We start from the raw sequence: 288,358 nt of genomic DNA, 5'->3' as shown, positions 1-288,358 counted from the left end.
TATTAGATCTTCATCAAGAGCCTTTAGTGAGGCATTAAAATCTAAGCAAAATGCGAAGGGATTGAAAAGGATGCGTGCGTGTCATTCACTCATCAGTCTCCACTCAGGCGGGAAGCGAAAGACATCAACAAGGACTTTGAGGAATAAAACAAGGCAGACCGATGAGCAGAAGAAAAAGAAAAAGATTGTTAGATCAAAGAAGGATTTCTTCTCTTAAGATGACTTACTTCCCCCACAACGAATCATATCCATCGATCAGCTGCTCATTGAATCTATTCAATGCTGAAAATGTTGATGTCACCGTCAAGTATGGCTACTATGAACAATTTCATCCCCAACAACCCCTCTCGGAAAATATACACTTTCAAATATTTTCCAATGAAGACTATTTCATTGATTTGTCATCAACATTTATTGATTTAAATGTTGCGGTGAAGAAAAAGTCAGATAATAAAACTCCAACTGTTGCCAACAGTCTCTCCTACTACAACTGTGTGTTACACTACCTATTGAACAAATAAATGTATTTATTAATTGAATATTGGTCAGCACTAGCAATAATTTATCAAACTATGCAAGCTACATACAATTTATGATGATGACACCAAAGGCGTACAAGGAGTTGAGAGGACAATCATTGGGCTATGAATATCGATCAGGTGTTGATACTGATGGTGAGTTGACTACTGCAGTGAGCCAAGAGTATCATCTGGTTGGAAAATTAAATCATGAGATACTCAATATATCTCAATGGCTACCCCCCAGTGTCAAGATTGATCTAAAATTGCAGCTGGCCCCTTCAAATTTGATTTAGAGAAAAACACTTGCTGCAGCACCCGATGCACATGTTATTATCACATCTGCAATCCCCCATCTTCGAAAACCACAGGTTATGAGTTCTGTTGCATTTGCAGTGGAAAAGCTAAGAGCCAATGGTAACTACATTAAACATCTTGTCCCCCATACAATCACCCATCAACGTCACATTGCCACCGGCTCTCGTAGCTATACTGATTCATCATTTATCAACGGAGAAATCCCATCAAAATTGGCTTTGGCCTTTGTGAAGAGTGGCAGTGCTGTTCGATCCTGGACTGAATCCCCCCACGATTTTAATTTTTTTGGTCTATCTAGTCCTTTTTGCAAAGTAAATGGGATTCCACTGTACACTCTATCATTTGACAAAAAAAAATCTTAAAGAAATCTATACGAGTTGACTTTGCAATCTCTAGATCAAGATTTTCATGTATTTGAAAATTGAATAACCGATTCAATGTTTTCAAAAAATCATGGGGTAATTGTTTTGGACTTGTCGGGGACTCAGGATATGAGCATAGTACGAACAGGGAATGTACGTTTAGAATGTACATTTGCCGATGCTTTGACTGAGAGTATCACGCTAATATCATTGAGTAAATTTGAAACCTATTGGCAAATCACTCCTGAGAGAAGTGTTTTACTAGACCTAGAACCATGAACGCAAACAAAATAATCGAGGTATATATTTTGGATCCAGACATGTCCCAATACAAGTCCTATTGCATACCATCAGACTTTGTTGAAATAATTCCAAGTGTTAACGATACCCTAATCATTGTTAATAGCTGTCTATCGACTTTGAAGACCGGTTATTGGCTATGCATCTTTCAAACATCGAAGAATATTGAATTTTTTGATCCTCTTGGCTTATCGTATAGATTCTATACTCCATGCATCAACAACTTTATTTAAAGCAGTGGGAAAAGTATTATTCAAAAACAACGAAGAATAGAGGATTTAACGACTATGACATGCGGCTTTCATGCTCTACTCTTTTTCATGTTCAGATGTTGGGGCTATACTTACAATCAGTTTCTCGACATCTACGTTGACTTACCTCGATTGAACGACTTTCTAGTGTAAAATATACTTACAAGCGTGTTTAATATTTATTTTAGTGCCATACGAATAAAATGTTCTAAAAATGTATGTGAGATTGTTTATTAATAAATGAAAAATGTATGTACATGATAAAAACGACTTTTCTACCATTTAGATTTCATCTTCTACTAGGTATTTGTTGACAACAACTAATGCAGGTAGATTATCCGAATTCACAGTATACTGATCCTGATGTAGTGCAATGTCAGGGTCACATTTTCTACAATAGAGTTTAACTTCACTCTTGTCATATCTCTTTGTATAGTCAATGATACTATTCTCATTCATTCTATAGAATTCACAAGTTTCAATTTGCTTATTTGAAGTAACGTCACAAATAGTATCCTCAAGTGGCGAATAACATTCCGTCACAACCAAATAAAAATCAGTGGGCTTATAATCGTAGTAGTCATTGTCTTCACGACGATGACGTAGAAACCAAGTTTTTTTGTTGTTCCAACAGTTGAATTGCTGACCCGGTTCCTCCTCCCAGAACAATCTAAAACCACGACGATACTAATCCCGTAGCAATAAACTAAAATCATGCTTAGGATTCTTTCCAATCATACCGGAATGTGTATTCTCCCACTGATTACACTTCTCATAGTGGTAATCGGAGCATGAGTGACCCCTAGGATGAGTCACACACCTCTTCATGACAGGAATTACAATCATTAATTTGTATAGCACATCGTTTATGCAATTTACACGGGTTGCATAATCTAAACTTTTCATCATACTCATCAATCATTGTGCAATTCTCACATGATGACCAGCTGCCCAGTGTGTACATACATAGTGGACATGCATGGAACATTTTCTTATGTGTTGACACTCTGACTGCCACAATGAAACTGAGCTACCAACAATAAGAAATTGAGTGAGATAGAGAGAGGAGTAAATACCTCCGTTGTCTCTGATTTGCCCCCTAAAAAACAGATGTTGACTCAAAAACCAGTCTGGTTGTAAAACACGGAGTTGAAACAAACTTCTGTTGGGAATCCCCGCTCATACTGCTCGCTTTTTTTGCAATGTGTAGGAACCGGAGGGGAATCCCCGCTCGTTTGGAAAGGTACCAAGGAAAGGCAAGCAAAACGTGTTTAATCACGTGTAGAGGTCCCATAGAATAACATAGGAAGGAACATAAGCCCTTATAATAGCATAGGAAGGAACATAAGCCCTTATAATAGCATGGGAGGGAACAGAAACTCCTAGAATAGCATAGGAAGGAACATAAACTCCTAGAATAGCATAGGAAGGAACATAAGCTCCTAGAATAGCATAGGAAGGAACATAAGCTCCTAGAATAGCATTGGAGGGAACATAAACTCCTAGAATAGCATAGGAAGGAACAGAAGGCCATAGAATCCATAAGACCATGCTCTGGAAAGGTACCAAGGAACATAATGCCATAGAATAGCATAGGAAGGAATATAATGCCATAGAATTCATAAGGCCATGCTCCGGAAAGGTACCAAGGAACATAATGCCATAGAATAGCATAGGAAGGAACGTAATGCCATAGAAGTATAACTTAGCACTCTACTTACATTGAACAAAATGGCTATCTCACAATTTTTATTGGATGTGTTTGGGGGAAAGATGAGTGTGGGGGGGGGGGTAGGGGGAGGCTAGCTGCCCTTCAATACTTTTAGACTATAAAAAGGGCACTAGTCCTTTGAATTTCCAATCGAATGAGCCTTTTTTGAAGTTTCTACGACAACGCCTTCTATAAGAACCTTATTTGCCCCCTGGCATAACTTAAAACCCTTGTCCTGTGGGTTTTGGGGGAGTCACCTCCTCAAAAACACATTTTCTATTTTGAAATCAACTACGCTGAACAACCTGGATATCACAAATTTTGGATTGGTTGGTTTTGGGGGAATGAGGGGGGGGGGGGGGGGGCTATTTGTCATTCAACCACTTTTAACTATTCGAACAGGTACTAGCCCTTAGAATTTCCAATCGAATGAGCCTTTTTTGAAGTTTCTACGACAACGCCTTCAATAAAAGCCTTATATGCCCCCAGGGCATAATTTAAAACGCTTGCCCTGAGGGTTTTGGGGGAGTGTCCTCCTCAAAAACATATTTTCTATCTGGAAATCAACTACGCTGAACAAAATGGCCATTTCAAAATTTTGATTGAATGTGTTTGGGGGAATGATGGGCGTGGGGGGGGGCTAGTTGCCCTCCAATCACTTTCGACTATTAAAAAGGACACTAGCCCTTGAATTTCCAATCGAATGAACCTGTTTTGAAGTTTCTATGACAGCGCCTTCTATAAAAACTTTACATGCCCCCAGGGCATAACTTAAAACCCTTTCCCTGAGAGTTGTGGGGGAGTGGTCTCCTCAAAAAAACATTTTCTATCTTGAAATCAACTACGCTGAACCACATGGGTATCTCAAAGTTTCGATCGGATGTGTTTGGGGGAGTGATTGGCGTGAGGGGGGGCTAGTTGCCCTCCAATCACTTTTGACTATTAAAAAGGGCACTAGAACTCTCGATTTCCAATCAAATGAACCCCTTTTGATGTCTCTACGACGACCTCTTCTATATAAAATGCCCTGCTTTAAAGAAAAAAAAATAATAAACTGTACATTGTGTCAACATTGATCTTATATTCCCTCAGGGCATAACTTAGAACCCTTGCCCTGAGGGTTGTGGGGCAGTGTCCTCCTCAAAAAGATATTTTCTATCTGAAAATCAACAACGCTGAACAAAATACCTCTCTCAAAATTTCGATTGGATGTGTTTGGGGGGATGATGGGCGTGGGGGGGGGGGCTAGTTGCCCTCAAATCACTTTTGACAATTAAAAAGGGCAATAGCCACGCCAATTTCCAATCGAATGAGCCCTTTTCGAAGTTTCTACGGCTCTTTTTGTCACCATTATGTTTTTTCCCCCGATAAGCTTAGCAGCTATGCTCATAAAATACTCTGCAAGGTTGCTAGTACTGTTTCCGATGAGAAATCGAGCTCTTATAGTTGAAGTGTCAAAGACTGAATACACATGAATAAGGAAAATATTGCTTGGGGCACCTTCTTCGCTGAATTCAACAATTTTTCCTGCCATTTTGCAGCATTCTGGGCACTGTCTATGATGACCGCGAAAGAAATGTAATGGTATCGCTTTCAGCTCATTTACAAGGTCTTTGACCCCTTTCCTTTCTTTGGTTGTGCGTGCAATTGTGTTTCTTGCAAAGTCGCACATTTTCTTTATTTTTAAACCACTAAGAAGCTTCCTGCATTCGGGGTTTTCTTTTTGCTTAATGTAAAGCCTCTTTTTTAGGCACTTACATGCATGGTTGGCGCACTCAATTTTCCGATATATCTACCGTACGGTACTTTGGCTGTAAGCTCTGCATGGGTGCTAGAGTCACCATCAGCGATAAATCTAACATATTTTAAAGAGTGCATAGTTGGAACGATTGAAACTGCCTTGACTAAAATATCAGATCCATACCTGTGCTTGGTCTCTGCCAGTTCATAAAACACGTATGGTCAGGAAGCAAAGTGTTTTCATTCCTTCGATGCTTCATACAAATGCAACAGTATTTATTTCTAATCCCAACATATCGAAGCTTTTTTGAATAAAAACCAATGACGACTCCACAACCAGACTACACAGAAAACATATTGCCATAGTTTCTAGTGCACCAGCCACTATTAACTATAATACAAGTCTCCACTGAACCATGTATGTCGGTTTTTTTACCTGCTTTAATAGCCATTTTGTGCTCAATCTTGCCATTGTTCAGTAAATATTGACGAAGTGTTTTTTCAAAGTTCTCACCAATGTCTATTACAAATTTTTTAAAAAGGTTTTGTGACATACAGTTTGAATAAAGTGCAAAAAAAAGCTCCTGAATTTGGGCATGACTCATACCAGTGTTTATTGCACCAACTACTGCTTCTTTGTTAACGTTTATTGTCCTTGAGCTGACCTTTCGTCTTTTGGCTACTCTTTCTGTAGTAAAATTGGTCCTTTTTTGCTTTTTTTCAGTCTGTTTTTCTTCTGGCTGTAAATCTGATTCCAAACTGTGTGATTGGCGAGATGGTTTCGATGTCTTTTTCGGTGCTGGTGGCATTTCAGCTTGTAAAGTAACCTTTTCACTGCACGATTCACATTTGAAAATGAAACGCGAACTTAATCCAGCCCTGAACTCTCTGTCGAACATCATATTTGCGATAAGTTGTATGTCTTGGCACCTGAAAGAAGGCACTGGCTAAGAATTTGACATTGGGGGGGGGATTCATGGGATGAGATTAAATTTGTCACAGCAGTAAAAACGGAAATTAGTATAGGCACCTTCCCCCCGAAAAATACCCCTTCCCCCGTAAAACACCCCCCGAAAATTAATACCCCCATCCCTTGTTGGTTGGTTTGCAATACATTTTAACTTATTAGAAATGACTAGAAATGTACTTTAAACTCTAAAAGGGGGTTTTCTTTATATTTTGTAGTTAGAGAGGGAAGGATATTTTCAATGCCAAAACATCCCAAGTCTTAATAAACCTTAGCGTAAAGAGCGGTACTTTAAAAAGTAGGTATTTCCCCACATATTCAGGATAAGTTTGTTCCATCTGCGATTAGAAAAGGTTCAGACTTGAATTAAAGGGAGCAGGGACTGGTAAAAAAATGAGCTTCAAGGTATTAGGCAAGTCAAAGGAACAATGGATAAGATTATGGGTAACGACCACATCAAGAGCCGCTTGGGCAGCAAAAATTCTTGCTCCTAAATTTTAAGGTCGACAGCTTCAGTTTTTGGTTTCAAAATTGGCACTGCAATTTTTCATGTGATTTTTGGGTCCTTGCAATCACCCCTGGCTTCAAATGGTAGGAAGTGTGGTACATAGTCGATATTGTATTTTATTTACTGGAACCAAGTAGTATTACATGGATTCCTTGGTTTCGTACGGATAACTATCCCTTTATCAAGCTGCATCTTGGTCACCCTTAGTTGAAACAGGCGAATCTCTCAAATGGTAGCCTCTAAAGCATGTCACATACTGGGATTCCACCTAAAAATCAAGCAAATTTATTGCAGCAAATCAAGGCATCCGTGAGTCCAAGTCTTTATTTATGCATTTTACTCTGACACACATCAAACTTAAATCCAACAATGAATAAATAAATAAAAGTAAATTGCACACAAGTGCAGGGGCACCAATTTTCGAAAACATCGGAAAGGGTGAGAACTTCTTGTTTAATAAGAAAATAAGATACCCGCATACATTTTTTTCAAGATTTAAGAGAATTTTAGGTAGGCTACTTGTATGGTATAGCCGTGACCACTCAAGTGGTTCATCCATTGACACATTGTAGAATCGGTTTTTTTTTTCGCTCGTCTCTTTCAGCTTATCATGAGACAAGACAAAGAGAAGTGACAGAATAGATTGGAAATATATCATTTTGGCAATATATTTGCACCGAAGGGGGGAGGGATGTTGGTAAAGTATTTGGACAGTGTTAAGTTAGAAAAAAATTCTTTATTCATAATATGGAAAATAATTGTACCTAACAAATTATGCTTGCAGACCCGTTATGCTTTACCCCCCCCCCCCTAATAAGCAAATATATAGCCCAAATTCCTTTCTAAAGTATTATATTTTTATCATACTTAGGTATATTTCATTTGGATTGAGCGTCAGAGATACAGGTTCTACTTAGATGAGGAATATTAGGTCAGGGTTCAGGGGCGGATCCAGGATTTTGTTAGGGGGGCGCAAAATAGGTTGATCCGATAAAAATATTTTAGGGGGGGGGTGCAAAATAGGTTGATCCGATAAACTTGCGTTATGAGCAAGTTTAATTAACGCAAACTTGAGTTAATTAAGTAAATTACACTACTTTCGACTACGCTAGGGGGGCCACACACCCTCCCCCCTGGATCCGCCACTGTCAGGGTGATATCGTACAAGTGCCGAATTTTTTCTTTTTTTTTCTCAGTAAAAATACTAAAAATGAGTAGTTTCAAATCTAGTACGGAAAATACCCATAAAATGACACTCCAGCACAAGCGTTAAATTGGTACTTGTTAAGAAAGCGGTAAGTACAAGAGAAGTGAAGTTTCGTTACTGCTAATGAAACAAACAAAATAGGATGAAAATATAATAGTTCAGAAACAAATTTGAGCTATATATTTACACATTAAGGGTAGGGGGTGGTAAAGCATAGAATATACCAAATACTTAACCTATTTTTATGCAGCATCCCGGCATTACCCGATAAAATGCCTTTCTGTTCTCGCAATACACTTCTCTTTTACTTAACGCTTTCGTAACAAGTATTGTTAAATTATTCTGAACCTCTAGAGTTCTTTACTTTGATTTTTTGTTTTTTTTTGGTCATAAACCACCCAAAGGGTGTGCCATGTGGTTGTTGATAGATGTTATAAACGTTGTGCGTTGTAATGGTAGCCCAATAGTAACACATACATTACCATATGTTAAATCGATCATTTTGTTTCAATTTCAAGGACATCATACAAGAGTTACACTTGTGCCTTATCAGAAAAATTATAAAAAATGTATCAGTTGTGTTTATAAAAAAGACACATTTCTTCAAAATTAATAATTACATGCAAATCCAAAGTAATAAGACAAAAAACTTAGAAGCCCAAATAAGAATAACCCCGATCTGGCTTGAAAAACCCGTGATTAGCAATCCTAGCTGTGATTATTCAGCGTAATTTGGATTTACACATTACAGGAAAAACTAATTAATTGCAGGGCCAATACTAATGATTTCTCTGTCGATGTGAAAATAAATTATAATCTTTCTTTTAAAACTGAATTGTCTTTGTTTTCATTGTGTAGGCCACCCGCGGGATCCTTAACTGAGAAGAGAGGTCTAGCTGCAGAACGTCATATTCAAACAGAGATTATCTTTCTGTGCGAAACAATTTACCAGTACGGGGAAAAATATGCGGATGGGACAGCTGCAATTCCTTTTGGAGAGCTATTTTCGGTAAGAAATTCTGCTCTGACTATAATCCAAATAGAATGTGTAGGTATTTTTAAATCTTAAAGAATTGAAATGCAAGCCATTCCTATATGCCATCTAGCGAGTATCCTTTCGGCTGTAATGCTGTATGTTCTTTTTTAACTTAATCAGTCTTTTTTTTATCACACTTCGAGGTACTTATTATATTATACGTATGTATTATACCACCAACACTTAAAAAGGGAAGTCAGGTTAATCCTAATAGAAACTACCAAAACATGATGAAAATATAATACTTTAGAAACCAATATCGGCTATATATTTACACATTTGGGGGGGGGGGGTAACCTAACCTAACCCCCAACCTCCCCCTAATGTACAAATATATAGCCCAAATTATATAATTCCAATGTATTCTGTTACCCACCACTTGTTTTCCACTGAGCGTAAGCTAATTGTTTCTTAATACAGACTGATAAAACCGGTTTGTTCTCATGTTTTTCACAGCGTAAACTTGAGTGTTGGTGGTATAGTACATAAGCGCCACTTTGACTGTCCTCTGGCAAAACCTAGTAACTGGATTCTTAAAGTTTTCAAAAGAATTTCAAAATAGTACATTTTTTTCATCATGGAATAGGAGAAGTAGACGAAGATACAAAGATTGAAAAAATGGGAGGATAATCTAATCTGCAAGACAAGATTAGAATATTGGTAGTTGCAGTGATGACAATGGTCAATTACTTTTCTTTAAGTGTGGGCACTTTGGAACACGGAGGCGGATTTGTTAGATAAATTCCATAGGAATTGTCTATGGATTCTTTGGAGCACCCGTCTGACTAATTGTATTTGAAACAGTCGACTGCATGAAAAATGTGGTTCTATCTTGCTTTCTCGGGCTATAATGAGAGAAAGAGCGAGGTGGCTAGGACATGTTCTGTGCATTAAGGATGGTAGATTGCCAAAGATCACCTTTTTTGGCCAACAACCTGGACCAAACGAAAATCAGGTCGACCCTGAATGGGATGGGAAGAGGTTGTAAGAAAGGATTTAAAGAAAACGGGAATTAGGAGGCTGTAAGGAAGGAAGCTTTGAACAGATTGCGATTGAGGATGAGCGTGCGCAGTTTTAGCGGCTGGTGCTGTAGTGAGTTGTTAGTAGTAGTAGTATTAAAATGTGTACAATCAATAAAGAAAATTGCAAAACAAATACTTTGAGCAGCTTTAAAAGACATTAGTGAGTTTTGCAAGATTGCCACCAACCCATACCCGAAACAAATGATGTTCTTACCACATACTCAAATAAAGAAACAACTTTTAAAATACCTAAGAACAAATGATAATTTTTTCAGACTAAAAACATCTAACCTTAACTCTTGAAAAATTCTGTTGTCTCGCTCTCTACCCCTAGACATATTCTCTAGACATATCTACCCCTAGACATATAGGTTAAAAATACTTTTGGAGTTTTTCTTACAAAGATAGTCTGTCAACATCCAACTTCTTTCATGATCATCCTTTTTACTGCGTATATATATATATATATATATATATATATATATATATATATATATATATATATATATATATATATATATATATATATATATATATATATATATATATATATATATATATATATATATATATATATATATATATATATATATATATATATATATATATATATATTTCTTGTATTTTCACCTTACATGTAGGAGAATTTGGTCGTATATTATTTTTAACTGAAGTTCTAATTTCACACTTTTTAATGATATTTTTTGGTACCGTCCTATTATCTGTAAAACACGCGTCGAGACAAGCAAAGCTCAGATTGCCTATCTGACGCTGTATAATAAGGGGTTTTTCACTCCGGGAACTATATTTAAACTTTAGTTTTTTGGGGTTTAGGGGGAAGAGAAAGGTACCTAGGTTAGGTTAGTTTACGTATTTAGTGTGTGCTTTGCTTTACCCCCCTAATGTGCAAATACGAGTATATAGCCGAAATTTGTTTCTAAACTGTTATATTTTTATCCTATTTTGTTTTATTTCATTAGCATTAACCAAATTTCACCACTCGCATGTTTTACAGATAATAAAACAGAACCATTTTTTAAATCTGGACAAAACAAGAGAAAGTGGTCTAAGGAAAAAATTCTTGAGAGACATTCAGGAACTAGTTTTTATGGAAAGTAATTTACTGGTACAGATGAATTAGTAAAATGGTGATGGCTTTCCTTCCAGGCTATTCATTAAGTAGATTAAAATTCCTTGTTGAAACAGCCTGTTATTCTGGAAAGCTTTGATAAACAGAATCTGCTGAAATGTACATTTTTGAAAGCAATAATTTACGAAGAGAATTCGAGAAAATAGACTCCCCTTCCAAATTAACCTCTATCTTCGTAGTTCGCAAGTTTGGTCCCATGTCCATTGTTCGTTACATTCATGAGATTAGAAGTGTATCCTCCTGTCCCACTGGTCAGACCACCAAAAACTAAACCATAAATAAACAAAAGTCCAAGTCTAAAATCTTAAACTTCATAAATACCCTCTTCTCATGTCCCAGCTTGGTTTAAGATTCACAACCAATTCATCGTATTTCAGTACCGGACAATTGGAACGTGCTATATAACCATCAGAATCAGATTCGGGTTTTGAAGGTTTAAATGAGTGGATAATCGTCGGACTAATATAGTGTTAAGACCTCATCTGGGTAGACCTCTTTTTAGGAACAAATATTAACGTCAACTGAGGGTAAGAATTAGGTATGGGGCTATTGGGTAAAGGTTTGGTTGGAATAGGAAGTGATTGGTAATGGGAGAAAATATCCCCCAAGGACTATTATTTGGTCGAGGCTGAGCCTTGGTAAGGTAATAGTAAGGCCACAATCAGTTGTTGGCTGAGGGGACTGATTGTCATCTCTGACCTCCCAAGGTAGGTCGATTGCCTCAGAAATGAGATAGGGCAGACCTCCAACCGCTTTCTTTGATCATATATATTGTAACAATCAGGGCATATAGCCGGCATTCCCGTTGTCCATAACCGGTCTTATTTTTGTTTCGAAGTCACATTCCTGGAGGCAATAGGACTACCTTGCCAGACGTCAATTGTCTAGTTTTATTATATTCAACCATCGTAATTGGTTGTGCTCCGTATCAGTTTTAAGTCTTCGGCCATAAACATCATAATCGAAATTTTTCACTGCGTTCAGAATTGATCAGCATTCTTTTTCAATTGTACTGGATTTTAATTCAGCTTTCGAAAAATTTTTTTGGATATACACATAATAAAAGGCTCCATATCCTGAAAATATTGGGATAATACCGTCCCCAATCCATAGCCTGAACTATCTGTTTGAAGAGCAAATGGTAATAAGAAATCTGGGTTCCGAAGTATTCTATCAATATAAAGGGCGTTTTTTAGTGCATTAGCTGTATTCTTTTCATTCTTAACCTAGTTTACGGGGTCCTAGGCTCCCTTTTTTTTAAATCTTACACTTGTCTGATAACCCCAATCAAGACACAAACGAACTTCTTTTCTTGTAGTAGGGATCGCAACATTTCGATTTGTCTGGGTGTTTTTCTTTCAGCAGGTTGGTATATTTTGTTCCAGCTCGTTTGTTTGTTACACTCGCGAGTTGAGTATTCGATATCGGACTAGGAGACCTGGACTGTATAGGATCTGAGTTCACAGCAAGATTAATACTTTCTTAGGTTTTTTTTTAATTAAAATTTTGTATTTAAAAACTAAATTCATAAAGACAGCGTTAATAAGTGACTTCCATATTCATGCAAACTATAAAAAAGATTTGGAGGTTAGTGATGGTCCTCCAGACCAATCCAATTCTTATGGTAGCTCTGATGATAATACTTAAGGAGACGGAACCATTTGAAAAAAAATTTAAAAATTCTAGAAAACTACTTGGAATCAATCATGGATGTTTACTTATCTTATTCCTTAAGGCACTTTGCTTCCATTTTCCTCCTCCCCCTCTAACAGAGCAATATATAGCCCAGTTTATACATTGTCATTAAAAGTTACAATAGAGCTAGTCTTTTCTTCGTCATTATTTTATAGGTTATTCTAGGGCAAACACTAAATGTGGCTTCAAATAACATCATGGTTGAATATTCTGTTGTCATCAAATAACTCTGCTAATTTAAAGCTACAAACGTAAATTTTCACTGGAAATCCATGTTCAAGAATTAGTTGAATGAATGTAAACAATCCATTTCTAATTTCATGAAATTAGCTGTTAAAGATACTTCCCACTCCATCATTGAGGTTGAATTACTTATGGCCTCTTAGGTTTATTTGTATACTCAAAAATATTTCGCAAAGAGTAAAAAAAGAATCTAAATTTGACCTTCTTAGAAAAGTTTCATAGAAATCTAAAAGAGATACAGAATTCTTAATCACAGACTTTTCTAGCTTTCAAAGCTTTCTAGCTTTAAAAGCTAGAAAGCTACTTTCTAGTTAATTCTTTTCATAATTTCTTGGAAATAAGGCCGAAATATTCATTCAAATTTATATCCTCTGTCTTACAAAAAATATTTCCCTATTGTTCTTCGTGCTTTTGTTGTTTGTTATGGAAAGGCAGTGCGGTCTTCGTCACTATTTTAGACCAATACACTACTGATCAACATAAATAAGCTTTTATAAAAAATTAGTTAAAAAAAACTTTCTCCACAAAATAAGTTTTTAAAAAAAAAGTGAAGAACTCCATTAAACCAAAAATAAACAAAAATAGAATCAAATTATGTACCGAGCATACAACTACCACAAATCAGTATCAATAAATAAATATAACCCAAAACAAACAGAAATTAAAATAAGTCAAACTCAAAACAAGCAGATATTAATCTGGGTAGGGTTCTAAGCCCCATGCGTTCTAAAAAGCTAGAATATAATTTTTATTTTACTGAAAAAAATCCAAATGAATTTAGTGAAAAAAATGTGTATAGTCAGTTTAAAAGCAAAATAGAATCAAATAATATACCAAGCGTACAACTACCACAAATCAGTATCAATAAAAAAAATGAAACCCAAAACAAACAGAAATTAAAATATGTCAAACTCAAAACGAGAAGAAATTAATCTGAGTAGGGTTCTAAACCCTATGCTTTCTAAAAGCTAGAATATAATTTTATACTTTATTCAATTTTTTTTTTAATGTTTTCACTTTTATAACCTTAAGAAATCAAAAATTAATTAAGATTTTATGGAATAAATATCAGCATATGTACATTAAACTGACAATGCATATTTTTTTTTCAGTAAATTCATTTGATTTTTTTTCAGTTCTTTACTGAAAACGTTTGACACTAAGAGCTCAAAATCCTATTCTATGGCCAAAAAAATGTATTCGTTTTCTTTTTAATTCTTATATAGTAATTCTTTAAAAAAAAAATTTTTAATGTTGTAACTTTTATAACTTTAAGAAAACAAACATTAATTAAGATTTTAAGGAATAAATATCAGCATATGTATATTAAACTGACAAAGCAGATTTTTTTCAGTAAATTCAATTGAATTTTTTCAGTATAGTACAAATAATTTTTTGGATTTTATAAGGCCTAGTGTTTATAACCTTATTCACATTAAGTCTTGGTTGCATCATGTGTTGGTTAAGACTGTGACTGAATAAAAAAAATAAATAAATCAATCAAAATTAAATTAAAAAAAGTATTTTCAACTATGAGTAGGGGAGGGGGTAATTTTCCTCGGGGAGTATACTTAATGGGGTTTGAGAATTTTCCAAGAGAAAACACCTAAACCTATAGATAATAGCCTAAGCAATTAAAAGTACTTCTGAAGGATAGATTGTCATTGGACTCATCAAGTTATTAATTTCTAACCTGTTAAAGACGAAAAATGCGCCGAACCTAACGCACCGAAGCTTATATTTTGCACCGTAGTAATTTAGACGAAAATGTAGCATTTCCCGTGAAAAGTTTGAATGAAAATTCTGTGAATGTGGAATAAAAACACAATTGAAAAATTAAAATGAAAAAGAAAAAAAATAATTCCATTTTTGACACATTTTCTTCACTAATTATAAATACATACATCGGTGGGCGTGTAATAATAATTTAAGCTCGAAAGATAACTAACTTACAACAATAATTCTTCTCATGTTAAAAATTACCTTATTAGCAGTCTTGTTAAAATTACAGGGAATTACAAAGTTGAATCGGAGCTCTCAAGAAGGGATGTAGCTCCAAAATTTATTGGGGGGAGGGGGGCAAGAGGGATCTCAATCCGAAAAGTCAAGAGCATGGGCTATAGAATCTTTTTTTCTCCAAATAATGGCCCGCCTGAAACAACGCCACTGCTTTCAAGGGTATTTTTAGAAATGTAATTAATTATGAATACATTTTTCAGTAAATTCATTTGAATTTTTTTCAGCTCTTTACTGAAAACGTTTGACACTAAGAACTGAAAATCTTATTCTATGGCAAAAAAAAAGATTATTTGATTCTATTTTGTTCATTAAACTGACCATACACCTTTATTCACTAAATTCATTTGAATTTTTTTCAGTAAAATACAAACTATATTCTAGCTTTTAGAATGCATGGGGTTTAGAACCCTACCCAGATTAATTTCTGCTTGTTTTGAGTTTGACTTATTTTAATTTCTGTTTGTTTCGGGTTATATTTATTTATTGATACTGATTTGTGGTAGTTGTATACTTGGTACATAATTTGATTCTATTTTTGTTCATTTTTGGTTTAATGGAGTTCTTTACTTTTTTTTGAAAAACTTATTTTGTGGAAAAAGTTTTTTAAAAATTAACTTCTGTTCGTTTTATATTGACATAGTCTTTTTCAGGGAGAAAGACAAAGCCTCTTCTGAAATTAGACCGCCATCCCTTCCATAAAAACTTTAAATACCCCCTGAGCATAACTTACAATTCTTGCCCCTTATCTGTGGGGTTTGTTTCAACCCCAAAAGCCAGGTTATATGATATTTAGACTATTTTGAATAGAATGCCTGTCTCAAAATTTCTATTAGATGCATTTTCTATAGATATGACGATATTTATTCCTTAAAATCTTAACTAATTTTCGATTTGTTAAAGTTATAAAGGTGAAAACATTTAAAAGAATTTTTTATCAATAAAGTAATAGTTAGTTCCAGTTGCCCTCCAATCACTTTCGACTATTAAAAAGGGCACTAGCCCTTTGAATTTCCAATCGAATGAGTCCCTTTTGAAGTTTCTACGACAAAACCTTCTATAAACAACTTATATGCCCCAGGGCATAACTTGAAACCCTTGCCCCGAGGGTTGTGGGGAAGTGTCCTCCTCAAAAATATATTTTCTATCTGGAAATCAACTACGTTGAACAAAATCGCTATCTCAAAATTTTTATTGGATGTGTTTGGGGGAATGATGGGCGTGGGGGGGGGGTTAGTTGCCATCCAATCACTTTCGACTATTAAAAGGGCACTACCCCTTTGAATTTACAATCGAATGAGCCTGTTTTGAAGTTTCTACTACAACGCCTTCTATAAAAACCTTATATGCCCCCGGGGCATAACTTAAAACCCTTGCCATGAGAGCTCTGGGGGACTCTCCTCCTCAAAAACATATTTTCTATCTGAAATCAACTGCGCTCAACTGAATGGCTATCCAAAATTTTGATTGGACGTGTTTTGAGAAATGATGGGCGTGGGGGGGGGCTAGTTGCCCTCCAATCACTTTCGACTATTAAAAAGTGCACTAGCCTTTTGAAGTTCCAATCCAATGAGCCTTTTTTGAAGTTTACGACAACGCCTTCTGTAAAACCCTATATGCCCCCAGGGCATAAATTAAAACTCTTGCCCTGAGGGTTGTGGGGGAGTGTTCTCCTCAAAAACATATTTTCTATCTGGAAATCAGCTACACCGAACAAAATGGCTATCTCAAAATTTTGATTCGATGTGTTTAGCGAATTGATGGGCGAGAGAGGGGGGCTAGTTGCCCTAAAATTACTTTCGACTATTAAAAAGAGTACTATCCCTTCGAATTTCCAATCGAAGGAGCCCTTTTTCAAGTTTCTACGGCAAAAATTTCAATAAAAACTTATACGCCCCCAGGGCATAACTTATAACCTTGCTCTGATGACTGTGGGGGAGTGTTCTGCTCAAAGGTATAATTTCCCGAACTTTGACTGCGTGGAACAAAATGACTATCTCAAAATTTTTATTGGATGTGTTTTGGGAAATAGTGGGCGTGGAAGGGTTGTTAGTTGCCTTCCAATTACTTTCGACTATTAAAAAGAGCACAAGCCATTTCAATTTCTAATCAATTGAGTTCTTTTTGAAGTTTCTACGACAATGCGTTCTATAAGAACTTTATATGGCCCCAGGCCATAACTTACAACCCTTGTCCTGGGGGTTGAGGCGGGTTGTCATCCTCAAATACCTAATTTCTAGAAGTTATAACTACGTTGAACAAAATTGCTATCTCAAAATTTTGATTGGATGTGTTTGGGGAAAAGGTGAGTAGAAGGGGGGGTACCAGCCCCACGATAACACCACCCCTTCGAATCCCGATCCGGACACTTTTTTTTAAAAACTCCCACGCGAACCACGTGGTTTATGCTCCAAATAAGGGCATAGCCTCCCTAGGGAGAATGATTGCGTAATCGGTCAATGACCTCTTTTTCCAAGGTCGATTTATTTGATGTTTCTATGTGTAATAACTCCAGGACGAAGGTTGCACATGCGCATTGAATTCTAACTGTCAGTGAGAATGGAAAAACAGTATTTTTCTCACTTTGCTGTCAGTCATTAATCAAATTGTTTCCAGGCAAAGTTTAATAATGTCTGACAAGTACTGCTCCAGGAATAGATCCAAGTCATTAATGTCTTTGCCTCGGAAACAGCTCCTTTGGTCGAACTCCAAAGGATATTAATAGCCAAAGACTATGGAAACAATTCTCCAAGAAACATCTTAGCGATGAATTGTTTTAGCGCGGGAAAGAGTTTCTTATTAATTTGAAATGCATTAGCACAGAGATGCCAAAAACAAAAGGAACACGCTGAATTACGTTTAGGGATTAGTTGGGCGAAACTGTTTTAGACAGGTTATGGAACTATTTCGGCGAAAGAGTTAGAGACATTTTAAAAGAAGATTTTTGAAGAGATTTTAGAAGAGAATTTGAGGGTGAAACTCTATGGTCGTTATAATACACCAGTTTCATTTGAACAGTGTTGTGAGGTCCTCTAACCCAACCCCAAAGGGTTCCAATCCTCCTAACACAACCCCGAAGGAAGCCCCCGATCCTCAAAGGTCCCCCAAGCTCCCAAAGGGCCACCGGCGCCCCCAAAGGCCCACCCAGACCTCCAAAGGCCATCCCCGGGCCCTCCAAAGGCCCATCGAGCTCCCAAAGGACCAACGGGGTCCCAAAGACCCTCCACCGGTCCCCAAATGTCCCCCAGACCCCCAACTGCCCCCCCGGACCCCCAAAGGCCCTCCCTGTGCCCCAACGGCCCTCCCTGTGCCCCAAAGGCCCTCCCTGTGCCCCAAAGGCCCTCCCCCGGCCCCCAAAGGTCCCCCGGGCCAGAGAAGCGCCGCCGGGATGCGCCGTGGGCCAGGAAAGCGCCGCAGGATGTGCCGCAGGGATGCGCCGCGGGTCAGGAAAGCGCCGTAGGGGACGCGCCGCAGGGAGGCAGTTTGGGGGATAACATTTCGAAATTTTTACTTTCTAGTTTACTTTTTTTTGCGGCGCATCCTGCAGCGCTTTCCTGCGGTGCCTCCCTGCGGTGCATCCCCAGCGGCGCTTTCCTGACCCGCGGCGCATCCCGGAGGCACATCCTGCGGTACTTTCCTGGCCCACGGCGCATCCCGGCGGCGCTTCTCTGGCCCGGGGGACCCGTTGGTTGGGGGTCTGGGGGACATTTGGGGACCGGTGGAGGGTCTTTGGGACCCCGTTGGTCCTTTGGGAGCTCGATGGGCCTGTGGGAGGCCCGGGGATGGCCTTTGGAGGTCGGGGGCGGTCTTTGGGGGAGCCGGTGGCCCTTTGGGAGCGTGGGGGACCTTTGAGGATCGGGGGCTTCCTTCGGAGTTGTGTTAGGAGGATTGGAACCCTTTGGGGTTGGGTTAGAGGACCTCACAACACTGTTCAAATGAAACTTGTGTATTATAACGACCACAGAGTTTCACCCTCAAATTCTCTTCTAAAATCTCTTCAAAAATCTTCTTTTAAAATGTCTCTAATTCTTTCGCCGAAATAGTTCCATAACCTGTCTAAAACAGTTTCGCCCAAATAATCCCTAAACGTAATTCAGCGTGTTCCTTTTGTTTTTGGTATCTCTGTGCTAATGCATTTCAAATTAATAAGAAACTCTTTCCCGCGCTAAAACAATTCATCGCTAAGATGTTTCTTGGAGAACTGTTTCCATGGCCTTTGGTTATTAATATCCTTTGGAGTTCGACCAAAAGAGCTGTTTCCGAGGCAAAGACATTAATGACTTGGATCTATTCCTGGAGCAGTACCTGTCAGACATTATTAAACTTTGCCTGGAAACAATTTGATTAATGACTGACAGCAAAGTGAGAAAAATACTGTTTTTCCATTCTCACTGACCGTTAGAATTCAATGCGCATGTGCAACCTTCGCCCCAGAGTTATTACACATAGAAACATCAAATAAGTCGACCTTGGAAAAAGAGGTCATTGACCGTTTACGCAATCTTTCTCCCTAGGGAGGCTATGCCCTTATTTGGAGCATAAACCACGTGGTTCGCGTGGGAGTTTTTAAAAAAAAGTGTCCGGATCGGGATTCGAAGGGGTGGTGCTATCGTGGGGCTGGTACCCCCCTTCTACTAAGGTGGGCGTGAGAGGGGGGTTAGTTACCGTCCAATCACTTTCAACTATTAAAAAGGGCAGTAGCCCTTTGAATTTCCAATCGAATGAGCCTTTTTTGAAGTTTCTACGACAACGCCTTCTATAAAAACCTTAAATGCCCCCAGGGCATAACTTAAAACCCTTGCCCCGAGGGTTGAAGGGGAGTGTGCTCCTCAAAACATATTTTCCATCTGGAAATCAACTACGCTGAACAAAATGGATATCTCAAAATTTTGATTGGATTTGTTTGGGGAATGATGGGCGTGGGGGGGAGGTAGTTGCCCTCCAATCACTTTCGACTGTTAAAAAAGGCACTAGCCCCTTGAATTTCCAATCGCATGTGCCTTTTCTGAAGTTTCTACGACAACGCCTTCTATAAAAACCTTATATGCCCCCAGGACATAACTTAAAACCCTTGCCCTGAGGGTTGTGGGGGAGTGTCCTCCTCAAAAATATATTTTCTATCTGGAAATCAATTATGCTGAACAAAATGGCTATCTGAAAATTTTGATTTGATGTGTTTGGGGAGATAATGTTCGTTGGGGGAGGGCCTAGTTGCCCTCCAATCACTTTTGACTATTAAAAAGGGCACTAGCCACTCCAATTTCCAATCGAATGAGCTCTTTTCGAAGTTTCTACGACAACTCCTTCAATACGAAGTGACCGGGTATGGAGAAAAAAAACACATTGTGCCAATATCGTTCTTTACTTAGGCAGCGCTAGCGTGCTGCCTATGATTAAGGAGAAACTGTTTTAAATGTATTTTATTTTAGTAATTCACAAATGGCGCAGAAGCCCTACTTCGTTTGAAGAGGGCAGTAACTTGTATGTGTGGTAATATCTGTTCGTTTTAAGCTTAAGTCAAAGAAACTTATGGCTTTAAAACTTAGCGGGGGGAAATTATGATTGAATACCCTGTTCCAGGGTATGGTAACGTGATCGAACGGTAAAACGGTAGAATTCTAGGCCAAGGGTGCCACTACCTGGGTCACCCCTAATATCTCAAGCTATCTCTTTGGAGAATAAACGGACACCCAGTCTATATACTAATGACGGTATTTCTTGCGAACTCTTTTCCAACTCTGCCGGGATTCGAGGGAAACCTCATACAGTTCTAGAAAATAACTCACTTATATTTTCCAATGTCGAATCTGACAAAGCTCACAATTTACAATTTTAAAATAGCAACATAAAGTCTGAAGTCATTAAACGAGCTCAAAAATCACTATTTTCATAAAATAAAAACCTGTGTTGGGGTGGACCCCAGAATCGCACGAACCAATCCAATAGAGTTCAAATCCATTGGCTTTTTGCGCATAGCATTATCCATCAATGGGCCAGACCAGGAGAGATTTTTAACCCAAGCTTTTACTTATTGCAAACTACTAGCTTAGCAACGGGATCATTGAAAATTATGCTATAGATAAATATAAGAAAATTTATTTACGGAAAAGAAAACAGGTAATTTATTTGAAAAAAGAAAAGAACAATGGGTGGAACCCCAACAGGAACCATTGAAAAATTTATATTTGCCTAAATTTGTATAGTTTCTCCCAGTAAGAGGTTCATGCGGTTGGGAGTGCGCTAAATTATTTAGAAGGTTTGAGCACAATACCAATTGCTACGGCAGGTGTTACTTTCTTTATCATTCTATCATTCTATAATTCTTCATTCTATCATTCTATGTAATTCAATAATTCTTTATCATTATGTGATATTTTTACTTTTAGATTTACTCAAACATAAACAACAAGCTTGTTGGACTTCTACTTCGAGCGAGGAAACATCATCTGCTAATGTTTGAAGGGGAGACGCTTTTCCAGGTAACTCGTCATCCTTGTTGCATCAACAAAAAGTAAAAATTTTTGATCAATTTTTTTAGAACTTAGCATATACTGGGAAATAAAACATTTAAAAAATCAGAATATTAGCCTTACAACCAAATTACCAGTGGTTATAATTGTCACTTTTTTTATATATATTTTTTCTGTAATCAGGTAGTAATACTAGAAAGGTAGTATACTAAAATAATAAAGGTAGTAATAAAAGAAGGATTTGCATTAGCTGAAAGCTGGCTTTATTATACTGAGGAAAGGGAAATGTTTTTGAAAATTCTATTAGATACAGATATTAGAAGGATAGTGGTATTGCAAAGGCAGCGGCCAGAGAGACCTCTTACTGAAGGTAATCAAGAACCTTTGCAGCCTATAACCCAAGATTAAGTAGGAAAGCCATAGTGTCCCCTTTGAGGCGACGACAATCCCTAGTTTTTCCTGAAGTTTTATCAAAAACGACAGAATTCCTAGAAAAAGTGTATCACAAAGCAACCGAGGTGCTCATTGGATAGTAATCAGAAACAGAAAAAAACAAAAAACAACGAATAAGATCTATACCACTATCTATAAACAAAGGTTATAGATAGTGGTCTATACCACAACATCTATAAACAAAGGTGACATGGATCTATACCACTGCCAAAGTCAATTAAAGTGAGGTAACTAGAGACTTTTTTTTTCAATTTTATCTCGAGAACAAAAACAGGAACAGACATAAAAACAAAAAGAGATACGAATAAAGGATAAAAACATAAACCGAAAAAAAGCCGAAGCACAAGAACGCAGGACGGAAGGAGCAGAGAAACATGAACAGGAACGAAAATTGGATCAAACACACGAACAAAAACAAACGAAAAGTTACAGGATAGAAAGGAACACAGGCGTGAAGGAATAGAAGTACAAACAAAGCAACAAAGCACAGGAACAGAAGAACAAAGAAGCGATGAAACACTGGAACAAGCTCATGCACAGGTTCAGCAGGAAAAAAAGAATCAAACACTGTAACGAAAACAATAGGGAACACAAAACAGACTAACAGAGGAACTAACAGGAACTATAGGAACTAACAGAGGAATCAACATAGCAAAGGTTAATGAATAACCACTGTAGATTAGAAACTGAATGATCTTCTTCTCTTTTTAAATCAAAATTTCAAAAGTAATAACACTCAAGTGACATTCGATTCACGATCAAAACTACATTTTTCTACAGCAATGATGTTAGCATAGTAAAAAAAAGTATTTTGCTTAATACTTCTTCCTGTGTTATATATTAGTATGTAATGTAGCAGGTAAAGTAATTTGATAAAAATACCTTTCACAATTCAGTGCACTTTGGATGTAGCTGAGGGTTATATCCAGTCATTAGAGGGACTGGGATGCAGTTTAGGTGGAATCTAATATATTTAATGTACAAATAATTCCTGAATTTGCTGATCAGAGTGCCCCCTTTAAAAGGTACTTATTAAAGAGCTAAGTCACTCCCATGTAATATCTTTTCCGAACACGTCGTGTAGAAGACGTGGCCGTAGAAATTTAGTAGAGAACTCTTTCGATTGGAAATCAAAAGTTATAGCGGCCATTTTTAAAGGTGTAAATCGTTGGACAAAAACAGATGTAATTTTCACAAAAAAGCATTTTTTGACAGCACAGGAAAAAAAATGTTGGGAATTGGTCTGCTTGTGTGCGGTATGGCCTGTTGGAGGGTAAATACGACTAAATTCTAAAACAGAGTCAAAGGAAAACAAAAATTTCAAATTGGGTGAACAAAATGTTGGGGTAATGGTATGGTTAAGTGTGTTAAGGGCTTTTGGGGCTAGATATCATTGATTTTTAAAAAGTAAAAAAAAAAAAATTGATATTAGGGGAAAAAATACTGGGGAATGGCCTGCTTAGTTGTGCTAAGGCCTCTTGAGGATTAGGTATTATTAATTTTCAAAATAGTCAAGACGAATAAAAACTTCAAATTAGGCGAATAAAACGCTGTGAAATCGGTGTCTGTTAGGTGCTTTAACGTATCTCGAGGGCTAGACATCATTATTTTTTTTAAATAGGGTAAAAGACGATAAATAAAAGTTCAAATAGGGATAAAATCCTTTTAATAGACAGTGATAATGATAACAGTGATAGAAATTCACAAAAATACCAGATATTTCCGTCACATATACAGTGACCGTCATGACCGTCAGTTTTACTACTGATGACGTTCACTGTATATGTGACCGAAATATCAGGTATTTTTGTGAATTTCTATCACTGTTATCATCATCACTGTCTATTAAAAGGATTTTATCCCAATTTGAACTTTTATTTATCGTCATGGAAAGGCAGTGAGGTCTCCGAAATTATCTAGGGTAAAAGACAAATAAAAATTTCGAATTAGATGAATAAAATGTCAGGGGAATAGTCTGGTTAGGTGTGTTGAGAAATCATTGGGGCTAGATTTAAACAATCTTTGAATTCGAATCAAAGGAAAAAAAATCGATTCAGGATAAGAAAATATTAGGTGGAGGAGAGTACGCGTTGCTATGTTGGCCTCGACACATGGATGAGGTATAAATAACAATTAAAAAGCAAATCAGAGTCTAGATGATTTTAAAGTAAGTTATGAAAAGATAAGAGAATTTTATACTAGTTCAATTTTTTAGGGGGGGGGGGGGGGGTAGTGCATAGGAGAAAAATAAATATTTCTCGATTTTGACGAATTATAAGCTAATGCGAGTCGACGTGGAACATGGGTATCTGTGTGGGGGCTCTTGGGAAGAGGGAAGATGAGATTTCATTAATAATTGAAGAAGATAAAAAAAAATCATAGTGTAAGATTAAAGAGTGAACAAAGCGAATATAGTTGTCTTAGAGGTCTTGCGAGGACTAGATATCATTAGTTTAAAAAAATAAAACTAAAAAAGACTATCCTACTATGCGAATAAATTGATGGGGGGGGGGAAGAATCAACGTCCAAATACTTCAAGATTTTGAGAAAATAGTAGACTAGCTCATAGCGATTCTGGGACTCCTATGTACCAAACAGGTTCTTCTAGTAGTCCTATTCTACAGGAGCATTACACTCTTTGCCAGGGGAATGACGCAATTTCAAAGTTCAATGTCTTTTTGGTGATAAACCCAAACCAGCACGTCTTGTTTCGTTGTTATGCAATTATTTTTGTATATATTCAACTTTCATATTTGATTCTCAATCAGTTTTGAATAGTTTGTCTTCGAGATAGCATTACATTCATTTTTTTTAAAAATCATTTACATAGAAAAATGGACAATTCAATGAAATTTTTGGTGAGTAAAATTTATTCTCATTATCATATTAAATATACATTGTCATTAATTTAATTAAGAACTTCTTTCATTGAGATGTAAATAAGTACACTTATGCACTTAGAAGCCAGTTGTTTTTAGGAAATGAAAAAACTTCTAATTCTCTTATAGGTTGAAATTTACAGTGTGATTTTTTATCGGGATCAATGGGTCTTTTAGATGTTTTTTTTGAAAAAAGTGCCCAGCTTTCGATCAATAAATTGGGATTAGAATAAAATGTTGATTTTTTAATGTATTAATTGTTACAAAAGCTTCCTTTTTATCAAGATCAATGACCCTTTTTTTAGGGGTGTTTTTGAAAATACTTCCAGGCCAGTCTGCATTTACAGTGTGATTTTTATCAAGATCAGTGGCCTTTTTTAGGGATGTTTTTGAAAAAGTGCTTAGCTTTCGATCAGTAAATTGGGATTAGAATAAAATGTTGATTTTTTAATGTATTAATTGTTACAAAAGCTTCCTTTTTATCAAGATCAATGACCCTTTTTTTTAGATGTGTTTTTTAAAATACTTCCAGGCCAGTCTGCAAAAAAAAAAATGTCTTGTAATTAATTTAAGGAAGAAATTATTTCCTTACACTGTGTGATTACCTCATTTAAAAATGTATTAATTGTTAAAAAAGCTTCATTTTTATCAATATCAGTGGCTTTTTTTTATGAATGTTTTTTAAAATGCTTCTAGACCAGTCTGCATTTACGGTGTGATTTTTATATAGATCAGTGGCCTTTTAAGGATGTTTTTGAAAAAGTGCTTAGCTTTCGATCGGTAAATTGGGATTAGAATAAAATGTTGATCCTTTTAATGAATTAATTGTTACAAAAGCTTCCTTTTTATTAAAGTGTGATTTTTTTTTTTTATAACGTTCAGTGGTTTTTTTTAGGGATGTTTTTTTTGAAAAATTTTCCTGGCCATTATGAGTTTTATAATATATTCCTTAAATTTAATGCGTTCAAACCCCCCCCCCCCCATTTCCTAAAAAATAAAATTTGTTGCCTTATAACCCTATTTAATAAATAACATTGTTAGCTTAACTATACGGAAGTACTTGACTGTCACATGCAATTCTTCTCCATATTGTTTAATAAGTAACGCAAATACTGCTTTTTAAGTTTGAATTTACAAATACAGTCACGGAAGAATGGACGTAGGGGGGAGGGAGGAGCAGTTTATAAAAGACCCTCCTTCCCGCTATCAAAACCTCTGATTTTGATATCAAGATGTTTTTTACGCTACTTTAAATGTCTAACATAAACTGAATTATTTTCCAAAAACCCAAAATGCGTTTTTGCTACATGATAAATTTTTTGTATTTTTTTTAAAGGAAGAAGAGACGTGCAATAATCCCCCTTCTGAGAAGAAAACAAGATATGGCGAACCTTCATTAATACAGGCCACAAGGGCGTCTGTTATCCAATTCGCTGGAAAAGTTACACACGATCTAGACCATGCATCGAGCAACCAACTTGGAGTGACAGAGCCCTCTAACCCCCGTATTAGTTCCATGACAACTGGAAGGAAGTTGAAAAGGGAATGGACTACTTTATACAATGTCTCAACTCAGCCTACAGAAGATTGTGACCTCGACTCCATTCAAGTTTTGCAAAGGAGTTCAGATATAGAAGTCCAGTCAGAATTTGTAAGTATGTACATAATTTTTTTTTTCTATCCCTATTTTCAAAAATAAGACAAAATTTTCTCAGACGCATAGCTTTTGATGAGTAAAAACTTAAAATTTGTTTATATGCTATTTCATTTTCTTTCATTAACCAAATTAATTATATTTATGGAGTGCTTATCATGAATTTCTATAAAAAAAAAACAAACTTACCTTTTAACTTATACCCAAGAGACGTTCTTATTAGAAATTACAATTTAAAAAAAAAAAAAACGATTTTGTATTTCACGCTTGGCGAGTCACCCTTAAAATGATATGAGTACGACACAAGCTTTTGCATTCTATCAGATAGCCCCATCGCTTTGAATTGTAAATGAATTTAATGTGACAGGAAGAGGTTTTAGTAATCATCAATTATGGGTTTCACAACTCAGGCAATTATTCTCGTTTTTGAAAGGTTCAAGAAAAGAATTCGAGACTGTTCTTTTGGAACAGTGTTGTGGAATCCGATACTCCCCTCTAACTCGGAAAGGGTATCGATCCGCTTACCTCGAAGGAAGCTCCCGGTTCCCAAGGGTTCTCCCTGGGAGGGGTTTGGGGGGGGGCTCTAAAAAGGACCATCCAACATTTAAATTGTTGATATGGATGGAGAAAAAAGTTCTTCTCTCTTACAAGTATTTATTTAGCCCAGGGCGAAAAAATCCGTTGGCAACAGACAGAGGAAAATACGGATTATTGAGAAAGTAACAACACCACCAACCTCTGACATATGGAGTTTGTGTCCTTTAACTGAAATCGAGGAGGAAGTTTTCGTACAACATACTGCATCAGTCTAACACTGGTCAAATTTCATCGACAGTTATAATGAAGAGGCTCAAGGAATAGAATTGGACTCATATTTTGCGTTTTTATTTTTAAAAAAAAATTTGGAAAAAAACCATTAATTTTTTATATCATTCTCTTGTTATAACATACCCTTCTAAGAATAAGACTACAATTTCACGACAAAAAAAATTTTTTTTTTTAAAATGTTCAGTTGACATTATGAAAGAAATAAGGCAATGTAACTTTTTTTTTCTTCTTCTTTCAATTGTTCAGGTGGTGGGACAATGACTATGAGAAATTGACAAAAGTTTATTAACTATAAAAAATAATGATTATTTCACATAAAAAATAAAACTTTTTTTTCTACAGATTAAAAATATAGCACCCCCAGCGGCACCATTGAGTGATGATGCAAGTATATTTACAGAACCAATTCAGGGTTTCAGATTTGACACTGGACTTCAATGCTTTAAGTATGCATTTTTAACGGCTTCCCATAAGACATTAAAAGATGCGTCCACAATGAAAAATCTCGACAGACGTGGAAATAACGGGTGGAAAAATTTCACTAAATTAAATTTTTTCTTTTTTTTTTTAAAGGATCAGGGGACCTTGGAATAAATAGTCATAGTCGAAAACGCAACGGCAACTCTTGGGGTGGGAGTGGCGGTTCTCCTGTCAGACATTGTCTGGTGCTATGGGGGGAAAAACCAGTTTAGAAGGTGGTTTTGTATCCAGTGAGGACACCGATAGTGGAATATGTTAAAAATTTTGTATGGGTTATTTACGAGCCCCCCAAAGATGTAAATTCTTATGGTCATTTTTTCCCCATCACGGCAATAAGTCGACTCCTCTCTAAAGGCTAAAAATATGGGGAACGTTTCTATTGCCCCATTTGCCTTTCCTCATTTAAAATTGAAAGAACGTTTTCAGATCACATGGGACATTGCAAACTTCACTGAAATCAAAGAATTGAAATTCCGGTAGAAGGCAAAGACACTTTACAATTTAAAATTTTCAAAATTCTCTTCTGCAATCTGATAAAGTGTCTTTAGACTGTTAAACAAGACTGGTTGATGTATCGGACTCATCCAGTTAAACGATCGACAAGGAACACAAATTTTGGGAATTTGCATACTCACATGGCCGTCGCTCTATTACACCTCCCAGGATCTTTTAAGAGTTTTTTTTTACGATCACAGTTGTTGGTTTGCTGGACCTGTGATATGTTTACTTAGCCAAAACAGAACCAATGGCAATATCAATATTAATTCAAAACCCTTATAAACTTAAATTGTTTTATCATTATAACTTAGCGTTGGAAAAGGGAACAGAGTGCTGGGGGCGTATGAATATCCGTGCCTAAAAAGACATGTTGAAGGACCACGATCCCCGGAGTGAACCCTCGGCAACGGGAAAAAGTTACGGTCGTGGGTGGGAACATTAGCCGTGTTCATTAAAATTGCTACTTAAACATTTTCTAACAGTTTTTATGACTCAATAAATCTGATATGACTTAAGTTAAGAATGCATTGGCACATATAAAAAGACCTGTACCCTTGGCCGATGCATGAAGGGGTGACATACAGCTTTACGTACAAAATCATACATAGCTCCATTGAAAAGTTGCTTGTTTTGGTATTTATGTGGAAATATGTTGCAGTCAGCGTTGGGTACACGAATAAAATTCGTTTTTTAGATTCCTACAGTTTTTCCCACAATTCAGTGAGAGAATTAATTCAAGTGCAGAAAAACGATGACGGCTGCAATGCTTTCCCCCTTGTACAGTAGCGGGTTCCAACTGAAGTATGGGTTATATATAGCCAGGAACTCTTATTCGGATAATCATCATTGTAACAATTCGAGAGTTACCATGGAAGCTAGACAACAGATTGTAACGTTTTAAGAAATACTAAATGATCGTAGTTTCATAATTAATTACAACAGATATACTAAAAAAGTGTGTACAGAAGGAGGATGTAAAAATGGATTTGACTACTGCAAGCTGTATTTGTCGAGTGACGTGTTAACTTTTTTAGATATTATGTTTAAAAATACGGATAAAATCTACGAGGAGTTTAATCTTGAGGTGGGGTATTATTTTTCTTCGCTTCATCTAGTGATGGACCTCATCCTGAAAATTAGTGGGGAAAAATCGGGTTGATCACTGACCTTGAACAGCACCTGGTCATCGAGCGATCTATGAGGGGGGGTTTTGAAGTGCAAGGAGACCGTATCGGGGACACGTAGCCGCCGGAGGAGAAGATGGGGACAGAATCAAATGCAGTTGTAATCGATATGAATTCTCTCTATACTTCGGCCATGTCCCATTATTCACTACCTTGCGGCGACTATACATGGCTCAATGCCCCTCCAGCTCCCAATGTCCCCAAACCCATCAGTGGTGTTTATTAGTATGAACAGGTGGTATGGTTTTTTGATTGCGACTTGGATATAACAGACGAACTAAACGATTAAGTTAAGTAGTATGTTTCACCGTGTCTCAATATTAATGAGAAAGGTGACTCTAATATTAACCGAGATAGGCGATAATTCTAGGTGGATAGATTGCATTGGACACCTTCAAAACAAAAACTTATTGCTGACCTTCTGCCGAAAAAAAAAATAGTTGTACATCATGTAGCGTTAAAATGTATTTTCAACAATGGTTTCAACGTCACAAAGGGTCAACGTGCACTCCAGTTTAGTAAAAAAAACTATTTGAAAACATTTATTGACACTTTGGTCTGCAAACCTTCTGCATCAAAGACGAAAGCTGAAACAGAACTTTATAAACTTAGTTTGAATTCAGCTTTCGTCAAAATGTGTGGGAGTGTTCGTAATAGTAAGCGTTGCGATGTTTTGACCAATTCCGAACTCTGTGCTCGAATTAGTGCCAATCCAAATTACACTTCCTTTACAATCATTGGCCCGGACATGGTACTTTTGAATAGGAAAAAAAGACGCATTGTCCTGAATAAAAATATTGCTGCAGGCAATGCTATCTTGGAGATCTCAAAAAAGCTCATGTTGGAATTCTACTACACGGTGTCTAGTGTAGAGGGACCGGACCAGGGGAAAGTAGAGGTCTGCTACAGTGACACGGATTCTCTACTGCTCAAAATAAAAATATCAAATCTATTCGATGATTTGTCGCACGGTGAAAGTATCAGCTCATGGATGGACTACACCAATTGGAGTGGTGGTCTTTACCCTGAGCTTGTAAAACGTCGGGTTCCAAATCAACTTTTATTTTTAAAATATGAACGGTGTAGCGACTGGATTTCTCGTGGTATGTTTTTATGTCCGAAGGTTTACTTTATACATACATACGACGAAGAAATCAAGAAACGTTGCAAATGAGGACCCACGCGATATGTGGACAATAATTTCAATATGGACATTTATAGGAATTGTATTGTTGAAAATACATTTCCACGAGCAAAATTGTGGGCAATTCGTTGATTGAACTACAATAACTATAATTTAAATGTAGAAAAAATAGACATGAGTTCCATTTCTGACAAGGTCTATGTCTGTCAAGGTGATCTGTCCCTTTGTCACTATTTAACTTCAGACCGGATCGAATGCATTCCCCAGCGGGAAAGTCTCGGTTTAAATAAAGTCCTGTAAATAATTTCCTAAAAACCTTTGGGGGGGGGCCTCGCGGCCCGGGGGGGCCTCGCGGCCCGGGGGGGGGCGGCCACCGCCAGCGCGGGGGGCGCTCCGTCACCAAAGTTATCTTTTTTTGGACTTAGAGCAGATTTTTTTTTCAAGTGCCATCTCTAATTTAATATTTTTTTCTCTGTAAAAAAAAAAAATGTTTTTTTCTCTATGTATCCCATGTAAATGCTGTTGTATTTTTTTTATTATAAATAAATTTAAAAAAAAAATGTTTTTTTTTTTCATGCTCTAAATCTAATTTAACGTTTTTTTTTCTCTATAAACAAAGTGTTTTTTATCTGTGTGTGTGTGTACCTATTTAATGGTTGTTGTTGTATTTTTTACTTTGTGAAAATTTAAACTCGTGTATTTTTTTCAATGTATTTTTTCATTTTTATGTGCATATAATAAAAGAAAAAAATATGTTTCTTCGTCTTTTGTCTTTGTCTTCTTGAATTAACTATTAGTAGGGAAAAAAAAAATTGGAATTCCATTACTACATTGGGTTATAACTGGCGTTGTCCAGGTGTACATTTTAAAGGGCCATGTATCACTTTGAAACAACAATTATATTGAGTATTTCGGGACAATCAATGTTTGGAAATAAAACGCTCTTAATTAAAATAATTTAAATTTGTAATATAATGTATGAAGAATATTCGAAAAAAATCTACTATTGCTATAGTATTTGGCAGGAGTCGTACAATAAAATAAAAGCAATTGCTGGTGCCATGGGATCGATGCAGATACAGTTCATACAGGGACTTGATGTTTTTCAACATTATTGAACCAAACTCTTGGCTGATCATTAACGATCTGGCTGAATCTATTGAACAATGGTCTCAGCAATTGCTGCAATTATTCACTGTTCGCTCTCATCATGAATAGATATCCATTACTCTGGTTCTGAATAATCTTTTTCATCAGAGCAAATGTATGCGAACACTTGCTTTGAACTATACCTACTAAATCATCTACAGAGTTTTTCGTAATTCTCTCTAGCGAATAATCCTCAATAAACAAATCGATCCAGGTGCCCCAAAAATAATACTCTCGGCTTACAAATAGGTAACTAATAAACCCCACGGTTATATCCTACTGGATCTTAATCAAACTTCACCCGTGCATCTGAGTGTTGTCACAGATATTTTCGACAATGAAATGACGGTATATCTCCCGGTGAACACTAAAAAGACCTATTAGTAACTATCATGACACTGAAGAAACTACATGAAAATAGACACTTGTTTTCAGTTCTAAGCACTTCAAAACCTCAGCTTAGAAAAGCAATACTCAAACATGGTATTGACAATTATTTTATTAATATCATATCTGAAGTTTGTTTAAATTTAACCGCGGGTAATGTTCAACTAACAGAAATAGTTAAGCAAAAGGCAAAGAAACATTGTTCAATTTTGCTTAAAGGGGCCTCTAAAAATCAAGTACCGAATTTTAAAAGGATACGACTTCTTCAGGCGGGTAGTAGCTTTTTAACGCTTTTACTACCAATAATTGCTGGACTTGTAAACAGTTTTCTCTAGATGGCAAAACAATGAAGATTGACTCCGATAGAACTCTATCTCTCACCCGGGGAGCGCTTTGAGAACAATCTGAGTAAATTCCTCGACAATGAAACTATTGATGATGATAAAAACTGATTTTACTTCAAGATGCACTTCGCCGAGTGGACAAACACTATCGATCAAAGCCCACTGCTTCTGCTGCTGATCCCAAAAAAGCATTATATTCTCAAGAATCACCTGCTGTTGGAACACAATTAAAGAAGGAGTACTTGTATTAATTTTTATTTAAATTTGTAAATATAAGCCCCATCAAATTTCTTGAAAAATGAACACGACTCTTAACCTACCTCTTGGACAGTGGTCAAATTCAAGCTGAGAGCGATGGGGAATGGATTATAACTCAGGGCAAGAGATATAATCTAATTGATTTAATGTATGACATTGTTACAAATTTTAAAGGAATATTATCATTTGAAACTCGTATATACAAATTTATAAATACATTAATCTACCCAAAAAGTATTATTGTCATTATAAAAATTCTAAAAAAATTAAATGAAGTTGCGTCATCATCATTAAAAGATGAACTTGAAGAAGAAGAATATTTTAAATCAATTTTGGATAATAATATAACACCACTGATAGCTAGACAAAAGCGAAGACGTATCAAGTCAACGTCTCCGCCAGCAGCAGCAGCCAGTATACAAAAGGGTAGCGGACGTTACACAACGTGTTTACGTTCAAAATGGCTGAAGTTCTGAAAGGTGTTTATGAAAATATTGGCGAGGAGGGGAGTTTAGGTTCCCCCACCACTCTTTCCAAAGTCACGGGTGTTCTCACCAAAAGTGTACAAGACTATCTACAAAATGAACCAAGTTACACTCTGCATAGAAATCATAGACTTCGTGCCAATCAATATCGAAAAACTAAAGCCTTTTACCCACTGGATATAATGCAAGCAGATCTCCTGACTCTAGATGAGCTTCAAAGACGTCACAATACACCGTACAAGTACATTCTAGTTGCAATCAGTGTTTTTAGTCGCTATGCATATGCAATTCCATTGCGATCAAAGAGAGGTGTTGAAGTTGCTAAGGAAATTGAAAGTATTCTCGAAAAGAATTCATATAAAAAAATTCAAACGGATCGCGGTAGTTAATTCCTTAATCTTCATGTTGTAAAAGTACTAGAGAAATATAGTACACTGCTTCATCATCGTCACCGTACTATGAAGGATTCATTGGCAGATCGATTCATAAGAATTATTCAACTTTTACTTTCAAGACATTTTACATTAAAAAATACGCCGGCTTTTATTCATGATCTAGATAAAACAATGTTTATTTATAAACAACGACCTCATCGCTAGTTTTCCAAATAGTCGAAAATTTACGCAAATCTGACGTGAAAAGACAAAATTGAAACCTTTATACCGCAATAGTACACCTAGAACATATTCAAGAAGAAAAATGACCTCATTTTGTTCTACAATGTGCGTATATATTGGACAATACATGTGATTGAAAAGGAGCCGTACTAGGTGGACGATGGCAGTTACTTAGAGGAGCACATCAAAGAAATTACAACCATAAATAATCTCCTGTGTGATACCAAAGATGTGGAGAGTCTCGGCGGCTTTTATGAATATGAACTGCAAAAAGTTAAAAATGATAGTGTAATCTATAAACTTGAAAAGGTATTAAAGAGATTGAGTAGCAGGGGTAAGAAACAGGTACTTGGTCTCTGTATAGGATAAACCTATGAGTTTGATTCTTTAATTGTTAATGAAGATATTGACAAGTACCAGTGGTGTCTATGTAACATTCATGTCCAACGTTTCCGATCCTCTCTACAATGACTTGAATACGACAAGTGATTTTTGAACAAAACTCTCACCCGCCATCAAATTTGACTGCGCATATGAAGTGGTTCTGGTCGCTTGTATTTTCAAAATACATAGGACATCTTGAGAAATGATCTTAAATATGACATAAAAATTAAACCGTTTGAATTCGGTGATGAAGGTGCAATGGCAACTTTTCACTCTAATGAGTACCCTATTGCTAACATCCCCTACAAGGAATACAATAACATGCATGAACTGTGTCGAGTTATCAACAAAAAAATTGAAAGTCGAAAAAAAGGTGGTTTCACTTTCAATTACTCGACAGAACAAAGGAGAATTTATTTTACTAATCCATATTAGTATGAAAGAATGTTCATCAATGAGAATTGACTTAAGTATCTTTGTTTTAAAACACTTATTGTTCAGACTGATAATTTAAGGTGTGGCGAGCATCTTATCTATGCAGACTATGCACCCAGCTTCTCCACGGACACTTGTATATTTCTCTACGCTTCATTTGTGGAAACATCTCGGGTTGGTAATTCAAATGTTCCCCTCCTACGAGTTCTTGAACGAAAAACCAACCAAGAACATGTTCACCACTACAATATAAAGCATCTTCAGTATATTCCCGTAAACACTTCCTGTCTGGAACTCTGTCATTTAACATTAATAAGTTAAATGGGTGATCAAATTGAAATGACAAAAGGACTGCATGTGATTACTTTTCCTTTTTTTCACTGGGTAAACTACAAATACGGTAAAATAGCCTAAAAAAAAATGAAAAAAATACTAATTCCATTTGTCTGTCACGATATTGACTTTTATCTCAGTGATTTGAGTCCACTTCAAGTAGTACCTGGATTGGACTATTAAAAGGGGTGTACTACAATGTCTGGCTATGGTCTTGGTAGCTGGTTTGTTAAGCTATTTCGTTCTGCACTACCCCTTGCCAAAAAATATCTTGTACCTGCCGAATCAAATTTCGCTGCCTCGACACTACAGGTCTGGGGGTCGAGCAAGACTTTCAAGGAGAATGTTAAAAAACATATTAGATTTTCAGCAAGAGCCGTTGGCGACCAATTAAAATCTCGACAAAATGGGTATGGATGAAAAGGATCCGTTCGCATCAGTCACTCATCAGTCCCTACGAAGGCGGTAATAAAATGATATCAACAATGACTTTGAGTACTAAAACAACAAAGACTAATAATCAGCAGAAGAAGAAGAAACAGATTGTTCTTTTAAAGAAGGATGTCTTATCTTAAGATGACTTATCTCTCCCACAAGGAATCGTATCCTTCAATCACTTCCTCATTGAATGTCTTCTATGCTTAAAATGTTGATGTCAGTGTCAAGTATGGCTACTATGAAGAATTTCACCCTCAACACCCTCTCTATGAAAATAGACACTTTCAAATATTTTCCTATGAAGACTCTTTCATTGATTTGTTGTCAACATTTATTGATCTAAATGTTGTGGTGAAGAAAAGGTCAGATAATACAACTCCAAATGCTGGCAATGGTCTCTCCTGTGAAAACTATATTCTGCTTAACCTATTCAAACAAATTAATGCATTTATTAATGGGGCATTGGTGAGCACTACCAATAATTTATCCAACTCTGCAATCTAAATACAATTTATGATGATAACGCCAAAGGCGTACAACGAGTTGAGAGGACAATCAGCGGGTTATGAATATCGATAAGGTTTTAATAGTGATAATGAGTTGACTGCAGCAGTCACCCATGAGTATCGTCTAGTTGTAAAATTAAATCGTGAGAAAGTCAATATATCCCAATGGCTACCCCCCCCCACTATCTAGAGTGATATACAGCTAGAGATGGCCCCATCAACTTTTATTTTTAGAAAAAGACTTCCTGCAGCACCCGATGCAAATGTCATTATCACATCGGCAATTCTCCACGTCCGAAAAAAGCAGGTGATGAGCTCTGTTGCATTGGCATTGGACAAGCTAAGAGCCAATGGTAGCAATATTAAAATTCTTGTCCCCCATACAATCACCAATCAACGTCACATTGCAACCGGCTCTCGTAGCTATAGCGATTCATCATTTATCAATGGAGAAATCCCATCAAAATTGGCTTTGACCTTTGTTAAGAGCGGCAGTGCCGTTGGATCCTGGACTGAATCCCCCCGTGATTTTAATTTTTCGGTTTATCTAGCCTTGTGTGTAAAGTGAATGGTATTCCACTATACACTCTATCATTTGATAAAAAATCCTATAGAACTCTGGACGAGTTGAATGGTCCATTCCGAGATAACGATTCTCAAATAATTTTAAATGGAATCACTGATTATATTATTTCAAATCAACCTGGGGTTATTGTTGAGTTTCTTTAATTCACGCAGTAGATGGCCCGCGCGACTCCTGGTACTTTCCGGGTATAGTTTAACTTTGACGATGCTCTGACTGAGAGTATCACGCTAATATCACTGAGCCAATTTGAAACCTATTAGGAAATCACACCCGACGGCAGTGTTCTACTAGATTTAGCACAATGAACACAAAGCAAATAATCAATGTATTTAGTATGGACACTTACGTGTCCCAGTACATGTCCTATTGCATACCCTCGGACATCATTGAAAATTCAATATGTTAAAAATTTCCTGATCATTGTTAATAGCAGTCAGTCTACTTTGAAGACTTGCACGTGGCTAAACATCTTCCAAACGACGATTAAGATTGAATTTTTCTACCCTATATGCATATTGTATAAATTATACGTTCCAAAAATCAACAATTTTATTGAAAGCAGGGGGAAGACTATTATTCAAAATCAACGAAGAGTACTGTATTTAACAACTAAGACAGGTGGCTTTCATGCACTACTCTTTTTCATGTTCAGATGTCGTGGCTACACCTACAAACAATTTCTCAACATCTACGTTGACCTACCTCAATTGAACGACTTTCTAGTGGAGAATATAGTTACAACTGTATTTAATATTGATTTTAGTGCCCTAATAATAAAATTTTCTAAATATTTATTTTAAATTTTTTATTAATAAAAAAAAAATTATATACATGATAAAACGACTTTTCTACTCTTTAGATTTCATCCACTACTAGGTATTTGTCGACAACGACTAGTGCAGGTAGATTATTTGAATTTACAGTGTACCGATGCTGATTTACTTCTATGTCAGGGTCACATTTTCGATAGTAGTGTGTGATTTCACTCTTGTCATACCTCTTTCTATAGTCAATGATACTATTCACATTCATTCTATAGAATTCATATTTTTAAATTTTTGTATTTGAAGCAATTTCACAAACAGTGTCCTCAAGTGTTGAATCACAGTCCGTCACAGCCAAATACAAATCTGTGTGCTTATAGTCAAAACATCAATTTCCTTCACAACAATTCGTTAGAAAGCATATTCTCTCGTTGTTCAAACAGTTCCGTCGGTGACGTGGTTGCTCCTTTCAGAACAATCTAAGAAAGTGACGATACAAATCTCGTAACAATAAACAAAAATCATGGAGAGGATTCTTTCCAATCATACCGGGATATGTAATCTCCCACTGCTTACATTTATCATAATGACAATTGGAGCTTAGGTGACCTTTAGGATGAGAGTCAAACCCCTCTTCAAAACAGGAATTACAACCTTTAATTTTTACAGCATATCCTCTATGCAATTTACACGGGTTGCATAATCTACACTTTTCATCATACTCTTCAATCATTGTGCAATTTTCGCATGATGACCAACTGCCTAGTGAGTACATACATAGTGGACATGTATGAAACATTTTGTCTTGTGTTAACGCTCTCACTGCCACAATGAAACTGAGCTAGCAACATCAAAAAATTGCCTGAGATAGAGAGAGAGAGGAGTAAATCATCCTTGAGCACCATCTTTATTATTAAAAAAAAAGTACTAAATTTATAAAAAATAACTTTTCAAAGAAAATTTAAAAAATCGTTTTGGTGTGTCGTGATCATTATATCAATAAAATGTGTAAATGAATTTGGACCACGATGTAGAAGCTTCATACAATAGTCTAATGATGGAGAATCAGTTTTCATTATATCGACAAGCATCCCCCGAGAAAATATCTTCCTTTGAATAGACAACTCTAGAAAATCATCATCTAAAATCAAACGTTTTTCCATAAGAATTAGATTCCTCATCATTCGATCTTTCTCAAATCTATCCATTTTTTTTTTTAGAGTCCTATCTCTCTCACAACCTACTTCACACTAATCACAATTTCTTTTTCTACTCTAAAAAATATAAACAAGTGTACTATAGAAAAAGAAAAAATAACAATTGAGTTAAAAACAGTTTTATTGAGCATAATTACAATAGTAATAATAACTAATGCATTTTGTTCTCATCAATATATTTCGATAGGACATCTAATGCTGACCGAAGTTTATTTATATGGAGAATATTTACTTTTCCAGCAAAACACAGCTGGTCCTCCTGCTTAAATTTGCTTAATGATATCACATATCTAGCATACATAGTGTCCCATTCAAGACATAGTCTACAACCAGCAGTTATTTCCACAGCCACATTAGGTACTCGTATATCGTTGCTGCTGCTGCTGTCGGTTCCGTCATTAATCTCCAATAGTGTAAATGCACCACTCATTTTTTTCTCCACTAATATCCTCTCAAATAAAAAAAAAACTATTCTCTTTGAATCCAATTCTCTTACAAATATGAATTGTAGTGAAAACCATTCCTTTTATTCAAATCCTAATCACCAATCAAGTCATACTCGTTCCTCTTGGCAAAGAGTGTGATGACTGGTAGACTGAACTTTTGAAATTGCGTCATTCCCCTGGCAAAGAGTGTAATGCTCCTGTAGAATAGGACTACTAGAAGAACCTGTTTGGTACATAGGAGTCCCAGAATCGCTATGAGCTAGTCTACTGAAAATCAAAGCTAATTAGTGCGAAGATTGAGCATTTGCGTCTATGTTGGGGTTCTTAGAAAAATGACCTATCCTTAATAATTAAAAATAAGAAAATTGTTAGTTTTTGATTAAAGAGTGAAAGAACCCGTCTTAGGGGTCTTAGGAGTACTAGATATAAGTAGTTTTTACAAATAGTCATGAAAGAAAGTAAAAATCTTATAATATATGAGTGAAATCTAAATATTTAGAGGAGTTTTAGCAGGGGCGTCCGTGTTAGGGTTCTTGAAGAAAAAGGGTATCATTAACAATAAAAAAAAAACAAGAAAACGGGGAATAAGCATTCATGTATAAAATTTTGGGGATATCAGTCGTGTTGGTATGATTAGTTTTGAATATTAGACGCTTTATGAAGGGTCCAAATGTTTCTAGAATTTACTTATTATTCTATATTACAAAGACTTCTTAAAAGGAAATTCATTTCTTTATCTGGGAATATCTGAAAAATATCGAATCCCACGACTATTAAAAGCCATCTATTAAACTTTGGGGTAACTTTGGGAGGAGGGGGGGGGGGTTGAAGTATACAATCTATTAAAAATATCGAAATATGATACCTGTGAAAGCTATGTACGAAAATTATATGTTTAGACCTTTCTTTGTTCATTTTATAAATAATGGGAATAGCATAGCATGCATTCTCATTTGTCTAGAAATAAAAGGTATGGATTTATGCCTTACCATTTGGGCGAAGGATGAAGTAAATTCTCAAAAGATCCGTGTAAATTTTAGCAAGAAAATATTTTTTAAATAAAAAGGTCTTGAAAGATATAAAGGGTAGAAGAATATTTTTAGATCGAAAAAATTATTATTATCCTAAATTGGTTAATCACAGGAAATAAAAGAGAAATATCCAAATTCTGGCTAGAAACGGTCTTTTACATAAAGGATGAAATAAATTGTCAAAGAAAAGGTTGTGTAACAGAGAGAGAAAATCTACAATCTGAGGATTGTTTCAAGCCAAAAACAATCTATTACTTGACGGTGAAATAAAATGACATTAAACGGTGCAAATTTTTGCAGAAATAACCGTCATAGCAGTCCGTTGAAAATAGTAGATTTTTCAGACATTGGAATAGGGACGACAAAGAAAAAATAAACTCGTCTATAAGAAAATCAGGTTTGGAGTAGAGCCCATTTTGGCTATGCTCTAAATAGATATCTTGTATTAAAACATCCCACTGGTCTAGCATTGCATAATACTGGACTGGAACTTGCCAAGGGATCCTTCAAATAGCGGATTACGGGGCAAGCGCAAGCAAAGTGTGCTCCTTTTCAGACACATTCAATACAATGCTAAGACCCAACAGACACCCCTTAAAAATCAAGCAGTTCATGGCAACGAACTGTAAGTAAGGAGTGACCCGGTTCCATAGTAACCAAATCTCTAAAAAACGGAATTTTGATACCAATAGTTACATCGAAAGAATCAGATTTTTATGTTGATTTCAAATATATCATCACGTTTAGTCTTACCCACCAAAAGTTACGCGCCTGAGTAAATTTGCCTTATTTTCGAAAAAGGCCTTATTTTCTTTTCCCAGGGGTGATCGTATCAACCCAGTTGTCGTAAAATATCGCGGGAGGGCTCATTTGAACGGAAATTGAAAGTTTGAGTGCTCTTATTAAGTGACCAAAAATGGAGGGCAGCTAGGCCCCATCCCACGCTAATTTTTATCCCCAGATTCACCCGATCAAAATTTTTAGATAGCCATTTTGTTCAGCATGGTCAAAAAATACAATAAATATGTCTTTGAGAATGACTTAATCCCCCACAGTCCCCGGGGGAAGGTCTGCAAGTTATGAACTTTGCCCAATGTTTTCATATAGTATTGGTTATTGAGAAGTATACAAAAGTTTTCAGGGGGATATATCTGGTATTTGGGGGAGGGGAGAGGGCCGGATGTTACGTGGGAGGACCTTTACACGGAGGAAGTTTTCATGGGGGAAGGGAAATTGCTATGAAGGGTTCCTTACTTTCAGTTAAAAAAACTTGTTTTTTTAATTTAATTCTGGAAAACACAAAGAGATTAACCAGTTTGATGCAGGCATTTCAAGGCAGATTCTATCTCTCAACAAAGCAGGAATGATCTTTGTTGCTAGCAACAACCCTCTTTGTTGCTAGCCAGCGTTGGAACTCAACCCATTATAATGCAGAACTTTGAAATAACGAGAGATAACGCCTCCAATAAAAACGTTGAGCAGTCTTTGAATGGTCAAGAGGAACATCATCAAGCTCCTATCTGCAAAAATGTGGAATTTTGTATTTTTTGCCAGAAGGAAGATCACGGATGTTTTTTTTTCCAGGGGTGATCGTATCAACCCAGTGGTCCTAGAATATCGCGGGAGGGCTCATTTGAACGGAAATTGAAAGTTCTATTGCTCTTTTTAAGTGACCAAAAAAATGGAGGGCAGCTAGGCCCCATCCCTCGCTAATTTTTTTCCCAAAGTCATCGATCAAAATTTCCAGATAGCCATTTTGTTCAGCATGGTCAAAAAATACAATAACTATGTCTTTGAGGATGACTTAATCCCCACAGTCCCCAGGGGAAGGTATGCAAGTTATGAACTTTGCCCAGTGTTTACATATAGTATTGGTTATTGAGAAGTATACAGAAGTTTTCAGGGGGATTTTTCTGGTATTTGGGGGGGGGGTCGGGTGTTACGTGGGAGGATCTTTCCATGGAGGAAGTTTTCATGGGGGGAGGGAAATTGCTATGAAGGGGGGCCGGATTTCTCGGCATTATTTAAAAAGAACGATCAGAAATTAAATAAAAAAACAAAATTTTTTTCAACTGAAATTAAGGAGCAACATCAAAACTTAAAACGAACAAAAATTATTACGTATATGATCGGGTCCGCCTCCTAGTCATTAACTCAATCTTTACGCTAAAATTCTTTTTTTGTACTTTCATCAGAGCTATTTATTCTAATTAACGGCCTTTATGATTAAGGGGTCATTCTTAAAGAATCGGAACAAAATTTGAAAATGGTACTCCTTTAGTATACCTACTCTTTTATATATCTCAAACTGGAGACGCGTTGAAAAACCCGTTTTTACGGGATGATTCAACACACGGCTGTAGAGAAACACAATGTATAGCGTGGTTTTAATTGCGTATACGATATTTAAAGTGCTGCTTTTGGAGTTTGGGGGGGAGGTACCTAGGTTAGGTTATTTTACGTTTTTAACATATGTTATGCTTTGCCCCCACCCCCTAATGTGCAAATATATAGCCCAAATTTGTTTCTAAACTATTATATAGTAATACTATTTTATTTTATTTCCTTAGCATTAACCAAACTAGCAGTATATAAAAGAGTAGGTATACTAAAGGAGTACCATTTGAACCTTAGCGTAAAGAGCGAGGTATTGAATAGGGGGTTAACTCCCTAATATACTTAATGCAAATATACGAACATAGAAGTTCGTTACGTAAGTTAATTTGTAAGTTAAGTCAGAACAAAATTTCGAGAAAGCCATTTAAGCAAAAAAAATACTAAAATTCATATGCAATTTTCGTTTTAATTATTTATGTACGGTGAGCCAAAATCAAAGCTGCATTAATTAAAAAACGATCAGAAATTAATTAAAAAAACAAGTTTTTTTTAAACTGATAGTAAGGAGCGACATTAAAACTTAAAACAAACAGAAATTATTCTGTATATGAAAGGGGCTGTCCCCTTCTCAACGCCTCGCTCTTTACTCTAAAGTTTGAATCTGTCTCACAACGATAAAAAATGTTAACGTAAAGAGAGAGGCGTTGAGGAGGGGACAGCCCCTTTCATATACGGAATAATTTCTGTTCGTTTTACGTTTTAATTTCGCTCCTTACTTTCAGTTAAAAAAACTTATTTTTTTTTAATTTAATTCTGGAAAGCATAAAGAGATTAACCAGTTGGATGCAGGCATTTTAAGGCAGATGCTATCTCTCAACAAAGCAGGAATGGTTTTTGTTGCTAGCAGCAATGGCTAGCAACAACCTTCTTTGTTGCTAGCCAACGTTGGAACTCAACCCATTATAGTGCAGCTTTGAAATAACGAGAGATAACGTCTCCAATAAAAACGTTGACCAGTCTTTGATTGGCCAAGAGGAACATCATCAGCACACTTTTTTAATTCGAATTTGTATTATCAATTTAATAAACTGGGGGGGGGGGGGCAATGAATTTATTTTCTAGATAATACCAGATTCTCTAACACTTCCAAGATTTTCGTATTACTCAACATACGAAACACTCTTGTAACTTAAATGTTTCATGTTTAGAATATTGATAAGCTTACATTAGTTAAACACAATTTTTCACAACGTTGAGCAGTCTCTGAATGGTCAAGAGATCATAGTAAGTCCTGTATTTACTGTTACCTTTATATTTTACAACACAAGAAATAAAAAAAATGGAAGAATTCCAGAAACAAGTGCTTATTCCTTATAAGATAAGCGTAGGATGTTGCTCGACTTTCTAAAGTTAGGCCTATCCCCCCCCGTGGATCTGAATTTCCCCAGGATCTGAATCCACTTTTTTCATATTTCATTTCACTTTAACCTCCATTTTCATTTACTTTGTCTAGTCGGAGTTGACCAAAATTAAACTTTTCAATTTTTTTTTTAATAAAAAAAATAATAGTATTTTTTAATTTTCTAGAGGCGAGATGACGACGTACCAGTTGTTCTACAAATTTCTTTAGATGAAATAAAGCGAATATTTAAGCGAGACGACCAAGAAGACAAAAAGGAAGACTCGGACAGTTGCAACAACAATCTTGTAGAAAATTAGGCTGATGCCAACTTAGAAATAGGCCGCATCAAAGTTTAGAAAAATATTTAAATGCTAAGATAACGCTTAATATTGGACCATTACTTTTTTTAATTAATACGCACACGTTCACAATTGTGTATCGGTTGTGTTTAGAACAGGAAAAAATCGCAGTGATAAAATGTTACAAATCTGTATTTTAATTCTCGTTGAGATTAAATGCCCTAGGGCCTATGAAACAATATAAATCTATTCATAATATAAATATAAAACAATACAAAACATTATTATTCTAGTAGCAAAGTCTAAACTATGCAAGAAAACGGAGAAGAGAAATCCTTTTGTATAAAATTATAAATACGATTATTATTATAATTATGCAAAATATTTATAAAATATATAAACTAAAAATATTATAAATATTTATAAATATAAGTATTTATAAATATAAATACGTAATAATTTCTGTTAGTTTTGAGTTTTAATGTTGCTCCTTACTTTCAGTAGAAACTTTTTATTTAATATAAATATGAAACAATACAAAACATTATTACTCTGGTAGCAAAATCTAAACTATGCAAGAAAAAGGAGTAGAGAAACCCTTTTATTTACAAAATATATGCTAAAAATACTTTTTGGAAGATATCACTATGATTATTTGATAACAGAGCTAAAAAAGGAAAGAGAAGAAATGTCCAAATAGACAAGAAGGTGCATCGACTTTATTTAGAGACAATTGCGGAAGATGTACAAATGCCAAAAAACATATTATGGAACATACAATCACCGTATTTTGTGATGTTCTACCAACATGGGTCTAACTAGCATGTTCTAACTAAGTTATCCTCAGTGTGAACGAATGAAAACTATTATTGCCAAAAAAGATAAACTAATACTCAAGTCATTGTGTGGGGAAGTATATTAGACTAATCTAGTTTTTCAAAAATCTATCTTGGCAACTCTCAGCTAAGTCAGAGGTTCAAGTAGACCGTAAGTGGCGACCAGCTGCCTGTTTCTGGGCCATAAGGTGATTATAGTTCCGTTATTAACTTTACTGGCTTCCTCTGTAATGTCAAAAGATAGGGGGATATTGAAGGAACCAAGGACTATTCTTTGAGACCCCCTCCCAGAATGTATCATAAATTAAAATACTTTTCTGGAATCTTAATGGGCGTTCAGACGCTAGATTCTGTCTCCGACTCTGTCCAAGTTTCCCGCTCAGAATGGTTGAAAGCTGAAAATAGGAACTATCGAGCAATATTTTCAGAAGTGACAACACCTATTTAGGTGACAATTATGATTATGAATTTCCCATTTCTGAAATACTTTGGACTTTCAACCATTCTGAGCAGGAAACTTGGACAGAGTCTGAGACAGAATCCAGCATCTGAACACCCACTTACTCTATCGTAGGCGATATTATCTATGGCAGACAGCAAGTGGTGACCAGCTACCCGTTTCTGGACCAAGATAAATTTCTCATATCTAATAAACATTGACCGCATATTCTTTTTGACATTGCGCATAAAGATGCACCAAAAACGCAAATGATCTAGGACATGTGGTAGAGCGAATGAGTCATAAACTCTGGCTAGTATATTGCTCTTTGCAACAAAACATAAGTTCAAATGCTTTTCACTAAGATGCATTAGCAGGAGGGGCTGCTTTGACTCTGGTATCGACTGGAAGGCCAAGATACTTAATACTTGCAGATGAGGATACAGTTTGACTTGCTATTGCGTTCGTTCTGTCGTAGTCTTCTGTCGACTGCCGAAGAAGCGAATCGTATTCTTAGATGCGCTGAAAGCCTATTATCCCATACTCACGGCTAAGCACAAAACGTTTTCCTTAATTGATGCCAACGGTCGGCATCAGGTATCATGTATTATCGGCATAATTAACCAAAGAGAGGCTCAGGTCCGTAAGTATGTAACTCATCGTAACTCTTTCCTATGTTTTAAGGTAATGGTTTCCCCTTAGGGGAAACTTAGTAAGAACGAACTCTAGCCTACAGCAACCGAAAATTTAAAAACAATTAAAAAAAAAAATTGTCCAGAGAACAAGAATCGCCATCCGACGCTGACTCAGGAATGATACCTATTACTTCGATGAATCTTAATAATAAATTTCTTTGTGGAAACAATTTTGTGGGAATTACGAAAAAAAAAACCTGAAACCCTACAAAAGGGTTTTCGTATCGATATAAAACGCACAATGTTGGAATCCTCATAGTCGAAACCGTATTTCAGAGAATTACAGTCCCCAATCTTGAGCAACAAGGAAAATCACTCATTCACATGGGACGCTGTGCTACGCCTCTTTTTTTCCCCTTTTTTCTGTCGCCACAAGTGGGGCTCTGAAACATCATAGAGAAATGTTTAAGAACTCATTTGAAAAGAAACTACTACCCTACTGCCTTTGTAAGTAGTATTATGGTTGTAGTGGTATCTGCAGCCTAATAAAGAGCGCGCAAGACTTGAAATCCTGAGGGCAGGGGTTCCAGTCTTGGTGTCGCTGTTTATATGGTTCGGAAAAGGGGTCATTGGTGTGACCCTGTATTGCAACTTTTTAATAGGGCCATAAATAATGCGAATTGTCAATCGTTAACACAGAGATTTTTCAAGAAAAAATTGGGATGTTTGTTTTTGTGCGTGGGATGGGCTCAAAAACTTCTAAAATTAAAATTCATTTAGCCAGAAAGAACTCCGATTAGCCATGATTCTACTAACTTCGTATTCCTGCTTAAGCCTGCCCTCCCCCTGTTCATTTTACATTCTGTATAATTCTGCCTTACTCGGCTCAGTATCAAGGAGGCACACTTGTGCCTCTATAAAGAGGCGACCCACCACAATGTTAAGCGATTTCAGGTCCTAGAGGTCGCAGAGAGACGGCGGTAATCGCATTTTGTAGCCCAAGCTCAAACTAAGAAACTTGCAAAATTTCATCCTCCTCCGACTTTATCTTCATGGGGTAAACAGGGCCGGAAGTTTGGACCCTCCCACCACAGCCCCCCTTTAACGTTGTCCCATTGGGCTGAAATTTATAGGTTAAGCTCTCCTAGGGCCCGGGAGCTTATCCTCGAAATTTCAGCTCAATCCAATCACTCCTTCCCTGTTTTCAAAAAACCAAATATAGCCACTTAAAATTCATCATTTCTTTTTTTTTTTCTTAGCCACGCTTACAGGTCACAGTTGGCACCGGATCCGGTTGAATGAGGACTCATTCGAAGAAGAATTCGACCTGTTAGGGCCTTTTGATATTTTCAGACCGAAAAAATTATCCCCCGAATTTACATTTACAAAAAACCTTAGTTTTTTTCAAATAATACAGATAATCAGGTTAGACATGCTTTGTTATGAAAATATCTGCGCGTCAATTTTCATAACAAAGCATGTCTAACCGGTTGAGGTGTCTTATTTGAAAAAAACTACGTTTTCTAAAGAGTTAAAGAGGCGAACCTTAAAACGTACAGGGATTAGGAGGCACCCTGTACGACGTGATTTGAGCATTCAGGAATTAAATGCCTTAACACAAGAATGTTCAAGAGCGGGGGGTTTGGGGGGCGGCAGCCCCCCAACTTTAACTCCTGACACGATCAGCTAACAGTTAGTCAAGCAATAATAAGTAATAAACTGTACAAAAACGTGCAGAAATTATTTGAAAAAAACTACGTTTTCTAAAGAGTTAAAGAGGCTGAGTTACAAGGTCGAACCTTAAAACGTACAGGGATTAGGAGGCACAGTTGGGGGCTGCCGCCCCCAAACCCCCGCTTTCGCAGCCTTTAAATAAAAAAAAAAAAAAAAGAGGCTGTGCCCTCCTCAACGCCTCGCTCTTTACGCTAAAGTTTTTATTGTTTAAAAAAAGAGTTGTGAGAAAGTCAAACTTTAGCGTAAAGAGCGAGGCGTTGAGGAGGGCACAGCCTTTTTCATATACGGAATAATTTCTGTTCGTTTTAAGATTTAATGTCGCTCCTTACTTTCAGTTTAAATTTTTTTTTTTTTTTTTATTTAAAGGCTGCGAAAGCGGGGGTTTTGGGGGCGGCAGCCCCCCAACTGTGCCTCCTAATCCCATTACGTTTTAAGGTTCGACCTTGTAACTCAGCCTCTTTAACTCTTTAGAAAACGTAGTTTTTTTCAAATAATGTTACTAAGCGATCGTGAATACAGCTGTACTACTATTTTGTGTAGATTTTTGCCCTCGTTAAATAGTTAAGACATTTAACTAAAACCATGACATCTACCTGCAGTCCTAGATCTGTAAATATTAAAAATGTTTTTGTACTTCCTTCTTAGCTAGCACGCACTCAAGAATAGAAGTTAGATCAATCATAATGAAATATACCAAAATATGGTGAAAATATTATAGTTTAGCAACAAAATTATGGAAATTACAACAAAGAATTATGCAGGGGGGAGGGCGCCCAGACCGCTGTTCATTCATTACGTAACCTAAACTTACCTAACCAAAATACCAACTAAATCTTTAATTAAAATATAGCTACAATGTGGTTTCCACCGAGCCGAAGCTAATTGTCTGGTTTAAAGACCATGAAAACCGGTTATTGTCTCATGTTTGCGTCATTCACAATACAAGTTCTCGAGTGTGTGCTAACTAACAAGGAAGTACTTTTTTTTTTTTGTTTTTTTTTTTTTTTTTTTTTTTTTTTTTTTACGAATACACTTTAAAAGAAAGTAGGAACCTTTTCCTGAGTTTGAAAAATATGTATCTAGTACACTTTTGTGCTTATTCGGGAGACTAGGATGAATCTCGGACCATTCATTTTGTATGTATAACGTGTGTTGAGTATTTTTTACACTGGACCACGAAGAAGAACATTGTATGATTTGGCACGGTAGGATTTGGAGGGAAACACAAAACCATAAGAGTAATCAATTTCGAATTACTTCGTGTGCCGAATTACTTCGATATATCCAGAATAAAAAAAAAAGAACAATTGGTGTTCATTTGTTCAGACAGTACAAAATTTTCTCATAGAGGAGAACAGAAATTATACTTTCAAACTTAAATACTTTCAATTTTGACATGGGTGAATTTCAAAGTAAAGAACGAACAATTGGGCAGTAGTAACCAAAAAAAAAAAAAAATCAAAAAAAAAAAAAATAAAAATAAAAAAAATGGCCGGTGAGAAAAAAATCGTCATTTGTAGCTGATTCAGGAATCTCGTTAGTCTTAATACTAAATGTTATTTTGAAGACCAGTTTACGGAAATTTATAAGAATAGTCTGACCCCCCCCCCAAAAATGGCGTCGGGTCGAAACAAAAAGTACACCATAGGTTTTGTCATCGCTGAAAACCCTATACAGAAAACGTATATCCTGGTTTGGACAAAATGGAAAGGCACTTTTTGGCATGGCTAGCACTAATCTATCTCCTTTTTACTTATTATTTCTCACCTGCTAGCGGGGCCCTGGCATAACATCAAGAGCTGTTTAGGGGCTCATTTTAGAGGAAATTGTCATATCTACACGCTTTATATAAGCACCGAAACATAATTTAAAAATGAAATCCATTCTTTGACAAAAACTGCTTCTCCATAAACAAGATGATGAATGGCGTAACAATTATAAATTACAACAATAAATGACGCTATGATAAAACTGAATGATGTCAGACGAACTACTTGGCGAGCACCCTTCTACAGATACGAAGATACGAAGCCGATTTCTGTTCAGAATTGGATATCTACGGACATTGGTCACAGCCCATACGGACCATACACAACTATTATCTATCCCTTAACAGAGCCACCACTTCTCGAGATTTCCCCAAGGCACGGTAATTTAAGTCCTGAGCTTAAGCTCTTGTGAAAAATAGATGCATTAAAGTTTAATATATCTATTTTTCCATTAATTTTTAATAAAACAATACCCTCAAAAAGTAAATTCAGGAAATCTATTTTTATTATTTAATAACTTTGGAAATTTGAGATATTGTCATGCTTAAATTTCGAATTTAAAAAAAATGCAATGAGTTAGACAAAGAATAGGGTACAGGCAGATAGGACAAATAGGGTATAGTAGGACAAAGAATTTTTATTTGAGATGGCGAAAAAATAGTACAGAAATGAATAAAGTGAAAAAAATAGAACCAAAAGAAATTATATTTGGCATGGTGGTTTCAATTCTAGAATTAGCTAAGCACAAACGGCTAATGTCTCTTCCCGTCTCTATTAATATTCTGAAGGCTAATTTACTGAAGAATAAAATCTGATAAATATAAACTATTTATTAAAACAACAAACCAAACATATCACGGCACTAAAGATACAACATTGTTTAAGGGCCAGGGGGGAGGGTAATGCGGAATCTAATGCCATAGGAAGTTAGTAATTGTTCATATTGATCACGCGTTGTGCACTACTTCTAACTTGGAAATTGAAAGATTTCATGACATGAAGATTTGCATACAAAGCTATCCTTACATAAGATCTGAGAAAGAAACTTGCGAGCTTTATTACGACAACAAAGAGATAAAACAGGATTTAAAAAAAAAAAAAAATACTTCCTAGAGCGGGCGGAAGAAAATTTAAAAAAATATAAAGGGTGGTTTTGTTTATAGAATAAGCTGAGGAAACATATGCTTGTCTCTCCCCGTTCTTACCAATATTTTGAAGAACAACTTTGTTACGAGCTTTAATTACGAGCTGTAACATGACAACATATTAGACAGGATATAGGGGAAACAAGATACAAACGAGAGAAAGAAAACAGGATAAAAACGAAAAAACTTCCTAGAGCGGGCGGAAAAAAAATTAAAAAAAGAAATTTAAAGGGTGGTTTTGTTTATGGGATAAGCTGAGGTAACACATGCTTGTGTCTCTCTTCGTCCTTAGAAATGTTTTGAAGAACAATTTTGTTAAGATAAAAAAAATAAATAAACTGTTCATTTATATAACAAATCAAGCATATAATGGCACTAAAACTTAATATCATTTACAGTCTTTACCTATTATAGGTTTTTGTTAAGTTTCGCAGAATATACTAACATTTTTTTTTTCAGTTTTATATTAACGTTTATTATCTACCACGACAGAAATATGAGAGCATTACATGGACATGGACTGTAAAATTTTAAAACTTTTGGTTATAAATTTTTTCTATTAATATTCCTCTAAGATTCAGAAAGTCTTCATTTATAAGTTTTTTTTCTTATTCATAACTTTTCAAAATTAGTGTTTTACATACAGCAATGGCTAAAAGAAATGAGATGAAATGCTGAGCCTAACAAAACATCGAAAATATTTATATATATATATATAAATCTGGCATTATATTTTTATTTTATCTTAGAAATGTCCAGGAACGTTATTCCTGCGTAAGTAATTTCTCCAATCAGGTACTTTATTTATTTTGGAATAAATAAAGCGGAAATAAATATGCGGAAATTTATTTCAAAGAGGGCAAAAAATTAGGACGGGGGAGAAGAGGTGTCGATGCGAGAAATACTAGAAACTATATGGGGAAGCTTAGAAATATTTAGATTTTGAACCACTAACCCTGTGCACATCTCTATCTCAAATAAAAATGAATAAAAATTCAAGCAAAATATGATGCGTTGACGCTTCTTTAGTGGTTGTAACAAGTCACTTCATTCACATGATGCTTAACAAAAGCTAAAGACTCCTGAAATACGCTTTTTAAGCTTACGGGGGAAGCTCGAAGACGAATGGAGCTATTCTCTTAGAAAAACCATCTGTCACTTCGAAATTGTCTTGCCAAGAACGAAAGTGCCTATCCTTTGTTTTTTCTTTTAATGCCTCCTCTAGTGACCAGGTGGTTGCATTTTAATCGGCATATTCCTGAGAGGTACATTTGAGTCATAAGAGGTACATGAGTAGGCCTACCATTTATGATTCAAACACGTCATAAATACATGTCAAGGCACATGAACCCTTAGGCATAACAACGAGGACATATTTAGTAGCATAGACACACAATATCACTAATTGAAACGGGCTCCTACCTTCTTTGTGGGTAGAATACACCTTACATTTCATAATCCTAGAGAGGTTTTATAGTGACTCTTATAGAGGTTTTATAGAGAGGTTTATAGAGAGGGAGAGGTTTTATAGAGAGGTTTTATTTTATTTTATAGTGAGGAAAAAATCCAACAATTCTGTCCACTCGAAGGTTAAACCACCTCAGGTTTGTCAATGCAATGCAATACATTAGAAATATGAAGTCTTTGCATACGATCTTTATATCCTTTTTTTTACTAATATTTGATTTATTCTGTTTCTTATTCAGTAGGAAATTGTCCAAATTCTGTGTGCTGCTAATACACTTTTGTCCATGACAATTCCTCCCTCCCAAGTCTTCTAAGGTAATCTTGAGCGGGAAATAAAGCGCACAAAAATTTAAGCCTATAAATCCTCTTTTCAGGATTGAATCTACCTAAAAGTATCTACAAATTCATTTATGGGGGAGGGATGAGTTGGATGAATTCTCAAACTTAAAAACAAAATCGAACTGGATGAAATTTTTTTTGGGAGATATTACTCCAAGATAGGGGGAGGGACCAAAGTACATGTACACTGTAGGTGTAAGCATAAGTCCATCTTGGTGAAGATTTATACCAGAGGATTACCGGGGGGGGGGGGTGGGGTAAAGCTACAAAAATATCATAAATCAAGGAGAGAAGGAGGAGACAAGGATAACGGTCATAAACAATGGCGTCATAATGCTTCATAAATAATGGCAAACAATGGCTTCATAAAAGAAAATACTAGTACTTCAAACTTTTTTTTTCTAATTACGATATCTGACAACGCTCTGCAAAATCATTCTCAATGTCATCTTCTTGCACGCCCCCTTTCAAGAGGTTATTAACAACAGCACGGGCAAGTAAGCCATTTGTCAAACTAGGTGGAGCTGAACAAAAGAGAAGAATGTGCGTCTCCAACAGTTGAGACTCATCTGATGATTGTTTTTTAGTTACATCTAAACTATTTTTCCGACCAAATCCAGTGTCCTTGAGGAATATTTGTAGTGCATCAGAAATCAATTGATCTAGGTCAACTTGACAGCGAAACTGAAGCTCAGGGTTTCGCTCAAGAATAGTGGCCAAAATACACAATAGCTAAAAAAAGAAATCAGCCGAATTAAGAACTTTCTATAATAGTTTTAATTTTGTTAATCTTAAAACTTAGTTACCTAAGAAAAAAAATTTTAAATTAAAACCTCATTCATATAGAATTCCGGTAAAAATATATTTTTATTTTCACTGAACAGTTTTAAATAATTTCTGAGACCACATTGGCTCATGACAAAACGAAAAGAACAGTAAAGAAGAGAGAAACGAGAACTGAATTGCCATTCAGTATTGTATTTTTATCCAATTACCCTTTCACCGTTACATTAAGAGGGTCGTCATATTTTAGTTCTTGTGTTTGTTTTAAAGTTTGATTTTTTATATTATCTTTGGATTTTTATTAGTAATTTTTATTTTATTATCGTGCACTGAGGACGGTCAAGCGGAGGTCTTGACCGAAATATTTGCGTTGTAGTCAACGTTTTTCACTGGCTTGTATTATCCTCGTTTCTCTCTTCTTTACTGTTTTTTTTTCGTTCTGTCATTGAACAGTTTATTCAAGATACCTCCTGCTCACTGAATATTGTGTATCATCCAAGTATTCAAGGGGTAAGCTCCAGTCCTCCTCTCCACGAGAAAAAAACAACCCCTTTAATTAATTTGGATAATGCACAATTTACCTATTTCTTTTTAAAGACGTCTCTTCGCCATAATATTCCTGAACGGTAAAATTCCTCACGGTAAATATGATAGGAGCAGTCTAGATAAGTATTTTCTGGAAAGCATAGAAACTACTTAAGAGCTTTATGAAGAAAAATAATAAGCGAATTAGAATTATTGGATTCTTTTAAGTCCAGTATTAATTACTGCAATAGCTTGTCTTAATTGGCTAATAACAGTGGTAAGGATCTTTTGTCTTTGTGTAATCATAGGCAGCGCGCTAGCGCTGCCTAAGTAAAGAACGATGTGGCCACAATGTGTTTCTTTTCTTTTTTTTCTTTCTTCGACAGGCACTTCGTATCGAAGGAGTTGTCGTAGAAAGTTCGAAAAGGGGTCATTCGATTGTAAATTGGGGTGGCTAGTGCCCTTTTTAATAGGAAGACTAAATTTGAGGAAGACTAAAATCTATTCTATAAATCATATGCAACAACTTTCTATATAAACCTTATATGCTCCCAGGGCATAACTTACAATCCTTGCATTGAGGGCTCTAAGGGGGTTATCATCCTAAAAGACCTAATTTCCCGAACTTTCAAATACTTTGAACAAAGTGGAAATCTCAAAATTTTGATTGGATGTGTTTGGGAAAATTGGTGGGCGTGAGAGGGGCGTTAGTCGCTATCAAATAACTTTCAACTATTAAAAAAAGGCACTAGCCCTTTTTAATAGTGTTTTAAATATGTTTTTAAATATGGAAATCAACTATGCTGAACAAAATGGCTATCCCAAAATTTTGATTGGATGTGTTTGGGGGAAGGAAGGGCGTGGGGGGGCTAGTTTCCCTCCAATCACTCTACTATTAAAAAAGGCACTAGAACTCTCAATTTCCAATCGAATGAGCCCCTTTTGAAGTTTCTACGACGACCCCTTCCATATGAAAAGCCCTGCTCTAAAGAAAAAAAATAATACATAGTACATTGTGCCAACATTGTTCTTATATGCCCTCAGGGCATAACTTAAAACCCTTGCCCCAAGGGTTGTGGGGAAGTGTACTCCTCAAAAACATGTTTTCTATGTGGAAATCAACTACGCTGAACAAGAAGGCTATCTCAAAATTTTTATTGGATGTGTTTGGGGGAATGATGGGCGTGAAGCTAGTTGCCCTGAAATCACTTTCGACTATTAAAAAGGGCACTAGTCCTTTGAATTTCCACAACCCTTGCCCTGAGGGTTGTGGTGGAGTTGCCTCCTCAAAAACATTTTTTCTATCTGGAAATCAACTACTTTGAACAAAATAGCTATCTCAAAATTTTGATTGGATGTGTTTGGGGGAATGATGGGCATGGGGGGGGCTTGTTGCCCCCCCCCCCAATCACTTTCGACATTAAAAAGGGTACTAGCCCTTCGAATTTCCAATCGAATGAGCGCGTTTTGAAGTTTATAAGACAACGCCTTCTATAAAAACCTCATATGCCCCCAGGGTATAACTTAAAACCCTTGCCCTGAGGGTTGTGGTGGAGTTTCCCCCTCGAAAACATATTTTCTATCTGGAAATGAAGTACGCTGAACAAAATGGCTATCTCAAAATGTTGATTGGATGTATTTGGGGGAATAATGGGCGTGGGGGGGGGGGGGGGGGTGCTAGTTGCCCTCCAATCACTTTTGACTACGAAAAAGGGTACTATCCCTTTGAATTTCCAATCGAATTAGCCGTTTTTGATGTTTCTATGACAACGCTTTCTCTAAAAACCATACATGCCTAAAGGGCGTAACCTACAGCCCTTGCACCGAAGGCAGTAAGGATGTGTCTTCCTCAAAAGCATAAGTTATAACTGTAAATCAACTCTGCTGAATAAAATGACCATCTCAAAATTTTGATTGGATGTGTTTGGGGGAATGATGGGCGTGGGGGGGGGGGGCTAGTTGCCCTCCAATCACTTTCGACTATTAAAAAAGGCACTAGGCATTTGAGTTTCCTATCGAATGATCCTTTTCTGAAGTTTTTAAGACAATGTCTTATATAAGAACATTCTCTGCCCCCAATGCATAGCTTACAACACTTGCCATTTAGGTTGGGGGTGACGGTCCTCGTCAAAATTATATTTTCTATAATGAAATCAACTAAACTGAACAGAATGGGTCTCTCAATGTTTTGGTACAATGCGTTTTAGGGAATGATGGGCGTGGGGGGGGGGCTAGTTGCCCTCCAATCACTTTTGACTATTAGAAAGGGTTCTAGCCCTTTGAATTTCCAATCGAATGAGCCTGTTTTGAAGTTTCTACGACAACGCCTTCTATAGAAACCTTATATGCCCCCAGGGCATAACTTAAAACCCTTACCTTGACGGTTGTGAGGAGGTGTCCTCCTCAAAAACACATTTTCTATCAGGGAATCCACTACGCTGAACAAAATGGCTATCTCGAAATTTTGATTGGATGTATTTGGGGGAATGATGGGCGTGGGGGGGGGCTAGTTGCCCTTCAATCACTTTCGACTATTAAAAATGGCACTAGCCACCCCAATTTACAATCGAATGAGCCCTCTTCGAAGTTTCTACGACAACTCCTTCGATACGAAGTGCCTGTCGAAGAAAAAAAAAAAAAAAAAAAACACATTGTGGCCACGTCGTTCTTTATAACATGAATAAGGCGAATGCCGCTAAAGTAAAATGCAGTTCTACTTTTAGTCAATCATTAAGGCAACCCACCTATCTTCAGAATAATAACAACATTTATCAATTTGGGTATAATGCCATATATATCTTCTGATTTTTTTAGACGTCTCCACATTTAATTCTTACGAGCTTTCATGGTAAATATGACAGGATTATCAGCGTTTCCCAAAATATGGAAAACCCAAATTAAATTGGATACATCAAACTCACTGCGACTGAGAGTAACTAAAGTTGAAGTTGATGCTGAATCTGTAATGAAGAAAAATGGGAAACAAACATCTTTCCCATTGAAATAACTTGCAAAATAACTTTGCAAAAAAATATAATTAAAAATATAATTATATAAAATATAAAATATATAATAAAAAAATATAATAAAACAAAAAATATAATTTGCAAATAACTTTGCAAAAAAACTTGTAGGTGTAGTTATGTAAGCAATAAAAAAATTTAGTTAAGTCGGGTTTATTATTTTAACAGTCTTTCATATTGGTAATACTTGTAAGAAAAAAAAAGAAAAATTCAGCAAAAAATGGGTCCCAAGATTGAAAATTTTTATTAGATGGGTCGGAGTCCAGTCAAATTTGGAAACCCCCGACTGTAGACCAGTAATTTCTGGACAGCAATGATTCAAGTTTGAAGCTTTCTGATGAAAAATAAGAAACAAATTATAATTATTTGATTCCTTTCTTTGTGCAATAACGTCTTTCTTTGTGCAATTTGACCAGTCTTTGTGCAATAACGAAAATAATGCGAAGACCGCTAAAGTAAAACACAATTCTATTTTTATTAGTCACTCATTGAAGCAACACAGCTAGTTTCAGATTAATAACGACTCTTATCGATTTGGATAAACACGCTTTTTTTACAGCGTCTTTTTTTTACGCTTTTTTTTTGCTTTTTTTACAGCGTCTCCTCCACATAATATTCTTACATAATATTCTTTTTATTATTCTATTTTTTTTTTTTTTTTTTTTTTAATATTATTTTTATTACATAATATTCATAATATTCTTTTCATGGTAGATATGAGAAAATAAGTCTAGACAAATAATGTCTAAACACCATGAATTGAAGTTTGGAGCACTATGAAGAAAAATATGAACAAATAAAAATTATTTGATTCCTTTAAGTCCATTGTTTGTGTATCCTTGTGCAGTAATGGGAATAACGCAAATACCACTTAAATGTTCTATTTTTACTAGTTATCACTTATTGAAGCAGTGCAAACAGCTCCAGGATAACTAATTGTTCAGAACAATGAGATAAATGTGCTCTTAATAGGATATTTTCAGTGGACTTTAATTTTTTGCGACAAAATTATAGATAATACAAAAACAATATACTTTTATTATTCGAATGCATATCATTCAATCAGGGGAGCACGGTTGTGGTTCTCTCTATAGATTCTGTTAAATATTTATTTCTATTCGCTTCTAGTTTTAACATCCCTTCTCCACTTTTCTGTGAAGAAAATATGCTTTTTTAAATTTATAATTACCTAAAGAATTTATGCCATCATGAGAAAACTTATGACATGGAAACTCTAGGTGTGGGAAGACCTAAGTCTACATCAGTTATCGGTTATTCTATGTTTTAAAAAATGTGTTTTTTCGTTTTTTCATAATTTCGTTGCCTAATTAAGAGCTATTTTTGTGAACTTTTCGTGAAATTGAAGTAGACTGTGCCAAAAGTAGTATGTTGCTGTCCTATGCGACTCTAGGCGTCAAGAGGCTTAACTCTCAGTATATTGCCAGTTTTTTTTTCAAGCATGGCCATCTCGTATGAGATATTTACAGAGTTTAATACTAAGGTCCAATGAAAAACCTTTTCTTTGAAAGAAAATGGTTGTTGATGATAAAAACCAATTATAGCCGTTTGCAATAAGCTATATTCAACGGTCAATTGTTTCAAAGTTACGCTATGCTGCGGAGCGGGTAAAGAATAAAATGCCCGATTAACAGCGTTTCCTTCTTAAAAGTAGTCTTCAACAGTGTTGCCACCCTTAGTGGTTTATCACTATTTCTAGAAATTATTGAAGAAAATCCCTAATTAAACCCAAAAATCAATAAAATCTAGTGATTTTTTCTCACCGGCTAGCAGCCCTGGTCTTCATAGAGGATTTCTCTTCGTATATTTGCAGTGGTTGACCGCTTCTGAAGAAAAAAATGGCAACTAATCAAAAGTAGTACCATTAGATTCCTTATGTTCTTTCCAAATATCACGATCGATTTTCTGACGATAAAAGGTTAATACGGAGCTCTTCTAATCGTGTTATATCCACCAATAAGAATAAAACTAAAGGGCACCAAGGCGTGGCCTCTTCTATTTTGTATAAGCTTTCTAAGGTGTATTATCCTTCTGACCCCTACTGAACCAATTAGGATATGGCTTTAGGTGCATTGCTAAAAATAAGAGGCAGAACCCATGTTCTTCGTGATTATTCGTAATGATCATTAAGGTGCGGAGCGTTTCCCAATTAGTTATTTTTTCTTTAAAACGTTACTTACTTTTTTTTTTTTTTTTTTTTTTGTTTTTTTTTTATGTACCAAGATTTGTGGCACCGTCAGCTAGTTAAAGATATTTTGCTACTCCCAGCAACCAGACAATTGATAAAATCTTGGGTGGTTAGCTTGCACCAAAATAACGGGCTTAATAGGAATCAAAATTACTAAAGCCATTGACAGCGGAGTATTACCAACCAGATGAATAGACATTAAAAATAAGGCAAATTTGATTCTAGTGTAATTAAATTTAGACTTCCATAATAGTTGAAAAATAAATAAATTAAATATAAAAATTAAAAACAGTAGAAAAAAGAAAGTCTTTTGTACTCTTTCGGCAAGTTTGAGCCTTTTATCTTCGGCCCAATGTAAAGCCAAAAAAAGTATATTCATAAGATAAATGCAGCCAACATTTTTCATTTATGTTTTTATAATTAGGATTATGTTTTGATCAAGGTAACGCTTGATGGTTTAAAGTTTTTGCGTCATTGTTTCCAAAGAGGAATTTCCTTTTTTATTAATTTCCCACACTCTTTAGCCAGTAAAACAGACGAAATTCTCACAAAAAAGTAATACTTTCACAAAAAAGATACTTGCACAGCGCTTAATAATGCTAAAGATACTAACCTAAAGAATACTTAATAGGATGCTTAAGAGTATTTAAATGACAAGAAACAACCAATGACATGCTACTGATCCCCTGAAAATGGATGTACTCGGGTGCAGCCTCTGACAGGGTGCCAAACTTTTTTTCCTTAAATTGCGGTAGTAGTGACATTGCGGTAGTCAATGCGCAAAATATTTGGCATTTCGCGAGCGCCAAGAGGCGGAGTCATGAATAGAGGTCTAGACTGATATGTGTCAAAAATCTTTTATGGGGAGTATCGGACTTTTCGCTACTGTTCATATATACTTATACTGTGGAATAGATGTTTGATTATATTTACACATTAAGGTATGATTAATTTTTTTATATTAATTGATCATTTCGTATAATAAATTAAAGCGTTTAATTCTCATGTTGAGTTTATAATATAATGTATAGTTATTATCATAATTTATTTACCAAAATCGTCATACAGTTACTTACAAAATTTATTCTAACTATTCAAAGGCCAATCCTTAATTACAATGCCTCTTTAGATAGGCTAGCGGCTTCACTTTCCCAAATGTACTCACAAAAAGTATAAAACAAATGAGAAAACTCTCAATATATATTGTGAACTAAAGTGCCTTTCTAATTTTCGTTTTTTTGTTTGGTCTACATTTTTACGTTTTGATTTAAAATAAATGTTTTGGAACAAAACCATCGTGAACCTCCCAAAACCAACAGCGTCGATTTCTTTAGTGCTGTCTTTAGTGCGATTTCTTTAGTGCTTTTAGTGCTGTTTTTGCTGTTTCGCGTACTTGGTGTATTTTTGCGTAAGAAAATTAGTTATGAAATTAGTTGAAGTAATTTAAGCTAGGCTCAGCCTGCAAAAACACTAGAATTCCTGGTAAACTGAAGCACATCAGTAGGTGGTGATGACACCATGAAAGCTGACAAAAAAAATGAACACAAAATTTTGAAAGCGTACGAGATTTTTTGAAAAGAAAAAAAAGAAGAATAAGAATCAAACGTGTCTTTCCAGACTTCTTTAAGAACCTTCCTTTTTCCTCCATTTTGAAGATTTAAATTATTAAGAAAAAATCCTAGAATATAGGCATGTTTGCACATAAGGAGTGGAGTTCCCGTAAAATTAGTCTAGAGCCGTGATTCACAACGTGGGGCGCATGCCCCATTGTTGGGACATGGCAATATTTTGGTGTATCATGGGTAGTACGTGCGCCCTTCGGCTGACTGTTGTTTAGAGGCTCAATTTTTAAAAGAACATTTTTCATGTGAATGGTGCCACACACAAATGGAGCGAAAAAGATAAATGATAATATTGCAAAGACGTTATGCACTGTATAAAAGGTGTTGTATTCAGATTTTTTTTTTCACTAGTGTAATATAAGCCTAGAGGCCGACCTAAAAAAGACACCACGTTAATGGCCTTAAGCTTTCTTCAGGTGAAAGCGCATAAAATTTTGAGTAGCAAAATCTAAATATCACGCGGGGGGCATCAGGATTTTAGAAAGGCCTAGGTGGGACATGGCCCAACATCAGTTGGGAACCACTAGTCTAGCGGATCCCTTCCCTTTCTAAAAACGATTTTGGGCTTAAATTGCATCTTTTTGTGTTTCGGATAAAGAACGATAGTCACTTTTTATACGGAAAAAAAAGAAAAAAAATATACTTGTATATGACAAGGAGATATCTCATAAAATAAGCTAAAATAATTTGATATTAGTTAGAAGCCTTACTCTCAATCTGTCTCTTTCTATCCCTCTATCTTTCTCTGTCGCTTCTTTTCTTTATTTTATTTCGTTCCAAATCAAAAGAATGAATTACCTCAACAATTATTTGCCGATACTCCGAATTCACACACTTACTAAGCATATCTTCAACAGTAAGACGAAAATTCAGTTCAGACAAGGTCATATTTGTCGTTGTGGCTTTTTTGTCAATCTTGTGACCTTGCAGATTAATTCCTTCCAATGTCTTTGAAAGGACCAACCAAACTTTGGGGTAGAACCCATCTGGAACCCGGCCCAGAGCTCCTTCCAGCTGGCGACGGTGGAGTGGACTTAGCCTATAACAAAAAAGGGATGTGACGCTCGGTTTAGAACCCTGTATATACATTTATACAAGACAATCATTCCCTATCTCAACCATTATACAAAGCCGAACCAAGATTCAAGTGCTCCGGAGAACTTAGAAACATAAGCGACATTAGATTTTTTTTCACGGGTCGACAAGTCAGATTACTCTTGAACGTGAAACTTGGCTTCACCTTTATACCAATAAATTTGAAAGAAGCTAATTTTAGTTGAATTCATTCCAATACATGTATAAAAATCGATAATTAGTAGTGTTACGTTATTATTAGATGTTTTTAGAAATTATAGGCAGGTTTTAAAGTCTCGAGTTGGTTTCAAAGACATTTTGAGAAAACTTTTGCCAAAATTGTTGATGGACGAGGATATGAGCAGAGCTTTTATACGACCCAAGACTGTAGTAGCCAAATATTACTGAGTCGTGATTATACTGCATATAATTTATGTACAGTGGTTTAGAAGCACTGCATTATTGGCTGTTTTTTCACTAACGGTGAGTTAGAAACACTGAAAAAAGAGACTAATAGCTTGTAAAAACGATAGTTAATTTTTGGTCAACTGATCTGTAAACTGATTCATGGTCAATTCAGTTTTTAACTTTTTAGTAATCTTACTGTACTGTTAAACTAGAAAAACATTAATGGTGACCGGTATTTTTGCATGGAGAAGTAAAGTCTAACTGACCATTTTCTGTCCTATTTTTATATTAATATTAAAATTCATCTCAACGGTAGTTCAAATAGCACTATGTGATTTTTCTTGTAATAATTAGACTTAGACTAATTAGAAACACTGAAAAAAGAGACTACTAGCTTGTAAAACCGTTAAATTTAATTTTTGATCAATTGGTCTGTAAATTGATCTATGGCCAATTTTGACCTTTAGGTAATCTTACTGTACTGTTACATGGAAATTCATTAATATTGACCAGTGCTTTTGCACGCAGAAGGAAAGTTTAACTGACCATTTTCTGTCTTATTTTTATATTAATATTACAAATTCATCTCAACGGTAGTTCAAAAAGCACTTTGTGATTTTTTCTTGTAATAATTAGACCTGAAGAAATATCTTCTTATACTAAAAAAGTTCCATCAAAAGGTACCTTGTGATTTTATTTATTTTTTTTTTAAGAAGAAGAAGAAAAAAAAAATCAATCCACGACGAATTATTTACATAGCCCACAATCAGCTTGTAGCCCAGAGGCGTGCCCTGCAGCCCGCAAAAAAGAAGAAGAAAAGAACATAATCAATCCACCACGTTATGACAAAATGCACCTTTTTCAGAAATCGAAGTTTTAAAAGATACTGCAACGTTGTATAAATTAAAAAATAATGGCCATGCAAAACACTTTAAACATTTGTCGTACAATAGCTGTATTCCAGAATCCAACCATTCTGTAAAACAGAATATAGAATTTTTCTATTTTTTATGATCAGTTCTATGCTATTAATAGCCTTTTATGGTGAGTCAGAAAGTCTATAACCGTTTTTGCAGCATAAAACTATCAGGGACAATTTGAGAGAATTATTTACATAGCCCACAATCAGCTTGTAGCCCAGAGGCGTGCCCTGCAGCCCGCAAAAAAAAGAAGAAAAGAACATAATCAATCCACAACGTTATGATAAAACGCATTTTTTTCAGAAATCGAAGTTTTAAAAGATACTGCCACGTTGTATCAATTAAAAAATATTGGCCACGCAAAAACACTTTAAACATTTTTCGTACAATAGCTGTATTCCAGAATCAAACCATTCTGTAAAACAGAATATAGAATTTTTCTATCAGTTCTATGGTATTAATAGCCTTTTATGGTGAGTCAGAATGTCTATAGCCGTTTTTGCAGCTAAGGACTATCGGGAACAATTTGAGAGAATTATTTACACAGCCGACAATCAGCTTGCAGCCCACAGGCATGCAACCCGTCAAGCTTTCATACTTGGTGTAAAACATTAACACCCATTGTCTAATTCATTCTTCATTAAATATCTACTGATTGTAAAACAATTCGGTACAAATATTAGTGGTATATAATTCAATTATCGCAATTTCAATTATCGCAATTTAAACACCAAATTTCTGTTACTTGACTTAGTGTAAATTTTCTATTCACAAAAAAATTATAGAACAAGACTTTTCAAAACTAGCCATGCCCCTTCCCCCAGAGACGAACTAGTAAAAAACGATCCCTAGCCCATAGTAACCGACAATTTAAAAACATGTTTTGAAATCTCCTTCCATATCCAAACTTGACTGTTATTATAAAACAGAAGAAGTTTCTTTTCTACATGAAAGTCAAGGACGACGTTAAACTTATGACAAACAGAAATACGAGGGAGTCTAGTGTCCCACTCTCAAATTTACTTTAACCTACGCTTAAAAGCAAAACACATTTTCAAACATTTAATGCATAGAAACGGTAAATTTTCAGTGCAATTCTTTTTTGAAAAACCACGGAAAACAGAGCAGTAAGACTTACCGACATGCTAAATCTATCCATTCTAATAAGCTTTCAGTAAAACGTCATCACAGCTTTTGAGCAAAGAGCTGGGAATTGAGGAGGAAGCAAAATCCCTTACATACACGGTAATTTATGTTCCTTTGGTATTTTAACGTCACTCTTGAGTTACATAAAAACACTTGTTATTAAATTGTATTTCTATCCGATTTTTATGTAGGATAAATAATTTATACATTATACCATAATTGGCCCGAGCAGAGAACGAAAGACCACGTGCGAGTATGCCCTTAGCATCTAGCCCATTTTCTCAGGGCGCTTTGACATTTTAAATGGAATGAGAACCTCATCACTCTTATAAAATTTTGGTTCCATATTACGCTCTGCAGTGGAAGACACCAGTTAATCAAGGCAAGATCATTTTTTCACTTATAGAGGGAAATAAAATAAAAGACATTTCGCAGGAATAAGCCTTCTCCCATTTTCTTGAACCATTGCTTCGAAAGAGACAATCTTAAATAAAAGATACTTAAAAAATTAAGGTGGGGGGGGGGATTGAATTCCGAATATGAATTTTCAGGCCAAAACGAAAGTGAAAAGGGGAAGGATATCAGGGCTTGAGAGATTCTTTCCCTTCCAGAAAAATTTCACGATATTTATGATTCCCTAATTTTTCCTTATATTTTTCATCTAATAAGCATACACATTGCGTTTTTTCCAAGTTGTGCCCCTCCCTCGAAATATACACCACCACACCCTTGAAAATTAACCATGGTTACGTACTAAGGCAGTTTTTGGAGAAAATATTCCTCTTGTGAGTTCTCCTAGCCCGCTTCTCCTCCCTGCAGGTAAGCCTATCCATACGATCTCTAAAAAGATTCCACACAAAATATCTTGAATATAAGAGAAAAGCTGTCACTCCTTCGACACCCCTATTGCACGTTTAGTCCAAATATGTTCCTCGAAATTAAAAGAGGCAAGAGGCGCAAACTCTCTACTCTTCTCGACCTCTTATCCTTTAGGGAAAATCGAGAAACTTGGGCCAAAAATACACTTTTTGAAGCGTTAGCTCAGAAACATCCACTAGACCTCCAACGGTTAGAAAGCTTCAAATGAGGCAAGTAATTGCCCAAAAAATTTATAATTGCGGATAAATTTATATATATATATATATATATATATATATATATATATATATATATATATATATATATATATATATATATATATATATATATATATATATATATATATATATATATATATATATATATATATATATATATATATATATATATATATATATATATATATAAAATATATATATATATATAGGTTTATATAATACTGATATTTACTGATTTTCTATAATACTGATATTTCATACGTTGCCTATGTTGATGACATTCTTTTGATTAGTCGTACTAAATCTGCTCTTTCTGCGATGGTTTCTTTAGTTTCTCAGCCTTTCCTAAATATTGGTCTATCCCTGAATCTTGACAAGTATGAATTCTTATCTTATAATCTGTCTTCATCTACTCCACTGGTATGTAATGAATTTTCTGTATTTTCTGTCTCTTCCTTTTGTGGGCTTGGTATTACTGTTTCTAATTCTCTAGCTCTTTTCCGTAAACTATTGTTGCTGATGCAGTAAGAAATATTCAGTTTAGTTATTCAAAAATTGTAGCAAACCGTAGAAAATATAGCAGAAGAGCTCTTGGGCGCTTATCCTCGACTTTTTCTGATCATTCTGTACTTTATTTTTTGGGTGTTCATTCTGTTCTTAAGCTAAAGGATTTGAAAAAGATTTTTTTCCCAAATACATCCGATAAAATTTTGAGGTAGCCATTTTGTTAAAAATAGTTCAAAGATCATATAACAAACACTCCGGGGTCGACACAACCCCCTCGGGCCTGGGGGCTGGCGTTGTAAATTTTGCCCTGGGGGCAACTATGGTTCTTATACAAGGGATGCTCGTATAAACTTCATAGAGGGCTCATTTGATTGGGAATTGAAAGTTCTAGTTCAATTTTTAAGAGTCAAGAGTGATCGGAAAGCAAATACTCGACTGCCCCCGGGCCCCAGGGCCCGGTGGCAGTCGTTCTAATTTATGTCCTGGGGGCATATATGGTTCTTATGGAAGGGATGCTCCTATAAACTTCAAAGAAGGCTCATTTGATTGGAAATTAAAAGTTGTAGTTAACTTTTTAAGAGTAAAAAGTGATCGGAGGGCAGGTAGCCCCCCCCCACGCCCTTTTTTCCAAAAATGCATCCGATAAAAATTTCGAGGTAGCCATTATATTAAAACAGTTCAAAGATCATAAAACAAAAACTCCGGGTCGACAAAAACCCCCAGGGTCCGGGGGCAGGCGTTGTAAGTTATGCCCTGGGGGCAAATATGGTTCTTATAGAAGGGATACTCGTATAAACTTCAAACAGGGCTCATTTGACTGGAAATTGAAAGTTGTAGTTCACTTTTTAAGAGTCAAAAGTGATCGGAGGGCAGCTTCCCTCTCCCCCCCCCCCCAACGCACTACTCCCCTTAAATGCATCAGATAAAAAATTTGAGATAGCTGTTTTGTCAAAAATAGTTCAAGGGTCAGATAACAAAATTTTCTGTGTCGACACAGCCCCCAGGGCCCGGGGTCAGGCGTAGTCAGTTATGCCCTGGGGTCATATATGGATGTTATGGAAGGGATGCTCGTCCGGAAAGGAAACTTCAAAGAGGGCTCATTTGATTGGAAAATGACGTTTTTAGTAGGGTTTCTAAGAGCGAAAAGAGATCCAAGGGCAATTATCCTTCCCCCCATGACCTTTTTTCCCCAAACCCATCCGAATAAATTTTGAGATAGCCGTTTTTTTTAAATAGTTCAAAAATCGGATAACAAAAACTCCGGTGTCGACACAACCCCCAGGGTCCGGGGGCAGTTGTTGTAAGTTATGCCATGGGGGTATATATGGTGGAAGGGATGCTCGTATGAACTTCAGAGAGGGCTTAGTCGATTGGAAACTGAAAGTTCTAGTTCACTTTTTAAGAGTCTAAAGTGATCGCACAACAACCAGCACCTCCCCCTCCACGTCATTTTTCCCAAACCCATCCGATAGAATTTTTGAGATGACCATTTTTTTTAAAAATAGTTCAAAGGTCAGAAAACAAAAAATCCGGTGTAGACAAAACCCCAAGGGCCCGGGAGTAGGCGTTGTAAGTTATGCCCTGGGGGCAAATATGGTTATTATAGAAGGGATGTCGTGAATAAACTTCGGGCTCATTTGTTTGGAAATTGCAAGTAGGGCCTACTAGTTCACTTTTTCTGAGTCAAAAGAGATCGGAGGGCAATTAACCCCCCCCCCCCCGACTTTTTTCCCAAGGCCCATTTGATAAAAATTTGGAATGACCATTTTGTTAAAAATAGTTCAAACATTAGATATTAAAACTCCGGGGTCGACACAACCCCCTAGGGCCCAGGACAGGCGTTGTAAGTTATACCCTGGGGGCATTTATGGTTCTTATAGAAGGGATACTCGTATAGACTTCAGAGAGGGCTCATTTGATAGAAAATTGAACGTTCTAGCTCACTTTTACAGAGTCAAAAGAGATAGAAGGGCAATTAGCCCTCCCGCTCCCACGACTTTTTTTCCCAAACCCATCCGATAAAAATTTTGAGATAGCTATTTTTTTAAAAATAGTTCAAACATCAGATAATAAAAACTCCGCGGTTGACACGAACCCCCAGAACCCGGGAGCAAGAGTTTTAAGTTATGCCCCGGGGCAAAGGTTTTTATGTAAGGAGAGGTCGTATAAACTTCAGAAGTGGCTCATTAGATTTGAAATTGAAAGTTCTAGTTGCCTTTTTATGAGTCAAAAGAATCGGAGGGCATCTACTTCCTCCCCCCCCCCCCAAACACACGCTGTTTTTTCCCAAATGCATCCGATCAAAATTTTGAGACTTCTAGTTTGTTTGAAATAGTCTAACGATCAGATAACAAAAACTTGGGGGTCAACATAACCCCCCACTCCCAGAGCCCGGGGGAAGGACTGTAACTTATGCTGCGGGGGCATATAGGAATTTTATATAAGACGTGGTTGTATAAACTCTGGAGGGGACTCAAATGACACACCCCCTAGAATTAAATCCAACCCCCTAATATCCTCACATCTGCAGCGCAAATGGGAGGATAGCTCTATATAGCCTACTGCTTGTGAATGGTTATTTCTTACGTAAAGTTTTTTTTTGTTTTTTTTCAATTAATTTTTTTCCGTTACTAAGTTTTAGACAATAGAAAACTAAAGGTCATAGAGGCAATAAGGTTTTGATGTTTTATTCTTTTTTCAGTTGTGCATTAAGATTAGTGAAAACAGGGCCACCACGAGAAGATTCTGCACAGCCAGCCCCACCCACCCCTAAGCATTAAACCCGACCCTTTAATATCCTCCCATTTGCAGCGCAAATGAAAGGATAGCTCTATATACTGCTTGTGAATGGTTATCTCTTGTGAAAAGTTGTTTTAGCTTTTTATATTATTTTTTTTCTGTTGCTAAGTTTCACACAATAGAAAACTAAAGGTAATAAAGGCAAAAAGGTTTGGTGGTTTATTGTTTTTTTATTTTTGCACTAAGAATTGGGAAAGCAGAGCCACCACGGTAAGATTGTGCACAGCCAAACCCACTCACCCCTAAGCATTAAACCTGACCTCCTAATATCCTCCCATTTGCAGCGCAAACGAAAGGATAGCTCTATGTACTGCTTGTGAATGGTTATCTCTTGTGTAAAGTTATTTTACTTTTTTTAATTATTTTATTTTCTCTTACTAAGTTTTTGACAATAGAAAACTAAAGGTCATAAAGGCAATAATGTTTCGATGTTTTAATGTTTTTTTAGTTGTGCATTAAGATTAGTGAAAACAGGGCCACCACGGGAAGGTTGTGCACAGCCAAACCCACCCACCACTTAGCATTAGAGTGAGAGAAGGAGGCGATACCCAAACTCTTGTTTGCGGTGATTTTTGTTCGTTTCAAGCTTGATTTTGAGTTTGAATTTTAACATGTATTTGTATCTCTTGATCTAAACTTTAAAATGGCCTTTACTTTTCTTTGAAAAACTTCTTTTTCGGAAAGTCTGTTTTAATTAATTATTTAAAAAGCACTAGAGTTTTCAATTCGAATAAGCTTCCAACCGAAATTCTATCGCAACCTACTCTATATAAACATTTCCGTTCGAGCAAAAAAAAAAACGTTAAAAGAAAAAACACGCATTTGTAATCATTCTTTTCCATATAAAGACAAATTTTGTATTTTTATAGTCTGGGGCATCAAAACTCCACTGTAAGGTTCTAAGAAATATTGAATTCGATTGTATAGGTTTCATCCAGATCCCAGTGAGAGAGGGGGGGGACATGAAGGATTGGGGAGAGACAGAAGGAGGAGGGATGTGAAGAAAGAGGGAGGAGAGAGAAAAGGGAGAGAGATACGGAGAGGAGTGAGAGAGATAGAGGGCAGAAGAGAGAAACGAAAAGGATGGGAGACGGATGTAGGGAGCGAGAGGGGGAGCAAGAGAGGGAGAAAAATTCAAAATACCAAATGTCGCATTTTTTGGTGGATAGGGGCTTAAAACCTCCATTGCAAGGCTCTCAAAAAAGTTGAATTTGGTTGTATAGCTTTCATCTACATCACAGTGAAGGAGACAGAGAGAATATGAGTGACTGAGTGAGTGAGAGAGAGAGAGAGAGAGAGAGAGAGAGAGAGAGAGAGAAAAGAGAGAGAAGAGACTGTGCGTAATTGGGAAAGGCAAAAAGAAGCAAAGACAGTGATATGGAGAAATGGGGAAAAAGAGAAGTGAGAGAGATATGCAAGGAGAGAGTGAAAGGGGGCGATAAGAGAAAAGGAAGGGGAATAGTCAGTGATAGGAAGAAAGAGGGGACCAAGAAAGAGAGAGACCAAAACTTTTATGTTTAATTCTTCATTATCTGAAGTTCTTCCGCTTGACCATTCCAGGATTAACCCAAATATTAACATATAAAATTAATTTCTTCGACTAAACAGAAAATATCCAAAAGCCCTTCCAGGCCATATGACCGATTCAAATCCATGTCCAGATAAAAAGAAAACGCCTTACTTTTCATCAGTAGCCCACTCTTTCACTGTCAAGACTTTGTATATTAGTCTTCTTAATTCACTTGGTGATCGCTCATTCAACGACTCTTGAGAGGGACTGCCGTTCATATTTCCATTCACTTTTAGTTCTTCGTCGTTTGTCATTGTCAAGTATAATTCAACGGCTTTTAAAACCCATCTGAAAAAAGGATATTAGAAATCTAAAAGGAAAAGACAAAATCCATCATTTGCAAGTAGGAAATTAACTGGTAATTTTAGTCTAGTCTAACCTGGGGCATTCCTAGTCCCTAGTAAATTTAGTCCCTAGTAAATTTAGACTAGTCCCACGTTGGGGCTAGTCTAACCTAGCCCCCACGTGGGGCAGGCAATACTTGGCGGGTCATGGACAGGACGTACACCCTTCGGCTGACTACTTTAGAGCCTTAATTTTGAAAAAAAAAAAATTTCGTATGAATTGTACCAGCAGTAGAATACCATATATTTAAAATATAAGATTCTTTCCTTCTGAAGATGATTCGGACAGAAATTAAACGTCCCCTAATTGAGTTCAAATACCGCTTCCAAGAGTCTAAATTCTTAATCAGCAAAAAGAGAAATTGCATTTCTAGCTTCAGTCAGACAATGACGCTAGTCGTTCGAATTTCACTAACATAATTAGTAGCAAGAAAAATGCTACGTACGATATTTCTAAGGAAGTTTAAAGGGCAAAAAAACCGTGTGAACGCCTGAATCATCTGAAAAATCTAAAAGAGATTATTGGACGAAAGATTTACGTCCTTGGCCCTCTTTGGCCAATGGCGGGCAGTCCTTACAGTGCAGGATAAAGGAACCGCGTTTTGGAGTGGGGTAAATGTGTTTTTTAATTTTAATATGAAGTCAGATCTTAAACGATTAGTACGAAATTATTATATTTTGGTCACCGTTATTGTCATAGAAGTGACCGTTCCTGTGCGACTAAGCATGTAAGTTCAATAAATCTATTGTCTTTTTATCTGTGTTTATTTCATTTATATGTCTGCGTCTAGTCCGATAATAGGTAACTAGTTCGTAAGTCTCCAAGGTAAATGCTCCCAAAGGAATCTGATCTCCGGATAGCTCAAGAAAGAAGAGGCCACATTTATATGTCTACATATTCAATTTTCTCCCATTAATTGAGAGCGGCGCTAGCATAGTTGACACAATCTCCAGCGCTATAAGCGGCGCTATCGGAGAAATTTCTATCGCCACAAGTAGCAAATCTTCTATCGACACAAATAAAAAATCTTTTACTGCTACACATGGCCGGAGTCGGAAATTGGATGAAAACTGCAAACAAGTTGGGCTATTTAAACTTTGTAATTTGGATTTAATTGTCGGGAGGATACAGACATATAAAAGAAGTGCTTAGGCCTATAACCGATAGGCTACGACAGGAAACCCCTTATATCTCATAGGAGATAATAGCCTACCCCAAAATAGGTTAAGTAAAATTTTAATTTGATACAAACGCAAAAAAAAATATGGACGACCTAAACGATTTACTAATAGTGCAAAAGTTAGTCGCAAAAAACATAGAGAATGCAAAATCTATCCCGGAATACAATGGTCAGTCAGATATTGACGAATTTAATATCCAATTGACCCAGTTTGTACAATTAACAAAAACAGATGTTGGAGCGTTAAAAGACATGCTTCTACTACGATTAAGAGGCCAGGCCTTAACTTTTCTAAAACAGGTCGAACATACCATAGGCAATAACGCCAACTTGCCAATAAATACGGTTGATGACTTGTTAAAAGGATTCAAAGAGAGATTCATAGAAACCAGTTCAATAAATAAATTAAAACATGGAGTAGTGAACTTTGATTTTTCACAGAATTTACGAGAATACCTGGATAATAGACGCATTTCTGTAGAAGGAAAATAAAGAAGTGGTTCTGGGCAACTGTATGAAAAAGTCATACTAAATACCTTTTTGCAAGGGCTACCCCCAAAACTATACAGAGTAGTAATATCCAAAAATATTCAGACACTGGATCTCGCAGTTCAGGAGGTAGAACGATTAATCGAAGTTGATAAAATGGTTGCTAATCATAGTAATGCAAAAATAAATAGCCTAAGCGACTCAAACGTGAACCTAATCTTCAAGGGCGATCAGGCATCCCCCAATTTCTTTTCAAGGGAACAAAGAAATAAAACGCCAGAACCCGGTAGGCAGAAAACAGTACGTTTTCAGCCCACTAACCCAACAATAATAAGGTGGTATAACTACAAAAGTGTTGGCCACATAGCGAGACAGTGCTCCTACGTCCCCACTTCCATACCAAGAATTGCTGTCGGCAATACGCAAGATTACGGCAACCATTTGTTCGGAAGAACAAATTTTAGCACCGGTCGTGCAATAGGCTATAGCCAGGGGGGATTGCGCCAATCAGTACCTTATAATGTGTACCAACCAAATTTGTATAACCCTCTCCCCAACAGGCAAATTAATTACCGGTTTGAAAACCCAATTACTCGCCAAGGTCAATATAATGCGAGAATGCAATATAGAAATCACGAAAATTTGCCGAGGGTAAATGAAAATTTTGCAAGCCAATGGCACTGGCAGTCAGCGCCAGGAAACGGCACTTACACGAGACATCCACGTTACCATAATAATACATGGAAAAGACAGACAGAAGTAAATGATTTAAATATGCCTACGGAACCCAATACGTCTGAATATCTGTTACGGGCACCAACACATGAAATAAATTCTCAGGGAAACGCTTCAGGCCCCTCAAAAACATAAGTTGGACCCAGAGGGTGCCAGGAATATTTAATAGGTCCAAAAAAATACTAGTGCCTTCTTTTAGTGATATTAATAACAAGTTACCAATATTTAATGATTTTTGTGTAGAAAACGTTTACTTTACGGCCTTAGTTGACAGTGGAGCTACTGTAAATATCATAAACTCTTGCATATTTAATATGTTGCCTCTGCACATTAGGCGACAAAGGAACCCTAATAATCCCAATTTAACGAGTGTTACAGGTCATAAATTAAATGCACAAGGGTCAATTTGCTTAAACGTAAAAAGAGACAATAGAGCGTTCATGACAAATTTTATTATATGTGACAATCTCCCATATGAAGCTATTATAGGGGCAAATTTTCTAAGGTCTAATAGAATATTATTAGACGTAGCCAACAAGAAGCTTGTATACCCAGCTAAGGTAGGGGAAGAAATTTCTACCTTAAGAAATCCTAAAAGAGGCTACGAAGATAACATAACAGTAAACACAAGTCCTAGGGATATGATGTCGAAGTATTTTGAACCTCATGTCTTGCAAAGACATGTTATAATTGGAAATTTATTCAATTACCCTGAGAGATATTGCAAAAATGACTTAAATTTAAATAATAGAAGTATTGAACCTGCGAAATTAAAAATAGGAGATATACAACAGTACAGGTCAAACGAAATTAAAAAAATAGCGGAATTATGGAAAAACATAATAAAACCAAACGTGAAGCCGCAAGATGCCATAATGGCGCAGCATAGTGCCACTATGAATCCAATAAACAATGAAAATGAAGAAAAATATTAAGGATTTACGATAAGGAAAACAAAAATCCCTCCATAAACGATGCGAAAAATCCAAATATCACAAATGATCGAGCCAACAATTAGGAAATCAGAAAAATGGTTTGCGAAACCGTCTGAAATACCCGAAAATCTGTTATGCGAGGAACAGATTATATCTTTTGACAAAGGGAAAGGTTTTATTTGGGTAACCAATAACCATGAAAATAATACAATTACAATTAAAAAAGGGACGTGTTTAGTCCAAATCGAGGTTTTAACGGAAATTGATTCAAATACATGGGAAAATTCTAAAGTAAACCTAGTTAACGGCATTAAAACTTCAAATAACGAATATCCCTTAACTGAATCAAAATTTTTAAACACATTTAAAATTGATCATTTTACGAAGTTGGAACTAAATAAAAAATTATGCGAATTATTATGTAAATACATGTATTTAGTTTCAGCATCTGAAGGTTATATCGGGCTAATTCCATTTTATGAACATTCAATTTAACGACTGGTAATCCCGTAGCAAAACAGCCATACCGTGTGCCATATAAGCACAAAGACTGGTTAAAAAATAAAATCCATGAATTAGAAAAAAACGAAATTATACGCCCAAGTATAAGTCCATATAGCGCATCAGGAATTTGAGAAAAAACATAGAATGACGTTCTCAGTACCCTAGTGGATTAGAGGTACATCAACAACCACGTCGTGAGCGCTAAATATCTTTTGCCAAGATTGGACGATATTCTGGACTCACTTTCCAGCCAAAACTAAATTTTTAACTTTTTAGAACTTACCCATGGCTACCACCAAGTGAAAATAGCCGAAAAGGATGTCCATAAAACTGCATTTTCAGCATCCGAATATGGTTCTTATGAATACTTATGAATGCCCAAATTGCGAAACCCCTCAAGGAATTAACCAAAGGAAACTCCCATAATGTTACCTGGTCCCAGGAAGCTCAAACTTCCCTAGACCGTCTCAAAAAGGCACTCACTTCTGAACCAATTTTATCACTCCCTGATTTCGAAAACGGAAAATTCATCGTTACCACTGATGCTAGCTCAAAGGGCATAGGCGCTATCCTTTCACAAGCAATCCCAGTAGAAAACCCTAACCCTCTACAGGGAACACCCAAACAAATAGAAAAAGTTATATGCTATTCAAGTAAAACTTTATCAAAGGGCGAAAGTAGTTATCCCGCCACAAACTTAGAATTGTTATCTATTATCTACCACTTGGACAAATTTAGACATTATTTAATTGGTAGAAAATTTATACTACGATCAGACCATAAAAACTTGCAGTACCTGCGCACATTTAGAAACCCCACGGGCATTCTAGATAGATGGATAAGGAAAATTCGAGACTTTGATTATGAATTTAAATATTTAAATGAAGAACAAAACGCAGCTTTCGACTTTTTGAGTAGATACCCAGAGAACAGTACGTCAAACACTGAAGAAAATGAAGTCAGTGCTATTAATGCTAAAAGCAAACATGGATGTAAGAAAAACAAAGTCAAAGACGCAGTAAAAGAAAATAGGATTGACTATTGTCCCTTGTCTTTGGAAAATATAAAAAGAAAGCAAAAAAAGGACGAAATGTGTGTAGCACTAATTGATTATTTTGTGAACGACAAAGCGTTACCGGATAAATTCAAAACTCTTAGAAAAGAGATAGATAATTGTTATTATGATCTTGATGAAGAAATACTGTGTAGAATCGTGACTGCTGAGACAAATAGAAACCAAACCTCGATAATACCTGTGTTACCACAAAACTTAATAGGGCCTGCATTTGAATATTTTCATTCGGACACGGGTGGACATTTAGGAGTTATGAAAACATTCCATAAGTTAAAACAATACTATTACGCACAATCTGCACTAACAAAACTTAAAGAATTTATAAGTACATGCAAAGCATATAACTTAAGAAAAAAACCCCCAGCTTATCCAAATCCTCAAAAGGGAAGGGTCTCGATAGCAAAGTACCCCTTCGAGATTTTCTCATTTGACCTATACGGGACAAGTGGAGGTTTACCTGTTTCTAGCAGAGGTAATACTTGTATTCTTTCGGTTGTAGATCATTTTTCAGTATTTACTTTTGAAAAAGCATTAAAAAATCAAGGTGCTTATGCCACAAGTAAGGCATTAGCAAAATTATTTTTACAATTTGGCATTCCTAACAAAATTTTGAGCGACAACGGGAGCAATTTTGTTGCAAAAGTTACAAAAGATTTAATGAGTTTCATTAATATATAGAAAATGGTGACAGCGCCGTACCATCCAAACGATACTGTAAAAATAGAAAACTGGAATAAAATTTTTTCTAACTTTATATTTTTTTATACTAAATAAATTCGTAGCGAATGGGATAAACTCTTACCTTATTTAACCAACGTAATCAACACTGCTTATTCCGAAACAACCAGAGACAATCCATTTTATTTACTTTTTGGTCGAGATTTTAGAATCCCATATGATGAGATTATTGAATCTCGGCAGTATTATAATAGCTCAGAAGATTATAAACAAGAATTCATAAATAGGATGAGGAAAACTTATAAAATAGTTAGGCAAGAGTTGGAAAAACGTAAAATAAACCAAGAACTAAGAAACCAACCCAAAGTTAAGGGGAATATAGATTTCAAAGTAGGAGATTTTGTTTACCTAAGGAAAGAGGTGAAAACGGAAGGAAGAAAACTATCCAACAAATATTCCGGACCGTACAGAATTGTCAAAAACAAGGAAAACGAATATTCCTTAAAAATGGAAAACCCCGATAGCGGAAGAACTTACAAGGCACATGTCAGCCGAATAAAAATAGACAAATTTCCAGAGAGATGGGTATCACATCCCTCTTCTACTGATTCGTCAGATTTGGAAAATGAGCCCCCTAGGTCAAGATTGGCGGAGCTAAAACCTTTTAATTTTAAACAAGATTATTTTGAAAATGACAGTGATGGACAAAACTTTGAAGAATTTTTAGTAATGGAAAATGTAGTTGTTCCTAAGAAAAAATCCCTAATACCCGGATTTTTTCCTGAAATAAAAACGCCAAAAAGTCCAAAAAGTTATTCATCGGCAAACGCAGGAGATTTAGATTATACAATATCTCCAAAAACCCAATTCTTCCCCGATAGAATTTCGACCCCATGTCCCCCCAAAAGATTTCCAGACGATATGGTTTCCCCTCCAACACCAATAGAAAGGCCCCTGTCATTGCAGGAAGAATTAAACAGAGCTGTAGAAACCCCCGGTATTACTGTGAAGAAAACTCCTCCCAAAGCTTTAACTAAAACAAACCTGCGAGAGGCTATGGATTTAATAAATTTTCCCATAAAAACGAGTCAAAGTACATTGCCCGGGAATAAAACTCCAACGGATGACCAGCAAGGTCAATATTATGAAATAACTGTATCCAAGGCCAAACCTAAACAGTGGACTTCATGGAGGGAAACCCTAGTGCAAAAAATGCCCCATCCCCCTGAGGACATGGCCTTCAAACAATGGAGGAACCCCGCAACAATTCCTCCCAAAGCTCTCAAGAATCTTTCAAATCCCCCGAGTTGAGAACTCAAGGCGAGGACTTAGAGAATAAACCTTCTACTTCCAGAGGAGTGGAAATTTACGAAGGAAGGGCAGGTGACACCTCAAAAAGTGCCACCTCTAAAAGTTCTAATCCGGATTCGTTGGAAACTAGTTCCGAAGAGTCTGATGGTGAATCAGACCATATAGTAGCTAAAGAAATAGCGAAATCAAGGCCGACCTCAGCAGCTGCACCCGGTAAAAAAACGAAATTAAAAGGGAAATAATTTTTTTAAAAAAAATACAAACTTTTTTACCTTTTTTCGATATAAAACCCGAAAAAGAAAAAACCGCAAGAAACAGAGGAGAAAATAACGACACAGTCAGGTAGACCGGTTAAAAAACCTGACAGATTGAAATATCACTAACTAACGTAAAGACAAATTTCAAAGATAATAAATTTAACACCATAATAAATTCAAAAGTGTGCAAGTAATATTAACCAAGTCAATATTAATAAAAAAAAAAAAATAAAAAAATATAATACGAGTAATGTCAAAACGTTGACGATCACAGAAAATAACCAAGGGTAGGAAGCTCGTGGTCTACTGAAAACGACAACTCGCGTTGGACCACGTCTTGTGGGAAGCCCGGGGAGGAACTCAAGGCCCATGATTGTTTTTTGTAGTTTTTTTTTGTGCGTAAACGACCGTAGGAAGGGATATTTCTCAGTCCTTCAAGTGTAAGAAATTAGTAATTCTTATGCCAATCAGGGCCAGTCAAAGCAATACTTGAAGGTTGAATAGAAACTTCAGTGAGCTAAGTTTTCGTTTGTGGATCTGAACTCTTTGACAGAAAAACAGAGAGTTTACTTTCTTATAGCTCCAAGCGAAAAAAAAGAAAAAAAAAGAGAAAAGCTTTTTAATTCCATTAGTTTATATCTATGATATATACAATAACAGAGAGATCACCGTTCTATAGTGTTGTGACAAAAATGTTCTTTAATCTCATTGGTTTATCTATGACATATCTTGTGCTCTAATTTTTGTGACATATTTTCGCAAGTCAGTCACGTTATATCTTACCTATACTGACTCAGGTCCCCTCGAATTTTCTATGAAAAATCGAATTTTCTATGAAATTATCGTTTAATTTCCACCAATAAGAAGACTGCAAGGTGATGACGGTGATATCTTTACTAATGGTTTTATACATGGATTAAATCGAGGCGAAATCTCCTCTCTACAATGGGCATAAGAGTTTTCTAAGATGTAGAATCCCTACTGAAATTGCCTTCCACGTGAAGATTGGAAAAAAGAAAAATTTAACTATGAAGAAAATTAATCAAAAGAAAATCAAATATGCCTAACTTGACATAAAAATTCGATAATCTGACACTATTCATACCTAGAGCTTGATCTGAATCGTGTTTTGCTCTATCTTTAGGTTTTTAGTGTCCAATCTTCCTTTTTACTTGCCGTTTTGTTCGTTTTCTTGCTTAAAATATCAGTCAAATTCTTATTTAATTATTCTACTAATCAATTCGTACTCAATTTTTTACTTTAATTATTTATTAAAGTATAATTTCTCAATAAGTTATTAATTAAAATTCAACTATCTCAATTAAACTATTTAGAACCTGATAATTTATTTAAGTTAGACTAAGGTTTATGTTTAACTTGAAAAGACTGTGCTTCATTTAGTGAAAAACGTTTATTTTTGTCAATTTTTTTTCCTGTTTCTCCCTTTTTTTAGTTTATGAAAAATTTATTTGAGAAACATGTATATTAAATTATCTAATTCTGATATAGTGACTACCAAAAAGATTTCCTCTTGAAACCTATATTTCTTCACCCCCATTATACCCGTACAAATTTCAACCAGTGTTCAGTATATTTTGATAGACCGAATTTGTTTTTATTAGCTGAAGTAAACACGACTAATTCGGAGCGTCGGGTATTTTGAAAAGAAGTTTGATTTTCAAACTATGAAATTCAGAAGGCCGTACCCTCATATTGGGCAGCTTAATAAAATAAAAAAAAACACCAGATCAGGGCTATCATGATTTCTTTTCCAAGAGAAATTATTAGTCCTATACCCAAACATGATCGTGGAGAGTCCTAGCCTCAGCATTTCAGCTGTTCAACAGCAGCATTTCAGCAAGCTTGGAATCCTGCATCTAATGACCTTATTCGAAAGGCGAATATGAGGCACCAATGTTGACTCGTAATTACGGAAAATCCAAGAAAAGAACACTTGGAAACAAAGAAGAACACCTCTGCATTTCAGCCGTTAAACCCGGAACCCCATGAGAACGTCTAAGCCAAGAAATAGGGCCGACATTGAGAAGACGAGTGAATAGAGAGGTCTCCACTCGTCCTTGTTGTGTCTTGCTCCCCCATTGTAGTATCGTTTGCGTAAAACCGTGTGGTTATGACGCTGTAACATGCGTTTCTTAAACAGCACGGACGTGCGTGAACAATGCAGGCATGAAAAATATTGTAAAAGTAGACCTCAAACTTAATAATTTAGGGTAAATTATGTTTATTTAATATCGATATTTTCGTTCTCAAAACAAATTTGAAGACATTTCTGTTTTAGATTTTCATTGTGAGTACTAATATTAGTGTGTTTATTTAATTCTGTCTCATAGCTAAGAAATTATAACCCAATTAATGCGTGAACTATTGTATGTGTATTTACTTCAAAGAACATGTGATTCTGCCGCGTTGTTTTTATTACAGGAAATTAAATGGACATTTTGGTCATTGAGTATTACAATATGCTGCCCAGTAGAGATACGACCCAGTAGCATCTATTTTCATCATATCTCAACCAACGAAGAGTACTTACCATAAATCCAGGCAAGTTTCATCCCAACTTCGTCTACGAGAACAACAGTTACCCTTGATCGTTGTTTCTTCGACTACGAACCATATTATGTATCAGGTAACACTATATTTGAACCTCAGTATCAAGTGCTTTAACGAACTATATAATCACATAAACGCTGAAAAACCCATCGGTCAGTACAAGATATAAATACGTAGATATCGCTGTTGATACTCACTATGGACCCCAGAATAATTTGACAGTATAGTGATGATATTTGAAGCTAAACGATATTTTAAACGATATTTAAAGTTAAATGATACTTAAAGACAATTAAAGATATTCTAAGACGAAAACAAAGAATAATATTAGATCGAGCATGAGAACTCTGCCGGTCATTACACGATAGGGGTCGAACAAATGCAAACGATACTATAATACTTTTGAGGACAGTTGAAGATGAAGTAGAAGACAATTTTAAGTTTGATCTCCAAAACCCAACCAAGAAGAACAAGATAAACGATATTTAAAGATTTTTGAAGTTAAATTATATTTGAAGATGTTAGAATCTGAATATAAATACTGTATATTGAGAGAGTATATAGAATAGTACAATAACCCGTGCCATCATTCACAGCAGAAAAAATGTAAGTGAAACGAGATAATCTCAGGTCATTAAAAATCTAAAACACGGCAGGCTGAGAAGAAAAACGCCCGACGCGACAGTGGGACTACTCATTCATAAATCTACCATCTGGACAGAATTCGACGGTCATTTCCCAGTTGACTATTAGGGAAAACTTACCGTGTAAAGACAACTAGACTCGAACTGTTCCATGAAGAAACCATAACGTAAGTGCTTCGAAATTTTTGCCAGGACAAAAGGAGTGAAGGACAGTAATTTACAACAGAAGGGTGTAGTACACTAAGGACACGAAAGGTGATGAATAGATGTGAAGCTACATGTGTTACTTCTTAATAACTTTGACAATTCAAAAATCCCAATATTGAAAGTGTTTTAACGTCATCAGTGAATATGATGAACCAAATATTGTATGTTATAAATCATTCATGTATGTACCACAAGTAGAATTAGGTGTAATATTATCATGTTATTCATTTAACGCTGTGTAGATAGTATGTAGTACGTCATATAGACAGCAAAATAAAAAAAAACTAATGTAAAAGCAGAATAGTCCCAACCTTATTGGAAATGTAAAAGTAATCAGTGTTAGATATAGAAAAAAAAAATCTTTAATATAGTAGCTAACCTAGAACCAAAAATAATCTTAGTCCGGTAGATGAATTTTAGATAGGGATGTAGAATAAAATAAGAAAAATAATTGAAAATTTTAAGCAATGCTAATGAGCAGTTACTAATGACGGGACGTCATTATTTGATGGGAAGGGTGATGTGCACCAGCAGTAGAATACCATATATTTAAAATATAAGATTCTTTCCTTCTAAAGATGATTCGGGCAGAAATTAAACGTCCCCTAATTGAGTTCAAATACCGCTTCCAAGAGTCCAAATTCTTAATCAGCAAAAAGAGAAATTGCATTTCTAGCTTCAGTCAGACAATGACGCTAGTCGTTCGAATTTCACCAACATAATTAGTAGCAAGAAAAATGTTACGTACGATATTTCTGAGGAAGTTTAAATGGCAAAAAAACCGTGTGAACGCCTGAATCATCTGAAAAATCTAAAAGAGATTATTGGACGAAAGATTTACGTCCTTGACCCTCTTTGGCCAATGGCGGGCAGTCCTTACAGTGCAGGATGAAGGAACCGCGTTTTGGAGTGGGGTAAATGTGTTTTTTAATTTTAATATGAAGTCAGATCTTAAACGATTAGTACGAAATTATTGTATTTTGGTCACCGTTATTGTCATTGAAGTGACCAGTTCCTGTGCAATTAAGCATGTAAGTTCGATAAATCTATTGTCTTTTTATCTGTGTTTATTTCATTTATATGTCTGCGTCTAGTCCGATAATAGGTAACTGGTTCGTAAGTCTCCAAGGTAAATGCTCCCGGGAATCTGATCTCCAGATAGCTCAAGAAAGAAGAGGCCACATTTATATGTCTACATATTCAATTTTCTCACATTAATTGAAAGCGGCACTAGCCTAGTTGACACAATCTCCAGCGCTATAAGCGGCGCTATCGGAGAAATTACTATCGCCACAAGTAGCAAATCTTCTATCGCTAAATAATAAATCTTTTATCGCTACAGAATGACGTCATGTGAATAATACGTTGTTTAATAATTTTTTTTTGTAAACCACCGCCACACAACCCCCCCCCCCCCGAAAAAAAATCCTGGATACGGCCTCGGTTAGTACCCAATATTTTGTTTTCAAGAACCACGAACCTTCCCAGGAAGACTGGTGACAAATCTAAGTATTCTTCATACAGCCTAAATATAATGTCTACTGTAATTCGTAAAACATTTGAGCGTCCATAGTGCCTCAGTTAATTAGTAAATGTATGATTGGAAATAAAAGTTTTGCTTCTAGGATTATCGTGGTGGGCACACCTACTTTTTGAATTGTTAGGAAAATAATGCGTCACATCGTTAATATTTACGTTGCACACTATACGTTGCACACTGCAGCAGTGTTTTACGCGATAATGTATCCCGAAGTGTTGCTTACTCTATCCGAGTTCCATCTGTGTTGATATGAATATTGTCAGTCTTTTACGTGACATTTCATTTGTCCATGTTGTTTTCGGGTGTTTTTTTTTTTTTTTTTTTTTTGAAGATAAGCCAAAATTTAAAATATTCCAATATTTGAAGATATCCAAAATTTAAACACAAAATCCATCATTTCTGGGAAGGGAAACAGATTTGTGACTCTAGCATTTAATGCAAAATACACATTTATTGTAAAATTGATAGAGGCACACCCGAGGTTAGGCTTACAAGAATATTGCCACTTAGAGGGCTTTGGTGTCCGTTAAACTAATTCAGAGTATTTCAGAAAAAAAACTTCCAAACTTTGTATTTTTAAGGCGTATTTTGCCTTTTAGATAAAAGATGAAAAATCACGATTAGGATCGTGAATATTCCAGTATATTGGAATAAAAATTCAACAATACAATTCAAAATATTCCAATATTTTGTTATCACCAGTCAAATTTTGTCTCAAATGTAAAGTTCGGATTAAAATGTAACAATCGAAGAAACCAACAATATTACAGTTATTCTGGTACTTTGAAAACATTGAAAGTTATATTTTCACACTCGATGTAGGACGACGCAGATGTTTGTATTTTACAATAGGCTACAATTTGAAGCATAGCTCCTCTTGCAGAGTTTCTCCCTGAATCCAGGTCCTATGGAGTGGGAGAAATTTCAAGCGCTCTAGTCTCAAAGGGAGCGAGTAAAAGAAATTTTAATGCATAAACTTAAACTATAAGTTTTTTTTTTTTTATTTAATCTTTTCAGATTTCTAATATCGACTCTAACGCAATTGAGATAGACATCGTAGTGGACCTGTGTTCTGTGCTTTACGAAAACTAAATAAGATTAAAAGCTTGCAGTGGATACGATTCAATATCGAAATGTTAAAAAATGCTTCGGATGAAATTACAGTTAATCCTGCAAAACCGTCGTTCCTTCTAAAGCAGTCCTTTTCTTGCTATATGCACTCAGCTCGTCAAAACTTAATAAATAAACAACAAATATCGGAGACTCTGATATTTGCATCGCCGTTAAACACTGTAAACATTAAACACTAAACACAAAACGTTAAACACACTGAATTTAGAAAATCATGTGATGCTGATGGAATAAGCTCCGAATATTTTAAACTAGGCTGGACTGCTACACGAATATCTCTCTTTTTCGTTCCTAATTTGCCTTAAATTAGGATTGGTACCAATGCTATATTCAGGGTAGGGGTTTGAGCCCCCTCCCCCCAAAAATATCTGTCCGACTCGTAAAAACGTAATAAAAATGCATAAAACATATATTTAATACGTTGTTTAATATTTTTGTAAACCCCCGCCACACAAAAAAACTACCCCCCCCCCCAAAAAAAAATACTGGATACGGCCGCGGTTAGTACCCAATATATTTTGTTTTCAAAAACCACGAACCTTCCCGAGAAGACTGGTGACAAATCTAAGTATTGTTCATACAACCTAAATACAATGTCTACTGTAATTCGTAAAAGATTTGAGCGTCCATAGTGCCTCAGTTAATTAGTAAATGTATGATTGGAAATAAAAAATTTTGTTTCTAGGATTATCACGGTGGGAATACTTACTTATTGAATTGTTAGGAAAATAATGCGTCACTTCGATAATATTTACTTTGCCCACTATACGTTAATACTGCAGCAGTGTTTACGCGATACTGTATCCCAAAGTGTTGCTTACTCCATCTGAGTCCCATCTGTGTTGATATGAATATTGTCAGTCTTTTACGTGACTTTTCATTTGTCTATGTTGTTTTCGTTTTTTTTTGTTTTTGTTTTTTTTTTTAAGATAAGCAACGTAAGACTCAATTTTCAAATATAATACTAAATATTTCAGACGAACTACTTTCAACTACACCACATATTCGGCGAAGAGAAATTTAGATGGAGTTCTTTCTTTTGATAGCATAGCCTTTTCTTCTATTTCATATGCAGATGACTTCGTACGTTTTAGTTTATCTTTATCAAATTTATAGGCTCAGTTCAACTAAACGGTCAAGCTACACGTCAACTTTGGCCTAAAGGTAAACCCTGCAAAAAAGGAGTTCATTGCTTATTCTGTTCACAAGGAGAAGCACAATCCTTGCATTTGTACACAAGCTGGAGAAGTTATTCGCCGTAATAGCTCCACGAAGTTGAATAAGATTGCGACTCACGAATGTTCCGCTGACATGTTCCGCTGAATGTTCCGCTGTAGAAATTTTGGCGAATATTCTGCCAAGATTTTTATAAAAGATTGCGCTCGGAGCACAGTAAATCTGTCACACTGAAAATATTGCGAACAGCCATATTTTTAGTCACCTATTTAATGCATTAGTAATACCTCTTGTTTCGTGCATTTCTTCATTCTGGGAAATCATGCTCAATGACTGTTGTGTCTGTTTTAGCTAAAAACTGCTTAACGATAATGGCTGTATGAGAGGATACATTATCATAGTGAAGCACCCACAATTGAACTTGCCACAAATCAGGTTCCTTTCTGCAAATTCGTTCATGCAGCCGTTTCAATACTTCCAAGTAGTAATCGCAGTTAATTGTGTGACCCCGGGGAACCCATTCTTGGACCACGATTCTCCAATGGGAGTCGAAAAAACCCATCAGCATAAACTGGATTTTTTATTTTGACATCCTGGACCTTTTTTTCTGTCAAGATCCTGACCTTTTTGAACCCCGACAGTCACTTGAAGAACAAACTTCTTCTCAGAAGACGACCTTCTTAAACTGGGTTAAACCTCTCAAGGGGTTCATCCCGCTTTCATAAAGAATATCATTATAACTCATTGCTCATGAAAATCACGATCGGTTTTTTATCTTCATGACAGCAAAATACGCGCGTACAAAAACAGACCTAAGCTAACGACAACATGGTTTGAAGAACTGAAACTAATTCTATTTCAAGGCGTTGATTTAAAGTAGAGCTAATAAAAGAAGTGGAAGTAGAGTTTAATAACAAGGCTCGTCCTTGCAACAGAAAAACAAAAAAAAACACGCACGACTCTAAATTTAAAAATATTAGAATAGACTAGCCGAGTGGTTAGCGCGCTAGTATTGAAATCCAACGTCCGTTAGGGCAGGAGTCAGTGGCGTTGCGCTGTAAGCTCAGCATGAAACGACCCAGCCCTAAGTGGCTACCTGGGAAAATCTGGGAAAGGTAAACAGGAAGGGTGGGTGAAAGCACAGGCTGGCTGACCCACAACCCCCCAATTTCACTTCCTGGCTGAAGGGCCATGAAACGGAGATCAACACCGCTGGTTTCAACTATAGTCTAGTGCTACATCCTTTATCCGGGTTACAGCGGTAGCTAGCAACCTAGTAAGAGACGATCACGTCCAATGTTAAGAAATTAAACAATATAAAAACCCATAACTCCTAAAGAAAGAGTCAGATCAAAACAAACAGTACACCATTAGAACCGCCTTTTTTATGTGTAACATTGGGTTTATTTAAAAAAAAAAAATATACATCATCGATTCCCTGAAGCATTGTCCGAAATACCTGTATAGGAATCTTTCTGTCCCTTGGCTTGAACAGCAAGGGAAATATATTGCCTTGAAAATCAAGAAAAGTGGCAGCTACTACGTCATTCTGCCTAAAAGGCATCTTTTTTTTTTATTTTTTTTCCACAGATAACTTGGCACTGGAACATCGTAGAGAGTTGTTCAATGGCTCATTTTAAAGGAAATTAATGGGGTTAATATTAGATTAAAAAACACTGACCCTAGTGTTGAAATGAAATTCTTATTTTCTCCAAATAAAAAATTCCGAATTATTTCAAATAAGAAATGTATTCAAATGAGAATTTTTTTTTTTTTTTAATAAGCCGTTCCTTGACTTAAATTCATATTATGTTATTTCATGTGTGTCATTCGTTTTTCTTCAACTACACAGTAATGTTCCAGTGGTCCTTAAAATTAGAGCCTCTTTTGTCTCTAACCATTCTGCATATCATCTTCCTAATTATTATAATATTCGGATTCCTCTCAGTCCAACAGTCAGATAAAATTTCAAGCCTCTGACTGCTTGTGAGTCTGCGAGTGAAACCTTTAGAAGGATTGTAAAAGAATCTCTGGTCTCTAATTGATTAATTTAGAATTCTTTTTAGTCATTTTTTCTTTATTTCTTTAACGCCTATGTGCGTTAGATATCTCTAGTCCTAGTTTGGATTTCAGGTTGGTTTGGAATTTTTCTAAAGCAATTTGCACTGGCTGTGTTTTTAGAAAGTTGTCACGGATGGTTGTTTGAGGTTTTTTTCTGGATTTCTGGCCATATAGCTTTTTATTTGATTTTGTTTGTTTCTGCTAATTTTAATATTATGTTTATATTTGCTGTATGTTTCTTTTTGTTGGAAGCAATATATCTTTCTAAAATCTATCTATCTATCTATTGTCTTGGCTTCTTTTTCTAAACCACTCCTATGTAACTGAAACAAAAACATAATTTCTTATTTTTACTTTTCTTGGAGATTATTGGGTTAAACTTTTTAGCTTATTAACGGTAAATCTTCTCAGGTTCCAGCAATATGTTATTTATACAAGCTATTTATTAGACAAGTAAGTTTCCTTAACCGTTCTGGGAAATTTAATTAAAGTTTCTCCCCTTTACAGCAGTCAAAGAATGCTAGAATTAAAGATCAAATTCTTGGAGAAAAGCCAAATCTGAAATGAATACTTACGAGAAAAAAGGAATGCTAATCTAGAAGAAACGGTTTTACAATAACACTGTTTTAGCCATTAGAACTAAAACACGCCCTTCTCTGAAAAATTTGAAATCCAGGCAAAATTATTCTTTCTTCGGGTGAAATCGAACCAATTCATGGTAATCATTGGGATATGTAAAATTACTCTTTTCTAAAAAAAAAAATTCAAAGCGTGTTTTTCAAATTTTGGTTACTATGGGCTATAGTTCATCTTTTAATAGGTTGCAGCTACAGCTGCAACAATGATGCAGCTACCGGTTAGCCACAAAACCTGAAAGTTTAATTCATTTAACACAACTAATTTCGAAAAAAACAAGAAGCACCTCATCTAGAACTTTACCCCCAGACATTTGTGGATTTAGCAAAACTTTCCTGTATACATCATAAACCATTTTGATCACACTCACTGACGAGAGCAGCTTAGCGCAACGGAAGCGCGCTGGGCATGTACCACGGAGGTGGATGGATCGAAACTTCATCGAACCTTGCTGGGCCTAAGGCCTAGCGCTCTTTGGGATAAATATAAGGAAATACAGGAATTAAGGAAATATAGGAAAGAGAAGGAAATATAAATGATTTAACTTAGTTTTAGTACCCTCTTCTCCGTTTTTCATAACTAGAATTGACTCCTTTTCATGCCAAATAATATCCGTGCAAACTCCCTCAGACCCTGTATATTCTGTCGCTTAAACAGGCACTCTAAATTTGCTCTGCAAAGGGGGAAAAGTTCACAAGAAAACTATATAAATTAAAACGTTTTATATAAAACTATATAAAATAAAAAGTATTATAATCAACTTGTTTTTAGCCAAAAAGATTCGTAAGGTGAAATTGTCAGGAATTTTTTATTTGACCAGTTCGAACCCAAATCCTTTGTTAGGACTGCGCTCAAACTGATAGGAAAAGAAATAACCACTAAACCCGCGACTGCAGGGAAGATTGTACAGCTTAAACATGGCTCTTGATATGAATTCTAAACAGGCAAAGATTGTAAAAATTCAAACAGAACTGAGAGGCTACCCGGAGCTGCAATGAACAATTTTTTGGCTAAAAAAATTCATTGGAAATTTTCATGTCGTTGTTTTTGCTCGACAGATTCTTTTGAATTTAAATGATTCAAAGTCTTTGCAGAAGTAAATTACCCTAAGCTAAGAAGATAGGGTGACAGGTCCCCACTGGACCTGACACTTCTGAGAAAATAGGAATCCACACAACTTAGTTGAATGTCAGAAATTGTGTAGAATTATACAAATATTCTTAAATAGTTAATATTTTCTTGGCATCTGGTGACCAATAAGCAAGAACACTATAATCGATACTTTATGTTTTGTTTATGATGCTCTGACATCAAGAGACAAATCAGCGAAAATCTCATTGATTTCTAATTTCTATCCTGTGGGAAAGTATAACGTTGCTAATACCGTTATTTTCTTCGAAAAAATTAATATTATAAAAAATAACCGACTGTTAATGCTAAGCCATCTTTGGGCTCCACTGTTGACCAAATGGCTCAATTTTTTCCTTCTTCTTTTTGAAGTGATTGTATGATCTTCAATTGTGTCTTTGTCTTGGGCCGAAATACACAGTCAGATTATCAGCTCGCTAATAGATCCACGTGGACGCTATGATCTTTACGTACAGAACAGAATCAACATAGCCCAATCCATCTTCTCTCAACTCCGCCGCCGTTTGTGGAACCGACAGGAGATCTGTATGAAGACAAAAACCTGTGTCTATAAAGGGGCTGTCAGATTTGTAATCTTCTATGCAGTTAATAATTGGCCGCTGAAGGCGCTTCATCTCCATGGTATGGAAGTCTTTGACCATCGTTGTTTACGAAGAATCCTGAGGATTCGATACTCCGACAGAATCTCAAATGTTAATGTGCGTCGCCGCTGCTATAACATCAAGCCCACAGTCATGATTGTCAAACTAAGAAGACTGCGTTGGCTTGGACATTTCCTAAGAAGACCCAAAGACCGCATCATCAAGCAAGTACTTCTAGCTGTTCTTTTGCCAGACGGGCGCAGTCGTCCTTTCGGTCAATTGAAGAATTGGTGGGCAACTGTCAAAAACGACCTCGATACCATTGGTGGATTTTGAAAGTTTGGTGGAAAGTAGAAAAGTTGCTGGCTCCGGCTTTCCGAAGAGCTGGCACAAGATAGCAACAAATGAGAGTCACCCACACGGAGTCTTCTACATGCCAGATGATTACTTACTTGTACGTCCCGAAGGAAGTACAAGTAAGTAAGTTGTCTTCATTAGTATTTATTATTGTGGGTAGTGCACGTTTTTTGTTTTTGTTTGTTCTTTGTCTTCAGTCCTTTTGTTTTGTATAACAACAACACAATATTCTTTCAATCATTGAAATTTCACTTACAGCCTTATCTCTTTATATTTAGGTGGGTTAACACTATTCATCGTGTGGCGATAATATTTACTTTACTTAAGTTGCTTTTTTTCTTTTCTTCTGTTACAAATTCTGTTTCTGTGGCTGAGTACAGAAAAAAACAGCAATACATTCTGAAAGAAGGCGAATAGAAAAAGATATTGACCTAATTTACTAAAGAAAAATATAATACCCAAAAACCTAAAGAAGCCAAGGTACAAAAGAAAAAAGACAAAATCATACACAGTAAATCCCACATTTTTAATAGGACCATCCATCCAGTTACGCAATTGACTGTGATCGAACTCTACCCACTTACATCTTGGGGGAGGAGGGCACTCCAAAGACTCTATCTTGGTTAGAACTTTCTTATCACAAAACAAAATCATAAACAAAATCATTTCTTTCTTCTTTCTTTCTTCTTAACGGGGCACTCACCGATCAAACAGAAGAGTCTAAGGCTATAGCTTACTGCAACCATTCAAATATTCCGTCAAACATAATTATTCGACATAGACCATAACTGTATTCTTTACATAGGATCTCTTTGTAACCAGAGTTTAAGCTACCTTTCAATATTGAATCTTTTTGCTCGTTTTTCTCTTTTATTATTCTGTCTTAATTTTAGAGCCACTAGTCAATCACCTTCAAAAACATAAAGAACAAACTTCTTTAGATAACAAGAGACCAGTGGTTCCAATTACGAGGGTGGCATTTAACCCCTCCCCCTTAGATTTTTTTTGTCTCCTAAATATTTCGAAAAATACTTTTTTTGGCATTTCCATTAAAAAAGCTTTTTTTTTGTATTTTCATTGAAAGAGAATTCGAAAAACAGCAGAATTGCCCCCAAAAACGTTTACCCCCCGTCCCCTCCTACAATTTCGTGGAAGGGTGCCACTGACAGACACCCCATTATAGCAAGAAGGATCGATCTCTGCTTAGCATTATGGGGCCCGGGGTTGGATTTCGGCTGCCGCAAGTCCTGGAATTGCCTGGAGATTATGCATTAGCATCTCCAAGCAGTCAAACAAGAAGAAACAGAATCGAATAGGAGAGATACAGATAAATACCATTGCCTTCCCCCACATTGCCTTTCGGTGGATTGAAGAGAGGGAAGGGGACTCTTCCTACTTAAGTATGCGCCTTACTTATATATAAACAAATCTGTTGACAACTAGCAGCTGTCGTTCGGCAGAGACAAAGAGAAAAGGAGTGCCAGAAAACAAAATAAAAACACAAAACAAACCACAAGTGCTCAAATGCATGTTTGAAAGTTCAATTTACTTTATTTTTCAATTCATCGGCTTTTGTTCAGGTATAATTTTTCCCTCATTAAAACAAAAAAAAAAAGATATCAACGGAGTTTCCTATTTCAAAATAGTTCATTTTTGACTCTTGAAAAATATATACAAGAAAAATATACGAATTAGTTTGGGATTTCAAGCAAGGGCCTCTCCTATACAAAAGCCTTCATTGGGCCAATCAACACCTCAGTGCCCTCTGATTTTTATTAAACTATGTTCTTGGAGAAGGGGTGTTGCGTTGTAAAATACCACAAAAATTTAATTTTTAGAGAGTACAGATTTTATTAAGGTACAGATATCTTCGGCTATTGTCTGGCATCATTGGCACCCACTATTAGTTATCCAGAGTAATACAAATTGACGTATGTATCGTATGTGACGTATGTAAGTATGTATCGACTTTAAAAGTCACAGCAGAAATAATTTTTACGAAGGGGTGAGATCACCCCTTCGACAACAGTCAATCCATACGAAAAATCGGATGTTGAAATTTACCTTTATATAAAAAAAAAAAAAAAAAAAAAAAAAAAAAAAACAACAACAACAAAAAACAATATCAAACATGGCATCAACCAATTATACCCAAGAGAACTGTTTATATATACTTTTATTATACCCTTTTCCTTTGATGCTCATCGTAGTGTTACCTTTCGCGAGTTCGGATTTAAAAGTGGTGTTACAAACATTCTGAACTAGCTAATTATTGTACTTGATGGTAATCAGTGATTCGTAAATATATGTAAATGGAAGCTAATTAATTAAAAAATTTAAGTCCGAAAACAAATACGTTTTCTTAGCAAGAACTTCAAACAAAAGCAAGAAATCATACCCAATTCGTATTTTTAGAATTCCTGAGAACAATTCTGGATTTGTGGCAATCAGACGGCCACAATAAAGCAGAACTTCCTGCTGCAGAACGGCCTGCATCAGATCATACGGTGCTACGTGTTTGTACAGCACTAACTGAATTTCCTTGGGGGTCATAGGCTTATCCAAAACTATCTCTTCTTTTCCAATTACTCCTACTGTTAACTAAAAAGAAAAACATTAAAAGAGAAGCTAAGAGGAGAACCATAGGTAGTAAACTATTTGGTATACATTTAGATCTTATTTCTTTTACTGTAGTTTCGCTTTTATTTTCGAAATAATTCTAATTTTACGAGTAGAAGCCTTTTAATATCTTAATTTGTTATGTCAAGCATACATGGGTATCAATTTATCATTATTCCAACAGGGACAGGGTATCATAATTTAATATATTTCAATGTATAATATAATATAATATAAAAAAAAAAAAAAAAAAAAAAAAAAAAAAAAACGGCTCCGTAGTTTTTAAAGCCTTTTCGTGAGCACTCCTAGTGTTCTACTTCTTACTCTTAGCTAACAAGAGAAGTATAAAATGAGAAGCTAGAACCATAGTTAATAAAACAACAGTCATAATAAATGAACTACCTTTAGATTTGAATACTTCGATACGTAGAAACTTAAGAGTTTAATATATTTACATTCTTTTTGTAGTTCAGTATATTTTATTACATTTTCATAGGTCAATACATGGAAATAATTGGCAATTAAATGTTTATGTTATAAAAAAATACAACGTCAATATTGGGAATACTTGGGAACTCCTACAGAAATAAGTGCCATTCACGCCCCAAATTATTAGGTAAACTAGATATTTACTACTACTACTACATTAAAAACTCACCGCAACACAAAGCCGCCAGAGGCCAAGAGCTACGTACACTCCTGCTCCATCTCAATATATTCAAAGCCTCCCTCTTTACACCCTCCCAGGAAGTTCTCATTTCCCTTAAATCTTTTTTTACGGCATCCTTCCACCCGAACCGTGGACGGCCTGTTTTCCGTTTAGCCCTAGATGATTGGGCGAAAAGGAAAATCTTGGGCAATCTGTCATCCTTCATCCACAGAGCGTGCCCTAGCCATCTCAATCTTTCTCTCATTATAGCCCTAGAAAGCGGGTGTTGAGCTACTGTTTGAAATACGGTCTATCAGTCGGGTACCCAAAACAATCCATAGGCAAATTCTATGGAAACATCTACCAAATCTTCCTCCGTATTTTGAAACACCCATGATTCAGACCCATATTTGACCACTTTCATCACTGTAGCTTCTGTAGCACTGTGTCGCTTATCTTCCTATTCTTCAACTGTGAAAAAACACTCTGAGCTTTGGCTATTCTACTTGTAACATCTTCACAGTACCTACCGTCTTTACTAGTAATTAATTAAAAAAACTGTTTCCACAAAATAAGTTTTCAAAGAAAAGTAAAGAACTCCATTAAACAAAAATGAGCAAAAATAAAATCAAATAATCTACCAAGCGTGAAACTACCGCAAATCAGCATCGATAAATAAATGAAACCCAAAACCCAAAATAACCAAGTCAAACCCAAAACGAGCAGAAATTAACATAAGTTTGGCTCAAAACCCCTATGCCTTCCCAAGGCCAGAACAAAATTTGCACTTTACTGAAAAAAATATAAATGTTTTTACTTTTATAACTTTAATAAATCAAATAATATTAACATTTTGATTACTAAATATCAGCATATGTATATTAAACTGACAATGCACAATCATTTGTATTTTTTTCAGTAAAGTGCAAATTTCGGTCTGGCCTTAGGAAATCTTGATTTTGATTGGATGTGTTTCGGGAAATGGTGGGCGTGGAAGGGGTGTTAGTCACCTTCCAATCACTTTCGACTATTAAAAAGGGCACAAGCCACTCTAATTTCCAATTAAATGAGCGCTTTTCGGACTTTTTGCGAAAACTTCTTCGATACGAAGTGCCCTGCTCTAAAGAAAAAAAATAATAATAAATAATACATTGTTCCAACATCGTTCTTATATGCCCCCAGGCCATAACTTGATACCCTTGCCCTGATGGTTGTGGGGGAGTTTCCTCCTCAAAAACATATTTTCTATCTGGAAATCAACTACGCTGAACAAAATGGCTATCTCAAAATTTTGATTGGATGTGTTTGGGAGAATGATGGACGTAGGGGGGGGGGGGACTTTTTGCCCTCCAATCACTTTCGACTAATATAAAGGGCACTAGCCACTCCAATTTCCAATCGATTGAGTCCTTTTCTTAGTTTCTACAACAACTCCTTCGATACGAAGTGCCCTGGTATGGAAAAAAAAATAATACATTGTGCCAACATCGTTCTTTACTTGGTAATATTTACTTTACTGGTAATATTATAGGCAGCGCAATCGGGCTGCCCAGTAATGAATAGTCAAAACTTCAGTTTGAAGTTACTGATGGAGAGCTGTGGGAATTCGAATCAATTAGTCAAAAGGGTTGAATTAAGAAAGGGTTTCACTATGTGGTTGCAAGTCAAATTTTTTAAAAGAATTAAATGTCATCCGAAAGCCATCTCTGATGAGATTTTATTAGTAGTAGTATTTTCTTTAACACAACATCCTCTTGTATAACTGCTATATATTTTTTATGATCCAAATTTGCATTTTCTACTCACAGCATGACCATCCTAAGCCGTTTTACGAACGATATGTTAGTTTTGGGGTATTTTCCATATGATACAGAAATAGCAATGGAATTAGCGAATAGGTAAAACCACCACGCATCTAACAATGATGGTGACAATCAGCGGGATGGTGAAAGAGACTTAGACCCAAAAAAGTTGTGCCTACTCATACTTCGAACCAGGGCATCAAATCAAGACAATGTAGGAGGGGGGGGGGGAGTAATGTATTTTGCAAAGTCTTGAGAGGGGCAATTTTGTTGTTTTATCTATTTTTTTTTTACTAAATAAGTATTTTCTTAACGACGTATATTTTAATTCTTTCAGACAATTTTGATTTGGCGTGATAATTCAAAAATGGCACATTTCATTTACCACTAAAATCAAGCACCTTTTAAACGAGTTTTTTACAACTTTCTATTTGGAAAGTCGAGTGAATAATGACTACCAAAAAACAATTCTTTCTGACAATTTTAATTCTTTCAGACAATTTTGAAATGGCGTGATAATTCAAAAATGGAACATTTCATTTACCTCTAAAATCAAGCGCCTTTTAAAAGAGTGTTTTCACAACTTTCTATTTGGAAAGTCGAGTGAATAATGACTATCAAAAAACAATTCTTTCTGACAATTTTAATTCTTTCAGACAATTTTGAAGTGATAATTCAAAAATGGAACATTTCATTTACCTCTAAAATCAAGCGCCTTTTAAAACAGTTTTTTCAAAACTTTCTATTTGGAAAGTCGAGTGAATAATGACTATCAAAAAACAATTCTTTCTGACAATTTTAATTCTTTCAGACAATTTTGAAATGGCGTGATAATTCAAAAATGGAACATTTCATTTACCTCTAAAATCAAGCGCCTTTTAAAAGAGTTTTTTCAAAACTTTCTATTTGGAAATTCGAGTGAATAATGACTACCAAAAAACAATTCTTTCTGGCAATTTTAATTCTTTCAGACAATTTTGATTTGGCGTGATAATTCAAAAATGACATATTTCATTTACCTCTAAAATCAAGCGCCTTTCAAAAGAGTGTTTTCACAACTTTCTATTTGGAAAGTCGAGTGAATAATGACTATCAAAAAACAATTCTTTCTGACAATTTTAATTCTTTCAGACAATTTTGAAGTGATAATTCAAAAATGGAACATTTCATTTACCTCTAAAATCAAGCGCCTTTTAAAAGAGTTTTTCCAAAACTTTCTATTTGGAAAGTCGAGTGAATAATGACTATCAAAAAACAATTCTTTCTGGCAATTTTAATTCTTTCAGACAATTTTGATTTGGCGTGATAATTCAAAAATGACACATTTCATTTACCTCTAAAATCAAGCGCCTTTCAAAAGAGTGTTTTTACAACTTTCTATTTGGAAAGTCGAGTGAATAATGACTATCAAAAAACAATTCTTTCTGACAATTTTAATTCTTTCAGACAATTTTCATTTAGCGTGATAATTCAAAAATGGCACATTTCATTTACCTCTAAAATCAAGCGCCTTTTAAAAGAGTTTTTCCACAACTTTCTATTTGGAAAGTCGAGTGAATAATGACTACGAAAAAACAATTAAGGACCCAAGGAAAAATGATTGAGTTACAATAGACCTTTCCACAAATTCCGATTTGAAATTGACAATAACCTTCAAGAATAAGCAATGGCAGCAGCAAAAGCTACAGCCTAGTAAAGAGCAAATCGCAACCCAAAAATTAAATTTAGCGGAAAATAAAAAAACTTATTTTGGAATAAACTTTCAAGTGTAAAAGAACCACCATTTAACAATGATTAGAGTTGTAACTAATATCCAAGTTTTTACAATTAGTTGTGAAGTAATAAGCGACAGGTTATCTGTAACAGCTAAACCAGAACTTTTTTCAAGTTTTTATTAGGTTGTGGAACGTCAAAAATTCGAACACATATTTTAAATACTGTTGTGCAAGCTTTTGGTTTAGGATACAGAAACTACCAATATCTTTTCTTCTCTGGATTCTATAAATCTCTTAGAAGACTTCGGGTATGACTATTACCCAAGTTAAGCTTAAAAGGAAAGAGTAATGAGACAACAAATTTATGGGAATTTCCAAAAAGACCTGGAAAACTCTCGAAAACAGGAACTCGAAAATTAATGAAAGTCCAGTTTTGGAACCACCCTGGTTGAAAACCCTAAACAAGAGGCTATGAGCCACCCATCTTGAAATACAAGGAAAATCTTTGTTTTCATGGGTAGCAGTGATGTGTCTTCCTTTTTTATCTTTTTTCCGCGAACGCCGTCTAAACTGCTAGTTGGTACAACAAGCTATTGATAAACAGGTCCAACATCTCAAAAGTCATTGAAAATGTCAAACGTAGACTGATTCTTGTAAACACAGTTATGTGATACTTTTTAGATATTTTACACTATGCATTGTCTTAGGATTCAAGAAAATAGTAGAAAAGTTGAAAAGTAGAATAGAAAAGTTGATTTACTCGACTGGTCCCATCTGTTCATTCAGTGATTTTATTTGTAATATTTTTCTTTTCGTATGTTTGGATCCCTTTTTAGTTTTCACTGTTACTTTAGTTGTTGTAGTTTGTTTCTTTTCTCCTTTTTTCTTAAGTGTCTTATTGTGTGTTAATTTGACGGGATTTCAATAGCAACGAAATGAAAAAAATATATATAGAATCCGCAAAAAATACATATGCTTCCTTAAAAAAAGCAAGAAAAATTTAAATTTATGCTGGAGAGGAATTACGACAAATGAAAAAACAAAATGTAAAATAAACATAAATTGGGAGAAAAAAAGTACTGTAGCCAGAAAAGAGTCAAAATAAAGTTTTGTATATTTTGGTTTTCAGTAGGAGGAGGAGGGATCCTTCAAATCAGTCTTGGATGCCACTGGCAGTTAGGTCTTCTCTTTAATGATATTTAAATCTATGAGGAACAGTCAATCAAATCTGACTACAAAAAATGTTGAATGTTTTACCATTGTTTATTATATTTTCAATTACTTATTTTGTCTTGCTTGTTCCTTCTTTTTATTTTTTTTCAAAAACTAGTTTTAATAGTTTTGCTTGATATGTTCAGATTATTCAGTTAGCAATCAGTTAAGCCTCTAGTTAGCAACTATTAAGGAACTAGTTAAGCAAATAGCTACCAACTTGACTAGGACAACTAGCTTAACATGAACTCATGTGGTAACTGGAATATTTCGTTATATCGACTCTTTGCTGTCGCACCATAATATCACATATATCAAATTAAACGTAAATTAAATTAAAATCAAATAAACTATAATAATATTTAAAGTAAAATCAGCCAGCAATGTCTTAAGTTACTTTCTATTCGTGCATTTCTATTAAGTTCAAAATGCTTCAAACGACTGAAATTCTAAATCAAAGTAAAAATCCTTTGGAATTCGTGGGTGGTAGTAGTTTTGTAGCCAAACCATTACATTTGCAATAGACGGGAGTGGGGGGAGGGGATCAATAAACACTTCTCATATACCTATTTAGAAAAAGATTTCAAGGCTAGCAGAAGTTACAATTACAAAAGAGATTAACAAAAACTGAAAAATACAAAAATACCTTGATGCATTTTTCTTAAGGAAAAAATCCTCGAAAAGAAGCCATGATACTTTTTTGGTTTGGAGTATGATATGTGTACATTCGCTTCTGTTCAAAAGTAAAAGAGAGTAACCTTATTGCCATGGGAATGCCTATAGACCATAGAGATCCTCCTCCCCAAATAGATTCAGCGAAAAATAAAAAAAAAAGGCTCAACTTGGAATGATGTCATAAGAGGCATATAGGCATAGCATATCTATTTGCAAAAACAAAGGTGTGTGTGTGTGTCTCTTTGTTTCTCTCTTTCCATTCCTACATTGAGAACAAAAAACAACAACAACAAGAAAAACAGCTAAACTAATAAAGATAGAAACATGAAAAATTTCGGAGAGTAACTCTATGGCCTTGTAAATACATATAGACCCACCCACCCTCATATAACGAAAAAAATCCAAAAAACTGACTTCAAATCACAAGATTACGGAATGAGTAAAGGGATACATACCAACTATACATAGAATACCAATGGTACATAGTACAGATATATGCAACAAGAGGATACTCAAAAATAAAGAATAGAACATTCTAAAATAAATCGACTATTTGAACTTTTAAGATAAAGGTAGAGCCTCCAACGTAGGCTCATTACTATTAAAAAGTTATCTGTTAATAATAATTACTATTAACGTTAATTAATAAGTGTTAATTACTGTTAACACTTTATCTGTAATACCTTCAAAATGATGTACCACATGTGATCACAGAAGGCCATATTTGGATTAAAATCGCCAAAATTACATAAAAAATAACCAAATCCTGAAATTCAACTAAATTTGACGATGTTGACAATTGTGTCAACCCTGCTCATAATCAATTATATCAAAACATTTCCTTTAAAAGACTCGAAATATTAATAAGTCAATTATCTGAAAGCATTCAAAATTATGCCAAAGCATGTTTTTTTCAAGTGACTAGAAAAACAAATTTATTAATTTTCGATTTCAGGGAAATGAAAATGAATTGTTCTTTTTTTCGATTTTTAACTAATCTCTTTACTTTCAACAATAAATATTTCACTGACAAATCAAAGAATTTCTTAAAATTTGCGCTATTCCATTAAGCAAAATAATATAGGGATTGGGACAAAACCTTTTCCCCGAGAAAAGCCTTACCAATTTCCCGTTGACAAGAACGGTCGTGATAAATGGTGAAATAGAATCAACTAGCTGTTCCAAAATAGAAGAACAATATCGGACAACGGACCAGATCCTAACAGAGCCAGCACGACGTTTGACATCAATCATTCGGTCTCGTAGGGATTTGTTCTCAATCTGAAAATGCATTTCATTTAAAATGACAATGAAAGAGCACTAAACATGAAATAGCCTTTTCGTGTAGGAAATGGTTTTGTTACTAAACCAGTTTAAGGACGAAATAAAATCAGGAGATTTTAGAAAATCGGAAAATCGGAAAATTTCAAATCGGAAAATCGGAAAGGAAAATCGGGAAACTAGTCTTTGATAAGACTTAAGGCGAGACACTACTTTTAGTCTAATAACGACATACTGGTTTGAGACAAGAATTTATAAAAGGCATTCTGTTCTTATACATATACATATACTATCTTTATATATGAATAATAATTGTGTAGGTATATATTTATTCTATTTCTCGAAAATGACTCCATATTTTTTCGGCAAAATTGGTATTTAGGGATATTTTCAAACAGTTAGTCGTAACGAACTGTGAGAGGCGACCCGGCTCAATAGTAACCGAAACTCTAAAAAACGGAATTTTGATACCAATAGATACATCAAAAGAATCAGATTTTTATGTTGATTTCAAATATATAAGTTTCATCAAGTTTAGTCCTATCCATCGAAAGTTACGCGCCTGAGAAAATTTGCCTTATTTTCGAAAAAAGGGGGAGACACCCCCAAAAACTCAAAGAACTCTAATGAAAATCACACCATCGGATTCAACGTATCAGAAAACACTACTGCGGAAGTTTCAAGCTCCTATCTGCAAAAATGTGGAATTTTGTATTTTTTGCCAGAAGAAAGATCACGGATGCGTGTTTATTTGTTTTTTTTGTTGTTTTTTTCCAGGGAGGATCATATCGATCAAGTGGTCCTAGAATATCGTGGGAGGGCTCATTCGAACGGAAATCAAAAGTTCTAGTGCCCTTTTTAAGTGACCAAAAAACATGGAGGACAACTAGGCCCCCTCCCACGCTCATTTTTTTCCCAGAGTCACCCGATCAAAATTTTGAGACAACCATATTGTTCAGCATGGTCGAAAATATAATAACTATGTCTTTTAGGATAATTTAATCCACCAAAGTCCCCAGGGGAAGGGCTGAAAGTTATGAACTTTACCCAATGTTTACATATAGTATTGGTTATTGGGAAGTATACAGACGTTTTCAGGGAAGATTTTTTCTGGTTTTCAAGGGTTATGTGGGAGGATCTGTCCACAGAGGAAGTTTTCATGGGGGAAGGGACATTGCTATGAAGGGGGAGCCGGATTTCTCAGCATTATTTAAAAAAACGATCAGAAATTAAATTAAAAAAAAAAAATTTCAACTGAAAGTAAGGAGCAACATCAAAACTTAATACGAACAGAAATTATTACGTATATGATTGGGTCCGCCCCCTAGTCAATACCTCGCTCTTAGTACTTAAAAGTTTTTAGTACTTTCATAAGAACTATTTATTCTAATTAACGGCCTTTGTGATTAAGGGGTCATTTTTAAAGAATTGGAACAAAATTCGAATTTTAGCGTAAAGAGCGAGGTATTGACTAGGGGGCGATCCCCCTAATATACGCATTAAAAATATATGAATATAGAAATTTGTTACGTAAGTTAATTCGTAAGTTACGTATATTTATTACTAATAAAAACGTTCGTAAATAAAATTAAAGAACTTTCGAGAAAGCCATTTAATCAAATAAAACTAAAATATTAAAGTTTTTCTGTATATACAGAGAAAACTGTATATACAGAAAACCGAGAAAAACCATTTTATGAAAAACGTTTTAAGTTGTTTTTCGAGAGGGCTGAGCAATCCCCATAAGAATAAATCACAGGAAGAGACACAGTTCACGGTACAAAATAGTACATAGTACAAGGATGTCACACGGTACACTCGGACGGCTCAAAATGACGTACCAGCCAAGCTGATAGAAAATACCCAGGAGTAACACAAGCAAAACCGACAGCGCGTTAGGGATATTTTCAGGACGAAATACTCCTAGCAAAAACTTTGTTTCTATATAAGTCGAGCAGTGAATTGGTTCGATTATAGTGAAAAAAAGGCTTGGGTATGCAAGAATTGAAATTTAAAACGAGCGAAATTACACCGCACTAAACAAATATTTTCAATGTTAGTATATTAGGTAAAGGACAAAAAAAAATTCCAAAATGGGTTTAGTAGAAGGAGGTGGGCAGGGCTGTATTTACAATGAGGTTTATCAAGGCTGTTGCCCCAGGGCGTTAAAATTTAGGGTGCTGCAAGAAAAAAAAGGGTATTAGAATTTTTAGGAACGACATTTAGAATGACAAGTCATTTTTTCAGTTTGGAATAATTTTTTGCATATACTGAAGCTTTCTTAAAGCGAGATTAGGGCGGTAGATCGTAGAGAAATTTTTCTAAAGTGCTTCAAAATTCTTCAAGATTTGATCATGGTTTAATGTCAACAACTATTTCATATAACTATCAACTTCGGAGGGGGAGGATTATAAAGTGAGGGCGCTAATAATATATGCATAAGGGGCGGTACAAAGTCAAATCTGGCTCTGGAAATGGGTAGCTGCAAATCCCCGTTAAAACATGATAATTTTTATTCGTTAAGTTTTAGTCGCATAATTTTTTGAGTTTTAGTCGCATTTTATTCCACTTCATTTTTTTTGTAACTTATTTCAGAGCACTTTTTTCTGAAACCTTGTGAGATGTAGGCTATTTCAATGCGGATATAAATAGCGCATTTTATTAAGCGTGTGCAATTTTATGATTATTTTTTTTATGCGGAGGAAATATCTTTTTTTTCGGATCCACTAAGGAAAACAATTGTTTTCCTTATCCACTAAGGAAAACCATTGTTTTCCTTTTTTTATGCGGAGGAAATATCTTTTTTTTTTCGGATGCACTAAGGAAAACCATTGTTTTCCTTGTCCACTAAGGAAAACCATTGTTTTCCTTTCTTTTTATGTGGAGGAAATATCCTTTTTTTTCGGATCCACTAAGGAAAACCTTTGTTTTCCTTATCCACTAAGGAAAACCATTGTTTTCCTTATCCACTAAGGAAAACCATTGTTTTCCTTTCTTTTTATGCGGAGCAAATATCTTTTTTTTCGGATCCACGAAGGAAAACCATTGTTTCTGGATAAGTGTAAACTATGTCAAAGTTGGTTATTTAAAACCAAACTTGGGTTGGGCATTCACCTGAGGCCAAATGAAAAACAGGTCGTCCCAAGGGGTGGGATGAAGTCCCAAAAAAGGATTTAGAGGAAACTGGTACTTTATGAGGGTGGAAAGAGAATGAAACCCTGAATAGAACGGGCTGGAAGAGGAACATGCTCAACTGTGTTGGCCTCAGGCAGCTTGGTGCTACAATAAGTTTTTAGTAGTAACAGCAATAGAAAAAACTTCAATATTTCATCTACAATATGTTCCAGCTCTCAAATTTCAATTTATCTTACTAAGGAACACGGTCACTCATTGCTAAATATGTATGGTCAATGTATGCATTAAGTTAGTACTAACTGTTCTATACGTCGATTTAAAATATTCCACTTTTTTCAAATTGAAGGCATCCACGACAAATATTTTTCACAGAAATACCCACTCGATTTAACAAAATGGAGAGGGAAGACACTCAAATTAAGTAATTAGGTCTATTTATAATTAGGTAATTATAAATTACCTATTATAATAATTACCTAATAATAATTAGGTAATTATAAATAAGTAATTATGTCTATTTATAAACCACGTTAATGAGAAAAGTGTGTTCGAACTTTGCATTTGGTAGGTTACCAGTTACTTTGAAGGTTACACAAAATATAAAGTACAATTTAAAACATTAAGTAATTGCTTTTAACTATTTTAGCTAAATAAACTATGCATAAAGTGGAACTACAATCTAAAACATATACTATAAACCACAGCCATCATTACTGGTTACATAACATGTAAACTGGTACAGCTGATTGCATGGGCGTAGGCAGCATCTTGTGTAGGGGGGGGCAGCAGCGTCGGGGATGGCGGGATAAGAGGTCTTACTAATAGTTCCCGAGGTCCTTTTAATATAGGTCTTTAGAAACTAGTCATTCTATATATCACTAAAACTCGGCCTTTAACATTTTCCATGTTCTACTTTTCCTGCAACAGTATAACATAAGAGACCCACTATCCTACTTCCAATTTCCAGAAAATATAAACACCACAAAAGCGATTTGACACAAATCACATTATGGTTAGATAACAGCTTCTTCTAAGAATTCAACTCAAAAGTTTACAGTTGGGCAAAATTAAATATCAAAATTTGTATAGGGGAGACCGGTCCGCGTTTAGCCAAAGTAAACAGTTTCAATATAAAAACCTATGGGGCTTCTGGTGGATTATAAACGCTCTGAAAGATGGCAGTGTATGTTTTCAAAATGTCTGACCTTAAATAATACTTTTACCAAGAATATCAGATTGAATCAGGTTTTATGGTGATTAACTCTGGAATTTCGTTCAATTTTGTCTGAAAGCCTACTCCTAATTACGAATACTAGAAAACTCGCGTTGTAAACTCACACTTTATTCTCTTATTATTTGCCTGTTTTTGGCAGCTTCCGAGACGTGCCATCTTCACCAGTTTGCTGTTAGTATTTTTTCATCCCGTGGGATAGTGAACTCCCATGTTCGGCAACAATACCCAGGGTAAATTCGGCATGCCGTACCAAGGTGTTCAAAAGTGACCTATGCTTGTATAAGCTGTGTAAACAGCATATTTAAAGGTTGAAGGCAAGCTTAAAACCCAAAACTGTGTTATTTCTGGCGTTGTTTAATCCCATCAGAACAGTAAGTGAACTTAAGTTCTATTTTTTCCTGTTAAATTTCATTCAAGATAAAAAAGGTTAAAAGTAAAACAGAAGAGAAAAGAAAGAAAGGTGGCTGTGATCCAGAAGAAAATAAAATAGCAGTTTTTTTTTGTCTTATTCTACAAGAAGTCAGTTGGATTCTCTGGAAGTACCATGGGTGTCCCTAGAGGAACGCTGCAAGACTACATAAAAAAAAGTTGAGAAGCTGAATATCCCTCTAAAAAGTCTGGACCTGAATTTCTTTACACCCTGTTACAACACACGATAAGTATTTACAGAGGAACAAGAATAAAGACTAAAAACTTACTTGAAAACGATAGCTGATATGCTATCGACTGTATTCCCCTAGAAGCGTGTAAATTTGCATGCACTTTTATTAAGAGCATTTCATTATTAAGAGCATAAAAGGACCGGATAACGGAACTGCAAAGGCAGTGGAGACAGTGGAGGAATTACAGGTAAAGATTGGTACCGTGGTTTTATGGATTGCCTTAAAACTCTATCAGTAAGAACGCCAAAAAGTACAAGCCTATGACGGACAACTGCTTTCAACTGTCATAGTTTAGGAGCTTTCTTTAAGAACCTGGATTGAGGCCTGTATAAACTCATGTTTAAACCACAAGACATTTGAGGTTTTGACGAATCAGGTCTAAAAAAATCCACAAGCCTCCTAAAATCATTGCACAACGAGCCCCCAAGTAAATAGGGAAGGCTTCATCAGCCGAAAGAGGTCAGTTGACCACAACTGCTGCTGGTGGCAATGTGTAGGGAACACAGTCCTTCCTCTACTTATTTCCCCACAGAAACAGTGTCCGGAAACTTTACTCAGGGGAGCTTTACCAGGAACCATCACGATCAGCTCAGAAAATACTTCTGGCTGGATGACTGCCTCTCATTCTTTGCTTTACTTGCAGCATTTTATCAGTCAAGTCAAACCCAAAAAATCAACTGGAAAAAAATTTGAAAAAGTCAGAAGTGCTCACTGACACCCCCATGAAAGAATGCATTACTGTTAGGATAAAAGCTGTATCTGCCAAAAAGCCCTAGTCCTGGAATGGAAGAAAGTCAGACAAGTGAAAAGACTAAAAAGCAAAAGGCGTGTCTCTCGCAACAAGAGTTACAGTTAGAGTGACGATTCTGACGTCGATGATTCTGTATACAACAACTCTTCAGACCCCAGCATAGACATTGAAGACAAGCCCCCTACCAGCAACTTCTAATTTGACACTGAGAAAGTCAAGGCTGGTGATTACATTCTGATTGAGCTGAAGAGCAAGAAAGGGAATTCTGTTCACAATATTATCATTATCAAAAAGTAGCAACTGAAGAACTTAAGATCCACTTTTCAAAAGAGACTGGAGCAAGAGACTTTGCGCTAACTGGCGAGATGGATAGTGTCTTAAAGACAGAAGTTGAAATAAAATTGCCACCACTGAAAGGTAGAACACCAAGATTAGCGGAGCGGCTTACTTTTGGTGTTGATCAGTCAATGTATAATTTGAAATTAATACTCTTTAGTTTTTTTTAAATCTTAATGAAATTCAATTTGTAGTTTTTTATGCTGACCATATTCTTTCTTAATTTTATAGCCGAAAAACAAGCTTTAATGTTCCCCTGGTCACTTTTCTTTTTCTTTTGTCCGGTGGCCAAACGTAAGTCCGAAACGACCGAACCAGTGCCGGGGTGGCCCAGGTTTGGCGCTCCTGACCACTTGGATAGAGGCATCCAGGTGGAAAAATGGCGGAGTATTTCTAATTGTCTTTTTTAAGGATGGTATTGAATGAGTTACTTTTGCGTTGGCATGCTCAGCAACTTCTTATCGCTTGAATCAAATCATGGAGAATTAAACAATTCAAAATCAGCCGATCGTGTGTCAGTCTCCTATCTATATATCGGACTGAAAATCAATATTGAAGATCGAAACGTAAATGTTGATATCGCAAGCGATATTTGGAAATTTCTGTTTATTTCCAGTTTTTTTAACCATCTACCAGGTAACATCCAACAAAAAATTCCAACATACGAAAATTTCTCGCTAATATCTATCGTAAATTTGAAGTTCTAGGGGGGGGGCGACAGCGGCCCTCCCCTGCCCCCCCTTCCCTACCCCCAGGGCGGTTTGTAATTTGTTTAAAAAATACGGCAAATATCCTGTAAATTTAGCGGATCCATGAGATTCATTTTAAACATGGGGAACTGGCACTCGGCATTGGCACAAAAATCTTCATAAGAAAAACAGGGTAATACTTAAGGAGGACTGCTTTAAAACAAACATAGGTACTTACCCCTAAGAGTACTTACCTCAGTCCTAAGGGCCCTTTCCCTCGACTTACCCCAACGCCCCCCTCCCAATGGAGCAATTTATCCCAGTTTACATATTGCCATTATATTTACAATATTGCAGCTCGTTTCTTCTAGCCATTTGAACCAAATTCTTTAAAAAGCCCGCTAAAAATACAATTCAAAAATGTGTTTCGCGTGAGTTGTGTAATAGATTTCGTTCCTAGTCTATATTCATTACGCTAGAAGCCTTTAAAAGCATGTTATAGGAAAAGAAAAAAAAAGCTTTGACACATTTGAGTGGTTACATGATAAGCATATAAAATTTCCTCCAGTCTTCAATTCTCAATTCATTTTCCCACATGACGAGCTTGAGCATTCACTGAATATACACGTGTTCACTACGGTGTGTTAAAAAAAGAAATAGTTTTGTACCAAGACAAAAGTAAAAGGATGCCCCTTCACATACTTATCATGAAGATATGTTACTGACATATTCTTTTTCGTAAGAATCCCATCAAGGGGGTACCAGGAGCCTTTGGAAATGCATTATTCTGACTATAAAGCCTTTTGAAAAATGTTCCAGTCAAAAGGTACAAGGATTAAATTATTCAAATCAAATCAAATACTTCAAATTTCTGCTTGGAGGAGTCCAAAAATTTCGTCTATAAAATATTAGTTTGCCCGTTGGTTTGCTTCTTTGCTTACCTTTTTAATTAGCAAAACAATAACAGACACATTATCAGGCGGCATGCTCAGACGCATACTTCAAGAGGATTATGTTCGCAAAAGCTATCGGACATTCTTCAAACCAATAACAGACCAATAACGAAGCACAGAAGATTGTATGCCAAAGATATTCAATCAATCACCAAACTAATAGCAGACACATGTTCAACTACTTGCTTCACGGAGGTCAGGCTCATGAAAATTGTCGATCCATTTTCAAGCCAATAACAGGCACATCCTCATGCATTTTCAGGTAGAATGTGCAGATTCAAGATTTATGAAGATCATTTTGTAAAGAATACTGGTCCATTTCCAAATCAGTAGCAGAACAACAACTCAAATGAGAAAATCATGCCTCCAAAAGTTATTGACGTATCTTCGAAAGATATGCATTAAGGGAGCATATCCAGGCGTATTCTTCAAGAAGACCATAATCAGGAAAATTATCGATCCATCTTCAAACCAATAGAAGAAACATGCTCCAGTGGTTTAAGGGAGCAGCATCAGATATATGCTCAAGGAAAATTATTTTCATAATAATTGTCGATTTCCCTTCAACGCCATAATTAGACACATAATATCATACTCCCAAACGTAACCGATGCATCTTTAGCAGAGACATATTCACGAAGACATTCAGACTTCAGGAAGATCGTCTGCATAAGAATAGTGAACCGTCGTCAAACGAGTAACTAGATGCAAATCAAGTTCATAAGGTTATCGGACCTTTTTCAACACCAAAAACGGACACATATTCACACATCTACCTTAAGCAGGGTCAGAAATGTGCTTCATGAAGATCAAGTTCACAAAATTATCAATCAATTTTCAAACCAATAGCAGAAGCATATTCACGTATTTTCAAGAAGCAGGTTCAGAAGAATCTTCAGGAACGTCACTGAAAGCCATCTTCAAACCAATAAACAGACCAATAAGTGAACGCAAAAGGTAATGCTCACAAAATACCACAGAAGTATATTCACGTATCTTCAAGAAGCAGGTTCAGAAGAATCTTCAGGAACGTCACTGAGAGCCATCTTCAAACCAATAAATAGACCAATAACTGAACGCAGAAGGTAATGCTTACAAAATACCAATCAATCTTCAAACCAATAGCAGAAGCATATTCACGTATTTTCAAGAAGCAAACTCAGAAGAATCTTCAGAAACGTCATTGAAAATCATCAATCTATCTTCATATCAATAAATAGACCCATAACTAAACGCAGAAGGTAATGCTCACAAAATACCAATCCATCTTCAAACCAATAGCAGAAGCATATTCACGTATTTTCAAGAAGCAGATTCAGAAGAATCTCCAGGAGCGTCACTGAAAATCATCAATCTATCTTCAAACCAATAAATAGACCAATAACTGAACGCAGAAGGTAATGCTCACAAAATAGCAGTCCATCTTCAAGCCAATAACAGGAGTTTACACTAACTACAGGATTTCAGGAGGCGAATGCCTATAATAAAATGGGTTAAAGAAGAAAGGAGAAAAAAGAAAGGTTAGTAGGTAAATATATAAAGAAGAAAGAAAGAAGAAAGAAGAAAGAACAGGAAAGAAGGGTTAGTTCTTCTATAAAGAAGAACTAACCTTTCTTCTATAAAGAAGAAAGGTTAGTAGGTAAGGCAAGTAAGGTTAATTAATTTTTAAATGAATCATTAGAAGTTTTTTAAGCACCAAACTTAACTTAGTTATTTTTTTTTTACTCTTTCGTTAAATATTAGCTTATAATTCATTTTTTAAGCCACTGATGTTTTGACTCCTTCAGTGAAATATTAGTTCACATTGACTTGTGGCATCCGTTTCTTCATTGCCAAATAATTGTGCAAATTTAGAAAGAAGAAGACGATTGACAGTCTTACCTGGTAATGCATCCCTTCTCTTCTTATCAAAATGGCCAAAAGGTCTGCCTGACCTTTGAATGTACTAGCCAGTTTTAGAGCTTCTAGGATATCATACGTACTCCTGAAAAAAAAATATAATAACCTGGAATAGATTTGGAGGTTATTACTACTATGTTTTCTGGGATATCTAAGTTAAAAAAAAATCCTAATTCGTTATCACAAATTCGCATCTAAAGCCTAACAAAAGAAAAATGTATCAGCAACAAAATGCTAATTTGGTTTCAATCATTTACATCTAAAGCCTTACAAAAAAAAAATCTAGGAAGCAGCAAAAAAACTAAAAGCCTATCCACTGGCAATCAAACAAGGCTCATTAAAGAGATACCACCAGCTTATGAGTTGGGGCACCCCCTCCCTCCCAAAGTGTCTGAATACCAATGGGGACGCTCATGGGAGTCCTAGTTCTGCTTTAGAGTAAAATTATAGAGAAATAGAGTGGAGGCCCTAGTTGGTCAATCATTTTGATCAAAAGTTTCCGTCAATCGATTGACGTGTGCTTCAATCAACCTTCAATCTACCGTTCAATCTCGACCAAAGCTTATCTACATCTACCATACTACTTTTGATCAAAATGATTAAGTCATTCAAACTTCCAATCAATCACCGTCAACGCTTGACTTCAAGCGTCAAACAGGTTCCTAGACGGTAATCATGCTTGACTCTATCGATTGACGGAGACTTTTGATCAAAATGATTGACCGTTTAGAGCCTCCTTAAAACCTGTTGCGACTCGAAAACTTTTCGTTCTTTTTACTGGCTTAATCCGGGTTGCAGCGGTAGCTAGCAACCTAGTAAGAGACGATCACATCCAATGTTAAGAAATATAAAAACCCATAACTCCTAAAAAAAAGAGTTAGATCAAAACAAAAACTACACCATTGCCTTCTCCGAAACCCCTATTCAGGAAATTTTCTGTCTCTTGGCTTGAACAGCAAGGTATTTCTTACAAAGAAGCAGTTGGGTTTTCAAAAGGCGAATTCATTTATCACCCCAGGGATTGCGTTTTCTAGTCAATCTGGATTTATTACTAATCTTTGGTTAACTTTGGTTAACCTGGTTTTAATAAGGTAGGGCCATTTTGTCCCCAGAAATAAGGAATATTGTGACTGGCTTGCGTAAATATGTCGAAAAAACGAGTCAGAGCGAACTTTTAACGCAGCAGTATAGAAATGTGAGCATTGCTCACAAAGCAGCATTGCTTTGTGATGTTAACTTTACTTCTAGAAAAAAAGAACAATTTTGATTTTCTTTAAAGTAATAGGATTGCTACATGTATGATCAGGCTATTTCTCGGAATTTCGATTACTCAGTGCATCTAGTGACCAAAAGTCAGAACTCAAATAGCTACGGACGTTCTTAATTTGACGAACATTTATTTAAGATTTAAAATTTGATAAAATTAAAAAAATTTAACTTAATTTTAAATTTTAATTAAATTATTAAATTACTCTATTAATTATTGTTAAAATATTCTAAATTATTTAAATTAAATTTAATTTTAAATCGAATGATCAAAAGTGATCAAAAGTCAGAACTGAAATGGCTATAGACGTTCTTAGTTTGACAAACATTTATTTAAGATTTAAAGTTTGATTAAATTAAAAAAATTAGACAAAATTTTAAATTGCAATTAAATTATTAAATTAATTTATTAATTATTGTTAAATTATTCTAAGTCATTTAATTATTTAAATTGAATTTAATTCTAAATCTAATTTTTAAAAATTAAAATTTATTAAATTCGATGTCATTAAAATATAATACAGAGGATGTCACACCGATATTCTTATCCAAGTATACTATATACTCGTAATAACCGAAATAAGGAATAACAAGCTTGACCATAAGGCCACACTTCAGTTAGTGCAGTCAGTCTAGACTTCCTAATAAAAAAATTAATGAACAAAGAAATAAAATTCACATAAAAGATACAATATAAAGGGGATTGATCCCCAATAAAAGAAAAACAACCCGAGATTTAACTAACTATTGGTGTTTTTCAATTTAGCTTTGTATATCTATTGCATTACGTCTAAGGCTATATCCAGAATTTTTGTTTGGGGGGTTTATTTTTTTCTAGGGACAGGGGGAGGGGGGGGTTACGCAAAAAAACTTTAAAAATGGATCAAAATTTGTTTATATCCATTTTTGTTGCGTTTTCACGAGTCAGACAAAACTTTTAGGGGGGAAGGGGTCAAATCCCTAACCCCCTCTCCTCAAATACGGCCTTCATTACGTCCCTAAGGACCAAAATTGTGAACTTGAAAAACGTAGTTTTCAGAAATTTAATTTACAGCATAGGTTTTCCGATGTTCAAAAACGAAAACATTACTTTACCTATTTCGTCAAACTTTGCGTAAAATACATTTGTAATTTTTGTGTTTTTGGCATTTTTCCATATCAGTAATGTCAGCAAGAAAATCCAGCAAGTTCACGAAAAGGCTACGTCTCAGATAGAAGGCCTGATGAATATTGCTAGTCAAAAAAGATATATCTTAAGAAGCTGTCAAAAACTTTGGTTTTGGAAATATATTTTCTATAAAAATTGGATAAAGAAACGAAATTAATATTAAAGTTGAAATATAAACGAGTATACTATGATATATAGATCTCTAATAAAAGAAAAAACACAGATATGTGATTATTCTTAACAAGTTATTTAATTTTTAAAATTAACTTTGTATAATTATATTGCGTCCCTTTAGATGAAACCAGAGGTCTAACCGACCTACATTTCAAATTGTCTATTGTTAGCGCCCGAAGCATATTACTAACCAACCTTATTCCTCATTAGAAAAGAAAACAACAAACCAAAAGAAAATAACGAACATAATTAAAAAAATTAATTAATAATTAAAAAATTATAATTAAATTATAATTAAAAAAATTAATTACAAAAATTAAAAATTAAAAAAAAATTAATTAAAAAAAATATATATATATAAATTAGTTACTTGTAATTTTGTGAACTTTTTAAACCGACAAAAACTTTATCATACTAACTAAAAAGCACTCACTTATTGACAAATGATGAAAAGTCTGTATCCTCTTCAGTGTATTTCAAAGCAGTCGGGACGTCTGTCAAACTTTGATAGCCAATGTATTCATGTTTAAGCTGAGTGAACGGTTGGACATTCAATCTTTCAAAATCTTCGTCGCTGACAAAATCCAAATGCTCTAAATTATTTCATTAATATCAGATATTAACTATTTTTCTACAAGCCAAACAATAAATGTCGTTATTAACTAAATACAGCCATAGAATAAACAACAATAAACAAATAACAATAAACACCTAGATAATGTGGTTTGCAACGGTCAGCAACACGGCGGATGGCAACGCTGCCATTGAGCTTGAGCGTGGTCGGTTTTGAAGTTTTGACTAGACCCTTTTGAAGGCTACAGCCTCTACTGAGGATATGTACAAGGTCATTGACCATTTCTTTTTGCATGTGATAATGCTGTTTCCAGAAGTGTGTTAGTTGCATTTACTAAGCACCCGCATAGCTAGTTCAAGTTTTAATCCAGCACTAGCAATATAAGATCAATTAACTAAACACGCTCCAAATTTTACTATAAAGAGGTGAACCCAGTATTTCCTTCAACAAAATTTTGCACAGGTAAAGATCCCAAAATTGTCAAAATCCAATCCAAAAATTTGCACAAAATCCAAAAAATTATGAAAAATTATGAATTGTTCGCTAGTATCCGTCGATGGCAGTTCATAATTTTTTGGATTTTGTGCAAATCGCGGATATTGGCGAATAACTCGCTTTTAGGGTTGTTAGGTATTTGGTTTTAATTCTTTTAATTTTTGGCTTTTATTGAATTTTATTCATCTTTTAAGTTTTTGGTTTTTTCTTTGGTATTTTGGTTCTGTTCACATTGACTTTCCGCGTTTGTTTTTGGATACATTATTTCGTTTCGCGCTGAAGAAGAGAGGCGTTTGTCCTCCTGAAATATTCGCTTTGTTGTGTTTTTTTCAGTACTTTCATTTGGCCTATAAAAAAAACCCATTTTTGCTCGTTTTTCTTTCCCTTTGAGAACAGCTTGGAAAACAGTTTCGGCAATTTTCTCAGTAGTTTTAAAATGTCGGGTACAACTTTTAGGCATGGTAAAGGCAATATTATTAAGCAAATATTAAGCACTCTAAGATTTTCAAGAATTCATCTTCGAAAGTGAAGGTAAAACAAATTTCAATTTTGCTAATCCACCCCGTCCTAGCCGAGTGGTTGGCACACTAGACTTACAAATCTTATGCCCCTGGGCAGGTGTCATGTCATGGTGCTGTGCTAAGTCATGGTGCTATGTCATGGTGCTGTGATTATTTCGTTTGGGGAATCAGCGGTGTGAATCTGTAAGCTGAGCCAGATTCAACCCTACACCCCTAGCTTTTACGATTTTTCCTGAGGAACGACTGCACAAGCAGCGTCTTAGATGCCTTTATTTAGCTTCTATCACAAAGAAAAAGTATGTCCTCCTACAATAATTATGTTTATAATTTATCCTCAGGAGTGGCTGCACAAGCAATGTCTTTAGATACCTCTATTTAGCTTCTATCACGAAGCAAAAACCTGCTATTACTGCACATACGAATAAACACATAATTTTAACTTTATTATAAAGCTTGTCCACCAACAATACTTATATTTACGATTTTTCCTCTGGAGTGACTGCACAAGCAGTGTCTTCAGAGACCTTTATTTAGCTTCTATCATAATGAAAAACCTGATATAACTGCACATAAGAAAACAATATACATAGTTTTAACTTTATTCTAAAGTAGGTCAACTAACAATACTTATGTTTACGATTTTTCCTCTGGAGTGACTGCACAAGCATCGTCTTTAGATACTTTTATTTAGCTTCTATCGTAAAACAAAACCTGATAATAGACAAAAATAAATATGGTTTTAACTTTTTTCTTAACGTATGTCCTCCAATAATACTTATGTTTATGATTTATCCTCAGGAGTGACTACACAAGCATCGTCTTGAGATACCTCTATTTAGCTCCTATTAAAAAGCAAAAACCTACTATTACTGCACATAAGAAAATAATACACATAGTTTTAATTTTATTCTAAAATATGTCAACCAACAGTATTTATGTTTGGGATTTTTCCTCTGGAGTGACTGCACAAGCATCGTCTTTAGATACTTTTATTTAGCTTCTATCGTAAAACAAAACCTGATATTAGACAAAAATAAATTTGGTTTTAACTTTTTTCCTAAAGTATGTCCTCCAATAATACTTATGTTTATGATTTATCCTCAGGAGTGGCTGCACAAGCATCGTCTTTAGATACCTTTATTTAGCTTCTATTACAAAGCAAAAACCTGCTATTACTGCACATGAGAAAATAATACACATAGTTTTAATTTTATTCTAAAATATGTCAACCAACAATACTTATGTTTGCGATTTTTCCTCTGGAGTGACTGCACAAGCATCGTCTTAAGATACCTTTATTTAGCTTCTATCATAAATCAAAACCTGATATTAGTCAAAAATAAATATGGTTTTAACCTTATCCTAAAGTATCTTCTCCAATAATACTTATGTTCATGATTTATCCTCAGGGGCGACTGCACAAGCATCGTCTTTAGATACCTTTATTTAGCTTCTATTAAAAAGCAAAAACCTACTATTACTGCACATAAGAAAATAATACACAGAGTTTTAAATTTATTCTAAAATATGTCAACCAACATTATTTATGTTTTGGATTTTTCCTCTGGAGTGACTGCACAAGCATCGTCTTTAGATACTTTTATTTAGCTTCTATCGTAAAACAAAACCTGATATTAGACAAAAATAAATTTGGTTTTAGCTTTTTTCCTAAAGTATGTCCTCCAATAATACTTATGTTTATGATTTATCCTCAGGAGTGGCTGCACAATCATCGTCTTTAGATACCTTTATTTAGCTTCTATTACAAAGCAAAAACCTGCTATTACTGCACATGAGAAAATAATACACATAGTTTTAATTTTATTCAAAAATATGTTAACCAACAATACTTATGTTTGCGATTTTTCCTCTGGAGTGACTGCACAAACATCGTCTTAAGATACCTTTATTTAGCTTCTATCATAAAACAAAACCTGGTATTAGTCAAAAATAAATTTGGTTTTAACTTTATCCTAAGTATCTCCTCCAATAATACTTATGTTTATGATTTATCCTCAGGGACAACTGCACAAGCATCGTCTTTAGATACCTTTATTTAGCTTCTATTACAAAGCAAAAACCTGCTATTACTGCACATGAGAAAATAATACACATAGTTTTAATTTTATTCTAAAATATGTCAACCAACAATACTTATGTTTGCGATTTTTCCTCTGGAGTGACTGCACAAGCATCGTCTTAAGATACCTTTATTTAGCTTCTATCATAAAACAAAACCTGATATTAGTCAAAAATAAATTTGGTTTTAACTTTATCCTAAGTATCTCCTCCAATAATACTTATGTTTATGATTTATCCTCAGGGACAACTGCACAAGCATCGTCTTTAGATACCTATATTTAGCTCCTATTAAAAAGCAAAAACCTACTATTACTGCACATAAGAAAATAATACACATAGTTTTAATTTTATTCTAAAATATGTCAACCAACAGTATTTATGTTTGGGATTTTTCCTCTGGAGTGACTGCACAAGCATCGTCTTTAGATACTTTTATTTAGCTTCTATCGTAAAACAAAACCTGATATTAGACAAAAATAAATTTGGTTTTAACTTTTTTCCTAAAGTATGTCCTCCAATAATACTTATGTTTATGATTTATCCTCAGGAGTGGCTGCACAATCATCGTCTTTAGATACCTTTATTTAGCTTCTATTACAAAGCAAAAACCTGCTATTACTGCACATGAGAAAATAATACACATAGTTTTAATTTTATTCAAAAATATGTTAACCAACAATACTTATGTTTGCGATTTTTCCTCTGGAGTGACTGCACAAACATCGTCTTAAGATACCTTTATTTAGCTTCTATCATAAAACAAAACCTGATATTAGTCAAAAATAAATTTGGTTTTAACTTTATCCTAAGTATCTCCTCCAATAATACTTATGTTTATGATTTATCCTCAGGGACAACTGCACAAGCATCGTCTTTAGATACCTTTATTTAGCTTCTATTACAAAGCAAAAACCTGCTATTACTGCACATGAGAAAATAATACACATAGTTTTAATTTTATTCTAAAATATGTCAACCAACAATACTTATGTTTGCGATTTTTCCTCTGGAGTGACTGCACAAGCATCGTCTTAAGATACCTTTATTTAGCTTCTATCATAAATCAAAACCTGATATTAGTCAAAAATAAATATGGTTTTAACCTTATCCTAAAATATCTCCTCCAATAATACTAATGTTTATGATTTATCCTCAGGGGTGACTGCACAAGCATCGTCTTTAGATACCTTTATTTATCTTCTATTACAAAGCAAAAACCTGCTATTACTGCACATGAGAAAATAATACACATAGTTTTAATTTTATTCTAAAATATGTCAACCAACAATACTTATGTTTGCGATTTTTCCTCTGGAGTGACTGCACAAGCATCGTCTTAAGATACCTTTATTTAGCTTCTATCATAAAACAAAACCTGATATTAGTCAAAAATAAATATGGTTTTAACCTTATCCTAAAATATCTCCTCCAATAATACTAATGTTTATGATTTATCCTCAGGGGTGACTGCACAAGCATCGTCTTTAGATACCTTTATTTATCTTCTATTACAAAGCAAAAACCTGCTATTACTGCACATGAGAAAATAATACACATAGTTTTAATTTTATTCTAAAATATGTCAACCAACAATACTTATGTTTGCGATTTTTCCTCTGGAGTGACTGCACAAGCATCGTCTTAAGATACCTTTATTTAGCTTCTATCATAAATCAAAACCTGATATTAGACAAAAAAAAATATGGTTTTAACCTTATCTTAAAGTATCTCCTCCAATAATACTTATGTTTATGATTTTTCCTCTGGAGTGACTGCACAAGCATCGTCTTAAGATACCTTTATTTAGCTTCTATCATAAATCAAAACCTGATATTAGACAAAAACAAATATGGTTTTAACCTTATCTTAAAGTATCTCCTCCAATAATACTTATGTTTATGATTTATCCTCAGGAGTGACTGCACAAGCATCGTCTTTAGATACCTTTAATTAGCTTCTATCACAAGGAAATCACAAAGACGAAAATACACATATTTATTAGTTTCGCTTAAAGCATATTCTCCGATAATGCTTATACTTTCAATTTATCCCCAGGAGTGACTCAGCAAGATATTTATATATTTAGCTTCTGTCACAAAGCAAAAACCTATTGGTACTGCAGATAAGACAAAATGCCCATAACTTTATCGTTCATCTGGAGATCATAAAATATAATCCATATGTCCTCCAATAATACTTATTTTTGTGAGTTATCCTTTAGAGTGAACTCTCCACACAATTTCACTGTTACACCCGCCCTCCTCTCACTTACAAGACTGAATAAAAGTTAGCTTCCTCTGTATATTGTTAAGGTCTCTCAATTGTGTATTTTCTTTTTCTGCTGTACCAGATGCCAGCCTTTTTAGATTAAAACAGAAAAGGTAGCAGAATATCTCTTTGCTTTGTGCGGCCTCGGCATCGGTGATGGTAAGACACGAAAGAATTGTGTCGTCATATAGAGGATTTATCCTCCGGAGTTAGACCCTCCCCCGTCTGTTTTATGCCCTAGAGCCTATAGCCTGTCAAAATACGGAGAAGAGTTATTGTATAGGCAATACAAGAAGTTCGGGTCCTCTTGGGTAGAAATAAACACCAATAAAACCGAACTTCTCAGTAAATTCTTAAGCGCACTCAATTTTACAATTTTCTTTTCTTCACATTAGAAGACAGCATGAGCGCCCATAGGCTGACTTCCAGGGGGGGGGGGGCTTATCTGGTCTAATTGGCACTTTAAAAAAATTAATTGACACTATTCTAGTAATTCTAATTGGCACTTTTAAAAAATATAAAATAAGGCAGCATCATTCTGCCAGGAGGGGGCTGGCGCCCCCTCCTGCCCCCCTTATGGGAACCCTTGGATGCCAGTCTCTTTGGACAAAATGATAAAATATACCAACACTTTTCACTCTTTTCTCTCCTTTTTCTTTCTCGAATATTTGTCCGTTGTCAAATTTGGACATTGGTGATGTTTCACGAAATCATGATTAGGTGGTTAGTCAGAGGATTTATCCCCTGGAGTGAGACCCCTCCCTCAAGTGGTTTTGACAAATTCAAATTTAAATTATGGCCTACCTATACAGGATGAAGAGATTAGATTTTGCAGACGACCAGTGCGTACTTTCAGCCCTTCCAGACTTCCATTTCTCAAAAGGGCAAATAAATCAATCATTTCTTTGAATTGCGGGTCTCTGAAAGCACAGAAGTGAGTGATATAAACTTTACCAACATAAAGAGAAAGAAAAGGAAATTTCAAACATAGAATTCTTATCTGCTCCAAACCATATAGAATTCTTATCGTCCCTGAAACCATGTTAAGTTAAAGAAATGGTTGGAGATTTTTGTTTTCTTTTTTTCCAGAGATTTGTTTTTAAAAACCTGACATTAAAAAGATATTACTGGCAAGATAACTTGAATCAGATTATAAACAAATTACTTTCTCCAGCATAGAGCGAGAGAAGAAAAACATTCAAAACAAATAATTTTCATCTCTAAAACGATGACAATTTACAGAAATTATATTAAGTGTTAAATTTCCTTTTTCCAAATGAATTTTTTCTAAAAACCCTAATAAAAACAACCTGTTGCTGGTAATTTTTCTTGGAACCAAGTAGTCTCTCCAAAATAGGGGAAAAAATTCTAAAAAGTGGTATTCTTCTCTTTTCCAAAACCAAACATTTTTTTTTTTTTTTCAAAACAGAATTCTTAACTTCTCGAAATCGATGTCAAGCAAAACAAATGGTGTGAGGTTTTGTTTTTTAGCAAACAAATAGTAATTTTTCTTGGAACATTCAAAAAACACATAACTGGATAAATGTTAGAAATAAATTAATCTCTCCAACATAAAGAAGCGAAATTCCAAAACATCATTTTTCAGCCTTAGTAATTTCAAACCGTAAATGTCTGTAAGTGCACTTAGTTTTGACAGGAGATTCTGTGTCTGTAAGTTTTGACAGGAGATGTCTGTAAGGTATGCTAAGTTTTGACAGGAGGTTGAAAAGATTACCTGAGAAGATATTGAGCAGATTCTTAGTGGATATTGAGAATAAAAAAATGTGATGATGTATTTTCAGATTGGATAATCTAACTGAAAACGAAATACTCAGATCTTTCAAGAATATTCCTAAAAAAAAGTGACTAATCGGAACACAGCTACTACTAACAACTCATAACAGGAGAAGCCACCTAAGATCAACACAACTCATCCTCTGCTCCACTCTGTTTATAGCTTCACTCTTTACTTAAAAAATTACTTAGACCACACTTTTTTTTCATTTATAATTGAAAAGGAAAAACATAAAGATAGATAAAACAAGAATTAATAAGACAATGAAAACAAACAAATGAAAACGTATTTATCAAAGAATAATAATAGCCTTTGTCAACGGAAAAAACTAGCTTAAACAAAGCGCATGAAGAAACGAAGAAAACACAAAATCTCTATGCAAAAAAAAGGAAAAGCGGAAAGAAACTCACATAAAAACCAAATCCAATAGAAAAAACATTGGATTCTTATGCAAAACAACAGCGATCTTCGCTAAGCCGTCATCACTGCTACAATCGCTTTTTATCTTTCGTTAAGGTTGGTCAATCCCGCTTTCCAGGGCTATAATGAGAGAAAGATGCCTAGGACACGTTCTGCAGACGAAGTACGACAGAAAGTCAAAGATCGTCCTTGTCGACCAGTCCTCTAGGGTCAAACGAAAAGCAGGTCGTCCCCGAATCGGGTGGAAGGGCGTCGTAAAAAAGATATAAGGGGAGTGGGAACTTCTTGGGAGGGAGTATAGAGGGAGGCTTTGAATAAATTGAGTTAAGGGAGGGACGTGCATAGTTTTGTTGGCCTCAGGTGGCTTGATGCTGCAGTAAGTTGTTAGTAGTAGTATCTATATACATATTTCTGAGCGTTGATGGCATCTTACCGGAGGTCTTTGCCGAGATACCCCCTCGCTGGTCGTTATTCACTGACTGGAAAGTATCCTGGCTGTTTTTTGTTTTTCTCGTAAGTCATGTATGGCCAGTGTCATCCTAGAACTTATTTTGAAAATCATTCAGAATCGCCACATAGGTAGTCAAAATAGAAATCCTGTGAATGCAGAGATCCGTAGACAACAGTCATTGTTACATCTTTTTTATCGTTGCTGTTTACGATTACACAAGCTGTTTACACAAGCATGAAAGGGGAATGCAAGTTTATGCCCGAAAGACATAGTCGGAAATGTTGCTTGACAACTCTTTCTCGGTCACACTTGCTTCAACACTTCGTGAGGCCTTCACACCGAAATCAAATTTTATTATGCTGTCAAAACAAAAGTTTAAAGAAAAGAGCCAATTTCCTTCCTCTGTCGGGATATGGCCCGCCTATCTAGATTCCCTCCTAGATTTTACAAACTACATTTTTGGGGCATTTCTATTAAAGATGCCTTTTTTGCTATTTTCATCGGGAAAATTGGAAAAAATAGAAAACTTGCTTTCCCCCCCCCCCCAGGTTTTGAAATTACATTTGGCCTCCCACCCCCTGAAATTCTTAAATTGACATCACTGGAAAATGAAATGAAGAAAAGAAAAATTGTTCGAACTATAATGTTTTACATTGTACAAGCTTCCCCTAACTAGCTTATGTAAGCAGTTATCGCGCAATCTCGCAGGGTCTTGATGTCACTGTTATTGAGCGGCGTCTATGTCTATGTTTCAAGTTCTGTCAATTTTTTTGTTTATTTTTTGTTGGTTTTTAATCTGTTTACTTGATAAAAATGTTAACTTGATTATATTTAATAAAATACATAGGCCAAAGCACTGTGCCTTTATGAAACTGAACTAGAATGAATTAAAAAACTTAATGAAAATGAAATAGGATAAAGGACTTTAGACATAGGTTAAATAGGACACAGGATATAAATAGGAAATAGGACAAAGGATAAAGGACACAGGATAAATGAAATAGGATAAAGATTGCACTTGGATTCACAGAATATGCGAAATTACCTACAACCACTAGATAGAAGCAAAAACGCAAAAAAAAACTTAAGCATTTATTTTACATCTTTCCCCCTTATCTAGTATGTACTTTCAGTGAGTAACAATAGCACTTGACTTAGACGCTAAGCTACGGCAAAGCCTAAACAAATGATATTTCAACATAAAATTGCACTATGGTGTCTCACCCTAAATAAAAGCCTTCAAATCCTCTTCCAAGGGTATCATAGGTAATTCTTTTTGTCAAATCCAAGGTACCATCCTTGCAAGGCAAATTTAGAAGAAAACTCCTTCTAGGCTAATCAGGAGAAAAACATTTCTTTTAAACTGGTGTCTATTTTTTTTCAGATTGCGTAATTTCCACTTTGGAAGAAATATAGATAGATTCTTGATATTGTTTCCTAGGAGCTCTCGAAACCAATTTTTTTCCAAGTATTTTATTCTTTTCAAATTCTGTTTAGCAGACTCTATATAAAAAAAAATAAAAAGATTTAAATAACTTTTATGAATAGTATTTTGCGTACTGTATTACTATTTAGTTTGATACTGTTTTGTTGGTCGGGCCCCTTCCCTCTTTTGAGCACATACCTGTCATCATCAGTTATAATACCAAGAATCCACCAAAGCTAAAAGATTGGGAATTACCTCATATGCTCCTCCCGGATAAGGATGCAAACAGTAGGCCTTCCCGATAATCGCCAGTAACGACCAACAAACTGCAGCTCTGTCTTAATATCGTCAATGAGCAATGACATATCGTGTGACAAATAGAATTCAGATACTTCAAAGATGAGAGGATAACAAAGTATGGTCTGGCCACAGATTCTGTATACCTGAAACAAAAGGGGGAGTGCAAATTCAGAAGGAGCCTTTTTGACTCCTCAGAAAATGGAATAATCTAATGGCTTTGCCTTTCAGCAAACGAAAATTTAACAAAATATGGTCTGGCTACACACCCTGCAAATCTGAAAATAACAGAGTACATATTCAAAAAGAGCATTTTGACTCTTTTCTGTCAATCTGAACAGACATAGAAGTATGTGTTCGAAAGGAGTGTTTTAATTCACCAAAAATGAGTAGATGACAAAGTTCGAGCTGGCCAAACACAGCTGAAACAAGCATGGAGTTCATAATCAAATGGAGTATCTTAACTCCTCAAAAAGAGAGGATAGCAAAATACGGTCTGGCCATAGATTCTGCATATCCAAAACAAAAGTAAGAGTCCATGTTCGAAAGGAGTCTTGTAACTCGTCAAAAATGAGATGATAAAAAAGATTGATCTGGCTAAACTTTATATATATAGTAACTGAAATAAACATCAAGCTCATAATCAAAGAGTCTGAGTGCTCAAAACGAGAGGATAACAAAGCATGTTCTAGCTACGTCTACTACTACTACTAACAACTCACAGCAGCACCAAGCCGCTTGAGGCCAACACAGCTACGCACGCTCCTCCTCCACCCAATTCTATTTAAAGTGTTCCTTTTTACACCCTCCCACGTCGTTCCCATCTCCTTTAAATCTTTCTTTATGACATCTCCGCACCCCAGACGAGGCTAGCCGGTATTCTGTTTAGCTCTAGAAGTCTAGCCGAAAAGGAAAAGTTTTAGATATCTGTCATCCTTCATCCACAGAACGTACTCTAGCCATCTCAACCCCTCAACCTTTCTTTCATTCTAGCCCTAGGGAGCGGTATTGAACCACATTTTTCGCATAGCCTATTGTTTGAAATAAGGTCAGTCAGCCGGGTACCCAGAACAATCCTTAAGCGATTTCTAGCCATTTTAGATAATAGTAACTATTCCTGAATCATAGGCAGCGCGCTACCGCTGCCTAAGTAAAGAACAATGTGGGCACAATGTGTTGTTTTTTTTGTTGTTTTTTTTCCTCCATACCCGGGCACTTCGTATCGAAGGAGTTGTCGTAGAAAGTTCGAAAAGGGCTCATTCGATTGCAAATTGGAGTGGCTAGTGCCCTTTTTAATAGTCGAAAGTAATTGGAGAGCAACTAACCCCCCTCCCACGACCATCATTCCCCCAAACACATCTAATCCAAATTTTGAGATAGCCATTTTGTTCAGCGTAGTTGATGTCCAGATAGAAAATATCTTTTTGAGGAGGACACTCCCCCACTACCCTCAGGGCAAGGGTTTTAAGTTATGCCCTGGGGCATATAAGGTTTTTATAGAAGGCGTTGTCGTAGAAAGTTAAATAAAGACTCATTCGATTAGAAATTCAAAGGGCTAGTGCCCTTTTTAATAGTCGAAAGTGATTGAAGGGCAACTAGCTCCCCCCACGCCCATCATTCCCCCAAACACATCCAATCAAAATTTTGAGATAGCCATTTTGTTCAGCGTATTTGATTTCCTGATACAAAATATCTTTTTGAGAAGTAAACTCCCCCAGAACCCTCAATACATGGGATTTAAGTTATGCCCCGGGGACATATTAGGGTTTTATAGAAGGGGTTGTCGCAGAAACTTCCAAAAAGATTCTTTCGATTAGAAATTCAAATGGCTAGTACTCTTTTTAATAGTTAAAAGTGATTAGAGGGCACCTAGTGCCCCCCCCCGCCCCGCAGGCCCCCAAACACAGCCAAGCAAAATTTTGAGATAGCCATTTTGTTCAGCTTAGTTGGTTTCCAGATATAAAATATCTTTTTGAGGAAGACACTCCCTCACAACCCTCGGGGCAAGGGTTTTAAGTTATGCCCTGGGGGCATATAAGGTTTTTATAGAAGGCGTTATCGTAGAAACTTCAAAAAAGGCTCATTCGATTGGAAATTCAAACGGCTAGTGCCCGTTTTAATAGTCGAAAGTGATTGGAGGGCAACTAGCCCCCCCCCCCCCGCGCCCATCACTCCCCCAAACACATCCAATCAAAATTTTTAGATAGCCATTTTGTTCAGCGTAGTTGATTTCCAGATAGAAAACATGTTTTTGACGAGGACGATCCCCTACAACCCTCGGGGCAAGGGTTTTAAGTTATGCCCTGGGGGCATATAAGGTTTTTATAGAAGGCGTTGTCGTAGAAACTTCAAAACAGGATCATTAAATTGGAAATTCAAAGGGATAGTGACCTTTTTAATAGTCGAAAGTGATTGGAGGGCAACTAGCCCCCCACACCCATCATTCCCCCCAACACATCCAATCAAAATTTGGAGATACCAATTTTGTTCAGCGTAATTGATTTCCGGATAGAAAATATCTTTTTGAGGAGGACATTCCCCCCCAACCCTCGGGGCAAGGGTTTTAAGTTATGCCCTGGGGGCATATAAGGTTTTTATAGAAGGCGTTGTCGTAGAAACTTCAAAAAAGGCTCATTCGATTGGAAATTCAAAGGGCTAGTACCCTTTTTAATAGTCGAAAGTGCTTGGAGGGCAACTAGCCCCCCCCCCACGCCCATCCTTCCCCCAAACACCTCCAATCAAAATTTTGAGATAGCCATTTTGTTCAGCTTAGTTGGTTTCCAGATATAAAATATCTTTTTGAGGAAGATACTCCCTCACAACCCTCGGGGCAAGGGTTTTAAGTTAGGCCCTGGGGGCATATAAGGTTTTTATAGAAGGTGTTGTCGTAGAAACTTCAAAAAAGGCTTATTCGATTGGAAATTCAAAGGGCTAGTTCCCTTTTTAATAGTCGAAAGTGTTTGGTGGGCAACTAGCCCCCCCCCCCGCGCCCATCATTCCCCCAAACACATCCAATCAAAATTTTTAGATGGCCATTTTGTTCAGCGTAGTTCATTTCCAGATAGAAAATATGTTTTTGAGGAGGACACTCCCCTAAAACCCTCGGGACAAGGGTTTTAAGTTATGCCCTGTGGGCATCTAAGGTTTTTATAGAAGATGTTGTCGTAGAAACTTAAAAACAAGCCCATTCAATTTGAAATTCAAACGGTTAGGATGCTTTTTATCAGTTAAAATTGATGGAAGGGTAACTCTCCCCCCCCGCCAATTAGTTCCCCAAACACACCCACTAAATATTTTGAGCTAGTCATTTTGTTCAGCGTATTTGATTTCCACATAGAAAATATATTTTTGAGGAGGACACTCCCCCACAACACTCGGGGCAAGGGTTTTAAGTTATGCCCTGGGGGCATATAAGGTTTTTATAGAAGGTGTTGTCATAGGAACTTCAAAAAAGGCTCATTTGATTGGAAATTCAAAGGGCTAGTGCCCTTTTTAATAGTTGAAAGTGATTGGACGGTAACTAACCCCCCTCTAACACCCACCTTCTCATACACAGCAAGCTAGCGCTGCCTAAGTAAAGAACAATGTGGGCACAATGTGTTGTTTTTTGGGTTTTTTTTTCTCCATACCCGGGCACTTCGTATGCGAAAACGACCAATTTTAAGGTCAACTTGAGAATTAAAGCATTTCAAATGCATAAAAAAATTGTAATAATATCAATAAATCATCGTAATTAATATCAATATCAATAATTTACATGTCAGATATAAACTGTTTTAATTAAAAGTTGTTCATCGAGTTTTAATTTTTTTTTAGCTAATTAATAAGTTGTTTTAATTAAAACAGTTATCCACATCAGAATTGTTAGTTTAACCAGGCTGAATGTGCGAAAACGACATCAGGTAGCTGCGACCTAGTAAAGGTTAAACCACGGCCCATAGTAACCAAAAAATAAAAAAATCTGTTTGAAAAGAAACTGGCAACTGAGAAAAGATCGCCATTTCTAGCTGATTAATTAAAAAAAACTTTTTCCTCAAAATAAGTTTTTCAAAGAAAAGTAAAGAACTCCATTAAACAACAACTGAGTAAAAATTAAATCAAATAATCTACCGAGCTCGAAACTACCACAAATCAGCATCGATATATAAATGAAACCCAAAACGAACAGAAATTAAAATAAATAGCCGAGTCAAACTCAAGACGAGCAGAAATTAGCATAAATTGGGCTCAAAACCCCTATGCCTTCCCAAGGCCATAGCATAATTTGCACTTTACTGAAAAAAATACGAGTGAATGTGCATTGTCAGTTTAATATACATATACTGATTATTTAGTAGTCAAAATGTTAATATTATTTCATTTATTTCACTAATATCCACAAAGTTGAAGTTAAACGAAGGAATTTGTGCAATAATTTAGGTGTTCTTATTTTGGAAGACTTTGGATGTCCGAATAAAACTTTTCAAGAAAAAGTGCTTAAAATCCTCATCGTTGTCACATTCCACTAGGTACTTCCGGAGAATGTAGAAAAACATTAAAAATCATAAAGCACGTTATAAGAAGACAAAATAGATTTTGTTGAAATTTCATATCACAAAACCTGTTTTTATAGCACTTTTAACTCAGAATGTCTGCTAGCTGTTATTTTTTAAAAAAATTTGATTATCTAGATGAGAAAAACTCATTCGTTCATAAGAGGTCAATCAAACGACGGAAGCTCTTAAAAATATAAAAATAAAAAAGGAAATTTAACTTTATCCAGAAAGTTGAAGTTAAACAATTTGCTTAAAAAAAAAAACCATGGCGAACAGAATATAAACAAATAAAAGCACAACTATTCCATAGTTTTTTCCTCGATGTGCTATACCCACCAGGATGAATCTACAACAATTATCTATTCTAATAAAATTTCTATTTTCCAAAACCCTGACAAAACACCACTCATCACCTTTTTCTACCTCAAATATTTTCTTTCTCAAACCTCCCAACTCTAAACAAACAACAAAAAAATGGAATTAATCTAGGATATCCAACAGAAAAATAGGAATTCCGATTGAAATTTTTCTACATACTTATGTTGCGGAAGGAATTACCTATGAATGTGACTAATTTCGTCTAAGGTAATACTGATTGTTCAAGTTTTTACACGGCTAAACCGGTTTTATACACTTCTAGGTAAACGAAGGGCATTAAGTATGGTTAGCGAGGCCCAAAGAAATAAAATAACTTAACATCAACTTTTATCAACTCTTCCAACTTAACAAAAAAATCGCTATATTTAAGGAAAATTTATAGATAAATTTATTTTATTTATAAAATTTATAGTTGAATTTCAGGGGGGAAAGGAGATAAACAGGAAAATTGTTTTTAATTGTAATTTTTAAAAAAATGCTAATTTTAAGAGAAATGTATAGTTAAATTCTACTTTATTTATAAAATTTATACTTAGATTTAAGGAAATATCTGCCAGCTTTTGTAGTTAAATTTAAGCTAAAAAGGGAAAAAAACGCTGTGCAAAAACAAGAAGAATTACATATCACGAACTAGCTTTTCTGTTCTTTTTTTTTCTTTTTGCATTTTGTATTTCTAAATATGACGTAGTAAATCGATACATTTTGTAGCAACAATAAAATAAAAATATGCATTTAACAGCTTCTTCTTCTATTTAACAGCAGGCGGGCTTTTCAGTAACACTATTTAGCCCTTTTCCTTTTGCTTCACTCTGTGGGCTACAGAGCTACTGGCTTGATTGCCTCAAATTTATTGGATATATTCAGATATCTTTCAGCAGATCTTTCGACTCTAGGTGTTCAAATATAAGATGATAGATGTCGATTTCTATACTCTGTGTGCAGGTATAGTTGGCTAGGCTCTTGGCTGATAGTGGGATTTTGTGGTTTTTGAGGTATTTTAACAGTTTAGAAAGCAAGGTATGTTGTGCAGACGTCAGCATATTACATTCAAATAGGCAATGGTCAATTGTTTCATTATTCATATTACAATGCCTGCAAAGAGCGTACAGGGGAATTGAACCACTTGAATTAGAAAGCTTATATGAGAATGCAAGGAAATTTAGTCCATTTGTTCCAGAACGAATTCTATGATAAATTTTAGAAAGATACTTATTGGGAAAGGGGGAAAGGATAAGATTAATCTTATTAAAATTAATATCTGATAGCCTCCATCGGTAAATATCTCTAATTGGGATTGGTCTCCCACTTCGCTGGTCAATATTTATAGCATTTTTTGCTATTTCATCAACCTGATGATTACCACTTATGCCAGAGTGGCTAGGAATGTACTGAAAGTAAGTTTTTATGCCACTTGAAGCAAGATTATCAATAATACTGTGACAATGATAAGTGTCAATGTCCAACTTATATTGAGGAGCTGAGGCCAGCAATTCAAGGCTTGATAAAGAGTCGGAATAGATGATAATATTATTCGAATTTTCAATCAAAAATTGGTTTTGCTGAAGGTGTTCTAATGCCATGATTTTGGCATTTAACTCAGCAGACATTATAGATAAATTATTAAATAATCTCTCGCCCATTTCAATTTTCAGGTGAGGAAGGAAAACACCACTTGCAACCTTCTCATTCATTTTTGACCCATCAACAAATATTTGGAAGTGATTTTTATAGGTAATTGTATTAAGTTCTGCAAATTTTTTCTGAACAAAAGCAATGGGGGTTAAATCTTTATTCCATTTTGAAAATTCAGTATTTATTATGGGAAATGACCAATTCCATGGAGGGGATTGGGGGAAAGTAGGTGCAATAGACTTTGCTGGTACAGGGAACTTCTTTTGAATATTGGCATACTCATCTGCAATACTTCTATACATGGCTGGATTTCTTAACCAATTATGTAATGTGTGTGAGCTATTTGATTCAATTTTTGTAAGATGTTTTATCAAGAGAAAGCTACGTCTCTCCCTTATTGTTGTTAATCCACTCTCCATAAGCAGAAACTTGGTGCTTGTGGGTTTCCTAAGACCAAATATGAGACGTATTATATCATTTTGTTTTGTTTCACTTTTTTGCATCTGGGTCTTTGCACATGCACCATAGACAATGAGCCCATATTCAATATGGGGTCTTATATGTGATTTATAAAACTGGAGTAAGGTTTTCTCCTTACAACCCCAGGGTGTGGAAAGAAGTCTTTTTAGTATATTTGCTTTTCTATAACATTTTTTTATTGTGTTTGAAATGTGGAGGTGGAAATTAAGTTTTTGGTCAAGCATGAGACCTAGGTAATTAATATTATTATCTTCTGGAATAGTTGTTTTATTTAGAGTTAGTTTTGCATTAACATGGTTTCGCTTCCGGTGAAATTGCGTTATTTTTGACTTGGGTGGGTGCAATGGGTAAATCTGAATGTTGAGAGAATTTTTCAAACTGGAAAAGTGACTTTTGCAGATTTGACTGTGCTATCTGAAAGGTGTTGCCAGATGACCATAGCACCAGATCATCAGCATATTGTAGATTCGTGTGGGGTAGGTTCATGTCCCAGAGATATAACAGCTTCGTTCCTTGATTCTAAAAAAGGATTTTTCTTCTTAAAATACCTATAAATTTTGTACGTAATTTGTATTTGCATCAAACTGTAGAACACTAGTTTCCATTTCCTATTATTCGCTTCTCCAAATTTATCTTGCTGTGTACTGGGGTCAACATTGGCAGTTATGAAAAGCGCTCTCCATTTGCCCAAACTGGGAAAGGGGCAATTATCCTTCCCTCTTCAATACTTCAGAGAATATTTTTTTGTATTGCTGTCAAAAATGGTAATGCCATTTTTGTATTGTTATCAAGTGATACTTTTTTTTGTTACTTTCATTGGAAAAAAATACCCACTTTGATTTTGAAAAAAAAAGACTTTGCGTCAATACTATTGGCGCCTTTGGAGGCACGCACGGAAATAAGGAAAGTCGTAATATTAGCCTACCTTGTTTGTTCCCAGGGCCGATCTATAAGTTTTTTAATTATTTTTTTGTTTTATTTTGTTTTTATGCTATTGTGCTAACACTCAGCTGCTGAATGCGTAACTATGTGGACCACATTTTTCTCTACAATTTGGAGAACAGAAATTCCTAAGGATTGGACAAAAAGCACTCTAGTCAAAATATTCGAAAAAACTGACGCTGCAAAGTTAAGAGAGGTATCAGTCCTGTCTTAATGCCTAGCAAACCAATGGCGACTATCCTCCTTAACAGAATCCAACCAGTGTTGAACGAACATCTCCGGCAGGAGCAGTACGGATTCCGGCCACACCGAACGTGCGCCGATCTTATATTTACTCTTAGAATATTGGTAGAAGAAGCGAATGAATGGTGCAATAAGCTGTACTTGGTCTTCATAGACTTCAAGAAGGCTTTCGACTCGGTAGATCGCCAAACACTTTGGAAAGTCCTCCGATACTATGGTATTCCTGATAAGATCGTCCAAATCATTGAAGCCTTCTGCAAAGACATAAAATGCTGCGTGAAGACAAGTGACGGGAGTACCCGTTACTTTCGCATCATGACAGGGGTAAAGCAAGGTTGTGTGCTATCACCACTGTTATTTATCCTTACCCTTTATTATATTCTCCGGACCTGCGACGGCCACGGAATCCTGTTGAATAATAAGCGACTCGGAAATGTTGATTTTGTTGACGATATCAGCCTACTAAAGTACTACAAACCAAAGCTCCAGCAATACCTTATACAAGTCAGAAACGCTGTCGAACCTTTTGGCCTTATAATAAACACCCACAAAACAAAAAGTATGGCAAACACTGGATCTCCACTCGACCTAGAATACAAAAACAAGACGATAGAGCAAGTCGTGGAGGTCAAGTACTTAGGAAGTATAATCAACAATTCCGGATCGTTTCAGCTAGAAGTTAAGCTAAGAATTGGCCAGGCTAATGCATCCTTCAGGAAACTGTCTCAAATCTAGCGCAGCCAGAAGTGCTCTCTCAGACTCAAGTTGAGGCTTTTCAACAGCAACGTCTTCTCAACGCTTTTTTTATGGTTCTAGAAACTTGGCACCTAGATCAAAAACTTGAGTCGAAATTCCGCGCGTTCAAAAACATGTGTTTAAGGTGCGTTCTAATATCCACTGGTCCCAAAAAGTACCGAAAGCTACTGTACGATAGAAGACGTCTCAATCACTGATAACGGAAGCGATCAAATATAGGAAGTGGATATATCTCGGTCATGTGATCCACATGCCCGTAACTTGACTGCCAAAGGTCGTCCTTAAGTGGTAGCTACGTGGTACCAGAAGAAGAGGGCACCCCAAACACATCCTACGACGCAGCTACTGGGCTGACCTCACAACTAGCAGTAGCTCAATTCAACCCAAAAGGGAAGATGCCTGGGGGAGGGGGAAACGATGAGAGATGACTGACAACTCTTCTTGGATGCCCTAAGCACCTCTGGAGGCACAGGAGGATCTAAGGTCTGAGGTAAGGTTTTTTTCCGTTTCTTGTCGAACATTATGTATAGTCTTAGAACGTATTTGTGGTCTTAGAACGTATTTAGAGGGGGATGGGGAACAATAGTACAATAGGTTTCTTAAAATTGTTTAATTTGATGTTTAGTATTTTTAGTTCTTACACCAAAATCCAAAAATTTAAATACTACAATAAAATTAAGAACAATGCACAAATTTGTAAAAAAAAAAAACCTAAAATTTCCTCTCATAGAAAAATTTAAAAACTCCAACTACTTAAACGCAGTCAGGGTTGTACCTATTATTTTGATTGGTGGAGCGATAGCTTTACACATTGGCCGAAGGTGTTAAACCTAAAAGTAGGTCTGGGTTCCAGGACCATTAAGTTATGGATGATTAAATCATTACCAACCTATACATTACATATTATTAGCTTACCTTGCTTGTCCCTAGGGCTCCAATAGGTCGTCCAGGTCTTCCTGTCAGATTAAAACTTTCTGAAACACCTAAATTTTGATAGACCTTAACTAGTTCACCTGGCGGCCAGATTTGAACGGGCTCCACCTGTAAGGACCGACGGATAATGAAGAAGAAAAGGTAAACAAATCACATGTCTGTTTCACACGAATGCAATAGCACTAAAGATTTAAAACAGGAAGTTTATATTTATTCTAACCAAAATTTTGCCGGTTGGAGAAATGAATTTTCATCTTTTATCCGAAACAGGGGCGAACCGAATACTCGCCTGCATGAGGACTTTTTTATTAGACAATCTAAAATCCAACAGCCAAAGCGAAATTGAATTCCTGTGAGAGCTAAATAATAGAAAGGAAATGCAAAATTAACTAAATATTTAAATATGAACACAGTTACAGCTACTCCTACTCCAGGCTTTTATTATATTTTTTTTATATTTTTTATTATATTTAAAATATAAAAAATTAAACTCAAATGAAATTCTCAAATTTGGAAAGCGTTATTTTCTTGTCGATTGACCAAGGATAGTCAATCTTTACTATCCCAAGGATAAAGTAAAGCATTATATTTATTTATACTTTTTATTATATTTTATTATTAAAAGTCCTGAGATTATAAATGAAAAGAACTTAGTAAAATCTATTTTTGAGAGATTTTTTTTACTTTTCCGGATGCGTCTTATTATAAGCATTGAAACTATACAGTGGAAGCCCATATGCGTTTTCCCGCTAAGCCCCCGCAACCCCCCGTTTTCCCACAAATTACAAAATATCCGCGCCGTCAGCAGCATCACACCACTTCTCCACAAACATGGTATGTGGGAGCATAGGATAAACTCAACTTCTCACAAAATTGAACATCAAACATATAAACAAAAAGAAGAAACGCTACAATCAATTAATAATAATTTTATAGCAATAATTAAAATAATTTTATAAGTTGCGCAAAATTGTTATTCAAAGTCCAAAATAATTGTTATTTACGCATTAAAAAAAAATTGATGTGAGAAATTAAGGCCAAATAGTTTGCATTTGGTTATTTGAACTGTTTACAAAGGTTTGAACATCTTCAGTTTGTACTTTGAAATTTCGTAAGACCTGTGCTGGTATCATCACTTCTTTTCCCCAGCATTAAGTGATATTTTTGAACTTAGTTAAGTAATCTATACTCATTGAATTGAAGCACTTGGTTACATCTTTGCGTTTTCAGTTAGATAACAATAAGTAAGTAGAATGGGAAGACGTATTTAGTGTTGGTGAGTGTCTCAATGACAATATTAGGAAGTCCTTCAAGGATCCATAGAAAATCAGAAATATAAAGACATATTAATTTGACATTAATAATAACGACATAAATAAATTCATAATGTTTCACGTGGTGAATTATGAAATAATATTTCACATAATATTTCGAAATTTTATTTTTTAATTTACGACATTGGAATAATATTCTAGATACAATACAAGCCTACAGGTAGCAAGCATACCTCATGTGGGGTTTGAGTTTGAATCCCATAAGTTGCCATCATGGCTTGCAACCTCATTGACTCAGCTATTAAAACCACTTGGACAACAAGATCACTTGCAGTACCCTAAAATAAAACAAGTACAAAAATTAAATTTAAAAAATAATATTATATTAAATCAATTAAAATAAAAATAAAACACAATAAAATTACATTAAGAAAAACTAAATTGAGGAAAATTAAAAAAATCAACAATAATTAAATTACAATTAGAAGACACAGCCGAGGGATAAAATAAATTGCATAATTATGCATAAGGTGCAGAGTTTTATCAAAATATTTATTTCAGGACATAGACTAAGAACAGTGGCGTCGTTTGGGGATGGCAAGGGAGGCAGTTGCCCCCCCCCTGAATACATTGAAAAAAGCTATTATATAGCCCGTGCCCCTTGACTCTCTGGATGGAATTTGTTTGCCCCCTCAATAAAAATTCTGGAGCTACGCCCCTGACGAAGAATAGATGATTATGTAAAGTATTCAATTATACTGCATTTGCGATTGATTTGTAAAAAAAAAATATCTTACAAGATTACATGCTTTTAAAATTCCTAAAACAACTGATATGAATTTAAGCTTTTATAGAATAGATATTCTTAACAGTTAAAATTTTTAAACAGGCTATGAAAATTCACTTGAACTTACAAATAAAGAGAAGATAAGAAACTATTCTGAAAATGAAATGAGAAACTCTAAAATGAAAAAGATTATTTTTCCATCACTTGCAGTAAACAGGATTAATATAAATGAAATGAAAATATAGAAATATACAATGGATAAATTCCTCTCGAGACAATAAACTATATACGATCATTAAGTTTGAATACAAATGGAAAGACAGTTTGGTCTAAGACATTATTTATAGGATTAATGTATATGAGAATAGAAGACGTTAGAATTATGAAAATTATGAAAATTATTACATCGTTTAAGACCCTTATTCTGTAGGACGGTTTTAACATTCTGAAGATTGCTATATTTGGAATTCTGCTTCCTAGACGGCAGCACCAGAAGAAGAGGACGCCCCACAAATACCATTATGACGTACGACATATGACGCACCATTATACCCCACAAATTATGACGTAGCTACGAGGCTAACCTCACAAATCTCATTGCCTCACAGCAACCTGAATGTAAGGATCCTTGGGAGCAGCAGCGTGTTCCGTGGACTCTTACTGGTTTATGCTTGGACTATTTTAAAGGATAAGTTACTTTAAAAAAAACTAAAGCATTGTGTTTTGAGATCGCCAGAATATAAGAGGGAAAAAAATTAATCCCCGTTTAAAATTTTTCATACGAAATCGTTAAGTTATTTCCCTTGTACAAAAAAGATGATTTACAGAAATCATTTGTGACTTAATAGGAAGAATTTCGGTATTACAGTAAATTATTCAAAATTCAAACCTAGACTGTTAAATTTCTTTTTCTTCCATGGCAACACTTCCGTAACTTGTTTTAATCTTTTAAAGGCCCAGTAAAGTCTAAGATGAATTCAGATTTGTCTCAAAGAATATTCCAAGCCGATTCACAGATCAGATTTGACATATCAGTTACGATAATTCAAAAGCTGTCCTGTGACACATTATTTTAATTCATACATTTTTTAAAGTTTCTATTTACATTTTATATTTCTTATTTAGTGTTACTATAAATAGATATTTTTTGTTTTTATTAATATATTCCTTTATATATTCTATTTGCACTTCACATTTATATTTTATATCTATACTCTAATTCTTTATACTCTTTCAACTTTGAAGGTCCCACTCCCCTTAAGTACAAAATTTCAATGATTGCCTAATCCGTTTTCTAGAACTCAAAAGTAGAACATGACCAGGGCGGTAACTGCTAATTTCACTCCCTTGATATCAGGTAAACGTTGTACATGGTCAATCAAGTGCACGAATTTGACTTCAATTGAAATGTTTATAATAGAAGCTGATTTTCTTTAAATCAAGTCTGATCCTCAATATATTTAGAAGCTTTTATTTTCCAAAAATCTTCACACTACCATAAGTAATTGGGAGATAAGACATTTTAACATCAAAATTCTGTTTCCCGTATCTTGGATGTCAAGAATAGTGTTTCTTATCACAGAACTTGTATATAGATCCTTAGTCACAGAACTTGTAAAAACATAAATTACAATCTTTGTATACGGCTCGATCGAAAGTAAGCGTGTGCGGCACGGTTGAAAGTAAGCTATAAAAAAATTATGTTTCGTCTTATAAACGATTAAAATACCAAGGTCATCAAAATTTAAAGCATTTCTTGCTCCCAGGAGGCATCTAAGATCTATCCATACCTGAAAACATGATTTATAAGGATTTTTCTTTTGGTTATTTCAAAATTATGAAGTTCTTAGGGTTGACCACATTCTGGTCAGTGTTGTCCAATCGAACCATGAAAATAAAAAAAGACAATACTAACCATTTTTAACCTGACAGCGCATTTTGTTCTTAAAAATTCAAAGATTAACAATATGTTGATTCCCAAAGACAACCACACTTTAAAGGAAAGCTACATCTTCTTAAGCAGTTTTGTCCCTTATGTTTTTAGCTTATTTTTTGCTGACGCGTCTCTAAAATACCAAGGTCATCAAAATTTAAAGGGCATCTTAGATCTTTAGATCTTAGGCATCTTAGATTTATCCATACCTGAAAATATGATTTATAAAGATTTTTCTTTTGGTTGTTTCAAAATTATGAAGTTCTTAGGGTTGACCACATTCTGGTCAGTGTTGTCCAATCGAACCATGAAAATAAAAAAAGACAATACTAACCATTTTTAACCTGACAGCGCATTTTGTTCTTAAAAATTCAAAGATTAACAATATGTTGATTCCCAAAGACAACCACACTTTAAAGGAAAGCTACATCTTCTTAAGCAGTTTTGTCCCTTATGTTTTTAGCTTATTTTTTGCTGACGCGTCTCTAAAATACCAAGGTCATCAAAATTTAAAGGGCATCTTAGATCTTTAGATCTTAGGCATCTTAGATTTATCCATACCTGAAAATATGATTTATAAAGATTTTTCTTTTGGTTGTTTCAAAATTATGAAGTTCTTAGGGTTGACCACATTCTGGTCAGTGTTGTCCAATCGAACCATGAAAATAAAAAAAGACAATACTAACCATTTTTAACCTGACAGCGCATTTTGTTCTTAAAAATTCAAAGATTAACAATATGTTGATTCCCAAAGACAACCACACTTTAAAGGAAAGCTACATCTTCTTAAGCAGTTTTGTCCCTTATGTTTTTAGCTTATTTTTTGCTGACGCGTCTCTAAAATACCAAGGTCATCAAAATTTAAAGGGCATCTTAGATCTTTAGATCTTAGGCATCTTAGATTTATCCATACCTGAAAATATGATTTATAAAGATTTTTCTTTTGGTTGTTTCAAAATTATGAAGTTCTTAGGGTTGACCACATTCTGGTCAGTGTTGTCCAATCGAACCATGAAAATAAAAAAAGACAATACTAACCATTTTTAACCTGACAGCGCATTTTGTTCTTAAAAATTCAAAGATTAACAATATGTTGATTCCCAAAGACAACCACACTTTAAAGGAAAGCTACATCTTCTTAAGCAGTTTTGTCCCTTATGTTTTTAGCTTATTTTTTGCTGACGCGTCTCTAAAATACCAAGGTCATCAAAATTTAAAGGGCATCTTAGATCTTTAGATCTTAGGCATCTTAGATTTATCCATACCTGAAAATATGATTTATAAAGATTTTTCTTTTGGTTGTTTCAAAATTATGAAGTTCTTAGGGTTGACCACATTCTGGTCAGTGTTGTCCAATCGAACCATGAAAATAAAAAAAGACAATACTAACCATTTTTAACCTGACAGCGCATTTTGTTCTTAAAAATTCAAAGATTAACAATATGTTGATTCCCAAAGACAACCACACTTTAAAGGAAAGCTACATCTTCTTAAGCAGTTTTGTCCCTTATGTTTTTAGCTTATTTTTTGCTGACGCGTCTCTAAAATACCAAGGTCATCAAAATTTAAAGGGCATCTTAGATCTTTAGATCTTAGGCATCTTAGATTTATCCATACCTGAAAATATGATTTATAAAGATTTTTCTTTTGGTTGTTTCAAAATTATGAAGTTTTTAGGGTTGACCACATTCTGGTCAGTGTTGTCAAATTCAACCATGAAAATAAATAAGCAATACTAACCATTTTTAATCAGACAGCGCATTTTGCTCATAAAAATTCAAAGATTAACAATATGTTGATTCCCAAAGACAACCACACCTTTAAAGGAAAGCTACATCTTCTTAAGCAGTTTTGTCCCGTAATTTTTAGCTTATTTCTTGCTGACGCGTCTCTTTTTTAATTTGGCACCCGATACTCCCAAAAACTGCACAGCTGCATATGATGCATGGCTTTTTCATTAACCAATTTTAACAACCAGATTTCATTTTCACTGTCCTTGCTACTTTAAGAAACATGAGAATTGTGCGCAAAGACGTAATTTCACAACATTTTCTTTCCTGAGACAGATGTGTATTTTTATCAAAATATTTATAGTAACTGTAGTTTTTTCTATCCTCAAGATATTTAGCTTTTTTTCCAAAATGTGTCATGTCCTCTTTTCACTCCAAGCGTACCGAGTAAATAGAGCTCTTGGCACCAAATTCTGTTTGCGACTCCTTGAATATCAATAGGATGTTTCTTGTAAAAGTAACTGGTTTTAAACAACCAAGCAACCGCAAACACATTTTTCTTGTTTTTCCCCTTCACCTGTTTTTAATCTGCGTGTGTCTGTTTTATTTGTCTGTTCGTCTTTTTTTATCTTTTTTCTTCTTTTTCTGTTTTTTCCCTCTTCTTTAAAATTTACTTTTCGTAACGTAATTCCTTCTGAAACACCGCAGTCGAAATGAATAAAGTAGGTTCTAAAGTTGAGAGAAAGAAATTTTAAACTAAAGAAGCTGAAACGCTTCTGTCTAGAGAAGAATTATACTAAAACTAAACACAGGGATTGGAGCAGCAACAAGACAGATATAAAAAACATACATTTCAAAATCGCAAAAAAATCGGTTAACAATTGAATATGAAGTCTTGGGCGAAAAACGTATTCTTTTGTATCCCTAACAAATTTAACTTGTATAAATAACAAAGTAATCGAAGAGAATTATTTATCAAAGATTTCAACAAGAAGTAAAGTACTAAGGCTAAAAACAGGGAATGGAGAAAGAACATGGTAAACATCGAAAAAAAACACATTTTGACATCGCAAACAAATGGGTAAACAGCTGAAGGTAAAATTTTGGACGTAAAGCGTATTCTTCATGTTTGTGCCCCTAGCAAGATTAGTTTTCATAGATGGCATGGTTATCGAAAGAGACCCGTTCATCATGGGTTTTAACATGAAGTAAACTTTGATACCGCCCCCCCCCCCAAAAAAACATCTTATAATGTTCTGCCAGCACTCGATCCTCCAGCCAATATTACCAAGATATAATTTCTGTAATTTTCGTTATTTACTATAAGTATATTTTCTGTTTTATTTGTAGTTCACGTCAGAAACACTATGTTATTACCTATAAACAAGAAACGTTGTAAACTTCTGACCTCCCTTCATTAGGGAGAATACATACATATATGGAAGAATATAGAATGAAAATTGAATATAGGATAAAACAGTTCTGAGGGGGCAGAAGCTCCCCTTTTGTTGCGGAGGCGGCAGTTTATTATGTGAGCTTTATAGATGTGAACCAAATGTTAACTTTATAGAAAATTTCTTGGCTTAATTATTTTTTAGAAAGAAGCGAAGTTTGATATGCTCGTAAAAAAGTCATATATATATATATATATATATATATATATATATATATATATATATATATATATATATATATATATAAACAACAAAAGTACGAAGAACAAAAGGGAAATCTTTTTGTAAGACAGTGGAGATAATTTGAATGAATATTTCGGCCCTATGTCCAAGGGCCGTCCTCAGCAATAAAAAAATATATATAAGAAAAAAGACTCACAACAACATGGGATCAATAAAAACCAAAAAAACCAAAAAAGTGGAATTTTTTTTTTTTTTTTTTTTCAAAAAAGTCCAACCATTATTACTTAAGCGAAGTTCAACCAGGACTGATAAAAATTAAGGTAAAACAAGACGATTAAATGAAGGGAAAGAAAAATAAAATAAAAACACGTTCTTATTGCTAATCCAACTTTTTTGGCAGCTAACCTCAAAGGTCTTTTTGTGACCGGTTCTGTGTTATTGTCTATCGGTTTTTTTAAATATTTTGTAAGATCATTTTTAATTAAATTTGTGTAAAGAGCATTTAGTGTATATTCCCCCAAGTCCCTATTTAAGGAAATATTATTATTAATCTTAATAATAATAATATTAAGTAGACCAAAGTTTTATGGTCTACCAAAATTACAAAAGCAAGGCATTCCTTTAAGGTCCATATTAGCTTGTACGAAAGCCCCCACATCCAATATTTGGAAATGGTTATGTACAGCCTTTAAACCTTTACTTTACTTTCAAAAATCATATATATTTAATTCGGTAGATTTGGTTGAAAAACTCAAAAACATAAATATCTCAGAAAATACAATTATAAGTAGCTTTGACATTGTTTCAATGTATACAAATATTGACGTCACAGCATATGAACATTTATTAGAAAATAAAATCAAAGAAAATTATCACTTAATAGAAGCTTCAGCAGCATGAATAGAGTGTGATGTTTTAATGACCTGGGTTAAACTTTCTAACAAATACTCAATGCATTTCTAATTCCGTAATTATTTTTACCGGCAAATTAAGGGTTTAGCGATGGGTACTCCCTTCTCCGGGTTACTGTCAAATATTTATGTGGAACATATTGAAAATTGGGCATTAGATTCGTAGTTCTTGGAGCATTTCTTTTGGGGACGGTACATGGATGATGTAATTTCACTCTGGAACTATGGGGAAAATGAGCTTAAAGGTTTTTTAGATCACCTTAATACATACGATAGAAATTTACAGTTTACCTTAGAAATTGAAATCGCAAATAAAATCCCATTCCTAGATGTGTTAGTTATTCTTAGCTTTTATAAACTGAATTTTACTATTTATATAAAACCAACACAAAATAATATATATTTGCATTTTACTTCAAACCACCCCCCCCCCAATGTAAAAGCGCAGTTGTAATATCCCTCGGCGATCGCGCCTCAAATATTTGTTATGATTCCCACATAACAGCAGAATTAAACTTTATCAAGGACTTACTTTTTGGAAATGGGTATCGGATGATATTTATTAATAGTGTAATTAATTGTAGACTGAAAAGACATTCCCGTAAAATTAATGGTAGTTTACCAAGTGAGATGTCTGACAAGCCCTTAAATATAATCTACCTCCCCTATATCCCAAAAATCACTACAAATCTTAAAAAAGTTTGCACAAAAAAATAATCTGTATATAGTATTCACAAATAATTTTAGAATCATAAATTTTCTAAATTCTGGTAAAGATAAAACCCCAGTTACTCGCCAAAGAGGGGTCTATCAAATACCATGCGATTGTGGCAAATATTATATAGGTAGAACACACCAGAACTTAGAAAAGCGCTTACAACAACATAAAGATGATATTGTCAAAGCCTTAGATTCTAATATTTCCACTGTTTCATCTGATTCTGCATTAGGCAGCCATATTTTTGGAAATCCTACCCACAATATACTTTTTGATGAATCTCCCCTTATTAGCAGTGACCTGGGTATAAAGCAGCTAGTCCGAGAATCAATTGACATTAGACTTAAGATTAATAATAATATTTACTTAAATAGGGACTGGGGGGAATATACACTAAATGCTCTTTACACAAATTTAATTGAAAATGATCTTACAAAATATTTTAAAAAACAGATATACAATAACACAGAACCGGTCACAAAAATACCTTTGAGGTTAGCTGCCAAAAACGTTGGATTAGCAATAAGAACGTGTTTTTAATTTATTTTTCTTTCACTTCATTGAATCGTCTTGTTTTACCTTACTTTTTATCAGTCCTGGTTGAACTTCGCTGAAGTAATGATGCTTGGACTGTTTTGAAAAAAAAAAGAAAAAAAATTACACTTTTTTGGTTTTTTGGTTTTTATTGATCCCATGTTGTTGTGAGTCTTTTTTCTTATATATATTTTTGTCTTGCTGAGGACGGCCCTTGGACATAGGGCCGAAATATTCATTCAAATTAGCTCCACTGTCTTACAAAAAGATTTCCCTGTTGTTCTTCGTACTTTTGTTGTTTGTGATGGAAAGGCAGTGTGGTCTTCGTCGCTATTTTTTATATATATATATATATATATATATATATATATATATATATATATATATATATATATATATATATATATATATATATATATATATATATATATATATATATATATATATATATATATATATATATATATATATATATATATATATATATATATATATATATATATATATATATATATATATATATATATATATATATATATATATAAATATATATATATATATATATATATAAATGAAAACGCGGCTTAGAGGAACAAGAGTAGTTTAGCAGAAAACGCAGTGCTGCTGCTCTGCTGCTATAGAATTAGTAAAACTAGCCGTACAATGGAGAAAGCCGCACCGGTAGTGCAGCATCGCTAGCTGTTGTTATAAAATTAGTAAAAGTAGCCCTGTAGTGGAGACAGCACCTCTAGTAGCGGAAATAATACGTAGATAAGTAAACACGAGTAACATTTAAGCAGTAGTTGAGTAAAATAGTGAAAAGTTGAGTATTTGATTTTTTAAGGATTATCTCTGCTTGATTAGTACCCTGTGCCTTACTACATTCCCCTCTCTCTCGATATTCAAAAATATATTTTTTTTAGGGTATTTTCATTGGAAAAGGTCTTTTTAAGTAGAGACAGCAATAGTAGTGGAAATAACGAATAGTTGAAACCATATCTGACCTTAGACAGAACAACCGATAAAATATCGAGGACTTAAGAACTTCTGGGGCTATTTTTATCTTTTTTTTCATACTGGCGCACACTATGGTTTAATTTTTATGAAAATACCATGGTAGAGGTCTCTAATTCAGAACCCAGCCTAGTTTTTTAAGGATTATTTATGCTTGATTAGGATCTTTTTCCACAATTTCAATGTAAAAAGAATAAGTCATGGTTCCATATATTGGTAAGTCATGGTCATGGTAAGTTATGGTAAGTCATGGTTCCATATTGGTAAGTCATGGTTCCATATATTGGTAAGTCATGGTCATGATAAGTCATGGTAAGTCATGGTTCCATATATTGGTAAGTCATGTTAAGTCATGGTTCCATATATTGGTAAGTCATGGTCATGGTATGTCATAAGTCATGGTAAGTCATAGTTCCATATATTGGTAAGTTTTTAAATAATACTAAGTCGAAGCAAAAATAATTAATTGTATGTAACTTTCCGAAAAGTTTAGCATTCGTCAGAGATGTTGATCGCCCTAAGACACACCCATGAATAATGAAACAGCTTTTTCATTTCCCAAAAAATATTTAGCTTTAGGGTTAAATTATTCCCTTAAGCAATCACAAGCCAAAACATGCACCATGCCAATAGCAAGAGAATACCTAATTATACTTACAGCAGAAGCATATTTTGACTGAATCCGGTAGAGGCAGAAAAAATAGAAAAATTCAAATTAAAGTGTGAAAAATATAGATCAAATTCTACAAACTACAAAATATATCCCACGTTCAACAAAGTTTGCTGCAAATAATTGAGATAACAACTAATCATTCACACATATAGGGGCTTAAAACATTGGAAGAAGGGCTAAACGCCTGTCTAACTCTTAAATGTCAAATAATATATACACTTTTTGCTTCTTGTTTTCAGTTATGATTTCCCTTTACTTTCTTATTACATACACTACTTACCTTAGGCTTAAGTAAACACAAATAGACAAACTACTCGTGACATAATTCGACTCTACCAATTATATTGGAAGGCCCCATGCAAAAAGTCTGTAGTTATACGTTCAAGATTTTTCAAATTAAGGGCCCGAGCCTATATTTGATTATGGCCTCTAATTTCCTTGTTGCGCAATACTTAAAGGTTTATGTCCCCTGTGAAAGTTTTAGTATGATGTTTTTCTGCTCTTCTAGGGCTTTAATATACCAACAAAACACAAACTTTATGATCACGCCACAGCTGAGATTCAGTTGTATCCATCTACAGAATTATATTTTTCAAATTAGATGTATAGGCTTTTTAGACTAAACAAATTCGAAAATTGGTTTAAAGTCGTTGAAAAAAAGGACAGTTTTCCTATTTTTAACGGAGAGTTTAGATCTTTCTCTAAGAAAAAGTCTGCTACTTTAGACTTTTCATGATATGTCAATATATAATTTTATAATATATAATATCATAATTTTGGCTCGGTGAATGGATAGATCGGAGACTTGCTATTGCAAAAATATGTTCTTTTGTTCTTTCAGTGTAATTTACAGCTAAAAGCTTGTTGCAAAATTGCTTCTTTCAGAGGGAACATATATCGTATTAGATCATAAATAATCACATATCAAGTTTTTTTGCAATTTAGAATATTTAGGCATGGCATTGCTGACTTTTTATTCTACCCTAGAGGAATTGCAGACAAAACTGTATAAATGGGAAGTAACAGAGTCTAATGTAAATAAAATATCGATAAAATGGCAAATCATACACTAAATGATATAAAAGAAGTTCCAGAACGTATCCTTACATATCCTCGAGTCTTTTTTATTCCTGAATCATTCGTATATATGAGTTTAGTTTAATATCTGAATGTGTGGATATAAATATGTACAATTTTAGCTTAATATGTGCCTAATATTGCGATTGTATGTGTATGGCCTGCATGGTTTTAGTTTAGTATAATCTTATCCTAGCAATTGATTCTTTGTTTTTTTTTTGCAATTTGCGGGTGATTTTCTAGAAAAGACCCAATTCTCATCACAAAACTCAATCTAAGAGACTTACGCAATCAAAATAAAACAAAAATACCAGATATTTAACTACATTTGCTTGAAAACAGACTTAATAAACTATAGATTTACAAATTACATAACAGCAATTTCTTATATAATTAGCTTATTACTTACGCAAGCAGACATAAAAAGTATACGTGGATGTCAGTATGAGAGTATTTTGAAACTTCTCTAAAAATCTGAAACCTTTAGAAGATAGCTGACAATCTCCTAACGTAAGAAATCTTCGATTTCTTACAGAAGGAAAAAATAAATCTCGCAAGTTCCTTAAGTTTTATTTAATTAATTTAATTCAATTTTATAATTTAGAAATATTTTTTTATTATCACTCAAGTTCCTTAGATTTTGTTTAATTAATTAAGTAATCCAAAATATTTGCACTTTTGCGTCTTCAGTGTTTCCTAATCCCAAAGAATTTTTCTTCTTATTTTTCGTCATTAGGTCTGGCTAATTCAGATCAACAGTCGTGTCTGACATTGTGCTGGGCCAGACAGCTTAACACTATGACGTTGCAGTAGTACTAGTAGCAGATTTTGTAAGGTTAGATAAGAAAGCACAAAAGAGCGTAGATCTTACGTGATATCAACACAAAATTAAGATAATAACTGTGTCAATATGCTTTTGTTTACAAAGAGTTTGGCAATATTTTTACTACTTTCTAAGACACTCCGTCCTGTAAGATTGGGTCTTATCACTTTGAAAAGAATGTTTTAATTTAACAATAACTAGATTTATGTATACACAAAGTGTATCCTACGCTAGGACAAAACAAAGTGCTGCAGCAACTTAAGGTTGCTTCAGCCTTCAGAATATCTGAGACTTGAATATCTGAGTGTTTTAGCTAAAAAAAAACTGTAGTAGAGTGTTTTACATTAATCTTAATATTTAATTAAGTAAATAATGTTATAATAATAATATATATTATCTTATATATTTATCTATATTATTTATAATATTACTATTATATATTATTCTTTATTTATTTGTTATTGTATTACCTAGCATTGATTTATAATAATAAACATATTATATTATATATAATCTTATATAGTAAATAATAGTTAATACTTTATTAAGCTTAATAATTTTACATATAACATGGATAAGTTTTGGGGAACGACTAGATTTATATTGGCTATGACAAATTAGACTTCACAAAAAATAAAGACAGGTTTATCGAGTCCTTCTAAAATAACCATTCATACTTACAAACCTTGATTAGCCTCATGATATAATATTTGGTTGTACTGTTTTATATATTACACCAAACTAAAACACTGCTAAAAAAAGGTATTTTTTATCAGAACGTCATGAAATAAAGAATTTGTTATATAAATAAATCCTAAATGATTCATTAGCTTTCCGCTGAACTGCATCATCGCGCTCCCTAAGTAAAGAACGATGTTGGCACAATTTTTTTTTTTTTTATACCAGGGCACTTCGTATCGAAGGAGTTGTCGTAGAAACTTCGAAAAGGGCTCATTCGATTGAAAATTGGAGTCGCTAGTGCCCTGTTTAATAGTCGAAAGTGATAGGAGGGCAACTAACCCCCCCCGCCCATCATTCCCCCAAACACATCCAATCAAAATTTTTAGATAGCCATTTTGTTCAGCGTAGTTGATTTCCAGATAGAAAATATGTTCTTGAGGAGGACACTCGCCCACAACCCTCAGGGCAAGGGTTTTAAGTTATGCCCTGGGGGCATATAAGAACGATAAGTGCCACAATATATTATTTATTATTTTTTTTCCTTTACAGCAGGGCACTTCGTATCGGAGAAGTTGTCGTAGAAACTTCAAAGGCTCATTCAATTGGAAATTGGAGTGGCTTGTGCCCTTTTTAATAGTCGAAAGTGATTGGAGGACAACTAACCCTTTTTTTGATGATGACAACCCCCCACAGCCCTCAGGGCAAGGGCTGTAAGTTATTGCCCTGGGGGCATATAAGGTCTTTATAGAACGCGTTGTCGTAAAAACTTCAAAAAGGGCTCATTCGATTGGAAATTGAAATGGCTAGAGCTTTTTTAATAGTCAAAAGTGATTGAAAGACAACTAACACCCCTTCCACGCCCACCATTTCCCCAAACACATCCAATCAAAATTTTGAGATATCCATTTTATTCAACGTAGTTTTAAGTTCTAGAAATTATGTCTTTGAAGATGACAACCCCCCCCCCCAGCCCTCATAGTCACAGGCAGCGCAATTGCGCTACCTAAGTAAAGAACAATGTATTATTATTTTTTTTTTGTTTTCTTTTTCCATACAAGGGCACTTCGTATCGAAGGAGTTGTCGTAGAAACTTCGAAAAGGGCTCATTCGATTGGAAATTGGAGTGGCTAGTGTCCTTTTTAATAGTTGAAGGTTATTGAAGGGCAACTAACCCCCCGCCCCCCATACGCCCATCATTCCCCAAACACATCCAATCAAAATTTTGAGACAGCCATTTTGTTCAGCATAGTTGATTTCCAGATAGAAAATATGTTTTTTAGGAGGACACTCCCCCCAACCCTCAGGACAAGGGTTTTAAGTTATGCCCTGGGGGCATATAAGAACGATGTTGGCACAATGTATAAATTATTAAATTTTTTTAGATCAGGGCACTTTGTATCGAAGAAAATGTCGTACTTCGAAAAGGGCTCATTCAATTGGAAATTGGAGTTGCTAGTGCCCTTTTTAATAGTCGAAAGTGATAAGAAGGCCACTAACACCCCTTCCAAGCCCACCAGTTCTCGAAAGATTTCAAATCAAAATTTTATGACTGCAATTTTGCTCAGCGTAGTTGATTTCGCGATAAATATTATGTTTTTGAGGAGGACACCCCCCCACCGCCTTCAGGGCAAGGGTTGTAAGTTATGCCCTGGGGGCATACAAGGTTTTATAGACGGCGTTGTCGTAGAAACTTCAAAAAAGGCTCATTCAACTGGAAATTCAAAGGGCTAGTGCCCTTTTTAATAGTCAAAAATGATTGGAGGGAAACTAACCCCCCTCTAACGCCCACGTTTTCCCCAAACACATCCAATCACAATTTTGAGATAGCCATTTTATTCAAAGTAGTTTAAGTTCTGGAAATTAGGTCTATGAGGATGAAAATCCCCCACAGCCCTCAGGCCAAGGGTTGTAAGTTATGCCCTGGGGGCATATAAGCTTTTTATAGAACACGTTGCCGTAGAAACTTCAAAAGAGGCTCATTCGATTGGAAATTGAAATGGCTAGTGCCCTTTTTAATAGTCGAAAGTGATTGGAAGGTAACTATCACCCCTTCCACGCCCACCATTTCCCCAAACACATCCAATTAAAATTTTGAGATAGCCATTTTGTTCCACGCAGTTTAAAGTTCAGGAAATTATACCTTTAAGAAGGACACTCCCCCCACAGTCTTCAGGGCAAAGGTTATAAGTTATGCCCTGGGGGCATATAAGGTTTTTATTGATATCTTTGCCGTAGGAACTTGAAAAAGGGCTCATTCGATTGGAAATTAAAAGGCTAGTGCCCTTTTTAATAGTCGAAAGTGATTGGAGGGCAACTAGCCCCCCTCTCAAGCTCACCATTTCCCCAAACACATCCAATCAAAATTTTGAGATAGCCATTTTGTTCAACGTAGATGGAAGTTCTGGAAATTAGGTCTTTAAGGATGACACTCCCCTCCAGAGCCCTTGGGGCTAAGGTTATAAGTTATGCCCTGGGGCCATATAAGGTTTTTTTTATAGAAAAAGTTGTCGTAGAAACTTCAAAAAAGGCTCATTCAATTGGAAATTGAAAGGGCTAGTGCCCTTTTTAATAGGCTAGTCGAACGGTATTGGAGGGCAACTAACCTCCCTCTCACGCCCACCATTTCCCCAAACGCATCCAATCAAAATTTAGAGATAGCCATTTTTTACAACGTAGTTGAAATTTCTGGATCTTATGTCTTTTAGGATAATCAACCCCCCCCCCCCCTCCCCCACACCCCTTAGGGCAAGGGTTGTAATTTATACCCTAGGGGCATATAAGGTTTATATAAAGCCTTGTAATAGAAACTTTGAAGGGCTAATGCCCTTTTTAATAGTCAAAAGTTATTGAGGGAAAACTAATACCCCTCCCACGCCCACCATTTCCCAAAAACATCCAATAAAAATTTTGAGATAGCCATTTTGTTCAACGTAGTTGAAAAGTCCGGAAATTATGTCTTTGAGGATGACACTCGGCCCCCCCCCCCCCCGCTTACAGCGCATGGGTTGTAAGCCTTCCATTTTCCTCTCAAGCCTTCCATTTTCCCAAATACATCCAATCAAAATTTGAGATAGACTTTTTGTTCAGCGTAGTTAAAAGTTCTGGAAATTGGGTCTTTGCCAGTGTTTTCCTAGAAACTTAAAAAAGGACTCATTTAATTATGAGTTGAGAGAGCTAGTTCCTTTACTAATAGTCTAAAGCGATCGGAGGGCGAATGCCCCCCCCCAGGCCCCTTATTTCCCCAAACACTTCCTATCAACATTTTGATATAGCTATTTTGCTGAACGTAGTTGAAGGGTCCTACTACGATACGAATAATACGTGAAAAAGTAATACGGAAATTATGTTTACGGAAATTATATGCCCCGGGGGCATATAATTCCATATGGAAAGTGTTGTCGTAAAAACTTCAAAAGGGGCTCTTTCGATCGGAAATTGAGAAGGCTATGGCCCTTTTTACTAGTCAAAAGTAATCAGAGGGAACATAGCCCCCCCCCCAGCCCATCATTTCCCCAAACATTTCTGATCAATATTTTGATATGACCATTTTGTTCAACGTAGTTGAAAGGTCTGGAAATTATGGTTTTGAGGATGACAACCCTCCCCCCATAGCCCTCATAACAAGGATCGTAAGTTATGCCCTTGGGGCATATAACGTTTTTATAAAAAGTTTTGTCGCAGAAACTTCAAAAAGGGTTCATTCGATTGGAAATTGAGAGGACTAGTGCCTTTTTATTGGTCGAAAGTGATCCGAGGCCAAATGTCTCCCTCCACGCCAATCATTTCCCCAAACACTTCCAATCAAAATTTTGATATAGCCATTTTGTCAAGCCTATCAGAAAGGTCTGGAAATTATGTCCCCAGCCCTCAGGGCAAGGGTTGTAAGTTGTTCCCTGGGGACATATAAGGTATATATGGAAAGTGTGATCTCATAAACTTCAAAGGGGGCTCATTGGATTGGCAATCAGACGCTCTAGTGCTCTTTTTAAGAGTCAAAGGGATCAGAAGGGAGCTACCCTCTCACCCCTACACACACGTCATTTTGTCCCGAAATGCGTCTAAGAAAAATTTTGAGATAGATATTCTATTCAAAATAGTTTAAATACCATATAACAAGGCTTTTGGGATTGAAACAAACCCCAGAGTTTAGGGGCAAGGGTTGTAAGTTATGCCCAGGGGCTATTAACGGTGTTTATAGAAGGGATGGTAGATTAACTTCAAAAGAGGCTCAGTCTTTTTGCCTGAAAAAGACTATGTCAATATAAAAGGAACAGATATTATTCGAACAAACTTTTTGCACAAAATAGGTTTTTCAAAAAAAGTAAATAAATCCATTAAATTAAAAATGAACAAAAATAGAATCAAATAATCTACCAAGCTTGCAACTACCACAAATTAGTATCAGTAAATAAATGAAACCCAAAAGAAACAAGAAATTAAAACGAGCAGAAATTAACCTGAGTAGGCTTCTAAACCCTATGCTTTCTAAAAGTCAAAATATAATTTGTACTTTACTGAAAAATAATTCTTTTAAATGTTTTCACTTATAACTTTGAGAAAGCAAAAAGTAATTAACATTTTAAGGAATAAATATCAGCATATGTATATGCACATTTTTTCAGTAAATACATTTGAATTTTTTTTCAGTAAAGTACAAATTATAATCTGGCTTTTAGAAAGCATAGGGTTTAGAACCCTACCCAGATTAATTTCTGTTCGCAAAAAAAAGCATGGCCAGACATAAAATAACTGATAAATATGTTAATTAAATCCATACATAGGACCATCTGGGGGGTGGATACTAGTGGGTACTGGGCTGCTTTTGCGGTAAAATGATTGCTGTATTTAGAAAGACTATAAAAACGGCATCAAGTAGAGGGTCGAATTCGTCCCAAACCCCATCAAGTAGAGGGTTCAATTTGTCCCAACCCCCCATCAAGTAGAGGGTTCAACGGTATCAAACAGAGGGTTTAAATCGTCCCAACCCCCATGAAGTAGAGGGTTCAATTCGTCCCAACCCCCATCAAGTAGAGGGTTCAACGGCAACATGTAGACGGTTCAATTCGTCCCAACCCCCATCAAGTAGAGGATTTAATTCGTCCCAACCCCCATCAAGTAGAGGGTTCAACGGCATCAAGTAGAGGGTTTAATTCGTCCCAAACCCCATCAAGTAGAGGGTTCAATCATCCCAACCCCCATCAAGTAGAGGGTCCAACGGCATCAAGTAAAGGGTTCAATTCGTCCTAAACCCCATCAAGTAGAGGTTCAACGGCATCAAGTAGAGGGTTCAATTCGTCCCAACCCCCATCGAGTAGAGGGTTCAATTCCTCCCAACCCACATCAAGTAGAGGGTTCAATTCTTCCCAACCCTCCATCAAGTAGAGGGTTCAACGGCATCAAGTAGAGGGTACAATTCGTCCCAAACCCCATCAAGTAGAGGGTTCAATTCGTCCCAACCCCCATCAAGTGGAGGGTTCAACGGCATCAAGTAGAGGGTTCAATTCGTCCCAACCCCCACCAGGTAGAGGGTTCAACGCCATCAAGTACAGGGTCCAATTCGTCCCAACCCCCCATCAAGTAGACGGTTCAATTCGTCCCAACCCCTATCAAGTAGAGGGTTCAACGGCATCAAGTAAAGGATTCAATTCGTCCCAACCCCCATCAAATAGAGTGTTCAACGGCATCAAGTAGAGGGTTCAATCAGTAATAGAATGATGTATATTTACCAAATAAATAAAGTGGAATAAATATTCACACAAAATAAACCTTGCTTGAATAAATATGTCAAACATTTTCGTATTCATACAAATATTTCACCAGCTATTTTCAGATTCAGCAGCCAAAAGGAAAACGTACACAGCACTCTTCAAAAGCAAAGCTTGAGCAGGGTTGACAGACGAGCAAAGAGCAAACATTGGGCCTTTTACAAGCCAAATCGATTACCAGGACTCTTTTATGGTAAATATTTCTAGATATTAGTGCCAAAAAAAAAATTATTTACCCTTAATTTATATGTTAAAAACAAAATTTGACTAGAGAATTGATCAATATCCAGAATCTACATCAGATAAAAAAAAATTCCATGTCATTATGTGAATAGTGCTGAAAACATTCGAATATGATGCAAAGATAGTTCCTAATCGTCGCCATTATAACAGAAAGGCACTGGCAAGGTTTTGCCCTACTTTCAGTTCTTTTTTATGTTAGGTATTTATATACTTCTTATACCAGATAATCTAAAGTTCGTAGAATTTGTTTTCGATATTGAAAGACGAAAATACTTTCGGCTAGAAACAGAAGGAATACAACACAATACGGTGCTGCTGATATTACTATTATGCTTATGAAACAGAGTGAAGAGCTTGTCCAAAAATCAGCTTTTGTCCTTGAACCTTGTCATCCGCTAACCGTCTAGTTAGGGCTCATTTTTTTTTTTTTTTTTTTTGTAGTTACCGTTCTATTTATGTTTTTTTCACTTTTCCAATTTGTTTTCCGCTTATTTTTGTACTGAGTAGAAAAGAAAAGAAATTCTTATTATATGCTTTCTTGTTCTTTAGATTTTCTGAATTCAAAAACATAAGTAATCACACACACACAAAAGAAAATCATTCGAATATAATCTAAATCAGCAAAGATCATTATATGTTATAGATCACTAGTTTTTTTTACTTTGTTGTGGCATTTAAGGATTTGAATTGTTCAATTATAAGGGTGCAGAGTATCACCCTCTTCCGGTACCCTCTTCATCTGACACCATTCGTAGGGGCGCAGGGACAACTTCGAATTTCAATTGAGGAGAAAAATAGAATTTCGCGTGTTGGGATCTTACGAGAATGATAAGTTACGTTTTGTCCAAAAAGTTGTTTAGAAGGAGGCCTAGTTATAATGTTACGAGCATTTAAAACTAGTGGCTAAAATTACCACAAACTTGGAACTTGTGGTAAAATAGAGAAATCATAGAAGCTTTTGACTTTATTGTACTTCTTTTCGAAAGTGGGGGGGGCTATCATTTGATAATTTAATATGAAACCCTGTATACCCATAAAGGGTGCTGATTGCTAAACATAAGTTAAAGAAAATACTTATCTTTTTTCAAAAAAATAATTGACTTTCTTTTTTATCTCTAGCATTTACTTATACTAAAACTATCTAAACTAGTAGCCTAAAAAACTCCTGCTGGAATAACTAGTAATATTCTTAAATCTTGCGTACAATTATTCGTAAATATTGCATGGTAGTATGTTCTTTTTAGAGAAGTTCTGCCACTACTGCTCACTGCAGCACCAAGCCGCCTGGAGCCAATACAGCTGTTCACGTTCCTCCTCTTCACTCCTTACTCCCTCCAATGAAGCTCCAATTTCTTCATATTCTTCCTTATGAGCTCTTTCTATCCTATTCAGGGACACCCTGATTTTCGTATGGCTCAAGATAGATGGCCAAAAGGCACAATCTTTGGCAACCAATTATCCTTCACTGTAAAACATGGTCAAGCCATCTCAACCTTTCTTTCCTCAATTTCTAGAAAGTGGGACCAAACAACAGTATAACACAGGTAATCTGCATTATCTGCAGAGCTTTATATAAAGTCAGTCAAACGAGTATCTAAGACTATTCTTAAACATTTCTTCTAAAAAGCATTTAACAAATCTTTCTGGCCTTTCAAAGCGCCCACGTTTCAGTCATGCCTGACCACTGTCATCACCATGGCTTCCGTGGCTTTAGAGGACTTCGAATAAACAAACCAAAATACAAGCGATAGTTAATACCAAAAATAGTAGGTCAAACCTAAACTTAAGCGAGACAAATCAGCCGGGTGACTGACGTTGAGAAAACAATTTTTTCATGAAGGAGGAGAGAGGTATAAAAGTACAAAAGTATTTAAAAGAGCACTTTATTAAAATTGGCATATTTTAATATTTTATTTTAATTGGTATATTCAGAGCATTTTGAGAAATACTCTGTACCAAGCAACAAAAATCAATTAGTCCATGATAAGGTAGAGTTCTGTTCTGCAAAACCGACTCGACTAATACTTTTGTGATTATTTTGTTACGAAGAAGACGATAACCGGGAATCACCAGGTTATCCCAGACACCCAGAACAGGCGAGCATAAACTCTAACCCTTTCATACTCCAGTAAAAAAATAAAAATAAAAAAACTTAGGAAAAATTTCTTTTAACAGATATATATTTAACATTTAGGACATGGTTCTTCTTCCGTTTAATGCTCCAAGAAACTTCACCTATTTGGAATCAGCACTAAAATCGGATTCTTTTTTATATATTTACTGCTACCAAACTACTGGTTCCTAGAATTTTGGTTATTAATAACAAGTATCACTCTTTACTTATCGTTCATTACTATAAATGGTTAGATAAAATTGACAGTCGGAAGACATAGTCATAAGCTTTAATTACTGCAGCATGAAAAAATCCACAGCAAATATGTCAAGTAACTTCAACAGAAAACCAGAATGGACTTACCTGAAACGCCGAATATCGTCCACCTCTCCTAGGGCGATTATAAGATGGCAAATATCGTCGTATTAAATCGATTTCATTAATATGCACAAGGCCTTCAGTAAGTAAGTCAGCGATGACATACATAGCTTGACCCCAAAGAAATATGTCACTAGGAGAGCCTTCTGATGAAGACTGACGGAATTGACTTCCCGGATCTTGGCGCTCATATTCAACTGAATCTTCAGGAACAAAAAAATATTTTGGGACAATTGGATCTGTAAAAGATTATAGATTAGTGGCGATTAGGAATAGCCATCCCTTAGGAATAACTCTTTGAAACAGCCTCCCAGACAGTATTAGGGGGGCTGATACAACTTTTTTTTATGACAACTCAAAAAGTTTTTTCCTATGCTTGAGGATTATTTCTCTGTTTAGATATCTGTTGTTCTTTGCATTAGTTTGATATTAGACGAACCATTACGGACACTGCAGTAAAAACCTGTTTTTTTTTCTATTTCTATTTAAATCGTATATTTTTAATTTATTATAATTGTATAGAGTGACGAATCTAAAGGTGAGATTTCTGAATGTTTCTTCTACCAGACCGCAAATTTATATAGTGCCACAGACAAAAACAGTAGTAACCTGAAATTCGAAAGAATTTGTTGCAAATAGTAAAAAATCAACTATGTGATTAGAGGAGTTCCCAACCGGATGCGTTTAAACTTCTGGATGTGCGAGAAAGGATATTTTGGGGTTGCAAGAAAGGGGGTGATTTTCGAAAGTATATCTGTTAGCTCATAAAAACCGTATATTTGCTACATTGCGGTTCAAAAATATACGACAGCATATTATATTATTTATTTATTATATATATATTATTATTTATTATATTATTAGTAACAGGCAATGACTCTCAAATTCTAATGAAACAATTTGTGGCATGGTCGAGCAGTTCCAGAGTACTTGACAAAAATGTTTCCTGAGAAATGAACTCAAGGACAAAATTTATAGTCCTAAGCAAAAAGTTTTGACCCTCATAGAATGTTGATTATATTTTCCCATTGACGGGATCAAGGCGGAGGGTAGAAGCCTCTTGTCCTTCTTCCGTCCACCACCTTGATCTGTCACTGAATTGATTGGAACCTAATCCTGTAGAGCGCCACCATGTGAAAAAGTTCCTAATAACCTTCTTTTTTCATCGTCACTAGTTACGTAGCTTCTATTAATGACTCATTTAGCCAACGATAAATTTTACTCGTAAAACTTTAGAACTCTTGTCCATCATGAAGAACTCTTTGTCCATCAAAACAAGAACTCTTTCTTGTCCATCATGAACAAGAACTCTTGTCCATCAAAACAAGAACTCTTTCTTGTCCATCATGAAGATGAGCTTTATTCTCCTTTCTTGTTATTATTTGCTAGGAGGTGTAAAATTATTTAACGAGGCAATTTCTGATGACGATGAGGAAATCTGGGACTAATCCGTTAGTTGCACTGATCTTAGCCAACGTAAATAGAGAATTATTCAATTCAAGGTAATCACAGGTCATGAGATGTGAGTTCAACAAATGCATTTCTGTACATTGTTTGCGCACTAACAAATAGGGGAGCGCACTTTATCATTCCGTGGGGGAGGGGCTGGAGCCACGAAAGCTCATTCTTACGCCCAGATTTTTCAAATTTCCGTGAAAGTTTTTTCGGATCCATTTGTAAGAGAGATAGAAAGGAGGGGGGGGGGGTAAATAAGTGGACTAGAATCCCTTTATTTTAGAAATCTATTTGGACTAAGAAGACAAAGTGAATTCTGGCGAGTAACAGCTCACCTGTTATTACGGAAAATTAGTTTAGCGTAAACTAAAGGACTATATTTGTATGCTTATCTAATTAGGGGGAAGAAGTGTATCCCCTAAGAAAGAGAATTTTCCAAACAGCCCCTCCTCCAGCTAAAAAATTTAAAAATTATGACCATAATATTTATTTTTTGCAATTCGAGAAATTAAAACAGAAATAATTCAAGCTATTGATAGTTGTTGAAGCTGGTTATAGCACAAAAAAAGGAATATCGATAAAAACCTATCCAAAGCATATATAAAATAGTGTAAGAAGTACTTGTCAAAGTAAGCTAATCACAGTCATCAACATAGGGGTAAAGATAGAAAAAGACCCTAAATAAAGAAATTAGACCGTTGATGATTTTAATCCGACATGTAAAACATGTTCAAGGGTAACTTGCAACGTTTCCTAAACATTGGCAAGTCCAGACAGATGGGAGAAACAGTCATTCAGCCGGTAAACATAGTTGCTTAATCTATCAGAATAATACTTTTGACTGTTTTATTTAAGTAGAAAGAGGCCTAGTCATCCTTTTTCTTTCCTTGCTGACATGCCTGTATCTTTCGCCTATTTTTATCATTTCATAGCATTACAGAAACCATTTTGACTTCAAATATTCCATCATTATTATGCGAAATATACCGTTTTCCCTTCATTGCTCATCAAACCATTGCTCATAAAGAAGCAATAAGATGTGCAAAACTGCAGCTTGGATCCTAATATTTAGGGCCATGTTGAAAGGCTGATGAAATGGTAATCCTGGAAAAATTGTATTTTTTGGCAATCCAACGTGAACCAATTAAAAAGCCCGTTTTCCTCGAATGAGGAAGAAAGAAGTCATAAGAAAAGATTGAAAGAAAGTAAGAACTTATTACAGGGAGTAAATAGTGCGACCTTGAACATGGTGGGTGCAGATGAGAGGTGCAGGGTGCAGGTGGTTTGGTCCTGTGATGAGTCGTTATTAGTAGTAGTAGTAAAGGAGCGACGAATAAAGAGCTGCTCTCATCTTGTGAGCTGCAGGAACCTCTTTGCTGACAGTTTTAAAAAAGGGTTACAGATAAAGGAAGAAGATGTGCATTTCATGAGGGCACAAACATGATTTTCTGTTGAAGCGGTGTTGAAGGCCTTAGGGAAGAAAAATTTACGGTAGCATACTTTGGTAATCAGATTCGGATCTGTTGTTGGACAACCAACGACAGAAGAGGTGACAACAGCCCAAATTCCTAAGCACACAATAAGCAAAAAGAGCTAATATTTTCTTTCTTCGGGCAAAATGTATTTCTCAAAGAGAGAGGGGGTGGACAAAGTTGATTATTGGGGATCAAATGATTGTGTTTGATCTCTGGAATGATAAAGCGGTTGAATAGTTTTCAGGTTTCCAGCAGGTAGAATCCAGTGAGTCGCTCGAACCTAAAGGGGAGAACCGTAAGAAGTTTCGCTGCTGTGAGAGTGAGCGCAAGTCTACCTGTAATGATATTTATAAAAACATGATTGTGGAGGTCTACACAATCAACTTCGTCTACAAAAAACGAAATTAATACTCACTACAAGACTAAGCTGCCATAAACCGCCATATACGTGTTAATTTCTGTTCGCTCTATATGCTAATATTAATTTATAATAATAATAATTTATTTATTACCCACTATAAAAAAGAAGCGGAGTACATCAAGAACAAAAAAAAAAAAAAAAAAAAAAAAAAAAAAAAAAAAAAAAACTTTTGTTCTACTTTTAATCCTAGTTAAGCACTCTCTCTTTACTTTGGTACGAGTTTATCTGTGGTACTATTTTTCAGAGCTTCCCTAGCGTTTGCGCAATCTCTTCAGAGATTCTAGCAGGAGACCAGATGAATGTACAAGACAATGATCAAATCAGAAAAAAAAACATATTTTTTACTTTTAGAAACTAAAAAGAAAAAATAAATAGAACTGGGAGAAGTACAATAAAAGTAGAACTGACAGGTGAAAAAAAGGTCAAAAAACAGCTTTTTTTAATAGCAATATTAGTAGTGCGAGTAATAACGCTCGTATACCCATTGGCGCGGCAATTACGGTTAATTAACTTGATGATCATCAGATCATCCTGGAAACGACTACTACTATTACTAGCAACTCACCGCAGCACCAAGCCACCTGAGGCCAAAACAGCTACGCACACTCCTACTCCATCCTAAAATGCCTCCCTCTTTATACCCTCCCAGGAAGTTCCCAGAAAAAGAGACGATGTCAAAAAAAGAGTCAGAAGTTGCCACCCAATAGTGCTTATCGCAACCATACTCTGAAGACAGGAGTACCAGCTGCGGTGAATCTGAGCACGGTCAAGCTACAATATTACCTAGAAAGCTCTTGTAAGAATATATAAATCATAGCACTCTTCACTCACTTACCACCAAGATGATCCCTCTTAAGCCTGGGTTTGAGTAGTTTCTGGTACTCAAGAACTTGATCGGGAAGTCCTTTGAAAACCCCATCGATTATCATAAATAGATAAAATATAGGCCATTCACTTTCAATCTGTTCGAAGTTCTGCAAAAAAATGATGCAATTAAGTTTTGTAGGAGAAACTGAAAAATCAAAATATTATTCTAAACACGCAACAAAAACTTAACAATTGCAAACTATTTTTCATTCTCAAGCTTTGTTCTGGGTGATATTTTTACCTAAAAAGTTTCCTACACTTAGGTTATGCAAATGATTTGGGTGTCCTGCGCAGAACTTAGCAAAATAAATACATTTTTGGGGGGTTTTGAGAATTAGTGTTAGGAAGACCAAGTCCCTTATATTAAGAATAGGAAAGGATCAAGAAGTGATATTACGTAAAGAGAAAATTGACGAGGTGGATGGCCTTACTTATTTTCCGAGGGGGAATTTTCCGGGAGGAATTTTTAAAATAATTTTAAGTTCAAAAATACGGTCATTATTAATGCGCAGGGGGAATTTTCCGCAGAGAGGAACTACTCCGCAGGGAGGAATTTCCGGCGAGAGAATTTTCTGGAAGGAAAATTTCCCGGTGGGATTTCCCTTGAATATTCTTTCTTTTCAGATCCCAGCAGCACGCGACAGGTAAGATAGTGCTAGATATTTTCCAGAGGAATGATCTACGGATAGCTGTAAATGCTCGTTTGAATCACCATATATCAGACGATAAGCTGTACAAAAAATTGGTTCAGTTCCTTTTTTATGACTGTGCTTAAAGAAGCGTTAAGATGGTGTTTTACCGATGACGAATCATGGGTACCTTATGACCTAAAATCGTACCATGTGACGTCTTCCTAGGGCAAAACTAAAAGCTGGACGTCCAAAATGGATTTAAGAGGTAATAAGAAATTATGGAAGGGACGAAAGAACCAAACCCTGAACAGGGCAGTAGAGAAGGAGCGTGTGCAGCTGTGCTGGCCTCAGGTGACTTGAGGCTGCGGCGAATTGTCAGTAGCAGTACAAATATTAACACTGGTGCCACTAAAGGACTAAGTTATTTGTTTTGCAAAATTTTACCTTTAGATAAATCTAGTGCTCAACACTGCCGTCTTCATTAGTTCAAAGACGATTGTGGTTCTTTTATTCATTTCACAAGTAAAGCTAATAAAAAGAGAAATTAAGCACGGTTCACCTAGACTTAAAAAAAATTCTGTTGGTAGAATAAAAATGAGTTTTGTGGTATTTTCAAAGTCAGTTTAAGCATTTAGTTCTTAATTCTGAGTTGAAGTCAAAAGACGTAATTTTCTTTTATAGATTTTGATTTTGAAAACTACTTTTTCCACTTTTTTTTCTTCTGGTGCTAGAAAAAAAGAATTTTTTAGATACTGGTTATAAACCCGTATCTTCTATTAAATTTAAAATTAAGAATTAGAAACATATGTCATGAGAAAGGTAGAATCCAAATAAGAAAGAAATTTTCGTGTATATTTGTTTCAAGTTGATAGCTCCCAGCCCATCGCAAGTAAATATCCAGAAAAATTAGTACTTTATCAGATTTACAAGTCGTAATGAACTGTAAGTAAGGAGCAATGCGGCTCAATAGTAACCGAAACTCTAAGAAAGAGAGTCTTAATAACAATAGATACATCAAAAGAATCAGATTTGATACTTATTCAAATTATGTAAAATTCATCAACTTTAATGTTACCAAACATAATTTACGAGCCCGAGACAATTTGTCCAATTTTTGAGAAAGGGGGAAAGACCCCAAAAATATCAAATTTTCTTAATGAAAATCCCAAATCAGATTCAGCACATCAGAGAACCCTGTTGTAGAGGTTTCAATCTCCTATGTACGAAAATGTGGAATTTTGTATTCTTTTTTCTTTTCACCCAAAGAAAGATCACGGATACGTGTTTCTTTGCAAAAAGGTCGGCATTGTCACTTTCTGAAAGGCACTGTTGGAGCTCCTCCATCCTCCTAGTTTGATTACGACCATAAAAAGTGATATTAAAAGGATTGTCACTTAGTTTAGTTTCTCATGCCCTATGAAAATCTATCTGTATCAAACCATATAAAGTTCTTGCGACAGTATCAGCGTTGTCACTTCCTGAAAGGTACTCTCGGATCCCTCCCCCCCCCTGCTTTGATTATTACGATGAAAAGTGATATTGACTGGATTATAACTTACTTTAGTTTCTCCTTCCATATAAAACTCTCTATCTTTGTCCTCTAAGACGGTTCCATAGCCATCCCGTAGAAATCGCTTAAATCCATAATTGCCTTTCAACTTTTTGACAATTTTCGCCTTAGTTTGATTGTAGGACATTTCGTCATGGGTTGCAAAACATGGCCACGAAAGAGCAGGTAGTAAAGAACTGTCAGTATTCTATAAAAGAGAAAAAAACTAGGAGTTTCTTTCGAAATAAAATCTCCACCTTCACAGATACGTAGAGGCATCTTCACAGTACAACCTCTCACTCCTTTGGGTGAGAGGTTGTCAATTTTGGGAAAAGGTGTATTTTTGGGGCACTATTTTTGAATTTTTCTGGGAGGAGATCCTTAGGTCCAATCTCGGAGAAAAAAATTTACTTTCATGAATTTTGGCTTCACGACCCTTCTCCGCAATTCCCCCTATGCCAACTATGTTACCTTCGCACGTCCGTTCTCAAATCGATCGTCTCCATACCAATGTTCTGAATATCCAAATACCCAAAATGTTCTAAAATACCCAAAATGTTCTGAAAACAAAAAAAAAAACAAAATTAGTGTTTTTTTTCTTTATAAATCCTGGTGTTCAGTTGAAAATTAAGAATGTCATTACTTTTAAACATGATATTAAAAAAAACAGCTTATAACAAACATTGCAGCAACAGTATTGTTTCATCACATGTGGCACTGCTAGAGGAAGGATTTGGGGAAGTGATTTCAGCACCCACGTCTTCGACAACCCCAACCATTCCGTACTATTTGACGAACCAATTCTAATTGAGTAAACACTCCACCCTATATAAACAAAATTAATTACAAAGCTTATTAACTAACAAACCTATGGACACTTGATTTGACATATATGGACATATAGACTGATAATATAAGAATACTTCAAAATACTGGCTTTGCCAGATCTTTGCCAATTCTGGCTATACCAGATCTTTGCCAATTCTGGTTTTGCCAGATCTTTAGCTGATCAAATGGAACGCTTCACTGGCTTTTTGTTGCCTCTTTAGGGTCACTTCATTCGTTACAGACGCGCTTCGTCAGCTCTTTAGCAAGCAAATTACAAAGAACTACAAAGAAAGAAATCTCAATGAAGAGCCAACAAACGGGACTACAGCCATTATAAAGAAAAGATAAAAACTAAAATGTGATCTTAAAGGTCACAGAAGCTAATAGAGTTGCATCGATGAGAGCACCAAAGCAAATATAAGATCAGTTACGACAATCGTAGATGTTTATTTAGTTTTTTTATTTCTTGGTTTTGGATTTTATTTGTTTTTAGGTTATTTTAGTTTTAGCTTTGTTTCATCACCGTTGAAGACGCCTTGTTTTCATACTGGCGAAATACCCGCGTCATTTTAGTTTTTATCTTTTCTCTGTACTGGCCGTAACCCCGTGTGTTTGTTTCTTCGTTGAGATTTCTTTTTTTGTTGTTCTTTGTCTTTAACAAACAAAACAGTCAACAGACTACAGACAACAGTCCTACACTACAGTCCTTTAAGAGACTACAGTCCACAGTCAAGTCCTTCGCCCCTCACGTGACGTAACAATTAACTATATATCTTCACATGACAATATAGCCCAAATACTTCCAAGAACCCCACTTAATTCTTAGGGGTTTTATAAAATCGAGTATTTTTTACCTTAGAGCTGGATTCTTTTGGCAACATTGTCTCGAATATGGAACGATTTCGATTGTGCGCATCTATATCAACATAAATCACAGAATTAGCACAGCCTCTGTCACCAAACAAATTGCATCCATTGATTGCTTCAAGAGCAGCCTTTGCCATACCAATAGAACTGAAAGAAAACAAAAAATCTTTCTACATAAGATGAAACCAGTTGGCTTATAGAACAGAATCAAATGTTCTTACTTAACTATACAAATTTTTATCCAGCCAACTTGACTAGCAAAAGCAACCTCAAACGAATGAACTTAAAACTGAACTTAAGATGAATTTTAATTATATAATTAAAAATTTTGGATGAAAATTTTTTTACAGATGCACCACATATTCAAAAACTCCAATTTTATGAAGCTACAAGAAATTGGAAAAAATACAAAAAAAAAAAACCAACTTAGAATCAGGTGAATGGGACCTGGGGGCCCCCTCATCCCCTGTGTAGGCGTTTTGATTTTTGTAAACACAATTGAAATCAATAAACATCTAGCTTTTACAATCTCTTATATCCTGTAGATATTCTAGGCAAAAGTTTTCAAGCTCACGAAACGGCAATAGACCATAAATACGTAGCGCTTTTCGAAAAAAAATAAACTGCCAGCATCATGAGCAGCACTAAGGTCCCATGAGACGGAGAGCAGGGAGGGCAAAATTTCCAGGACCTGGGCTTTAAAGCAGTCAAATACAGAAGGGAGTTGTGGGGACCAGATCCTTAACAAAAAAAATCCTTCCTCAGTCCAAGGGAACTTCAGATTTTCTTTGTTTTAGAGGAGGGTATTATGGTGTCTGAAAATGGTCCCCATGCACATGGCAGAAATGGGTCTTGAGCAGAATCACCCCATGTCTATCACTCCCTGTCAAATAGAGTTACTGCAATGTTATGTTATCATCCCAGACCGAAAGACTAGCAGATTCATGATGCCCAAAAATGGCATCTCGAATAAATCGCTTGTCTCCGATTGGCTTGAAAATTACTTGCTAAGTCTCTGGCTTGAGTGTATTCAGCGAAGGAAAATGAAATTTGAATAGTATTGGCTGTACAAGTTTTTTTTTTTTTTTTTTTTTTTTTTTTTTTTTTTTTTTTTTTTTTTTGTGACTGCAATTTACAGGGATTTGCAGATCAACTGAAACTTACAGTGCATGAAGAAAGGGTCAGGTAATGTAATGAAGACGGAACCTTTGAAATAAATTTTGTTATATCGATTTGCCCCCCCCCCCCTGAAAGCTGGCCGAAAAATTCTGACCATAAAACTTCTCCAGTGAATAAAGTAAAAAAAGAAAAAAATCATTTGAAGTATTTGATTTAATTAGGTTTCTTCCTTTTAAAGTCTTTTTCGAAGCAAAATTGGATCATGTTAAAATTCAGGCAGGTAATTTCTGAATATGTAGAAACGGTTTTAGTTAGTATTTGACTAGCAATTTTTACTTTCCTAAAACCTTTTCCGGAACCACCAAGAAGAAAAACAATGTCATGGAAATAATTTTTAAGCATTTGTAAACAATTTTCTTGGTTATTTGACTAATATATTGCATTTATTTTCGTATGAAATAAAAAATTTTCATATGAAACCGAATTTCTTCCCTTTTTTCGTTGCTTTTCTTCAATATATTACATTTTCGATTCTAAAACGAAAGACAAACTCAACTTCAGGTTATTAATAACTACTACTACTACTAACTACTCACCACAGCCGACTGAGGCCAACAACACAGTTACGCAAGCTCCTCCTCCATCCAAATCTATTCAAAGCCTCCCTCTTACACCCTCCCAGGAAGTTCCCGACTATTGGTCCCCAGAAATAACGACCATTAGAAAAATATTTTCTTGCGTATCTGACTAATATCATTTTGTTTGAGACGAAATATTTTTCTTTTCGGGTCTTTTTTTTAGCGTCTTTGGATGGTCACAATGGAGGAGAAATCCAATCTAAGCTGAGTATTGTTTAACTATTTGATGGAAATTTATTCGTTATTAGTTTAATAGTTTTTTTCCTTTTCGAAAGTTCTTTTTTGAAGCCTCAATCAAAGGCATAATTCAATTCAGGCATTTTTTTTCTTCTTTTTTTTTTACTATTCAATTTTTAACATTCCAGGCAAGTTTTTTTTTCTAGAGCATTGGAATACTTTTCCTTTTTATTTTTTTAGGTAGGCCTACTGTTCTTTTCTTTTCAATAATTATTATACTGGGAAAGAGGATCAAATCAGAATTCGAATAGTATAACTTTATTACGTCAAAAATATCTCGCGCGACTAATCTTGTCTATTTCTAAGCAACTTTTGTTGGCTAGTGGCTAAATTTTTCACTATTTTCTCCGCCCTGAGCATTTTTCATATCCGGGTTCTTTCTCGATTCCACAAAAAAAAATCGCAATTTTAGAGCAAATAAGAAACATTATTTTGAGAATTTGATGAGTCTTTGATTCGTTTTTGAAGCCGTAACAAAAAGAAACCGACAACTTTTTTCGTGCACCAGGACAGACAGACAAACCTGCAACAATAAAAAAAAAAAAAAATTCCACAGTACATGTCCCCCTTAACCCGTTTGAGAAGCCCACTGCCTAGATTTCTTTCTTTGGAAAAACAAAGCTTACCTGGCATGTATTTCCGGCTTCCCTTCATTATACTTTGACCCTCTGGCCCACATCCCAAAATCAGGGGTTCTATAGGCACGTTCAACATAATAAACAAGATTTTGGATAAAGAGTATCTCATCCGATGTGTAGATAATCTGGGGCCCAGATTTTATAATTTTGACCGTTAAAAAAAGACATAAGGATATTACATGACTATCAAAACAGACATACGTGACACATTGGCGTAATAGAGATCAAAATGTCATAAATGAGATATATACATTGTTTTTGATCAAAAATACCTCTTCCAATGTGTAGATATTCTTGGACCCAAATGTTATCATCTGGACCATGAAAAAAAGAAACAATGAAATTACATCAATCTAAAAAAAGCAGAAATTGTCATATATGCGAAATAGAGATGAAAATGTCATACATGCGAATAAACAAGGTTTTGGATAAAGAATATCTCATCCGATGTGTAGATAATCTGGGGCCCGGATCTTATCATCTGGACCAGGACAACAAGAAACAATGATATTACATCAATCTAAAAAAAGAAGAAATTGTCACAGAAGTGAAATAGAGATTAAATTTTCATACATGCGAAATAAACAATGTTTTGGAAAAATAATCTCTCATCAAATGTTTAGAAATTCTGGGTCTCAGATGTTATCATTTGGCCTGGGACAAAAAGAAACAAACATATTAAACCAATCTAAAAAAAGAAGAAATTGTCATAGATGTGAAATAGAGATGAAATTGTCATACAAGCGAAATAAACAAGGTTTTGGATAAAAAGTATCTCATCCGATGTGTATATAACCTGGGGCCCTGATGTTATCATCTGGACCAGGAAAAAAAGAAACAATGATATTACATCAATCTAAAAAAAGAATAAATTGTAACAGATTCGAACTAGAGATGAAATTGTAATACATGCTAAATAAACACGTTTTTGGATAAAAAATATCTCATCCGATGTGTAGATAACCTGGGGCCCTAATGTTATCATCTGGACTAGGAAAAAAAGAAACAAAGATATTACACCACTATAAAAAAAGAAGAAATTGTCACAGATGCGAAATAGAGATGAAATTGTCATACATGCGAAATAAACAAGGTTTTGGATAAAGAATATCTCATCCGATGTGTAGATAATCTGGGGCCCGGATGTTATCATTTGGACCGGGAAAAAAAGAAACAATGATATTACATCAATCTAAAAAAAGAAGAAATTGTCATAGATGCGAAATAGAGATGAAATTGTCATACATGCGAAATAAACAAGGTTTTGGATAAAGAATATCTCATCTGATGTGTAGATAATCTGGGGCCCGGATGTTATCATCTGGACCAGGAAAACAAGAAACAATGATATTACATCAATCTAAAAAAAGAAGAAATTGTCATAGATGCGAAATATAGATGAAATTGTCATACATGCGAAATAAAAAGGTTTTGGATAAAGAATATCTCATCCGATGTGTAGATAATCTGGGGCCCGGATGTTATCATCTGGACCAGGAAAACAAGAAACAATGATATTACATCAATCTAAAAAAAGAAGAAATTGTCATAGATGCGAAATAGAGATGAAAATGTCATAAATGCGAAATAAACAAGGTTTTGGATAAATAATATCTAATCAGATTAGTAGATAATCTGGGGCCCGGATGTTATCATCTGGACTAGGAAAAAAAGAAACAAAGATATTACATCAATCTAAAAAAAGAAGAAATTGTCATAGATGCGAAATAGAAATGAAATTGTCATACATGCGAAATAAACAAGGTTTTGGATAAAGAGTATCTCATCCGATGTGTAGATAATCTGGGGCCCGGATGTTATCATCTGGACCAGGAAAACAAGAAACAATGAAATTACATCACTCTAAAAAAAAGAAGAAATTGTCACAGATGCGAAATAGAGATGAAATTGTCATACATGCGAAATAAACAAGGTTTTGGATAAAGAATATCTCATCCGATGTGTAGATAATCTGGGGCCCGGATGTTATCATCTGGACCAGGAAAACAAGAAACAATGATATTACATCACTCTAAAAAAAGAAGAAATTGTCACAGATGCGAAATAGAAATGAAAATGTCATACATGCGAATAAACAAGGTTTTGGATAAAGAATATCTCATCCGATGTGTAGATAATCTGGAGCCCGGATGTTATCATCTGGACCAGGAAAACAAGAAACAATAATACTACATCAATCTAAAAAAAGAAGAAATTGTCATAGATGCGAAATAGAGATGAAATTGTCATAAATGCGAAATAAACAAGGTTTTGGATAAAGAATATCTCATCCGATGTGTAGATATTCTGGGGCCCAGATCTTATCATCTGGACCAGGAAAACAAGAAACAATGATATTACATCAATCCAAAAAAAGAAGAAATTGTTATAGATGCGAAATAGAGATGAAATTGTCATACATACAAAATAAACATGGTTTTGGATAAAGAATATCTCATCCGATGTGTAGATAATCTGGGACCCGGATGTTATCATCTGGACCAGGAAAACAAGAAACAATGATACTACATCAATCTAAAAAAAGAAGAAATTGTCATAGATGCGAAATAGAGATGAAATTGTCATACATGCGAAATAAACAAGGTTTTGGATAAAGAATATATCATCAGATGTGTAGATAATCTGGGGCCCGGATCTTATCATCTGGACCAGGAAAACAAGAAACAATGATACTACATCAATCTAAAAAAAGAAAAAATTGTAACACATATGAAATAGAGATTAAAATTTCATACATGCAAAATAAACATTGTTTTGTATAAAGAATAACTCATCCGACGTGTAGATAATCTGGGACCCGGATGTTATCATCTGAACCTGGCCATCGAGACACACAGAAATTACACCACTCTAAAAACAGAAGAAATTGTCATAGATGCGAAATAGAGATCAAATTTTCATACATGCGAAATAAACAAGGTTTTGGATAAAGAATATCTCATCCGATGTGTAGATAATCTGGGGCCCGGATCTTATCATCTGGACCAGGAAAACAACAAACAATGAAACTACATCAATCTAAAAAAAAGCAGAAATTGTCATAGAGGCGAAATAGAGATGAAAATGTCATAAATGCCAAATAAAAAAGGTTTTGGAAAAAGAATACCTCATCCAATGTGTAGAAAACCTGGGTCTAGTATGTTATCATCTTTACTATGAAAAAAATAAACAATTAAATTAAATGAATCTAAAAAAAGACTAAATTGTCATAGATGTGAACTAGAAATTAAATTTTCATACACACCAAATAAACAAGGTTTTGGATAAATAGTATATCATATAACGTGTAAATAACCTGGGGCCCAGATGTTATCATCTGGACCAGGAAAACAAGAAACAATAATACTACATCACTCTAAAAAAAAGAAGAAATTGTCACAGATGCGAAATAGAGATGAAATTGTCATACATGCGAAATAAACAAGGTTTTGGATAAAGAATATATCATCCGATGTGTAGATAATCTGGGGCCCGGATCTTATCATCTGGACCAGGAAAACAAGAAACAATGATACTACATCAATCTAAAAAAAGAAGAAATTGTCATAGATGCGAAATAGAGATGAAATTGTCATACATGCGAAATAAAAAAGGTTTTGGATAAAGAATATCTCATCTGATGTGTAGATAACCTGGGGCCCGGATGTTATCATCTGGACCAGGAAAACAAGAAACAATAATATTACATCAATCTAAAAAAAGAAGAAATTGTCACAGATGCGAAATAGAGATGAAATTGTCATACATGCCAAATAAAAAAGGTTTTGGATAAAGAATATCTCATCCAATGTGTAGATAACCTGGGGCTCGGATGTTATCATCTGGACCAGGAAAAAAAGAAACAATGATATTACATGAATCTAAAAAAAGAAGAAATTGTCATAGATGCGAAATAGAGATGAAATTGTCATACATGCGAAATAAAAAAGGTTTTGGATAAAGAATATATCATCCGATGTGTAGATAATCTGGGGCCCGAATCTTATCATCTGGACCAGGAAAACAAAAAACAATAATACTACATCAATCTAAAAAAAAGAAGATATTGTCACACATGCGAAATAGAAATGAAATTGTCATAAATGCGAAATAAAAAAGGTTTTGGATAAAGAGTATATCATCCGACGTGTAGATAACCTGGGGCCCGGATCTTATCATCTGGACCAGGAAAACAAGAAACAATGATATTACATCAATCTAAAAAAAAGAAGAAATTGTCATAGATGCGAAATAGAGATGAAATTGTCATACATGCGAAATAAAAAAGGTTTTGGATAAAGAATATCTCATCTGATGTGTAGATAATCTGGGGCCCGGATGTTATCATCTGGACCAGGAAAACAAAAAACAATGATATTACATCAATCTAAAAAAAGAAGAAATTGTCATAGATGCGAAATAGAGATGAAATTGTCATACATGCGAAATAAACAAGGTTTTGGATAAAGAATATATCATCCGATGTGTAGATAATCTGGGGCCCGGATCTTATCATCTGGACCAGGAAAACAAGAAACAATAAAACTACATCACTCTAAAAAAAGAAGAAATTGTCACAGATGCGAAATAGAGATGAAATTGTCATACATGCGAAATAAAAAAGGTTTTGGATAAATAATATATCATCTGATGTGTAGATAATCTGGAGCCCGGATCTTATCATCTGGACCAGGACAACAAGAAACAATGAAACTACAACAATCTAAAAAAAAGCAGAAATTGTCATAGATGCGAAATAGAGATGAAAATGTCATAAATGCGAAATAAACAAGGTTTTGGATAAAGAATATCTCATCCGATGTGTATATAATCTGGGGCCCGAATGTTATCATCTGGACCAGGAAAACAAAAAACAATGATATTACACGAATCTAAAAAAAGAAGAAATTGTCATAGATGCGAAATAGAGATGAAATTTTCATACATGCGAAATAAAAAGGTTTTGGATAAAGAATATCTCATCCAATGTGTCGATAACCTGGGACCCAGATGTTATCATTTGGACCGGGAAAACAAGAAACAATGAAATTACATCAATCTAAAAAAAAGAAGAAATTGTCATAGATGCGAAATAGAAATGAAATTGTCATACATGCGAAATAAAAAAGGTTTTGGATAAAGAGTATATCATCCGAGGTGTAGATAATCTGGGGCCCGAATCTTATCATCTGTACCAGGAAAACAAGAAACAATAATACTACATCAATCTAAAAAAAGAAGAAATTGTCATAGATGCGAAATAGAGATGAAAGTTTCATACATGCGAAATAAAAAAGGTTTTGGAAAAAGAATATCTCATCCAATGTGTAGATAATCTGGGGCCCTGATCTTATCATCTGGACCAGGAAAACAAGAAACAATGAAACTACATCAATCTAAAAAAAAGAAGAAATTGTCATAGATGCGAAATAGAAATGAAAATGTCATAAATGCCAAATAAAAAAGGTTTTGGAAAAAGAATACCTCATCCAATGTGTAGAAAACCTTGGTCTCGGATGTTATCATCTGGACCAGGAAAAAAAGAAACAATGATATTACATCAATCTAAAAAAAGACGAAATTGTCATAGATGTGAAATAGAGATGAAATTGTCATACATGCCAAATAAACAAGGTTTTGGATAAAGAATATCTCATCCAATGTGTAGATAACCTGGGGCTCGGATGTTATCATCTGGACCAGGAAAAAAAGAAACAATGAAATTACATCAATCTAAAAAAAAGAAGAAATTGTCATAGATGCGAAATAGAAATTAAAATGTCATAAATGCGAAATAAAAAAGGTTTTGGAAAAAGAATACCTCATACAATGTGTAGATAACCTGGGGCTCGGATGTTATCATCTGGACCAGGAAAAAAAGAAACAATGATATTACATCAATCTAAAAAAAGAAGAAATTGTTATAGATGCGAAATAGAGATGAAATTGTCATACATACGAAATAAACAAGGTTTTGGATAAATAATATCTCATCATATGTGTAGATATTCTTGGTCCCAGATGATATCATTTGGACCGGTAAAAAAAGAAACAAAGATATTACATGTATCTAAAAAAAGACTAAATTGTTTTAGATGTGAACTAGAGATGAAATTGTCATAAATGCGAAATAAACAAGGTTTTGGATAAAGAATATCTCATCCGACGTGTAGATAATCTGGGGCCCGGATGTTATCATCTGGACCAGGAAAACAAGAAACAATGATACTACATCAATCTAAAAAAAGCAGAAATTGTCATAGATGCGAAATAGAGATGAAAATGTCATAAATGCGAAATAAACAAGGTTTTGGATAAAGAATACCTCATCCAATGTGTAGATAATCTGGGGCCCGGATGTTATCATCTGGACCAGGAAAAAAATAAACAATGATATTACATGAATCTAAAAAAAGACGAAATTGTCAAAGATGTGAAATAGAGATGAAATTGTCATACATGCGAAATAAACATGGTTTTGGATAAAGAATATCTCATCCGATGTGTAGATAATCTGGGGCCCGGATGTTATCATCTGGACCAGGAAAACAAGAAACAATGATATTAAATCAATCTAAAAAAAGAAGAAATTGTCATAGATGCGAAATAGAAATGAAATTGTCATACATGCGAAATAAACAAGGTTTTGGATAAAGAATATCTCATCCGATGTGTAGATAAGCTGGAGCCCGGATGTTATCATCTGGACCAGGAAAAAAAGAAACAATGATATTACACCAATATAAAAAAAGAAGAAATTTTCACAGATGCGAAATAGAGATGAAAGTGTCATACATGCGAAATAAAAAAGGTTTTGGATAAAGAATACATCATCCGATGTGTAGATAATCTGGGGCCCAGATCTTATCATCTGGACCAGGAAAACAAGAAACAATGAAATTACATCAATCTAAAAAAAAGAAGAAATTGTCATAGATGCGAAATAGAGATGAAAATGTCATACATGCGAAATAAACAAGGTTTTGGATAAAGAATATCTCATCCGATGTGTAGATAATCTGGAGCCCGGATGTTATCATCTGGACCAGGAAAACAAGAAACAATGATATTACATCAATCTAAAAAAAAGAAGAAATTGTCATAGATGCGAAATAGAGATGAAAATGTCATAAATGCGAAATAAACAAGGTTTTGGATAAAGAATATCTCATCCGATGTGTAGATATTCTGGGGCCCGGATGTTATCATCTGGACCAGGAAAAAAAGAAACAATGATATTACATCAATCTAAAAAAGAAGAAATTGTCATAGATGTGAAATAGAGATGAAATTGTCATACATGCGAAATAAACAAGGTTTTGGATAAAGAATATCTCATCCGATGTGTAGATAATCTGGGGCCCGGATGTTATCATCTGGACCAGGAAAAAAAGAAACAATGATATTACATCAATCTAAAAAAAGAAGAAATTGTCATAGATGCGAAATAGAGATGAAATTGTCATACATGCGAAATAAACAAGGTTTTGGATAAAGAATATCTCATCCGATGTGTAGATAATCTGGGGCCCGGATGTTATCATCTGGACCAGGAAAACGAGAAACAATGATATTACACCAATATAAAAAAAGAAGAAATTGTCATAGATGCGAAATAGAGATGAAATTGTCATACATGCGAAATAAACAAGGTTTTGGATAAAGAATATCTCATCCGATGTGTAGATAATCTGGGGCCCGGATGTTATCATCTGGACCAGGAAAACAAGAAACAATGATATTACACCAATCTAAAAAAAGAAGAAATTGTCATAGATGCAAAATAGAGATGAAATTGTCATACATACGAAATAAACAAGGTTTTGGATAAAGAATATCTCTTCCGATGTGTAGATATTCTGGGACCCTGATGTTATCTTCTGGACCAGGAAAAAAAGAAACAATGATATTAAATCAATCTAAAAAAAGAAGAAATTGTCATAGATGCGAAATAGAGATGAAATTGTCATACATGCGAAATAAATAAGGTTTTGGATAAAGAATATCTCATCCGATGTGTAGATAATCTGGGGCCCGGATGTTATCATCTGGACCAGGAAAACAAGAAACAATGATATTACATCAATCTAAAAAAAGAAATACAGCACATAAGACAACCTACCTAGTAGATTATATTAAATATACCACATAAACATATACCATATAAATATATCACAATCAACAAACAAGGAAATTAATTTTCCTTCATGTTGCTCACAAACAATTTTTTTTTTCATGAACGATAGTACCATATACTATGTATACGCTATAGTCATGCAGGATATAATTGGCAGTATAGATACATATATGAAAGATGTTATCATCCCCCCAGGCCCGGATGTTGTCCCCCCACACCCCCCATGTTATCATCTGGACCAGGAAAACAAGAAATAATGATATTACATCAATCTAAAAAAAGAAGAAATTGTCATAGATGCGAAATAGAGATGAAATTGTCATACATACGAAATAAACAAGGTTTTGGATAAAGAATATCTCATCCGATGTGTAGATAATCTGGGGCCCAGATGTTATCATCTGGACCAGGAAAAAAAGAAACAATGATATTAAATCAATCTAAAAAAAGAAGAAATTGTCATAGATGCGAAATAGAGATGAAATTTTCATACATGCGAAATAAACAAGGTTTTGGATAAAGAATATCTCATCCGATGTGTAGATATCCTGGGGCCCAGATGTTATCATCTGGACCAGGAAAAAAAAGAAACAATGATACGACAAGAATCTAAAAAAAAGAAGAAATTGTCATAGATGCGAAATAGAGATGAAATTTTCATACATGCGAAATAAACAAGGTTTTGGATAAAGAATATCTCATCTGATGTGTAGATAATCTGGGGCCCGGATGTTATCATCTGGACCAGGAAAACAAGAAACAATGATATTACACCAATATAAAAAAAGAAGAAATTGTCATAGATACGAAATAGAGATGAAATTGTCATACATGCGAAATAAACAAGGTTTTGGATAAAGAATATCTCATCCGATGTGTAGATAATCTGGGGCCCGGATGTTATCATCTGGACCAGGAAAACAAGAAACAATGATATTACATCAATCTAAAAAAAAGAAAAAATTGTCATAGATACGAAATAGAGATGAAATTGTCATAAATGCGAAATAAACAAGGTTTTGGATAAAAAGTATCTCATCCGATGTGTAGATAATCTGGGGCCCGAATGTTATCATCTGGACCAGTAAAAAAAGAAACAATGATAATACATCACTATAAAAAAAGAATAAATTGTCATAGATGAGACATAGAGATCAAATTGTCATACATGCGAAATAAACAAGGTTTTGGATAAAGAATATCTCATCAGATGTGTAGATAATCTGGGACCCGGATGTTATCATCTGGACCAGGAAAACAAGAAACAATGATATTACATCAATCTAAAAAAAGAAATACAGCACATAAGACAACCTACCTAGTAGATTATATTAAATATACCACATAAACATATACCATATAAATATATCACAATCAACAAACAAGGAAATTATTTTTCCTTCATGTTGCTCACAAACAATTTTTTTTTCATGAACGATAGTACCATATACTATGTATACGCTATAGTCATGCAGGATATAATTGGCAGCATAGATACATATATGAAAGATGTACAAATATACATACATTGTTAGATATACATGTAAACAGATAGTTGATTATAACAATATTTTCCTTCATATATGATATGTAATTCCCCTTGATTTTCACTTATACATATTGCAGAGTACTGGAAGAAAGCTCATTTGCTGGTAGGACAGCTGTTTTTGTATTTATGCTTTGTTTTTGGAGGACTTTACGGTGATAAGTCCTTTTTCTTTGTTTTCCGTCCAATGACTGAGAAACAACTATATTTTTTTTTTATTTGACGGGAAAGTTGTGAAGCTATTTCACAGACGTATTAATTCAAAATCTACATACAGAATTCGTTTTTGTACACTTTTCCTTGCTTGTCACCAGAAAAGGATCTCTAGAATTTAGTAGTTTTTCCTGATGCTGTCTATCTAAACTTGCAATGCTTAATATGTTTAATCAACCTTATATAATTAGTGAATGTCCATAACACATAGTCAGTCACATGAGGCTACAACGGGTATTTGAACTCAATATTTCTTCGGAACACTTTTAGAAGCTGAGTCCAGTTGGTTTCCGAACATTATTTTTTATATGTTTAATATTTAATATACTTAAGCATATATTATTTATGCTTCAACCTTTAAGATTTAACCTTTAAGGTTTACTAGAATTTCTTTCCTGAAACTGTCAGTCTAAAGTTGCCCGGACTCAGTTCAGAGGCGTACAACTTAATGCATCAGAGGCAGTGCTGTAACAAGTACTCCAAATTTTTACTTAAGTAACAAGTACCAAGTACTATCAATTTTTTTACTTAAGTATCAAGTATCAAGTAATCCACCAAAATTGTACTTAAGTAGTTCAAGTAATAAGTAGTCTGAAATAGTACTTAAGTAGTACTTCAAGTACTACTTCAAGTAATCAAATTATATGATGTTAAAATTACTATTGAGCTAAAAAAAAAGGGAATTCTTCCATGGGAGGCTCTTTCCAGCACAACAATCACACACTTACGCCACTGACACTCAGGTTAACTTAATGGTTTCATTTCTTATATTAAAGAACGAGTACAAAAACATAATAAAATTTAAAAGGTGTTTTTTTTCCAAATCTACTTTTCCATCATTATCAACATAATTAAGGTAAAAAAAAAAAAAGTTGGAAATAAACGTAAATAAATATACCGTTCTAAACGGATCTTCCCGCGATTCACTCAGTCAGAAAATCGTATTACCACATACGGTATATATAGTCAGTCGCTCAGTGCCATTCTTCAAAGACAGTTTCGCAAAAGGAGCTGATTCTGACATCTGCTTTTCAAAAGGTGACATTAAAATAGGTTGAAAAGGAAACCATCAAAACAGTAAAACGAACTCTCAAACTACGTCCATATTTTGCTGAAAAACCTTGAATTTCTCATTGGCTTTCAACAAAACGAGGCTCTCAAACCTTCCGTCCGCCAAGGAATTACGCCTTGGACTCATTATAATGCCACCTTTCGAAAAGAGACGCTCAACTGGGGCCGATGTAAGAAGCATACAATTATACTTCCGAAACACTGAATTCACTGCCGGGTACTCTTGTAAGATCGAGAGAGTCTTTCGGGAATCACTGAGATATCTCAGAATCTCGATCTTGACCGTATTTGCCACAGTTGGTTGCTGAGTGCTTGTTCCTGATTCGTCGTCCGAAAAGTCAAAAAAAGCCTCAGGAGATCTCTCAAGAACTATGCCACTGCTTTTTTCACTAGTGGCACCCATTTTCTGCTTCATTGTTATGGCCTCCTCTGTCATCAAACCCAGCACCAGTTCCTTGTGTTCTTCTTTCCCAAACTTGTCCTTGAAAAACGGCAATGACCACGTAGCAAGATGGTAGTCCGAATGAACCGCTGGATATCCACTGAGAAACGGAAATCTTTTTCCAAGTCCTTCGAGCAGCGTCTGGGTTAAGACCCTTGTGAGTTTGACACTTTGGTGCAACTTCACCAACTTCCTTTCCAAGCACTTGATAGTTGGGAGAACAGTCCCGAAATAGGCTTTCTCCTCACCCTGAAGCATATCTAGGGCGATTGCTATGGGCTCAAGGACTGAGACGTACTCAGCAAGAAATTCAAGCTCACTTGTTTTGAATCTTGGTTTTTTCAAGACATCACACACTGCTGAGAGCTTTCCAGCCATGTGACACTCAAGAATTCTTTTCAGTGCATCGTATTCAGAATTCCATCTTGTTGCGTTGGGTCTTATCAGCTTTTTTTCGAAGACCTCTTTCAATAGGTCATTGTTTTTTGAGCTGTGGCTTAGGGAATTCCATAAGCCCTGACACTTGCTCTTGACACTCTGCAGATTTCTTTTGTAACTCACGTCCGTATTTGAAGCATACTTGGCATCTGTGGTGGCCAAAAGGTTCAGGGTATGACTAGAGCAGCGAAAGTGTGGAGGTAAGTACATACCTATATTACCTAATGAGTCCGATCTGCCATCATTCCCTTCGGGCTCAGAAATATCGCTATCGTCATCATTTGTGTTAACAATACGGTCGGGAAGATCAGAATAACTATCAGAGGTCCCTCTAACCCCTGCTTCTAGTTCATCTTGGTCTTGTGCACCACTTCTGGGATTGACACTAGAACCCAATTCTGGTTCCCCGACATCAGTCACATTCACCCTGTCAAAGATCTTACCAACGTCAACAACATCTAATTCTTCGGATTCGGAATCCATGCTTTATTCATCATGTGTGTCACTATCACTGGTTGCAAACTCAGAGCTGGATTCTTGCTCCTTTGATTTTCCTAACTCCTTAAAAGCTATGACGAAGTTTGAAGCATTGTCTGTTACAATTGCCCGAATTTTGCTCAGATTCTTGTCAAGACCATATTCACGAAATATTGCAAACAGCAAGTCTGAAATTCTGTCGAAGGTATGCGCTCCAGCAAACCTTCTAACTGCAAGCGACATAGGCACAAATTTGTTTTGACTATCTAACACATGAGCTGTTACTCCCATAAAGCTCTTATTATTAGAAGACCAGATATCACACGTCATAGTGACATAGTCTACTTTTTCAAAGAGCTGAATCATTTCTTTCTTTACAACTAACAGAGACTCATCAATTTTACCGGCCAGAGTTTTCCTTGACATTATTGGTCCGATACTTGGGTTTATCCCCAGAATCATTTGCTTAAATGCATGACTTTCCACTGTAGAGAGTGGGCGCATGTCAGACACTATGTAATTCATAATCAACTCATCAGCCCTTTTTTTCGTACATTTCTTTTTTTCAAAGAAAGAAAAAGGTGTATCCTCTTGCTTAGGCTCGGGGATGCTTTCATCGGTTGCGTCATCAGCAGAATCAATGGTCTGCTCATCTCCATCTCGCCTCCTTTTTTCCTAGTGTTCACTTTGGAGAATTCAACATAGGTTGAAGGATGAGCCGTCTGAAAGCAGACATAATGTTTAGTTTTGCTATATGAATCAAATCCAAAGGCTCATTGCTTTTCCACAGGATCCACTGAACATTGAAACTGCAGTATAACAAGAATAACAAATATGAATGAACCATCACTTTCTGAAGGTTTGATGGTTTGGTTTTGTCAGTCAGGAACTCAACTACTTTGAGACCATCACCTGATAGAGGGAAGTTCACCTAATGTGAGGATATGTCCCTTGTCACCTGCTTGTCAGTGAATGCCCAAAATGAAATGATTCCCAGGTCCCAGGTACAGCCATATACCTCTCAGGAGGAGATCTTCACATTCTCCTCCTGAGTGGAAGGTTCCTTTACTTGGGAATAATCTCATTTCAGACAGTTACTAACTAGAGACATATCCTCTCATTAGGTGAACTTGCTTGTATCCGGCAATAGTCTCAAAATACGAGTTCCTGACTGGGTTTGGTGGATCCTTCACAATAACAACAAACCTTCACATTACTGCAGATTCAACGATTACAATGATCACCATAGAAAACCTTTTTGCAGCTTAAACTTGGACCATCCTCTGCAAAAAAGCAATGAACCCTCATGTTTCTGCAGCATCGTTGAAACATCAACATCAACCGAAAATTTGTCCAGAAATAAACTGAGTTGTTAGCAATATAGAAACATAGTAATATAACAACTAGCCTATCATCAAACTTGTAAATAGCTTATGGACATATCCAGGCATTAGTTGAGCTGCAGTTAAACTGGAAGCAGGTTAACTGAAAATACAATAAGGTATGTAGCCTGGGATATCTGGCCTATGTAACAAATAGCCTAGGTCTAAGGATTTCCCTATTAATACATTAAATTTAATGGGAAAAATTAACATTCCTGCTATACTAGCTTCTCAATCTCAACAAAATGCCTAGAACCCAGAAAATAAAGGTTAGACTATACAACAATATGTAATTGTGATAAAAAAAAATATAGTTGTTGGTTTAGTATATAAATCACCTAAAAATCACCATTGGTTTAGTATATAAAATATCATAAAATGAAATTTTTATTAGGGAGATGGAGAATTTAATGGAAAATTTGAATAGTGAACCTAAATATAAAGTGCAAATGGGAGATTTCAATACTGACTTCCTTAAAAGTTCAGATTGTCCAGATTTTCTCAATTTAGTAATTTCTTCTTTTCTATATCCACTGATAACTATCCTTACATGAGTTACTGGGAAATCTGCAACACTAATTGACAATATATTTGTGGATGAAAATCTAATTGAATATTTGAATGCTGGTGTATTAATTATGGATGGATCAGTAGATCACAAGCAGGCAAGCCTATTAAGCTTAGGCTATACAAGCCCAATGGACATTGTGGCTTGATGCAATGCTTCCAATTACTTGATTTTACTTCAAGTCAGGAAATGGAAAATGGGGCTAGGTCAGCAAAATGAAATTTTCAGTAGACTAAAGATAGGCTTTGTAAGGATAGACTAGTCTAGGCCTAGTAATAGCAAAACATATTTTTAGCTCTAATATTTATTAAAGGGGAGAAATCAGATAAAGAAAAAAAGGAAATATACCATTAGATTTTCTATTTCCTTGTCTATTCCCCCACAAAGCCAGATACACCTTTAGGCTTAACAAAACAGTTTGATTTTTCTTTAAACTAGCTTTATTTGGTAATACACATCAGCTGCTGATGAAGAACTGGGTATATTATCCAAGCACCCCTGGTGTTTGGATAATCACTAACTTTGGACAAGCAACCGAGCATAATTTGATTCAAATAGAGCCTATATTTCCAAGCAAGCTCTTAGTCTTGCATATGTATAGATTTAGATTACCTTGTTGGGATTAGCTCAAGTTGATCTCAGAAACTTTTTTATACTGAAAATTAAGCTTAAAGAAAAGTTAGCAAACCCTAGTAGCCTATTTTTTCTTTACAGCACATGTCTGGGATTGAATCTATTTATGTTTGAGTGGTTTTGTATCCTACAAGGCCTATAGGATCATGTGTTTAAGATTGGGCAGTATTTTCTAGAATTAGCCTAGGCTATGCTTAAACTAAATTGTGTATTTGTCATTAGACTCTACTATTAACTATCAATGCATTCAAAACATTCAGCAATCCATATGGCTAAAATATTCAGCCTAATCAAATAGCCTAGGCTAGCCTACTTGTTCAAGAAAATTTGATACTTCCTTTGAGTTCTGCAAATTAGCAAGTTCTGCAAGTTCTGAGCGCAGTTCTGCAAATGGAAAACACACACAAAAACAAAAATTATATATGCATTCTACATTCTATAACCATTATTCCAATCCCAATCAGCCTCATAAACAACAATCTCAATACACAACTTAGCCTCAAGATTAACACAGAGAAGCCAAGGCTCATAGCAATCCATTAGTTTTCGTAAATGTAAAGCTGCTGGTTGCTGGTTCCGAGACCCTTTTGAATGACACCTAGCCTACCACAACTAATTTCGGCCCATTCTGGTTCGTTGAACATTCTTCTCCTGACGTGAAGTTAATCAAGCTAGGTGTGGGGTAAATTGTGCATTAATTTCATAATGCTGGATTAACAGTAAGCTTAGCCTACAGGAGATCCAGGCTACACAACTCTAGCCTAGGTTTGTTCAATCCAATCTGAACGATATCCGAATAGACCAAAACAACAAACAGATTAAAATTGCGTATGATGTGTAGGTTGTGTTGTAAGGAAACTACTGGGCTATCTGTATGGTGATACCTGTCAAAGTTTAAGAGAGAAAAAAAGTACAAAAAGACATAAAAAGGACAAGGAGACTTACACGCAAGTGTTTGTGGAAATTTGAAGGTGCATGCAGGTGTCCTTTGAGAACCCTGTTGGGACAGTTCTTGCACCATGCACTAAGTGCGCCATCTTTTTCGATTTTTCCTTTTACAGCAAAATATTTGCCTTGAAGAATAAACGGTAATTGTTGTTTGCCTGCGTCAGCCATTTTTTTTTGTGACACCTTGTTTCTTCTTCTTCTGAAATGCGCTCGACGGAAACGGCAAACCACAGCAAGTACGAAACTAAACACACACCCACCAAAACCACAAAATTAAAAAATTGCAAAAAAAAAAAAAAAAAAAAATGGAACGGTTCCTCGTAATGTATTTGAAACAGTACTTGACTTTTATTTGCAACTTGAAGTAATAAGTAGCTGCAATTTTTTACTTAAGTAAAAGTAATAAGTACTCTGTGGAATTTGTACTTAATTACAAGTACAAGTACTTGAAAATTTTACTTAAGTAGTACTTGAAGTAAAAGTACTTCAAGTAAGTTACAGCACTGATCAGAGGTCTGTCTCTGTGACATTCCTGACACCTCTCGGGTTGAATTATTGAATCTACCCACACTGATTTATCTCCGCAAGAGAGGGGATATGATTATGAAATTCAAGCTTCCCAGCCATGAAAAGTTTATCCTAAGTATCTTTCAAATAAATAATTTTTCAAGAACGAGAGGATCCTACCACTCTTATTCAATAATCTCTCTTCATCTCTTTGGCTCCACGCTTATGTATATTCTTGAACAATGTGAAAGGAGGTAATTCTGTCATTTTCAGTTGTAAAAAGTTTTTTCAATTGAACGTAAGGAGCAAATTGAGGAGGCTGTACCCTCCTGAACCTCTCCTTCTTTACGCTAATGTTTTATAGTGCTTTAAGAATACTTCTCATTCCAATTCACAGCCTCTTGTGTTTGAGCAGTCATTTTTAAAGAATTGTGACAAAAGTCAAACTAGAATAAAGAATGAGAGGTTGAGGTGGGGACCGTCCCTTCATATACGGAATAACTTCTCTTTGTTTTAAGTTTTAATGTAACTCCTTACTTTCAGGTGAATTGTTTATATTTAATTTCCAATCGTCTTCAAATCGTCCCCAGGCCTAACCAAGATATGGTGTGTAGCACCAGCCCGATAAACCGCAAATTGGTGTTAAATTGTATATATATATATATATATATATATATATATATATATATATATATATATATATATATATATATATATATATATATATATATATATATATATATATATATATATTATTGTAATAGATTGGTAGCGTCCCACTTTTTCAGTTTTTCGGCTTAAGAATTAGAAAGTTGGATTATAATTAAAATTTTTCGCCAAAATTGAATATTTAGTCGAAATTCGAAAACTTTTAAAGAAGTGTGGCAACACAAGGCTGCGTAGCAAATTCTTTTCCAATCGGGTGGTTAGTCTATGGGACTCATTACACCAGGATACGGCTTCTTCCGTCAATATTGATTCATTCAAATCATCAGTTGATAAGGAATGGCGCAACAAGCACGAATAGTTTAGGACTCACCTGATCAGTCGACATACTATCTTCACTGACCGGCGACTGCAGGATCATCCTATCTCTGGCAGGTGCAATTTCAGTTAATGTAAGTTATTTGTTGAGGTTGTGACATTGCAGAATGATGAAGCTCATTTATTGGTAGGTCAACTAACTTTGTATTCAAGCTTTATTTTGGAAGATTCTTCGCGGTAGTAGGCTTTTTTTTCTTTATTTCCTGTTCATCGACTGAGAAACAACAAGGTTTTCGAATATAATTTTCTTAAATAGCTCGGGAGAAGTTACGGAGCTATGCTTCAGAAATATTAATTTGAAACTGATTAAATACAGCATTTGTCTTTGTACACTTTTTCTCTCATATCACCAGAAAGGTTTCAAAGAATTTCTTTCCTGAAGCTGTTTTTTCTTAACTTCATATAAATAATATTTTAATTTAAACCTTACCGCGTCAACACAATCTTGCCAGTAAATTATTTTTAATTTCGGGCAAAAGCTCGGCACGGGTTGCCAGATCAAGGTAAGTATGAAGACCATACTCCACACACTGACTACACTTGAAAATTGTTTACTTTTGAACGTTTGATCTGTGACCTGACTCACAAGCTATTTGTAAACAGGAGGTAGTCTCTTTAAATTGCAGGCAGTTTATTGTAAATTGTTACCAGCAATTTAAAATAAATTGCAGGCAGATAGAGAACATTTTCTCTTCAAAGGGAATTATATTCATGTGGAAATTTTTGATAAGTAAAAAAAATTACGATGGGCTTATCGATTTGTATGACTAAATTTGTATCAACTATTTAACCAAATATTAAATTGAAAACTGAGACAAGTTTTAAATCTTTAAATCCTTAAGGCTTTAGCTAAAGCCTTAACTCTTTGTTATTAAATCCTTATATATTAGTTATTAAAGTGCATCATTAATAATATTGATGAACCACATGATGAGAACAACATATAGAGTAAGCAGTCCATTTCGAAAACCTTGTAAGCATAATTGAAAACACTGGACTGACAACAAAACAATTGCACACAGGAATTATTCAAACTAATGGAGCCTATAATAGAATACTAACAGTTTGGCGGTGCCAAAGCTCTCTCAACGGCTAAAACTGTGACTTTTCAAAAACAATGGTATGTCAGTTCTACTTCACGCAACCAAAACCCGACATCTGAACAGGAACAAGACAAAGGAATACTAGCTTTCGAGAACTCATGTCTCCAAAGAATCCTCAGTATTCACAGGCACGAGAGGATGACTAACCAATCCATCCGTATCAAGTCGGACTAATCTCTTGTGATATATATCACAAGAAATCGCCAATGAAGGTACCTCGGTCATGTACTACCTCTGAAATATCCCTGGCTACCAAATGCAGTGCTCCGCTAGCAGTAACAGGTCCGTGTCGCAGAGGCCGATCCAGAAACAACAACGACAGATATGCCAAACAGACCTATATAACTTGCAAACGCCAGTCCAACTTCTATTAGAGGACATACTGGCAGCAGAAAATCAACGGGAAGATTAGCGGTTCGTTCTTGATTTCCTGAGTCCTCTAGAAGCACAGGCGGATTTAAGGTCTAAGAGTAATCTTCAATAAAATAGAATTAGGCACAGCTTTACTAGTAAATTCTATTAAATATACCGTAGCGGTCAACACAATCTTACCTGTAAGTTATTTTTCCCTTCTTTGAAGGTAAACTCCTCTGGCGAAAGCTCCGCACCTGTCGCCAAGTCAAAGTAAGTGTGAAGTGCATACTCCACACGTTGACTAGACTTAAATTTTTCCACTTTTGACGTTTCACGAAACCAGCAGGACAATATTCCTCTTATACATTTTACAGCTGATTGACCAAGCTCATAAGATTTACCTCTATCATCATCTATACGCCTGCATAAAAAAGATATAAATTAATTGCCCAGAGGAAGTGCCGTGCAAGGATTAGCCAAAGAATGTACAAAAGGCTTCTTCCTCTGACAAACCAGATTCTTGGGACAAAATTGAACTGTGTAACTGTGGAACAGTTAAGTTTTATAAACCACTATCCAGGGCAAATGGACCAGCAAAACCCAAAATTCATATTTAAAACTTGTCTTTCAAGTCAAAGTTGTTTTCCACTGACAAAAAGGATTATTGAGACAGGATTCGGAATTATCGGTGGAGCTAAGTTTATAAAATCGGTTTATATAACTGAGTTACTGAATTACAAACTGTGGAAAAGCTAAATAAATAAAAAAAAAAAAAAAAAACAACCCGCGACCCCGAAAAATAAACAATCCAAATCCACAGTACTTTCTTCGAGCTGAGTTGTCAGATTCACAATCTAGATTACAAACTAATGGTCCCTGTTGTCAGTGAAGCAACAATGTCGTGATCTAGATTGCCAGTGGAACAGAAAATTACAATCCAGATTTTGTATTTACTGTCCAGTTTATCATAGGCAGCGCAATCGCGCTGCCTAAGTAAAGAAAGATGTTGGCACAACGTATTATGTATTTCTTTACACCAGGGCACTTCGTCTCGAAGGAGTTGTAGTAAAAAATTTTAAAAGGGCTCATTCGACTGGAAATTGGAGTGGCTTGTGGACTTTTTAATAGTCGAAAGTGGTTGGAAGGCAACCAACACCCCTTCCACGCCCACCATTTCCCAAAACACATCCAATCAAAATTTTGAGATAGCCATTTTGATCAACGTAGTTGATTTCCAAATAGAATTTATGTCATTGAGGAGGACACTCCCCCACAGCCCTCAATGCAAGGGTTGTAAGTTATGCCCTGGGGGCATATAAGGTATTTATAGAAAGCATTGTAGTAGAAACTTCAAAAAAGGCTCATTCGATTGGAAATTCAAAGGGCTAGTACCCTTTTTAATAGTCAAAAGTGCTTGGAGGGCAACTAAACCCCCTCTCACGCCTACCATTTCCCCAAACACACCCAATCAAAATTTTGAGATACCCATTTTGTTCAACGAGGTTGAAAGTTCTGGAAATTCGGTCTTCGAGGATGACAAACCCCCCACAGCCCTCATGGCAAGGGTTATAAGTTATGCCCTGGGGGCATATAAGATTTTTATAGAAAGCGTTGTCGTAAAAACTTCAAAAAGGGCTCATTTGATTGGAAATTGAAATGGCTAGTGCCCTTTTTAGTAGTCGAGTGATTGGAGGGCAACTAACCCCCCTTCCACGTCCACCATTTATCCAAACATTTCCGATCAAAATTTTGATATAGCCATTTTGTTGAAAGTAGTTGAAAGGTCCGGAAATTATATCTTTGAGGATTACATTCCCCCACAGCCCTCAAGGCAAGGGTTGTAATTTATGCCTTGGGGGTATATGAGGTTTTTATTGAAAGCTTTTTCGTAGAAACTTGAAAAAGGCTCATTCGATTGGAAATTCAAAGGGCTGTTGCCCTTTTTAATAGTCGAAATTTTTTTAACTTACTGAAAAAAATACAATGAATGTGCATTGTCAGTTTAATATACATATACTGATATTTAGTAATCAAAGTGTTAATATTATCTGATTTATTAAAATTATAAAAATAAAAACATTTATATTTTTTCAGTAAAGTGCCAGAATCGTGTTCTGGCCTTGGGAAGGCACAGGGATTTTGAGCCCTACTTAGGTTAATGTGGTCTCCTTTTGAGATTGGGTCAGTTATTTACTGTAATTTCTGTTTGGTTGGTATTTCATTTAATCAGTAGTGGGGATTTGTGGTAGTTTCATGGTTAGTAGATTATGTAGTTTTATTTTTAGTTAATTTTGGTTTAATGAAGTTTTTTACTTTTGTTTGAAATGCTTATTTTGTGGAAAAAGTTTTGTAATTAATCAGTGGAAAAGACCCTAAGCTATCAAATTCACTCCTCTGCAGAGGAAAAACAGAGATAGGTAAGCTTTATCTCAGAATCCCCCCCACGGGGGCACAAACAACCCAGCGGCTATGTTATACATTGTTATACATAGTGTTATACATTTTTTCTTTTTTTTTTGCGGGGTGTAATGTTACCTCAACCTCGAATCAGTTTTGCGGATCTGTCCATAGCAACGATAACAGTATTGTTGTTCTGCGACACAAAAACACCAAATATTGAACTCAGAACAGATAGAAATTGGCCAAAATGAGAGTAGTGTCGCCACTAACCCATCCCCCTCTCCAGCCCCTTGTTTCTTCAGACAAGAATTTTAGCGTTTTGTCTTTACAGAAATTTTTGGAAGTGACTAATTCAAATTCCTTGTGTAGGCAATGCTTTTGTGTCTAGTCGACTTATTGTTAACTAAATAAGTTAATGGTTTTTCAGCTTCACCATTTAAAAATTTCTCCTTGGATCTCTTCTATCATTCGTCAGATTTGTTAACCCTGGTCGGTAGTGGATTTCTTTTCGAGAGCTATAGAGTAGTTATGAAGGTTGGTCTGGGCACTGTATCGACAACGCGTGAACCACCCATTACAGATGTAAAAAAAAAGTAGATAAAAGCTCTTGCTTGACTTGCCAGTCTGGCTGGCTCTGGCTATATCAAGGAGTCACGTACTATGTTATCTCCTACAACAAATGAAGCGAACCCAAGGACATCTCAGAGGCAAAGGAATCAGGTTAGAAAAAAACAGATGAGAGAGGGTTGCAACCCTCTGCAGGTATGAGAGGGTTGCAACACCTATTAATCCCCTGCAGTGTTTTACCTGTACGACTGAATTTTTTACGTTTATTTTCCTTTTTAAATTTCCACTTTTTTTAAATTTCCTTTTTTTTTAAATTTCCTAACGTAAATTTCCTTTTTTGCTGTCTGCTTTGCTAGTTTTTCTTTATTTTAAATTTAGAAGCGTTTTTATTCTCAACGTTAAAAAAAAAAGTAGTACTCGAGAGCACTTCAACAAAGAAAATAGAATTTTTCGAGTACAAAAACTTTTGAAAATTAGCACATTCTAGGAAAAAAGAGAAATGAAGGGAGAGCTCCAGTAAGATTTCCCTTTAGAAGCTTCGTCTCTAGTCTAAATTTTTTCAATCAGTATCTACCCAGGGTGGGGGGAAAAAGTTATGTGCGTACAGTTGTCATTACATGTGATTTTCTAGCAAAGTGAGCGATTTTTTTTTAGAGGTTTCAGGCCACTCGACTGAAAGCGACCTTGAAAATTAGCATTATCAGAAATAAATGATTAACTAACATTTTAAATAGTAACTGGCTAACTGAAATAACTAATTAATAATCAATTAACTGAGCCTTGGCTTTCAGCGGAGGACTTTGGGGTCAGGGTGCCATGTTTACACTTGACTGTACACGCAACATACAATGGCATGCCATCACATGGTACCATGGTTAGGCTACTTCTAACCAAAACATTATATGTATCGAATAAAATTATTTCGTAAAGGCTTTTCCACAAAAACTTGCTTTTCCACTTTTTTACTTTTATTAGGGCGGTTTTCACAGAAAAAATCTAAATTTTAGGATTTTTTTTTCTTTTTTGCATTTTTACCAATTTTGTTAAATTAGGAACTTCCTGTCCTACTATTTTTAAGACAACGTGTAGTCTACGAGGGAAAATTCATTTCATTACAACTTACGCGAAGTGTCGGCAACCTAATTGTTTTATTTCGTTTTCCTGCAAAACCTAGCACTTTGAATAAACTAAGAACTTTGGCTGTCCTGATCAAAAACCTAGTACCTGTATTTGTCAACTATCGTGAAAACCTCAAAATAAAAATTTTCTTCCGCTATTGTAGGGAAGAAATAGATGAAGATACGGTGTGACGTCAATAGATTTTCTGAATTCTTTTTTCGTCCCGTTTTCGCTACTATGTCCTCTGCTGGGCGTAGATGCTAAGTTTTGTCATTCTAGTACATCTACGCTAGTTTTTGTCAGGGAACAACCGTAAAAATCTGTTTTAGCCCAAGGTAGATACTAGGTCGTATCTGAGAAACTACAGCTGATTGAAAATTTTTGACTGTATCATTGGACTCGTAGTGTCAAAATTAGGGAAGGTTCATCCTCAACTCGAAATCAAATTTGTATACAGATACTAGGTTTTTGCAGAAAATAACCAAATTATACGTACCTATAAGCCTGATAAAGGGCCCAAACAGCAGCAGCGCAATAGATGCTGTCTCTTACACTTCCAACCTTTTTGTTATGTGCTTGTGCAGGAAACAAACCGGTAGTTGGACTTTGGTATCGAAGCAGCTGTCTTTTCACTAAAATAAAAAGATACAAATAAATACATGAGCACATCAATCTTGCGTTTTAAGCAAAACCAGGAACGTAAACAAATGGAGTAGAAATAGTTAAGACAGTTTCTGTACAGTTATGTAATATGGCATATATGTAAAGAACTAATTAAGAAAAGAACTATAAGAGAAAAAACATAATAGGCAATTATAAAGCGGTGCAAGAACGTACTTAAGATTCACAGTGTATGAGCCTAAAAAGAGAAATTGTCTGGTTCCATCCAACACATGGAGGTATTGAGTGAACTAACAGCTAGAGACCGTCATACCTTCTAGTTTGCGTATTCAATTACTTCAGAATCTAAAAACAACACCTGCTCATTACATTCAGAGCTGTTCCTAGACTTGGTGATGCCCGTGGAAAAATCAATTCCAGCCCCCCCCCCCCCCAGCCCAAATATAAGTAAAAAAAAGCCGAATAAAAGTGAAAATTTTGATCAAAGAGGACAACTACACACTCGCCCCTCCCCCCCCCGCCAAGGCAAGCGGGGCAGCTGAACCAGTTGCTCCCCACCCCTTTGAACGGCTCTGATTATATTTGCCAGCTGTGGTACTTTATCTTATGTTTCTTAGCTTTATAAAGGAAACCTAAATAGGTACAAAAAAAAATAAAAAATAATAATAAAATCTTATCAAGGAGGGTTTATCTAGAGAAAACAAATTTGGGTTTCTTTGGCTCTTCTAAACTCTAGTTCGTTTGTGGAGCCACTTGTTGCGTGGTCGTTGTATCTATTGTCTTTTATTTGTTTCGACATTCAGGGCCATGCTAAAGAGTTCAACAAAAGCACTCAACAAGGGTAAGCAGAGCACCAAGGGTAAGCAGGGTAAGTAACGCACCAAAAAAAAAGTGCTGCAAACTGAAGCAGACCAGATGGGGTCCTCATTTCTCTTATATACTTCTAAATATGGTAATATCAAAGAGGGACATTCACAGCAAGCCATATCTTAACAGCAAAACATGCCATTCAAGAAAATCTGATTGAAAGAAAGGTTGGTTTATAAGGCCATCTAGTGAAAACTATGACAAATATCGACTGAAAAAAACAATCAACTGATAAATTGGACATGAACTTTGAACTTTGACTTTATTCAACATGCTTCCACTGTGTCATTCACCTTTCTCGTGGTACTCACATTAGTGATTGCGTCTCTGTTATGACTATGGTTTTCAAAAATACACATTTCATTGAGTTATTGAATTACAAATAAAGAAAACAGTGAAATTCATAGGCTGTTTTAAAGCTATGAGGGGGGGGGGTGTTTTTCGAAGGGGTAAGCGCCGGGACCCAGTAATCTTATTAATTTCAACATATTAAACTCGAAACCAAACTCGTTTTGAATTTTGAGCGCATCCAGACTTAAAATTTCTCAAAACGAAGTTATACGAAGTTACTATACGTAAAACTTATACGAAGTTATACGTAAAACTACGAAGCAGGGATAATAAAGAGCTAGAGTCAGAATCGGACAGCAATATCCCAAGACTCCGGGGTTCTGATTTCAAGATGCGCTCATCACAATGTTCACTTACGACAAATATTTATTTCAGATGAAATAAACAAATTAGAAATATACAAGTGTAAAACAGCAGGTAAAACCTTTCATTAGGGCGGTAGATAAAACTATTAAACTCAAATATTTCGGTTTCAGACCCAGAAGCCTTTATCAGCAGAAAGAGGGAAAAAAATAAAATATACAATTAAAACATACAAGAAACCGATGTAGGGCAATGACAAACTCTGTATGCGAAGAAAATGAAACTGTTCTTTTGTACAATATGAAAGAATTTTGCTCCTTCACATTAGGAATTATCATTAACAGCATGGGCCGCATGCGGCCCGCAAAATCCTCGCCGCGACGCACCTGATGGACCATATTAACACCATACAAATACGCAACAGAGTGAAAGGGGGCGACATCTAGCATTCTCAAAAAAATCTGTAAACACCATCTAGCATAGTTCGGTTGAGTTTCAACCATACAGACCATACATTATTTTGGTATGTTATAATTTTGTTTTTGAGTAAACCTACCTCAAAGCTCTGGATATACCCTCCCAACAATATTTTTCTGTAGATTTTCTGTTTTTATTCTTTTTTAGCTCAGTAAAATTCATTGCTTGTGGTAACAAATGAAAGCCAAAGTATCTGGTCATATTGCGCGGCCATCTCGAGGCAAAATATTCAGAAGGAGAAGTAACGCTTGATTTGTAGATGGGTCTCATCTGGCATATAGTGTGACAGAAAAAATGGTAGCCTACACACTGGGACATATTCCAGTGTGTACCAGATGACATCCATTGACAAAATCGAGATTTTTTCTTTCTTCTGAAAGGTTTAAGTACATCCAGGTTGTCAAAGAAGCATAGATACATTGTCTCAGGAAAAGAATAAGGTATCAAGTTTAAACTTTCAGTGAAACTATAGGGGGAGGAAAACTAAATCAAAATGTACAATACATATCCAGATTGTCAAAAGAGTGTATGTGCAGTATCCCAAGAAAAAAGAGGGAGATACGTTCAAACTTTTAGAGCATATTATTGGAGATGTTAAACTAAATCAAAAGACACCATATCAATCTCAGTTTGTCATAAGGGCATATTACAACATCTCAGGAACAAATAAAGGTATTAAGTTGAAGCTTCAGGACCGATTGAAGGTGATTTATAACTAAATATGTATGTTAAAATGGCCTATCTGTAATATATCTGGGATGGCTAAGGGCATAGAGATGAAACTATTAGGGGATACTGCAGTGTATATTGAACAAAATCAAAATACACTCTATGAATGCAGATCATCGAAAGGACATATGAACAATATCTTAGGAACAGCTGAAAGCAATAAACTGAACCTTTGAGGGCTACTAGAACTACTACTCATGCAATTAGTACTTCTGCTATTATGAATTTTTCAAACTGTGACTGCTTTTAGCTGTTTGAATTTGTGATTACTTGCAACAGCAAATACTTTTGACTGTGACAGATTGCCACTGCAACCAAAACTACTTGTAACTGCAATTGTCAGTGCATGTAACTTTGAATGCATCAGCTACTTTGCTATAGCATACAACAAGACAATCCCTCAGAACTGGAGCAATGCCAAAGAGGCAGGGATAGAGTGGCTGGTAGGCTTTCGGGCTCGAAATTAAAAACTATCACTGCGCAAGCCTGAACCCAAAAGCTAGGGTCAAGCAACGAGCTTTAACAGGGTCAACATTGAACAGTTCTTCTCAAACCTGTCAGTTCTAGAAAAGCTTCCTTTGACTACAAGCGACGCATACAACTGTGACAAAAATTCTGTGACCACTGGTTCTTTCTAAGGTGCTTGGGGAGAGGGGTCAGATCGTAATGTGCAAGGCGACAGCCTCAGAGAGAGGTGTCCTTGTGACCATGGTCAGGACTGTTTCTGCAAGCAGTTAGTATTTATAAATTAAAACTGTCAGTACGCAAGCCTGAACCCACAAGCTAGGGTCAAGCAACGAGCTTTAACAGGGTCAACATTGAACAGTTCTTCTCAGACATGAAGTCAGTTCTAGAAAAGCTTCCTTTGACTGCAAGTGAAATATACAACGGTGACAAATATTCTGTGACCACAGTTCACGTTCCTTCTAAGGTGTTTGGGGAGAGGAGTCAGATCATAGTGTGCAAGGCAACATCCTCAGAGAGAGGTGTCCTTGTGGCCATGGTCGGGACTGTTTCTGCAATCAGTTTTTTATTTACCACCTTACTTTATATTTCCAAGAAAAAATTTTCAGCTTTACGTGCTAACTGGCACTCCAACAAACTCAGCAGGTGGAGCCTCGCAATCAGGTTGGATCAATCAAGATGTATTTTTGAAATACATTTATCACCTCAAGGATATTTCAAATGCATCTCAAGAGAGTCCCAAGCTTCTAATCTTAGATAGCCATGACTCTCATATCTCCCTATAAGTTGTCCAGTTTGTAAAAGATTCAGGAATCACGCTTAACGTCAGCCACAAGCTTTAGCTGTTAGGTAAGAAAGAAAAAGGTAAAGGATACAGCACTAGACTTCTTAAAGTCCAAACCGGCGGTGCTGGTCTCCGTCTCAAGGCCCTTCAGCCAGGAAGTGTGATGGAGAGATGGGGCCAGCCATCCTGTGCTTTCTCACACCCTTCCTGCTTACCTTCACCAGATTTCTCTAGGTACCCATTTAGAGCTGGGATAACTCTGGCTGAGCATACAGAGTCACGCCACTGCCCAAACCAAATAACTGGCGACGCCAGGAATCAGACCTTCGCCCTTTTGAACAAAAGATTCCTTATCCAGCACACCATCCACTTGGCTAAGACCACTAGCTGTTAGTGTGTACTTTCTCATCAAGTGCTAATACAATGAGCCTGCAGATAACTGGATGCTGTCTAATCCTAGGAGGACCTCATCAATATATGGCATTGCTTCTCTTGTTAGATGAAGTCTTCCTCTATTGTTCATCACAAATAAAATCATGAGGAGCTTTGAGAAAACTGGAATATGGCTGTACAATCCTGAAATCTTCACACAAGAAGATTTTCTTACCTTTTTTATCACTGACAGGCCTGTTCACCCTTATCCTGATGAACCTGCCCCAATTAGTCCTGAAAATGACATCCTATGTCAGCCTGAAGACCCTGAGGTGTAGGTGAACAATGAAGAAGCTCAGAGCTCATCCGTTCCTGTTTCAACCAAGAACCAGTTATACCGGAACAAGCAAGTCTCATTCCTCAAAGCAAAGTCACCCTCTACCCAACACAGTCAAGGACTTAAGAAAGGAACTTGAAAAGCTCTGACTGATACTCTGTCAAACTTCAGCTTGAAAAAGAAGAAAAGAAAATTGCTAGAAAGCAGAAGAAGCTGGTATAAATTTTGTTTGGCAAAATACTAAAATGGAAAGTGCATTAATACAACCTCAAAATGAGTTTGAACATTGGTTTGCTGATTTCAAAAAGATCTCATGTAAGATGGATATTTTTGATAACACCTTCGTGTTGAATTTTATCTTTCTGTTGATAAAGGTTTTCGTATCTGAAATTGAAGCACTTCGAAATTGTAAAACAAATGTCCTGATTTACTTTAACAGTGACCCTTCTAAGTAGCATATAAATACACAGTCAACGGCGTGTAAGGGCGCCAATCTGGAAAGGGGGTAGTTGGGTCTATTGCCGCCCTTAGATTTTAAGAATAATCCTTTTCATATTTTCATTTAAAATATACCCCCCCCCCCTAGATATTGATACGGTATATACTTTTATGGATCTTTCTTTTTAAAAAAGCGAAGAAAATTTCCTGTCTCCCCCCCCCCCTTTCCTATATTTTCATGAATTGGCACCCCAAACTGTGTGGTCTTTACCTAAGCCATAGTACATATCAAGCTGGTTCACAGTATCACTGTAGTTTCCGACTTTAAGAACAGATTCAATATCTGGTTCTGTGATTGAACTTTGCCTTTCTACCCGGGCTCGAACGTTCATCAAGCTACCAGTTCCAAATCCACTCCGAAAAGCATGCCTTAAATACAAAAAAAGAATCATTAGAACATAACCTTTATTACAACATAATATATGAGACAGAACAAAAGGAAAAATAAATTAAGCAATAAAAAATATTTTATTAAAAGACAAAAAAAATATTTTTTAAAAAATATTTTAGTGATATTCTAATCAGCCGAGTTACAAATTAAGAGGATAAGAGGATAACACATTTTTTAGAGAAAGTGTTCTTTAACTCTCCCATTAAAATTTTTCATATTATCCTCCCATTAAAATCCCTTACCCCACAGCCCTCAAATTAAGATTTTCAGTACTCTTTTTGAAAATACTGAATAAGATTTCAAATTCAATTCCAGAAATTAGTTATAATCAGCTAAATCCCTTTGTTTCATAACTGAAAGTTTGATCATTTATTAAAAGCTTTTTGATTTTGCAACAGCATTTGGCAAAAGTAGTACCAGGTATTTGGCACCAGTGTGGAGGCAACCTTGAACCAGAATAGGGCTGATTTAGTGGTAAAATTCCTAACTAGGATATAAAAAGAAATCTTTACACAGCTCTCTTGTTATCTGTCCAGTGTACTAAAAAGGCAAATTGTTAACTGTTGCAAACCAAGGATAATCCTAATTAACAAGCCTCAAAAGGTAATTCAATTCCACTGAAATTTTTCACATTTGATTTATAAAAGTCTAGATTCTATTAAAAATTGCAAACAAAACAGGTGACATAAAGTTTATACACCCATTCTTATATAAAAAACAATTGTTACTAAAAAGTATCACTCCTTAGATAGAGAGCCACAAGTAGTGACAAATTCTGTTGCCACCACTAAAATAGCCAAATATCCAGCCAAACTGGGACTATAGCATTTGGCTCTCAGTCCCCTAGCCTGCCTCCTGAAATACACTTAAGTGATTGCATTGCAAAATTTCAAGCATGTCCACTCTTGGTTTCTCCAATACCGCAAATTTGGAGGGAGGGGTAAACTGTGCTTTTCAAATCCTAGGGGGAGGATTTGTCTTTCTTTTAGTTTGATTCAATGAAAATGCAAAAAAACATATTTTCCTATGAAAATACCCCAAAAAAGGTTATTTTTTCAAAATCTATCGAAAGAATCTAGGGAGGACATGCCCCTCCCCCCAATTGACGCCACTGACCATGCTCTTATGCTATACTACCCTTGTCATTGCTGTCTTCAATTCCCATGTTTGGATTTGTTGCTAATCATTTTGCTCTCCTGAATATTTATATTTTTAAGTGGAATAGAAATAATATATTTTCATGTTATTATACTACGTAAACCTGAAATTTTTACCATGTAGAAACCTAACAGCAGTGTCTTTTGTGTATACTAGTCTATATATTATACTCTGGCACTTTTTTTCTTTCATTATTTCAACTACACTGAAAATCAAGTAAAAAACGACACAACTTGAACACTTGTGAATCATTCATAAAGAGGAAACAGCCTTTGATGATACCCAACAAACTATAAAATATTTATTTTATGTAACAGCCTTATTGAAAATTTCGAAAAATTATTTAAATATGAACCATAAAAAAGAAGAAAAAGGAGCCAACTTAAACCGCATACAAGAGGAACAATTAATAAAAGTATTTAAAAAAAAACTATCATGATAGTCAATGACATTGTTATATTAAAATACAATAATAAAAAAAAGCACAGAACAAAATACAGAAACTGATCAAAATAGGCATCTAAATTAGGACAATTTTAATGTTAATAACTAAAAATATAAAAATATCCTTCCTTTTAAACTACTGCTTATAGGAGCAAAGTAATATGCTACTAAGCAGCAAACCCCTCCCCCCTCTTCATGATAATATTAATTATGTTAGTTATTACAGAAAGAATTATAAAAATAGTATCAAAGTTTTGGGTCTTGTTTTTGCACAATGAATAACTTGATGAGAATCAGGCAAAACTAGGCTTTAGACTACCCTCTTCTACCAGACCAAATTACTGGGTGCACTCATGAGTACTAGAAGCCAATATAAGGTGGCATGAATGCTCAATTTTTTTTTTTTTTTTTTTTTTTTAAGATTTATAATACTTGATTTTATGAATAACATCATTTTGACATTAATATTTCCCTATTTATCACTCTGATACTTCTCACATTGTCTAGGCTTCTAAATGTCATAAAAAATGTTGTTATTGGCATATACAGTGTTAGGACACCCCATATACAATGATTCAAAATCGAACACTTTTCTAAAGCTAAATGCATTATTTTCAATTATCATAAAATAGTTGTGTTCAAATATTCTCACCACAAGCTCACTTTATGTACATTTGAGACACAAAGAGGCTTATTTGAAATCTATAGTATTTTCTATTACCCCCCCCCCCCTAGGTGCATGCCTTATAAACATAACCAGACAAAATTAAGAAATCTTAACATTTTTAAGATGTTTTAAGAAATTACCTTCTAGATTCAGTTGATGACAGAGCATCCAGAATCATGCTAGTGTCAAATGGTGGCAACATTATGGGAATAAGACAAAGCAAGTGTCAAGACTTCAGTCTTCTATGTATCAACTCTGAAACTAAAATATAATTCAGTAATATGTTCTAGTTAGTTTCCTATAAACTTAAGTACATTGCTTCTTTTTTACAAAATTAAAAGAACTAATGAACAGCTAACAGGTGGTTTGTATTGAATGTAGGATATATAATCACTTCTTGGATGACAATTTCTTTGCTAAAGATAATTTTCATTCTAATAAATTACTACCACAAGTCCAGATGGGCAGAATTCCCATTTCAGAGACAAACTTAAAACAAACACAGCAAAAAAATATGATAAGATTGGTTAAAAAAAGATAAAAAAGAATGTATGTGAGTCAACATGCCAAAATGATTAAAAATAATAAAAAACATCAGAAAATACATTAAAATAGATAAGTAGAATACAAAAATTAGACTATTAGAATAAACAAAAAGATCTCATAAATAGCTAACAAGTGGTTCATACCAAATCTACGAGGTAGGCTAAATATTAACTTCTAAGACAATGATTTTTTTTTAATATAAGATAAGCTTAATTTTCAAAAATAACTATCATAAGCCAAGATGGGCTGAATCTCTTTTTCAGAGACAAACTTAAAATCAAACACAGAAAAAAAAAAAATATAATAAGACTGGTTAAAAAAAAGGAAGAAAAGACAGTACATGAGTCAATATGCAAAAAAGATTAAAATATTATAAAAATTATTAGAATTTAAAAAGAAATTAAACCAGTAAAAAAAAAAACACAGAGATAGTAAATAAAGGAAATGGTATAGCTGATGAGGAAGAGGGAAACTGTTGGAACGGTTCACTAATTTTCCTTTTGAGGACAAAAAATTTCAGGGAATTTAGTAAAAAAAAATTAGACTGTACAAATATAATGGCCAAAATTAGCAAAATAAATTTTACACAATGAGTGGTCAAAAAGGGGGGGGAGAGAAAATGTAGAGAGGAGAATCAGTTATGTAGCATATAAATTATGTTGGGGGGGGGGGGGGTCTTCCCTATCTTTCTGAAAACTGTATTGGGGTAAAATGGAGACTGTTGTTGAAGCAGAACATTGAGGCAAGGACTAAGGAGGGGAAAGTGAATTTGTCTGGGTATTATGGAAGGCACTATTGGAAAAACATAACTTTTTTTCCTTTCCACAAGGAGGACCAGATACTTAATCAAACTTTTCCTTTCCTGTTCTTGTGCAAGCACAAGAGAAGGAATGTATAAAATGCTGTACATGCTTTGGTAATATAGTCTCTAATATCCAATGCAGTGGCCTAACTTTCACCCCCCTCACTTTTACCAAATAAACTACCTCTTAATTTGATAATACTTAACAAAAAATATTGTTCTCACTTTGAAATAAATTGTCATAAATAGCACTATTGTCTGAAATACAGTCATGTCAGTTACCAATGGTGCTATGAAACCAATTATAACCACAGTCAAAAATGGTGTCACTCATGTCTTCAATACTATAGCATCCAAAATGCAATTATTTACCAAAGAAGAATGTCAAGATTTTGTGGTTAATTCTCTTTGCCACAGATTTCAGGGAAAAGCATCAGGATTTTGTATTGGTTTTGCTCAACTTAAATTTTCAAATATGGCACTCCTACTATATCCCCTTCCAGATTCATTAGAATCAAATACAATTGGTTCCTAGGATCCAAATATTGGAAGATAATAGAGCATTCCCTTTGATCAAAGTCTTCTAAATTCAGTACTATTAATATTTATTATTGCCTTTGCCTTTTTTTACACAAAGACAATCAAAAGTCTTGCATTTTAATTTGAAATGCTTACTACATGAACTATAGTTACCACTTTTTCAGAAAGGATATGACAGAGGAGGGGTGGGGGAAATATGGGCTACCCATGGTCTACTGGAGTATACTGCATATAATAAGATAACTATACAATATATAACAAATTGACAATATATGCAAAAATAAAATACCATAACAAAAGGAAAAAACTGTTGACAAATCTCTGTTAAATAGAAATTTTAATTTTTTACCTGACCTATAGCACCATGTTACTGTGAAAGAATGAGAGCTGTTGGATAAATATGTTATTTAAAAACAGTTGAAAAACATGGATTGAAATAGAAAAAAACAATAAAAACAGGGTAGCCTAGCCTAATAAAAACTCTTTGCATAATACAAACCAATAATCTTGATAGCATAATGTCTTCTTTACAAGTCTTTTTAGGTAAATATTTACCAAATTATATTATTGAGTTACAACTAAAGTGAATATACCAATCAATGCCCTTTTTTATGCTCTTTACAAATATAATAATCATTTTTGTTGGAAGTGAATTTTAGCCCCCACCCCTATTAATACCAATTCACAGCATATATTTGCACATTAGGGGGGTGGGGGTAACTTCATTTCTGGTGTAAATGAGAGGTAAGTTTGAACTTTGCCCCCCCCCCCCTAATGTGCAAATATATACCCTGAATTGGTATGTGTAGGGGTGGGGGCTAAAATTCAGACAAAATGATCATTATATTCGTAAAGAGCATAAAAAAAGGCATCGAGTGGTATATTCACTTTAGTTGTAACTCAATAATATGATTTGGTAAATATTTACCGTTTTTTACATAGCATAGGGCTGTGTCTGGGCCACTGTATATATAATAGGCAGTATGATCTTTCCCTATCTCGCCCATTCTAAAAACCCAGACCGAGGTGCGAGTGCTCCAGAGAACATAGAAACATAAGTGACATTAGATCTTTTCACAGGTAGACAAGTCAGATTTCTCTTGAACCCAAAACTTGGCTTCAATGTTGGAACACTAAATTTTGAAGAAACTAATTTTAAATTAATTTATTCCAATACATTTATGAAAATCGGTAATTAGTAATGCAATGTTATTGTTAGATGTTTTTAGGAATTAAAAGTATTTTTCAAAGTCTCAAGTTGGTTTCAAAGGCATTTTGAGAAAGTTTCAGCCAAAATATGTGTTCCAGGGTAATTGGACCAGTGATTGCAGATCTAATGAGAGGAGCTGTTTGTAAATGCTGATATAAATATATATTTAATTAATTCAGATGTTTATAGGAATTACGTAGGTTTCAAAGCATTGAGTTGGTTTTAAAGGCATTTTGAGAAAGTTTCTACCAAAATATGTGTTCCAGGGTAATTGGACTGCTAATGGCAGATCATATATATATATATATATATATATATATATATATATATATATATATATATATATATATATATATATATATATATATATATATATATATATATATATATATATATATATATACCGTTATACTGTATATATATATATACCGTATATATATATATATACCTTGTATATATATATACATACTACAAAAACTTTAAGAAAAAGAAAGTTTTTCTTGAAGAAAAGTAAAGGCCATATTAAACTTAAGATCAGTAGAAATAGAAGCCTACAATAACTCAAACTCAAAACAACCAGAAATTATTATTAAAGAATAAAGAAAGGAAAGGAGAATAATTGGTATGGCTATAACACTGCATATAAATTTATATAAATGTATATACAGTTGGCTGTAATAAAGCAAAAGGTAAATATAACATTGGTTTAAGAATGGAAAGAAAGATAAAGAATGAATTTACAATCATAATCAAGTTAAAAATAAGTTCTATTAGAACAATGCCATAACACAATGACATTTGATTATGATATTTGGCACTTTGCATTGATATTTCAGTTTTAAAAGTTTTATCAATTTTTTCTCAAAGGGAAATTACATGGTGGGCATGAATGTAGACTTGCAGCTAAATTAAATATAGTCACTTCCACTTTTCACATATGTTTATTGATATTGGTTTGATTTTTATTGTCTGTAGTACTGAGGAGCTCATTAAGGAGATAATAAAAAAAAAAAAAATTTTGCCCCATTGTTCAAAAAAAGAGATAACCAAATATTTAAACTACTAAAACTAAAATAATTACTTGCTAGTTTATTTTCCTTGATAGGTACATCTCTAGATTGTAATTTACATAATTAACACAAGTTTGCATTAATTAAACTTGCTCCTAATGTAAGTTTATTGGATCAACCTATTTTGTGCTAAGAAACTAAGACCTATTTTGCTAAGAAACTAATTTTAAATTACTTTACTTCAATACATATATGAAAATTGGTAAATGTTATTATTAGATGTTTTTAGGAATTAAAAGTAGGTTTCAAAGAGTCAAGTTGGTTTCAAAGGCATTTTGAGAAAGTTTCTGTCAAAATATGTGTTCCAGGGAAATTTGACTGCTGATGGCAGATCAAATGAGAGGAGCTATTTGTATGCACCAATATAAATAAATATATATATATATATATATATATATATATATATATATATATATATATATATATATATATATATATATATATATATATATATATATATATATACTACTAAAACTTTAAGAAAAAGATAGTTTTTTTTAAAGAAAAGTAAAGGCCATATTAAACTTAAGATCAGTAGAAATAGAAGCCCACAATAACTTGAACTAAAAACAACCAGAAATTACTATTAAAGAATAAAAAGGAAAGGAGAATAATTGGTATGGCTGTAACACTACATATAAATTTATATAAATGTATTTATAGTGGGCTGTAATAATGCAAAAGTAGATATAACATTGGTTTGAGAATGGAAAGAAAGACAAAGAATGAATTTACAATGAACAATGCCATAACACAATGACATTTGATTATGATATTTGGCACTTTGCATTGATATTTCAGTTTTAAAAGTTTTATCAATTTTTTCTCAAAGGGAAATTACATGGTGCACATGAATGTAGACTTGCAGCTAAATTAAATATAGTCACTTCCACTTTTCACATATGTTTATTGATATTGGTTTGATTTTTATTGTCTGTAGTACTGAGGAGCTCATTAAGGAGATAATCAAACACAAAAAAAAAATTTGCCCCTTTGTTCAAAAAAAGAGATAGCCTAATCAAATATTTAAACTACTAAAACTAAAATAATTACTTGCTAGTTTATTTTCCTTGATAGGTACATCTCTTGATTGTAATTTACATAATTAACGCAAGTTTGCATTAATTAAGCTTGCTCCTAACATAAGTTTATCAGATCAACCTGTTTTGCAACCCCCCCCCCCCTAAAACAATCCTGGATCCGCCCCTGAAACCATCATATCTATTCCGCCAGTTATTAGAAGAAAAAAATTTACTTATTTTAACAAATTTCGTCAACCCCCCCACCCCCTGTTTTAGAAATCCTACATAGGCCAATCAGTTAAGTCCACTGTATATAAATAATAGATTAAGTCATAATTTGTATATAAATTAAGTCATACCTGTGAGATGGGACAGTTGCAAATCACTTGGCTGGCTTATCAATTTTTTTTCTGCTTTTGCAATTATGAATAATACAATTTTGAACCATTTCTCATTGATTGACACATATTCACTAACCTGCTAGGCTAATGCATGAAGAAGTGGGAGGAGCTTTTTGTTTGCACCAAGAATGAAGAACATCTGTGGTAAACTTACTACTAATTATATATACAGTGGTCTGGGCCCATGAAGGGGGGGGGGGGGGCAATTGTCATGGTAGCAACAATTAGGCTATGTGTGAAAATTATTGAACAGGAAGTTGATGGAAATTGTCTTTGGCAACTATAGTTTTCCCTACACAGGAGGAATCTTCACACATGATTACACCATTGTATATAGCCTAGGGCAAGAAAGGTTAACCACAGGGACATATTTGAAGAGATCTGTGAAAAATCCTGAAAACTACTTTTAAACAGTCAAAAGTACTTGTTTCTTTCGTTCTTAAAAATGACTTCTTAACTTTACCTGGCTAAAACAATTAGCTAGATTCTATCTATCAGACTTCAACAGACAAAATTTAATTTCTACATAAAGCTTGAGAATTTCACGAGTTTCAAGGTCAAACGGTCACATGTGCGAAATTCAATATTTTTGCCAGACGCTGTCCATTACTTTTACACCTAAAGCTGACGACACTGGCTAGCGTCACGAATAAAAGGTATGCAATGAGCCAAATTACAATTTATAAGCATCCAATGGAAAAATTTGGAACAAGTAATTTAAACTGTCCCATTAAAATCTTCTTATTTAACGTACAAAGTTTTGATACTTGTTTAGAAACCAGTAAACACTCGATAAGTGAAGTTTCGAATGCTAATGAAATAAAACAAAATAGGAGGAAAATGTACTTCAGAAACAAATTTGGGCTATATATTTAGGGAGGTGTGGGTACACATTAGGGGGAAGGGGGTAAATTATAGCATATATTAAACATGTAACCTAACCTAGATACTTTTTTTGCCTCTTCAACCCAAAAAACTAACGTTTAAATATTTGTCACGGAGTGAGCAACACCTCACAAAGCAGCAAAAACCTGTTTTTCATATAGTATCTTTGAAATTTCAATGCAGTCTTTCCCATGTGTTTACTAGATTCTAAACAAGCACCAAAATTTTAATTTCATCATCTTACATTGAAGTCTTATGTTAATTTATTGCAAAATGACAATTTGTAATTTGGCCCTTAAAAGTCCAGATTAAAGTCTATAAAAGGTACAAGGTCTATTCAGAGTTTATTATATACGCATTTTGTCTGTGGTTAACACTACAGAGATACAAAAAAAATATTCGACATCTTACAAAAATTGAACCAAATAGCTCACACAACCTACATAATTGGTTAAGAAATCCAGCCATGTATAGAGGCATTGCAGATGAGTATGCCAATATTCAGAATAAGTTCCCTGTACCCGCCTAAGTCTATTGCACCTACTTTCCCCCAATCCCCTCCTTGGAGTTGGTCAATCCCCATAATAAATACTGATTTCTCAAAGTGGACTAAAGATTCAACCCCCATTGCTTTTGTCCAGAAGAAATTCGCTGAACTCAATACAATTACTTATAAAAACCATTTCCAAAACTTTGTTGATTGGTCCAAAATGAATGAGAAGGTAGCAAGTGGTGCTTTCCTTCCTCACCTGAAAATTGCAATGGGTGAGAGATTGTATAATAATGTATCTATACTGTCTGCAGAGTTAAATGCCATACTCATGGCATTAGAACACCTTATGGAAGATAAACCCTTGATTGATAATTAAAATAATAATATAGTTTATTCTGACTCTTTATCAAGCCTTGAGTTGCTGTCTTCATCTCCTCAGTATAAGCTGGATATTGACGCTTATCATTGTCTTAGTATTATAGATAATCTTGCTCCAAGTGGCACAAGAACTTATCTTCAGTATATTCCTAGCCACTCTGGTATAAGTGGTAATCATCAGGTTGATGAAATAGCAAAAAATGCTATAAATATTGACCAGCCAAGTGGGAGACCAATCCCCATTATAGATATTTACCGATGGAGACTATTAGATATTATGTTTAATAAGAAAAATCCTACTCTTTCCCCCTTTCCGAATAAGCATTTTTCTAAAATTTATCATGGAATTCGTTGTAGAACAAATGGACTAAATTTTCTTGCATTCTCGTATCAGTTTCCTAATTCAAGTGGTTCAGTTCACCTGTCCCCTCTTTGCAGGTATTGTATTATGAATAATGAAATAATTGACCACTGCCTATTTGAATGTAATATGCTGACGTCTGCACAGCATACTTTGCATTGTAAACTGTTAAAGTGCTTCAAACACCACAAAATCTCACTATCAGCCAAGATCCTAGCTGATCTATCATCTTATATTTGAACTCCTTGAGTCAAAAGATCTACTGAAAGATATCTGTGAATATCTAATAAATAAGAGACAACGAAGCCAGTAGCTCTGTAGCCCAAAGAGGGAAGCAAAAGGAAAAGGGCTAAATAGTATCAACTGAAAAGCCCGCCTGCTGTTAAATAGAAGAAGAAGAACTGAATGTCACTGTCATTTAAAGGGCTCTCACTGGTTGTCAAGTTAATCAAGCACGTTTAAAATTTTTCTCATACGGCATCTAAATCATCTCAGGTTCCTCATTGTAACTTTAATAGCATCTCTGGTCTAGCTAAAATAGACTCTTTGATTCAGGCTGGCGAGTGAAGAAGCAAGCAATGTCAAAGCACATCCCACGAATTATCATTTCAACCATGTTTTTGAACAAACAAAAAATTAGCTTTGTACCACAATATCAAATATTCTGCCAAAATTTGCCAATAGAAAATTTTTTGTTTAAGGTTATTATTATAGTAATTTTGATAGAAGTACCTGTGGTAGGGATATAACAGTAGAAAACATTTTGCTATGAGTAGTCTTGGTAGAACTAGCAATTTAAGGACTACTGCAACAATTAGAAGTAGTCGCGAGTGTCGCGACAAAAGTTGCGACAAGTAGTCACGACCGTAAAAAGGAGCAGTCATAGCAGGGATAGTAGTATGGAAAGATAAACGGGAATAGAAGTTCGATCATTACAAAAAAAAAACTTTACAGTTTAAGCAAATATTTGATAATCAAACGACCTCTCATCGTAACTAGCAGGACACAGTAGTGTTGGGCGATAATTTGATTAAACGATATATCGATATATTTACTTTCGATATATCGATATTTCTTATCAGTTTTTTTTTTGCTTAGATTAACTTCAGGTTTTGGCAAAATTCAATGACAAAATTTGGAATTAAAGAGTATTTTGCACAATTTCTTTCCAAATTTTGAATACAATACAAAAAAACCTCTATTACATGAACGAATATTGAAAAAAACATGATTTGGAATTACTCGGGCTCAGGGTAAAGAAAAATAAGCTACTGGCTATTTTTAGCTATTCAAATCAGTAACATAAATATTTTCCCGAGAATTGGTTCATCCCTACACTCATTAAATTAAAAATCGTTTTTTTTCATATGAAAGTAAGGAGCAACACTAAAACTGAAAAGGACAGAATTGTTCCGTATGTGAGGAGGATAACCCCTCCTCAATACCTTGCTCTTCAATTCAATTCAATTTATTGAAATAAAAACAAGATGAAACATAACACCAATAATAATATGGATCCTGGAAGCGAACTTGTTGAGGACCATAACAACAAAAAATTGAAAATGAACAAGAGAAAAAAAAGAAAAAAGAAAGAGAAAACACGGGTAAATTAAAGCAAATTGATTAAAAATTTAGAGATTTATAATATCAAAGTATAGTAACATTGTTATACAACGTTCAACAAATGGTGGATAGCTAGATACTGGGGTTATCATATTCCATTGATGCATAGATTTATAAATGGTGGATCGCTGGGTGGAGCTAGATACACACCTGGGGACAATAAAGGAGCAGTTAGATGAACGGAGACATAGACCTTCAGAGTTATTGCAATTAAAATAAGATAACAATTGGGGAGGAAGGTTTTTATGGTAAGCGGAGTATGCAAGGGATAAATTTAATTTTTTAATAATTTGTTCAAAAGGAATAATACCAAAATCAGAGAACAAGTCCTGGGTGGGATATAGTCGGGGTAGCCGAAAAACTGCTTTGATGGCACTGCTTTGGGCAGTTTTTAATTTATTGGTAACTGAAGGATAAGTGTTGCCCCAAACAGATCCGCAGTATGAGATATATGCCTAAATAAAAGAGTAATAAAGGGTGCCAATGATATCAGGGGCAATAAAATGATGCACACGATTAATCACTCGGACCTCTCGCAAAATTATGGCTCTGATGCAGGATACATGAGTTGCAAATGATAGGGATTAGTCGCGGTTGTCAACCAAAACCTTGTTACCTTATCCCTCCGGGTGGAGAGTTTGTTACTCGGCTAGGTCTAATGCTTGTTTAGCTTCATTTTTTTTTGTAAGGGAGACGAAATAATAAAACCTGACTTTTATTGCTGTTAATATTCATGCGGATAACGAGAGACCATTCCTGTACTCTATTCAGAAGAATTTGAGCAGAGGTGACGACGGATGGTAAATTAGGGCCGGTGATGAAAAAGTTGGTATCGTCAGCAAAAAGTACTGGGTGCACTGATGGGCCCAGTCCTGTAACCAAATAATTAATATAAAGGAGAAAAAGTATTGGACCGAGAACAGAGCCCTGCGGGACGCCCCTCCAGACAGGTAGGGGATCCGAGGTAATGCCGCCCAGACTCACACTCTGTACTCTACCAGAGAGATAGGAGCCGAACCATGAAAAAGGAATTCCACGAATCCCTATGTTCTTGAGTTTACTTAATAGAACACTATGATCAACCATGTCCAAGGCCTTAGAAAAATCCAGAAATCAGCCAATTACAGTATTTTTAAGGTCAAGTTGGGAACGGATAAACTGTGTGGCGCCTATTAGTGCATGAGCAGTTGAAAATTTGGAACGGAAGCCATATTGATGAGAAAAAATCAACGACTCTGAAGGATTAATCCCAAATGAAAAGGAAGAAAGACGTCGGAAGATAATTCTCTCAAGCACTATGGATACAACTGGGAGAAGTGAGATTGGACAATAATTACTTATCTCAGACGGATCGGCTTTTTTATGAATTGGGATAACAATTGCTGATTTAAATATTTCTGGGAAGACTCCCTTGATCATAGACAGGTTTGCTATATGCACAATGGGTTCACAAACATAGGAAGATGCAGTTCTAAGAAGCTTATTACTTATCCCAAGGAAGTCAGGTGTACTACTATTAGAGAGAGATTCGATAACTTGAAGCACCTCATTACTATCAGTTGGAGAGAAAAATATGGATCTGGGATTCTTGCTAGGGTGTACTGACTCGGAGGGGGAACAGGAGTTAGCATTTGGAATATTGGTGAAATAATTATTAAAAGCATCCGGTACTGAAATTGGGTCAATTAATCTGCCACTGATGTCCTTAAGGTTAATAGGTATAGATCTTGAATTCCTTTTTTTGAAAGAATTTCATTTATTGTTGACCAATTTTTTTGCAAGTTCCCTTTGCAGTGAGTGATTTTTGAATATTAATAATTTTTTTGCTTCACGGATGAGTTTGGTATATAATTTTTTGTAATCTTTATAATTAGTTAGGTCAATAGCGCTACTGGTTTTGGAAGCTAACTTATATAGGTCATTTTTACAATATGAAGAGATTATCAGGCTATTGGACATCCAGGGGTGTATATAGGTAGTTTTTCGGATTGATTTACAGACTGGAAAAGTTGAACTGATAATATGACTCAGTTCCTGTGTAAAACCAATTGTGGCTGAATTAACATCCTTTGACCAGTCAAATGATTTCAAACGATCCGTGAACCGGTTCATATTCACAGTATTATATATTCTATTAGACATAGGGGTATTAGTTCTAGAGTGTTTAGTAGTTGGTTGGAAGGGTAGGGAGAGATAGATTGGAAAGTGGTCTGACAGGTCAGAGAATATTATTTTGGAGGACAGGTGGTTTCCCAGGGAAGTGGATACAAAAATTTTATCAATTACAGTAGTGGTAGACCTCATAGGATTAACTCTATTAGGAAGCAGGATTGTCGGAAGACAGCCACTTGGGTAAAATGTTTCAAAGAAGGTATCACAATAATTATTATTGCTAACATTTAGTAAATAACAATTAAAGTCCCCAAAAACTATTGCCTTCTTTTGTTGTAAATTGATAAAACTAGAACAGTCATCAAAAAGATTACAAAAGAACTATGTCGGAAATGAGGGTGGTTTATAAAACAATGAAAAAATAAAAGAATTGTCGTCAACACTTATATCAACAATTATTGAATAAATGCATCTATTATTTATAGGTTGCGAGAATAAAGATTCATAGTCCAATAGCCGGGTGAATTTTCGACTAGACTGGATGTAAAGAGAAATGCCACCAGAGGACTCGGTCAAATTTCTTTCAATATGAATAGCTTGAAAGCCATGAAGGAAAAATTCATTAGTATCATCAATTGCTGAAAGCCAAATCTCTATTATTCCAATTATGTTGAAAGGGCAGTAACCATTAATTAAAATTAAATCTTTAAAATGAGTCCACTTATCTCTTATGCTTCTTATGTTAAAGCAGATTATATTAAGTTTTATCTTTTCCATTAGCTTAGGTTTTACATTTTTTTACAAAATAAATATTTCGAGATATTAACAATTAATATGGCTTAAGGGGCTATCAGGGCTAGCTAGGGGGTTGTTGTGCAAATTATTTTGTTTATCGTAATAGTTAAAAAAAACATTATTGCACAGTGATAATTTCGTGAGAAACGTAAAATCTTGCATAGTATACATTTAAATATCCATTGTGGTCGAAGTTTCATCATTTGCTTGATTTGAATATTGAAATTCTTCTTCAGCCGACGAATTATCATTGGTGGTAATTTTGGACTGGGATGGAGAGTTTGCCGTTTTTTCATAGATTTCTTGCCTTTAACTAGGGCTATGGCACCGATTAGATTTTCAATTAATTTGCCAGACTTAGCTAGCTTTGTTATAGACTAGCAATATATGTCCTGTTTGATGGACAATAGTTGAGTTCTATCAGGGTTAACTATGACATCACTTATGATTTTGGTTACGGCTCTCTTCTTCAGAATATTTTTGGTTTCTCCTGGTTCATTACTAACCTCAGTTAAGTAACTGACTGTGAGAAAATTTGAAAATCTCTGCCATTCTTGGCAACTTTAGGATGAATCTTTTGGGAGGCAGGATGTTGAAGTAAACTTAGATAAGGGATGGGGGGACTGACTAATACATTGGGTATGAACATTGTTTGCCTCTTTAGGAAATGATACTGTATTTGCATCTTCTACAACAACTGTTGCTTGGCTTCTACTGGGCCGATGGGGTGTGGGTTGCCGAGGGATTCTTGCAGCTACAACTGATTAGGGTAGGTTCATTTTATCCGATGTTCTAAGGATTACGACTCGCTTTTGGTGAGCCGGTCAAGATTGTTTTTGGAGGGCTGTGTGTCCCTTACTGTTACAATTTCTGCAGAAAGGGTCTAACTCAGGGCATTCACTAATTGCATGGCCTGTTTTCCCACACTTTAGGCAAGATGGGTGGGACTGTTTGCAGTGTTTTTTGCTGTGGCCGTGGGCCAGACAAGTAGAGCATTCTAGGGGCTTAGGCTTATAAATCTTATAAAAAAGGACATACTGTACAAGAATTTTTCTCTGTTTAGCTCAACTTTGCAGGAAATGAGGATTGAACGGCTTGGGTGAAGGACTCCTTCTTTGTTTAAACTTAGCCTTATTGCAGTTGAAGGATTCATGAGAAGGCCTGAATAATCTATTAGTTCAGTTTGTATTTCCTCCGCTTTTACACTGGTATCAACACCGTAAAGCACATACGGTGCTTGTGTAACTTTTCCACATTTTTTTTTCTAGCTAAAATATTCGAGCCATAAAGGATTATATCTTTGGATTGTGACAGGACATGATCGACCACCTGAGAAGACGCAAAGTAAATATCAATAGACTCGTCCTGCTTGAAAACAAGTTAAAAATTTACCTTGGCGATCAGAAAAACAGCTTTCCTAATTTGCGTTATTCGATCTTTTGCTCGATCACTGGCGATCGAGTTTCACCCTTTTTCCTCTTTTTGCCAGGCGTCTCACCTCTTTCATTAGAGTTAGTTGTGCTAATGCCTGAATTCCTGACAGGTGGCTAACTGTTTTCGACCGCGTAGTTGGGGGGGGGGGGTTCTCGAAAAAGTTTTATAAGTAGGTTGGAAGAGCGACTTGCCGAGGGTTTCAGTGGGAGTATTCTTCTCGGGTGGTAGCCTTGGGGGCTGCTTTTTTCACGACATTTATTCTGATGAGACACTACAGATTCACGAACTGTTAATCAGTCTTAAGTCAAAGTTACTTGACCAATAGTAAATATTCAGTTATGGAACTAGATTATTCACGATGATAAATAATAACTCACTTTGTGTGAAGTGAAAAGTCCCTCACAATTAAATCCACAGGTTAATTGCGCAATCTAACACAGTCCAGTACAAAAGATAATCCGATTAGGTTCATAAGTTAGTTCCTTTTAGTTCAGATACTAAACTCATACTGACGCCAAATTTTCTTTTTGTATTTTAACAATGTCCTTAGTCTAATTAGACTGCTCTTGTGTTTCAAGAGTTGTTCTTAAATAATTCGGACAAAAAGTTAAAATTAGCGTAAACAGCGGGGTATTGAGGAGGGGGATTTGCCCTCATATAAGGGATAATTTCTGTTTGTTTTAATTTTTAATATTGCTCCTTACTTTTAGGGGAAAAATCAGTTTTTCATTTTAATTTCTGATTGTTTCTAAAAAAAATTCTATAGAATCCGCCTTTTCGCTCCGTGGAAAGTCCCCCCCCAAGAAAATTCCTCCTTCGAAAGTTCCATCCACGTAAGATTTCCCATCTCCAGACAATTACATCCCTGCTGAAAATTATTCCCAAAATATTTCTTGCGGACAATTCCACCTGGAAAATTATTTTTAAGCCTACTTTCGTTTGAGAAAGACTTGTTTTCTTTTAATTTCTAACCGTTTTTCAAATCATGCCGAAAATCTTCACTCCGCGGAAAATTTTCCTCGAAATTCTCCCTTCCCAGTTTCTCAATGGAAAGTTTATCCCATGTGAAATTCCCCAGATGGAGAATCTCTCCCGTAAACAATCCCCCAATGGAAAAATCCGCCAGACAATCTCAACTACTTTGCCAATTTTCCCGGAATATCTCCACATGTAAAACTGAATTGGCAAGGAGAAAGTAAATCAAATAAAACAAATTTTGTATAAGAATTCTGATAAATTCCCCCGTCCCCGTGTATAGTTCCCTTTTAAAGTTCTTCCCCAGAAACTTCCCTCGCCACGAAAAGTTCTTCCCTTGGAAAATACCCCGCAGAAATTGCCCCCCCCCCCCACACATAAAATTCACTCCCCTAAATTCCCAATAACAAATACTATATGTAAACAGTAGACAAATTTCGTAACTTACAACCTTTTTCTCCAGAGACTTTCAGGGTTGTGTCATCCCCAGAGGCATGATACTAGATCTTTCAACTATACTGAACAAAATGGGTATCTCAAAATTTTGATCGGATAATTTTGGGAAAAAAGAGCATGGGAGGGAGGGGAATCTAGTTGCCCTCCTATCTTTTGGTAACGAAATTGGGAACTAGAACATGAAACTTGATGAATTTTATATTTCTGGAATCGGCATAAAAAGCCAATTCATTTCATAGATTGTTATAAATATTCCATTTTTGAGAGTTTCGGTTGCTATTTGGCCGATTTGCTCCTTACTTACAGTTTTCTACCACAAACTATTTAATTATTAACTAATCCGGCTTGAAATCCACTCTCAGAAAGAATATTGGTGGCTGGCATGGATATTAATTTTCTGACAACTTCGTATAGGTATTTCTTAGACCCATATTACAAGACGTCGATGACTTGAGCTGATCAGTTTTGCTTGGAACTAAAGACTCCCTACTGAAAATCTAGAGAGCCGTGACAGATACAGCTGCTGACGAAGCTTGCCTGGCATTGACTACTGAAACTTGGTCTTGTGATCCCCACAAACTCACTTGATTCTGTAGTGGCTGAATCACAGGGACTTTCACGGCACATTCGTCTAATGATACGATTTCAGAAAGCCCCAATCCATGTCTCATCAGGGGTAATATACAATTTCTAAAAACGCGGATTGAAGTATGTGGCAATTCTGAAGTATGTGGAAATCTGAACAAGGCCTATAAGCCTAGGAGGTATTTTATCTAGCCAAGCCTTTTGAAGATTCTCAGCTACATTTGAGAGCCCACCCTCACTTAACGCAGTATAGGAACGGGCTATGCCTTCTTAAGGATACACCTGAGCATGCTTCGTATCAGAATATATGAGTCAGTATATTGAATAGGTTATTATTCTTCTCGGCCATTTGCGAAACAATTTTCTAGTTGAATCTTTTCTGCTGGATATTCACGGTAGATACCAGAAAAAGCCGAAATAATATCGTTTTCTATGTCGATATTTACGTTTCGATATTTGGTGCGATACATCGATATCCAATATCACCCAACACTAGGTCAAAGGCTTTCCAAAACAGCAGACTATACTAACTCTTACGAAGTACCAATTTTAATGGAAGCCCAACAGATAGTCAAAGATTTTTTGCAGATTTTCGCGAATTAAATTGTTCAAGTTCGCAAAACCAAATTAATAAAATGAAAAAACCACAAGGTAAACAGTATGCGACAATCTTGCAAAATGGATTAAAGAGCATTATAAAATGTAAGTATGCTGGTGTATTCCTTTTTTGTAAAAGAAAGTTATACTGATAGATAATTTGGTTTATTTGTATCACGATTATCAATTTAATTAGTTTATTTTGAATTTTTTTATTACTATTATTTGTTTTATAGGAGAGACGTAGGGTCACCATCCGGAAGAGTTTAGAGGTATGGTAAGAAATAGCCACCGTATGAAGAGCTTCCTGTTGGGGGAGGACGCCCTTTTCCACGGGAATGGCAAATTTTTTTTCCCCTTCATTGGAATGTTTTTGGTAGTATATGGTGACTTTAAGTGTGTCCAGTTCGGCTGCTAATTAACAAAAAAAAGAGTAGGTGGCGTCTAAATTTAAAATTAGATGTATTTTGAATTTAAAATTTGTCGTCACTGAGAGGAGGTGAGATAAAAAAAAGAAAGAAAAAAATGAGCACTATAAAGACGTCAAGGAAAAAAAAAATCATCCCCAGGAAATTTTCTATGCTGCGGCTCTCGAAGGTCTTGATGAGCATGGATGGAGTGGCTCTGGACCGCTTTTCCTAATACCATTTAACAATATTTTTTGAAAACAAAAAGAAATGGTAATAGTCTACCTTCTTCACAAAAAAACTCAAATACTTGTTCTGAAATCAAATGTGCTGTCCAACTGATGTCCCTAATAGCTGCTTATGATACAACAAATTCAGTGACTAATTGTACTGAACAACGGCAGGCGAAAACACTTGGTCAGAAAAGCAAAAAAACAAAGTAGAGACGCAGCATCTAAGGCACTAAAACTGACAACTGGGAGGCTTATCCAAACGCTTTCTTTCTAACATACTCAAAAAAAAAAAGAAAAAAAGCGTATCCCTCCTCTACAGTTGATTTGAAAACTCTTGCCAAATTCAAACAATCTCAATATTACTTTGAAGGAGGGGGAAGGGGTTAAGATTATTTTCAGAAGAAAGAGAACACACCGAAAATGATATTCTTGCCTTTTCCCTGGAGAGCATTGACTTCAAATGTCCTTCCCAAAAATGCTTTCCCAGAAGTGATTCTGTTTATTCCTCTTTCCCTTACTCTTTGAGTAATTAATTTTAGCGAGATAAAAAATATATCTGATTCGACTAAGTTTCAATGAAATATTAACACTACGTGCTGTGTTTCTGCAGTCCAACTTCAACTAAGTGATTCAATTACTAATTGAATATGAATATAATACTAATGGAGAAACGGATGGTAATCACTCGGCGCAAGATCAGGACTGAATTGTGGGTGGTCTAAAACTTCCCAGCCAAAACTGTCCAACAAATTACGGGTCTGACCAGAAGTGCGAGGTCTTGCATTGTCATGAAGAAGTACAATTTCACTTCCGTTTTTACGTCGTCGTCATCATTTTAACGTTAGCCACTGAGGTGTTGCTTGAGGTGGAGAAACGGATGGGAATCACTCGGCGCAAGATCAGGAAAGAATTGTGGGTGGTCTAAAACTTCCCATTCAAAACTGCCCAGAAAATTACGGGTCTGACCAGCAGTCTGAACAAACAAAAGATAAATATTCACTACTAAGCAGGCCGGCAAACAGACCGTATTTCAAACAGTAGGCTGTACGAAAAGCGTGGTTCAATCCCGCTTTCTAGGGCTATAATGAGAAAAAAGTTGAGATTTTATTTAATTAAAGGTTAGATTTTAAGATTTTATTCTATTTAAAATAAAAACATAAAACAAAGTTATACAAAAACATTGCTTTAAAAGTAAAAAATGGTTAAAATACAAAGCAAAACAGAATTTTTAGAGAAAGTTGACAAATTCCCATATACTCCTATTTTGAAAGCACTAATCTTCTTTCAGATTCAACTAGAAATTAATAATTTTAGTCATATTTTTTTTTACTTTGGCTCTATTTTTTTGGGAGGGGGGGGGGTTCAAGTAAACCTGATAAAATTTGATACACCCTAAGCAACTGAAGAATTAGAATCATAACTTTGATAACATAATAGAGCGATTCTTTAAGTCAGTTCCCGGGCTTGAACATGGAGGAAAATAAATTTTTTGCATGGATCAAGAAATAAAATGAATATTTGATTGCTATGTAGAAATATCTTAGGCAATAATAGATAAATATTTTATGGAAGTTTAAATAGGCTTGATTTCAGGTATATCCAAAGAAAGGAAGTGCTTGGGATATGGACTCGTTTAAAACCTCATGATTTTGGCAAAGTCTGGCATATCTTTCTCACCATGGTAGGAGGAGCCTGCCACATAAACGACAACCCACAAGCAAGCCAGCCTGATCTCACAATGTAAATTATATACCATCGTTTGAGGGACTAAACAAAAAGATTATTTGAAAGTTAAACAAAAATAAAAAGCATTTATTTAGGAAAGAGAAAAATCACTCAGGCTGAATGAAAGGATTTGCTATGGCTTCCATTCCTTCCATAGGACAGATTAAGCTAACTGTTGTTCCTCGACAAACGACAAGCCCCAGTGATCTTGTTTCATCAGTGATCTTATACGGATCCTCTGGGTCTAGAAACAGAAAGAGATTTAAAATTATGCAAAAACACATGCGTGCAAATGAACATACACAAATAGCAAAGTAATTACAAAAAGAAAAAAAAAATCATTAACACCTTGTATCTTTGTTACAATTGTTATCCCATCTAACGATCGACCATGGGGCTGCTTTTTATAACATCATATATGGCGCCATCCCGTTAAATGGTCTGATATGCCAATAGCCTACTTTTTACCTAGCTTTTTTTTTTCAAAATAGAATTGTTTCTGTTGATCTTCCTTTTAAAAGAAAACACAGACCTAATGAATCTAAAACGATGTCCCTCTATTTTAGAAGATTGGCATAATTTTACCAAAACATTTTTCGGTGACTAATACTTTATTAGATTTCATGACAGATATCCTTCTTTAAAATGTAACGAACTGCGAAACAACCTGCAAAAAAATATTTTTATAAAACAACTACTTGTTCCCACGCCACCTAAACAGGCTATAAAATACATTTAACCCCCCTCCCAGAAAAAGGCCTTGAATTATAGCTATGCTTAGGATTCCATGCCCAAGGGAAGTCTGGCAAAGGTGGAAAAAGGCGGCTTTAAAGCACGTATACTATTTACAGTCTGCTGGCAAATGTTTCTTTTTAACAAAATCGAAAATTACTACTACTAGGCCTACTGACAATTTGCCACAGAATTAAACAGCCTGAGGCAAAGACGACAACACATACTTCTCATCCTTTCCAATCTGGACCGAGATCTACTTATTACTCCCTCCCATAAAGTTCCTATTTCCCTTAAATACTTTCTTATGACTTCATTGACTGCATTCAAGGAAGTCCTGCTACTGGACAGCCAAAAAGCACGATTTTTAGCTGCCTATCATCCCAAATACATGACCTAACAACCTTAAACTTTCTTTTATTATTGACCTGAAAGTAGGCTTAGATCACATTCGTTGAGCTTATCCTTTGGCATGCCGTGATCCAAACGATTATCAAAACTACCCTGAGGCAATTAGTGATTAGCACGCTAGACTTGAAATCCTTTGTCCGTGAGGACAGGGATTCGAACCCTGGTGTCGCTGGTTATTTGGTTTGAAACGGTGGTCAGTGGCGTGACTCTGTAAGCTCAGCCAGAGTCGACCCAGTTCTAAAAGGGTATCTGCAGAAAACAGGGGAAGGTAAACAGGAAGGGTGTGCAAAAGTAAGCTGAGGGTAGCTGCCACACAAGTACAAATTATGCAAAAACACATGCGTGCAAATGAACATACACAAATAGCAAAGTAATTACAAAAAGAAAAAAAAAATCATTAACACCTTGTATCTTTGTTACAATTGTTATCCCATCTAACGATCGACCATGGGGCTGCTTTTTATAACATCATATATGGCGCCATCCCGTTAAATGGTCTGATATGCCAATAGCCTACTTTTTACCTAGCTTTTTTTTCAAAATAGAATTGCTTCTGTTGATTCAAGGAAGTCCTGCTTCTGGACAGCCAAAAAGCACGATTTTTAGCTGCCTATCATCCCAAATGCATGACCTAACAACCTTAAACTTTCTTTTATTATTGACCTGAAAGTAGGCTTAGATCACATTCGTTGAGCTTATCCTTTGGCATACCGTGATCCAAACGAGTATCAAAACTATCCTGAGGCAATTAGTGATAAGCACGCTAGATTTGAAATCCTTTGTCCGTGAGGACAGGGATTCGAACCCTGGTGTCACTGGTTATTTGGTTTGAAACGGTGGTCAGTGGCGTGACTCTGTAAGGAACCAGCTGTCATGGCTGTCTTAGTTAGCAGGAAATTCAGACTTTAACGCTCTTTTAAATGATAATATATTAATCAAGGGTAAATATCCATGGCATGTAGAATATGACGATATTTCGACATATATATTAGCCGTCCTAGCCGAGTGGTTAGCACGCTAGACTTGGAATCCTTTGTCCGTGAGGACAGAGTTCGAGTCCTGATGTCGCCGGTTATTTGGTTTGAAACGGTGGTCGATAGTGGCGTGAATCTGTAAGCTCAGCCAGAATCGACCCAGCTCTATATGGGTACCTGGAGAAGGTAAACAGAAGGGGTGTGCGAAAGCAAAAGATGGCTGACCCCAGCCTCCCATTGCACTTCCTGGCTGAAGAGCCATGAAACGGAGATCAGAACCGCAAGTGGGGACTGCCAAGTCTAATTTCTTAAGTCTAAGTCTTCTTTAGGACAAAGTCCAGCTGAATATTCCATACAAATAGGGATGAGATACATTCTTGTTTGATTCCTAATTCCATACAGAGCCAACAACTAGCCTTACTTACCACCTTAACAACAGCTACAGTATTCTCCTATATACCAATAGTCTCATCCATAAATAATGACAAAAACCACAATGACATAAAATGTCTAAAACAAGCTTTGTTTCGTTTTTACACCTCTTCCCCTCAAGGAATGAATCTCTTGGAACCCACATCTAATTCCTTATACTGTAATGCTTGGGGTTCGTTAAGAGAACATACTATATTTTATAACGATTTTGAGGTAAATGACCTGTTTTATTGATTGGTTGCAGGGAAAATGGTAGGTAACACAACACGTATTATTTATAGCTAAAAAAGTAACCATTACTTTTGTATAGCCTAGTTATTCCAAACTCAATTTAATGATACATTTTTTGACTCATTTTTTGCATTTTTTGATACATTAATATGTTTTGCCTATGGGGATCTGTATTGGCATGTATCATATGCTATTTGTCCAGCTCATCCTGTCTTCTATCAAAAGACGGAATTGTTTCTTCTAGAGATTTCTCTCTATTGTGGTAAGCTCATCAGTTTCCAGAGATTGCTGGTCCCATCTTCGCTCGCCCATTTTTTTTTTAAGTAAATTTTTCATTGAAAACATTCGACGCATTATAAGCATTATACAAACAATAAAGAGTGTAATTCAATGAGCAATTTTAAAGACGGTGAAGTAAAACAAGAAAATAAATGAAAATTTCAGCTTTATTTCTAAAAACCGTCTTCAGCAATGTAAATAAGCGAAAAAAAAAATTTGATCAATGGTCTGCATAGCGCGGTACCGACTTGGCTGGGGGCAAATCACGCAACACTTTCCATGTTTTCCCCCAGATTTTTCCTGGGCCGAACTTATAGAGTCACACCGCTGACCCCCGTTCCAAACCAAATAATCAGCAACACCAGGACCCGAACCCCTGTCTTTACAGACACAGGATTTTAAGTATATTTCGCTAGCTCCTTGTCTAGTACGCCTCAAATAAGCAAAGTAAACTTAAATAAAACTTAGGATAAAAACAAAAAACTAAAACCAACAGTAAAACAGTCCCAATATAATGACTTAAAGCAATTTCAGGTGGGACTGATGAACAAGCTATTTCATCCAGAGAGTAACAATTTTGGAGCAGTTTTTAAAGCATATCTTGTTTTTATTGGCAGCTACCCTAGTAGGTATTTTTGATAAAAGTTCATTAGAATTTGTTATTAGTTTTGTTGTATTATAGATAAAAACATTTTAAATTAAATTTGCGTATAATGTATTAAGAGAGAAATCACGTAAGTATCTATTAGTTGAAATATTATCGTTTACCTTAAATTTAATTTCAATTGCCTCCCAAACATTTTTCTTAACACCTAGATCATTACTAATGAGATTGAAGTCTTACAAAAAGTACTGAATGACTAGGGTCTTCGAAAACATGAACGCCCAGAGCTATCAGAAGAAATATAACCACTAGTAGAATTTAGTCTTTGTTATGCTATCCTTGTGTTGTTGCAGTTGTTTTTCCAAGTTTTGGTGGGTTCGCCAATATAGTAATTGCTATAGTCAAACGGTACTTGATATATCCCTCTTAAACGAGTAACTCAGGCCTTATCTATACTAGAGTTAAACAACATACATATTGTTTCGATTACAAGCTTTTTTAATTTCGTTGTATTTTCTCGTAAAGAAAACTACATTTGATGGTTCATTAGAAACATCACAGGATGAAAGGTGTCTAAATTTAAGGAATGTGTGTTTAGCCTACGACAAATTGTATTGTTAATAAGCGAGATGGGGTAACCGTTTCCAAAAAGTATATCTTTGATAAAATTTAGTTCTCCTGGGATATAAGTCTCAGAGAAAACGTCACGGTACAAGACGTCAGGACATGATCCACAAGAGAAGTTACAATGACGTCAGGACATGATCCACAAGATAATTTAAAACTCCTCTTTCAACTTGTCGAGCGTGGTTGAATTTAAGACGAAGGTATCTGTTTTGAGAAGGTACTAGTTTGAGCTTTTTGTAAATAGTAAAATCTAGATTATCACTATTATGAATAACTAACATCTAACAAAGATATTTTAGTTGCATTTTCAGTTTCTAGTCTAGACTGCGAGTTTCTATTATACGTGTTAAGGTGATCTAAAAACTCTCCGAGTTCATCTTCCCTATAATTCAAAAGTGATATTGCCTCACCCAAGCAACATTCCCAGTACAAGTGTTTCAAAAAGTATATCAGAGGCAAAGCTGTAGCGTTGCCTATAGTAAAGGCCATACGGCTCCAATGTTTTATTATTATTATTTTATTTTCCACAGGCACTTCCTATAGAATAGGTCTTCGTAGAAGCTTCAAAGGGGGCTCATTCGATTGGAAATCGAGAGTTCTAGTGCCCTTTTTAATAGTCGAAATGATTGGAGGGCAACTAGCCCCCCCCACGCCCATCATTCCCCCAAACACATCCCCTTAAAAGTTTGAGATATCTATTTTGTTCAGCGTAGTTGATTCCTAGATAAAAAAATATATTTTTTAGGAGGATACTACCCCAGACTCCTCGCGGCAAGGGTTTATGTTAGTTCCTTGGGGCACCTAAGGTTTTTTATAGAAGGCTTTGTCGTAGTAACTTCAAAAAAGGCTCATTCCATCGGACATTAAAGGGCTCGGGCCCTTTTTAATCGTCGAAAGTGATTGGAGTGCAATTAGCCCCCCCCCCCCAGGCCCATCATTTCCCCAAACACATCCAATCAAAACTTTGAGATAGCCATTTTGTTCAGCATAGTTGATTTCCAGACAGAAAATATATTTTTGAGGAGGACACTCCCCCAGAACCTTCAGGGCAAGGGTTTTAAGATATGCCCTGGGGGAATATCAGGTTTATATAGAAGGCGTTGTCGTAGAAACTTCAAAAAAGGCTCATTGGATTCGAAATTCAAAGGGATATTGCCCCTTTTAATAGTCGAAAGTGTTTAGAGGGCAACTAACCCCCCCCCCCCCCCAGGCCCACCAATCCCCCAAAAACATCCAATCAAAATTTTTAGATAGTTATTCTTGTCAGCGCAGTTTATTTGAATGCTGAAAATATATTTTTGGGATAGGAACTCTCTCAAAATCATCGGGACAATGGTTATAAGTTATACCCTGGGGGTCTCAGAGACTGGCATAGAAGACGATATCGTAGAAACTTCAAAAAAGGCCCATTCGATTGGAAATTCAAGGACTAATGCCCTTTTTAATAGTCGAAAGTGGTTGGAGTGCAACTAGCCCCCCCCCAGGCCCATCATTTCCCCAAACACATCCAATCAAAACTTTGAGATAGCCATTTTGTTCAGCATAGTTGATTTCCAGACAGAAAATATGTTTTTGAGGAGGACAATCCCCCAGAACCTTCAGGGCAAGGGTTTTAAGATATGCCCTGGGGGCATATAAGGTTTTTATAGAAGGCGTTGTCGTAGACACTTCAAGAAAGGCTCATTCGATTGGAAATTCAAAGGGATAGTGCCCTTTTTAATAGTCAAAAGTGATTGGAGTGTAACTAGCCCCCCCCCCCCCCGACCCATCATTCCCACAAACACATCCAATCAAATTTTTGAGATAGTCATTTTGTTCAGCATAGTTGATTTTCTGATAGAAAACATGTTTTTGAGGAGGACAATCCACCACAACCCTCAGGGTAAGGGTTTTAAGATATGCCCATGGGGCATATAAGGTTTTTATAGAAGGCGCTGTCATAGAAACTTCAAAAAAGGCTCATTTGATTGGAAATTCAAAGAGATAGTGCCCTTTTTAATAGTCAAAAGTGATTGGAGGGCAACTAGCCTCCCCCCCTCACACCCGTCATTCCCCCAAACACATACAATCAAAATTTTGAGATAGCCATTTTATTCAACGTAGTTGATTTCCAGATTGAAAATATGTTTTTGAGGAGAACACTCTCCCACAACCGTCAGAGCAAGGGTTTTAAGATATGCCCTGGGGGCATGTAAGGTTTATATAGAAGGTCTTGACTTAGAAAATTCAAAACAGGCTCATTCGATTGGAAATTAAAAGGCTAGTGCCCTTTTTAATAGGAAAAATGGATTGGTGGGCAACTAGCCCCCCCCCCCCCAGGCCAAACATTCCCCCAATCACATCCAATCAAACTTTTTAGATAGTCATTTTGTTCAGTATAGCTGATTTCCAGATAGAAAATATGTTTTTGAGGACACTCCCCCACAACCCTCAGGGCAAGAGTTTTAAGTTATGCCCTGGGGGGATATAAGGTTTCTATAGAAGGTGTTGATATAGAAACTTAAAAACAAGCTCATTCGAATGGAAGTTAAAAGAGTTGGTCCTCTGTTTAATAGTGGAAAGTGATTTAAGGGCCCTTATGCCCCCCCCCAACGCCCATCATTCCCCCAAACACATCCAATCAAAGTTTTGAGATATCCATTTTGTTCAGCGTAGTTGATTTCCATATAGAAAATATATCTTTGAGGAGGACAATCCCCCACAACTCTCAGGGCAAGGGTTTTAAGTTATGCCCTGGGGGCATGTAAGGTTTTTATAGAAGGCGGTGTCGTAGAAACTTGAAAAAAGGCTCATTCGATTGGAAATTCCGAGGGCTAGTGCCCTTTGTAATAGTCGAAAGTGATTTGAGGGCAACTAACCCCCCTCTCACGCCCACCTTTTCCCCAAACACATCCAATCAAACTTTTAAGACAGCCATTTTATTAAACTTAGTTTTAAGTTCTGGAAATTAGGTCTTTGAGGATTACAACTCCCCCACAGCGCTCAGGGCAAGAGTTGTAATTTAAGGATTATCCGAATCCATTGTATTATTTCTTATGGAAGGGATGCTCGTATAAACTTTAGAGAGGGCTCATTTCATAGGAAATTGAAAGTTCTTGTTCACTTTTTAAGAGTCAAAAGAGATTGGAGGGCAACTAGCCCCTCTCCCTCCTCCACGCCCTAAATGCATCAGATAAAATTTTTTAGATAGACATTTTGTTAAAACAGTTCAAAGTTCTGATAACAAAAACTCCGGTGTCAACACAGCCCACCAGGGCCCAGGGGTAGGCGTTGTAAGTTATGCCCTGGGGCATAGCTTATTAAGGGGGGTTTATAACTTATGGGAAGGGGTTTTATATGGGAATAACACACAGGAAATCTATTATAATTATCCAATTATAAGGTTAAAATACATACTCTGTGATATATGCTAAATTGCTTTGGCACACAAATTCCTATTAAGGTCAATTCCAAACAGTCGTGATCCCTTTGTGTCAACAAGTGAAATGGTCTAAACCCCCTTATTGGAGCTATTTTTTCAGTCCATTCATTGTTGTCAATCGCTGTCCACAAGTTATGCAAGCTGTCTATTGTTCATATATAAGGTTTTTAGCAAAGAGGTAATCGTATAGACTTTGAAAAAAGCCTCATTCGAATTAAATTGAAAGTTCTAGATCCGTTTTTTAAAGTCAAGAATAATCCGACAGTAAGCACCCCCCCCCCATGGCAAAAAAACATTGAAACTTTTTGCAATCAAAAACGAACAAAAATTAATAAAAAAAAAATTTCCGAAAAATAAGTTTTTCAAAGAAAATTAATGGACATTTTAAAGTTAACCTCAGCAGATAAAAATACGTGTTAAAATTCAAACACAAAACGACCAGAAATAACTATTAAGAATAAATGAAGCTCAAAAAAATCAGAAACTAAATAAACACTCAAAGCAAAAAGCATACAACAAGTAATAACATAAATGAATAAATAGATCTTAAAGTGAGTAATGCTTAGATTGAATATGAAAATCAAGCTTAAAACGAAAACAAATAGTTTGCTATTAAAGTATAAATGAAACTTAAAACGAACAGAAATTAAATAAACAATCAATGCGAACAAACATACAATATATATTAATGTAAATGAATAAATAAATCTTAAAACGAGTGAAACTTAAATTGAATATGCAAATCAAGTTTGAATCGAATAAAAATAACTACAAACAAGAGTTTGGGTATCGTATCACTGCAGAAGCCTAAAACCTACTGCGTCATTGGCGCTTTACTGAAGACGAATTATATTACAAATGTTTTTTTTTGTACTTAATACAAAAAATAAATATTGAAATTATAGTAAAATTTTTAACCGATGAGCTTTTAGCAATTAATATCATTATGCATCAAATATTCAGTTTAATTTATTAGTTCTTTTCAAGATTGGTCAAGACAAATAGTTTCACTACAAGCAAAATTTGGATACTGCCCTCTTCTTTAACTGTAAAAACCGAAAGCCTTCTGCGTCATTGGTGCTCCACTGAAAACGAATTACTCGTATATTACGAATTTATTATTTTCCAGTTCTTACAGCATTGAAAATGAAAATAAAATTACAGTGAAAAAAAAAAATATTGAACTAATGGAACTTTCAACAATTAATTTCATTATATATCTAATATCCAATTTGATTTTGTTTATATTTTCCAAGACTTTTCAAGACTGATATAGTTTTGCCATTTTTTTTAGCTTTATCAATTTTTTGTAACTAATCGTGTTAGTTTGTTACGAAAACTTTCTATGGCTTCTAGGCATTTCTATTTGAGTGGAAAAATACACCTCAAACTTTGTGGAACATGCATTTTCTTGTATGAAACACCAAAATATAAAAAAATTTCAAGTTTCGGAGTGTTCCACCACTCGCAAGCAAGTGCCATTGGTATTTTTTGAATCCGCATGGTCAATTTAGGGGGCGGAGGTAGGCTAATTCTCGTAGCAGCCCCATTCCGTCGTGGTATGGTTCACATTTTCAACACCTGGCGTCCGGATTATCATATAATCTACAAAGCATACAACTACCCCAAATCAGTATCAATAAATGAATGAAACCCAAAACGGACAAAAATTGAAATAAATATTAGATTCAAACTCAAAAAGAGCATAAATTAGTGTGAGTAAGTTTCTAAACCTCTATGCCTTCTAAAAGCCAGAATGTAATTTGTACTTTAATGAAAAAATATTCAAATGAGTTTACTCAAAAAAAAGTGTGCATTGTCAATTTAATATACATATGCTGATATTTATTCCCTAAAATCTTAATTAATTTTGATTTCTTAAAGTTACAAAAGTGAAAATATTTCAGAGAATTGTTTTCAGTAAAGCGCCAATGACGCAGTAGGTTTTAGGCTTCTGCAGTGATACGATACCCAAACTCTTGTTTGTAGTTATTTTTCTTCGATTCAAACTTGATTTGCATATTCAATGTAAGTTTCACTCGTTTTAAGATTTATTTATTCATTTACATTAAAATATATTATATGTCTGTTCACATTGATTGTTTATTTAATTTCGGTTCGTTTTAATGTTCATTTATACTTTAATAGCAAACTATTTGTTTTCGTTTAATCGTGATTTTCATATTCAATCTAAGCATTACTCGCTTTAATATTTATTTATTCAATCTTATAATTTCTTACTTGATGTTTTTTGCCGCAATTGTTCATTTAAATAATGCTTTTTTTGGGTCTTATTTATTATTTAATAGTAGTTTCTGGTCGTGTTTTTTATTTGAAATTTACGGCAAATTAAAAAAAAGATCACTATCTTGAAAATTCCATTTAATTTAATTTAAAAAAATATTTTTCAGAAAGTTTTTTTTAATTAATAAACTTAAAAGCCCAGCTCTTAAGGCATTACACTTAAATATTCGCCACTAAACCTGATGAAGACGCTTCCATAGGAAGACCCCTTATCTGCTGATAAAAAGAATTACGGGACTGAAAGTGTACTGAATATTTCTTAGAAAATTTAACCAAGGTCATTAGGACATCGCAATCCAACCATGTCGTTTATTGTTCGATTTCATGATAATTTTCTTCAATTTAGTTTTTTGAACAATTGTGCAAATTCGGCAAAGTCAATGTTTTTACATCGAAACAATGTCCAAGCAACATACTATTGTGTTTCCGGAAATATTTGTATTTTTAAGTTTATTCACTAGATGTAATGGAGCAAAGGTTTAATTGCAGTACATAGCCATTTGACAACAATTAAAGCGGCTGCCTTTGTGCATGTTGGAGGTGGATGGAGTTCGTCCGGAATGATGCAGACCTTGTCTCCTGACCATGTGCCTCTGGATATGGGGTCATCCCCTAACTAAACACTCCGATCAGGATGGCTGCAACCTCATGCGGCGGGTGGAGCCCACCCCGGGAATCTCAGTATCTAGGTTAAACCTAGCTCTAATCAGACTCCAGGCCTAGGGTCGGTTGGGCTAGCAACCCTCCACCTGAAAATCAAGTGCTACGCAAAGTGACTACATAGCCTCGGATTCGGACCCCCTTTTCAGATCTCGACCATCGCGTGTCAACGGACATGCTGACGACGTCAGAAAGACTGACAGACTAAACCTTCTAGACCAAAGGGGGCTTCGCATAGCCACCTGGAATGTTTTGACCCTGAATGCACCTGCATCAAAGAACCTACTTTCTCAAGAACTTCGTAAGAATAAAGTGGCGATTGCAGGTCTCACAGAAACCCGTCTTACTGGAAGTGGAGAAGAGCGAATAGGCAATAATCACTCGTTAGTCTGGTCTGGAGGGAGCATGAGAAGAAATGGTTTTGGTCTCGCGCTAAATGACCCTGCAAGAAAGGCCTTACTCTTGCACGAAGCTGTATCGGACAGAATAATGAAGGCCCGCTTTGGGCACAAGCATGGCAAGATGACAATTTTCGTATGCTATGCCCCAACCAACGATTCCGACGACGTAACCAAGGAATAGTAATACTCTGCTCTGTCCAGATGTCCGTCAACAATGTCCCCCCACGATGTCACTGTTCTTCTCGGTGACTTCAATGCTACAGTGCGAGATGATAAGGGTGTTTGGCGTGGCACAATTGGACCTGTATCCCCCGACCCACTGAACGATAACGGCCTTCGCCTACTCGAACTGTGCCGATCCCATGAACTTGTGATCGCAAACACCTACTTTCAACGTAAGACTATCCACCAGTACACGTGGTATAGTAACGACGGTCGCACAATGAAGATGATTGACTACGTCATTATTTCTAAACGCTGGAGATCATCGCTGAAGAACTGCAGAACTTACAGATCAGCAGAGCTCGGAAATGCAGATCGCAGGCTTGTGTGTGCTGATGTCCAGCTTCGCCTCCATGCACAGCGATCGGAAAGAAAACCAGTAGCAGCGGATATTGGGAAACTAAAGGAGCGAGATACTCGCCAGAAATATAGTGTTGAGGTATCAAATTACTTTGAGCACCTTGACACACTCAACAACAGCGAAGACGCCTGGAAGCATTTTAAATCGCAGACCAGCGAAGCAGCACAGCTGATGCTTTGCAAGTGAAGTTTCCCGAAGAAATCGTGGCTAACTGACGAAACACTGCTGCAGGTCATAGAGCAAAGGCGGAGGGCAAGAATTCTTGGGGACATGGCCACCTATCGAAGGCTCAATGGAGTGCGGAACAGACTTATTCACCGAGACCGAACTCAGTTTGTTGCAAGGAAAGCCGATGAAATCGAACTAGCAGCAAAAAAGAAAGACATGGGTAGCCTGTTTAAGCAACTCTGTGATCTCACAGAAAATAAAACACCAGCATTGGGATCCGTCCTTTCTAGGGATAGGGCACTTCTCTCTGATGAGGGTTCTTGTCTCGAGCGGTTGAAGGATCACTTCTGCTCAATCCTGAACAACACTAGCCCGTCTATGCCTCCTACTGATAGTCCCAACCAACCTGGCAGTCTAAGACCCGAAGCAGATGCTCCTCCAGACGAGCCTTTCAGCCCCTCAGAAATTGGAAATGCAGTAAAAAGGCTCAAGAACAATAAAGCTGCCGGTATCTGTGGCCTGAGTTCGGAGCTGCTAAAATATGCAGGTCCTGTTATGCTCCTGTTTCTCCACACCCTGTTCTCTACAATCTGGCAAACCGAGATAATTCCCGAAGATTGGCGGAAGGGTGTCATTATCCCTTTATGGAAGAGGAAAGGCTCTAGAAGCGACCGCTCGAACTACCGTGGAATAACCCTACTGTCTGTCCCGGAAAAACTTTTCTCAATGGTCCTGCTAGATCGATGTCGAAATATCATTCGTAAAATCCGGTGACCGGAGCAAGCTGGTTTAATATCGGACCGTTCAACCATCGAGCAGATTTTTACGATCCGACAAATCATAGAAAAAGCCACGGAGTTCCGACAAAAAGCTTTTTTTTTTACCTTCGTCGACTTCCGTGCTGCGTTCGACTCAGAGGACCGAGAACCTCTTTGGCAGATTCTAGAATCGACAGGCCTCCCTGAGAAATACTGCAGACTCTTCAAAGCTCTACACCATGGGACGGAGAGATGTGTTCAAGTGAACGGCCGGCACAGCCCGTTCTTCCAAATCACAACAGGAGTGCACCAAGGATGTGCAGTGGCCCCAGAGCTCTTCAATGTCATCATAGACTACGTTATGACAAGGACTACTTCACGGGTCAGCTTTGGACTCAAGTTTGGAGATCGTGTCATTACAGATGCTGATTTTGCCGATGACTTGGCCATTCTGGCGGACTTCATGGAGCAGTTGCTGGAAGCGCTTCGAATCCTACGAGAAGAGGCTGCAAAAGTAGGACTGCAGATAAACTGGACTAAAGCGAAAATTATGGCCATAGACCCATCCTCCCTTGCTGCCAGTCCTTCAGTTAGCCTGGATAGCACCACTAGCATCGAAGTTGTCCAAAGGTTCACCTACCTGGGCTCCATAATTTCTTAAGATGGCTCGCTTCTTTCTGAACTACAAGCGAGAATATCCAAAGCGTCTTCTGCCATGGGCAGACTGAACCGTTACCTCTGGCGAAAACCAAACATCAGTCGCACAACGAAGCTGCGGATTTTCAACGCCCTCGTCGGCTCTGTGATGCTCTATGGAGCTGAAACGCGGCAAGCTTCAGCCGCAACCCTCAAGGCAATTGATGTCTTTCAGTCGAAGAGCCTGAGGAGGATCGAAGGTCTACGATGACTCGACTTAGTCAGCAATGAGAAGCTGCTGCATCTCACCAAGCAGCCTCGATTTTCGACCCAAGCAGCCGAGCGAACACTACGATGGTTCGGACACCTACTTCAATTGCCTCCACACATACCTGCGAAAACGATCCATGACTTCGACCCTGTCAAAGCCGGTTGGAAGCGACCTCGCGGCCGACCGAAAAAACGATGGTCTGACAGCCTGTCCGAGTTCCTGACGATGGCAAATATCAGGTTGAGCGATGTGCAAACGCTTGCCATGGACCGAAGTGGATGGAGGAGGCAGACGTCACTCTCTACGCTGAGCAGCGCCCGGCAAGAGACATAAGTCAAAGTAAGTCAAGTCTTTGTGCATGTTACAATTGGCCTTAAGCGGACACCTTGTTTTCTGTATTCTGTTCAGCCATAGAACAGAAGCTACCACGAAGGACAAAGATGGAAGATGAACCCACCGTTGAAACATGAACTGAAAAGGCTTTCTAGATCGCCTTAACACATATGATAGAAACCTGCAGTTTCCTCTAGAAATTGAAAATGTAAGTAAAATACGTTATTTATATATGTAAATTATTTGAAGCAGTGATAAGCTAGGGTTTTCTGCTAAAGTTCACCCAAAATAACCGATACTACTACTACTACTAACAACAACTCACCGCAACACCAAGCCGCCAGAGGCCAACACAGCTACGCACACTCCTCCATCCCAATCTATACAAAACCTCCCTCTTCATACCCTCCCAGAAAGTTCCCATTTCCTTTAAATATTTCTTTATGAGATCTTACGACCCCAGACGAGAACGAGCTGCTTTCCGTTTAGCCCTAGACGGTTGGCCGAAAAGAACCCTCTTCGGCAATGTGTCATCCTTCATCCGCAGAATGCGCCCTAGTCATCTCAGCTTTTTTTTTTATTGTAACCCTAAAAAGCGGGATTGAACCACACTTTTCGTACAGCCTACTGTTTGAAATACGGTCAGTCACCCGGGTACCCAGAACAATCCGTAGGCAATTTCTCTGGAAAATATCTAGCAAATCTTCATCCACTTTTTTGATTTCATTTTTCATTTATTATTTCCTTTCCTCTCTTAGCTTCATATGTCATCACTGTCGCTTCTAATGTTCTAATCTTGATTTTTAGACTTATCTTCCTGTTTTCCAAGCATTTTTTAACTGTGAAAAAACACCCTGAGTCTTGGCTATTCTACTTTTGACATCTTTACTGATCCCACCATCTTTACTAATAATGCTATCAAGATAAGTGAAGCTCACCTGATCAATCTTTTTGTTACCCAACGTCACCTTTTCATCTTTACTTATTCCTAGCCTTTGTGACTTACTCTTCTTGATATTAATTTTCAAACCTATTCCAGCACTCTGAACTCGCGAAACCTCTAAAGGTTCATTCATTTTGCTCACACTTTCATCTAGGATGCTTAAATCCTCAGCATAATCTAAATCAAGTAGAGTTTTTCCTCCCCTATTTTCTCTGGAAAATATCTAGCAAATCTTCATCCGCTTTTTTGATGTCTCACCCTTTTTGATTTAATTTTTCATTTATTATTTCCTTCTCTCTTAGCTTCATATGTCATCACTGTCACTTCTAATATTCTAATCTTGACTTGTAGATTATCTTCCTGTATTCCAAGCTTTTTTTAACTGTGAAAAAACACCCTGAGTATTGGCTATTTTACTTTTGACATCTTAACTGATCCCACCATCTTTAATAATGATGCTACCAAGATAAGTGAAGCCCAGCTGATCAATCTTTTTGTTACCCAACATCACCTCGTCATCTTTACTTATTCCTAGCCTTTGTGACTTACTCTTCTTGATATTCATTCTCAAACCTATTCCAGCACCCTGAACTCGCAAAGCCTTTAAAAGTTCATTCATTTTGCTCACACTTATATCTAAGATGCTTAAATGATCAGCATAATATAAATCAAAGAGAGTTTTTCTCCCCATTTGATTCCATGGTCTCCCATTGCCTTTCCTGTGCTCCTTAAGACAAAGTCCATCAAGATTATAAATACAAAGGAGGATAGAACACGACCCTGATCAACTTCTGATTTAATACAAAACCAGCTGCTAACCTCATCTCCTACCATAACCGCAGCAGTGGTATTCTCGTACATAGCACTAATCACTTTAATGTATTTGTCTGGTATACATGGTCTTTGCTAAAGCTCTTCTATCAACAGAATCAAACGCTTGCTCATAATCTATAAAACTGAGAACAAAAGGTGTTTGATAACTCAGGCACTTCTCAAGTATTAACATAAGAGTGAAGATTTGGTCAACACATCCTCTACCTTTTCTAAAACCGCAGTATTCTTCTCTTAAAACTTTGTCTACAGCATCTCTCAGTCTAAAAAGTGTCGTGTTACTAAGTAATTTGCTACCTATAGAGGTAGGTTTGCTACCTAATGCCTCGATAATTACCACACTCACTCTTATCACCTTTCTTTTACAGTGGTTTAATTAAGGCTTTTTCTAAAATCGCTAGGTACTTTCCCTTTTTCAAAACCCATATTCATAATCTTCAGTAAATTATTCTAACCTTAGAGTAGCCGCATTGAAGAAACTCATTTACCACACTATCAGCACCTGGAGCCTTATTTTTCTAAAAATCCTTTTAGTACTGTCGCTAACTCTTCATCAAAAAACAAATATTCCTTCACATCTAAAGTATCACAAACTTTTTCATTTTCTTCTATATCTTTTCCTGCGACTCTATCTAGGTTTAGCACATTCTCAAAAGGTTCTACCCATCTCTCTTTAACTCTTTCCTTATCACTAATTGTGGTCCCATTCCTATTATTAACTGGGACAAGTCCAGATTGACTACTCCCTCTCAATTTATTAACAAGCCAGTACAATGTTTTACAAAAATGCCGTCTAGCTTCATCTTCCAGATCCTCAGCAATTTTATCCATGGCATCCATTTCACACCTCCTTAGTTCATATTTTAACGCATTCCTTCTTTACATTCCATATTTTTAATAATTTATCACTCAGATAATTCTTGTACAGGCCCCTTCTCCTGTCTATAAAACATAAAGCCTTTTCACTAATATTCCAAGCTGCAGTTATAACTTTCTTACTTAAGACACCCTCAGCAACTGCACAAATTGTTTCCTAAAATTATTAAATCCATCTTCCAATTTGTCAAATTTTAGACTCTTCAGTTTAGCATTCAACTGTTCCTAAAACAATTTCTCTCAAAATCTAATCCTGAAGTCTACTAACATCACAACTCGACGGGAGGTATTCACCCTTCCGAAATTTCAGCTTTAAATTAACCCTAGACACCACTAGATGGTGATCTTGACTTTTAACATCAATAACAGCACTCCTATACACCCTAGTATCTTCTATCGATCCTGCCAGTCTTCGGTTTACAACAACATAATCAATAAGTTTTGTTGTCTTATTATCCCGCGAATACCGCGTTAACTTATGGGCCATTTAATGATCAAACACCGTATTGGTTATAACTAGATTGCTATACCTACAAAACTGCAAAAGTCTCTAGCCATTGCCGTTTTCTTTTCCTACACCAAATTTTCCTAGGATAGGATACCATCTATCCATATTTCTACCGACCTGGGCGTTAAAATGTTAATAGAGCACAATATTTCTACCTGAGACCCTGTCTTTTTGCTCCTGTAACTGTAAGTAAAATTCATCTAAGTCACTAGCATCTCCATCAGTCGGCTCTACACGATCATATACTACTATAACTGATACCCTGAACTCTTTAGTTATAAAATGAGCAATTAGTGAGGCTAAAGGAGAGCTCTAAGTTGCACATCATCGCGGTGGAGCGGTGAAACGTTCTGCTGGTTGCCGAGTCCGACCGGCAGAACGGCTAACGCAACGGGGTGCTAGAAGTTTGGGGAGCTGCCAGTCAAGAAAATTCCCATGAAACACCAATGGATACAGAAGATTGAGATATAACGATCAATACTACGGCTTCACCAAGAATCTCTATCCTGAGACTGAAAGGCCGGATTAATAACGTGACTATATCTTGACTATGTAGATTAATAACGTGACAATGTCCGTCTACGCACCCATCAGAGATAGCCCTGATGACGCCAAAGATGCGTTCTACTTTGAGATGCAGAGAATACTCGACCCTGTCCCAGGACACGACATACTAGTTGTCGCTGATGACTTTAACACAAGGGTCGGTAAACCAGATGCAAATACTGAAGGAGTGACCGGACGCCATACCATTGGAGATAGATGCTCGAACGGCAAGAGATGGCTACAGCTTGCCAAATACAATATCTATATCTGATTAAGACTGTTGAAAAGTTCTGATACCTTGGTTCTATCCAAACACCTAACGGAGGTAAAGAAGCTGACGTTACAGCTCGAATGGAAAAGACATAGGGTGTCTTTACAGGCACGAAGAAGTCGCTTTGGAATAGGCATGAAATCAGCATCAAAACGAAGGTGAACAGCTACAAGACAACTGTTCAATTGATCCTCCTGTACGCCTGGGAAACTTGGCCTTTAAAGACCAAAGAAACACGTTCACTAGAAGTCTTAAACCATCGCTGCACGAGGCACATACGACGGTCAACCGATGGTCTCATCATAAGTAAAGAACGATGTGGGCACAATGTGTTGTTTTTTAGGTTTTTTTTCTCCATATCCAGGCACTCGTATCAAAGAAGTCGTCGTAGAAACTTCGAAAAGGGCTCATTCGATTGGAAATTGGAATGGCTAGTGCCCTTTTTAATAGTCGAAAGTAATTGGAGGGCAACTCCCCCCCGCCACGCCTATTATTTCCCCAAACACATCCAATCAAAATTTTGAGATAGCCATTTTGTTCAGCATAGTTGATTTCCAGATAGAAAATATATTTTTGAGGACACTCCCCCACAACCCTCAGGGCAAGGGTTTTAAGTTATGCCCTGGGGGCATATAAGGTTTTTATAGAAGGCATTGTCATAGTAGCCCCCCCCCCCATGCCCATCGTTCTCTGAAATACATACAATAAAAATTACGAGATATGCATTGTTCAGCGTAGTTGATTTCCAGATAGAAAATAGGTTTTTGAGGAGGCCACTCCCCCACAACCATTAGGGCAAGGGTTTTAAGTTATGCCCTGTTGGTATGTAAGGTTTTTTATAGAAGGCGCTGTCGTAGAAACTTCAAAACAGGCTCATTCGATTGGAAATTCAAGTGGCTAGTGCCCTTTTAATAGTCGAAAGTGATTGGAGGGCAACTAGCCCCCCCCCCCCACGAAGGCGTTGTCGTAGAAAATTCAAAAAAGGCTCATTCAATTGGAAATTCAAAGGGCTAGTACCCTTTTTAATAGTCAAAAGGGATTGGATGGCCCCTCGCCCCCCCCCACGCCCATCATTCCCCCAACGCATCCAATCAAAATTTTGAGATAGCCATTTTGTTCAGCGTACTTGATTTCCAATTAAAAAATATGTTTTTGAGGAGGACACTCCCCACATCCCTCAGGGCAAGGGTTTTAAGTTACGCCCTGGGGGTATATAAGTTTTTAAAGAAGGCGTTGTCGTAGAAACTTCAATAAAAGCTCATTCGACTGGAAATTCAAAGGGCTAGTGCCCTTTTTAATAGTCGAAAGTGATTCGAGGGCAACTAGCCCCCCCCCCGCCCCGCCCATCATTCTCCCAGACACATCCCATAAAAATTTTGAGATAGCCAATGTGTTCAGGGTAGTTGATTTCCATATAGAAAACATATTTTTGAGGAGGACAGTCCCCCACAACCCTCAGGGCAAGGATTATAAGTTATGCCCTGGGGACAAATAAGGTTTTTATTGAAATCTTTGTTGTAGAAACTTGAAAAAGGGTTCATTCGATTTGAAATTCAAAGGACTAGTATCCTTTTTAATAGTCAAAAGTGATTTGAGGGCAACTAACCCTCGTCTCACGCCCACCTTTCCCCCAAACACATTTTCTGAAAAAAATACAAATGAATATGCATTGTCGGTTTAATATACATATACTGATATTTAGTAATCGAAATGTTAATATTATTTGATTTATTGAAGTTTTAAAAGTAAAAACATTTATATTTTATTTCAGTAAAATACAAATTATGTTCTGGCATAGGGAACGCATAGGGGTTTTGAGCCCAGCTTATGTTAATTTCTGCTCGTTTTAAGATTGATGCGGTTATTTATTGTGATTTCTGTTCGTTTAGGGTTTCATTTATTTATCGATGATGATTTGTGGCAGTTTCACGCTGTGTAAATTATTTGCTTTTATTTTTGCTCATTTTTTGTTTAATGGAGTTCTTTACTTTTCTTTGAAAAAGCTTATTTTGTGGAAAAAGTTTTTTTAATTAATATCTCAAAAGCTGAGGTTCAAAGGCGTCAAGCCCAGAAGACCCCCCTCTCAGTAATCATAAAACAAAGACGACTGAAATTCCTGGGACACACACTACAACAGCCAGCTGGAGCCATACCCCGCAATGTCCTCACCTGCGACCCCCTTCCAACTTGGAAACGGAGACCAGGCGGGCAAAGAAAGAATCTTTGGCAGACATTCAAGAATAGCCCAACGTTGTTGGCAGAAGGGGTTGAAGAGGCGTAGTTGGCAGAAGATTGCAGAAGAGGTTGCTGCTGACAGATCGTGTTGGACTACGTCAGTCATCCCGTCGTCCATTGATGCCGGGAAGGATGGATCATCATCTGGTTCACACCAAAAGTAAAGCAAAAGTACCTACAGACTCCAAACTAATGCCTCAGTAATTACATCACTCACTCTTATCACCTTTCTTATACAGTGCTTTAATTAAGGTTTTCCTAAAATCGTTAGGTACTTCCCGTTTTTCAAAAATCGTATTCATAATCTTCACTAGCTTATTTCTAATCTCAGAGCCACCATATTTAATTAACTCATTGACCACACTATCAACACCTGGAGCTTTATTATTTTTTAATCCTTTTAGCATTGTCAGTAACTCTTCCTCACAAAACAAATCTTCCTTCACATCCCAGGTATCACAAACTTTTTCATTTTGCTCTATATCTTTTTAGTACAGGCAAACTAGAGTTTGACCCTAAACAAATTGCAACACAAATGATTTTTAAACAATCAGTAGAACAATAGGGAATTTTTTTGTTTATAAGACAGTGGAACGCAACTTTAAATGGATATTTTCAAACCTATATCCAAGGGCCGTTCTCAGCAAAACCAATGAAGAAAAAAACAATATAAAAGAAACTCACATTAAAATTCAATTGTTAAAACTAAAAAAATTTTTTCAAAATAGCTCTAGCATCATTACTTCAAGGAAGTTCGACCAGGACTGGTACACCAAGTGAAGTGGAAAAAGACAGTTCATTCAAATGGAATAAGAAACACTTACAGACAAGCTTTTAAAGCTAATCTTGCCTTTTTTGGCAACCAGCCTAGAAGGTCCATCCATAACAGGTTGAGCAGAATTGTTTACTGGTTTTTTAATATAATAAGTTAAAACAATTTCTCTGGAAAACATCTAACGCATCTTCATCTCCTTTTTAGAGCGCCCATGCTTCAGATCCAAATTTGACAACTGTCATCATTGTAGCTTCTAATATTCTATCTTGGTTTGTAGACTTACCTTCCTATTCTTCCAAACTTTTTTTTAACTGTGAAAAACATCCTGAGCCTTGGCTATCCTACTTTTAACATCTTCACTGGTCCCATCATCTTTGCTAATAATACTACCAAGTAAGTTAAGCAGCCCACCTGATCAATCTTTTCGTTACCAATGTCACTTTTTCATCTTCAGTGATTCCTAGCCTTAGTGACTTACTTGGTCAATTTCTTCTTAACATTAATTTTCAAACCTATTCTAGCACCCTGAACTCACAAAACCTCTATAAGTTCATTTATTTTGCTCACACTTTCATCATCAGCATGATCAACAGCATAATCTAAGTCAAGGATACTTTTTCCTTCCCATTTAATTGTTGTCTCCCACTGCTTTTCCTGTGCTCCTTAAGACAAGACTAATATGTTTATTCAGAATTATTTGATTAATTAATATGAATTGAAAACAGTGTAATATTCTGTAAAAATACAAAGGAGCATCTGATGGAGCATGGACCCCAGGGCCTCATTTTGGGCTCCCAATATACTGTCTAAATTTTCTGAATGATTTAGATTTCAACAGGATATAACGCTCCCGCCTTTCCACGCAATGTTCTATGAAGCTTTTAAATTATATTTGAAGCTTCTAATTTATTTTGGCCTATTCAACTTGCATAATTTGAAACCCTTTTGCCTGAGAATACATGCATCATGTTGTCCCAAGAGGCATACTTTTTAGACTGTTCTGATTAGAATGATTATCATGAAATTAGGTCAGATGCCATGTTGCATCATAAGAATGCCAAAGTGCATAAAGGAGAGCTGGGTGCCCTCCAATCAATTGTAGCCCTTAAAAAGGGCACAAAATCTCAGAATATGTAATAGAAAGAGCCCTCTATCAGCTTGTGACAACCATTATTTCTATATGACAGTGCCATTAAAGATTAAATGTAGGTAACAAGCCCGCAGAGCGCAATATTGGCAAAATAGAAACAAAAAAAGAGAAAAGAAAATGTTATCTTTAAGATCCAAAAAGCCAAGGTCATGCTTTAGTTAAAAAAAACATTAATATACATATATCTATATACATATATATAAAGAGTCAAACCTCTAAGGAATTCAATGGTGTTATCTAGTACCAGATTTAAGAGAGGGTCAAATCCTTTCAAAATACCAGAAGCTTCTCTTCCACCAATAAATTTCACTCTGATTTGTTTGTCCATCAGTCTTCCAAGATCAAGAATGCTTTCTTTCTTCTTCTTCTCTTTAATATCAACTACTGCTGCCTAGAAAATTAAAAACAAAATCAGAATTATGATTCTGACTTAAATCTCACAGAAGATTTAAATAGGCAATGAAGAAGAAGCTATGGCATGAGTCACAAATATATTTTTAAAACGTTCTAGTATCCTAGTCAGAAGTCAGCAAATAGTAGAGCTAATTCTCTTCTATGGAATTTATTATGTCATTTATTTATTTTGTCTCAAGCCACTTTGTACAGAAGTGATGATTGTAGAAAACTTGGGAGGGTGTTCATTCATTTGTAAACTGGAAGTTCTAGCACCCATATTTAATGGTTAAAAGTTATTGGAAGGTGACCAGTCCCCTCCTCTGTACTTTTCACCTCTGGGCAATCCTGTAATTGCATATGGTGGGATAAATAAATTGATTGATTGATATTGCTCAGAGTAATTTAAAGGTCAAATAAATATCACTTTGTGGTTGACACAAGCTATACAGCCTTAGGAGAGCAGTCTTAAAAAAAAAAAAAACAGGCAAACTCCTCATTGTTTTCCAACCAATTTTATAACAGGAAAAAGGCAGAGATATATAATTTTAGCTTTCCAGTTGGTTTGAAACTTTCATGACTTGTTTTGTTCCAAAGGACAGAATGGAAGGGACCCCAAAAAAAACTTACTGTCTCTGATTGGCTTGAAATGAAAAAATGCCCTTAACACAATTTAGAATTAATGAGCTATAAAAATGCTTTTGCACAAAAATGAGGCCCAATACCCCAAAAAAGGTCATTGAGCATGGAAACAAGTGCTATCATGTCCAGTGCAACTGATAATGTGATGTCTACAAATCATAGGCAGCAGAATAGCGCTGCCTAAGTAAAGAACTATGTTGGCACAACACATTTTTTTTCTAGACCAGGGCACTTTGTATTGAAGGAGTTATCATAGAAACTTTGAAAAGGGCTCATTTGTTTGGAAATTGGAAAGGCTAGTGCTCTTTTTAATAGTCTAAAGTGATTGGAAGGCAACTAACATCCCTTCCACACCCACCATTTCCCCAAACACATCTAATCAAAAGTTTGAGATAGCCATTTTGTTCAACATAGTTGATTTCGAGATAGAAATTATGTTTTTGAGGAGGACACTCACCCCCCCAGAGCCCTCAAGGCAAGGGTTGTAAGTTATGCCCTGGGGGCATATAAGGTTTTTTATAGAAAGCATTTTCGTAGAGACTTCAAAAAGGGCTCGTTCGATTGGAAACTGAAAGGGCTAGTGCCCTTTTTAATAGTCGAAAGTGATTGGAGGGCAACTAGCCCCCCTCTCAAGCTCACCATTTCCCCAAACACATCCAATCAAAATTTTGAGATGGCCATTTTGTTCAATGTAGATGAAAGTTCTGGAAATTAGGTCTTTGAGGATGACACTCCCCCCGGAGCCCTCAGGGCTAAGGTTGTAAGTTATGCCCAGTGGACATATAAGGTTTTTTTTTTATAGAAAGTGCTGTTGTAGAAACTTCAAAAAGGGCTCATTCGGTTGGAAATTTAAATTGCTAATGCCCTTTTTAATAGTGAAAAGTGATTGGAAGGCAACTAACACCCCTTCCAAATCCCACCATTTCCCCTTTCACATCCAATCAAACTTTGAGATAGCCCTTGTGTATGCTTGGTAGATTATTTAATTCTATTTTTGGTTTAATGGAGTTATTTACTATTTTTTGAAAAACTTATTTTCTGAAAAAAGTCTTTTTGATTAACCAATAAATAAATGAAACCAAAAACAAACAAAAATTAAAATAAGTCAAACTTAAAACAAGCAGAAATTAATCTGAGTAGGGTTCTAAACCCTATGCTTTCTATAAGCTAGAATATAATTTTTACTTTACTGAAAAAAATTCCTTTAGATGTTTCAACTTTTATAACTTTAAGAAATAAAAAATTAATTAAGATTTTAAGGAATACATATCAGCATATTTATATTAAACTGACAATGCACATTTTTTTCAGTAAATTCATCTGATTTTTTCAGTAAAGGACAAATTATATTCTGGCTTTTAGAAAGCATAGGGTTTAGAACCCTACTCAGATTAGTTTCTGCTCGTTTCGAGTTTGACTTATTTTAATTTATGTTTGTTTTGGGTTTCATTTATTTATTGATTCTGATTTGTGGTAGTTGTATGCTTGGTAGAATATTTGATTCTATTTTTGTTTATTTTTGGTTTAATGGAGTTCTTTGCTTTTTTAGAAAAACTTATTTTATGCAAAAAGATTTTTTAATTAATTGCACAAATATGACAACTCTAACTTTCGAGGCTACTGTATCACCAAAAACAAACCTGTCAGTTGGTACCCACACCAAATACCACAGCCCTGACCAAAAAGAGAAAATAGACCTCCTTCTAAGAGAGATAAGCTGGTACATCTCAGACTTTTTGTTCTTGCTGAAACCCACATTCAAATCACTGGCAAAGAGAGACATCTTGATACCACACTCAACTTCTTTGAACACTATGATGGAAAACATCAGAAGGAAGTCGGCTTTCTATTGTCCAGAAAGACTAGAAGGTCTCTGATTACTGCAAGTACCATCTCTGAAAAAAGTATTATGATATGCCTGAAAGACTCTCTCTTAACAAATTGTCTTTGTCAGTTACCCTGGATCTGATAGAGCTTTTTTAAATATTTAAGGACCTTTTTTTGGGGCTCCATTTTTACAGTTAACATTTTTTTGGCTGATTAATTCTAAATCATATTTTTTATTGTGCCCTGGGGTCCTCTTGAGCCTAAGGGCTCATATTCCTCATGTTACCAACCAAAACAAATTTTGTTGAGCATTAGGGTTCAATTGATCAAGGGACTTACAGGCTTAAATTTCAAACCACAAGCAAGTTTAATTTTCTGGACAGAAAGTTTTCAGGGCCCACTGACACCCTCTTTATGACAATAGAAGCAAGCCCTGAAAGTTTCAAACAAACTAGAAAGCTAAGATCAAACATAACTGCATTTTACTACTGTAAAATTAGTGAGCAATGGGTAGTTTGCATTATTTAGGACCTTTTTCTGTGGGCTACATAGGTCTTGCCATCCTCAGCATGATATTTATCTGACTTTTCAATTATTCTGAGCAATATAACAATCTGGAAGTTTTGATCCAATACCATATGGGATTATAGGGTTGCCCAAAACTAAAAAGTATATGGGAGAACAAAGAACATAATTTTAGTAATAAAAACGTTTCTTTGTGATCTTTATCATTAGGCAATAAAGCAATGCTTCCAAATCTGGGGATAGGGAAAAAATTATGTGTTCATCCATTGTATACAGATTGGGATCTTCAGTTTACTGCATGAATTTTTAGTCTTTTCAAATCTTGACCTACAATAGTGCACATGAAGAAAACATGCTGAGCATTTTCAAAAGTATAATGTGTTTTGTTTTGTTTTACTGAAAAGCCCGCCTGCTGTTAAATAGAAGAAGAAGAAGAAGGATAGAGGCATCTGCACCAGCTTGTAAAATTTTTAGAAGCATTGCTATAAACATGCCTAGAGCTGAGAAAACTATTACAAACAAAATATCTAAAAACTGATTTGATTTTTTGCACTGAATAGGGAGATCTAATGATTTGCAGTATTCAAGCATGAAACACTGCATATACTATTTCTCACGGAGGTGACTCCACAAGAGGAAATGTGTCCACAGACTGAGTGAAACAACCTAAAAACTCTTTTACATAGTAGTTTTGTGATGAGGATACAGGATTCATAGTTGGACTAGCAAAGATGTTCTAGCATTCAATGGGTCGACTATCATGTTCTTGTATTTTATTGAAGGAATTCACAGTACTTTACTAGTAGCCAGGCAACATGCGAAAAGAGAACTTAGGTTAATGCTAATGAAATAAAACAAAATATCATAGTTTATAAACAAATTTCAGCTATATATTTGCACATTAGGGGGAGGAGGGATGGATCAGGGGTAAAGCATAGCATATATTACATATGTAACCTAGCCTAGGTATCCTTTTCCCCTCTAAACCCCCCAAAAACAACAGCTTAAATATTGTTATGCAATGATAAACCACATTTTGCAATCCAATTCTCTATTGAAGGAACCATTTGACTAGTTTCTTAAGAATCTTTACTATATAATATTTCACTAGTTGCTGGCTATTACTAAAGTACTGAATCCACTTCTTCTAAGCAAAGCTCTTTCCTTCCTTGGTATAATCCCTGGTAGAAGTTTCATATTATCAATTAAACCATGCTTATATAGTCCTAAAACAATATGGATTGCAGAATTATTTGAATGAAAGGAAAAATTAACAACAAACTGAATGTCACTACATAATGGCTATCAAATCTTGGATAAAGATGCTTCTCAAACATATACATGCATAGATAATTTCGGAGACCAGACTGCCTTTCCATGACGATAAATAAAAGTTCAAATAGGGATAAAATCCTTTTAATAGACAGTGTTTTTTATAACAGTGATAAAAATTAACAAAAATACCAGATATTTCGGTCAAATATACAGTGACCGTCATCAGTAGTAAAACTTTTTTTTTTTTTTTTTTTAATAATGTGATTTAAAGCCTTGAAATGTAAGCTTCGTTCAAACTTTTCTTCCTTGAAAGTGCCCAAATGTAAATTGAATTTTAGTGAAGGTGGCACAATTCTCATCTTCTTACATCGTACAAGAAAATCCGGCTGGTTGATAACATGTGCATGTTTTTTCTGAGTTATTATATATTTATACACAATTTTGGTCAAAACATCCCCATAAATATGACGTAGATTATTTCGGAGACCACACTGCCTTTCCATGACGATAAATAAAAGTTCAAATAGGGATAAAATCCTTTTAATAGACAGTGTTTTTTATAACAGTGATAGAAATTCACAAAAATACCAGATATTTCGGTCACATATACAGTGACCGTCATCAGTAGTAAAACTCTTTACTACTGATGATGGTCACTGTATATGTGACCGAAATATCTGGTATTTTTGTGAATTTCTATCACTGTTATAAAAAACACTGTCTATTAAAAGGATTTTATCCCTATTTGAACTTTTATTTATATACATGCATAATAGTGACTCACAGTTGGATATTGACTACTGTGTTATTTCTTCTGGTGTCTACATTGACAATGTTCATGTTGATCAGGATAACTGTGATTATGACCACCTACCCCTTTCAGTTCACATACCACTCAGTGCCTTTTTTTTGTTCTTTCCAAATACAATAATCACTTTCACTGTAAATGAGTTTTACTCTCACCCCTATATATACCAATTTAGGTTCTATATTTGCACATTTTAAAGTTTATTTCTGATGTAAATGAGAGGTAAGTTTAAACTTTACCACCACCTCCCTAATCTGCAAATATATACCCTGAATTGGTATAGGCTATACAGGGGTGAGGAGGGGTAGAATTCATTTTCAGCAAGTGATTATTATTTTTGGAAAGAGCATAAAAAAGGCATTAAGTGGTAAGTTAGTGCCGTTTTTTCACTCGTCAATGTGCTAAGATCTTACATATTTTTTAATAAAAAGCTTAAAAGTGAAATCTTTGAAAAAAGATCTTACATCTGTGGTCGTTTTTGTGCAAATGTCTTTCATCATTCTGCTCTGATCAGTGGTATGAGAACAAAGACGAGTATATCATCAAAGTTCTTTCGTCATTGTTCTATATAGCAGAAAAGTGGCGTTCTTCACACTTTTTGCTAACATCAGTGAGCTGTAAGATCTTAGAACAAAGATGAGTTAAAAAACGATAATCTTTGCATAAAGATGTACGATCTTAGATGTAAGATCTTAGTGCTAAAAAACAGGCCTATCACTTTATCTGGAAGTCAATAATATAAACAACAAAAAATTTACCCTATGTCCTAGGCTAAATACCAAAAGTGGATAACCAAAAGAGACTGGAATAAAGCAGATTGACAACTGTATATCAGTGCTCACCTTAGTAAAATTCTACTTTAGCTACTTTTGGCTATCTTGGAAAGGGGCTAAGCTAGGAAAATGAAACTTTCAGGGATAGGTCTACAGGCTAAAGTATGTCATTGGAATGTATTTTGAAGTACCTACCTCCACTCCTTCTCTCCCTAGAGGGTCCTGACCTTTGATGACCTTTAAAAATCAGTGTGTTATAAAAGTGAAACCTTGCAAAATAGATCTTCTGCTTAAATGAAGTAAAACAAAATTATTTTTGGCTTAACAACTTTGCTCTATCCCAATTTACAAGGTTTTAAAGATATCAAATACATTTCCTAAATTTTGAAAAAAAAAACATTGATATGGCTTATAATTCTACTCAAAGAACAGGAATTGCATTTTCAGAACTAAAGCCAGAAAAAGAAACTGATAACTGAAAATTAAGGTAAAATGTTGGTTTTTCAAAATTTTAATAGGTATAGACCTGTCATGTAGGCAAATTTCAGGACCCTCTAGAGGGGGAAGGGGTGGAGATAGGTACTTAAAAATACCTTCCCAGGACATAGTTTAGCCTGTAGATCCTTCCCTGAAAGTGTCATTTCCCTAACCCCTTTCCAAGATAACCAAAAGTAGCTAAAGTAGAATTTTACCCTGACTTTTCTTTTGTCTATAATCAAGGTTCTATTTAATTTGCCGGGTACAAATGTTATATCCTTTCGAGCTTTGGTTAAGCTTAATGTAAAGCCTATTATAGCCAGATTGTGCTGTGTCTGAAAAAGGCTGAAGAAGTGGCTGTCCTACTTTGTTGTTTTAAGCTCAATTTGAAATTTTTCCAAGATTTAAAAACTATAAAAAAAATCACAAGAAATTGTGGCTTAGAATTTGGGTAGGCTAATATGAAGCTACCTTGAAAAGGCCACCTTTTGACATAAAAAAAAGTTAGAATTTCAGCATCATATTAAATAAAGCACAAGCAGAAATCTTTAAGGTAAACTTTATGCAGTTCATATTACTGACATACAAATAAAGTCAACATATCACTTGATGCCTTTTTTATGCTCTTTATGAATATAATAATTGCTTCTATTGGAAATTCTAATTTACCCACCCCCCTTATGTGCAAATATATACCATGAATTGGAATATACCATGAATTGTTGACAGCAAAGTTTTGAATTGCAAAATTCAGTGCTATTTTTGTCAATGGCATTTAATAAACTTGAAATGGTTTGAAAATATTTTATATTTGAGTTGCCTAATAAATGAGATTTGAATTATTAGAAATAAGTATTTTTGGAATATATTACTCTTGAACAACCTCTTTATAAACTATTTATATATTTTTAACCACTTTCCAATAACTTAACTAGTGTTGATAATGTCTTTGTGTGGTTACAATTCAGGGCATATATTTGCACATTAGGGGGGTGGGGTGGGTAAATTTGAATTTCTGATAGAAGCATTTATTATATTTTTAAAGAGCATAAAAAAGGGGATACCACTGGATAGCTAATTTGACAGTATATATATATATATATATATATATATATATATATATATATATATATATATACATCTTCAAATTAGCCAACCAGTAGGCTATTATAAGCCTAGGAGCCTAGCTGAAAATAAAGAAACATGTCAAGAAAACAATTAAAGCAACAACCCCCCAAAAAATTAAGAAAACAACTTCTACATCCCTGATTTTCCTAAAGAAAGACAGTTTTTCATCCCTTTCTCCCTCATGCTCATCATACGACAGCAATTCTAGCTCAGTTTAATGCATCTACTGACAAAAAGCAGAGCTTAACTTTTGCCAGTCTAAGAATTTTTTATGAAACTTGAATTTTTTTTTAAAGGCATACAACCATTATTAATAATTAGTAACAATTTTGATTATTTTTGAGGAATGGTGAGGTTTTTAAATGGTTGGCTTTCTTACCAATAAATAATCAGCTTTTCAATAATCCAACAGGGTACAGTATTGCTTTACTGGTCACAGCAAACCTATTTCCCAACATGGTTGTTTTTTCTAATCTAAACAGAAAACTGGTTGGAAACTGAATGGACAGCCATTTTGCAAAATTGGTTTGGAGTCTTTTTTCTTGAACTGTGGCTATTCACTTTGTAAAACAAATAACAGGAAACATTTAATCTAGTTTTATTCAGGATTCTGATACTGTTAGAGCTCTGCCTCAAATTTTACTATTTTCTCCTTTCTAATCTTTTTCTAAGGTTTCAGTAATCTTTCACATTAAAAAAAATACATTTGCAGTTTTTTTTTGCCATTTTTTAGGATTTAATTAAATAATTTCAAGATGAATACTTTATTTGGAAAACCCAATTGAACCTATCCAAAAATTTGTTGGTAACAAACTGCAAGTAAGGAGTGATGCGGCTCAATAGTAACTAAAACGCTAAAAAACGGAATTTTAAACAGAGTTTGTTATGGTGATTCTAATTATACAAGCTTTTTTAAGTTTAGTGTTACCCATCAAAGGTTACGAGTCCGATAGAATTTGCTTGGTTTTCAAAAAAGGGGAGAAACACCCCCTAAAAGTGAAAAAATCTCACCAAAAATCACCAATATCAGATTAAGCATTGTAATTTAATTAAACTTCTTTTTTTTCAAGCATAGGATATAATACTTCAGCTAAATTGTGTTTTTCTTTAGATAAAAACAAGCCTGCAATAAGTTCTGGTGATGGTGCCAATAGTTGGTGTTGCATTTATTGCCATAAGGCTTATAATGGTTTTGGGTGCTTTGGGTTACTTTTAATGGGTATGAGGGGCATATTCATTGGCAATGTTTCCCTGAAGAGCTTTCAACCAATTACACCAGATCAGCAATAGAGCTAAAGGAGTTCTTAAGGTTAAGAGGAACAAAGTTTGCTGCAAGATATGTTTGGAAGAGTAGAAGTTCTTTTTTATTAGTTAATACTGTTGCTTTTTGATATTTTTTACATTTTGATATTAAAATTTTATTTGTTTCATTATCAAGCTCCTATCTAAAAAAATATGGAATTTTGTATTTTTTTGCCAGAAGAAAGATCATGCATGTGTGTTTATTGTGTTTTTCTAGTGGTAACTGTATTGGCCCAGGGGTCCTAGAATATCAGGAGAGGGCTCAAACAGAGATTAAATGTTTTAGTGCCCATTTTAAGTGACTAAAAAGATTGTAGGGCAACTAGGCCCTCTTCCAAGCATCTTTTTTCCCAAGATTGTCTGATCCAGATTTTGTGCAGCATAGTTGAAAGTCCCATTAGCTATACCTTTGCCAGTAATATGACCCCCCCCCCCCACAGCACAAGAGGAAAGCTCTAGAAGTTATAAAATTTACTCATTGTTTACATATAATATCTATATTTAGCATACATGAAGAGGATTTCTACAAAAAGGATTTTCCATTGGGAGAGGTTTCCAGGGGGTAAAATTCTTAGGGAAATTTTAATCTGGGTGAATTTGCCAAAATTGATTTTTTTTTCATGGATGGTACCACAATTTTCATTTGGTTAAAGAAAATGATGCAATTACATATACCAAATCTCAATCTTGGTCAGTAAATCCAGCGGTTTTAATGACTTTTGCATTGATTTAATGTATCATCTTTAAAACATATAATATGCTAATTATAGGCACAAAAAAACAGTTGGTAAAAATAACCAGCCATTCAGTAAAATCTGTCACTGTCCTCCCAACCATTTTGGCTACTAACATGCTTTTACAAAACTGCAGTCTTCTATCAGAATAAAGCTCTTATATCTGGAAAAATTACCCACTTAGCCCCCCCCCCAAAACAAATTGTGTGATAGGGCAAAACCAACAGAATTCAAGAAAAATGTAAGAAATAAGTATATCACAAATTCATGCCTGAAAGTGAATATATTTTTAGTCTGGAATTTTGAATTTCCTTTATTTGCTGTTGTACTTAATTTAGCTTTTTTTTGAAGCATAGGATATAATACCTCAGCTGATTTCTTTGTTCTTCTTTAGGTAGAAATAAGCCTCCAACAAGTGTTGTACCTCCAAGATGGTAGCAATAATTAGTGGTGCATTTATTGTAATAAGGCTTGGAATGGTTGTAGATGCTTTTGGGTGACTTGTGATGGGTGCAAGGGGCATCCCTGAAGACCTATCAACCAATTACACCAGGTCATCAAAAGAGTTAGATGACTTCTCTCTGTTTCCTAAGTTAATTCTGGTTCTTTTTTATATTTTTTACTTTGGGATATTATAATTTTGTCTGTTCTCAATACAAGTGTCTGAAAGTTTAAATGTTTTTGTCTACTTTGATATCTTTACTTTTGTTTGTTTTCAATATAATAACCTGAAGGTTTAAATGTAAAGTAGCTTCTCTGATCCTGGTCAGAAAACTGGTTGTGTCCCATGTCAGTCTTCTGATTGACATGTCAGAGTATGTGAATAAAGTATAGCCTAGGTTGGAAAACTGGTTTGGCCTGTTGTGTACATGCAGGGGCAAATCTCCAGCATTTTTATTGGGGGGGGGGGGGGGAAGAGGGGTCCATATCTAGATAGTCAAAGGGCATGGTATGTATGATATTTTTTCTTCACATTATTGGGGGGGGGCAATTGCCCCCCCCCCTCTGCCACCCCTGTGTACATGTTTATTGTTGTGAGCTTCAATAAGTAGTTTCATATATCAGCAATACTGCTTTTTGCATACTTTTCAAAGTGTATTAAACAAGCAATGATAGAGATTTTAGGTAGTGTATAAATCATATCTGAGTCATTTGTTTTGTGGTTTTTGTGCTGATAAAAGTACAGAATATTGTTCTGATAGTTGGCAAACTGGTTTAGTACCCTACTCCATAAAAAACAGTTAACACACTTTGCAAGGGGAGAACTTTTACCTTCACTTCTTTCTTTGTTTGTCCAGTTTTTAAAAGAAATTCATGAATTTCTTAGAATCTATATATTTACACAGTACATACCCCCAGCCCTCTAATGTGCAACTATATACAGAGAATGGTCAATATATACCAAATCATATTATTGAGTTAGGACTAAAGTGAATACACCATTTGATGCCTTTTTTATGCTGATTACAAATATAATAAGCATTTCTATTTAAGATGAATTTCAGCCCCCCCCCCTATCAAGGTAAATTCAGGTTTAGGTTAGGTATAGCCTGTATAGGGGGGGGGGGCTTAAATTCATTTCCGATAGAAATGCTTATTAGCCTATATTTGTAATCAGCATAAAAAAAGGCATCAAATGGTGTATTCACTTTAGTTGAAACTCAATAATATGATTTGGTATATATTGACCCAGAGAATTGCATCCTTAAAATAACATTCATTTGCATCACAAATGAACTTTATACCCATATTAGTCAAATGATGGATGTCCTACAAAAAGGTATCAAGTGGTATGTTCAATTTATTTGTAAGTCAATAATATGAACTGAAAAAAACTACCAACTTTAATAGGCCTTCCACAGTTAGCTAAAACTAAATCTTCAATTTGGAGGGGGGTATAGGCTATGGAGAATCTGACAAGCTCACAAAATTTTCTTATGGATGATTCAAGAGCATTCTAACTACAATTTTAGAGGTAGCTAGATCCTCTTGACAATAAGCTTCTCAACTAGAATGGTATTACAAACCATTGTACTTTTAACTGAACCAGACAGTCAATCAACTAGCCCAGCCTACATAAAATATTTACAGACTTTGTATTCTTCTTTAATCATAGTGATTTGTTTATTGCTGGGTTGCCAACTCAGCAGTCCAGGAATATTTCCGCTGAGCATCCAGAGATTGTTGTTTTTAGCCAAAATATATTCAAGTTTCGTCTATAATATGTCGATTTTGAAATCTATGAGACTATTGGTATTTTTTTACTACTTGTTTTATTGATCAAAAGACACTTTGTAAACCTCTTCCAAAGTGGCCTGTTTGACTGACTTGACTTGGCCAACCATGACTAAGCCAACTTCTTATAAGGGTTTCAAGAGTCCCAAGAATTTATCTAATGAGGAGTGTATGGTTGCAGTACAAATAAAACGGAAGGCTCGTAAACTGTTTCAAAAGAATACTTCTACATCTACAGGAATTTCCTATAAGAAAGCATGTGCTGAAGTAAAATTGTTATGTAATAAAGCTAAGCAGTCTATATGGTCCAATTTTAAAGCAAGTATCAGCTTCAGGACCCCAATTTTAAAGATTCAAAACTTTTTTAGCTAACTCAATAGTGGTAAGCAGTCTAATGATGACCATAAATATGATGTCATGCAGGATGGATTTCTAGTTTCCTCAGATGAGACGAAAACAAAAATTTTTTTCTGATATTTATAAAAATGATTTTTCTGATTCTCATTGCCTTCGACCTCCATTTTGTATTCTTCCTCATACGTCCTTACATAAAAGGTTCTTAATGGAACAATTTTCCCTTGATGGATTTAATGCAGCACTCAGTTCTCTTAATATAAAGTCTTCCCCTGGACATGATGGTATTTAAATTACATGGATTTTTGAGACCGCAGTTGTTTTCAATTCTGCCCTCTTAAGTCTGTATAATCTTGTTTGGTAAAGCAAAAAGTTCGCAGATGCTTTGAAGATTACCTGGGTCTTTCCTGCTTTAAAACCGTCTTACCCATTTAGTGACCCTAAATCTTGCCGACCTATATCTGTTTTACCAGCCTTTAATAAAGTCCTTGAAAAGCTTATTCTACCAAGAACTGAGTGGTTTGCTGAAATTAATAATCTGTTTTCAAGTGAATAAACAGGCTTCAGAAAAGGACAGCGCTCTGTGGATAACATCCCTCTCCTTGAAATTGATGTTTGTAACTCTTTCAAAAAAAGACACAATGGCAGTCCTGTTTGACTGGTCGGATGCCTATGGAAATGTAGTCCATGATAAACTGATTGATCTTTAAGCTAACCTGGATTTTCTGTACTCTTCCATAACTTTCATGAAGTCCTTTTTAACTTATTAATTAAAAAAAACTTTCCTAAAAATATGTTTTTCAAAGAAAATTAAAGTAAATTTTAAAATTAAGCTCTGTAGATTTGAATACCTTTTAAATTTCAAAATCAAAACGACCAGAAATTACTATTAAAGAATAAATGAAACCCAAAACGAAAATAAATTAAATAAACAATCACAGCAAGAAACATACAACAAGTGATAATATAAATGAATAAATAGATTTTAAAGCGAATAATGCTTAGATTTAAATATGAAAATCAAGCTTAAACGAAAAAAATAATTTGCTATTAAAGTATAAATGAAACTTAAAACGAAACAGAAATTAAATAAACAATCAATGCGAACAAACATACAATATATATAAATGTAAATGAATAAATAAATCTTAAAACGAGTGAAACTTAAATTGAATATGCAAATGAAGTTTGAATCGAATAAAAATAACTACAAACAAGAGTTTGGTTACCGCCTCACTGCAGAAGCCTAAAACCTAATGCGTCATTGGCGCCTTACTGAAAACTTTATGAGTCTTGGACAGTCTTGGAAAGTATAAACAAAATCAAATTGAATATTAGTTATATAATGATATTAATTGTTGAAAGATCCATCAGTTCAAGATTTTTTTTCACTGTAATTTTTATTTTCATTTTCAATGCTGCAAGAACTGGAAAAGAATAAATTTGTAATATAAGAGTAATTCGTTTTCAGTGAAGCGCCAGTTACACAGAAGGCTTTAGGTTTTTCAAGTTAAAGAAGGGGGCAATATCCAAATTTTGTTTGTAGTGAAATTATATTTGTCTTGACCAATCTTAGAAAGAACTAATAAATTAAACTGAATATTTTATGTATAATGATATTAATTGCTGAAAGCTCATCAGTTCAAAATTTTACTGCAATTTTAATATTTATTTTCAATATTAAGTACAAAAGAAAACCTTTGTAATATAATTCGTTTTCAGTAAAGAGCCATAAGGGTTCAATGAATTACTACTTATTTATTTTTCCAGGGGCACCTTATGTGGCAGAGGTGGTCGCATAAACTATGGAACGGGGTTCATTGAATTACAAATTAAAATTTATAGTGCCCTTACACCAGGGACAGATCCAGGATTTTTTAGGGAGGGGGCAAAATAGGTTGATCCGATAAACTTGCGTTAGGAGCAAGTTTAATTAACGTAATCTTGCGTTAATTAAGTAAATTACATTACTTTAGACTAAGTTAGGGGGGGGGGGGGGCCCCCCTCGCCTCTGTCCTGTATCCGCCACTGCCTTACACTCTTTGTATCTTTCCTTGTTAGGGAGGAGAGCAGATGCCTAATAGTTGTGTGTCAATACGAAAACATTCTAACTCTCATTGAGCCTTCAGATACAAACAGAATTAGTTCAAAGGGACGGGTGGGGAAAAAGGGCGGGGGGGGGAGTATTTGCCCTACGATTGATTTTGACTCGTAAGAGCTGGACTAGAACTTCCAATTTCCAATCAAATGAGCCCTCTCTGAAGTTTATACGAAAATCCCTTCCTGCCCCCGGGCCCTGTAAAAAAGTAATAAAACATGACAAATTTAACAAATAAGAGCTATACAAGAACAAAGTGAGCATTAAAAGAAAAACTCAGACCTATCAATTGGTGTCAGCTCAAGAAAATTTACGATGGAAGAGGGAAATTTACTGTTGAACATCTAGAGGAATGTGAAATTTTTGTTTTTATTTTTCTTTAAAATTAATTAAAAAAAACTTTCCGAAAATAAGTTTTTCAAAGAAAAGTAAAGGCCATTTTAAACTTAAGCTCAGGAGATACAAATACCTGTTAAAATTCAAACTCAAAACGACCAGAAATTACTATTAAAGAATAAATGAAGCCCAAAACGAACGGAAATTAAATAAACAATCATAGCAAAAACATACAACAAGTAATAATATAAATTAATAAATTGATCTTAAAGCGAGTAATGTTTAGATTGAATATGAAAATCAAGCTTAAGACGAAAATAAATATTTTGCTATTAAAGTATAAATGAAACTTAAAACGAACAGAAATTAAATAACAATCAATGCAAACAAACATACAATATATATTAATGTAAATGAATAAATAAATCTTAAAACGAGTGAAACTTAAATTGAATATGCAAATCAAGTTTGAATCGAATAAAAGTAAATGCAAACAAGAGTTTTGGGAATCGCTTCACTGCAGAAGCCTAAAACCTACTGCGTCATTGGTGCTTTACTGAAAACAATTCTTTCATTAATTAAGATTTTAGGGAATAAATATCAGCATATGTATATTAAATTGACAATGCAAATTTTTTTTCAATAAACTCATTTAAATTTGTTTCAGTAAAGTACAAATTATATTCTGGCTTTTAAAAAGCATAGGGGTTTTGAACCCTACTCATATTAATTTATGCTCGTTTTGAGTTTGACTCAAATATTTATTTTAATATTTATTTGTTTTGGGTTTCATTTATTTATTGATACTGATTTGGGATAGTTGTATGCTTAGTAGATTATATGATAGTCCGGACGCCAGGTGTTGAAAGTGTGAATCATACCACGACGGAATGGGGCTGCTACGAGAATTAGCCTACCCTCCACCCCCTAAATTGACCATGCGGATTCAAAAAAACCAATGGCACTTGCTTGCGAGTAGTGGAAAGCTCCGAAACTTGACATTTTATTATATTTTGGTGTTTCATGCAAGAAAATGCACGTTGCACAAAGTTTGAGGTGCAGTTCTCCGCTCAAATAGAAATGCTTAGAAGCTATAGAATGTTTTCATAACTAGCCAATACGATTAGTTAGAAAAAATTGCATGGATATAAAAAATGGCAAAACTATATGAGTCTTTAAAAGTCTTAGAAAGTATAAACGAAACCAAGCTGAATAATAAATGCACAATGAAATTGATTGTTGAGAGATCCTTGAGCCACATATTTTTTTTTCACAGTAATTTTATTTTACTTTTCAATGCTGTAAGAACTGGAAAATAATAAATTTGTTATGTACGAGTAATTCGTTTTCAGTGAAGCACTAATGACACAGAAGGCTTTAGATTCTTACAGTTAAAGAAGGGGGCAATATCCAAATTTTGTTTTTAGTGAAACTTTATTTGTCTTGACCAATCTTGAAAAGAACTAATAAATTAAACTGAATATTTGATGCATAATGACATTAATTGCTAAAAGCTCATCAGTTCAAAATTTTACTGTAATTTTAACATTTATTTTCAATATTAAGTACAAAAGAAAACATTTGTAATATAATTCGTTTTCAGTCAAGCGCCAATGACGCAGTAGGTTTTAGGCTTCTGCAGTGAGGCGATACCCAAACTCTTGTTTGTAGTTATTTTATTCGATTCAAACTTGATTTGCATATTCAATTTAAGTTTTACACGTTTTAAGATTTATTTATTCATTTACATTAATATATATTGTATGTTTTATTCGCATTGATTGTTTATTTAATTTCTGTTCGTTCTAAGTTTCATTTATACTTTAATAGCAAAATATTTGTTTTCGTTTTAAGCTAGATTTTCATATTCAATCCTAGCATTACTCGCTTTAAGATCTATTTATTCTTTTATATTATTACTTGTTGTATGTTTTTGCTATGATTGTTTATTTAATTTCTGTTCGTTTTGGGTTTCATTTATTCTTTAAAAGAAATTTCTGGTCGTTTTGAGCTTGAATCTTAACAGGTATTTTGTATCTCCTGAGGTTAAGTTTAAAATGGCCTTTACTTTTCTTTGAAAAACTTATTTTTCGGAAAGTTTTTTTTTAATTAATTTTTGTTCGTTTTTGATTGCAAAAAGTTTCAAGTTTTTTTGGCATGGGGGGGGTACTGACGGCCCGATTATTCTTGTCTTTAAAAAACGTACCTAGAACTTTCAGTTTAAATGGAATGAGGCTTTTTCCAAAGTCTATACGATTACCTCTTTGATAAAAACCTTATATGTGAACAATAGACAGCTTGCATAACTTGTGGACAGCGATTGACAACAACGAATGTATCGAAAAAATAGCTCCAATAAGGAGTCTAGACCATTTCACTTGCTGACACAAAGGGTTCACGGCTGTTTGGAATTGACCTTAATAGGAATTTGTGTGCCAAAGCAATTTTGCATCTATCACAGAGTATGTATTTTAACCTTATAATTGGATAATTATAATATATTTCCTATGGTTTCTTCCCATACAAAACCCCGTCCCATAAGTTATAAACCCCCCTTAATAAGTTATGCCCCAGGGCATAACTTACAAGGCCTACCCCTGGGCCCTGGTGGGATGTGTCGACACCGGAGTTTTTGTTATCAGAACTTTGAACTATTTTAACAAAACGTCCATCTCAAAATTTTTATATGATGCATTGAGGGCGTGTAGAAGGGAGAGGGGCTAGTTGCCCTTCAATTTCTTTTGACTCTTGAAAAGTGAACAAGAACTTTCAATTTCCAATCAAACGAGCCCTCTCTAAAGTTTATACGAGCATCCTTCCATAAGAAATACTATGAAAGATTCGGAGAATCCTTAAATTACATCCCTTGCCCTGAGGGCTTTGGGGGAGTTGTAATCCTCAAAGACCTAATTTCCAGAACTTAAAACTACGTTTAATAAAATGGCTGTCTTAAAAATTTCGATTGGATGTGTTTGGGGAAAAGATGGGCGTGAGAGGGGGGTTAGTCACCCCCTTCAGTGTAGTAAATCAACTACACTGAACAAAATGAATATCTCAAAATTTTGATTGGATGTGTTTGGGGGAATGATGGGCGTGGGGGGGGGGCTAGTTGCCCTCAAATCACTTTCGACTATTAAAAAGGGCACTAGCCCTTTGAATTTCGAATTGAAAGTGCCTGTTTTGAAGTTTCTACGACAACGCCTTCTATAAAAACCTTAAATGCCCCCAGGGCATAACTTAAAACTCTTGCCGAGGGTTCTGGGGGAGTGTCCTCCTCAAAAATATATTTTCTATCTGGAAATCATCTACACTGAACAAAACGGCTATCCCAAAAGTTTGATTGGATGTGTTTGGGGAAATGATGGGCGTAGGGAGGGGGGGCTATTTCCCCTCCAATCACTATTTACTATTAAAAAGGGCACTATCCTTTTGAATTTCCAATCGAATGAACCTTTTTTGAAGTTTCTACGACATCACCTTCTAAAAAACCATATATGCCCCCAGGGCATATCTTAGAACCCTTGCCCTGACGGTTCTGAGGGAATGTCCTCCTCAAAAAAATATTTTCTATCTGGAAATCAGCTACACTGAACAAAATGGTTATCTCAAAATTTTGATTGGATGTGTTTGGGGAAATGATGGGCATAGGGGGGGGGGAGGGGCTAGCTGCCCTCCAATCGCTTTTGACTATTAAAAATGGCACTAGCCCTTTAATTTCCAATCGAATGAGCCTGTTTTGAAATTTCTACGACAACGCCTTTTATAAAAACCCTAAATGCCCTCAGGGCATAACTTAAAACCTTTGCCTTGAGGGTTTTGGGGGAGTGTCCCCCTCAAAAATATATTTTCAATCTGGAAATCAACTACGCTGAACAAAAATGGCTATCTCCAAATTTTGATTGTATGTGTTTAGAGGAATGATGGGTGTAGGGTGGGGGGGGCTAGTTGCCCTCCAATCACTCTTGACTACTAAAAAGGGCACTATCCTTTTGAATTTCCAATCGAATGAACCTTTTTTGAAGTTTCTACAACAACGCCTTCTATAAAACCTTATATGCCCCCAGGGCATATCTTCAACCCCTTGCCCCGAAGGTTCTGGGGGAGTGTCCCCCTCAAAAACATATTTTCTATCTGGAAATCAACTACGCTGAACAAAATGGCTATCTGAAAATTTTGATTGGATGTGTTTGGGGGAATGAAGGGCGTGGGGGGGGGATGGGGCTAGTTACACTCCAATCACTGTCGACTATTAAAAAGGGCACTAGCCCTTTAATTTCCAGTCGAATGAGCCAGTTTTGAAGTTTCTACGACAACGCCTTCTCTGAAAACCTTCTATGCACCCAAGGCATAACTTAAAACCCTTACCGTGAGGGTCGTGGGGGAGTGTCCTCCTCAAAAATATATTTTCTATCTGGAAATCAACTACACTGAACAAAATGGCCATCTGAAAATTTTGATTGGATGTGTTTGGGGAAATGATGGGCGTGAGGGGGGGGGGAGGGGGGCTAGTTACACTCCAATCACTTTCGACTATTAAAAAGGGCACTAGCTCTTCAATTTCCAATTGAATGAGCCTGTTTTGAAGTTTATACGACAACGCCTTCTATAAAAACCTTATATGCCCCCAGGGCATAACTTAAAACCCTTGCCCTGAGGGTTGTGGGGGGGTATCCTCCTCAAAAATATATTTTGTATCTGGAAATCAACAACGCTGAACAAAATGGCTATCTCAAAATTTTGATTGGATGTGTTTGGGGAAATGATGGGTGTGGGGGGGGAGGGGGGCTAGTTACACTCCAATCACTTTCGACTATTAAAAAGGACACTAGCTCTTTAATTTCCAATTGAATGAGCCTGTTTTGAAGTTTCTACGACAACGCCTTGTGTAAAAACCTTAGATGCCTCCAGGGTATAACTTAAACCCCGTGCCCTGAGGGTTGTGGGGGGGGTATCCTCCTCAAAAATATCTTTTCTACCGGGAAATCAACTACGTTGAACAAAACGGCTATCTAAAAATTTTTAGTGGATGTGTTTGGGGGAATGATGGGCGTGAGGGGGGGGGGGGGGCTAGTTGCCCTCCAATCATTTTCGACTATTAAATAGGGCACTAGAACTCTCGATTTCCATTCGAATGATCCCCTTTTGAAGTTTCTACGACAACCCCTTCCATATGAAGTGCCTCTGGGAAAAAATAAATAATAAATAATAAAACATTGGAGCCGTATGGCCTTAACTATAGGCAACGCTACAGCGTTGCCTCTGATACCAGGGCAGTGTCATGAGCGACCTATTTTCAGGTGGGGAAACCCGTATTATATCAATTGCACCGCATGTAATTTATATTAACTGGCATCCTCATAGACTCACCCTTGTGTTGGTGATTTAATTCAGAACTTGAGATGAATGACTTGTTTGTTCTCTACTCTTCAGGAGCAGTACTGTTTAATTGCGAATAGTAGTACACCTTACCAGCTATTTGTTAATGTTCAGAAAGCCATGGGCATAACTGGTCTTCAGCTGGAAAAATCATCTACTACAATATGCATGGGCGCCCATAAAGGGGGGGGGCAGGGGTGCCCGTCCCCCTGGATGAATGAGGCTGCATAATTTTTATATTTTTGTTCTGAGATTTCTATTATATAGTATTAAAAAAGCCAATTAGACGAGGTTTGCCCCCCCCCCCCTGGAATTCAGCGTATGGGTGCCCGTGACAATATGGGCACACTGGAATAGATCGGTGAACAAAGTAATGAATAGATATAACTATATTTTTTCCGTTTTATCAATTACCAGAAAATCTAGTGACGGGAAATCTGCAGCTCAAGCCCACAGACCCGTAACCCTGCGTCAAATATTTCAATTTATTTTTATACTCCATCTAGCCGAAAAAAAATTGCACCGCGAACTCTGTTTGAGCAGCTTCATGAGTTAGACCTAGTTTTATCGAGTAGCTACTGGTCTTATCAGAGGCAACGCTGTAGCGTTGCCTATAGTAAAGGCCATACGGCTACAATGTTTTATTATTATTATTTTTTTTCCCAGAGGAACTTCATATGGAAGGGGTCGTCGTAGAAGCTTCAAAGGGGGCTCATTCGATTGGAAATCGAGAGGTATAGTGCCCTTTTTAATAGTCGAAAATGATTGGAGGGCAACTAGCCCCCACGAGCCCATCATTCCCCCAAACACATCCAATCAAAATTTTGAGATAGCCATTTTGTTCAGCGTAGTTGATTTCCTGATAGAAAATATATTTTTTAGGAGGACACTCCCCCATAACCCTCAGGGCAAGGGTTATAAGTTATGCCCTGGGGGCATATAAGGTTTTTTATAGAAGACTTTGTCGTAGAAAATTCAAAACTGGCTCAATCGATTGGAAATTAAAGGGCTAGTGCCCTTTTTAATTGTCAAAAGTGATTGGAGTGAAACTAGCCCCCCTCCCCCCCACGCCCATCATTTCCCCAAACCCATCCAATCAAAATTTTGGGATAGCCATTTTGTTCAGCGTAGTTGATTTACTGATAGAAAATATATTTTTGAGGAGGGCACTCCCCCACAACCCTCAGGGCAAGGGTTTTAAGTTATTTCCTGGGGGCTTATGAGGTTTTTCTAGAAGGCGTTGTCGTAGAAACTTCAAAAAAGGCTCATTCAAATGGAAATTGAAAGGGTTAGTGCCCTTTCTAATAGTCGAAAGTGATTGGAGCGCAACTAGCCCCACCCCTCCCCAAGCCCATTATTCCCCCAAACACAACCAATCAAAATTTTGAGATAGCCATTTTGTTTAGCGTAGTTGATTTTCCAATAGAAAATATATTTTTGAGGAGGACACTCCCCCACAATCCTCAGGACAAGGGTTTTAAGTTATGCCCTCGGGGCATATAAGGTTTTTATAGAAGGCGTTGTCGTAGAACTTCAAAACTGGCTCATTCGATTGGAAATTAAAGGGCTAGTGCCTTTTTTAATAGTCGAAAGTGATTGGAGTTCAACTAGCCCCCCCCACACCCCTCATTTCCCCAAACACATCCAATCAAAATTTTGAGATAGCCATTTTGTTCAGCGTAGTTGATTTCCAGATAGAAAATACATTTCTGAGGAGGACACTCCCCCACAACCCTCAGGGCAAGGGTTTTAAAATATACCCTGGGGTTATATAAGGTTTTTATAGAAGGCGTTGTCGTAGAAACTTCAAAACAGGCTCATTCGATTGGAAATTAAAGGGCTAGTGCCCTTTTTAATTATTCGAAAGTGTTTGGAGTGCAACTAGCCCCCCCCCTCCCCGACGCGCCCAGCCTTGACCCAAACACATCCAATCCAAATTTTTAGATATGCATTTTGTTCAGCGTAGTTGATTTCCAGATAGAAAATTTTTTTTTGAAGAGGACACTCCCCCAAAATCTTTAGGGCAAGGGTTTTAAGTTATGCCCTGGGGGCATAGAAGGTTTTTATAGAGGCGTTGTCGTATAAACTTCAAAAAAGGCTCATTCGATTTGAAATTAAAAGGGATAGTGCCCTTTTTAATAGTCGAAAGTGATTGGAGGGCAACTAGCCCCCCCCCACGCCCATCATTCCCCCAAACATATTCAATTAAGATTTTGAGATTATTTGAGTCATTTTGTTCAGCATAGTTGATTTCCAGACAGAATATATATTTTTGAGGAGGACAATCCCCCACAATCCTCAAGGCAAGGGTTTTAAGTTATTCCATGGGGGCATATAAGGTTTTTATAGAAGGCTGTGTCGTAGAAACTTCAAAAAAAGGCTCATTCGATTGGAGATTCAAAGGGCTAGTGCCCTTTTTAATAGTCGAAAGTGATTTGAGGGCAACTAACCCCCTCTCACGCCCACCTTTTCCCCAAACACATCCAATCAAAATTTTGAGACAGCCACTTTATTAAACGTAGTTTTAGGTTCGGGAATTTAGGTCTTTGAGGATGACAACTCCCCCACAGCCCTCAGGGCAAGAGTTGTAATTTAAGGATTCTCCGAATCCTTCCCATTATTTCTTATGGAAGGGATGCTTGCATAAACTTTGGATAGGTCTCATTTGACTGAAAATTGAAATTTCTTGTTCAAGTTTTAAGATTCAAAAGAGATTGGAGGGTGACTATCCCCCCCCCCCCTTCTCCACGCCCTAAATGCATCAGATAAAAATTTTGAGATAGACATTTTGTTAAAATAGCTCAAATTTCTGATAACAAAAAACTCCGGTGTCGACACAGCCCACCAGGGCCCGGGGGGTAGGCGTTGTAAGTTATGCCCTGGGGCATAACTTATTAAAGGGGGTTTTTAACTTATGGGAAGGGGTTTTGTATGGGAAGAACACATAGGAAATCTATTATAAATATCCAATTATAAGGTTAAAATATATACTCTGAGATAGATGTAAAATTGCTTTGGCACACAAAATCCTATTAAGCTCAATTCCAAACAGTCGTGATCCCTTTGTGTCAGCAAGTTAAATGGTCTAAACCCCCTTATTGGAGCTATTTTTTTTCAATCCATTCATTGTTCTCAATCGCTGTCCACAAGTTATGCAAGTTGTCTATTGTTCATGTATAAGGTTTTTATCAAAGAAGGAATCGTATAGACTTTTAAAAAAGCCTCATTCGATTTAAATTGAAAGTTCAACATCCATTTTTTAAGATCAAGAATAATCGGAAAGTAAACACCCTTCCCATGCATTAAAAACTTGAAACTTTTTACAGTCAAAAACAAACTAAAATTAATTTAAAAAAAACTTTCCGAAAAACAATTGTTTCAACGAAAAGTAAAGGTCATTTTGAAGTTAAGATCAGCCGATACAAATATCTTCTCACAAGATCCATTTGCGAGGCCAACACATTTGTGTCAATGTAATCTTCTTTGTAATACAATGCTACTTTTTTTTTACCAATAATAGTCGGCTAGTATTGAAGCAAAATGCTTGGAGCATTCAAAGAGCCTTTCAAACTTGGAGCACAGTCTGCCTGTCACAAGAAAATGATCCCCTATGAAACCATTTTCAGCTGATTCTTTCACTTCAGCAAGATTGCTTTTTCTCAAAGGCGATATGGTTACAAAATCACATAAGCCAGACGTTACTTGATGTGCACGATTTTGTCTTTTACAAGAAGAATCAGAAATCTGAGAACTTCAGTAAGACTGCCCTCACAAAAAAATATTTTGCTTTATGAAAGATTTCACCAAAACGATCGTCAGTTCGCTTGTCTATAATTTCATGTTGCTTACCTACAATTAATTTAAAAAACTTTCCTAAAAATAATTTTTTCAAATAAAATTAAAGGACATTTTAAAATTAAGCTAAGGATATACAAATACCTTTTAAAATTCAAACTTAAAACGACCAGAAATTACTATTAAAGAATAAACGAAACCCAAAACGAACAGAAATTAAATAAACAATCATAGCAAAAAAACATACATACAAGTAATAATATAAATGAATAAATAAAACATAAAGCGAGTAATGCATAAATCGAATATGCAAGTCAAGCTTAAAACGACAACAAATATTTTGCAATTAAAGTATAAATGAAACTTAAAACGAACAGAAATTAAATAAACAATCAATGCGAACAAAACATACAAGTAGAAAGTGGGGTGCTACTCCTGGACGAACCACGTGGTTTATGGTTTTCTCAGTGAGAATGAAAAAACAGAATTTTTCTCACTTGAAAAAACATGAATTTTCTCTCTTTTATGGATGTTTCTTGGACGGTTATGAGTGTTGGTCAATTTATTTGATGTTTTTCATGGATTTAAACAGCAATTTATGTCTGTTTTATGGTTTTTGTCAGTGATAATGAAAAAACAGGATTTTTCTCCCTTTGATGGATGTTTTCTGGATTTTTGGGTCTAATGGGGAACAGGGTCAATGACACTTCGTTCAAGATCATTTGATTTGCTGTTGTTTTGGCCAAGTGCATGCTCGAGGCTAATGTTAAGATCCAGGAATAGGAAACAGTTAGATCACATGTTTCCTTCTCAGTCAATCAGAGAGCTGGTTATATCTGCTTTTCAGCAAATCAGAGGGTCGGTTACATATTAGCGGCGGAGGTTTGCGGAGAATATAAGGCAAGGATTTTTGCTATATTTGTTTTATTAGTCTGTGAATAGAATTCAAAGGAGTGAGAAGAAGAACAGTTTGACTTTACTCATTTGGATATGTATTTGTGTGTTAATGAGTGGCATGTTTACCGTATTAGAAGTTGACAGTGGAGTTGATGGCAATAATACAAGAACACCAAACATTGCGGTGGAAATCAAGAGAGGATCACGGCTTTGTCTGGAACGGGATGAAGTATATGCAAAATATGTGATATCATTGAGCAAATTTAAAATGGAGGATCAATTATGTTTCGCTGCAAAAATTGATATAGCAAATGGGAATAGTCTTCAATGTGCTTTAAGTGCATTGGTGAAACATATCGAAGACAATAAACTCTATCGCTAATTGTACATGCTTAGTATTATAGTTGTTGTAATTATTCAATAAAATTGTTTTGAAATCGAAAATGTTCCCTTTCTTTTCTGGTTAGGTTAGGTTAGGGCTAATGAATCAGGATCAATATACAGTGAATCCAAATGATTTACCAGCATTAGTGGTTCACGACATTTGCCTATAAACCGAAGAAGAAGAAATCTAAAGTGAAGATTTAAAGACATTATTATATATATATGCATTTTATCAATAAACAAAGTAACAAAACAATCTTCAAATATTTATTCTATTGTGATATCGATATTTATCACAGTTTTAATGTATACTATCTCAGGAGGTTCAATTATCATGACCTCGTCCTCTTCCACTGGCATAATATTTATGAGAGAGGGTATCTCCTGAGATTGAGACACCTCCGCAAATAAATCCTCGCGCACTCGAAGTCTCGGGTTAGGTATTCGATCCGAAGACCCATTCCTCAAGAGATCCTCTGATCTACATGTACAGAGGAGAAGCTCTTCCTCCGCCTCTGGTGTAATCTCGATGGTGTCGATCTCATTACATGTAGCTAGAAGATCCTCCTCCTCCTGGAGAGTGAGCCCCCACACATACCACACATCCTAAAAAAGATTGAGAACACTATGATGGAAATATAAATTAAAATTTAAAAAATGTTATGGGAGAATGGTTCTTGGAAATTTTCAGCGGGTTTCAATTTCTGAAAAAAATTACATTTTGACTTCGTTTGACAATTTACTAAATTTTAAGGTTTTCTTTAGTTTCAAAAATGTTTATGTCAGTCACCATCTTTTAATCATTCACAAACAATACTGAAGAAAACCAGTTTCCACTGTTTATCGATGTTAAATTATTAAGAAGGCTATTATTTCTTTGAAATACGCATTTTACATTTTTAATTTTCATGTTTTTGATTTTATATTGATGAAGAATTTAAACACAACTTCAACTAGTTATTTTTTTGTTCGGCATAGATGAAAGGTCCAATACCTCAGTTAAACTAAGAGGTTACTTTCTGTAAATTTATGTCTAATGATAAACTTGTTAGAGTGACAAAAACTTTTTTTTCCACAAGAGGTCACTTTTCAACTAAAAGTAAAGAACTGCTTGACTAAATCAAAGACGAGCAGAAGTAATAATGAATAATTTTTCAAGCTTAAATTTTATGTAAACTTATGTCTAGTGATAAGCTTGTTAGTGACAAAAACTTTTTTTTCAACAAAGGACATTTTTCAACTAAAAGTAAAGAGCTGCTAGACTAAATCGAAGACGAGCAGAAATAATAAAGATTAATTGTTCAAACTTAAATTTGCTGTAAACTTATGTTTAATGATAAACTTGTTAGAGTGACAAAAACTTTGTTTTCCACTAGAGGACATTTTTCCACTAAAATTAAAGAGCTGCTAGACTAAATCAAAGATGAGCAGAAATAATAACGAATAATTGTTCAAACTTAAATTTTCTGTAAATTTATGTTTAGTGATAAACTTGTTAGAGTGACAAAAACTTTTTTTTCAAAAAGAGGACATTTTTCCACTAAAAGTAAAGAGCTGCTAGACTAAATCAAAGATGAGCAGAAATAACAACGAATAATTGTTCAAACTTAAATTTTTTTTAAAGTTATGTATAATGATAAACATTTTAGTGTGAAAAAAACTTTTTTTTCGATAAGAGGTCATTTTTCAATTAAAAGTAAAGAGCTGCTAGACTAAATCAAAGATGAGAAGAAGTAATAACGAATAATTGTTCAAACTTAAATTTTCTGTAAAGTTATGTCTATTGATGAACTTGTTAGAGTGACAAAAACTTTTTTTCCACAAGAGTGTATTTTTCAACTAAAAGTAAATAGCTACTAGACTAAATCAAAGATGAGTAGAAATAATAATGAATAATTGTTCAAACTTAAATTTTCTGTAAACTTATGTCTAGTGATAAACTTGCTAGAGTGTCAAAAACTTTTTTTCCACAAGAGGGTATTTTTCAACTAAAAGTAAAGAGCTACTAGACTAAATCAAAGATGTGCAGAAATAATAACGAATAATTGTTCAAAATTAAATTTTCTGTAAAGTTATGTCTAGTGATAAACTTTTTAGAGTGACAAAAACTTTTTTCCACAAGAGGACATTTTTCAACTAAAAGTAAAGAGCTACTAGACTAAATCAAAGATGAGCAGAAATAATAGCGAATAATTGTTCAAACTTAAATTTTCTGTAAAGTTATGTCTATTGATGAGCTTGTTAGAGTGACAAAAACTTTTTTTTCCAGAAGAAGACATTTTTCAACTAAAAGTAAAGAGCTGCTAGACTAAATCAAAGATGAGTAGAAATAATAATGAATAATTGTTCAAACTTAAATTTTCTGTAAACATATGTCTAGTGATAAACTTGCTAGTGTCAAAAACTTTTTTCACAAGAGGACATTTTTCAAATAAAAGTAAAGAGCTACTAGACTAAATCAAAGATATGCAGAAATAATAACGAATAATTGTTCAAACTTAAATTTTCTGTAAAGTTATGTCTATTGGTAAACTTGTTAGAGAGACAAAAACTTTTTTTCCAAAAGAGGAAGTTTTTCAACTAAAATTAAAGAGCTACTAGACTAAATCAAAGATGAGCAGAAATAATAACTAATAAATGTTCAAACTTAAATTTTCTGTAAAGTTTTGTCTATTGATGAACTTGTTAGAGTGACAAAAACTTTTTTTTTCCGCAATAAGGCATTTTTCAACTAAAAGTAAAGAGCTGTTAGTCTAAATAAAACAAATCATGAATGTATGCACAGTTTTAACTAGCTAAGGTTAAATTTTTTAACGATGAATCATTGAGGAAATTTTTCAACTAAAAGTAAAGAGCTACTAGACTAATCAAAGATGTGCAGAGATTATAACGAGTAATAGTTCAAACTTAAATTTTCTGTAAACTTTTGTATATTGATGAACTTGTTAGAGTGACAAGAACTTTTTTTTTCACAAGAGGACATTTTCAACGAAAAGTAATGAGCTGCTAGACTAAATAAAAAAAATCATGAATTTATGCATAGTTTTAACTAGCTAGGGCTAAATTTGTTCACGATGGATCATTAAGGACATTTTTCAACTAAAAGTAAAGAGCTACTAGACTAAATCAAAGATGTGCAGAAATAATAACGAATAATTGTTCAAACTTAAATTTTTCTGTAAAGTTTTGTCTAGTGATGAACTTGTTAGAGTGACAATAACTTTTTTTTCCACAAGAGGACATTTTCAACTAAAAGTAAAGAGCTGCTACATTAAATCAAAGATGAACATAAACAATTTTGATTAATTTTTCAACCTTAAAATTTCTTTATACTTATGTCTAATGATATGTTAGTTAGAGTGTAAAAAAAATTTTTCAAAAAGAAGCTAATTTTTTAAAAAAACTAAAGAGCTTCAATACTAAATAGAATACGAGCAGAAATAACATTGAATAAGTGTTCAAACGTAAATTTTTTGTAGACTTATGTCCAATGATATATTTAATAGAGTGACAAAAAATTTTTTCCACAAGAGGATATTTTTCAACTAAAAGTAAAGAGCTGCAACACTAAATCAAAGATGAACAGAAATAATGTCGAATAATTGTTCAAACGTAAATTTTCTGTAAACTTATGTCTAATGATATATTAGTTAGAGTGACAAAAACTTTTTTTCACAAGAGGTTATTTTTCAACTAAAAGTAAAGAGCTGCTACACTAAATCAAAGATGAACAGAAATAATGTCGAATAATTGTTCAAACGTAAATTTTCTGTAAACTTATGTCCAATGATATATTAGTTAGAGTGACAAAAACTTTTTTTCCACAAGAGGATATTTTTCAACTAAAAGTAAAGAGCTGCTACACTAAATCAAAGATGAGCAGAAACAAAAACACACACACAAAAACACAAAACACACACACACAAAAACACAAAAACACACACACACGCAAAAACACACACACAAACACAAACAAAAACACACACACAAGCACAAACAAAAACACACACACAATGAATGGATTGAAAAAATAGCTCTAATAAGGGGGTTTAGACCATTTCACTTGCTGAAACAAAGGCATCACGACTGTTTGGAATTGACCTTAATAGGATTTTGTGTGCCAAAGCACTTTTACATCTATCTCGGAGTATGTATTTTAACTTTATAATTTGATAATTATAATAGATTTCCTATGTGTTCTTCCCATACAAAACCCCTTCCCATAAGTTAAAGACCCCCTTCAATAAGTTATGCCCCAGGGCATAACTTACAACGCCTACCCCCGGGCCCTGGTGGGCTGTGTCGGCACTGGAGTTTTTTGTTATCAGAGCTTTGAACTATTTTAACAAAATGTCTATCTCAAAATTTTGATTTGATGCATTTAGAGCGTGGAGAAGGGGAGGGGGGGGGGCTAGTCACCCTCCAATCTCTTTTGACTCTTAAAAAGTGAACAAGAACTTTCAATTTTCAGTCAAGTGAGACCTCTTCAAAGTTTATACAAGCATCCCTTCCATAAGAAATAATGGGAAGGATTCGGGAATCCTTAAATTATAACTCTTGCCCTGAGGGCTGTGGGGGAGTTTTCATCCTCAAAGACCTAATTTCCAGAACCTAAAACTACGTTTAATAAAATGGCTGTCTCAAAATCTTAATTGGATGTGTTTGGGGGAATGATGGGCGTGGGGAGGCTAGCTGCCCTCCAATCACTTTCGACTATTAAAAAGGGCACTATCCTTTTGAATTTCCAATCGAATGAGCCTTTTTTGAAGTTTCTACTACAACGCCTTCTATAAAAACTTTTTATGGCCCCAGGTTATATCGTAAAACCCTTGCCCTGAAGGTTGTGGGGGAGTATCCTCCTCGAAAACATCTTTTCTATCTGGAAATCAACTACGCTGAACAAAATGGCTGTATCAAAATTTTGATTGGATGTGTTTGGAGAAATGATGGACGTGGGGGGTTAGTTGCACTCCAATCACTTTCGACTATTAAAAAGGGCACTAGCCCTTTAATTTCCAATTGAATGAGCCTGTTTTGACGTTTCTACGACAACACCTTCTATAGAAACCTTATATAACCCCAGGGTACATCTTAAAACTCTTGCCCTGAGGATTTTGGGAGAGTATCCTCCTCAAAAATGTATTTTCTATCTGGAAATCAACTAAGCTGAACAAAATGGCTATCTCAAAATTTTGATTGGATGTGTTTGGGGTAATGATCGGCGTGTGGGGGGGGGCTAGTTGACCTCCATTAACTTTAGACTATTAAAAAAGGAACTAGCCCTTTAATTTCCAATCAAATGAGCCTGTTTTTAAGTTTCTACGACAATGCCTTCTATAAAAACCTAATATGACCCCAGGGCATAACTTAAAACCCTTGCCCTGAGGGCTGTGGGGGAGTGTCCTCCTCAAAACTATATTTTCTATTGGAAAATCAACTACGCTGAACAAAATGGTTACCTAAAAATTTTGATTGGATGTTTTTGGAGGAATACCGGGCGGGGGGGGGGGGGCTAGTTGCTCTCCAATCACTTTCGACTATTAAAAAGGGCACTGACCCTTTAATTTCCAATCGAATGAGCCTTTTTTGAAGTTAGCTAGATGGAGTATAAAAATAAATTGAAATGTTTGACGTAGGGTTACGGGTCCGTGGGCTTGAGCTGCAGATTTCCCGTCACTAGATTTTCTGGTAATTGATAAAACGGAAAAAATATAGTTATATCTATTCATTACTTTGTTCACCGATCTATTCCAGTGTGCCCATATTGTCACGGGCACCCATACGCTGAATTCCAGGGTGGGGTCAAACCTCGTCTAATTGGCTTTTTTAATACTATATAATAGAAATCTCAGAACAAAAATATAAAAATAATGCAGCCTCATTCATCCAGGGGGGACTGGCGTCCCCTGCCCCCCCCCCTCACGGGTGCCCACGCATATTGTAGTAGATGATTTTTCCAGCTGAAGACTAGTTATGCCCATGGCTTTCTGAACATTAACAAATAGCTGGTAAGGTGTACTACTATTCGCAATTAAACAGTTCTGCTCCTGAAGAGTAGAGAACAAAGAAGTCATTCATCTCAAGTTCTGAATTAAATCACCAACACAAGGGTGAGTCTATGAGGATGCCAGTTAATGTAAATTACATGCGGTGCAATTGATATAATACGGGTTTCCCCACCTGAAAATAGGTCGCTCATGACACTGCCCTGGTATCAGAGGCAACGCTGTAGCGTTGCCTACAGTAAAGGCCATACGGCTTCAATGTTTTATTATTTATTTATTTTTTTTCCCAGAGACACTTCATATGGAAGGGGTTGTCGTAGAAACTTCAAAAGGGGATCATTCAATTGGAAATCGAGAGTTCTATTGCCCTTTTTAATATTCGAAAATGATTGAAGGGCAACTAGCCCCCCCTCACCTCCCGCCCAACATTCCCCCAAACACATCCAATCAAAATTTTTAGATAGCCGTTTTTTTCAACGTAGTTGATTTCCAGATAGAAAATATATTTTTGAGGAGGATACCCCCCCCCCACAACCCTCAGGGCAAGGGTTTTAAGTTATGCCCTGGGGGCATATAAGGTTTTTATAGAAGGCGTTGTCGTAGAAACTTCAAAACAGGCTCATTCAATTGCCAATTAAAGAGCTAGTGCCCTTTTTAATAGTCAAAAGTGATTGGAGTGTAACTAGCCCCCCTCCCCACCCCCAAACCCATCATTTCCCCAAAAACATCCAATCAAAATTTTGAGATAGCCATTTTCTTCAGCGTAGTTGATTTCCAGATAGAGAATATATTTTTGGGGAGGATACCCCCCCAAAACAATCAGGGCAAGGGTTTTAAGTTATGACCTGGGGGCATATAAGGTTTTTATAGAAGGCGTTGTCGTAAAAACTTCAAAACAGGCTCATTCAATTGAAAACTGAAGAGCTAGTGCCCTTTTTAATAGTCAAAAGTGATTGGACTGTAACTAGCCCCCCGCCCCCCCACGCACATTATTTTCCCAAACACATCCAATCAAAATTTTCAGATGGCCATTTTGTTCAGCGTAGTTGATTTACAGATAGAAATTTTGTTTTTGAGGTGGACACTCCCCAACAACCCTCAGGGCAAGGGTTTTCAGTTATGCCCTGGGGGCATATAAGGTTTTTATAGAAAGCGTTGTCACAGAAACTTCAAAACAGGCTCATTCGATTGGAAATTAAAGGGCTATTGTCCTTTTTAATAGTCCAAAATGATTGGAGGGCAACTAGCCCCCCCCCCCCCGAGCCCATCATTCCCCCAAACACATCCAATCAAAATTTTGAGATAGCCATTTTGTTCAGCGTAGTTGATTCCCAGATAGAAAATATATTTTCGAGGAGGATACTCCCCCACAACCGTCAGGGCAAGGGTCTTAAGTTATGCCCTGGGGACATATAAGGTTTTTATTGAGGGCGTTGTCGTAGAAACTTCAAAACAGGCTCATTCGACTGGAAATTAAAGGGCTGGTGCCCTTTTTAATAGTCGAAAGTGATTGGATGTCATCTAGCCCCCTCCCCCCCCCAAGCCCATCTTTCCTCCAAATACATCGAATCAAAGTTTTCAGATGGTTATTTTGTTCAGCGTAGTTAATTTCCAAATAGAAAATATGTTTTTGAGGAGGACACTCCCCCACAACCCTCAGGGCGCGGGTTTTAAGTTATGCCCTGGGGCATACAAGGTTTTTATAGAAGGCATTGTCGTAGAAACTTCAAAAAAGGCTCATTCGATTGGAAATTCAAAGGGATAGTGCCCTTTTTAATAGTCGAAAATTATTGGCTGGTAACTAGCCCCCCCCCCCCACGCCCCTAATTCCTACAAACCCCTCACCTCAAAATTCTCAGATATTCATTTTGTTAAGCGGGGTTGATTTTCAGATAGAAAATATATTTTTGACGAGGACACTCCCCCAGAACCTTCAGGGCAAATGTTTTCAGTTATGACCTAGGGGCATATAAGGTTCTTATAAATGGCTCTATCGAATAACCTTCAAAACAAGCTCATTCTATTAGAAATTCAAAGGGATAGTGTTCTTTTTAATAGTCAAAAGATATTGGAGGGCAACTAGACCCCCTCACTACGCCCATCATTCCCCTAAATACATCCAATCAAAATTTTGAGATAGCCATTTTTGTTCAGCGTAGTTGATTTCCAGATTGAAAATATATTTTTGAGGAGGACACTCCCCCAAAACCCTCAGGGCAAAGGTTTTAAGTTATGCCCTGAGGACATTTAAGGTTTTTTTATAAAAGGCGTTGTCGTAGAAACTTCAAAACAGCCTCACTTGATTGTAAATTAAAGGGCTAGAGCACTTTTTAAAAGTCAAAAGTGATTAGAGGACAGCTAGCCCCCCCCCCTACGCCCATCATTTCCCCAAACACATCCAATCAAACTTTTGAGATAGTCATTTTGTTCAATATAGCTGATATCCAGATAGAAAATATGTTTTTGAGGAGGACACTCCCCCAGAACCTTCAGGGCAAGGGTTTTAAGATTTGCCATGGGGGCATATAAGATTTTTGTAGAAGGCGTTGTCGTAGAAACATAAAAAAAGGTTCATTCTACTGGAAATTCAAAGGGATAGTTCCATTTTTAATCTTCAAAATTTATTTGTGGGCAACTAGCCCCCCCCCCCCTCCGCTCATCATTTACCCAAACACATCCAATCAAACTTTTGAGATAGTCGTTTTGTTCAGTGTAGCTGATTTCCAGATAGAAAATATGTTTTTGAGGAGGACACTCCCCCACAATCCTCGTCAAGAGTTTTAAGTTATGCCCTGGGGGCATCTAAGGTTTTTATAGAAGGCGTTGTTGTAGAAACTTCAAAACAGGCTCATTCGATTGGAAATTCAAAGGCCTAGTGCCCTTTTTAATAGTCAAAAGTGATTTGAGGGCAACTAGCCCCCTCCCCACGCCATTCATTCCCCCAAACACATCCAATCAAAATTTTGAGATATCCATTTTGTTCAGTGTAGTTGATTTACTACACTGAAGGGGGATGACTAACCCCCCTCTCACGCCCATCTTTTCCCCAAACACATCCAATCAAAATTTTAAGACTGCCATTTTATTAAACGTAGTTTTAATTTCTGTAAATTAGGTATTTGAGGATTACAACTCCCCCAAAGCCCTCAGCGCAAGGGTTGTAATTTAAGGATTCTCCGAATCCTTCGTATTATTTCTTATGGAAGGATGCTCGTATAAACTTTAGAGAGGGCTCGTTTGATTGGAAATTGAAAGTTCTTGTTCACTTTTCAAGAGTCAAAAGAGATTGAAGGGCAACTAGCCCCTCTCCCTTCTACGCGCCCTCAATGCACCAGATAAAAATCATGAGATGGCCATTTTGTTAAAATAGTTCAAAGTTCTGATAACAAAAACTCCGGTGTCGACACAGCCCACCAGGGCCCAGGGGTAGGCGTTGTAAGTTATGCCCTGGGGCATAACTTATTAAGGGGGGTTTATAACTTATGGGAAGGGGTTTTGTATGGGAAGAACACATAAGAAATCTATTATAATTATCCAATTATAAGGTTAAAACACATACTCTGTGATAGATGCAAAATTGGTTTGGCACACAAATTCCTATTAAGGTCAATTCCAAACAGCCGTGATCCCTTTGTGTCAGCAAGTGAAATGATCTAAACTTCCTTATTGGAGCTATTTTTCAAGAAATTCATTGTTGTCAATTGCTTTCCACAAGTTATGCAAGCTGTCTATTGTTCACTTATAATGTTATTATCAAAGAGGTAATAGTATAGACTTTGGTAAAAGCCTCATTCCATTTAAATTGAAAGTTCTAGGTCCGTTTTTAAAGTCAAGAATAATCAGACAGTAAGCACCCCCCCCACATGCCAAAAAAACTTGAAACTTTTGGCAATCAAAACAAACAAAAATTAATTAAAAAAAATTTCCGAAAAATATGTTTTTCAAAGAAAAGTAAAGGCCATTTTAAACTTAAGCTCAGGATATACATATACCTGTTAAAATTCAAACTCAAAACGACCAGAAATTACTATTAAAGAATAAATGAAACCCAAAACGAACAGAAATTAAAAAAACAATCGTAGCAAAAAAACATACAACAAGTAATAATATAAATGAATAAATGGATCTTAAAGCGAGTAATGCTTAGATTGAATATGAAAATCTAGTTTAAAACGAAAACAAATATTTTGCTATTAAAGAATAAATGAAACTTAAAACGAACAGAAATTGAATAAACAATCAATGCGAACAAAACATACAAGTAGAAAGTGGGGTGCTACTCCGGGACGAACCACGTGGTTTATGGTTTTCTCACTGAGAATAAAAAAACAGAATTTTTCTCACTTGAAAACACAGGATTTTTCTCACCTTTATGGATGTTTCTTGGACGGTTATGAGTGTTGGTCAATTTATTTGATGTTTTTCATGGATTTCAACATCAATTTATGTCTGTTTTATGGTTTTGTCAGTGAGAATGAAAAAACACGATTTTTCTCGCTTTGATGGTTGTTTTCTGGATTATTGAGTCTAATGGGGAACAGGGTCAATGACACTTCGTTCAAGATCATTTGATTTGTTGTTGTTTTGGCCAAGTGCATGCTCGAGGTGAATGTTAAGATCCAGGAATAGGAAAGAGTTAGATCACGTGTTTCCTTCTCAGCCAATCAGAGGGCTTGTTACATCTGCTTCTCAGCCAATCAGAGGCTCGCTTACATATTAGCGGCGGAGGTTTGCAGAGAATATGAGGAAAGGATTTTTGCTATAGTTTTATTAGTCTGTGAATAGAATTCAAAGGAGTTAGAAGAAGAACAGTTTGACTTTACTCATTTGGATATATATTTGTGTGTTGATGAGTGGAATGTTTACCCTCTTAGAAGTTGATAGTGGAGTTGATGGCAATAATACAAGAGCACCAAACATTGCGGTGGAAATCACGAGAGGATCACGACTTTGTCTGGAATGATGTGAAGTATATGCAAAATATGTGATATCCTTGAGCAAATTTAAAATGGAGGATCAATTATGTTTCACTGCAAAAGTTGATATAGCACATGTGAATAGACTTCAATGTGTTTTAAGTGTATTAGTGAAACATATCAAAGACAATAAACTCTATCGCTAATTGTACACGCTTAGTATTGTTGTTGTTGTAATTATTCAATAAAATTGTTTCGAAATCGAAAATGTTCCCTTTCTTTTCTGGTCAGGTTAGGTTAGGGCTAACGAATCCGGATCAATATACAGTGAATCCAAATGATTTACCAGCATTAGTGGTTCACGACATTTGCCTATAAACCGAAGAAGAAGAAATCTAAAGTGAAGATTTAAAGACATTATTATATATATATATATATATATATATATATATATATATATATATATATATATATATATATATATATATATATATATATATATATATATATATATATATATATATATATATATATATGCATTTTATCAATAAACAAAGTAACAAAACAATCTTCAAATATTTATTCTATTGTGATATCGATATTTATCACAGTTTTAATGTATACTATCTCAGGAGGTTCAATTATCATGACCTCGTCCTCTTCCACTGGCATAATATTTATGAGAGAGGGTATCTCCTGAGATTGAGACACCTCAGCAAATAAATCCTCGCGCACTAGAAGTCTCGGGTTAGATATTCGATCCGAAGACCCATTCCTCAAGAGATCCTCTGATCTACATGTACAGAGGAGAAGCTCTTCCTCCGCCTCTGGTGTAATCTCGATGGTGTCGATTACATTCCATGTAGATAGAAGCTCCTCCTCCTCCTGGAGAGTGAGCCCCCACACATGCCACACATCCTAAAAAAGATTGAGAACACTATGATGCAAATATAAATAAAAATTTAAACAATGTTGTCGGAGAATGGTTCTTGGAAATTTTCGGTGGGCTTCAATTTCAGAAAAAAAATACATTTTGACTTAGTTTGACAATTTACTAAATTTTAAGGTTTTCTTTAGTTTCAAAAATGTTTATTTCAGTCACCATCTTTTAATCATTTACAAACAATACTGAAGAAAACCAATTCCCACTGTTTATCGATGTTAAATTATTAAGAAGACTATTATTTCTTTGAAATACACATTTTACATTTTTAATTTTCAGCTTTTTGATTTTATATTGATGAAGAATTTAAACACAATTTCAACTAGTTATTTTTTTTGTTCGGCATAGATGAAAGGTCCAATACCTCAGTTAAACTATGAGGTCACTTTCTGTAAACTTATGTCTAGTGATAAACTTGTTAGAGCGACAAAAACTTTTTTTCCACAAGAGGGCATTTTTCAACTAAAAGTAAAGAGCTACTAGACTAAATCAAAGATGAGTAGAAATAATAATGAATAATTGTTCAAACTTAAATTTTCTGTAAACTTATGTCTAGTGATAAACTTGCTAGAGTGACAAAAACTTTTATTTCCACAAGAGGACATTTTTCAACTAAAAGTAAAGAGCTACTAGACTAAATCAAAGATGAGCAGAAATAATAACGAATAATTGTTCAAACTTAAATTTTCTGTAAAGTTATGTTTAGTGATAAACTTGTTAGAGTGACAAAAACTTTGTTTTCCACTAGAGGACATTTTTCAACTAAAAGTAAAGAGCTACTAGACTAAATCAAAGACGAGCAGGAATAATAACGAATAATTGTTCAAACTTAAATTTTCTGTAAAGTTATGTTTAGTGATAAACTTATTAGAGTGACAAAAACTTTTTTTTCCACAAGAGAACATTTTTCAACTAAAAGTAAAGAGCTACTAGACTAAATCAAAAACGAGCAGAAATAATAACGAATAATTGTTCAAACTTAAATTTTCTGTAAAGTTATGTCTAGTGATAAACTTGTTAGTTACAAAAACTTTTTTTTCCACAAGAGGGTATTTTTGAACTAAAAGTAAAGAGCTACTAGACTAAATCAAAGATGAGCAGAAATAATAACGAATAATTGTTCAAACTTAAATTTTCTGTAAAGTTATGTCTAGTGATAAACTTGTTAGAGTGACAAAAACTTTTTTTCCACAAGAGGGCATTTTTTAACTAAAAGTAAAGAGCTTCTAGACTAAATCAAAGATGAGTAGAAATAATAAAGAATAATTGTTCAAACTTAAATTTTCTGTATACTTATGTCTAGTGATCAACTTGCTAGAGTGACAAAAACTTTTTTTCCACAAGAGGGTATTTTTCAACTAAAAGTAAAGAGCTACTAGACTAAATCAAAGATGTGCAGAAATAATAACGAATAATTGTTCAAAATTAAATTTTCTGTAAAGTTATGTCTATTGATAAACTTGTTAGAGTGACAAAAACTTTTTTTTCACAAGAGGGCATTTTTCAACTAAAAGTAAAGAGCTACTAGACTAAATCAAAGATGAGCATAAATAATAGCGAATAATTGTTCAAACTTAAATTTTCTGTAAAGTTATGTCTATTGATGAACTTGTTAGAGTGACAAAAACTTTTTTTTCCAGAAGAAGACATTTTTCAACTAAAAGTAAAGAGCTGCTAGACTAAATCAAAGATGAGTAGAACTAATAATGAATAATTGTTCAAATTTAAATTTTCTGTAAACATATGTCTAGTGATAAACTTGCTAGAGTGTCAAAAACTTTTTTCACAAGAGGACATTTTTAAATAAAAGTAAAGAGCTACTAGACTAAATCAAAGATGTGCAGAAATAATAACGAATAATTGTTCAAACTTAAATTTTCTGTAAAGTTATGTCTATTGATAAACTTGTTAGAGTGACAAAAACTTTTTTCCCACAAGAGGAAGTTTTTCAACTAAAAGTAAAGAGCTACTAGACTAAATCAAAGATGAGCAGAAATAATAACGAATAATTGTTCAAACTTAAATTTTCTGTAGAGTTATGTCTAGTGATAAACTTGTTAGAGTGACAAAAACTTTTTTTTCCACAAGAAGACATTTTAAACTAAAAGTAAAGAGCTGCTAGAATAAATAAAAAAATCCTTAACATATGCACAGTTTTCACTAGCTAGTACTAAATTTTTTAACGATGGATCATTGAGGACATTTTTTAAATAAAATTAAAGAGCTACTACACTAATCAAAGATGTGCAGAAATATTAACGATTAATAATTCAAACTTAAATTTTCTGTACAGTATTGTATATTGATAAGCTTGTTAGAGTGACAAAAACTTTTTTTCCATAAGAGGACATTTTTAAACTAAAAGTAAAGAGTTGCTAGACTAAATAAAAGATGAACAGAAATGATGTTGAATAATTTTTAAAAAGTACATTTTATTTAATCGTATATCCACTGATATATTATTTAGAGTGACAAAAACTTTTTTCTATAAGAAGTTGATTTTATAAAAAACCTATAAAGGTGCAATACAAAATCACTCACGAAAAGAAATAATAACTGATAATTGTTCAAAAGAAAAATTTCTGTAAACTTTTACTCAATGATATATTAAATAGAGTGTAAAAAAATTTTTTCCACAAGAGGTTATTTTTCAACTAAAAGTAAACACCTACTACACTAAATCAAAGATGAGCAGAAATAATGTCGAATAATTGTTCAAACGTAAATTTTCTGTACACTTATGTCAAATGATATATTAGTTAGAGTGACAAAAATTTTCTTTAAAAAGAGGATATTTTTCAAATAAAAGTAAAGAGATGCTAAACTAAATCAAAGATGAACAGAAATAATGTCAAATAATTGTTAAAACATAAATTGTATGTAAACTTATGTCCAATGATATATTAGTTAGAGTGACAAAAACTTTTTTTCCACAAAGAAAATTTTTCAACTAAAAGTAAAGAGCTGCTAAACTAAATCAAAGATGAGCAGAAACAAAAACACACACACAAAAACACAAAACAAAAACAAAAAAAAAAACATAAAAAAAAAAAAACACACAAAAAAACAGAAAAGAAAAAAAAAACAAAAAAAAAAAAGCAAAAACAAAAACACACACAAAACACAAACAAACAAAACACACACACACACACAAACAAAAACACACACACAACACAAAAACACACACACACAAACACACACACGCACAAAAACACACACACGCACGAAAACACACACACACAAAAACACAAAACACACACACAAACACACACACACGCAAAAACACAAACAAACACAAAAAAAAACATACACACACAAACACAAAAAACACAAACAAAAAAAAACACATCGAATTCGGGTTGGAGCTAGGTATTTATTTATTGTTTGAAATTAATTCTTATAAACCATATCATTAGCTTAGAGCTGATCTTCATAAAAGGAAATGAAATGGAATAACCCTTTGAAAATCGAATTCACGTTTGAGCTTGGTCTTGAGTTATTTTTTGAAATTAATCCTTATAAACAATTTCATTAGCTTAGAGAAGACTTCCTTAGAAGGAAATTAAATGTTCTAGTGTCTTTTTTAAGTGCTCGAAAGATGGGAGCTTATCCCTTACATAAACCTACACTAATTTTTATCTTTTTGTCACAATTCTTCAAAAATCTACTTCCAAAGGCCGTCGAATTTGAACGAGAAGCATTTTTTAAAGACTTTTTAATACTACAGCGTAAAGAGTGTGGGCTGAGAAGGGGGCAGTACCCCTAAATACAGAATAATTACTGTTTGTTTTAATTTCTATGTTAATCATTACTTACAGTTGAAAAAATGCTGTTGTTTTTAAAACTAAGATGATCAGAAATAGAGTTCTAAAATGATTTAAACTTAAAACGGTGTCTGATTAACGTATAGGCTTCGCATCTTTCTTTCTTTATTGACAAACCAGGCACAGAAGAGAGCAAACGAAGCATCTAATCATTGTGTTTTATTAAATTAAAAAACAGATTTTTGTAAGTGAAAGTAATGAGTAACATTAAAAAAAAAGATAATATCAAACAAAGTCTTACAATGTTTGAGTTACTCATAGCAATTCTTTGTTTAACGAATCTTTAGTTCAATACAGACTGCTCTAATAAACAATAAACATGAACTTATATTGCAAAAGAAAGTAACGGTCCAACAACTAGATTAGTCTATGTTATTAAACAATTTCAAAAACATGCAAATGTCCCCTCTCACTATCATATAGAACTCTTTAGGATGAAGCCATTATAAAAATCAGATAAAATATTATCTTTAATTCCCAGAGCAACTTATTTTTCAATCCAAATCTACGAGCCTGAGAAAATTAAAGAGATGAAAAAATTTTAAATACTGTTCCAAATTTTTTATAGAAGATAGAAAAGTTCAAGTTCGCTTCTGAATTTTACCAAAGAACACAATTCGATTCTAATTTCTCCAGAGAAAATGGAAAGCTTCCACTTCAGTTTTAAGTTCACCAAGACATAAAAATTTAAAGTTCAGTTCTAAAAAAGTTATTTAAACTTACATCAAACATTGGAGAAACATCGCATACATTTGAACTATTCATTATTTTTTATATCTCTCGTTCTATATTTCAGTCTATACTGATTTTTAAACCTTCAAAACCTTGAAATATACTAAAATAACGGTTAACTATTTACGAAAATCATACGAAGTGATGATTATAGAACAATAATTACCTAGCATTTATCACATAACACTCATGGGAAAAGGTTTCGTACAGAAACAAAACATCTTACATCATTTATTGTTTCTATTCTAAATTCTAACGGCTCTTTTTTTCCCAATGTGCGTATACAATTGGAAATTTTATAACTTTAAAATTAACACGCATCCTTGATCTTTCTTCTGGCAAAAATACTATGTTGCAAATTTTTGCAGATATGAGCTTGAAACCTATGTAATGTGGTTTTTCTGATACGCTAAATCTAACGGTGTGACTTTTCATTAAAATTCTTTCAATTGTAGGGGATCTTTCCCCCCTCTTTCAAAAATCAGGTAAATTTTCTCAGGGTCTTAGCCTTTGACGAGTAATACTGAACTTAATAAAATTTATATATTTAGAATCAGCATTATAAGCCAATTCTTTTGATACATTTATTGACTTCAAATGTAGTACTGAACAAGAATATAGCAGGCGGTAGTTCAGAACTGTAAAGTTCAAAAAAGGTTAGGTGGTCGTTCTTTTAACCATTGCTCCTATTGCACATACCACGGGCGGGAGTGATTAAATGTTGCTGTTTGGACACCGATCCTCTGCGGTTAAATGTAAATGTGACTAAAGAGTTAATTGATTATTTAGAAAAGGGGGAAAACATCAGCTGGCGGATGGATTTTACCAACTGGAATCAATCACTCTACCCCGAGTTGGTGAAACGTCAAGCCCCCAACCAACTATTAATGTTAAAATCAGAGACGGGGAGTGATTTTATATCCAGGGGGTGTTCCCGGGTCCTAAAATTTATTGCGTTAAAACTCATAGTGGGGATGGAAAGAAGGCATGTAAAGGGGTGCCTACACATTTTGTTAAGAGCAATTTGAACATGAGCGTGTACAGAGACTATGTAGAAAGTAGCCTAGTGCTGAGAGAACAAGTGCTTGCAATTCGCTCTCTAAAGTATAGAAATTATACTGTAAGAGTGGAAAATATGCAATGTCGTGTATATCTGACAAAGTCTATGTGCTCGAAAATGGTCTAAGTGTACAGCCTCATGGCCGCTACCGTATTTCAGACCAAGTTGAATGCATAGACTATCGCAATCAACTTGGTCTGCATAAATTAACCTAACCTGACTAACCCAACCACTAACCACCACCACCAACCCGATCATAAATTAAATGCTCCAACTAACCACTCAACCCGTTCATAAATTAACTTATCTAACGTCAACTAACCCAACCACTAACCTGTAGCAGCAGCAGTGACGACAACTATTGTATTGTTTCGCCCCGTGGCTCCCGGAGGGTGGGGGGGGCCTTCCCGCGGCCGGCCCCGGGGGTTGGGGGGGCCCGTCCGCAGCTCCTGGGGGGTGGGGGGTCCCGTCAGCAGCCGGCCTTCGGCCCTGCGGTCCCCGGGGGTTGGGGGGTGTGGGCCCCCACTTTTAAATTCATAATGCTCAACTGTGCTAGTTCATGTTCCAAGTGTTTTTTTTTCAAGTGTTTTTGTTGTTGTATAGAAAAGTGTGTGTTTGCTACTAATGTACATAGAGTGTTGTTGTTGGTCTTGTTTGTGTTGATGGACAAAAAGTGTTTCTTAAGACAATAAGTGTTGTTCATGTTGATGGACAAAAAGTGTTTAAAGACAATAAGTGTTGTTCTTGCTGTTGATGGACGAAAAGTGTTTATATTTATGTTGTACATAAAGTGTTATTTTTATCATTGTTCATGTTGGACAAATAGAGTTTTCATGTTGCCGAAATAAATGATCATGAAATATTTTTGTTTTTGCTGAACAAGTGTTATTTTTATGTTGTTGTTCATGTTGAGCAAATAGAGTTTTCATGTTACAAATAAATGATCATGAAATATTTTTTTTTTTTTTTTACTCTTGTTAACGCAGATAGATCTATGGGAAAATTACTACTACTACTACTTTTTCATTGAACACTTATGAAATAAAGTAAGTTGTAGTCCAACTATTGTCAGCAGCAGCAGCAGCAACATTTATCAATTTAAAACACCCTTCAGATCATTTCTGTGGGGGCCCTCAATGTCGGGCAAAACAACATTTTTAACTAGAATAATTCAAAATAGTCAGAAAATGTATTTGGAAAAGCCGAAAAAAATCTATTATTGCTATAGTATTTGGCAGGAGTCCTATGATAAAATAAAAATTATTGGCACAACCATACCAATACAATTCATACGGAGACTGGATATTTTCAGTAGTATTGAATCGAACTCGTGGCTGATTATTGATAATTTGGCTAAATCCATTGAACAGGTCTCATAGGGAATACAAAAACTGTTCACCGTTCGCTCCCATCATGAGCAAATTTTCATAACCCTAGTTCTACACAATCTGTTTCATCAGAGCAAATGTATGCGAACCCTTGCTTTGAATTGCACTATCTATATTATCTATCGAGTTGTCCGTGATTCTAGCTCGCTAATAACTCTCAATAAACAGATATACCCCGGCGCCCCTAAATTTCTGCTATCAGCGAACACTCAGGCGACTAATAAACCCTACGGTTACATTTTGCTGGATCTTAATCAGAGCACGCCCGAGGATCTACGTGTAGTCACCGACATTTTCAACAAAGAAATTACAGTATATCTTCCGGTGAACAGTAGAAAAGTCTATTAGTTGGCGTTATGACGCTGAAGAAACTACACGAACAACGGCATTTATTTTCCATTTTAAGCACTTCAAAACCCTTGCTTAGGAAGGCCATACTCAAACATGGGGTAGAAAATTATTTAATTAATATAATATATTAACTTTGTTTAAATTTAACCTAGGGTAATGTTCATCTGTAATAAGTGGTTATACAAAATACTCCGCAAAAGCTTTACACTTTGCGTACATTGGATTTTAAAAACAGGGTAAAATATTTTAAGATAAAACGGCTCCTTCAAGCGGGCGGTAGCTTTTTCACACTTTTACTGCCAATAATTTCAGGACTTGTAAACAGTTTTCTCTGGCGAATGGCAGAACCCTATAAATTGACACCATTTGAACTTGTCCTCTCGCCCGTCGAACATTTTGAAGACAATATAAGCCAATTCGTTAATGATGAGAATATTGCTGATGACAAAAACTTCATTTACTTCAAGATACATTGCGACATGTGGACAAGCATAGACTTTATTGTGACAGACCCACCGCCGCCGATACCGTCATCGCAGATCCTTCTAAACAGAAAACATCTCCTTAAGATTCTGCAGCAGCAGTGCAATCAAAGGAAAAAGACTTGAATTCAATTGTATTGAAAATTGGAAACTTAATGCCACTCACCTATCGAGAACAGAGTAAAAGAGTATTATCTTATCTCATGTTGGAAACTGCTGGTGATCAAGTTCAAGTCGATAGCACAGGGAAACGAATTATAATCCAGGGAAAAAGTTATAATCTAGTTGATTTAATTTGTGATATGGTGACAAATCGTAAAGGACTTTTATCATTTAAAGCTCATCTATACACCTTTCTAAGTGTATCAAAATTTCCCAAAAGTCTTATTGGCAATAAGCAAATTCTAAAGAAACTAAGAGAATATAGTCCTCCAACAACACCAACACCATTTAAAAAAGAAGAAGAAGATTCAGTATTGGAAAATAATAGCAGCAACAGCAGCAATGAATTTATAACACCTGAGACTGCCAGTCAGAAGTAAATAAAAATTGATTCACCCTCCATTGCGCAAAAGGGGAGTAGACCTTAGACTACGCGTTTGTGCTCAAAATGGATGAAGTTCTGAAAGGTGTCTATGAAAATATTGGTGAAGTGGGAAGTTTAAGTTCTCCCAAAACGCTTTCTAAAGCTGTCTCCCGTAGCAAATTGAAAAAAGCAAAAGAGTATCTAGAGAATGAACCACTGCATCGGAATCACAGGCTTCGCGGTAAACAATATCGACAAACTAAAGCCTTTTTCCCTCTGCATATAATGCAAACGGATCTTTTAACTTTAGATGCAATTCAACGGCGTCACAATGCGCCCTACAAATATACTCTGGTGGCAATCAGTGTCTTTAGTCGCTATGCCTATGCCATTCCATTACGATCAAAGAGAGGTGTTGAAGTTGCTCAGGCCATTGAAAGTATTCTTGGACAGGATTCGTATAGAAAAATTCAATCGGATTGTGGCAGTGAATTTTTTAATCCCCATGTACAAAAAGTTCTATTGAAATATAATACAACACTTTATCATAGTCACAGCCCGATAAAGGCTGCTTTGACTGAACAATTGATAAGAACAATTCGTCTATTAATTTCAGGATATTGTACACTGAAAAATACATCTGCTTTTATTCATGATTTAGATAAAATCATGCGGATATACAACCATCGACCTCATCGATCTCTGTCCAACTCAAGCCCTCGGGAAGTTCACTGCAGTGAAAAGAAATTTGATGCTTTTCTAAAGCAATATTGCAATGGTGAAAAAGAAAAAAAATGTGACGAAGAACCTCAATGTTCGTGATACTGTTCGAATTAATAGAACCACAAATATTTTTGAAAAGGGGAATTATTTATGGAGCACCGAACTTTTTAAAGTGTCCAAAATTCTGGACACCGAACCCACGACATATCGACTGCGAGACACTAAAGATGGTAATATTCTCGGTGGTTTTTATGACTATAAACTGCAAAAAGTTAGAAACACCAGTGAAATTTATCAAACTGAAAAGATATTAAAGAGTCGTACTCGTAGGGGCAAGAGACAGTTGATTGTTCGCTGGCTAGGATACAACTCAGATTTTGATTCTTGGATCAGTGCTGAAGATATTAACAATGCCCAATGATTTCTATGTGACTTTCCTTTCCAATGTATCTAATCCTCTCTACAATGACTTGAATAGAACAAGTGATTTTTGGACGAAACTCTCCCCCACCATCAAATTCGACGACGGAAAATGAAGTGGCTCTTGTCGACTGTATTCTCAAAAATACCTACGACATCCTGAGAAAGGATCGTAAATATGAAATAAAAATTAGACCCTATGATTGGCCGCCACCACCCTCAGGTGATCAAGAACAAATTCAAAAGATCAATTGGATGGATTATCCATATATTGAATTACCCTACGAGGAACTCACCTGTACGAATGATTTATGTCGTTCTATTAATAAAAGAATTTCCGCTCGTAAAAAAGGAGCTTTTCATTTCAACTATTCAAACGAGGAGGGCGAGAACTACATTAGTTCACCCATTTCTGATGAATAGTTTATCCTTAATGATAAGGTAAGGGATTTTTTTGGCTTCAACCTCAATATAACCAATAGCAAAACTGCTGGAAACACCAATTTTATTTTTGCAGACTACCCGCCTGCCTTCTCCACGGACACTTGTATATTTCTCTACGCTTCATTTGTGGAAACATCTCGGGTTGGTAATTCAAATGTTCCCCTCCTACGATTTTCTTGAACGAAAAACCAAACAAGAACATATTCACCACTACAATATAAAGCATCTTCAGTAAATTCCCGTAAACACTTCCTATTTGGAACTCTGTCAGTTAACACTAAGAACTGAATTGGATGAACCCATAGCAATTTCAAAAGGTTTGGCCGTGATTACATGTCATTTTCGTCCCATCGTTCAACAACAAGATGTCTAATAGAAAAGTGGTATTTATTTGTCCTGATATTGACTGCTATGTTAATACTCTTGGTCCACGTCCACAGGGCAATGGAATTGACTATTACAAAGTTAGCTCATCAATGTCTGGCTATGGTCTTGGCAGTTGGTTTGCTAAGCTGTTTTGCTCTGCACTACCTTTGGCTAGAAAATATCTTGTACTAGCTACGATAGATTTTGCATCCTCTACACTATACGATTGGGGCCCTGGCAAGGATTTTAAAAAAAGGGCTTTGAAAAACCTCAGGTCCAACGCGCCAATTCTTGGCGAGAAATCAAAACCAAATGGAAAAGGTTTAAAAAGGTCGAGAAACACTGTATCACTCATTAGTCTACACTCATGTCAGAAACGATTGACATCACCCCTCTTGTCAAAGAAAAGAAAAAAAAAGCTGACCCACACTATAACCAGAAGAAGAAGCTCCAGGAAGAAAATTGTTAGATCGAAACTAGATTTCTTCTCTTAAGATGTCCTACCTACCACATAAGGATTCCCAACCTTCAATCACCTCATCATTGAATCTATTCAATGCAGAAAATGTTGATGTGAGTGTCAAACATGGATACTATGAACAATTTTATCCTCAACAACCCCTCTCCGATAATATCCACTTTCAAATTTATTCCAATGAAGTCTATTTTATGGACATGTCTTCAACACTTATAGATTTACAAATGAAAGTCTGGAAATCCAATAATACAATGCCAATTCTTGCCAATAGAATATCCAATGAAAATTTTATACGATATAATTTATTTCTTCAAATCTTTATCTACATCAATGGCACACTGGTGAGCACAAGCAACAATCTCTCAGATTATACAAGCTATATGCAATTCATGTTGATGACACCCAAGTCATACAAGGGATTCAGAGGCACCTTCAATGGATATGTATATATTAATAATACTGATAGTACATGTGCACTTAAAAATGCTACAACTAACGAATTACATCTAGTTGGAAAAATATATCATGAAATATTTAATATACCCCAATGGCTGCCGCCCAATGTTAAGGTGGATATAAAACTGACGCTTGCACCCTCCAATTTCATATTGAGAAAAGAACTTGCTGCCAATCCTGATGTAAGTTTCTCCCTCACCTCGGCAATACTTCATGTAAGCAAACAACAGGTTATGAGTTCTGTTGCTTTGGCAGTTAAAAAACTGAGAGCCAATGGCAACAATATTAAACTACTTGTTCCTCATAAAGTCACAAATCAACGTCATATTGCCATGGGGTCACGCACCTTCACCGATTCATCCCTTATCAATGGTGAAATTCCATTAAAACTCACGTTGGCGTTTGTGAAAAGTGTTAGTGCAATAGGATCATGGACTGAATGCCCACATAAATTCGAGATGTTTTGGACTTTCATCTCTTGTATGCAAAGTAAACGGCATCCCACTCTACAATCTATCTTTTGATAAATCCTATAGAACATTGTATAAGTTGACCATGCAAACCCTAGATCATGACTCTCAACTATTTGAAAATGGTATAACCGAAGATATGTTTGCTAAAACACATGGTATCATTGTTCTGGATTTGTCTGGCACACTGGATATGAGTATAGTACGTACGGGGAGTGTATCACTCCCGAAGGCAGTGTTCTACTAGACTTTGCGCCATGAACACTAGTCAAATAATCAATGTATTTAATATGGATCCCTACATGTCCCAGTACAAATCCTATTGTCTGCCCTCGGACTTTCTTGGAAAAATTCAAAGTGTCAACAATAGCTTGATTATTGTTAATAGCAGACCGTCGACTGAGCTGACGTGTCATTGTATTTGAATCTATAAAACATTGAAAACAATTGAATTTTTTGACCCTCTTGGTCTACCACACGAAGATTACAAACCCCACATCAACATACATATTGAGAACAGTGGGACCACCATTACCCGAAACCGAAAGAGGGTACGGTATAAAGCGATTAAAGGCTGCAATGTCCATATACACACAAAGTTTTTATTCCAATGTCACGGCTATACTTACAAGCTGTTTCTCCACATTTATGGTGACAATACACGTCTGAACAACTTTCTAGTGTAAAATATTTTCTCGGACATGTATAAAATTGATGTCAGGGTCCTTAGAGGAAAGTTCTTAAAAAATTAAAGTAAATTTGTTTATCAATAAAACGCATATATATATACAACATATTTTTTAAATATTCACTTTAGATTTATTCTTTTTCGTCGATGTATAGGCAACTGTAGTGAACCATTTATGTCGGTAAATCATTTGGATTCACTGTATATTGATCTTGATTGACTGCAAAGTTAGGGTCACATTTTCTACAGTACAATGTAACTTCACTCTTGTCATATCTCTTTGTATAGTCAATGATGCTATTTGCATTCATATTATGAAATTCACGAGTTTCAATCTGTCTATTTGAAGCAATATCACATACAGTGTTTTCAAATGGTGATTCACATTCGGTAACTGCCAAATAAAAATCACTTGGTTTATAGTCATAGCAGGCAGTGTTATCACAACGATGCCGTTGAAACCAAATTGTCTTGTTACCCCAACAGTTGAATAGTAGACCAGATTCCTCTTCCAAGAATAATTTAAATCCACGACGATACCAATCTCGTAGAAATAAACTAAAATCACGTTTGGGATTCTTTCCAATCATAGCGGGGTAAGTATTCTCCCACTGATCACATTTATCATAGTGGCAATTGGAGCACAGGTGCCCTCTAGGGTGAGAGTCACAAATCTCCTCAAGACATGAATTACATCCTTTAATTTTTGCTTCATAGCCTCTATGTAATTTACAAGGATTACATAATTTAAAATTTTCACTATAGTCATCAATAATTGTACAATTCTCACATTGACTCCATCTGCCAGGAATGTACATGCATAATGGACATTTATAGAACACTTTTTGGTTTCCGATGTCAACTCTCTCACAGCTAAAACGAAACTGATCGTTCCTGCCGACGGATAAATTCAAGGTGGAGGAATGGGGAGAGGAGTAACTCTGTGATGTCACCTTTTTCGAATGGTGGAGCCATCTACTTTGAATCCATTGGCAATGTTTTCAAAAGTATATCCACGATATGATTCTGCTTTGTTCCAATTAATATATCAATAAAATGACTATAAGCATTTGAATCAAATTTAAAAAGTTTCATATAATAGTCCAATGGGGGAGAATCACTCCTCATTATATTGTCAAGTGTTCCCCGAGAGAAAAATCCTGCGTTGAAGAGATAACTCGAGAAAATCGTCATCCAAAATCAAATGTTTTTCCATAAACACTAGATTTGATCTAATTCTCTCTTTCTCAAATTTATTCATTTTTAAATTCTTTCACTCTGACTGCTGATTCTAGACTGACCCCGATTCGTTAGCTCTAACCTAACCTGACCAGAAAAGAAAGGGAACATTTTCGATTTCGAAACAATTTTATTGAATAATTACAACAACAACAATACTAAGCAGGTACAATTAGCGATACAGTTTATTGTCTTCGATATGTTTCACTAATGCACTTAAAGCACATTAAAGTCTATTCACATGTGTTATATCAACTTTTGCAGCGAAACATAATTGATCCTCCATTTTAAATTTGCTCAAGGATATCACATATCTTGCATATACTTCATCCCATTCCAGAC

At 35.4% G+C, this 288,358-nt stretch overlaps 3 protein-coding genes across 4 annotated transcripts; 1 reads left to right on the top strand and 2 right to left on the bottom strand.

The window, feature by feature from the left end:
* Window positions 1–6,755: 6,755 nt before the first annotated feature.
* LOC148945510 (costars family protein ABRACL-like) lies at window positions 6,756–44,405 on the top strand. The gene is made up of 4 exons (XM_089099066.1): window positions 6,756–6,808; window positions 8,741–8,891; window positions 21,431–21,523; window positions 43,939–44,405. The coding sequence occupies exons 1-4, from the start codon at window positions 6,756–6,758 to the stop codon at window positions 44,068–44,070; spliced, it is 429 nt and encodes a 142-aa protein (XP_088955192.1). The 3' UTR covers window positions 44,071–44,405.
* A 5,870-nt stretch (window positions 44,406–50,275) lies between these two features.
* Window positions 50,276–202,717, bottom strand: LOC148945509 (putative phosphorylase b kinase regulatory subunit beta). Its single transcript, XM_089099598.1, has 23 exons — window positions 202,591–202,717; window positions 196,677–196,797; window positions 194,088–194,245; window positions 188,569–188,704; window positions 184,185–184,407; window positions 172,132–172,202; window positions 165,112–165,237; window positions 162,479–162,638; window positions 160,807–161,004; window positions 158,584–158,722; window positions 154,383–154,636; window positions 143,303–143,320; window positions 133,614–133,718; window positions 132,089–132,214; window positions 122,166–122,353; window positions 118,623–118,738; window positions 112,312–112,471; window positions 109,253–109,355; window positions 99,453–99,611; window positions 92,057–92,259; window positions 70,208–70,384; window positions 61,374–61,614; window positions 50,276–53,148 (listed from the first exon to the last, which is right to left on the bottom strand). Exons 2-23 carry the CDS (start codon window positions 196,736–196,738, stop codon window positions 52,822–52,824), a joined length of 3,450 nt encoding a protein of 1,149 aa, XP_088955724.1. The 5' UTR covers window positions 196,739–196,797; window positions 202,591–202,717; the 3' UTR covers window positions 50,276–52,821.
* An 11,865-nt stretch (window positions 202,718–214,582) lies between these two features.
* On the bottom strand, window positions 214,583–249,135 carry LSm7 (U6 snRNA-associated Sm-like protein LSm7). 2 transcript variants are annotated; one of them, XM_089099497.1, is made up of 3 exons: window positions 249,058–249,135; window positions 237,360–237,537; window positions 214,583–215,430 (listed from the first exon to the last, which is right to left on the bottom strand). In XM_089099497.1, the coding sequence occupies exons 1-3, from the start codon at window positions 249,058–249,060 to the stop codon at window positions 215,294–215,296; spliced, it is 318 nt and encodes a 105-aa protein (XP_088955623.1). In that variant the 5' UTR covers window positions 249,061–249,135; the 3' UTR covers window positions 214,583–215,293. The 2 variants fall into 2 exon arrangements, with proteins under 2 accessions (XP_088955623.1, XP_088955624.1); XM_089099498.1 differs by having other exon boundaries at window positions 215,292–215,430; window positions 237,391–237,537.
* Between the last annotated feature and the right edge of the window lie 39,223 nt (window positions 249,136–288,358).

The sequence above is a fragment of the Artemia sp. Qi Xiang Cuo genome, chromosome 13 (genome assembly GCF_049724085.1).
Source record: "Artemia sp. Qi Xiang Cuo chromosome 13, ASM4972408v1, whole genome shotgun sequence".
Taxonomy (NCBI): Eukaryota; Metazoa; Arthropoda; class Branchiopoda; order Anostraca; family Artemiidae; genus Artemia; species Artemia sp. Qi Xiang Cuo.
This window is presented reverse-complemented; position numbering and strand designations above follow the sequence as displayed.

Bases quoted from the DNA above. Each gene is read 5' to 3' on its own strand.
- LOC148945510 (XM_089099066.1), top strand. From the start codon at position 6,756: ATGGTAGGAAGTGTGGTACATAGTCGATATTGTATTTTATTTACTGGA. The intron at 6,809-8,740 runs GTAGTATTACAT...TTCATTGTGTAG, and splicing joins ATTTTATTTACTGGAACCAA to GCCACCCGCGGGATCCTTAA. The intron at 8,892-21,430 runs GTAAGAAATTCT...TTTTACTTTTAG, and splicing joins CTTTTGGAGAGCTATTTTCG to ATTTACTCAAACATAAACAA.
- LOC148945509 (XM_089099598.1), bottom strand. From the start codon at position 196,738: ATGTTGCCACCATTTGACACTAGCATGATTCTGGATGCTCTGTCATCA. The intron at 132,215-133,613 runs GTATGCTTGCTA...CGGTCCTTACAG, and splicing joins AAACTCAAACCCCACATGAG to GTGGAGCCCGTTCAAATCTG. The intron at 53,149-61,373 runs GTAATTCATTCT...TTCTTTTTTTAG, and splicing joins ATCGGCAAATAATTGTTGAG to CTATTGTGTATTTTGGCCAC.
- LSm7 (XM_089099497.1), bottom strand. The intron at 215,431-237,359 runs GTTTGACTCTTT...TTCTGTTTCTAG, and splicing joins CACCATTGAATTCCTTAGAG to ACCCAGAGGATCCGTATAAG.